Source organism: Choloepus didactylus, chromosome 5 (genome assembly GCF_015220235.1).
Source record: "Choloepus didactylus isolate mChoDid1 chromosome 5, mChoDid1.pri, whole genome shotgun sequence".
In the NCBI taxonomy this organism is placed as follows: Eukaryota; Metazoa; Chordata; class Mammalia; order Pilosa; family Megalonychidae; genus Choloepus; species Choloepus didactylus.
The window spans coordinates 52,413,471-52,619,684 of record NC_051311.1 but is presented as its reverse complement, the minus strand read 5'-3'; the positions used below and the strand labels follow the sequence as shown (position 1 = coordinate 52,619,684).

The following is a 206,214-nucleotide window of genomic DNA, read 5'->3' as shown; positions in this document are numbered from 1 at the left end:
TAGCCTGCCACAGTTTCATGGTTACTGGCAGAAGACACAAAATTCCCATGTCAGAAATGAAGGACAGTTTATTACTCACAATAGTAGTAGCCAAAGTAACAGCATTTTTGCACCAGTTCCCCAATTCCCAATTCCCACAGGGTGAAACCATGAGAGCCAGGTGTTGCCTACATGTTCAGTGGGTTCTGTTACAGGAAAGAAACCTTGAACTTAAGGGGGAAAATTTTTTTTTAATATAATGGCCTATAAGCCCATCCACCCTTTGCTCCACAGGGAAACATTATTTTTATTTTACTGGACAGTAAGCAAACCTGTCCTTTGCTCTAAGGGAGACAGTATCTCTATTTCCCAAGACTTTTTGCTATACAAACATTCTTGAAAAGAGCAAAGGGCAGTAAGAGCTCCAGATGAAAGATGTGCAATGCAAGAAACTAGTGGAGAATTGTCACCCAACAGCCCTAGTTAGACTTGGTCTTTTATATCAGTTCCTCCCTCCCAGCCCTATAGCTGTAGATGAGGCCCTGTTTGTCTGAGAGTGAGTCAGATTTTTGCTAAGGGACTTGCTCCAGGTTTATTCCTTCTCTTCTAGTTTCCAGCTTAAAGCTGGAACTTCAGAGAAATATACCTTACCCACCCCTTGCCCCAACACCAAAGCAGAGCTAACTATAACCTGATTGTATTAGTCAGTGTTGTCCAGAAAAACAGAACTGACAAGTATTGAGAGTTTTATTATAAGAACTATCTCACGTGACCTTGGGGATTGGCAAATCCAGGCTGCAAGACGGAAAATCTGATGAAAGTGAAGTTGACTTTTCTAAGAGAGGCTGGCTGGCTGAAGTGGAGGCAGGAATTCTTTCTGACTTCTGAAATCCTCAGTTTTGGCTTTCAGATCTCCAACCTATTGGATAAGGAGACTCCCCTCATTGCTGAGGACAATCTGCTTTGTCGATTGTAGATGCAATCAACTGACTATAGATGCAAATCCATCTGTAAAATACCCTCATAGTAACAATCAGGCCAGTGGTGCTTGACCAAACTGGACACCATAACCTACATAACCTAGTCAAGTTGGCACATGAAATTAACCATCACAATGACCATTAATCTCTGCTGGTTTGTGACTTTTCAAGTAGAATTTATCAATTGTTGCCTGAATATAACTATACAATTTAGGTACCACAATATGTTTAAAATGCTTAGCCACTCCGTGCCACATCTGCCCTATCCACCAGGTTCTTCTCAAATACCTCAAGTTGTGTGTGTGTGTGTGCGCGTGCGCATGCACACGTGCGTGTTTGGTACAAAATTATGATGCTACAGTCAAGTGCCAGGGTATTCCAACCATCATACCTAAATGTCAGGATTGTTGTTGGGATCATTTTCAGAATGTACTGTATAAAGGATCTGTCCGCAGTGCTAATGAGAAGACAAAGAGGAGTAGATGAAAAGGAAAAGGAAGAGGAATCAGGAACTGATTCCAAGCAAAAACATTATCCAGAGGAAAGAGGATAAGACTGTCCAGACACTAGAGACTATAATGCAGAAGAAAAAGCAATTACCAGTACAGATGGGTGGAAACTGAGCAACTGACAGAGGTGAAACCGTGTTTATTTGAGAAAGTGTGTTCTGAGATTTGGGGGGTTTGAATAGAAATTGTGCCCATTCCCCATAGCTCCTGAGTCTGTAATGATACTACATATAGATTCTTAACAGGCATATATGAGCTCCTGTAAACAACCAAGATGTTTCTCAAACCTGTAATTCTCTGCATTTGTGACTTCTTTTCTTTTTTTGATATATGCATACTTTTATTTTGATGGATACTAACTTGATTAATTCATTTCCCACTTGCCAAAATATCCAAAATATTTTAATATCTAGAGAATTGTGAAAGCTTAAGAAGACAATTGGAAAGGAAGTTGAAACAAGGTCTGTTCTGGAAAATATGGGACAGATGGTTGCGGAGCATTAAAAAAAGAAAATTGTTAAGCCTACAATCCAGTACCTTATTTTTTAAAAGCTTGTAGAGTCAGGCATATGCCATTGTTTCATCTCTTTTGATATAACTAAATTCTTTCAAATACTTACAATTAAAAAATTATCCACTTAAGTAAACTGAATGTCTACATGAATAAAAATGCAGTCTATTGTACATGAGTGCTGTGTTTTCCAGCTGTCCATGAGTTATATATAATAAATTATATACCCTAGACTCTGCATTCTTTCAGAACTGCAAATGAAAAGATTTAGCCATCTTTGCATTTCTTATTGAACTAAAGCCCTCACTAATTATTCTTCAGCTATAAAGCATTATAAATGTTCAATATTTTGAGGCATTCAGGTACATCAACTAACCTTAACTTTGTTTATTCATCTAATTGCTTTAACAAAGATAGAATGGTTCTGTTCTAGTTTGCTAATGTTGCCGGGATGCAAAACACCAGAAATGGATTGGCTTTTATAAAAGGGGTTTATTTGGTTACACAGTTACTGTCTTAAGGCCATAAAGTGTCCAAGGTAAGTCATCAACAAATGGGTACCTTCACTGGAGGATGGCCAGTGGCATCTGGGAAACCTCTGTTAGCTAGGAAGGCACATGACTGGCATCTGCTCCAAGTTCTGGTTTCAAAATACCTTTCTCCCAGGATGTTCCTCTCTAGGCCGCAGCTCCTCTTCAAAATGTCATTCTCAGTTGCTCTTGGGGCATTTGTCCTCTCTTAGCTTCTCTGGAGCAAGAGTGTGCTTTCAACGGCCGTCTTCAAACTGTCTTTCATCTGCAGCTACTCTCTCAGCTTCTGTGTATTCTTCAAAGTGTTCCTCTTGGCTGTAGCAAGCTTGCTCCTTCTGTCTGAGCTTATATAGTGCTCCAGTAATTTAATTCAGACCCACCCTGAATGGGTGGGGCAACACCTCCATGGAAATTATCCAACCAAAGTCATCACCCACAGTTGGGTGGGGCGCATCTCCATGGAAATACTCAAAGGATTCCAAAATCTAATCAACACTAATATGTCTGCCCATCCAAGATTGCATCAAAGATAATGGCATTTTGGGGGACATAATACATCAACCTGCCACATGCTCCTTTCTTTCATACTCTAAATTAAACATCAAATGCAGTTTTTTAAAACAGCTAGAATCATTGACTTTTAGAGCTGGAAAACAGTCAATTTTCTCAAGATCAATAATCAAGTTGAGACTCATTGAAGGGCTTGCCCAAGATTCACATTCCTACAAGATCTGCCTAGCCAGAAGAGGCAAACCATTTTTTCAGACTCTTAAGTTCCAAGTTCTCTCTATAATGTGGAATTTTCTATTTGTAGTTCTCACAAGGAGTTAATTCTAAACACAGTCAATGCAGTCGTGCCCAAAAGATTTTTGTATATCCCATGGTAACCTGACCAGTAGACATTTCTTTTTTAATTGATTCTTTACTTATCTAGGATTTTATTCTGTACTACTATTTCAGATGAACATTTTAAACCATTCATTCTTATAATAAAAAGATAGACTTTTCTTTGAGGGTTAGTCTTTTTTTCAAGTTAAACTATTAGAGTATAAAGCTCCAAACTGAACATAAGGCAAAACTTTTCCATATTTTAGGGCCAACAAACCCCTCATGGTTTTCAAAGTCTTCACAGTGGCTGGTGAATACAATTCCACAGTGAAAGAATTCTGTTGCTTCTGATTTAATGTCTCTACTCATGATGCTTCTGTAATGTCCATGAGCCTGAAATACTTAGGAATGTTCTGCTTTACATACTTTAAAACACAACCGTGACTTCATGTTGCCATTACAAGACTCAATTACACCTACCCTCCATTAATGTTTTATCTTTGGTCCTTGGACCAAAACTCTTGCTATAATGGCCCCGAAGTAAGCTATGTGAATTTATCGGTATAGACTATCTTTTCCTTCAAATCCATTTACTATCCACAGGACTAATTTATTCCAGTTAAATTTAATATCAATTGGTTCATATTATATGTTTGCATATTTTTCTCCTGTTTCTTCTTTCAAATATTTTTTATTATCATAGAGTATTTCAAACTCTAAGGTTAGAAGTTATTTTCTCTTTTTATGTCATGCAATTTTCTGTTTTAAAGTCAAACCTAAATTTATAACATCTTATAAAGTTTTGAGTTAATCCTGTTCAACCAACCAGAAAATTGAGCAGCTGATTAACTTCAAAAATACTAATGATACCATTTATTCAGCTCCTTTTGTGAGCTATGTATTTATTTCATTCAATTTTCAAAAGTCCAGTGAGGATGGATTGGTAATCTGCCTAAGTTCATGTGACTGGGAAGTAGCAGAACTGGGTTTTAACCCAGGTCTTTCTTACTGACTCCAAATCTGGGGTACTTAATTTTATTTGCATAAGTTTAAAACTTATACAGCTATGAGAATTCAAATAGAAAACAAAATTATAAAAATAATAGAGGTAAAATACAGGATAATTTGTTGATGGCCTTAAAGTAAGGAAGGTAGTCTTAAATAAGATACGAAAAGCAAAGGACAAAAAGGTGATAAATTATACTTCATTAAGATTTCAAAATCTCTGCATGACAAAAAAAAGCATGAATGAAGTTAAAGAAAATGGATATATTCACAAAAATATCTGCAATATATATAATAGGCAAAGGATTATAACCCAGAAAATAAATATTTATTTAAAAACCTTCTTCATACCAATAGTGAAAAGACAGGCAACTCAATAGAAATGTAAGCAAATGATATAAACAAACAATTCATAGGAGAGGAAATGCAAATAGTCAATAAACATATGACAAGATGCTAAACCTCACTGGTAATCAGAGAAATGCCTATTGAAATAAGAGTGAGATACCATTTTAGAGCCAGCAGATTGGTAAAGATTTGCTAGTATCAGAGTTGGTGAGGTTATAGGAAAAGGGGTTTTCTACTCTACTGGTAAGAGTATAATTGGTAAGACCACATTTAGGGCAACTTGGTAATTTGGCAATCTAGTACTATTAAAAACTCATATACCTTATATAGGAGTTCCACTTCTGTGTATCTATGCTAGGGATACACTAACATATACGCAGGGAAACACATACAAAGATATTTATTGCATCATCATTACAATGAAACGTTAGAAACTAACATGTCCACGGGAAGTGGATTGGCTAAATTAATTGTAGCTTATATTATGCAGTGTTATGCAGCATATAAAAAAGAGTTAGCTTTATATGGACTAGATGGACTACATCCCAGTTTACCAGGATAGCTCCAATTTACACCTATTGTTCTCCTCTTCACACTCAGAATTTCTCCACATGGATAGATCTTAAACCCATTTTTTTGAGTGGGGGTAAAAAAAAAAAAAAAGAGGAAACCTAAATTTACCTAAAATTGTATATCATATATGGTAACACATGCACACAAAAACAATATCATACATTTTCAAAAGTTCAAATGTATGCATGTAAACACAGATAAAAATATTTTAAAAGATACACCCCTAATAAATAAAATAGTTATGGTTGCTGGTGGTGTGAGACCATGGTGGATTTTAACCATATTTTACATGAAATGTTTATTTATCAAATAACTTGAAAGGGTTTTAGTGAAAAACAGTGGAACCCTGTTCCACCCTTTTCTATCTCTTAACCCTATTTCCAGAGTGAACCGCTTTTTAACTCTGGGCTGTTTCTCTTAGTAGTTATTTCCTTATAACTAAATAAGAAGCTTAAGGAGATAAACAGTAATACTACCTATCTCATAGGATTACTGAGAGGAGTAAATGAGTGAATACATGTCAAGGACTTAGAACTCTACTTGACACATCAGTACTCAATATAGATTAGCTATTAATAGTTTCATTTTACCACTGGTTCCTCATTTATCAATTTTAGGCATTATCTATTGCCTGAGCAGTAATATATGAGGATTTAGAGCTCTTATACAATCCCCTAATCCCTCCCTCATACTCTTAATTGCTTAATTTTTCAACCACAGATTAACTGAGTTTGAAGACCTTCCAAGATCTAATTCTCCCATTCCTTTAACTTCAAAATCACCAGTATCTAACAGAGTTTGGTAAGAATTACTGCACTAAAATTTGGAAGAGAACCTAGTTACCTTGATTATGGAAAAGTGGTTTATTTTTTTATTATGCATAAAATAAAGGACTCTTATATACCACCCCACCACCACAGCCACGCATCGGTGTGAAACATTTCCTACAATTGATGATAGCACATGTTTATAATCATACTATTAATTAAAGTCCATGGTTTAACTTAGGGTTCACTGTCTGTGTAGTGCAGTTCCATGTATTTTCTTTTAATGTTTGTTCTGTTGCCATGTATACAGTCTAACATTTCCCCTTTTAATCATATTCAATATATATTTCAGTGCTGTTAATTGCATTCACAATGTTGTGCTACTATCACCACAATCCATTACCAAAACATTTCCATCATTCCAAATAGGAACCATATATATTTTAAGCCACAGCTTCCCATTCCCTATCCCCATGCCATCCCTTGTTAACCTATTTTCTAGATTCTGACTCTATGAGTTTGCTTATTCTGATTGTTTCAGAACAGTGAGATCACACAACATTTGTCCTTTTGTGTCTGGCTTATTTCACTCAAAATGATATTTTTAAGGTTACTCTATGTTGTCACGTGTATCAGGATGCCATTCCTTTTTGGGGCTGAATGATAGTCTATCGTATGTATATACCCCATTTATTTATCCATTCATCAGGTGATGGACACTTGGGTTGCTTTCATCTTATGGCATTAGTGAGTAATGCCTCTGTGAACATCAGCATGAAAATATCTGTTCCAGTCCCTACTTCCAATTCTTTTGAGCACCTAGTAGTGTGATTGCCAGTAGTTCTAAACTTAGCTTCTGAGGAACCAACAAACTGTCTTCCACAGTGGGGACACCATTTTACATTGCAAACAGCGACAAATGTATGTTCCTATTTCTCTCCATCCTCTCTGGTACTATTTTTTAAATAGCAGACATTCTAATGGGTGTGAAATGGCATCTCATTGTGTTTATGATTTGCATTTCTCTGATGGCTAATGATATTGAGCATCTTTACTTGTTGTGGGCGATTAAGGTAGCATGCATGAAGTCCACTTTTCAGCAATGCCGGAAACATGGCCGCCAGGGCTGATGCAACAACAGCTTGGGTTGTCCTCCGCCTTCTTTACGGAAGCGGTTCGCGCCAAAAGCACTAACCATACATCTGCCTTCCACCCCAGCAACAGCAACCGCCAATCCCCTTACATCTGCCTTCCACCCTAGCAACAGCAGCAGCCAATCCTAGATCGCCACCTGTCCTTACTAGCCACCCCCATCCTACCCTAGAGTATATATGCTCAGCCTCCTCAATAAAATTTTGCAGCTTGATCAGAACTCCTGTTTTGCTGTCGTTCTTCGTGTCTCTTGTCCCATACCATTCTTCCCTCGCAGGAGTCAGAGCCTCCGTTGATCGTCCCGCGGGCCGGGACATTTATTCATGCTTTCTGGCCATTTGTATGTCTACTTTGGAGAGATGTCTAATCAAGTCTTTTCCCCATTTTTTAATTAAGTTTTTTGCCTTTTTGTTATAAAGTTGAAGGATTTCTTTACATGATCTGGATATTAATCCTACATTGAATGTGTAGTTTCCAATATTTTCTCCCATTATGTAGGCAGTTATCTTACTTTCATGATACAGTCCTTTGAGGAACAAAAGTCTTTAATTTTGATGAGGTCCCATTTATGTATTTTTTTCTTGTGCTACTTGTGCTTTGGGTATAAAGTTTCATAAACCATTGCTTAATGCAAGGTCCTGGAGATGCTTCCCTTTGTTTTCTTCTAAGAATTTGATAGTTCTGAATGTTTTATTAAAGTTTTGATTCATTTTGAGTTGATCTTTGTGAGTAAGAGTCCTCCTTTTTTTTCTTTTTTTTTTTTTTTTTCAAATGGAGATCCAGTTTTCCCAACAGCATTTGTTGAAGAGACTATCCTTGATTGAGTGGACTTCAACAGCTTGTCAAAAATCAGTTGGCCAGAACCCTTGATCTTGGGGCTTGCCCTTATGAAGTTTGTTACTGCAAAGAAGAGGTTAAGCCTACTTATAATTGTGCCTAAGTGTTACCCTCAAGGAACCTCTTTTGTTGCTCGGAAGTGGCCTCTTTGTCTAAGCCAACTCTGCAGGTAAACTCATTGCCATCCTACATGGGACATGATTCCCAGGGGTGTAAATCTCCCTGGCAACTTGGTACATGACTCACCGGGATGAACTTGGCCCTGGCATCGTGGCATTGAGAAAGCCTTCTTGGACCAAAAGGGGGAAGAGAAATGAAACAAAAATAAAGTTTCAGTGGCTGAGAGATCTCAAATAGAGTCAAGAGGTCATTCTGGAGGTTATTCTTATACATTATATAGATAATCTTTTTAGTTTTTAGTGTATTGGAATAGCTAGAAGGAAAAACCTGAAACTGTTGAACTGCAGCCCAGTAGCCTTTATTCTTGAAGATGATTGTATAACTATGTAGCTTACACTGTGTGACCGTGTGATTGTGAAAACTTTGTGGCTCCCACTCCCTTTATACAGTGTATAGAGAGATGAATAGAAAAATAAGGAAAAAAGGAAATTAATAATATGTAGGGATGAAGGGTATGGGATGTTTTGGGTGTTCTTTTTTACTTCAACTTTCATTCTTATTCTTTTTAGTGTGTAGTAATGAAAATGTTCAAAAATTGATTGTGCTGATGAATGCACAAACATATAATGATACTGTGAACAATTGATTGTATGCCATGGATGATTGTATGGTATGTGACTACATCTCAATGAAATTGAATTTTTAAAAAAAGATATTTCCTAATTTCTCTCATAAGTTTCTCCTTTGCCCATTGCTTGTTTAAGAGAACATTGCTTAATTTCCACATATTTGTGAATTTTCCATTTCTCCCTCTGTTATTGATTTCCAGCATCATTACGATGTGGTTGGAGAATATGCATTGCATGATTTCAGTATTTTTAAATTTATTGAGACTTGTTTTGTGACCCAACAGATGATCTATCCTAAAGAATGATCTATGTGCACTCGAGAAGAATGTGAATTCTGTTTTGTTGCATTCAGTATTCTATTTATATCTGTTAGCTGTAGTTGTTTCAGTGTATAATTCAGGTCCTGTACTTCTTTATTGATCTTCTGACTGGATGTTCTGTCCATTATTGAGAGTAGTGTATTAAAGTTTCCTAGTATTAAAGTAAACCTGTCAATTTCTCCCTTCAAATTGGTCAGTATCTACATCATATTTTAAAGCTCTGCTCTTGAGTGCATATGTATTTACCACTGTTGCATCTTCCAGTTAAATTGTCCACTTTATCAATATATGATGATCATCTTTTTCCCTTGTAACTGTTTTTGACTCAAACTATTTTTCTGATATTAGTATAGCCACCTCAGCTCTCTTTTGGTTACTACTTGCATGGCATATTTTTTTCCATCCTTTCACACTCAACCTACTTGTATTTTTTAATTTAAGGTAAGTCTGTTGCATACAGCTTATGGTTGGGCCATGTTTGGTTTTGTGTGTGTGTGTGTGTGTGTGTGTGTGTGTTTTAACATGGATATTCAGAGCAGCTTTATTTGGAAGGGCTTCAAACTGGCAACAACCCAAATGTCTATCAACAAATGAATGGATAAATGAATTATGTTCTACTCATAGAACAGAATACTACTTTGCAATAAAAAGGAATGCACTAGTCTGGACTCCTGAAGACAATTATATAATAATGTAGATTACAAGGGGTGACAGTGTGATTGTGAAGACCTTGTGGATCACACCCCCTTTATCTAGTGTATGGATGAGTGGAGGAATGGGGATAAAAACTAAAGGACAAATGGGGTGGGATGGGGGGATGATTTGGGTGTTTTTTTTCACTTTTATTTTTTATTCTTGTTCTGGTTCTTTCTGATGTAAGGAAAATGTTCAGAGATAGATTGTGGTGATGAACGCATAACTATGTTATCATACTGTGGACAGTGGATTGTATATCATGGATGATTGAATGGTGTGTGAATGTATTTCAATAAAACTGAATTTAATAAAAAAAAAAAAAAGGAATGCACTGATGTATGAAACAAAATAATTACATTTAATTAAAGTAGCCAGGGTACATATACACTATGATCTCTTTTACATAGTATTCTTTTAAAATGCAAGATAATCTTTACTGACAGAAAGGAACGCAGTGGTTGCTTGCGGATGGAAGAGGAGGTGGGGAGTGGGGGAAGGAAGGGTTTGTAAAGGGGCAAAAGGCAATTCTTGTGAGTGATGGATATGTTCATTATTTTGGTTACGGTGGTTTCAAAGTATATTAATATTCAAAATTTTCCCAATTGTACACTTTGAATTTATGCAGTATGAATTATCAGTTATCCCTCAGTAAAGCTGTTAAAACAAAAGAATAAAAAAGGATGGCTGGACAAGGAAGATGTCATATAAGATTGAATATGATTCCTTACTACTGTTCCTCTAAGTATAAATGAATAGCTGGAATTGACTTTTGCTCTCAATTCAGAAACATCTTGATGCAGTTTCTAGCTTCCTGGGAAGCTTTGTGTATAGAGCCTCCCCTCCAGTCCAGACTCTGCCAGTGGTTAAACTTTGGCCTCTGTGAGCAGTTTTTAAATTTATTGTATTGCATTTTTGATTACATAGTACAATTACATGGTTCAAAATCCAAACTATATGAAGAATATATATTAAAAAGTTTTGCTTCCACCTATATATCCATCTACACTATTTCCCCCCAATTGGTAACTTTTATTAGTTTTGAATGTATCCTTGCCATTTTTAACAAATATCTGTGAATCCAACAAATACAAACAAATAAGAAAAAAATTCTTATTTTCCCTCTTTACAGAAAAGGCAACATACTAAACACACTATTCTGCATGTTACTTTTTTTTCCACTTAACTATATCTTAGAGGTATTTCCATATCAGAACATCTTTTTTATTAAAGTACAGAGAATATCATCTAGTAGACATATTGTTTATTTAATTGGTCTCCTATAGATTGATAGTTGGATTGTTTTCAATCTTTCATTACAAACCACATTGCAATCAATAACCTCGTACATACAAAATTTCATAAATGTGCAGGTATACCTTTAGGATAAATTTTCAGAAGGGGGATTGCTAGGTTGACAAACACATTTGTAATCCTGGGATTACCAAGATTACTGTAGGAGTTGTACCTATTTTCACTCCCAACAGCAACATTTCCTCACAGCCTCAGCAACAAAGTGTGTTGTCCATCCTTTGAATTTTTGCCTATCTGTAGGTAAGACATGGCATTTCAATGTACTTTCAATTGGCATTTTTATTTTTAGGAATGAAGTTGAGCATCTTTTCAAAGGACATTTGCATTTCTTTTTCTATATACTTTCATTCACATCCTTTGCCAATTTTTCTTTTAAAATATTGATCTTTTCTCTATTTCTAGGTGCTCTTTCTATATTAGGGAAATTCACCCTCTTTATATATATATATACATATATGTATATATATATGGTATAAGTTGCAAACATCTTCTTTCCAGTTTGCCATTTATATAATTTTTAAAATTGTTTATTAGAAGAGTCATAGGCTTACAGAAAAATCATGCAAAGTATAGAGTCCCATATAATTTACTCCCCCCACCCCAGTTTTCCCTGTTATTAACATTTTACATTATTAATGTGGTGCTTCTGTTACAAATACAAAACAAAATTAACTATGGTCCATAGTTTACATTAAGGTTTATTCTTGGTGCTGTACAATTCTGTTTTTTTTTTTTTTAATTTACTGTGGGTAATTACATGGTATGTGAATATAGCTCTACAAAATTGTATGGGAAATATATTTAAAAAATTTTATTCTGGTAACATATATAACCTAAAATTTCCCATTTTAATCACTTTCACATATGCAGTTCAGTGGTGTTAATTACATTCACAATGCTGTGCTGTTGTTTATCTTTCGAGATTTTTATAGTGTTTGCTTTTTTTTCAATTGGCTCACTCTTTTAGGAGCCACCACCTATCCTACCTGCAGGTCTAGGCCTTTTCTGGTATGGTAAATCCCAAGCTTCTCCCGTATCTCCACACTGCATTTTGCCACCACGGTAATGATGTTACTCAGTTGTTCCTTTTTAACTGTTCAGAGGGCCAGGAGCACATTCCCTGTGATTTTAAGGATATCTCCTCCAAAACAGAGCACATGCTCCATGAGGTCACTAATGTAATAACTGAAGATGTGGGCCAGTTTGTCCGTGTCATGCTCTGACTTGCGTGTCAGACTGAACCTGTCCATTAATGCTGGAAACTCCACCATGTGGGCACCCAGCAGGACACCCTGGGCTGTGGAGAGCTCGGTTCTGATCCTGGGGCTTCCTGAAGACCAGCAGGTCGGGAAGCAGCGCCACCAAACCGGGCCTCCACGGGCGACAAAGGTGGCACCAACTCCCCTTCACCGGTCGCCATGGTGGCATGTGTCATGCTTTTTAATCCATTCTTCCCATCTCTGCCTTTTGACTGGATAGTTTAATACATTTACATTCAAAGTCATTACTGTTAACACAAATCTTTTTTCTGCCATTTTTCTACTTAGCCTCTTAAGTCTTATACCTTTTTTATCCCTCACCTCCATTAATGCCTACCTTTATATTTATTTACTTTTTGTGTTATACCATATCAAGTGGCTTTTCACTTCTACCTGGATATATTTTTCATCTATTTTCCTGGTGGTTACCACAGGGTAAAATTAACAACCTAAATATATAACAATCGTATCTGGTTTGATACCAACTCAACATCAGTAGCATGCACATAGGCTTTTCCTATACCTCTCTGTCCACTCACCATTTTTTTTGTACTTACTATCACTGATATCTTTGTAAATTGTGCCCCAAAACATAGATTTATCATTATTTTGTATGCATTTGCATTTTAGTAACTTTATGAAGTAAAAAGTAGACTTACATACAAAAAATACCCTATAATAATAATGGTATTAATAGTTACCTTAATGGCTAAGTTTATTGAAAGTCTATTTCTTTATGTCACTTTGAACCACGTCTGGTGTCCTTTCCTTTCAGGCTGAAGAACTCCTTTCATCATTGCTTGTAGGGCTGATCTAGTGGTGATTAATTCCCTCAACTTTTGTTTATCTGAGAATGTCTTAGTCTCTCCCTCATTTTTGAAAGAGAGTTTCACCAGATATAAAATTATTGGTTGGCAATTATTTTCCTTCAGCACTTGAAGTATTTCATCCCACTACCTTCTTGCCTCCATGATTTCTGATGAGAAATCAGCATTCAATCTAATTGGGACTCCCTTGTACGAAATGCATTGCCTTCCATTTGCAGCTTTTGGATCTCTCTCCTTGTCCTTCTCATTTGATAGTATGATCAATATATGATGGCGTGTATTTTTCTTCATGTTTATCCTGTTTGGTGTTCTCTGAGCTTCTTGCCTGTGCATGTTCTCATGTGTTGCTAAGTTTGGGATGTTCTTTGTCACTATTTCTTTAAATAATCTTCTGCTTCTTTCTCTTCTTCTTCTCCTTCTGGGACTGCCATAATGCATATATTGGTGTTCCTGATGGGTTCCATAGCTGTCTTATTTGATTTATGTTTTTAATATTTCCTTTTTCTTTCTGCCCCAAAGCTTGATTCATTTCAAGTGTCTTGTCTTCAAGTTCACTGCTTCTTTCCTCTGCCCACTCCTTTCTGCTCTTGAAATCCTCCTGGGCATTTTTCATTTCAATTATTGTGGTCTTCAACTCCAGCAGTTCTGTTTGGTTCCTTTTAAAAATTTCTATCTCTTTAGACTCTCATATTGTTTATTCATTGTTTTCCTGAAATCCTTTAGTTCTTTTCCTGTACTTTCCTTCATCTCCTTTAACATTTTTAAGATCATTTTTTTAAAGACTTTAGTGTGTCCAAATTCTCATCTTCTTTTTTGGCGTTTTCTGTATTTTTATACTCTTCCTCTAATGGGCCATCATTTCCTGTTTCTTTCTTTGTTTTGTGCTCTTTTGTCGCACACTGAAGATTTTAATATTTTAAAATGTTAACTCTGTGATTTACTCCTTGGGAAGTCTATTTCTTGGTTTTGTAATCAGCTGGTAAGAAGATAGAAATTTTCTCGAATGTCAGCCCTCCTACCAGGAAGGGCCACCCAAGACCTCTGCAGAGTGCAGGGTTTCCCCTGTCTTTCTGTGCCTCTTTCTTGGCCTTGGTTTTGCTTGTTAGTTGTTCTGGAGTTCCCCTATTTACATGAGTTTTGTTGTTCCCACTGTTTCCTAGGAGGCAGACCTCCCTCTCCAAGGTATTTGACTGCCAGCAGGCCTTTGTCCCAGACTGTCTGCCTCAATAGTTTCTTATACTCCTTTTGTTGTCTCACACTGTGTTTCTCTGGGAAAATTCTGGGAGGAAGGTCACCCAGGAGAGGACTTTCCCAAGTCAGTCTTTCCTAGCCAAAACATGGCCATGGACCAATGAAGGAGGTGTTTCAAAGTGCCATGGGGAAGGAATCAGGAAGGGCTCCAAAAGTTTCTCTGATGGCTCCCCAAAGTTGAGCTTTCTTGGCCTGCCCAGCAAATGCAGCCCTTCAGCTAACTTTCCCCTGCAGCCCTGCATCTTTAAATCTTCACCACCTCTGCCCCTGTCCAGGGAGGGTTGAAACAATGGCTGCCACTGCCTTTGTGCAGAGTAGGTTGAACTAATAGCTGCCCCCTGAGCTGCGACAAATTCACTAATCAAAAGACATGATCAGTGGTTGGCTGTGCCCACCCCTGTTCTTGCAGAGAAGGATTATTATGTCCCTTTCTGTCACCAGCAGCTAGCTAGGGACTGATCCCACAGTGGCAAGAGTGGGGGATGGGTGCCTACAGCCGCCACACAGAGAGCAATTCACAGTTCATTACCGTCATTTGTCTGCCTCTTCCTCCCATTCTTACCTGGATGCTGTACAGTGTTCTTCTGGCCTCTGGAGTTTCAAAATAGTTGTTTCAGACAGCGTCTGTCTGTTTAATAGTTGATTTGATGAGAGGATTGAGTCCTGGAGCTCCCCACTCTGCCATATTCCTTGAAAGTCGGAAAAGTGGTTTTAAATTTCTTGCTGAAGCTCTTCTTTTCTTAGCCATTGTTCTTGGTCTTTTCTTTTGTAAAACTGCCTGTTCAGAACTTGTTAATCACCATTCTTCTATATGGTTTCCCTCTAGCTCCTAGAAGTCTAGTTTCAGGGTGCAGACATACCTGTTCCTGTCACTCTCCCAATAAATACTAGTTGATGGATTGAAAGCTCTTTTATTGTTGCTTTTCAGTCATGGCATGTTCTAATAGAGTCAGAATAGAACTCACTGAGAAAACCATGTACAATCCACATGACATCTCATTCATATGTTGACAGGTGCTTCATTCATGTGTCAACATTCAACTTGGTGTTGCCAAATCAATCGGTGTGTTAGTGTCCCTCTGGATTATGACTTTAGTTACAGCTACCACTACCCTGACCCACAGGGCTGACCTGCATTCATGTTAACTCCATAGAGTAAGAATGGACAAAAGCCTTTTTCCAGTTTGAGTTGACATGGATTGGAAAATTTTTAAAAGACTTTATTGATTGACTTTTTAAAATGGAAATTAGCAGAGTGCAGGGAGTTTTAGTGATCTGGCCTACAAAGAAGATATCATATTTTCCAAGCCAGAGTTCTGTATTCTTTTACATCCAGTGTGAGAGATTCATTTTCCTCTGACCAAACAGCATTAAGTGCCCTAAAAATAGCCTTTCATACAGGAAGTGATCTTGACCATAGTAAAGCTAAGTAAGTTCTATAATCATTTTTTCTCAGATTTGAGATGATATTCTTTCTCATGAATGGTAAAATGTTTTATGAATTATTAAGGAGCTATACAAAATGTAAACTTATTATAACTATAGAGTCCCAGCTTAAAAGAAGATGGAATTTGGGGAAAGAAAGTTTAAGAAGGGAAAAGCGGGATAAAGTTGATTAACAAATTCTGGGGATTAGACATGGAAATCATTGCTTTTTCCCAACACTGATATTAATGCTTTGACTTTTTATTTATCAAAATGTTTTTCCTGATTGAAAAGAAAACTTGCTTATTGCTAAGAAATTGGGAAAAACAGAAAAATCCATATAAGAAAAAGATGTCCTGCACTCTAACTCAGGAAAAGACCTCTAAAACATTTTGATTTATAGTGTTCTTCCTTTCTTCCTCCTTTAACTGCCTGCCTGCCTTTTGACTTCTTTCCTTTTTTTTTTTTTTTTTTAAACTGTTTATGTGGAAATATTTTCAAATTTACAAGAGTTACAAATTTATATAAACTCCATATAGAGAACTCCAGTATACCTTATCCCCCCACATACTCAGATCCACTGATTTTAACATTTTGCTGTATTTGCCATATCATTCTATCTATTCAACAACCTATCAATCCACTTATCTACCCATCCATCTGTCTGTCTGTCTATTTAGTAATCCAGTTTCTGAACACTTCAGGGCAGGTTGTATACATTATTCTCCTTGAATACTTAATACTGCCATATACATTTCCTAAGTGCAAGGCTATTCACTTATGTAGCCCCTTAAGCATAGTTATCAAGTTCAAGAAATTTAACATTGATATAAAACCTACAGTCTATATTCTAATTTTTGCATATGCTCCAATAATGCCCTTTTGAGCTGTCTCTCCTCCCTTCCTAGATCTTTTCTAGGATCATGTATTGCTTTAATTGTCATTGTCTTTTTAGTTGTTCTTTTTTTTTTTTTTTTAATCATGGGAACATATATGCAACATAAACTTTCCCATCTCAAGCACTTCTAAGGCTACCATTCAGTGAGATTAATTACATGCACTATGTTGCAGTACCCTCACCAGCTTCCATTACTAAAATTTTCCATTTCTCCAATCGGATAGCCTATATCCGTTTTGCATTAACTGTCCATTCTCCATGACCCCAGACCCTGGCAACCTGTATTCTAATTTCTGTCTCTATGAGCTTGCATATGCTCTGATATTTTCTTTGTTGCAACTATGGGGCTTAAATTTAACATCTTAAATCTGTAACAATCTCATTTGCTTTGATACCATCTTAATTACTATAATATATACAAACTATGTTCCTATATCCCTCAGTCCCTCCATCTTTATGTAGCTCTTGTCACAAATTACAGTTACATTATGAGTCAAAAACCACTGATTTATCATTGCATTTTAGGCATTTGCCCTTTAGATCCTGTAGGAAGTAAAAAGTAGAGCTGCAAGACAGTGATACAACAGTACTAGCATTTATATTTAACCATATTGTTACCCTCACTGAAGATCTACATTACTTCATGCAGCTTCAGTCTATTGTTCTATTGTCCTTTCCTTTTAACCTGTTGAACTCTCTTTATCATCTCTTGTAGGGCCAGTCTACTAGTGAACATTTCCTTCAGCTTTCATTAATCTGGGAATGTCTTAATCTCTTCCTCATTTTTGAAAGGAGTTTTTCCATATATAGAATTCTTGGTTGGCAGTTTTTTGCTTTCAGCACTTTAAATATGTCCTCCCACTGCCTTCTCACCTCCATGGTTTCCAATGAGAACTAAACACTTACTCTTATGGAGGCTCCCTTGTACACAACAAGTTGTTTCTCTCTTGTGACTTTCAGAATTCTCTCTTCATCTTTGGCATTCAACAGTTTGGTTATAACATGGCATGGTGTGGGTTTATCCTGTTTGGAGTTCATTCAGCATCTTCAATGTGTATATTCATGTCTTTCATTAAATTTGGGGAGTTTTCAAGCCATTATTTCCTTAAATATTCTTTTTTACTCTTTCTCTATTTCTTCTCCTTCAGAGGACTTTCACAATGTGTATATTGGTACACTTGATGGTGTTCTGCAGGTTCTTCAGGCTGTGTTCACTTTTCTTCATTCTTTCTTCTTTCTGCTTCTCAGATTGGATGACTTCAATTGTCTTATATTCAAGTTCACTGATTCTTTCTTCTGCCAAATCCTGCTAGGGAATTTTTAATTTCTGTTATTGTGGTCTTCACCTTCATTTCATTCTTTTCCATAATTTCCATCTCTATATTGATATTCTTTTTGTGTTCATCTATCATTTTCCTGATTTCCTTTAGATCTTTGTCCATATTTTCCTTTAGCTCTTTGAGCATATTTAAGACCATTTTGTAAAAAAGCTTTTCTGGTATGGTCCAGGTCTGGTCCTTGTCATTGATGGTTTCTAATGCTTTTCTTTTATCCTTTGCATGGGCCATGGCTTCCGGTTTCTTTGTATGTTTTATAGTCTTTTGTTGAAAATTGTAAATTTGGTATTTTAATGTATTATTACTTGAATTTAGACTCTGAGGTATCTGTTCCTTATGCTTGTATACAGCTAGCATTTTGACAGAGCTTTCCTTATATGCCAGAATCTAACAAAAGAAAAAAAAAAAAAGGAAAAAAGAAAACACTTTTCCCACTCTTTGCAGATTGACCTGTGCAAGTACTCTCCTATCTGTACAGTGAGTTTAGAGAATAGCTCCAGGCCAAAGAATAGGGGCCTCTCTGATTCTTTCTGAGACAGTGTGTCTTATTCTGGGCATTTGCATGTGGCCCTGGGAATTCCCCTGTTTACACAAATATAATGTCCCTCTTCCCTAGGAAACAGTTTCCTTACAGTCCCAGGCACTGCACTGTATATCCTACAGCTGGCAATCCCTTGCCCCAGGCAGCTCTTAACTGCTCTCCCATAGCATTCTGTAAGAAGACGCAGAGAGTCACCTTCAACAGGCAGGGCAAGTTCTGGGATGGTGAGTCCTTCATGCCACCACCAGATAGACAGGGCCAGACATACATGCTCCCAGTATATACACATGTTACTCTCCTCCTTCCAGAACCAGGACCAAGGATCCTCAGTAGGAGCATGAGCTGGTCTACACCAAGCCAGTGAGGGGTGCAGGAGGGGTCAGCAAGGGTGAGGGGATCCTGCCACTTTTAAGTAAACTTTTTCTTGATTCATCAGTTGCCCTGTTACTACAGTCCTTTGTTTTCTGGAGCTTACAGAAATATGTCTCTGCCAATTCCTGATGGTTGTTCAGAGCTTCTTTGGGGTATGTTCCCTGAAGTGTCTCACTCCACCATCTTGATAGGGGCCCTTCCTGCTGTCTATCCTTCCCTCTTTTCTCCCTTCCTTCTTCCCTCCCTCCCTCCCTTCCTCTATCTCTCTCTCACTCTTTTTCTTTCTTTCTTTCTGCTGACCTAAAAGAATATACATAATGGGATTATACAATATCCACTTTTTTTAAACTTAGTTTTTCACCTATTTACATGGAACATTTCCTTATATTGTTTTCCTACAAAAGAATTTTTAATATCTACACAGTATTTCACGGCATAGTCAAATCACAATTTGTTTAAGTAAACTCTTAGTACTGATTTATATGTTGTTTCTACTTTAGCTATTATAATATTACTGTGATTTTTAAAACTCTATACATGTATTTATTTTACTTTATGTATACATTTTTCCATAAGATAAAGTCCTGAGGATCAGAACTTTGGGGTGAAATGTATAAATGTAATTAAAGTTTTTGCTATATGCTTCAAATTGAATCAATTTATATTCCTGCTAGTGCACTAATACTTTTATAACACTATGTTTTCATGAAAAGAAATAGGAGTCAGCAACTACCAGTTGTGCAGCTGATGGCTTTGTTCCCAAGGAATGTATGTTCACTAGAGTAAGGGACTAAATGGATTCATTCATCACAATAATTCAGAAAAAAAATTATAATTGAAGCTCTAAAAAGTTCTGAAATCAACTTCCAATAGAAAGCCAGACTTCACATTACATATTTTATTACCAATCTCCTATGAAGTAATTCAATTCAAATATTTATGAGCAGTGAATAATGAATTGAGTGTAATAACTAGTTATTTCTTTTAATAATTCATACTTATATGAAAGAAGGAAAATTTGCTCAGGGGGTAAAGTGTGATTGGACCTCATTGTTTCAATATGCATTTTTGTGGGAATCATGATTTTGAATGAATCTTTGCTCTTTTTATTTTGAAACAGAGTGATGTTGAGAAGTGAGTCTGAAATAATGAAAAAATATTCAGAAATATTTCCAATTTTGTAAGATTACTGTAGCAACCCGTAGCTGAGCAAAACAGGCCTGCAGATCTTTGGTGCACAGCAGTCTGCATGACCTAGGCAGCTAAATGTTTAACCTATTGTCTTTCTAAGCCAGTAAAGCAAAAAAAGGGTAAATTGACCTTAAAATGTAACTTTATGCAAGCAGGCAGGAAGTGAGAGGCTCTTAGTCTCACAAAAAGAGCAAAATGTAATTGTTCAAGTGTTATTCTAATCCTTCCTGCACCACCCCCCAGGTCAGACTGACCTGTTCCTGCATCTATGCTCCCCCTACCCTTAGGAGGGCCTTTGTCTTAAACCCTTGTAAAAGGCTTTCTGCCCTTTTTGCATCGCTGGGTCATCTTCCCTGTGAACACGATGCCTGTCCGGCCTAAGAGAGCCGTCATGATCTCTCCACGACTTCTCATCCTGTAAGTAAGCCCTGAATAAAAGTTCATGTGTCAGAAAATGCTCGTTGTCTTCTTTGGCCTTTGGACTGGCATGGCCCTCTTGGGCTGCGACAATTACTTAAGATGTGACACTAGGCTGCCATTGCGGGGTGCCCAGTAGCAGCAAGATGGCAGCACAGAAGCAAGATGGCGGTGCAGCCGCAGGAGCTGTCCCCTCTGTTGTGTTTTTCCCCTCCCTCATAGAAGCACAGGGAAGAAGCAGAGGGAAGCCATTGTTTTCCAGCAAGCTGTGACCAAGAAGCACAGGGCAGAAGCACAGGGACGCCATTATTTTCCGGAGAGCTGTGACCAGTATATTTATCTAGCTTTGATATTTTGGTGATGGCCTCATAGAATGAGTGAGGTAATGGTCCCACATCCTCAAGTTTCTGGAAGAGTTTGAGCAGGACTGGTATTGATCCCTCATGGAATGAATGGTAGACTTCACCTAGGTGCCCCATCACCTTGTATTGAAGGACTATTTTTTGCATTGAATGGTCTTGGGCATTGCCTCAAAAAAAATGTAACCCAGTAGTGCTTGAAGTGGTGGGAGCTACTGCTGGAGTGTGTTGGACCGCGGGCTTAGGCAGCCCCCTCCCTCCTGCCTCAGTGGATTGCGCCCAGGGCAGCCCGGGTGGTGGTTGCAGGAGGTGGGGGTGGGGGAAGTGACTTTGTGGTTTGGGCGCAAGAGAGAATGCCCTTTCCAGTCACAATTCAGAGATCAAAGCACCAAGGAGACTGACTGCAACTCACATAGGCACCGATGGAGACACTGAAGACTATTGGGGTTTTTAAAGAGGAAGAGGCACTGCCACACAGGATTTTAATTTTGGGAAAATTAGATAACCTAGTACCTTTACAACACATCAATGAAGTTTACATTTAAAATGAGTGAATGTTAGGTGTCATAAATTAGACCTCAATACAACCGCTGTCGATGTTTAACATGCAACTTCCTTGTGACTAAGCTTTCCTTTTTATAATAGACAGAAAATGAAAACAGGTCCTTATATAAATGACATGTACATGGATAATGTTAATATCTTTTCCCTTAATACCCCAAACTTGAAGAACCTAAAAATCCACCAAGAGCAAAATGGGTAAACATTTTGTATTATAGTCATTCAATGTCAAAGAACTCGATAAAAATTGAGAGATCTGCTGATCCATGCAACAATATGGATTAACCCCAAAATAATATTGTGGGCAAAAGATATAAGCACCAAAGGATAAAATCTGATTTATTTCATTTTTCTGAATTTGAAGATGTGGCAAAAGTGATGTATGATGATAGAAAATCAGACCAGCGTTGAATATAGTGGTAGGTGAGTATTGATGGTAGGGTAAGGGGTTATTTTCTAGATTAACAGAAATGATCCCTATATTGATAGGGTTGTTGGATATGGTAGGGGATTGGGATGAAAAGTTTGTCAAATTTGAGCAATCATTCAATCAAGATCATCACATTTCACTGTATTTCAATTTTATGTCAATTTGAGTAGCACAGTAAGAAATCAAGATAAGCATAAGAATATTATGGAGAAAATCACATTTAATTTTCAGAAACACCCCCCCCCCCCCACTGTCCACCTCACTGATGACCAATCCAGGCTGTCTGTTGCTGGTGGGTTCCAGACAGAATGTTGGGGAGTTCTCTAGGATTTATTGTCGGCTGGTGGATCCACGGTTACTGGGCAGAGTCCTGTGGTGGCCTCAGTGCCATGGAGGGCCTGGAAGCCTCTGTGGAGCTTGTAGTTTGACCATCCTTGGGAACCTGTGAGACTGTGGGATGGAGCTGCTGCCCAGTGTTGTGAGTCCAGACCACACACTCCACAGCCTCCAGTGGGAGTCAGGAGTTGGTCCACCTTTCATCGGTTTTTTGGTGGGTCTCCTATTCTTGTTCAGACTTGTGTGGTCTGTTATAAGCCATCTTTATATAAGATGTGAAAAGCAGCTTGCAGACACACTGGCTGCACTGATAGACAAGAAATGTTAACACCTTGCCAAGGTTAGTGCAGCTCGTAAGAGGCATGCAGAGACTGAATCGTGTTTAGGGAAGGCCAGGCTAAAGAAAGAATCTTTAAACATACCCAGGCTTATCGACACCCACGGAAAGACAAAGAGGTTGAAAGCAATGCTGATGGAGGAATTAACTTTGCTAGTCTGAGAACTAAAGGACGAGAGCTCCAAAGGCTTCAAACAAGATGAGATGGGGCAGATGCTAAAAACACTGGAGAAACGAGAAGAGTTCTTGAGAACCAACAGAACACAAAGCCCTTTTACATACACAGAATGTGGCCCCCTTACTCTCCCTAATGATCTGTCCTCCAGGAATGGGCCTGGTTTTTAAAGCAGCAATGACCTTCAGCTCCACTCACATGTCCCGAACCACTAGTCTGCATTTACCCACCCCATCGTCCATCTGCAAGGCATTGAGGCAAGAGGACCCATGTGAACCTGCCCCACAGTCTGGAGTTCCTCTACCTTCACCTCCTGGGCACACAGTGATTCTCTGCATGGTCAGTTTATCCTTCAGTCACAGAGTATTGGACTTTCGGGAACCTACCCAGAAATGTGATGCTTTCTCTACACAGAAATCAAAAAATCTCTCTGCATGAACAAAGCTAGCTACTACGTAAGAAACTGTTTATATATTTAAGGGACTGTATGAGAGTCATATTGATATGTTTTTTTTTTTGTTTTTTTTTTTAATCATCATTTTATTGAGATATATTCACATACCACGCAGTCATACAAAACAAATTGTACTTTCGATTGTTTACAGTACCATTACATAGTTGTACATTCATCACCTAAATCAATCCCTGACACCTTCATTAGCACACACACAAAAATAACAAGAATAATAATTAGAGTGAAAAAGAGCAATTGAAGTAAAAAAGAACACTGGGTACCTTTGTCTGTTTGTTTCCTTCCCCTACTTTTCTACACATCCATCCATAAACTAGACAAAGTGGTGTTTGGTCCTTATGGCTTTCCCAATCCCATTGTCACCCCTCATAAGCTACATTTTTATACAACTGTCTTCGAGATTCATGGGTTCTGGGTTGTAGTTTGATAGTTTCAGGTATCCACCACCAGCTACCCCAATTCTTTAGAACCTAAAAAGGGTTGTCTAAAGTGTGCGTAAGAGTGCCCACCAGAGTGACCTCTCGGCTCCTTTTGGAATCTCTCTGCCACTGAAGCTTATTTCATTTCCTTTCACATCCCCCTTTTGGTCAAGAAGATGTTCTCCGTCCCACGGTGCCAGGTCTACATTCCTCCCTGGGAGTCATATTCCACGTTGCCAGGGAGATTCACTTCCCTGGGTGTCTGATCCCACGTAGGGGGGAGGGCAGTGATTTCACCTTTCAAGTTGGCTTAGCCAGAGAGAGAGGGCCACATCTGAGCAACAAAGAGGCATTCAGGAGGAGACTCTTAGGCACAAATACAGGGAGGCCTAGCCTCTCCTTTGCAGCAACCGTCTTCCCAAGGGTAAAACTTATGGTAGAGGGCTCAACCCATCAAACCACCAGTCCCCTATGTCTGTGGTCATGTTAGCAACCATGGAGGTGGGGTAGGCGAATACCCCTGCATTCTCCACAGGCTCCTCAAGGGGGCACTACATCTTTTTTTTTTTTTTTTACCCTTGTTTGTCTTTTTTCTTTTTTTTTTTTTTTTTAACTTTCCCTTCTTTTTTCAAATCACCTGTATGAAAAAAAAAGTTAAAAAGAAAACAAACATACAATAAAAGAGCATTTCAAAGAGACCATAGCAAGGGAGTAAGAAAAAGACAACTAACCTAAGATAACTGCTTAACTTCCAACATGTTCCTACTTTACCCCAAGAAAGTTACATAATATAGCAACATTTCAGTGAACTTGTTCCTACTACAACCATCAGAAATTAACAGACCATAGTCATTTCTGGGCATCCCCAGAACGTTAAATAGCTTATCTGTTCTTCTTGGATTATTGTTCCCCCTTCCTTAATTGCTCTCTACTGCTAGTTCCCCTACATTCTACATTATAAACCATTTGTTTTACATTTTTCAAAGTTCACATTAGTGGTAGCATATAATATTTCTCTTTTTGTGCCTGGCTTATTTCGCTCAGCATTATGTCTTCAAGGTTCATCCATGTTGTCATATGTTTCACCAGATCGTTCCTTCTTACTGCCGCGTAGTATTCCATCGTGTGTATATACCACATTTTATTTATCCACTCATCTGTTGAAGGACATTTGGGTTGTTTCCATCTCTTGGCAATTGTGAATAATGCTGCTATGAACATTGGCGTGCAGATATCTGTTCGTGTCACTGCTTTCCGATCTTCCGGGTATATACCGAGGAGTGCAATCAATGGATCGAATGGTAGCTCTATATCTAGTTTTCTAAGGAACTGCCAGACTGACTTCCAGAGTGGCTGAACCATTATACAGTCCCACCAACAATGAATAAGAGTTCCAATTTCTCCACATCCCCTCCAGCATTTGTAGTTTCCTGTTTGTTTAATGGCAGCCATTCTAACCGGTGTTAGATGGTATCTCATTGTGGTCTTAATTTGCATCTCTCTAATAGCTAGTGAAGCTGAACATTTTTTCATGTGTTTCTTGGCCATTTGTATTTCCTCTTCAGAGAACTGTCTTTTCATATCTTTTGCCCATTTTATAATTGGGCTGTCTATACTATTGTCATTGAGTTGTAGGATTTCTTTGTATATGCAAGATATCAGTCTTTTGTCAGATACATGGTTTCCAAAAATTTTTTCCCATTGAGTTGGCTGCCTCTTTACCTTTTTGAGAAATTCCTTTGAGGTGCAGAAACTTCTAAGCTTGAGGAGTTCCCATTTATCTATTTTCTCTTTTGTTGCTTGTGCTTTGGGTGTAAAGTCTAGGAAGTGGCCTCCTAATACAAGGTCTTGAAGATGTTTTCCTACATTATCTTCTAGGAGTTTTATGGTACTTTCTTTTATATTGAGATCTTTGGTCCATTTTGAGTTAATTTTTGTGTAGGGGGTGAGGTAGGGGTCCTCTTTCATTCTTTTGGATATGGATATCCAACTCTCCCAGCCCCATTTGTTGAAAAGACCATTATGGCTCAGTTCGGTGACTTTGGGGGCCTTATCAAAGATCAGTCGGCCATAGATCTGAGGGTCTATCTCTGAATTCTCAATTCGATTCCATTGATCTATATGTCTATCTTTGTGCCAGTACCATGCTGTTTTGGCAACTGTGGCTTTATAATAAGCTTCAAAGTCAGGGAGTGTAAGTCCTCCCACTTCGTTTTTCTTTTTTAGAGTGTCTTTAGCAATTCGAGGCATCTTCCCTTTCCAAATAAATTTGATAACTAGCTTTTCCAAGTCTGCAAAGTAGGTTGTTGGAATTTTGATTGGGATTGCATTGAATCTGTAGATGAGTTTGGGTAGAATTGACATCTTAATGACATTTAGCCTTCCTATCCATGAACATGGAATATTTTTCCATCTTTTAAGGTCCCCTTCTATTTCTTTTAGTAGAGTTATGTAGTTTTCTTTGTATAGGTCTTTTACATCTTTGGTTAAGTTTATTCCTAGGTACTTGATTTTTTTAGTTGCTATTGAAAATGGTATCTTTTTCTTGAGTGTCTCTTCAGTTTGTTCATTTCTAGCATATAGAAACATTACTGACTTATGTGCATTAATCTTGTATCCCGCTACTTTGCTAAATTTGTTTATTAGCTCTAGTAGGTGTATCGTTGATTTCTCAGGGTTTTCTAGATATAAGATCATATCATCTGCAAACAATGACAGTTTTACTTCTTCTTTTCCAATTTGGATGCCTTTTATTTCTTTGTCTTGCCGGATTGCCCTGGCTAGCACTTCCAGCACAATGTTGAATAACAGTGGTGACAGCGGGCATCCTTGTCTTGATCCTGATCTTAGAGGGAAGGCTTTCAGTCTCTCACCATTGAGTACTATGCTGGCTGTGGGTTTTTCATATATGCTCTTTATCATGTTGAGGAAGTTTCCTTCAATTCCTACCTTTTGAAGTGTTTTTATCAAAAAGGGATGTTGGATTTTGTCAAATGCTTTTTCAGCATCTATTGAGATGATCAATTGATTTTTCCCTTTCGAGTTTTTAATGTGTTGTAATACATTGATTGTTTTTCTTATGTTGAACCATCCTTGCATGCCTGGAATGAACCCCACTTGGTCATGGTGTATGATTTTTTTAATGTGTCTTTGGATTCGATTTGCAAGTATTTTGTTGAGGATTTTTGCATCTATATTCATTAGGGAGATTGGCCGGTAGTTTTCCTTTTTTGTAGCATCTTTGCCTGGTTTTGGTATTAGATTGATGTTAGCTTCATAAAATGAGTTAGGTAGTGTTCCATTTTTTTCAATGTTTTGAAAGAGTTTGAGTAAGATTGGTGTCAGTTCTTTCTGGAAAGTTTGGTAGAATTCCCCTGTGAAGCCATCTGGCCCTGGGCATTTATTTGTGGGAAGATTTTTGATGACTGATTGGATCTCTTTGCTTGTGATGGGTTGGTTGAGGTCTTCTATTTCTTCTCTGGTCAGTCTAGGTTGTTCATATGTTTCCAGGAAATTGTCCATTTCTTCTACATTATCCAGTTTGTTGCCATACAGTTGTTCATAATATCCTCTTATAATTTTTTTAATTTCTTCAGGATCTGCAGTTATGTCACCTTTTTCATTCATTATTTTGTTTATATGGGTCTTCTCTCTTTTTGATTTTGTCAGTCTAGCTAGGGGCTTGTCAATCTTGTTGATCTTCTCAAAGAACCAACTTTTGGTGATATTTATCCTCTCTATTGTTTTTTTGTTCTCTATGTCATTTATTTCTGCTTTAATCCTTGTTATTTCTTTTCTTCTACTTGGTTTAGGATTGGTTTGCTGTTCATTTTCTAGCTTCTTCAGTTGATCCATTAGTTCTTTGATTTTGGCTCTTTCTTCCTTTTTAATATATGCGTTTAGTGCTATAAATTTCCCCCTTAGCACTGCTTTTGCTGCATCCCATAGGTTTTGGTATGTTGTGTTCTCATTTTCATTCGTCTCTATATATTTAGCAATTTCTCTTGCTATTTCTTCTTTAACCCACTGATTGTTTAGGAGTGTGTTGTTTAACCTCCAGGTATTTGTGAATTTTCTAAGTCTCTGATGGTTATTGACTTCTAATTGTATTCCATTGTGGTCAGAGAATGTGCTTTGAATAATTTCAATCTTTTTAAATTTATTGAGGCTTGTTTTATGTCCCAGCATATGATCTATTCTGGAGAAAGTTCCGTGAGCACTAGAAAAGTATGTGTATCCTGGTGATTTGGGATGTAATGTCCTGTAGATGTCTGTTAAATCTAATTCATTTATCAGATTGTTTAGGTTTTCAATTTCCTTATTGGTCTTCTGTCTGGTTGATCTATCTATAGGAGAGAGTGATGTGTTGAAGTCTCCCACAATTATTGTGGAAACATCAATTGCTTCCTTTAGTTTTGCCAATGTTTCTCTCATGTATTTTGTGGCACCTTGATTGGGTGCATAGACATTTACGATTGTTATTTCTTCTTGCTGAATTGCCCCTTTTATTAGTATGTAGTGGCCTTCTTTGTCTCTCAAAACATCCCTGCATTTGAAGTCTATTTTATCTGAGATTAATATTGCTACACCTGCTTTCTTTTGGCTGTAGCTTGCATGAAATATTTTTTTCCATCCTTTCACTTTCAGTTTCTTTGTGTCCCTGTGTCTAAGATGAGTCTCTTGTATGCAACATATTGATGGTTCATTTTTTTTGATCCATTCTGCGAATCTATATCTTTTAATTGGGGAGTTTAATCCATTTACATTCAACGTTAAAACCGTGAAGGCATTTCTTGAATCGGCCATCTTATCCTTTGGATTATGTTTGCCATATTTTTCCCTCTCTCTATTAATATCCTTTATTGTACCCATACCGAATCTCTTTAGTACTGAACCTTTCTCCAAGTCTCTCTGTCCTGTCTTTGTTTCTCTGTCTGTAGGGCTCCCTTTAGTATCTCCAGTAGGGCAGGTCTCTTGTTAGCAAATTCTCTCAGCATTTCTTTGTCTGTGAAAAATTTAAGCTCTCCCTCAAATTTGAAGGAGAGCTTTGCTGGATAAAGTATTCTTGGCTGGAAATTCCTCTCTCTCAGAATTTTAAATATATCGTGCCACTGCCTTCTCGCCTCCATGGTGGCTGCTGAGTAGTCACTACTTAGTCTTATGCTGTTTCCTTTGTATGTGGTGAATTGCTTTTCTCTTGCTGCTTTCAGAACTTGCTCCTTCTCTTCTATGTTTGACAGTGTGATCAGTATATGTCTCGGAGTGGGTTTTTTTTGGATTTATTCTATTTGGAGTTCGCTGAGCATTTATGATTTGTGTATTTATGTTGTTTAGAAGATTTGGGAAGTTTTCCCCAACAATTTCTTTGAATACTCTTCCTAGACCTTTACCCTTTTCTTCCCCTTCTGGGACACCAATGAGTCGTATATTCGGACGTTTCATATTATCTATCATATCCCTGAGGTCCATTTCGAGTTTTTCAATTTTTTTCCCCATTCTTTCTTTTATGCTTTCATTTTCCATTCTGTCATCTTCCAGGTCACTGATTCGTTGTTCAACTTCCTCTAGTCTTGTACTATGAGTGTCCAGAATCTTTTTAATTTGGTCAACAGTTTCTTTAATTTCCATAAGATCATCCATTTTTTTATTTAGTCTTGCAATGTCTTCTTTATGCTCTTCTAGGGTCTTCTTGATTTCCTTTGTCTCCCGTACTATGGTCTCATTGTTCATCTTTAGTTCTTTGAGTAGCTGCTCTAGGTGCTGTGTCTCTTCTGGTCTTTTGATTTCGGTGCTTGGGCTTGGGTTATCCATATCGTCTGGTTTTTTCATATGCTTTATAATTTTCTGTTGTTTTTGGCCTCGTGGCATTTGCTGACCTTGATAGGGTTCTTTTAGGGTTTGTAGACCAGTTGAAGTCCTTATCTCTAATTTATCAGATCTACAGCTTCGTGGAGTACACTTTCTCTAACTAACCAGCAGGTGGCGTCCACGAGCCACCTGTTCTCCACAAGCCAGATCTCCCCTGCTTAGCCTTTTTGGTGAGTGGGGGAGTGAGTCTTGTGGGGCCCAATTGGTGTCCCAAGCTTGCGTGTGTAGTTGGTGTTGCCTGCCCTGTATGTGGGGCGTGTTTCTGGGCAGTCGGGGAGGGGGGGTGGCCCTAACAATCAAATCTCCCTGATGATCCTAGAGTTTTAAAGCTACTGCAATAGTCTAATCCTTCAGTTCAGTCCTGCCACAGTTTGTCTCTGCCACTGACCCACAAGTCTTTGGTATTGGCGTATGGCTCCTGAGACTTGCAAGTGGGCCCCTCTTCCAGGCTGTGCACCCCAGGTCCTCTGTTGAGGGATGACTGTGCTATGTCACAGGTGAGTGCCGTCCCCCCAGGGCAGTTCTGGGCTGCTGGGCTGTGTTGGGAGGCTCCCAGTCTGCTCAAATGATGGCTGAATGGGGCTCTGTTAATTCACACTGCTCCCCCTTCCCAGCTCTGGGACATTCAGCTGAGGTTGCAGGGAAGGCTAATGTCCACGCCCAGTTTTGTGGTGTGTGCCTGTTATTTGAAGCACTTCCGTCACACTGGGTTGTCTGGGGCAGCTCTGGGCTATGGGGCTGGCGATGGGCAGGAGTGTTTCCTGTCCACCAGGATGGTGGCTGTGAGCGGACACCCCCCTTTTCTTGGGAAGTTGTGTTGTTTAGTGAATTTTCTCAGCCATTGGATTATTGCCTTTTGTCTCAGAGCTCTCTTAGTTCTGCTCTTGACTTGACGTGCCCAAATTTCAATTCTTTGAAGCTTTCTGTATTGAGCTTCTTAGAGTAATTGTTTTAGAAAAAGCAAAAAGGATTTAAAAAAAAAAAAAAAAAAAAAGGCCCTCCTCAGAGATCTAATGGGTTATTGAAATGCTAATAGACAAAGCAACCAGGGCCATTAAGGAAAGGTGCCCAGGGCAGAGAGATCAGCCTTGCTTCGGGATTTGCATATGCGCCTCAAGGCCTGATCTCCGCCCTTCCCCTTTCTGTGTTCACCAGAACTCCAAAAATCCTCTGCTTTTACTTTGGAGCTTCTCGTGTTGTTTTCCTTCTATGCCCGTCTCCTCTCTGCTGGGCTGGCTGCTCTCAGAGTCTCTGGTGTCTGGCCTCAGTCTATCTATGGTTGGAGTTTGAATCAGTAGAATGAGTTTCCGATAAGAGCAGCCACTGCAATTCTCCCTTCTCCTTCCTGGAGCTGACAGCCCCTCCTCCCCCGGGACTGAGCCTGGCAGGGAGGGGCGCGGGTCCCCTGGCCGCAAAAACTTACAGATTTCGCTGATCTCAGCAGTTCCACGTTTTCATGAGTGTTGTATGAAGTATGCCCAAAGACAGATTGCTCTGTGGTGTCCAGTCCACGCAGTTCCTGGCTTTTTACCTACTTTCCTGGAGGAGTAACTAAAACATACAGCTCACCAGTCTGCCATCTTGCCCCCAATCTCTGATATGTTTTTATGTGTTCATTATTAGGTTATAATTTATTTATCTGTTTATGTATTCATGTTATTATTTGTAATCAATCTGCTTTTATATAAATATAATTTGCATATATATACATTAGAACAGTGAGACTTTTGAAATTCACAATATTCATTTGCCAGTGTAAATTTCCAACAGTCCTAAGTTAGAAGCTAAAGTAAAACCATTTTACCTAAGTATGTATTAGTAGAAAAAAAATTTTTAACTAGGATTGTAGGTCATTTTGGAGGAAAATTGTACTTACAGTGAAGTTTATATACTTTATTGTTATATTTTAAAATAAAAAAAGACTAAAAATTAAAGTGATAAAGAAAAAAAAGATGCGGCAACATTCAACACATAGTATTAAATACCTACTATGCTCAAGGTCCTGTGCTAGGCAAGCAGTAAAATGATTAAGCTGAGCTTCCAACCCTCATGATTCAATGAGACAATTGATTATAATACAGTATAAGTGATATTGGAGTTCTGAAAAGGAGAATAAATTCTTCATGGGCAGCAGGTAAGAGAGGGGCAGGGCTACTCAAGAAAGTCCCCTACAAATCTCTAGGAATACAATCCAGTCACTAAAGTCAACCCACAGCACTTTACCGAGATTAAAACATTAAAAATAGGAAAAGGGACATGTCCCCCATGAGATAACTTTTCAGATTAGAAAGGGTTTAGTAATGCACATAATCATAAATCTATGAACTGCTGTAATCTTCAGAAAAATTACATGAATAATATAGGAAAATTTTTGTGGTTGGAAATAATTTTTTCTCATAATTCTGTAGGCATTTTGCCACTGTCTTCTAGCTTCCTGTATGGCTGTATGGTTATTGATAAGCCTGATGCTGTTCTGACTCTTAGTCCTGTGTATATGGCCTTAGTCTTTATCTCTTTAGAAGCTTTTAGGATCTCACTTTATCCCTCATGTTCTACTTCCTGCTTCTGTTTTGTTTCTTGTTTCTGCATGGATATTCACATTTCCTTACCAATGGTAATAGCTAAGACTTGGCTACAACATTTAATAAGACTTTAGTAAACGCTTAAAGATTTCAGGCTTAAAATTTTTTATTTAGCATTCTTAACTCACAGACTACTCAATTACCATAATGCCACTTTTCCAACAACTCCTTTCTTTTTTCCAGTATAATGATTTTTCACTCAAAAACCTACTAAATAAACATCCTCTATACAACCATTATTTTGACATTATGGTTTCTTAGAAAGGCACACTCATCAATTCACTTGACGCAACAGTTTCTGGTTAGAAAATGTCACATGGAATAAATTTGGATTGTCCTCTGTTTGACTTTCCTTTTGCATATGTTTTTGTATGCATCAAGTAAGAAGGATACTTCAGTCTGTTTTGAAGTGCTCTTGTCTTTGGTCTTCATTTTGTCCTAAAGAGTTTTTTGTTATAACTTTACTTTTAAGAGCAGCCCAAGTGCAATAGAATCATGAGCCCCAAAAAGTTGAATATTGGTGAAAAAAAAATGGTGCCAAAAGAAGAAAAACAAGCAAGAAAAACTAACCACTGAGCAAATATGGATATGATAAAGAGAATGAAAGGGAGACAGAATAAAATATATTGACTTTTTTTTTACATACAGGTCCCTCTACTTTAGATAGACTTTTTGCAAATCATGAGAAGATAAAGTTCTGAATCAGTTGTATATTCTTAATTCCATCATGTCCATATCAATACATTTAAAATCAGTCTTAAGGAAGAGGAACTTACCATGAAATATGTCTGACTCTTGAATATCTGGCTGAAAGTCCATGAACACATTCTTGACTACCTTTCTGAGAATGAGTCGAGTCCCTTGCAACTTCCTCCACCACCCACCACCAGGTCTTTACTCTATCCTTTGGCAAGTACAATAAACCTTCATTATGCAACAATTTATACATAAATTACAGTTATTAATTTTCAAATTGATGTTTATGACTTTTGCAAGTTTGTTTTTATTATTTAATTGTTATATTTTTCTGTGAGAATTATTTGAGATCTTGGGTTGGGTTTTAAGGCATCATAAGTTTTCCCATTAAAAGTAATGAAAAATATTTTTCAAAAATGGCTTTTTAATTAGCACAAATGTATTCCAGAATGAATTAAGTTGTTAAACAAAATAATATATACGGCTTTTCTCAGATATCTTAGGTCCAAGCCCAAATGGTGGCCTTGGACTGAGAGTCTCTGAGACTAGCCGAAAGCCAAAAGAATCAGAGGGGCTAGACCAAAGACGCCAGTTTACCTCTCCTCAAGAAGAGTGCCCTTGAGCTAGGGTAACCGTACATTTATTGCCTAGGCTGGATGCTTTTTGAAAATGAAAGGGGGAGCTACTAAAAAGGAACATCAGGAAAATAGGTGTAAAATGGGACTGTTCCAGACAAATGGGTTGGGGGTAGGGTGGGGCTGGTGTATGGCCACTGCCCGTTGCATGTCTCCTTTCCCTGGAGACACTGATGTTCTAGATGTTTAACAACTGGCTCTCTGAGGCATAAAAGCCCATTTGTAGTGTTTGCTGATTTCCATGAAGTAATTTTAAGCTACCAACAGTTTAAGGACAAGATAGCAGTATTCTTGAAAATTAACAATCAGTTCTTGCTAACCAGTAGAAGCCCGCTCCAGCACACAGCTGCCAGAGGTCCAGACACCTAATTCTTAGAAGTTCAGAATGGAATTCGGGTTCCCTTCATCCATATCCTATATCCTTATTTCCTCTCTTCAGATAAATCTCTTTACAGCAGAGTAGAATTCTGCTGCATTTAGCAGAATCCCCTTCCCTAACCATAGGTATGGTCTTGCTTTTTCATCCCTCCAAACACTGTTTATTCATTTAATCTATTCAAGAAATATATCTGTCAGGTCGGAGTCATTTAAGAATCCACACAATGCAGTGAGTCAAAGTTTTAAGCAGAAAGTTTAAAATTTATTAGAGGTAGAAAGCAGATGGGAGCCAGCAAAAAGAAAGAAAATGGCTCCGGCTCTCTTTCTGAGAGCTGCATTTTTTAAAGAAAAAAACTGCGTTGGGAGGGAAGGGTGTCCGCTGAGTGGTGTCCTGTGCCTTGATTGGGTGTGGGCTTATCAACTTCTGAGCTGATTGGCTGCTAGGGTTCTGATGCACTACTCTTCTTTGAAGCACAGCTGCATTATCTATTTGGAGGGAGCAGGCCTTTTCCGCATGCTTATGGTCGTTCATCTTATAGACATATCTGATCTTTCTTTATCCGCCTTTTGGGGGTTGAGGCACCACCATGACTGGAGTTTCTAAATAGCCTTCAACCCGTACTTTATGGCACATCTGGTTTCTTAAGCTATGGGGCCCCTGGGTCAGAAATTCCTTCTATATTTTAGACTCTTTTTCTGGGATCTGACAATGTCGTGTGTTTTCTACCTGCCAGGTATTATAGCATATCAGAATACAGTAAACCAGCATCAGTAGGATTAGCAAGGTCTAGGATATTCAGTATTGATTAATGCCATGTGTTATCAACAGTGCCGTCTATGCCAAGTAGCACCAAGGTCAATGTAGTTTCTTTGACAGATTATCCTCTAGCATGAAGCCTGCATATCATTTCAGCAATTGACAGGGGGTCTGTGATTTCCTGTGAGCAACTAGCAGCATGAATGATATAACTACATATATGGTCCAAGAATAAGCAGAATAATTGCATGGGACAGTTGGAATCTACATTTAGAAAAGAAAACATTTCTCTAAAATAGAGTCTAAAGGATGCATATTGTGCAGATACACAATTATGCCCAGCACACAGACAAATGTTATAGAACTATGACGAGCATTCTTAACTTCTGACCCAGGCTTTAGTCCAGGAAAGGGTTTTTAATTCGCATTTGCAAAATCAGACTCATTTTCCTAGAACTCAGTAATGGTTGGCCTCTATGTAAATCAAACCTCACCCTCTAGGAGGAGGAAGATTGTTTGCCTAATTTAAATGATAATTGTTTTCAGTTTTCAGTGCTTATTCCTGTTGGAGCCCATTGTTTTAAAAGGTCACCTTCTTACACATCAAAACTAAGTCTTTTCTCTCCGCTGAGCCCCATTGCAAGGCTCTGGGCCAGGCCGGGCCTGGGCACTAGGATACAAAGAGAAGTCAGACACAAGGGAAACCCACACTTCTGTTGGGGAAATGGGTCAAATTATATATTTAATTAACTATAATTTAAATAGAACTGAGCCAAAACAGAGACAGAAACCAAGTTCTGTAGAGACTCAAAGACAGGATTAATGGTCATGACACAGACTAATGACATAAGGGTCATAAATTAACTTTCTACTAGCCAATAGCATCTGCACACTATCTGCTTTGAATGCTTTCTAGGACGCGCATACACAGCAGCACAGGGTACATTTTTATATACTCTAAATTTTGCATCAGGTTCATGCATTTTCTATCCCCAAATACTTAATTAAATTATTTAAGGATCATAATGAGATTTTTTTATTGAACCTCATGACCTGATTGTAAAATGTATATGGAATAGTAAACATGCAAAAATAATCTAAACAATTTGGAAAGAGAAACAAAAGGGAAGGTAGACTTACTGTCTCAGGGAACAATATATATTATAAAGAAATTACATAGAAATTAAAATGGTAATCAAGAATAGACAAATCATTCAATAGAACAGCATTTGAAACAGATCCATGCATACATGGAAATCTGATATAAGCTACAAGTGGTATTTCAAAATTAAGAAGAAATGGATGAATCAATTTAATGAATGTCATTGGTACAACTGATCATGCATATGGAAACAATAATAATATTGGATTTTCCTCCCCATTCTTTCCTCAAAATAATAAAGAATACATGTTATATAGTTCTCACTATATTACATGGTCATTAAAAAGAATAAGTAGATTTATGTGTAAAGATGTGAAAAGATCTTCAGACTATAAAGTAAAAAGAGCAAGTTGCAGAAAAATTATATACAGCACAATCCTATTTATGTGTGTGTTTGTGTGGGGGGAAGACAAACTCCAAGCCCCAAAAATGCCTGTGCATATGAATATGCATGTAGATAAAGGATCTGGAAAGATATATAGCAAACCGACGCCATGGTTACCATGAGGAGTAGAATAGGGGCTGGGCAGAATATAAAATGGACCCATTAGTATTTATTTCACTTCCATACTTGCTTACTTTATAACTAATTCTATTTTTTAAGAAGTAAAACTATAAAAAAGTAACATGAAAATTGTAGAAACTATAAATCACTAAATAAATATGCAATTATTCAATAAACTAATCTTTTCAGTCAGCTGTTTAAAAATAATTTTTATTAGAGAAATTATAGGTTTACATAAAAATCATACAGAACAAACATATTATGTATGGTACTTTTGTTGGAATTAATGATAGAATGTTATCATAATCAGACTATTAACTCTAGTCACAGTTTACATTAGGGTTCGTTCAGTGTTTCTGTTGTATAGTCCTATGTTGTTATTTCATTTTTATCCTAGTAACATATATGCAACCTAACATTTCCCCCTTTTAATCACGTTCAAATAACTAATTCAGTGATGTTAATTACATTCAAAATATCGTGCTACCATCACCACCATCCATTACCAAAACTTTTCATTAACCAAAACAGAAATTATGTATCCATTAAGCATGGACTCCCAATTCCCAAATACTGTCCTGGCCCTTGGTAAACTATATTCTAGTTTCTGACTCCATGCATTTGCTCATTCTAATTGTTTTAAACCAGTGAAATCATACAATAGCTATCCTTTTGTGTCTGGCTTATTTTATTTAACTTGATGTCTTCAAAGTTCATCCATGTTGTTGCGTGTATCAGAATTTCATTTCTATTCACAGCTGAATAATATTCCATTGTGTATTCATAGATACCGTGTTTTATCTGTTCATCTGTCAATGGACACTTTGGTTGCTTCCATCTTTTGGCTATTGTGAATAATGCTGCTATGAACCTCAGTGAGCAAATATCCAATCAAGTCCCTGTTTTCAATTCTCTGGGGTATATACCTAGAAGTAGGATTGCTGGGTCAAACAGTAGTTATTTTGATCACTGATTCAATCTCTACTTATTTTTGGTCTGCTGGGATCTTCTATGTCTTCATGAATCAGTGTAGGTAGTTCATATGGGTATGAAATTTGTCCATTTCATCTAGGTTAACTAATTTGTTGGTGTACAGTTGTTCATAATGTCCAGTTATAATCCTTTTCATTTCTGTGGGTTCAGGACTAATGTCCCCCTTTCGTTTCAGATTTTTGTTATTTCTGTCCTCTCTCTTTTTTTTTCATTGTTAGTCTAACTAAAGGTTTGTCAATTTGATTGATCTTTTCAAAGAACCAACTTTTGGTTTTGTTGATTTCATTGGTTTTTTTGTTGTTGTTGTTATTTGTTTTTTTAATCTTCTGTTCTACTTTGCTAATTCTGCCGGAATGCAAAACACCAGAAATGGATTGGCTTTTATAAAGGGGATTTATTTGATTACACAGTTACAGTCTTAAGGCCATAAAGTGTCCAAGGTACCACATCAGCAATTGGGTACCTTCACTGGGGGATGGCCAATGGTGTCCGGAAAACCTCTGTTAGCTGGGAAGGCACGTGGCTGGCATCTGCTCCAAAGTTCTGGTTTAAAAATAGCTTTCTCCCAGGACGTTCCTCTCTAGGTTTCAGCTCCTCAAAAATGTCACTCTTAGTTGCACTTGGGGTATTTGTCCTCTCTTAGCTTCTCCAGAGCAAGAGTCTGCTTTCAACAGCCATCTTCAAACTGTCTCTCATCTGCAGCTCTTGTGCTTTCTTCAAAGTGTCCCTCCTTGGCTGTAGCAAGCTCACTCCTTCTGTCTGATCTTATATAGTGTGCCAGTAATTGAATTCAGACCCACCCAATGGGTGGGCCAACACCTCCATGGAAATTATCCAATCAGAGTCATCACCCACGGTTGGGTGGGGTGCATCTCCATGGAAACACTCAAAGAATTACAATCTAATTAACAGTGATAGGTGTGCCCACACAAGATTATGTCAAAGATAATGGCATTTGGGGGACATAATACATTCAAACTGGCACGTCTTCTGTTCCATTTCTCTCTGCTCTAATCTTTGTTATTTCCTCCCTTCTGCTCACTTTGGTTTAGCTTGCTCTTCTTTTTCTAGATCCTCCAGTTATGAGCTCAGGTCCATAATTTGAGAGTTTTCTTCCTTTTTAATGTAAGCACCTAGAGGTAAAAATTGCCCTCTCAGCACTGCCTTTTCTGCATTCCATCAGTTTTGGCATGTTGTGTTTTCATTTTCATTCACCTTAAGATATTTCCCTTGCAATTTCTTCTTTGACTCATTGGTTGTTTAAGAGTATGTTGTTTAGTATCCATATATTTGTGAATTTTCCATCTCTTTCTTTTGATTTCTAGCTTTACTCCATTGTGATAGGAGAAGATACATTGTATGATTTCAATATTTTTTAATTTGTTGAGCCTTGTTTTGTGACTTAATATGTGGTCAACCCTGGAGAATGATCCATGTCCACTAGAGAAAAATATGTATTCTTCTATGAGGTCTAGTTGGTTTATAGTATTGTTCAAGTCTTCTATCTCCTTATTGATTTTCTGACTATCCTATCTATTATTGAAAGTGGTGTATTGAAGTTTCCTATACTTAATGTAGAACTGTCTATTTCTCCCTTTATATCTGTCAATAGTTGCTTCATATATTTGGGGGCTCTGCCAATTATATATGTAATTGTTATGTTTGTTGCTGTTGTTGAATTGACCCCTTTATCAGTATGTAATGACCATCTAGTTCCCTTCTAACAGTTCTTGATTTAAAGTCTATTTTATCTGATATAAATGGAGCTGTTCCAGCTCTCTTTTGTTTGTTATTTGCATGCTATATATATTTTTTTCATCCTTTCACTTTCAGCCTAGCTTTATCTTTGAATTTAAGGTGAATCTTTTGTAAGCAGTATACAGTTGGGTCATGCTTTTTTATCCATTCTGCCAAGCTCTGCCTGTTTGGAGAGTTCAATCCATTTACATTTCAAGTAACTACTGATAATGCAGGATGTTCTGTCATTTTGCTATTTGATCTTTGTAACTCTTAAAACATTTTTGACCCTCAATTCTTCCATTAATGCCTATATTCATATTTATTTGATTTTTTGTATTGTATCATTTTTAGACCTCATTTCTTTCTGTATACATTTTTCATATATTTTCTTTGTGGTTACAATGGGGCTAAAATTTAACATCCTAAATCCGTAACAATCATGTTTTGACTTGATACCAGCTACTTCAGTAGCATACACATACTTCATTCCTATACCCCTCTGTCCCATGTAGTTACCTTTACCAGCATCTTTATTTCTTTATGTCACTTCAATCCACTGTCTAGTGTCCTTTGCTTTCAGATTGAAGAAATTCCCTTTAGCATTGCCTGTAGGGTAGGTCTAGTGGTGATAATCTCCCTCAGTTTTGTTTACTTGGTGTGCCAGTTTGAAAGTATTATGTCCCCTCATCCCCTCAAATGCCATTATCTTTGATGTAATCTTGTGTGGGTAGATGTATCAGTGTTGATTAGATTGTAATTCCTTGAGTGTTTCTGTGGAGATGTGCCCCACCCAACTGTGGGTGATGACTCTGATTGGATAATTTCCATGGAGGTGTTGGCCTGCCCATTCAGGGTGGGTCTAAATTAAATCACTGGAGCCATATAAATTAGTTGACAAACAGAAGGAACTCAGTGCAGCAGAGAGTGACATTTTGAAGAGGAGCTACAGCCAAGAGGGACACTTTGAAGAAAGCACAGGAGCTGCAGATGAGAGACAGTTTGAAGATGGCCATTGAAAGCAGACTCTTGCTCCAAGAAGCTGAGAGAGGACAAATACCCAAGTGCAGCTGAGAGTAACATTTTTGAGGAACTTCAGCCTAGAGAGGAACATCCTGGGAGAAAGCTGTTTTGAAACCAGAACTTGGAGCAGATGCCAGCCATGTGCCTTCTCAGCTAACAGAGGTTTTCCAGATGCCATTGGCCATCCTCCAGTGAAGGTACCTGATTGTTGATGCTTTACCTTGGACACTTTATGGCCTTAAGACTGTAACTTTGTAACCAAATAAATCCCCTTTATAAAACCCAATCCATTTCTGGTGCTTCGCATCCTGGCAGCATTAGCAAGCTAGAACACTTGGGATGTCTTAATCTCTCCCGTCTTTCTTACCAGATATAAAATTCTTCACTGGCAATTGCTCTCTTATAACACTGCCTTCTCGATTCCATGGTTTCTGATGAGAGATCAGCATATTGTCTTATTGGGACTCCCTTGTACAGAACAGAGTTCTTTACTCTTGCAGATTTTAGAATTCTCTCTGTGCCCTTGGCATTTGAATGTGTGGCTACTAGGTATCTGAGCATGTTTGCCTTCCTGTTTGGGGAGCATTGGGCTTCTTGAATATCTTTTGTTCAATTTGCAAAGTTTTCTGTCAGTATTATTTTTTTTTCCTTGGAAATTCCTTCTGCCCCTTTCTTTCTTCTCCTTCTGTGACTCCTATAATGCATATAATGGTACACTAGATGGTGTTCCACACATTTCTTAGGTTATTTTTTTGCTTTTTAAAAAATTCCTTTTTCTTTCTGTTCCACAAGCTGAATCATTTCAAATGTCTTATCTTGGAGATCATTCATTCCTTTTTCTGTTAGCTCCAATTTTCTGTTGAAATTCTCTGGGGAATTTTTCATTCCAGTTATTGTGGTCTTCACCTCCAACACATTTGTTTGATTCTTTTTCAAAATTGTTATATCTCTATTAAGATTCTGATATTGTTCATTCATTGATTACTTCATATCCTTTAGTTCTTTCTCTGTGTTTTTCTTTATCTCCTTGAGCATGCTGAGAATCATTTTTTTATCTTCATTTTATTGAGATATATTCACATACCACGCAGTCATAAAAAACAAATCGTACTTTCAGTTGTTTACAGTACCATTACATAGTTGTACATTCATCACCTAAATCAATCCCTGACACCTTCATTAGCACACACACAAAAATAACAAGAATAATAATTAGAGTGAAAAAGAGCAGTTGAAGTAAAAAAGAACACTGGGTACCTTTGTCTGTTTGTTTCCTTCCCCTATTTTTCTACTCATCCATCCATAAACTAGACAAAGTGGAGTGTGGTCCTTATGGCTTTCCCAATCCCATTGTCACCCCTCATAAGCTACATTTTTATACAACTGTCTTCGAGATTCATGGGTTCTGGGTTGTAGTTTGATAGTTTCAGGTATCCACCACCAGCTACCCCAATTCTTTAGAACCTAAAAAGGGTTGTCTAAAGTGTGCGTAAGAGTGCCCACCAGAGTGACCTCTCGGCTCCTTTTGGAATCTCTCTGCCACTGAAGCTTATTTCATTTCCTTTCACATCCCCCTTTTGGTCAAGAAGATGTTCTCCGTCGCACGATGCCGGGTCTACATTCCTCCCCGGGAGTCATATGAGAATCATTTTTTTAGTCTTTGTCTGGTATTTCCAAAGTATGGTCTTCCTCACTGATGGTTTCTGGAATTTTCCTACTCCTTTGGATGTACCATCATTTCTTGTTTCTTTATTTTCCTTATAACCTTTTGTTTCATATTGTATATTTTAATGTCTTAGAGTGTTAACTTTGGGATTTAGGCCCTGAGCTGTCTATTCCTTAGGTTTGTATCCAGATAGGGACATGACAGAGATTTCCTTGAGTGCCAAGACCTAACAAAAACAAATAAACCAAAACAAAAAACAACTTTCAAACATTTTGCAAAGTGGTTCTACATTGACCTGTGCATTCCTTCAGAGTTTAGCCCTCCTATCCAGATGATCAGCTCAAGGCAAATACAAAATACAGGGTCTTCTCCTTCTTCTGAGCCTGTGTTTTACCCTGGGCTCATGTTTGCTTTGGGTCTTGGGAAATCCTCCATTTACAGAAATCCAAACACCCCTTCTTCTCCCCATGACTTTCTCCTCCCTCCCATGTGTCTATTTTTTAAAAAAAGCAGGTAATCCTTTGCCCCAGGCAGTTTTGATTTAATTGTTTCTTACACTGCTTTAATTCTCAGCAAGATGCTTTTCTTTGCAGGACAAGTTCTGGGAGAGTGAGTCAAAGAGGAGTTTCCTAGTTCAGTCTTTTAGGATGCCACCTGACTGATTGGCACCAATATACAGACACCCCAGGATGTGCATAGAGGTTACTCTTCTCCTGTAGAAACAAGGCCAAGGATCCACAATGGGGGCTTAGGCTGTCTCCACACCATACTATGCCTGGGAGAGGTAGTGGTAGTGCCTAGCAAGGGCACCCAGTGCTTCTCCTACCACTTTTAATGCTGTTTTTATTTGCTACTCAGCCAGTTGCTGCAACCCTTTAACTGTTTTCTGGAGTCCTGAGGAAGCTGGGTCTGCCAGCAATTGCTAGCTGCTCAAAGATTCTGTGGAGAGATGATACTCTGGAACATCTTATACTGCCATCTTGGTTACTGGAAGCCTTAGCTAGTTTTTAGGAGGATTTTTCTACCTGCTAGTATGAGGATAGGGCTGTGGTTCCCAGAGTATGGTCTGAGAACCCCTGAGTGTACCTGAGACCTTTTAAAGGGGTGTATGAGGCCAAAACTATTTTTATACTGACATTAATATGTGCTTTTTTCCCCTATCATTCTCTCCTTAGAGTACAGTGAATTTTCCAACTGAGCAGTGGAATCATGGGGTTAATGAAATAGGGGTTTAGCAGGATTTCTTACCATGTAGTTGTTTAATTTAATTTTTATTTTTAAAACATGTGAATCAGTTACCTACTAAAATATTTTTTAATGGGTTAACATGTGTATAATCTCTGAGTATGGAAGGCATTTCTGATTATGCCACAAAATCAAAAGTCATAAAAGAAAAAAATGATAAATTTAACAACATAAAAATTAGGAATATTATTTGTCAGAAAAATATTCCCACAAGTATAAAAGGCAAATCACACATAGAAAGAAGGTTTTGCAACATAGGATGTGTGATAAATAACTCTCTCCTTCTGATAGTTCTGATAATTTTCTTATTGGTTTGTAAGAAGAAAGATGAGTATCCCAGTAGAATAATAGGCCAACATCATGATCAGGCAATACATAGATGAAAAAGTTGCAAATGGCATATACGTTCTGTCTCAGTATGAATCAAAGAAATGAAAATAAAATCAATAATGAGTTCCCATATTTAGACATGAAGATTGGCAAAGATTAACTAGAATAATGGCAAAGATGTAGGGAAATTAGCACTCACATTCAACATTGGTGGGAGCGTAACAAAACTTATTTTCTGTAGGACAGTGTGCCAACGAATATGAAGACGGTAAATGTACAACCCTTTCTTCTAAAAATTCCACTTCTATGAATTTAATCTAAGGTCACAGAGACAAATAAAAACTGCAAACAATGTGCCAGATTACTAATTTCTACTCAGTCTGTCTCATCCAATATCTTTTCCTTTCAGTAATAGAATTCCCTTTCCCACTGAGTTTTAGAAGGGCACATTACTATCCTACTTAAGAGGACATTTCCCAGTTTACTTTGAAGCTAGGTGTGGCCCTATAACAATATAATGTCAGTGGGAGTGAGTGCTCAACTTCTGCATTACTTGATTAAATGGAAATCATCTACCTTCTAGTTCTTCTCTTTTTCCCATCTAAAGACTTTTTGCCAGTGGACAGATCTGGCCATATGGATAAGGACAAAATTTTAAAGAATGGCAGAATAACAAGATAGAAGGAAGATTTTGCCTTGGATAGTTGAGGCTAACTCTAATGGATAACTGGGTCATGTTATATAAAAAAGAAATAAACGTGATAGTGTTTGAGTCACCAAAATTGTCATACCAACTGTGCCAGTTTGAATGTATTATGTCCCCCAGAAAAAGCCATATTCTTTGATGCAATCTTGTGAGGCAGATATATTAGTGGGGATTAAGTTGGAACATTTGAATTAGGTTGCTTGCATGGAAATGTGCCCCACCCAATTGTGGGTGATGACTAACTGGGTAATTTCCACGGAGGTGTTACGCCACCCATTCACAGTGCTCATAGTTAAATCACTGAAGCCATATAAATGAGCTGACAAACAGAAGGAAGCAAGTGCAGCTGAGAGTGACATTTTGAAGAGGAGATACAGCCAATAGGGATACTTTGAAGCATGCACAGAAGCTGAGAATAGCCACAAATGAGAGACAGTTTGAAGACAGCTGTTGAAAGCAGAATCTTGTTCTGGAGAAGCTAAGAGAGGACAAAACACCCCAAGAGCAACTAAGAGTGACAGTTTTGAGGAGCTGAAGCCTAGAGAGGAATGTCCTGGAAGAAAGCCATTTTGAAACCAGAATTTGAAGCAGACACCAGCCACAAGCCTTCCCAGCTAACAGAGGTTTTCCGGACACCATTGGCCATCCTCCAGTGAAGGCACCCAATTGTTGATGAATTACCTTGGACACTTAATGGCCTTAAGACTTTAACTGTGTAACCAAATAAACCCCCTTTTATAAAAGCCAATCCATTTCTGGTGTTTTGCATTCTGGCAGCATTAGCAAACTAGAACAGATTTTTGGTACCAGAAGTGGGGTGCTGGTGCTGCTGCGTTTGCAAACACCAGACATGTTGGAATGGCTTTTCAAATGGATAAGGGGAAGATTCAGGAAGCATTGTGAGGAGCTTGATAGAAAAGGCCTAAACTGTTTTGAAGAGACTGTGGAAATATGGACTCTAAAGATACTTTTAATGAGGCCTTGAGCAGAAATGATGAATGTGTTGTTGTGAACTGGAAGAAAGGCAATCCTTATTTTAAAGTGGCAGAGAATTTGGCAAGATTGAGTCCTGGTGTTGGATGGAAGGCAGATTTTGAAAGCAACAACCAGGAATATTTAGCTGATGAGATCTCCAAGCAAAATATAGAAGAAGTAGACTGGCTTCTACTTGCAGCTTATGGTAAAATGCAACAGGATAAAGATAAACTTAGAAATGAACTCTTGGGTTCAAAGAAACCAGAAACTGATGGTTTGGAAAATTCCAGGCTTCCAGGGGCTGGATCCCCAGAAGCTACAGCCCAACATGAGGATTTAACCAAACATGGAATTGAGCTGCCATTTCAGTACAAGCCAAGATTGGAGATGGAATTATCCAGAAAGGATCTGTGGAAAGTCCTATTGTCTGACAGCTTTGACCCCTGTGTGCTTCATGTGAAGCCTACAGAATTTTTCCAAGATCGTTACAGACGGAGCCACTGTCAGTCTGGACTGGAGGAGAAAGGCAAGGAACAAATTGAAGAAAAGATTTCTTCAAAGACAGAGCCATGGAGGTTGAGGTCAGGAGTCAAAAGGTCTCGGGCTGGGAGAGCAGAGTGGCCCACATGCATGGAGTTTGCCCCAGAGGTCAAGGGCAGGCCTTCTGCCTCGATGATCAGGAAATGTTCTGCCACCCGAAGCCACAAAGAGGGTGGAGCACATTTCCAGGGAATTGGGGAGAGATGGCTGCCACCACACTGTTCTGAAAGGGTTGAGCATGTGCCCCGGAGATGGAAGGGAATCCTGGTGCTGCCCGATATTTGAGGAGGGTGGGGCTGAGAAGGTGATCTCCCCAGTGTGTGGATATGTTGGAGAACTCACCCCGGCATTTGGAGAGGAAAGGGCTGCTGAAAAGGCCCTTAGGAAGGGTTAGACTCTCACTCTCTCAAGCCCCAAGGATGCAACATCATTCTGTAAATGACTCTCAGACTTTGAAATCTAATGGAGTTTGTCCTGCAGGTTTTAGAAACTTGTTTTGGTCCTGTGAACCCTGTTTTCCTTTCAGTTTCTCCTTATGGCAATGGGAATGTTTCTCCTATGAATGTCCCTCCTTTGCATATTGGAAGCACTTAACTTGTTCTAAGTTTACAGGTCCATAGTGAAAGGGGAATTTTGCTTTTGGACAGACCACACCTGTAACTGATTTAATGGGATCTTGCAGTTAACTATTGTTACTGAAATGATTCAAGTTTTTGTGATATTGTGATGGGATGAATGTATTTTGTATTTGGAAAGAATATGTTTTTCTGGGGTCAAGGGGGTGGAATGTGCCAGTTTGAATGTATTGTGTCCCCCAGAAAAAGCCATATTCTTTGGTGCAATCTTATGAGGCAGACATATTAGTGGGGATTAAGTTGGAATGTTTGGATTCAGTTGTTTGCATGGAAATGCGCCCCACCCAACTGTGGGTGATGACTAATTGGATAATTTCCACGGAGGTATTACCCCACCCATTCACAGTGTCCATAGTTAAATCACTGGAGCCATATAAATGAGCTGACAAACAGAAGGAAGTAAGTGCAGCTGAGAGTGACATTTTGAAGAGGAGCTACAGCCAATAGGTATACTTTGAAGCATGCACAGAAGCTGAGAATAGCTGCAAATGAGAGACAGTTTGAAAATGGCTGTTGAAAGCAGACTCTTGCTCTGGAGAAACTAAAAGAGGACAAAACACCCCAAGAGCAACTAAGAGTGACATTTTTGAGGAGCTGAAGCCTAGAGAGGAATGTCCTGGAAGAAAGCCATTTTGAAACCAGAACTTGGAGCGGACACCAGCCACGTGCCTTCCCAGCTAACAGAGGTTTTCTGGACACCATTGGCCATCCTCCAGTGAAGGTACCCGACTGTTGATGACTTACCTTGGACACTTTATGGCCTTAAGACTTTAACTGTGTAACCAAATAAACCCCCTTTTATAAAAGCCAATCCATCTCTGGTGTTTTGCATTCCGGCAGCATTAGCAAACTAGAACACCTGTCAATATAGATTTTTTTTTCAATAAATTACATTATATCCATACAATAGAATCTTAAGCAACCACTAAAAAATGGTTTTATAAATTATATTTATTTTATGTAGTGATGTCCACAACACTTTTATTTTTTTTTTAATCATCATTTTATTGAGATATATTCACATACCACGCAGTCATACAAAACAAATCGTACTTTCGATTGTTTACAGTACCATTACATAGTTTTACATTCATCACCTAAATCAATCCCTGACACCTTCATTAGCACACACATAAAAATAACAAGAATAATAATTAGAGTGAAAAAGAGCAATTGAAGTAGAAAAGAACACTGGGTACCTTTGTCTGTTTGTTTCCTTCCCCTACTTTTCTACACATCCATCCATAAACTAGACAAAGTGGAGTGTGGTCCTTATGGCTTTCCCAATCCCATTGTCACCCCTCATAAGCTACATTATTATACAACTGTCTTCGAGATTCATGGGTTCTGGGTTGTAGTTTGATAGTTCCAGGTATCCACCACAAGCTACCCCAATTCTTTAGAACCTAAAAAGGGTTGTCTATAGTGTGCGTAAGAGTGCCCACCAGAGTGATCTCTCGGCTCGTTTTGGAATCTCTCTGCCACTGAAGCTTATTGCATTTCCTTTCACATCCCCCTTTTGGTCAAGAAGATGTTCTCCGTCCCACGATGCCGGGTCTACATTCCTCCCCGGGAGTCATATTCCACGTTGCCAGGGAGATTCACTCTTAAAAGAAAGATCATTAAAATCATATATATTGTGATTCCAATGATGTTGAACTACATATTTGTGGCTATGTAATTACAGCATGTTAGTAGACTGAGTTGCTACATGGTACATCATGGGAACACAGTGAAAACACAACAGAAACTTTCAGCAAATGATGGATTCATTACTTACAGAGCACATAGGGTCCAAAAGAGGAGGGGAAGAGATCCCATGATGGCCAGTCCCCCAGGTCCCCCCACTCTTGGCTTAGGGTAGTGGATGGCAGTTCTGCTCACCCCACTTTGTGTCAGGGAGGAGAGACCATGTGCTGTTTGAATGTTGAGTATTTATGCAACCCAGGGGTGGGGCCCTGCCACTGGGAGTTCCCACCCTGATAAGCACCTGGGGCTGTTTGTCCCTGGTTTCTGGATTTAAGGTATGGCTAGGTCTTTTCATTAGACCTAACCTCTCCCCTGTGCTGCAGGATAGAAACAGACTGAATAACTGCACTCAATAGAAAAGGAGGCAGGGGTAGGTAAGGACTGGGAGAAGGCTGCTAAGTGTATGTCTGTGACTTCCCCAACAGTGTTTGCGTAACTAGATTCTGAAAAACTGCTCCCCAAGTAGTGATTAACTCTGGAAGGTAGGATTTAGGGAGGGAATGACAGGCATCTACGCGACTTTTTGACACCTGCATTAGTTGAAATTATAGAATAGAAAAGCAGGGATAACCAAATATAGTGGTTGGCATATATCACCATCATAAACACAAACAAAAGCTATATAGCAAATGAAGATTTGTTTCATATAAGTAAGCCCAAAAGTAAAAAATAAAAAGCCAATAGAATGACCATTTCTGAAGAACAAATGCATAAAATGAACTCTACATTCAAGTGGAATAGCTCTTGAAAAGTAGAACTTGCTTTTGCTGCTGCTTTGCTCTATGTTGAGTTTTGCTAGGGCTCTTCTTGTAGAAATTATCTCTCAGGAATAAAACTCAGACCACATGTCATCATTTTCCTTGGATGGTGTGGTGGTTTGGAACTGTATGTACCCCAGAACATCATGTTCTTAAAGCTAATCTATTCCTGTGGGCATAAACCTATTGTAAGTGGAATCTTTTGGTGAGGCTACTTAAGTAAAAGTGTGACCCACTTCATTCAGGATGGATCTTAGTCCTCTTACTGGGCTCCCTTATAAACAGGATGGAGAGAGGAGAGAGAGAGACAGAGAGAGAGAGAGAGAGAGAGGGAGAGAGAGAGAAACCACAGAAACAGGAAGCGGAAAGCAACAAAACCAAGAAGAGAAGAGAGAGACAAGTAGACATCTCCATGTGCCTTGCCATGTGGCAGAGGACCCAAGGATCACCGGCAGCCAGTCTCCAGGAAGAAAGCATCACCTTGTTGATGCTTTGATTTGAATATTTTCACAGCCTCAAAACTGTAAGCTGGTAAATTAATAAATTCTCATTGTTAAAAGCCAACCCATTTTATGATAACTGCTTTTGGCAGCTTAGCTAACTAAAATAGTTCCTTTCCTTTCTCACTTTGGTCCACTCACCACCTCTCACTTACTGGCTGTCCCTCTTATTTATCCCTTCCCCAGAGATGGTCACAAATCTCATTCTCCTTCTGACTTTCAGCTGCTCTCCTTTTCTTTTTCTTCTCTTGTTATTTGAAAATGTTAGTCTTTTTTCCTTTTATTTCCTTTATTTTCTTTCATTTGTTCTCTTATTATCTTGCTTTGTTCTTACCTGCTTTTCTTTCTCTTGGTTCTCTTTTTGGCTTACTCTTGAATCTTGAACTATTGAGTGTCAATTATTTTCCTCTTCCCTTCCTTCTCTTCAATCCCTAACCTCATAATGAAACCGAGTAAAAAAGTACCTCTACAGAACAGGCAGAATGTTAATAGTGTGGAGCTTTTCTCTGTTTCTAGATATTCCCTAGAGTAGCTCTTCCTGGCTGTATTAGAGTTCTCCAGACAACTAAACCAACAGGATAGGTGTGTGTGCATGTGTATGTGTGTAAACACAAATATATATGTAAATATTAAGAAATTTTTTATAAGAATTAGCTCATGGAACCATGGGAAATGGCAAGTCTAAATTTCACTGGGCAGGCTGCAAGCTGGGAATGCTAATGAAGGTTTTGTTGAATTCTTCTAGAGAAGCTATGTGCAGTAGAGGCAGGAATTATTCTTTTTGACTTATTAAATCCTTATTTCCATCTTTAAGACCTCTAACTGATGGCTGAGGGCAATCTCCTTTGTTCATTGTAGATGCAATCAGCATCAGCTGGCTATAGATGCAAATCCTTCTAGAAATACCCTCATAGTAACAACAGGCCAGTGCATGCTTGGTGAAACAACTGTATCATCGTAACCTAGCCCTGTTGGCACATGAAATTAACCATCACAACAGGTTTTGTGCCAGTCCTTTAGGTGACTCATTCCAAATATCTGTAAAGGCAGTAAATTGACCAGATCTCATGAGTCAGTATTCAGTTTACAGCCCGCTCCATTACTCCTGTGCTCTAGACAAAGTGAGTAGATATGCTTCTCCTCTCCTGCTACCCACTGGTCTTTAGAGACTTCTTTTCATCATGCCCACCAGGTTCTTTTAGCAGGGGTAAAAATGATTGGGAAGGTACTATGGGTTTAATTGTGTCCCCTGAGAATATATGTTAAAGTTCTAATCCTTGTTACCTATATATTTAACCTTGTTTGGAAATAGCATCTTTGCAGATGTAATTATTTAAAATGAGATCATCCTGGGTTAGGGGAGGACCTAATCTAATATGATTGATGTCCCTTATAAGAAGAGGGAAATTGAGCACACACAGAGACACAGAGGAAGGATGGCCCTGTGAAGACAGAGGCCATGTGCCAAGGAATACCAAGGATTACTGGTAACAGCCAGAAGCTAGGAAGAGAGGAGGAAGGAGCCTTTCCTGGACCCTACAGAGACAGCATGGCCCTGCTGATTTTGGACTTCTAACCTCCAGGAATATGAGAGAGTAAATTTTCCTTGGTTTAAACCACACATTTTGTGCTTTTTTGTTATAACAGCCATAGGAAATTAATACAGGAGGGAAGGCAGTGAGGCATGAGAAAAACGGATGATCACCTGTAATTATCTATCCTGGAACTTCTTCCTCAGCAGATGACTCACAACAGCAATATGTTTGAAAAAAGGAGTTATAATTGAGGTAAATACTCTGAGTGGAGCAGAGAATTTAAGGACTAAGCAGGAGGAAGTTCTAGATTTTTGGCTTCCATACAATTTGTGGCATATTAAAGGAATAACTGAGTTGTTACCTCCCAGATGGCAGAAAACTTAATCTATTGAGGTTCTCAGTTACTTCAGGTTTTGTTTTTGTTTTGTTTTTGGTCATTATTTCAAATTTAAATTCAGCCAAAACAATATTTATTTTCCCTCTCTCTGAGACTGATTTGAAGCACCACAGGTTTAATAGGGCCATGGCGTATGTGGGGATGGACATCGGGTCCTTGCGCACCTTCTGTTCACAGTCATGTGTGCTCTGCCTCACTGTTTCTTGGCTGCTGACATCTGTCACCATGGCACCCTGAGACTATCTGAAACAGCCTATTGTTTCCTACACACTGCATCCTCCTCATGAGGGATCAAGCCATTCAGTCCTCTCAACCACTTGTGAAGGATTGGGAAGTTTTTCCTTGTCTTTCTAAGGCTATAAGAGATTAGGGATCTGAGGGTTATCGCAGACCCTCTGTGCCTAAATATGCCTCACAAACTCTGACAGTTATACTCAGAAATGATTTTCTTAAAATTATCTGGAGAAGGACTCATACTTTCTGATTTTAAAACTTATCACAAAGCCATGGTAATCAAAACAGCAAGGTACTGGCACAATGACAGACATTTAGGCAAGTGGAATTGAATTGAGAGCTCAGAAATCAACTCTCGCATTTATGGCCAAATGATTTTTTTAATGCAATTTTATTGCGATATATTCACATAGCAGATATTCATTGAAAGTGTACAATCAGTGGTTCACAGTATCATCATATACTTCCACATTCCTCACCACAATAAATTTTTGAACATTTTCATTACTCCAAAGAAAAAGAATAAAAATAAAAATAAAGAAGAACACCCCAAACATCCCCTACTGCTTATGTCCTCCAGCCCGATAAGGGGATACCTTCATGAAGAAAGGCCAATGGCATCCAGAACACCTCAGTCAGCTGGGAAGACGTGACTGGTGACTGCTGGACCTTTGCTCCTAGGTTCTGGCTTCAAACTGGCTTTCTCCAAAATGTCTCTTGGCTTCTCTCTCTCTCTTAACTTCTATCTCTCATTTCCTGTGCATTCTTGCTTGTCTCTCCCAGGGATTTTCTCCCTAAACATCTAGGGGTCCTCTCAGCTTCTCTGGGGTAAACGCTGGGCTTCATCTCTTTGCTTAGCATCTCCAAAAGTCTTTTTGTCTACATCTCCAAGCGTCTGAGTCTGTGTCAGCCTCTGAGCTCTCTTAAGCACTCCAGTAACACTAATCAAGACCCACCTTGAATGGGTGGGGGTCACACCTCCATGGAAATGATCTAATTAAAAGTTCTCACCCACAGTTTGGTGGGTCACATCTCCAAGGAAACAAACTAATCAAAAGATTCCACCCATAGTAAGTCTACACCCACAAAATTGGATTAGAAGAACATGGCATTTCTGGTGTACATAATAGACTCAAACCAGCACAGATATCTATGTAATGCATAAGAATAACCTCCAGAATGATCTCTCTCTATTTGAAACCTCTCAGCCACTAAAACTTTATTTTGTTTCATTTCTCTTCCCCCTTTGGTCCAAGAAGTCTTCCTCAATCCCACAATGCCAGGGCCAGCCTCATCCCCAGGAGTCATGGGAGATTTATACCCCTGGGAGTCATATCCTATGTAGGGGGAAGGTCAGTGAGTTTACTTGCAGAGTTGGCTTAGAGAGAGAGGCCACATCTAAGCAACAAAAGAGGTTCTCTGGGGAAGACTCAGGCATTATTGTAAGTAGACTTAGTTTCTCCTTTGTGGGATCAGGTTTCATAGGGGTGATTCTCATGATCAAGAGCTTGGCCTATTAAATTGGTAATCCCCAGTGCTTGCAAGAATATCAGGAATTCCTCTGGTGGGGAAGTTTAATATTTCCACATTTTCTACCAGTCACTCAAGGAGGCTTTGCAAATACTTGTACCCTGCCCAAATTACTCTGGGACATAACAGAGCATCACACTAACCTGTACAAACCAACAAGGTCTCACTCCATATTTAGTTCCATGTAGTTATGGTGTTCAAATAAACTGACCATACAAGTTAAATTGGATATTGTGCTACAGAAAATATAAATTTTCACACCAAATAAATATTTCTTTCTTTGGTCTCACACAGAAGTTGAAGTTTTAAACACAGTCAATATCATCCTTTATCCTTTAGTCTGATTTGCCTTAGTCCTAACCAGACCAGCTTCATTCATATCTCTAATTGAAGTCTGATCTATTTTTCAGCTTTCTAAACAATTGCTATATGGGTAATACTGACTTTCGTACCTGCAGAACTCTAGCTCTGAGTCTCAGGTGTAACACAAATACCCAAAGTTCCAGGGACCACAAAGAGCTCAGCACCTCAGAATTTAAAAATAACTGTAACAACTCAGGAATAGATGTGACCACGTTAAGAGCTTACAGTCTAGGAATCTTTACAATAAGACTTCCCCTGATAACCTATGCTCTCAAATTCAATTCTCAGTGTTTACATACTATCTTTAGTACATATAATGAGGTGTTATAATATTTGTCTCTTTGTTTCTAGCTTATTTTACTCAACTCACTGTCCTCAAGGTTCATTCACCAAGTTGCATGCCTCTTAACTTCATTCCTTCTTGCAGCCACTCAATACTCCATTGTGTGTATATATCACAGTTCATCCTTTTGTTCATTAGTCAACATACCCTTAGACCACCTCTATCTGTTGCCAATTGTGAATACTACTGCTATAAACACCAGTGTGCAAATGTCCTTTCGTGTCCCTGTTTTCAGTTCTTCCACGTATATACCTAATGGTGGGGCTGCAGGTTCATATGGCAATCCTATATCTAGCTTCCTGTGGAATCACCACACTGCCTTCCAGATGGGCTGCACCATTCTACTTCCCCACAAACAATGAATAGGTACATCCCTCACGCCACATTTTCTCCAGCACTTATTTCTTTCTGTTTATTTTTTAAACAGTTTTATTCATATATCATATAATCCATCTTAAGTAAACAATCAATGGTTCTAGGTATAATCACATAGTTATGCATTCATCACTACAATCTATATGAGGACATTTCCATTTCTTCTGCAAAGAAGAAAGAAGAGGGAAAAAATGAAGAATAAAAAATAAAAAAATAAAAATAATAAAATAACTTTAAAAAGGAGAAATAACAGCAACAATACCAAGAATCCCATACCCCTCCCTTGTATCCTCCTCTTATTGACATTTAGCATTAGTATATTGCCTTTCTTACATTTCATGAAACTATATTACAATGTTATTGTTACCTATAGACTCTAATTTGCATTGATTGTATGTTTTCCATATACCATCCCATTTTTAACACTTTGCAGTGTTGACATTCATTTGTTCTCCTTCATATAAAAAGTTCTTATATTTATACATTTGATCACCATTATTGTCCACTCTAGTTTTCACTAGGTTATACAGTTCATATCCTCTACCTTTCCTTGTGGTATCATACATGCCCCTAGCCCTCTGCTTTCATCCATACTCACACTCAGCTTTGTTCAGAGTACTTAAAATATTTTGCTGCCACCAGGTAATATTGTGCTATCCATTTCTGGATCTTTGCAATCAATTCTGTTGAACATTCTTTATTCCTTCAGCATCAAATGCCTAATCTCTACCCTCTATCTCCTGATAACCTGTGTTCTTAACTTTAGCTCTCAAAGCTCCTTTATTAATGTTAGTTCATATTAGTGATTTTCTCTCCACCCCGCGCCTTTACCCTTACTGATGGTCTTCATTTCTACACTCTTCTCCAAATTTCTCTCTCCTGTCTTTTCCTATCTGCCTGTAGTGCTCCATTTAGTATTTCTTACAGAGCAAGTTTCTTGTTCACAAATTCACTCAGTGTCTATTTGTCTGAAAATATTTTAAACTCTCCCTCATTTTTGAAGGACAGTTTTGCTAGATATAGAATTCTTTTTTGGCAGTTTTTCTCTTTCAGTATCTTAAATTTATCATACCAATGCCTTCTCACCTCCATGGTTTCTGCTGAGAAATCTGCATATGGTCTTATTGTGCTTCCCTTGTATGTGATGGATTGCTTTTCTCTTGCTGCTTTCAGAATTCTCTCTGTGTCTTTTACATTTGACAATCTGATTAGTAAGTGTCTTAGAGTAGGTCTATTCAGATCTATTCTGTTTGGGGTATACTGTGCTTTTTTGGATCTGTAATTTTACGCATTTCATTAAAGATGGTTAATTTTCAGTAATTATTTCATCCATTATTCTTTCTGCCCCCTTTCCCTTCTCTTCTCCTTCTGGGACACCTACAATATTTATATTCATGTGTTTCATGTTATTCAATTCCCTCAGACACTGCTCATATTTTTCCATTCTTTTCCCTATGTTATTTTCTGTGTAGGATTTCAGATCTCCTCCAGTTCTCTAATCCTTTCTTCTGCCTCTTCAAATCCATCTCTGTAACTCTCCATTGTCATTGTGTTTTTCATCTCTTCTATTGTGCTTTTCATTCCCATAAGTTCTTCCATTTGTTTTTTCAAACTTTAGAGTTCTTCCTTATGTTTGCCTAATATCTTCACTATGTCCTTCTTCTCCTTTGCCATATCTTCCTTCAGCTCATTGATTTGATTTTTAATTGACTTAGCATGTTTTTTTGAACATCTTTAATTAGTTGTTTCAACTCCTATATCTTGTATGAGTGTAAGTTTGTTCCCTTGACTGGGCTATATCTTCGTTTTTCCAAGTATTACTTGTAATTTTTTGTTGGTATCTAGGCATCTGGTTTCCTTGATTAGTTTATTCCAGAGGTCACTTTCACTCTAGGGTTTTCTTATTGGTTGTCTTTGTTCTTTATCTGTTCTTTGGCGTTCAGTTTAACTTATTCTAGACCTCTAGCATAGCTTCTGTTTCAGAAATCAGAATTTTTCAGCTCTTGTTCTTCTGGTTCTTGCCCTGCCTATATGGAACCTATTTTTTTTTTTTAAGGAGGACCCACCCAAATATGATCGACCCCAATCAGATTTTGCCAGAGCAGACCAGCCTAGGACTGAGGAGAAGGGTGTAATCAGTATCAAGTTTCCCTGAGGATGAGACCCAACAGTTTGTCAGACTTTCCTGTGAGGCCTCTAGACTCTGTGCTTTTCCTATCTTGCCCAGCAGGTGGTGCTTGTCAGCCCACAGTTCCCCATAGCTGTAAAGAGGCATAAAGCCTTTAATTCTCACTAGACCTTGTCCCTCTCAGTGGAGGTAGAAGACAATCTTAAGCTCTTTCTGTTTTTTTTTTTTCCTTCATCCCAACCCTGTAGTCTGAATTCTCTTAAGGACAGCTGCCACTTGAGCTGGGCCCCACCCAACCCTTTTCTTGAGGAAGACAGGCCCTTTAGGGAATTATCTCTTTCACTTGAATCCCTACTTTGTCTCTCAGACCTTTCTTAACTCCACCCTTGCATGAGTCAATTCAAAGTGCTTGAGGTTTTCTCTGATGAGCACTTAGAATAGTTTTTTAAAAAGAAAAAAAAAATAGAACGAAAGAATTCCCTGTTTCAAAACCAGTCCCCAGGCCTCAGTGTTCACTAGTGAAGAGTCACAGTTGGTACCCAGCTCTATGTGCCCCTTTTCTTGTAGTACAGACCTTTTCCTGTATTCTGAGCTTGGCCAACTCAAAAAGCCTCTGTTTTGTTTACTTATTATTTTTTTCCATCAGCCCCACCTCCTCTCTGCTGGGAGAGACCTTAGGGTTCCTTTCTTGCTTGGTCCAGGTTTATCTGCACTCATCCCTTGTATTCAGTAGCCCATATTTGTTGATTAAAACCATACTTGGAGCTTAGTTTAGCTACCTTCCCTTGCTCCCAGTAAAGACTGCTCCTTTTTCCCACAGGTGAGTGCTCCAACTTAGCCTGCCCTTCCAGAAGGGGAGGGGCACCAGCTTCACAGCTTGGGGGCTTTACTTATGGTTCTATGCTGCAATTTCTGCCCTTCCACCCATTCCAGACTGGTTTATGATGTGTGTCCATCCAAACAGTCCCCCAAACAGCTATTCCAGACAGTTCCTGGCTGTTTACCAGCTGCTGTAGCAGACAAACTAAATTCCACACCTCCCTAAGCTGCCATCTTGCCATGCCCCTCTCTCAACCCTGACAAGTCACATTTTAAAAAACTAAGGTTGAGTTTATGAAGCCAATGTTTACAAAGCCATCCCAGGAAAATTAGCCTGATGATTTACAGAATTCTTATTCTTATAGGAAGTAAGAAAGAGTACTTCCTGGCAGGCCCAAGAGCATTAGGATATTTGGTACACCTCACCAACTGATTTTTGACAAGTGGTAAAGAGCACTCAGTTGGGAAGGAATAATCTTGTTTTAGTTTCCTAGTCTGCTTAAGCAAAAATCATGATATGGATCCTCTTAAACAATGGGAATATATTCGCTCACAGTTTTTGAAGCTGGGAAAATGTCCAAATCAAGGCATCATCGAGATGAAGCTTTCTCCATAAATACTGTGGCATTCTGGGGCTGGCTGCCAGTGATCCTTGGCTTCTCTGTCACATGACAAGGCATATGGTGGCATCTCCTTATCTCTTCCTTCTTTCCCATATTCAGTTTCAGTTTCTTGCTTTCTGTTTGTTTTTTTTTTTTTTTTTTTCCGCTCTCTCTCTTTTTCTGAATTTTATGTAAAGGGCTCAAATAATAGGATTAAAACCCATCTTGATTGAAGTGGGTCACACCTTAAATGAAGTAACCTCATCAAAATGTCCTAATCATAACAGGTTCACCCCCACAGGAATGGATTAACTTTAAAAACATGTTTTTCTGGTACACTCAGTTCCAAACCATCACAAGTCTCTTCAACAAATGGTGCTGGGAAAACCAGATCTCCATTTCAAAAGAATGAAGGTGGTTCCCTACCAAATACCATATACAAAAATCAACTCAATATGGATCAAAGGACTACATATAAAAGCCAGAACTATCAAACACCTAGAAGAAAACATAAGGAGGCTTTTTCAGGACCCTGTGTTAGAAAATGGTTTCTTAGACTTTTAACCCAAAGCACAAGCAACAAAAGAAAAATTTGACAAATGAGACCTCATCAAAAATTAAAAACTTTTGTACATCAAAGTACTTTATCATGAAAGTAAAACAATAACCTACACATTGGGAGAAAATATTTGGAAACCACAGAGCTGATAAGGGTTTAATATCCAGAATATATAAAGAAATCCTACAACTCAAGAACAACAAAAAACCCCACCTAATTAAAAAGTGGACAAAAATGTGAATAGATATTTCTCCAAAGAAGACACACAAATTACCAAAAAGCACATGAAAAGATGCTCAACATCATTAGCCATTAGGGAAATGCAAATCAAAACCACAATGAGGTACTGCTTCACACCCACAAGAAAGGTACTATTTTAAAAACAGAAGATAACAAGTGTTGGAGAGGTACATTGCTGCTTAGAATGTAAAATTGTGCAGCTGCTATGGAAGTTCCTAGAAAGTTAAGTATAGTATAACTGTATAACCAGCAATGTGACTTCTAGATATATACCCAAAAGAATTGAAAGCAGGGACTTGAATAGATATTTGCACGCCAATGTTCATAGTGGCATTATTCACAATTGTTAAATGTTTCCATCAACTGCTGAATGGATAAACAAAATTATATACACACAATGGAATATTATTCAACCATAAAAGGAATGGAAGTTCTGATACATGTGACAACATTGATGAACCTTGAAGACATCATGTTGAGTGAAATAAGCTAGAGACAAAAGGACAAATACTGTATGATCTCACTTACATGAAATCATTTGAATAAGCAAACTCTTAGAATCTAGAATATAGGTTACCAGTGGACAGGGTGGGGATAGGCTGTTGGTAGTCAGGGCTTAAAAATACTTATTTGTACATTCTAGAATTTCTACTGGTCACCACCCCTTTTTTGTCACAGGAATGGGCATGAGATATCTTGGGAGCAAATTTTTACATGGTGCATCATGGAATCACAGGTCTCACAATAGAGACTTTCAAGAAATGACTGCTTTATTACACAGTACAAAAGAGCAAGAAGAAAGGACCCATTGTGGCTAGTTCCCCGGGGAGGCCAAATGCCTGGGTCAGTGTGGGTGAATGGCAGCTCCACATGCCCCACTTTGCATCAGAGATTAGGGACACTTGTGCTGCCCAAGTGTTCAGTTTTCATATACCCCAAGGGGAGAGGGCCCTGACAAGAATAAAAAGCATTCACCAGCCAACGTTTGTGCCCTGGCAAGCTGGTTGAGATTTAACATCTCCCCTATGCTGCCTGTGGTCTCTTGCAAAATGGAAACACACCAAAGACCTGCATGCAAACAAGTAAAAATGGAAACATACTGAACACCTGCATGCAAACAATCAGGACGGGGAAAAGGAGAGGAGTAGGATAGGGTTGGGAGATGGCTGCTGAATGTGTCCATGACTTCCCCAGACATATTCTCACTAGTATCTAACTTTCTGTTGTCTTCACTGACTCCCTTCTCTTCCAGCCCAAACAGCTCTTATCTCCTCTCTCAGAGCTGGTGGTATTTGGTAGTGATACAGTTTAGAAAATGGCAAGTAATCCAATTTGGCAGTGAGGATGAGTCTGAAGTTCAGATAGGGAGTGTCCTAGTTTCCAGGATGCTATGATAAAATACCACACAATGGGTTGGCTTAAACAATGTGAATTAATTGTTTCACAGTTTGGGGGCTAGAAGACTTGTTTCCTTCTGGGGTCAGTACTGTTCTGCCAGGCTGGCAATCCTTAGGGTTCCTGGGTTTTCACAGCATGTGGTGATGTCCTCTCCCTTCTCTTCTGGGTTCCAGCTGCCTTCCGACTCCTCCCTGTAGCTCCTGTCTCTATTTCTTCCGTTCATCAAGAACATCAGTAAACTGGATTAAGACCAATTCTGATTCAGTTGATCACACCTTAAGTATAAATAACATCTTCAAAAATCCTATTTACAATGAGTTCACACCCACAGTAATGGGATTACACTAAGCAGTTTTTTTCTTAGAGTACGTAACTCAATCTATTGCAAGTAATTTGGGCTAATCGTGGAGGGATTGGTAGTTGGGCTAATAAATTTGGGGTAGGTCTCTGTTTCTGTGAGATGGCTCTGGACCACCTTCTTATAAATGATATACAAACACTGAATATCATTAAATAGAACTTCATGCTGGAGTAATCTATGGATACTAGATTTAAGGTACTGCTTAGGAAAGAGGCTGGTAGGATGGGAATAACTGGGGAACTGGAAGGTCTTGTGGGAAGGCAGAGATTCCTCAAATTTGCTCTCACCCATTGCCATCCTATCTACTCTTCCAGGATCATTTCCTAACAAAGCCTTTCCTGACCCTATCCCACTCTCCTCTAACGTCCAGTACACTTCATCTGTACTTAAAAAAAAAAAGGGCACTTAGAAGCAATCTTCTTTTTAATTTTTTTACAGTTATATGTGTATATAAGCTTGTTTTACCACCCTGTTCCTTATATGCTTGGGCATTTTTTAGTGAAAATGGGTGTAACTTCTGATATGGGGGTCAGGGAGAGGGATGGAGAGGAAGAATAATATTGAAGTTTATGAATTAGTTGGACATCAGTTTTAAGATTTATTTTTATTTCTTTAAAATAAAGAAAAGTGTTATTTATGTGATAAAGTTTTTTGTGGACAATTTCTAGATATAAATTAATAAATTCTCTGGAAAATGCCCATTTTCAGTCATTTAAAAAGCAAATCATTGACTTTAAAAATTAATTTCATCATTTTCATTAGAGAAATCATTTAAAAATTTCTCACCGGCAAGAAAAGGGCCCCGTTTTAATCTTCATACTCAGCATTTATCATAGAGATGAATAAATTCAGCTTGCAAAAATCAATGCTGCCACAGTGTCTTTTTTACAGTTTTTCACTCTTTATTCTTCTTTTATTTGTTCTTCACTATCTCCACTTCATTCTCCTTTTACCCTCTCAGTATATTTATACCTTCTAACAGGAACCCCATCTCCGGTAGTAGTAAAATAAGAGTTTTTGAAGCAGTTAATTTCATTGAGTCGATAGGGTGGAGCCCGCCCCGTAGGAGGGGCTAATACAAGCCGACGAATTAAGTGGTTCGTCGTTAACAAACGAAAACTTAATCTTTCCAGAAGAGCCAAACATCCACAAAGGCCCAATCAGAAGCCACAGTTCTCGGAATTCGAGGAGGCGGGGCTGAACACTTGCCCTCCCACCTCCCAGCCTCCCGTCGGGCCTTCCGAGCCTCCCGGGCTTCAACTGGCCCCACCCCTTCGCCAGGCACGGCGGCTATTGGGCGGTGCGCTCCGTGCGGTCGCTTCAGTTGCTGGGAGAGGGAGGAGGGGGCGGGAACTGAGGAAGGCTTGGGGGCAGAAGAGAAAGGCGGGCAGGCAGTGGCGCGCGAGGGTGGGCTGGGCGGATTCCGCGAGTGCCACGGCGGTTGGCGAAGCGCAGGGGGCGCAGCCTCCCGGTGCGAGAAACGGTCCCGGCTGACAGATCCCCGTCTTCCGGCTGCGCCACCCGGGAGGCGGAACCCCGGGGCCTGAGGAGGCCTCCTCGGCCCGGTCCTCCCCGACTCCCGAGGGTCAACAGAGTGGCCTCTGAAGAGAAGGAGGAGGTCGCCCGGGGCGGCGGCGGCGGACGGAGACCGCGCTCCCCCTTCGGCGGCGGCGGGGGCAGGACAATGGAGGTGGCTGTGGAGAAGGCGGCGACGCCGGCGGCGGCGGCGGCGGCAGCGGCAGCGGCGGCGGCTTCGGCGGCCACGGGGGGGCCCTCGGCAGCGCCGAGCGGGGAGAACGAGGCCGAGAGTCGGCAGGGCCCCGACTCGGAGCGCGGGGGCGAGGCGGCCCGGCTTAACCTGTTGGACACTTGCGCCGTGTGCCACCAGAACATCCAGAGCCGGGCGCCCAAGCTGCTGCCCTGCCTGCACTCCTTCTGCCAGCGCTGCCTGCCGGCGCCCCAGCGCTACCTCATGCTCCCCGCGCCGATGCTAAGCTCGGCCGAGACCCCGCCGCCCGTCCCTGCCTCTGGCTCGCCAGTCAGCGGCTCCTCGCCATTCGCCACGCAAGGTAAGAGCTGGCCGTGGGCGCGGGGTAGCCTGGTGGGGGAGGCGGGCGCCCTTGTGCGGCGCGACCCGCTGTCATGTCGCCGCCGCCCGGGGAGCGCCGCGGGGGAGGGGCGAGGAGGAGGGTCTGTGTTGGCGGCGGTGACATAGTGGGCCCGCGCGCTCTGCGGCGTTCCGCGAGCAACTTCCGTGGGTGCTGAGGACTTGGCAAAGCTGCTGCTCCTCCTGCTTCTCAGCGTTCCCCTCCAGGGTTGGGTGGCCCATGTGACCCGCACTTTTGTAAAACTCTCGGACTCGCCTGTAGTCTGTATCTCGGGTTTTTTGCCTAATGCATGTAGTTAACTGCTACCCGCCGTATACCCAAAGCTTTGTCTAGGTCCATATGATTCTAATCATCTCCTATATACCCACGTTATTTGAGTTGGAGTGGGGAAGGGAGGAATAAGGATTAAGTGATGCCGACTTTCTTTGATGATTGATTGCAGGTTGGATGTCGTCTATTTCCTATCTTGCATGTTTTGGGTTCGTTACCTTACGAGTGTCCAATTCTCGTTTCTCTCTGATGGGACAAAGGAACCAAGAGACGATGTTTTGTTGTCTGTCTTTCTCTTTTGAAGGTTTTGTTTTTAAAGGGTAAACGGTAAAGAGAAATAGAACGATCCAAATTGATTTGGGGCGCAGATTTTCTTCTCTTTTGTAGACAACGGCTGGAAATCTTGAAGTCGCAGTTCTCTTTGTGGCGTTTGTTACTGTGTAATGAGACTTTTGACAGGTAGTTCCCGTTGCTAATGTTAACAGGTTTGAAACATTTAAAGTAAGTTATAAGCATAGTAATTATTTGTTTCTAATAGAGTTCTTGAGGTTTTTAAAATTTAATATTGAAAATAATTGAGCACTTTTAAAAAATACAGAGTAACTGGAAATGGGAAATCGTGTTTAATATGTGGTTCCTTTTTAGAGGGAAGAATTGAATTTGAGAAAATGGTAATTAAATAATTGAGGTAGGTCAAATGGTATAAAAAGTTGAGGCTTTAGATAGGTTGTGGTATTACTCTTTATCAGGAACTGTGTCTGGTTGTGAGACACCACGGATCTCCATTTTTGCACATCATGCCTGTGAGATATGCCCTTTGTTTCTGATTATAAGGTTGTTTGGAAGATAGAGATAATGTCTTTCACCAGAGCAAAGGACATGTATGTTTATTGCCCACATAAAAGATTGGGGTTCCCTTAGCATAGGGTTCCTCCCCTGTAACACAACTGCTGCCTGTGCAGGTGTCAACCTGCCCCCTTCACATTGCCTTCTGGGAACTGGGGCTTGGGCAACCAATGAAAAAAATGCTCATGCTTTGGCTTATGCTATTGTTCTAAATAATAAACTGTCTTTTGTTACTGACCAATGAGTCTTATGCCAGCATCCTACTGTGATAGGCTATTTCATTAACTTGCAAGTAGGGTGCAGTCACAGATCCTTCACTCTAATTGGCTTTCAAACACTGAAGTGGCCCACCTGTTGGAAAGTTAGTACAGGTGAAAGTTAAATCTTAGTTCTTAGCTTTTAGATACATTTTAAGGTTTCTTTTATTTATAGTTTAAGTAGTTAAATAGGCTAGTAGCTAATTATGATCTTAAATTATGATCTTAGTTTTATTGTATGGCTGGCCATGACATTTAGAATTAAATGAATGAAAACACAGATAGTAAACGCTCTGGTGATTAATTCTGAGACAAGTTTGCAATCCAGACTTCTCAAAACATTCTAATTAGTTCTAGTCTCCAAATATTTTTTATCTTTGTGTTTGTATCGTAAGCAAGAGTTCAAGGAAAGCATTTATATTGGAAGATACTATTTTTATTTTGTACTCTGGTGGAAAACTAAGAACAAGTCTTTAATAAATTATACTTTAAAAGACACTTCTTAAAAAGGGTTGATTTTATTGTTAATAAATTAAAAAATGCTATCCTGAGTCTTGCTGACTTGGGTATTTTCTGTTTTTCTCCTTGCAAACTGATTTAAATACTAGCTGAAGCAAACGTGGAGGCGATGTATTTCAGAATAAAATACATGAAGTTCATTTTATCATTTCTGCTCTTCATTTTCCTGAAGAACTTGTGGATACAGTTATTGTGGATCAAACTACAGTACCTACAAGGGCTAATCTCATAATTGAGATGGTGAACAATGAGCCTGGGGGAAAAGTAATAGGGAATGATGGAGACTGAAAAGGGAGCAAATTCTACTTAGTTCAGCAGTAGAGTTCAGGGCCAGTGATGAAGGATATATTTTAAGTGAGAAGCCTGAATTCTGTTTGTGTGTGTGTGTGTGTATAAAATTTTTCTGGTATTAGGTATATGCAAATAATTGAAGTAAATGTATACATATAGGTCCATGCTGTAGGCCAAACAAAATAGGTTTTGTTGAGTCCACATACCATATTGGAGTTTGCACTCTTTCTGCTTAGATTTAGATAGGGATTTTCAAGAATTGAGTTCTCCTAGAATCACCGTACTTGTTAAAATTTCTGATTTCCAGGCCCTCTCCACAGAGAGTCACATACTACTTAATTTGGCATAGTTTCATAATTCTGGAGTATAATGTTAAGCCCTAGTATTTCTTTAATTCGATCAGTATTATATTCCAGAATACAGTTGATTCATAAGAGGATTCTTCAGAAAATTAAGACCAAAGTTCAAGGTTTAGAGTAGTAGTTCTCAACACTGTCAGAACTAGTTTCTCCTTCTGTAAAATATTTTTGATGCTCACTTTATCTTAAATGAAATTTATGAAAAGTAAATCCTTAATTCATATGTTTTAGAAAGCTCAATATAGTGCCTTAACTGTTTTTAAAAAGCAGAAATAAAATCAAGCTAATTTCTAACAACAAAGAAAGTATTAACAATTTACAAATGCTCAGACATAACTATACCTGCCAATATAGTGTACTTGTAGTTTTGGAAAACGCCCCCTGGAGGTAGAACCAAGCCCCCCCACCGAGAACATTAGTGTAACACATCTCCCCACCCCCGCCCCCGGGGTCTAAACTGTCCTTTTCTAAGGCTAACCGTAGGAAGGAATGGTGGTGAGTGCCCTCAGTGTCCGTAAGCTATGTAGTTGGATGACCACCTCATCCTTGATTGTCATTTCTTAGTATGCATTTATATCCACAAGAGGGCAGACCATAGAAAATGGATTTTCTTTAGGTACATTAAGTGGTGAGAGAAACTAATTCTTAATGTTATAACATTGTAGAATATTTTTGGTGTTATAAGTACAAGATATAACGGTAAAGGGTCAACAGTATTTTCATACTTGAAGTGTCATTCTCAAGCTTTATATGTTTCTTCCCAGTTAATCATTCAAGTTAGTGAATTTACTGAGCTCTTCTAAGGACTCAGCATCATAGAAAATTGTAGAAGTATAAGATGTGTCTTGGTCTTCCAATATACTTTTAATCTAATCAATTGAAGAAAACTAATATATACAAAAATGTTATGAGACCATTTAAAAATTTTTAAATTGACTCTATTGAAGTATAACATATATGCAGTAATATGCATACATTTTAAGTTTACAGTTTAATGGGTTTTGATAAATTTTATGCATCCATGTAATCACCATCCTAATCAAAAATAAATGTATAGAACATTTCCATCACCCCAAAAAGTTTCCTGCTGTCTCCTTTTACAGTCAGTCTCTTCTTACAACCACATATGATGCTTGTTTTAGAACTTCATTGAAATGGAATAATACATTTTGTACTGTTTCATTTCTGGCTTTTTATGCTGAGCATATGGTTTTTAAAGATTGATCCACATTGTCTGTATTGGTTCTATACATGATTTGTTTATCCATTCACTTGTTAATGGAAATCAGTATTTTCAGTTTGGGGCTATTATGAATAAAGCTGTTATGAATGTTTTTAGACAAGTCTTTGTATGGATATTTTTTCATTTCCCTTGGATATAATACTTAAAATTTGGAATTTCTTGTTTGTATGACAAATGTATCTGTACTAGTTGTACCATTTCCTGCCAGAAACATGTAAGAATTCCAATTAATCCATGTCCTTGCCAACACTGGGTATTGTCAGTCTTTAATTTTAGCTGTTCTAATAAGTGTAAAGTGATAATCTCATGGTTCTAAAGATCAGTTTCCTGATGAATAATGATGAGCATCTTTTCCTGTGCTTATTGGCTATTCTTTTAAGGTGTTTCGTTTTGTTAGTGTAATTTCAATTCAGGCCTTTTGCTGATTTTTTAAAAATTAGGTCGTTTTATTGAGAAGTAAAAATCCTTTATATTCTGTGTCCTGGTCTTTTGTTAAATGCATGTTTTGTAAATATTTTTTCCTACTTGGGCTTTGGCTAGTTTTTTGTTTTGTTTTTTTTTTTTAATTTTGTAAATTTTTATTGGTGCCTGTTGAAGAAACAAAGTTTTTAATTGTGATCAATTTTTTTTCTTTTATGGTTAGTGAATTTTGTGTCCTATCTAAGAAATCTTTGCCTACCCAAGTATTTTTATGGTTTTACCTTTTATATTTAAATCTGTAATCCATTTTGAGTAATTTTTGTGTGAGGTATAGGTTGGGGTCCATTTCTTTTTAACCGTATGTTAGAGCACCATTTATTGAAAAGAGTATTTCCCCATTCTGCATTTTTGTTTAAAAAAAAATTAGTAAGCCATATATTTATGGTTCTTTTCTATACTCTCTGTTCTGGGGCTGGTTGCCAGTGATCCTTGGTCTTTGACTTTCTGTCACATGGCAATGCACATGGCAGCCTCTCCTGGCTTTTCCCTTCTCTTCTGGGTTCTCTTGAAGTTTGGCTTCTGACGTTGCCACCCACTTTCTCTGTGTGACCTTCCCTGTAAGGCCTTGAGTAATAGGATTAAGACTCATGCTGATTCAGCTGGGCCACACCTTAACTGCAGAAACTTCATCAAAAGGCCCTTTTACAAGAGTTCAGACCCACAGGAATGGATTAAGTTTAGGAACATGTTTTTCTGGGGTGCATAGCTCCAAACCACTACACTTTAATTTCTCTTCATCACTGTTACATTTTTCAGTGTAGAGATCTTATACATCTTTTGTTAAATCTTAAATATTTTATGATGTTATTTTTTTTTCACTGTTATACAGTCCCATGTTTTATTTTCTAGCTTTCCTTCTAGTGACATACACAAGCCTAGACTTCCCTTTTTAACCATACCCACACTCAGCACTGTTAATTACACTCACAGTGTTATGTTACCATTATCTGTATCCATTTCCAAACATTTACAATTAACCTTATTAAAAATTCTATACACATTAAGCATCATCTCCCCACTTTCTACCCTCTTTCTAACTCCTGGTAACCTATACTCTCAGGGTTTGCTCATTGTAATTAGTTCGTATTAGCGAGATCATACAATATTTGTCCTTTTGTGTCTGGCTTATTTTGCTCAAAATAATGTCTTTGAGGTTCATCCACGTTGCTGCAGGCATCAGGACTTCATTCCTTCCTACAGCTGAATAATAGTCCATTGTATGGATGGACCACAGTTTGTTTATGCACTTGTCAGTTGATGGACACTTGGGTTGCTTCTATCTTTTGGCAAATGTGAATAAGGCCACTATGAACATCAGTGTGCAAATGTCTGTTCATGTGCCTGCTTTCAGTTAATACCTAGTATTGGGATTGATAGATCATATGGCAGTTCTATACTTAGCTTCCTGAGGAACCACCAAACTGCCTTCCAAAGTGGCTGCACCATTCTGCATTCCCACCAGCTGTGACTAAGTGTTTCTGTTTCTTCACCTCCTCTCCAGCACTTGTAGTTTTCTGTTTTTGTGATAATGGCCATTTTAGTAGATGTGAAATGATATCTCATTGTGATTTTGATTTGCATTTCCCTAATAGCTAGTGATACTGAGCATCTATCTTTTCATGTGCTTTTTAGCCATTTGTATTTCCTCTTTGGAAAAGTGTCTATTCAAATTTATGCCCATTTTTAAAAAATTGGATTGTTTGTCTTTTTATTGTTGAATAGGCTGCCTTTTCACTTACTTGAAAAGTCCTTTGAAGCACAAAAGTATTCAATTTCGAGGAGATCTCATTTATGTACTTTTTCATTTCTTGTGCTTTGGGTGCAAGGTTTAGGAAACCATCACCTACCAAAAGATCTTGAAGAATTTCCTTATGTTCACTTCCAAGAGTTTTATGATCCTAGCTCTAATGTTTAGGTCTTTGATCCATTTTGAGTTAATTTTTGTATAAGGTGTGAGATAGGGGTCCTCTTTCATTCTTTTGGATATGGCTATCTAGTTCTCCCAGCCCCAATTGTTGAAGAGGCTGTTCTGTCCCAGTTAGTAGAGTTGGCCACCTTGTAAAAAATCTATTGACCATAAATGTGAGGGTCTATTTCTGAACTCTCAATTCAATTCCATTGGACAATATATCTATTCTTATGCCAGTACCATACTGTAGTAGTTTTTTTATTTTATTAGTTCCAGTAGCTTTTTTTTTTTTTTAATCTTCATTTTATTGAGATATATTCATATACCACACAGTCATACAAAACAAATCGTACTTTCGATTGTTTACAGTACCATTACATAGTGGTACATTCAACACCCAAATCAATCCCTGACACCTTCATTAGCACACACACAAAAATAACAAGAATAATGATTAGAGTGAAAAAGAGCAATTGAAGTAAAAAAGAACACTGGGTATCTTTGTCTGTTTGTTTCCTTCCCCTATTTTTCTACTCATCCATCCATAAACTAGACAAAGTGGAGTGTGGTCCTTATGGCTTTCCCAATCCCATTGTCACCCCTCATAAGCTACATTTTTATACAACTGTCTTCGAGATTCATGGGTTCTGGGTTGTAGTTTGATAGTTTCAGGTATCCACCACCAGCTACCCCAATTCTTTAGAACCTAAAAAGGGTTGTCTAAAGTGTGCATAAGAGTGCCCACCAGAGTGACCTCTCGGCTCCTTTTGGAATCTCTCTGCCACTGAAGCTTATTTCATTTCCTTTCACATCCCCCTTTTGGTCAAGAAGATGTTCTCCGTCCCACGATGCCAGGTCTACATTCCTCCCCGGGAGTCGTATTCCACGTTGCCAGGGAGATTCACTCCCCTGGGTGTCTGATCCCACGTAGAGGGGAGGGCAGTGATTTCACCTTTCAAGTTGGCTTAGCTAGAGAGAGAGGGCCACATCTGAGCAACAAAGAGGCATTCGGGAGGAGGCTCTTAGGCACAACCATAGGGAGGCCTAGCCTCTCCTTTGCAGCAACCGTCTTCCCAAGGGTAAAAGCTGTGGTAGAGGGCTCAACCCATCAAACCACCAGTCCCCTATGTCTGTGGTCATGTTAGCAACCACGGAGGTGGGGTAGGCGAATACCCCTGCATTCTCCACAGGCTCCTCAAGGGGGCACTACATCTTTTTTTTTTCCTTGTTTTTCTTTTTCTTTTTTTTTTTTTTTAACTTTCCCTTCTTTTTTAAATCAACTGTATGAAAAAAAAGTTAAAAAGAAAACAAACATACAATAAAAGAACATTTCAAAGAGACCATAACAAGGGAGTAAGAAAAAGACAACTAACCTACGATAACTGCTTAACTTCCAACATGTTCCTACTTTACCCCAAGAAAGTTACCTATTATAGCAACAATTCTGTGAACTTGCTCCTACTATATCCATCAGAAATTAACAGACCATAGTCATTCCTGGGCATCCCCAGAACATTAAATAGCTTATCTGTTCTTCTTGGATTATTGTTCCCCCTTCCTTAATTGCTCTCTATTACTAGTTCCCCTACATTCTACATTATAAACCATTTGTTTTACATTTTTCAAAGTTCACATTAGTGGTAGCATATAATATTTCTCTTTTTGTGCCTGGCTTATTTCGCTCAGCATTATGTCTTCAAGGTTCATCCATGTTGTCATATGTTTCACGAGATCGTTCCTTCTTAGTGCCGCGTAGTATTCCATCGTGTGTATATACCACATTTTATTTATCCACTCATCTGTTGAAGGACATTTGGGTTGTTTCCATCTCTTGGCAATTGTGAATAATGCTGCTATGAACATTGGCGTGCAGATATCTGTTCGTGTCACTGCTTTCCGATCTTCCGGGTATATACCGAGAAGTGCAGTCGCTGGATCGAATGGTAACTCTATATCTAGTTTTCTAAGGAACTGCCAGACTGACTTCCAGAGTGGCTGAACCATTATACAGTCCCACCAACAATGAATAAGAGTTCCAATTTCTCCACATCCCCTCCAGCATTTGTAGTTTCCTGTTTGTTTAATGGCAGCCATTCTAACCGGTGTTAGATGGTATCTCATTGTGGTCTTAATTTGCATCTCTCTAATAGCTAGTGAAGCTGAACATTTTTTCATCTGTTTCTTGGCCATTTGTATTTCCTCTTCAGAGAACTGTCTTTTCATATCTTTTGCCCATTTTATAATTGGGCCGACTGTACTATTGTCATTGAGTTGTAGGATTTCTTTATATATGCAAGATATCAGTCTTTTGTCAGATACATGGTTTCCAAAAATTTTTTCCCATTGAGTTGGCTGCCTCTTTACCTTTTTGAGAAATTCCTTTGAGGTGCAGAAACTTCTAAGCTTGAGGAGTTCCCATTTATCTATTTTCTCTTTTGTTGCTTGTGCTTTGGGTGTAAAGTCTAGGAAGTGGCCGCCTAATACAAGGTCTTGAAGATTTTTCCTACATTATCTTCTAGGAGTTTTATGGTACTTTCTTTTATATTGAGATCTTTGGTCCATTTTGAGTTAATTTTTGTGTAGGGGGTGAGGTAGGGGTCCTCTTTCATTCTTTTGGATATGGATATCCAACTCTCCCAGCCCCATTTGTTGAATAGACCATTATGACTCAGTTCAGTGACTTTGGGGGCCTTATTAAAGATCAGTTGGCCATAGATCTGAGGGTCTATCTCTGAATTCTCAATTCGATTCCATTGATCTATATGTCTATCTTTGTGCCAGTACCATGTTGTTTTGGCAACTGTGGCTTTATAATAAGGTTCAAAGTCAGGGAGTGTAGGTCCTCCCACTTCGTTTTTCTTTTTTAGAGTGTCTTTAGCAATTCGAGGCATCTTCCCTTTCCAAATAAATTTGGTAACTAGCTTTTCCAAGTCTGCAAAGTAGGTTGTTGGAATTTTGATTGGGATTGCATTGAATCTGTAGATGAGTTTGGGTAGAATTGACATCTTAATGACATTTAGTCTTCCTATCCATGAACATGGAATATTTTTCCATCTTTTAAGGTCCCCTTCTATTTCTTTTAGTAGAGTTATGTAGTTTTCTTTGTATAGGTCTTTTACATCTTTGGTTAAGTTTATTCCTAGGTACTTGATTTTTTTAGTTGCTGTTGAAAATGGTATCTTTTTCTTGAGTGTCTCTTCAGTTTGTTCATTTCTAGCATATAGAAACATTACTGACTTATGTGCATTAACCTTGTATCCCGCTACTTTGCTAAATTTGTTTATTAGCTCTAGTAGCTGTATCGTCGATTTTTCAGGGTTTTCTAGATATAAGATCATATCATCTGCAAACAATGACAGTTTTACTTCTTCTTTTCCAATTTGGATGCCTTTTATTTCTTTGTCTTGCCAGATTGCCCTGGCTAGCACTTCCAGCACAATGGTGAGTAACAGTGGTAACAGCGGGCATCCTTGTCTTGTTCCTGATCTTAGAGGGAATGCTTTCAGTCTCTCACCATTGAGTACTATGCTGGCTGTGGGTTTTTCATATATGCTCTTTATCATGTTGAGGAAGTTTCCTTCAATTCCTACCTTTTGAAGTGTTTTTATCAAAAACGGATGTTGGATTTTGTCAAATGCTTTTTCAGCATCTATTGAGATGATCAATTGATTTTTCCCTTTGGACTTGTTAATGTGTTGTAATACATTGATTGATTTTCTTATGTTGAACCATCCTTGCATGCCTGGAATAAACCCCACTTGGTCATGGTGTATGATTTTTTTAATGTGTCTTTGGATTCGATTTGCAAGTATTTTGTTGAGGATTTTTGCATCTATATTCATTAGGGAGATTGGCCGGTAGTTTTCCTTTTTTGTAGCATCTTTGCCTGGTTTTGGTATTAGATTGATGTTAGCTTCATAAAATGAGTTAGGTAGTGTTCCATTTTCTTCAATGTTTTGAAAGAGTTTGAGTAAGATTGGTGTCAGTTCTTTCTGGAAAGTTTGGTAGAATTCCCCTGTGAAGCCATCTGGCCCTGGGCATTTATTTGTGGGAAGATTTTTGATGACTGATTGGATCTCTTTGCTTGTGATGGGTTGGTTGAGGTCTTCTATTTCTTCTCTGGTCAGTCTAGGTTGTTCATATGTTTCCAGGAAATTGTCCATTTCCTCTACATTATCCAGTTTGTTGCCATACAGTTGTTCATAGTATCCTCTTATAATTTTTTTAATTTCTTCAGGATCTGCAGTTATGTCACCTTTTTCATTCATTATTTTGTTTATATGGGTCTTCTCCCTTTTTGATTTTGTCAGTCTAGCTAGGGGCTTGTCAATCTTGTTGATCTTCTCAAAGAACCAACTTTTGGTGATATTTATCCTCTCTATTGTTTTGTTCTCTATGTCATTTATTTCTGCTTTAATCCTTGTTATTTCTTTTCTTGTACTTGGTTTAGGATTGGTTTGCTGTTCATTTTCTAGCTTCTTCAGTTGATCCATTAGTTCTTTGATTTTGGCTCTTTCTTCCTTTTTAATATATGCGTTTAGTGCTATAAATTTCCCCCTTAGCACTGCTTTTGCTGCATCCCATAGGTTTTGGTATGTTGTGTTCTCATTTTCATTCGTCTCTATATATTTAGCAATTTCTCTTGCTATTTCTTCTTTAACCCACTGATTGTTTAGGAGTGTGTTGTTTAACCTCCAGGTATTTGTGAATTTTCTAAGTCTCTGCTGGTTATTGACTTCTAATTGTATTCCATTGTGGTCAGAGAATGTGCTTTGAATAATTTCAATCTTTTTAAATTTATTGAGGCTTGTTTTATGTCCCAGCATATGATCTATTCTGGAGAAAGTTCCGTGAGCACTAGAAAAGTATGTGTATCCTGGTGATTTGGGATGTAATGTCCTGTATATGTCTGTTAAATCTAATTCATTTATGAGATTGTTTAGGTTTTCAGTTTCCTTATTGGTCTTCTGTCTGGTTGATCTATCTATAGGAGAGAGTGATGTGTTGAAGTCTCCCACAATTATTGTGGAAACATCAATTGCTTCCTTTAGTTTTGCCAGTGTTTCTCTCATGTATTTTGTGGCACCTTGATTGGGTGCATAGACATTTACGATTGTTATTTCTTCTTGCTGAATTGCCCCTTTTATTAGTATGTAGTGGCCTTCTTTGTCTCTCAAAACATCCCTGCATTTGAAGTCTATTTTATCTGAGATTAATATTGCTACACCTGCTTTCTTTTGGCTGTAGCTTGCATGAAATATTTTTTCCATCCTTTCACTTTCAGTTTCTTTGTGTCCCTGTGTCTAAGATGAGTCTCTTGTATGCAACATATTGATGGTTCATTTTTTTTGATCCATTCTGCGAATCTATATCTTTTAATTGGGGAGTTTAATCCATTTACATTCAACGTTATAACCGTGAAGGCATTTCTTGAATCAGCCATCTTATCCTTTGGTTTATGTTTGTCATATTTTTCCCCTCTGTCTATTAATATCCTTTATTGTACCCATACCGAATCTCTTTAGTACTGAACCTTTCTCCAAGTCTCTCTGTCCTTTCTTTGTTTCTCTGTCTGTAGGGCTCCCTTTAGTATCTCCAGTAGGGCAGGTCTCTTGTTAGCAAATTCTCTCAGCATTTGTTTGTCTGTGAAAAATTTAAGCTCTCCCTCAAATTTGAAGGAGAGCTTTGCTGGATAAAGTATTCTTGGCTGGAAATTTTTCTCATTCAGAATTTTAAATATATCTTGCCACTGCCTTCTTGCCTCCATGGTGGCTGCTGAGTAGTCACTACTTAGTCTTATGCTGTTACCTTTGTATGTGGTGAATTGCTTTTCTCTTGCTGCTTTCAGAACTTGCTCCTTCTCTTCTGTGTTTGACAGTGTGATCAGTATATGTCTCGGAGTGGGTTTATTTGGATTTATTCTATTTGGGGTTCGCTGAGCATTTATGATTTGTGTATTTATGTTGTTTAGAAGATTTGGGAAGTTTTCCCCAACAATTTCTTTGAATACTCTTCCTAGACCTTTACCCTTTTCTTCCCCTTCTGGGACACCAATGAGTCTTATATTTGGACGTTTCATATTATCTATCATATCCCTGAGGTCCATTTCGATTTTTTCAATTTTTTTCCCCATTCTTTCTTTTATGCTTTCATTTTCCATTCCGTCATCTTCGAGGTCACTGATTCGTTGTTCAACTTCCTCTAGTCTTGTACTATGAGTGTCCAGAATCTTTTTAATTTGGTCAACAGTTTCTTTAATTTCCATAAGATCATCCATTGTTTTATTTAGTCTTGCAATGTCTACTTTATGCTCTTCTAGGGTCTTCTTGATTTCCTTTGTCTCCCTTACTATGGTCTCATTGTTCATCTTTAGTTCTTTGAGTAGCTGCTCTAGGTGCTGTGTCTCTTCTGATCTTTTGATTTGGGTGCTTGGGCTTGGGTTATCCATATCGTCTGGTTTTTTCATATGCTTTATAATTTTCTGTTGTTTTTGGCCTCGTGGCATTTGCTGAACTTGATAGGGTTCTTTTAGGATTTGTAGACCAATTGAAGTCCTTATCTCTAATTTATCAGATCTACAGCTTCGTGGAGTACACTTTCTCTAACTAACAAGCAGGTGGTGTCCACGAGCCACCTGTTCTCCACAAGCCAGTTCTCCCCTGCTTAGCCTTTTTGGTGAGTGGGGGAGTGAGTCTTGTGGGGCCCAGTTGGTGTACCAAGCTTGCGTGTGTAGTTGGTGTTGCCTGCCCTGTATATGGGGAGTGTTTCTGGGCAGTCAGGGAGTGGGGGGTGGCTCTAACAATCAAATCTCCCTGGTGATCCTAGAGTTTTAAAGCTGCTGCAATAGTCTAATCCTTCAGTTCAGTCCTGCCACAGTTTGTCTCTGCCACTGACCCACAAGTTCTTGGTATTGGCGTTTGGCTCCTGAGACTTGCAAGTGGGCCCCTCTTCCAGACCGCGCACCCCGGGTCCTCTGTTGAGGGATGACTGTGCTATGTCTCAGGTGAGTGCCGTCCCCCCAGTGCAGTTCTGTGCTGCTGGGCTGTGTAGGGAGGCTCCCAGTCTGCTGAAATGATGGCTGAATGGGGCTTTGTTAATTCACACTGCTCTACCTTCCCAACTCTGGGACAATCAGCTGAGGTTGCAGGGAAGGCTAATGTCCACGCCCAGTTTTGTGGTGTGTGCCTGTTATTTGAAGCACTTCCGTCACACTGGGTTGTCTGGGGCAGTTCTGGGCTATGCAGGAGTGTTTCCTGTCCACCAGGATGATGGCTGTGCGTGGACACCCCCCTTTTCTTGGGAAATTGTGGTGTTTAGTGAATTTTCTCAGCCACTGGATTATTGTGTTTTTTCTCAGGTCTCTCCTAGTTCTGCTCTTGACTTGACCTGCCCAAATTGCAAGTCTTTGAAGCTTTCTGTATTGGGCTTCTTAGAGTAATTGTTTTAGAAAAAGAAAAAAGGATTAAAAAAAAAAAAAGGGGGGGTCCTCCTCAGAGATCTAATGGGTTATTGAAATGCTAAGAGACAAAGCAACCAGGGCCATTAAGGAAAGGTCCACAGGGCAGAGAGATCAGCTTTTCTTCGGGATTTTCATATGCGCCTCAGGGCCTGAGCTCGGGCCTGGGCTCTGCCCTTCCCCCTTCTATGTTCACCAGAACTCCAAAAATCCTCCGCTTTTATTTTGGAGTTTTTCGTGTTGTTTTTTTTCTATGCCTGTCTCCTCTCTGCTGTGCTGGCTGCTCTCAGATTCTCTGGTGTCTGGTCTCCATCTATCTATGGTTGGAGTTTGGATCAGCAGAATGAGTTTCCGATAAGGGCTGCCACTGCAGTTCTCCCTTCTCCTTCCCGGAGCTGACAGCCCCTCCTCCCATGGGACTGAGCCTGGCAGGGAGGGGCGCGGGTCCCCTGGCCGCAAAAACTTACAGATTTCGCTGATCTCAGCAGTTCCATGTTTTCATGAGTGTTGTATGAAGTATACCCAAAGTCAGATTGCTCTGTGGTGTCCAGTCCACGCAGTTCCTGCTATGATGTTATTTGATGCTGTTTATATCATTGTTTGATGGAATTTCCAATTGTTTGTTGCTGGTATATTGAAGTACAATTGATTGTATTTATATATTGATTGTATCCCATTATCTTGCTAAATTCATTTATTAAATCCACTATTTATTTGTAGAGTCCTTGACACTTCCTGTATACACTAAAATGTTGCCTACAAATAGTCTTCTTTTTTTCTGTATATAAATTTTGCCTTTTCTTTCCTTATTGAACTAGTGAAGGGTATTACAGTATTAAATAGAAATTGAATTTCAATATTGAATGGGAGATGACATCATTGGTTTGTTCCCCATCTTAAGAGGAAAATATTCAGTAGTTCTCCATTAATATGTTAGCTCTGTTAGTTTTTTATAGGTGCCCCATTATCAAATGAGAAAGTTACCTTCTATTCTTAGTTATAGATAAATAAAAATTGGGAGTTTTTATTATGAGTGGGTGGTAAATTTTGTCATATGCCTTTTCTGTATCTGTTGAAATGATCCTGCGATTTTTCTCCTTTATTTTGTTACTGTGGTGAATTACATTGATTGATTTTTAGATGTTAAATCAATTATTGGGATGTACCCTACGGGGTCATGGTGTATTATCATTTTTCTATATTTCTAGATTTGATTTGCTAATATTTTGCTAAAGAATTTTTCTTTTATGTTCATGTGGAATATTGGTGGTGTAATTTTCTTTTCTGGTATCTTTATCTGATTTTGTTATCAAGGTAATACTAGCCTGAAAGTATGGTACAAAGTATCCTTCCACCTCTATTTCTTGAAAGATTTTATAAAATTAGTATTCATTTTTAAATATTTTATAGAATTTACTAGTGAGTCCCATTTGGGCTTGGAGTTTTCTTTATAGGAAGGTTTTTGATTTAGAAATTCAGTGCCTTAGGAAATACAAGGCTATTTAGATTTTCTTTTTATTCTTGAATTCTTTTGACAAATTGTTTGAAGAAATTTGTCCATATCATCTAAGTTGTCACATTTATTGTCATACATTTTGTTCTAGTTTGCTAATGCTGCCAGAATGCAAAACACCAGAAATGGATTGGCTTTTATAAAAGGAGGTTTATTTGGTTACACAGTTACCATAAGTGTAAGGCCATAAAGTGTCCAAGGTAATGCATCAGCAATCGGGTACCTTCACTGGAGGATGGCCAATGGCGTCCGGAAAACCTTTGTTAGCTGGGAAGGCAGGTGGCTGGCGTCTGCTCCAAGTTCTGGTTTCAAAATGACTTTCTCCCAGGACATCCCTCTCCAGGCTTCAGGTCCTTCAAAAATGTCACTCTGAGTTGCTCTTGGGGCATTTGTCCTCTCTTAGCTTCACCGGAGCAAAAGTCTGCTTTCAGAGGCCATGTCCAAAATGTCTCTGTAAGCTGAGCTCACTTCTGTGCATTCTTCAAAGTGTCCCTCTTGGCTGTAGCTTCTCTCAGAATGTCACTTTCAGCTGCACTGAATTCCTTCTGTTTGTCAGCTCATTTATATGGCTCCAGTGATTTAATTTAGACCCACCCTGAATGTGTGGGTAACACCTCCATGGAAATTATCCAGTCAGAGTCATCACCCACAGTTGGGTGGGGCACATCTCCACGGAAACCCTCAAAGAATTACAATCTAATCAACAGTGATAATCTGCCCACACAAGATTACATCAAAAATAATGGTGTTTTGGGTGCCATAATACATTCAAACTGGCACACATTTGTTTACAATATTCCCTTAATATCCTTATATCTTTAGGACCTGTAGTGATGTCCCTTCTTTTGTTTCTATTGGTAATTCATCTTTTCTCATAGTTACTATTACTAGGTGCTTATCAACCATTTTGGCTTTTTACTTTTATCTATTGTTTGTCTTCTGCTTTAAAGGTTTAATTTTCCCACTAAGCATTTCTTTAGCTTTCTCAAACAAATTTTGATATGCTGTTTTTTTTTTTTTTTTAACGTTTTGCTAAATATTTTTAAATTTCTCTTGTGATTTTTTTCCTATGACCAAGGGTTACTTATATTGACTTACAGGTATGTGGGGGTTTTCTAGATCTCATATTCCATTGTAGTCAGAAAACATTCTTCATAAGATTTAAATCTTTTGAAATTTATTTTTAGACATTTTGTGGCTTAGGATATTGTGTGTCTTGGTGAATGTTCCATATGCATTTGAAAATAATTTAGATTCTATATAGTTGTTGGTTGTCATGTTCAGTAAATGTCAAGTTGGTTGATACTGTTATACAACTCTATTTTCTCACTTTTTTGTGTGTGTACTTGTCCTATCAATTGTGGAGAGATGAATGTTAAGCTCTTCAATCATGATTGTGGGTTGGTCTCTATTCCTTTCATAAAGGCCTTTTACTCTTTTATTCTGTTTACTTTTGCTTGTGATTTCTTCTTGAACCTGTTGATTATTTGAGTACATTGTTTAATTTCCTCATATTTGTGCATTTTCCATTTTTTCTATACTGATTTCTAGCTTCATTCCTCTGTGGTCAGAAAAGATACATGGTATAATTTCAGTATTTTTTAATTCATTGGGACTTGTTTTGCAACTTAAGATGCGGTCTATCCTGGGGAATGATCCATGTCACTCAAAGATTGTATTTTCTGTTGTTGGGGAAATGTCTGTTAGGTCTAGTTGATTTAGAGTATCATTCAAGTCACGTCTTCTATTTCCTTAATGATCTTCTGTCTAGATGTTCTATCCGTTATTGAAAGTGGTGTATTGAAGTCCCTACTGTTAATCTGTCAATATTTGCATCATATATTTTTGGGCTCTGCTGTTAGGTGCATATGTATTTATAATTGTTATGTCTTCTTGTTGGATTTATCTCTTTATCGGTACATAATGACCTTCTTTGTCCCTCATAACAGTTTTTGACTTAGTCTCTTTTATCTGATATTAGTATAGCTACCCCAGCTCTCTTTTGTTTTCTGTTTGCATGGTTTGTGTTACCCATCCTTTCACTTTTAATCTATTTATGTTTTTGAATTTAAGATGAGTCTATTGTATACTGCATGTAGGTGGGTTGTGGTTTTTTATCCATTCTGCCGATCTCTACCCTTTGACTTGGAAGTTTAATCCCTTTACACTTAAAATAACTGATTATAATATAGGACTATCTTCTGCCATGTTGCTATTTGGTCTTTGTTTATACCTTTTTTGACCCTCAATTCTTCCATTGATACCTACTTTCATATTTATTTGCTTTCTGTATTGTAGCATATTGAATCCCTTCTCATTTCTTTCTGAAAATATTTTTTTAATCTTTTTTTAGATTAAATTCAGTTTTATTGAAATATATTCACATACCATACAGTCATCCATGGTGTACAATCAGCTGTTCACAGTATGATCATATAGTCATGCATTCATTGCCACAATCTACTTCTGAACATTTCTGAAAATATTTTTGATAACATTTGCCTTGTGGTCATTATGCAGTTAAAAATAGTATCCTAAATATATAGCAATCATATTTTATTTGATACCACCTTAACTTCTCCTTCTGGGACTCCCATAATGTGTATATTACTATGCTTGATCATGTTCCACAGGTCTCTTGGGTTATTTTTGCTTTTTCTAATTCTTTTTTCTTTTTGCCCCTCCACCTGATTCATTTCAATTGTCTTGTCGTCGAGTTCGCCAATCCCTTCTTTTGCTAGCTCCAATCTGCTGTTAATCCTCTAGGGAAGTTTTCAACTTTAACTCCAGTGGTTTAGTTTAGTTCCTTTTTAAAATGTCTGTCTCTTTATTGAGATTCTCATATTGTTCATTCACTGTTTTCCTCAGATGTTTTAGTACTTTATCTATTAGAACATATTGAGAATCATTTTTTAAAGCCTTTGTCTGCTGTGTTCAAGTCTGGTGGTCTCCATTGATGTTTTCTGGATTTTTATCTTTGGATGGGCCATGATTTCCTGTTTCTTTATCTTGTAATCATTTGTTGTACACTGTACATTTTATTATTTTAAAGTGTTGACTCTGAGATTTAGTCCCTGAGTTCTCTGTTTCTTGAATTGGTATCCAGCTGGTGTTATGACAGAGATTTCCTTGAGTGCCAGGAGCTAACAAAACCAAACAAATCAATGTAAAAAAATGCCTTTCATAGTCTCTGCAAATTGGCTTTGAGTTAGTTGGTGTTCTTCTTCAGAATTCAGCTTTCCTATCAAGAAGGGGAATGTGAAGTCAGGGTCTTCCTTGTCTTTTCTGAGCCTGTATCTTATCCTGGGCTTGTGCTTAGTAGTGGCCTTAGAAGTTCTCCTGTTTCCTAGGAGTTTACATGCCCTCTCTAGTAAGAAATAGACCTTTTCCCTCTCCTAGGTGCTCCACCATAGGACTTAAAGCAGGTAAGCCTTTGCCCTGGGTCACTGTATTAAACTGTTTCTTATACCTCTTTAGCTTTGCCTAGAGGGAAAATTCTAGGGTGGGGCTAGCCAAAGAGGAGTTTCCTAGTTCAGTCTTTCCACATGGAACTAGGCCAAAGACCCACAATTCCATGTTCCTGGCTGGTTCCACTCTGGACTGGGGAGGGAGTGAGGGAGAGGTAGCAAGGGTCCAGGAGCTTCTCCAGTGGTTTTTTTGAAGCCCCTTTTTCTTGATTCAGCACTTGCCCAGTAAATGCAGCTCTTTAACTATTTTTAATAGTTTTCAGGAGAGTCTCACTGTCTTTAAGATGCCTCTGCTGCTTTTGCCCAAGGTGGGTTGGAACAACTGCAGCTGTCAGAGCTAGGCCCCCAGTGATCTGAAGTAGCTGATAAAAGCAGTAATCAGTGGTCAGACTGCACAACTCTAGATCTTGGGGAACTAGGTCTTTATATCCCACCCTGGTACCAGCAAGCTGCACCAGGAGTCACAGTTGAGGATCCCACTGCTGCCTTCTATGAGGCTGGAAAGTGTGGGAGATGGTAGCCACTGCATGGAGAGTGAAATTTACCGTTATTTTACTGCAGTTTACCAGACTCTTTTCCTGCTCTTCCTTGGATGCTTCATGGTGTTCTACTGTACTCCAAAGTTTGACAATAGTTGATTTCAGACATTCCCTGCTAGTTTAATAGTTGTTCTGGTGGAGGGATCAATTTTTAGAGCTTCCTACTCTGCCATCTTCCCATAATCCCAGCTATTTGTCTTATCTTTTCAACAATATCATGCCGTTGAGTCTGGGATGCTAAGAGAGCTTTATGGTAGGCAAATGACAGTGAAGATATTCTACAGAGAATGACTGTTTAACTGTAGAACTGAAATTTAATGACAGGCATAAGGAGTGATAAATCAGTATATACTTGTAATGTGCTCTGTTGACAGAGTAGAAATAATATATAAATATAATATTCAAAAATTGGGAGGTTGAATAAAGAACCAAGACAACAATGAATGTCAGAGCTCAAGCAATATAGTCACATGAAACCTTCCTGAAGGCAACCAAGAGGTAGTTTCATAAGCTCCTTGATTGCCTTATGGAGATTAACAGGGTATTAAAGAAGATTGCTTTAAATAGATGCTGGGGAATGTAGTAGAGGATGGTATGAGGTGAATAGAGGAGCTAATTGCTTATACTAGGGGATCAATAGATAGTATCTTAATAAAAAAAGGGACAAAGGATATTACATGAAAGTATTACTATAAAGATAATCATTCGGACTAAAACCCAAACCTTTCTAAATACCAAAAGAAATACAGGAGAGAGAGAAAGAGAACAAAGGAACAAATACAGTGAAATTATTTATATATTCTCTCTGTGACAGAACTGAGACCAAACACGTCAGTCATATTAGTAAGTGGGCTTAACTGGCCTATTCAGAGAACAAATATTTTCAGGTTGACTAACAAAGTAACTTTATGCTCTGTACAAAAAAATATAACCAAAACCATGAAAGACTCAGAAAAGATAAAATGAAAGGCAAAGATACACCAGGAAAACTGAATACAAAGAAAACAGAGGTCATGATTTTGATATTGCACAAGGTAGAACTCAAGCCAGCAATCATTAGAGATAGGATACATTATGGTAATGCTAAAAGCTGCAATTCACAATGAAGATATGTTACTGGGTAAATGGTTGTTAATGACAACTTCCATTAAAATAAAAAAGCTTCAGGAGATTCGATAAGAATTAGGAACATGATAATAGAAGATAACATATCTCTCTCAGTTCAAATAAGATCAATGGACAAAACTTTTTTTTTCTTCTTCTTCTTTTTAATTTTTATTGTTCAGATACCATACAATTATCCAAAGATCCAAAGTGTACAATCAGTTGCTCCTGGGTACCCTCATACAGCTGTGCATCCGTCACCACACTTAATTTTTGTTCAATTTTTAGAAACTTTTCATTGCTCCAGACAAGAAATAAAGTGAAAGATGAAAAAAGAAAAAGAGAAAAGGAAACTCGAATCATCCCCTATCCCTATCCAACCCCCCTCAATTGTTGACTCCTAGTGTTGGTATAGTACATTTGTTACTGTTTATGAAAAAATGTTGAAATACTACTAACTGTAGTATTTAGTTTGCAATAGGTATATATTTCTTCCCTAAATGCCCCTCTATTATTAACTTCTAATTGTATTGTCATACATTTGTTCTGGTTCATGGAAGTGATTTCTAATATTTGTACAGTTCATCATGGACATTGCCCACCATAGGATTCAGTTTTATACATTCCCATCTTTTGACCTCCAACTTTCCTTCTGGTGACATATATGACTCTGAGCTTCCCCGTTCCACCTCATTCACACACCATTTGGCACTGTTAGTTACTCTCACATCTTGCTACTGACATGTCTGTTCATTTCCAAACATTTAAGTTCATCCTAGTTGAACATTCTGCTCATACTAAGCAACCGCTCCCCATTCTTAAGCCTTATCCTGTATCTTGGTACCTTATGTTTCATGTTTATGAGTTTACATATTATAATTAGTTCCTATCACTGAGACCCTGCAATAATTGTCCTTATGTGTCTGGCTTATGTCACTCAGTATATTGCCCTCGAGGTTTTGTCATCAACCCATTTTTTTTTTTAATATGGTTTTGTTCACTCACCATACATTCCATCCTAAGTAAATAATTGATGGTTCTCTGTATGATCATATATTTATGTGTTCACCACCTTTACCACTATCTATATAAAGGTATCTACATTTCTTCCACAAGGCAGGAAGGAGAGTCAAAGAAGTTAGAGAGGCAAAAGAAAGAGGGAAAAAAAATGACAGCTAGGAAGCGGCAAAAGGAAGAATAACCTTAAATCAAAGTAGAGTAAAGAATCACAATACCACCAATGTCAAGTGTCTAACATGCCTCCCCTATCCCCCCCTCTTATCTGCATTTACCTTGGTATATCACCTTTGTTACATTAAAGGAAGCATAATACAATGATTCTATTAGTTACAGTCTCTAGTTTATGTTGATTGCATCCCTCCCCCAATGCCTCCCCATTTTTAACACCTTGCAAGGTTGACATTTGCTTCTTCTCCCTCATAAAAGAACGTATTCGTACATTTTGTCACAATTGTTGAATACTTTAGATTTCACCAAGTTACACAGTCCCAGTCTTTATCTTTCCTCCTTTCTTGTGGTGTCTCACATGTTCCCCACCTTCCTCTCTCAACCGTATTCATAGTTATCTTTGTTCAGTGTACTTACATTGTTGTGCTACCATCTCCCAAAACTGTGTTCCAAACCACGCACTCCTGTCTTCTATCACTCTGTAGTGCTTCCTTTAGTATTTCCTGTAGGGCGGGTGTCTTGTTCACAAAGTCTCTCATTGTCTGTTTGTCAGAAAATATTTTGAGCCTCTCCCTCATATTTGAAGGACAGCTTTGCTGGATATAGGATTCTTGATTGGTGGTTTTTCTCTTTCAGTATCTTAAATATATCACACCACTTCCTTCTTGCCTCCATGGTTTCTGCTGAGAGATCCTCACATAGTCTTATTAAGCTTCCTTTGTATGTAATGGATCACTTTTCTCTTGCTGCTTTCAGGATTCTCTCTTTGTCTTTGACATTTGATAATCTGATTATTAAGTGTCTTGGCGTAGGCCTATTCAGATCTCTTCTGTTTGGAGTGCGCTGTGCTTCTTGGATCTGTAATTTTATGTCTTTCATAAGAGATGGGAAATTTTCATTAATTATTTCCTTTATTATTGCTTCTGCCCCTTTTCCCTTCTCTTCTCCTTCTGGGACACCAATGATACGTACATTACTGTACTTTATTTCATCCTTAAGTTCCCAGAAATGTTGCTCATATTTTTTCATTCTTTTCTCCATGTTCTCCTTTGCATGTAGGCTTTCAGGTGTTTTGTTCTCCAGTTCCTGAGTGTTTTCTTCTGCCTCTTGAGTTCTGCTGTTCTATGTTTCCATTGTGTCTTTCATGTCTTGTGTTGTGCCTTTCATTTCCATAGATTCTACTAGTTGTTTTTTTGAACTTTCAATTTCTGCCTTATATATGCCCAGTGTTTTCTTTACAGCCTCTATCTCTTTTGCAATATCTTCTCTAAACTTTTTGAATTGATTTAGCATTAGTTGTTTAAATTCCTGTATCTCAGTTGAAGTGTACATTTGTTCCTTTGACTGGGCCATAACTTTGTTTTTCTTAGTGTAGGTTGTAATTTTCTGTTGTCTAGGCATGGTTTCCTTGGTTATCCACATCAGGCTTTGCCAGACCAGAGCAGGCTCAGGTCCCAGAGGGAAGAAATATTCAGTATCTGGGACCTGAGCTCCACCCTGCTCCACCCTGTGATGCCTCAGGTCACTGTGTTTTTCTGCCCAGCAGGTGATGCCTGTTAGCCTGTAATTCTTGATTGGTGTCAGGAGGTATGGCCGTGTTCCCCCAGGCTCTGGGGTCTGCTTCTGAATGGAAAGGGCCCCACCCCTTTCCTCTTAGAGAAGATAGACCCTCTAGGGGGAGTCCATTAGCATTTCAATAGTCTCTTTCTCTGCTTGTGCTGTCTCTACCCTTCTCTGAGTCACAGCCCTGGAAACTGAAAATGACTGGGGCTTTCTCCACTGAGCCGAAAAAGAAACAGATAGTCCCCTTCAGAACTAGTCCAAGACGACCCTCCGACTCTCCAAGGTCAGTCGTCACCCAAAGCCTCTGTCTGTTTTTTGGGGATTCGTACCTGTAGTGAGCAGTTCACACTCACTACTTAAAACCCCAGTTGGAGCTCAGCTGAGCTATATTCGCTTGCTGGGAGAGAGCTTCTCTCTGGCACCACGAGGCTTTGCAGCTCGGGCTATGGGGGAGGGGTCTCACGACTTGGATCCGCAGGTTTTACTTACAGATTTTGTGCTGTGATCTTGGGCATTCCTCCCAATTCAGGTTGATGTATGATGAGTGGATGGTCTCGTTTGTCCCCCCGCAGTTATTCTGGATTATTTACTAGTTGTTTCTGGTTTTTTTCAGTTGTTCCAGGGGGACTACTTAGCTTCCACTCCTCTCTATGCCGCCATCTTGCCCCTCCCCCTGGACAAAACTTTTTAAGGCTATTGAAGACTTACCTGAAAAACACAAGCAAAAGGTGGATCTCATTGTATGTTTGATACGAGAGAATACACATTCTTTGCAAGTCTACATGGAACATTCACAAAAAATGATTATTTGTTGAGATACAAAGAAAGCTCAAATTCCCCAAAATGTATAGTACAAACAGCATTTTCTGACTAAACATAATAAATAATTGAAAAGTGCAACAAGGCCCTTATATCTGGAAACTAACAAACATGGTTGTGCTGGTTTGGATGTATTATGTCCCCCAAAATGCTGTGTTCTTTGAGGCAATCTGTAGGGGCAGATGTATTAGATGATTGGGTTGCAACCTATTGGTTCACTGTTTCCACAGAGATGTGACTCAACCTACTATGGGTGAGACCTTTCGTTGGATTATTTCTATGGAGGTGTTGCCCCCACTCATTCAGAGTGGGTCTTTATTGGATCACTTGAGTACTTTAAAAAGAGTCACACAGGTCCAGGAGCAGAGCCGCTGCAGCTGAGAGACATTTTGGAGATGGCTGTTGAAAGCAGACTTTTGCTGACATTTTGGAGAACACCATTTGGAAACACAACCTGGAAGCAAGCAGATGCCAGCCATGTGCCTTCCCAGCTAACAGAGGTTTTCTGGATGCCAGTGGCCTTTCTCCAGTGAAGGTACCTGGTTGATGCATTACCTCGGACACTTTATGGCCTTAAGACTGTAACTTTGTAACCAAATAAACCCCCTTTATAAAAACCAATCCATTTCTAGTGTTTTGCAAAATGGCAACATTAGCAAACCATCTTGACATGGCACATCAGAATCAATAGGCTATAGCAGATTTTTAGTAGGTATAGTAAATATTTTAGACTTTGTGGACCATATAGCCTCTGTTGCAAAATAAAAATCACACATTCATCTCCTTAGAGGTCAAAAAGTCATTTGAGAATATTCAACTTCCATTCATGTTAAGCATAATCAATAAAATGGGAATTGATAGACCTTTTTAAAAAACATGATAAATATATGTCAGCTCCAAACCCAGCATTTTTTTTTCATTTTAAACATTTTTTATTGTGAAATATAACATATACAGAAAAGTAATAAATTTCAAAATACAGTTTAACAGGTAGTTATAGAGCAAATTTCAAAGTATAGTATGGATTACAGTTCCACAGTTTCAGGTATTTCCTTCTGGCTATTCTAATACACTAGAAACTAAAAGAAATCTGTATAGTGATTTAGTAGGTATAATAATTCTTGATGAACAATTCTTGGCTTAAAGTTAACTTGCTGGGTTTCTTGACATGACACATCAGAATCAGTAGGCTATAGCAGATTTTTAGTAAGTATAGTAAATATTTTAGACTTTGTGGAGCATATAGCCTCTGTTCCAACTTTTCCACTCTACAGTTATAGCATGAAAGCAGCCATAGATAATATATAAATGAGTGGATATAGCTATGTTCCAATAAATCTTTATTTTCAAAAACACATCGACAGGCTGGAATTGGCCCCTGGGCCATTGTTTTCGGTACCCCAAAGTAATTATCATAGGAAAATTCTTAGCATTAAATGCTTATGGCAATAAAAATGAAAATTAAACAAATGAATTAACTCAAAAAGTAGAAAAACAAAATAAACCAAACTAATGCAGAAGGAAGGTAACAGTGAGTTTTAAAAAAGAGAGAAACAGTGGAACCAATTGTGATGTGTGTCTGCTTGGCTAAATTATTGTCTAGTTGTTTAAGCATTGGCCTGCTTGTCTGTGAGAGTATTTTGTACATAGGATTTGCATTACAATCAATTGATTGCATCTACAACCAACAAAGGAGATTGCCCTCAGCAATGTGGGGAATCTCCTTATTTAATCAGTTGAAAGTCTTAAAAAGCTAGAACTGAGGATTTCAGAGATCAGAAGAATTTCTTCCTCATCTTCAGCACTGGTTTTTGCTGGAATTTCCAGCCAGCTTTTCCTGGAGAATTTGGACTTAAGGACTTTTCAGCATCACAATACATCAACAAAAGCTGGTTCTGGGAAAAAAAAGGTAAGCCAAACAGATCATAGCCTAGTTGTTATTGTTATTGTTTAAAAAAGAAATCTTAAAGTGGGGAAATAAAGATCAAAATGGGAAATTTAAACACTCACAAAGGTAATTTTATAAAAATGTATGTAAGTAAATTTGAAATTGATGAAAAGGATGGTGTTATAGGAAAACACAATTTGTCAAAACTGATCTAAGTATAGAAAAGTTTAAATAGTCCAATTTCCATAGGAGAAATAAAGAATGCTGTAAAATGGCTCTCCCATACAAAAGTACCAAGCCCCAGATGGATTTATAATTGAGTTCCAGTAAATCAAATAATCCCATTGCTACTTATATCATTTTCAAGTATAGAAAAGGAAGAAAAACTTCTAAATTTATAAATTCTTTTATGAAACAATTATATTATTGATATCAAACCCTGGTAAATGTTTTCTAAAAGTAGAAAACTACAGCCCACTCTCCAGTGAATATTGTTATAAAATTCTTTAATAAAAGTATTAGCAAGCTTATTGGAGATTTAATCATGTCCCCACAAAAGGCATCCTCAGTCTCAACCACTGATCCTATGGGTGTTGAGCCTTTTTGTAAATAGTACCTTTGCAGATATTATTAGTTAAGGTGTCCCCAAACTGAATGAAAGTAGGCCGTAATCCAATATGGCTGAAGACCTTATAAGCAGAGAAATTGGACACAGCAGGAGAAGCCATTGTAGAAGCAGAGCTGGAAGTCAGCAGAACCCAGAAGAGAAAGGAGTACATTGTACATTGCCATGTGACAGAAAAGCCAAGAAACCCCAAAGATTACCAGCCAGCTAGAAGATGTTGCCTCTGTGAGGAAGCAAGCCTCCTGGCTTCTTTCATCATGAGATAATAAATTCCTGTTAAGCCAAAAAATAAAAAAAAAAAATTAACAAGTAGAATCAAGCAACAGTGACAAAAATACATCATGACAAAGTGAGGTTAATTCTAGGATACAAGGGTCATTATTTGGATTTTAGAGGTAAAGAGAAAAATCATGTGATCGTCTCCTTAGAAGTCAAAAAGTCATTTGACAATATTCAACTCCCATTCATGTTAAGCATGATCAATAAAATGGGAATTGATAGACCTTTTTAAAAAACATAAATATATGTCAGCTCCAAAACTAGCATTTTTTTTTTCATTTTAAACATTTTTTTATTGTGAAATATAACATATACAGAAAAGTAATAAATTTCAAAATACAGTTTAACAGGTAGTTATAGAGCAAATTTCAAAGTATAGTATGGATTAGAGTTCCATGGTTTCAGGTATTTCCTTCTGGCTATTCTAATACACTAGAAACTAAAAAGAAATATCTGTATAATGATTCAATAGTCATAATCATTTGTTAAATCCTAACTTCTGTGTTACAACTCCTCCTTCTCATTTGATCATTTTCTCAATCTTCAAGGAAGTTTGGGCCATGAACATTCTAACTTCTTCCTGTTGAAAGGGGTGTTGACATTATGGGGTGGGGGAGAGACTGATACCTCTAAGTTTCAAGGCTTGTCTGGCATAGGAACTATCTGGAGAAAACCAGTGTGCCAGTTTGAATGTATTGTGTCCCCCAAACACCATTATCTTTGATGTAGTCTTGTGGGGCAGACATTTTGGTGCTGATTAGATTTGCTTGGAATGTGCCCCACCCAGCTGTGGGTGATGACTGATGAGATAGTCCCATGGAGGCATGGCCCCACCCATTTAGGGTGGGCCTTGATCGGTGGAGCCATACAAATGAGCTGACTCAAAGAGAAGGAACTCAGTGCAGCTGTGAGTGATGTTTTGAAGAGGAGCAAGCTTGCTAGAGAGGAACGTCCTGGGAGAAAGCCATTTTGAAACCAGAACTTTGGAGCAGATGCCAGCCACGTGCCTTCGCAGCTAACAGAGGTTTTCCGGACGCCATTGGCCATCCTCCAGTGAAGGTACCCAATTACTGATGTGTTCCCTTGGACACTTTATGGCCTTAATACTGTAACTGTGTAGCCAAATAAACCCCCTTTTTATAAAAGCCAGTTCATCTCTGGTGTTTTGCATTCCGCAGCATTAGCAAACTAGAACAACCAGTATTTTAATAGGTGAAACTCAAGAGGCTTTTCCCGTAAAATCAGGAAAAACACAAGAATGCCCACTATCACTGCTCTATTTTCAGGTACTGGCTAAGAGAAAGCATTTAGGGACAAAAGAATTGGAAAGAAGGTAATACAATTTTTACTTGTAGGTGATATGATTCTCTGTCTGGAAAACATAAAAGAATCAATTAAATTGCTAAATCAATGGAATTGCTATAGGTAATAGGAAAATTAAATAAAGTAGCAGGGTATAAAATTAACATACAGAAAACAATAGTCTTTATACATATAAACGGCAACCAGTTTGAAGATACAATGAAAGATAAGAATCAGTTGTAATTGTAAAAATTCAAATTAAAAAATATTCTAGAAATGTGTGTGATGAAAACTGTCTGACACTTCTGGAAGACACAGAAGTAGACTTGAACTGAAGGAAAAGGCACCCCTTGTTCTTGAATAGGAAGGATAAGATATTGAAACGTTATAAAGCTATGCATTTAAAATAGTGTAGTATTGGTGAATGAGTAGACAGAACAAAGGAGCATGAGATAAAAATCCAAAAACAGACTAAATGTATCCTAGAAAAAAAAAATGGATTACTTTGTAATCTGGTACTGGGAGAAAATTGCCAACTATTTTCTCATATCAAGAAACAATAGGGGACAAAATGGATAACTTTGAATACATAAAATTGGAATGCAATAAACAGCATAAGCAAGTAAAAGGGCAAATGACAAATTAAGGGAAATATTTGGAATATATCCAAAGATCTTATCTTCTTCATATTTAAAGTGTTTCTAAAATTTGAGAAGAAAAAGACCCAGAATCTGATAGAAAAATTGGTAAACTGTATGTTGAAGGTACACAAAAGAAATGCAAGTGGTCCTTAAACATGAAAATATATTCATAAAAGGAGAAATACAAATTAAAGCTATAGTGAAATAACATTTTCACCTATCAAAATGGCAAAAATCCAATAGGTTTACAGTGTACTTTTTTGCTTTTGAAAGTGGGGAAAGCAAGGCACTCATATTGCAGGTGGAAGTACAGAATGGCAAAATAAGGGAATTTAGCAGTATTTAGCAAAACTGCATATATATTTACTCATTAAGCCAGCAATCCCACTCTAGGAATATATCCCAAAATTACAATAGCAGAAGTACAAAGTGACATATACACAGAGTTATTCCTTATGGCACTGTTCTTAATCGTGAAAGATCGGAGTGACCAGAAGTTAGATGACTGGTAGAATAAACTGTGGTCTGTCTCCTACGTAGTATTGTACAGATGTAAAAAAGGAATGAGAAAGGTCTCTGTATATTGTTATGGAGTGAAGAGATCATGTCCAGGTGCAGAAGGGTGTGCATTAATATGCTACCATTCATGGAAGGTAGGGGGAAATTGTGTGAATGTGAGTGTGTGTGTTTGTATGTGTGAAGGGGAGAGGAACAGAGGGAGAAAGAAAAATGTATTTGCTTATTTTTAAAAAAACAATAGATAAATTTTAAAAATAGTTAAAGTGGCTGCTAGGGATGAAAACTAGACCTCTGTATTGACTTTACAGCAGTGGAAATGTTGTATATAACTAGACAGATAAATAAAAGCAACCCCTCTAAAAACAACAACAAAAAAATTGACATTCTTATGGATCAATCATGTGGTTTTACCAACATAGAAAGATTTTCTTCAGCTGATTTTAAATCGCGTTATTGACTATGTGTCCGAAGTAGGCTCTATCCTAAGCACAAAAAGAAATCTTGTCCTTCATTCAGTGGCTTATTTTTAGTGGCTATATTGGTATGACTGTTTTGAAACTATTTAGATTTAGTATAGGATAAAGCAAATAGATAATTACATTAATGCCATTAAGCAAAGGGAATTCCCAGCATGATGATAATGATGAAGCAAAGTTCCAGGATAGCAGCTCACAGCAGGCACAAGAAAGATTGGAGCTGGAAGGAGGGCAACAGACTTAAGAGAGGGATACATGTAAGAGAATGAAAGTGAAACTCAGATTACCTGAAGTGTTTGAACACAGCAAAGGGGATTTGCAGTTCTTTTGGAAAGTTTGATACTGATTTAGTGATAAATACATCAAAACTAAGCAATTAAAAAAATACAGGCACCTGTTAATTCCAGGAGCAAAAGTGAATGACAAAAGAAATGTAATTGTAGCTCTGTAGTTGTGAATATTATTTGTGTCCATAGTATAAATATTGAAGCCTGGTATAATGGAAAACAGTTAGGAAAAACTGTTAGGAAGATGAAAAGGGGAAGAGAGAGTTTTGGGACAGAGCTTATCCATCATCTTCCATTGTATGACTGGACAGAGGACTCCTGTTTTTTTTGTTTTTTGTTTTTTTGTTTTTTTTGTAATAACTCATTTAATACTATAATTTAAAAAAATAGTATTGGGTTGCTATGATTTAAAAACCATGAGATGTTGATGAATTTTATAGGTCATGGCCAATTAAATTATTTGGAAAGAAAGAAAAAAAAATCTTTTGAAGTGTCGTACCTGTAACAATATTTATTTAGTAAAGCTCAGTTTAAATAGTAGTTAATTTGATTGTAGAAAAGCTATTTATTTATATGTGCTCACTTTTCCTATATATCTAATTTAAAGTATTAAGCTAAAACTTAAGGTTTCATCCTTGACTTTCTTTTAACTACCCTCTCAGTAAATCCTGTCAACTCTCCTTTCTACATCTCTCAGAAATCTTTTGTCTTCTTTTTATACTCTTAGTTCAGGACTTCTTCATTTCTTTAGGGTCATTTTAGCTGCTTCCAAACTTTTTCCTGACCCTCAGCCTGCTATGTTGAAAAGCTTGTTTTTCTACCTCTAAAACTTACGACCCTTAAAAAAAAACTTTAAAAAATCATGAGGTATAAAATATATAGAAATTTTTATAAAACAAATGTAGTTAACAGTTTGTGAACATTGATGTAACCACCATCTAGGTCAAGAAATGAGCATTGCCAGTTCCCCAGAAGTTCCTTATATATTCCTTCTTCATCACCTATCCTCTCCCATAGATAGTACCAGGTGCCCTTATTTCTGTTAATCACTTTCTTCATTTTATGATAAATAATATAATTTAGCAAAGGAATCAGACTGGTGTTTTATTTTGTTTCTTGCCTTTTTCACTTAATTTTGAAGGGTGGGGCTCATCCATGTTTTTGCACATAGCTATAGTTCATTCATTTACATGCTACATAATAGTACATTGTACAAATATACTACAGTTGCTGGGGGAGTCACAGAGACATGCTCAGCGGCCATCTCCCAGCCCTCTCCTAACCCTGCCTCCTTTTCTGATGGGTGCCGTTGTTTCAGTCTGTTTCCATTCCACAACCTGGTGGGGATGTTAGGTCTACTGAGAAGGCTGGACCAGACATTAAGCCCAGAAACCAAGAATAAGCAGCCCCAGATGCTTCACAGGGCAAGAATGTGAGTAGCAGGCATCCTCCCCCTGGGGTGAATAAATACTCCACACTCAAACAGTACAGGGTCTCTCTTTGATGCAAACTAAAACTTGCAGAGCTGCCTTCTACTGACCCTGACGCAAACAGTTGGCCTCCCTGGGAGACCCACCAAAATGGGATCTCTTCCCCAGCTCTTTTAGATTGTTTGTGCTGTGTAAGTAATAAAGCAGTCATTTGCTGAAAGTTTCTGTTGTGCCTGAGCCCGTGTTCCCAGGATGCACTGTGTAGCAACTTGATGCACAATTTCTTTTTCTGTTCTATTGTTGTTTCTAGTTTTTATGTGGCTCTTCACATTCTTGTTAATATATCCTATTGTTCATGTACATGAGTCTCTCTGATTTTTTTTTTTTTTTTTTTTTTTTTACCTAGAAGTAGAATTCCTGGTCGTAGGACATGTTTTTCTTCAACTTAACCTAAATAATATCAAGCTTCTCCAGGTGGTTTTTAACAACTCTTGTATATCCACCAGCAGTTTATGTGCACTCCTGTTGGCTAAGATTGTAGATACTCACCAGAATTTGTGGTTACTAATCTTGAGTTTTTGGTAATCTAATGGATATTTTCTGTTAATTTTGATCTGATATGCTCTTCCTCAAGTACCTATTGGATTGAGCAGTTATCGAATGCTTATTGACCATTTGAATTTCAGCTGTTGTGAAGTGCTTATTCAGTTTTTTCCCCATGTATCTATTGGGTTGTTTATTTTTCTTGCTAGTTAATAGGAATTTGTTATATGTTCTGGATATCTTCTCCAATTTGGTTTGTCTTTCTTAATCGGGTTCTTTGAACCAAACTTAATTTTATGACTCTGTTCTTTTATGGTTGGTGCTTTAATTTTGAGAAGCTTTCCGTACCCCGAAGTCATGAAAGTTTCCTATATTTTCTTTTTGTTTTTTTTTCCCACTTATATTTATTTTGCAGTTGTCCTTTTTTTGTCTGTTCTCTTTATAAAGTTCTATAGTTTTGTCCTTCAAATTGAGTTTTTTTAATTAAATTCAGTTTTACTGAGATATATTCACATACCATGCAATCATCCATGGTGTGCAATCGACTGTTCACGTCATATAGTTGTGCATTCATCACACCAATTTTTTTGAACATTTTCCTTACACTAGAAAGAATAAGAATAAAAAACAAAAGAAAGAACGCCAAATCTTTTTTTGTTTTTGTTTTTGTTTTCTGCTTGTATTTATTTCGCAGCTGTCCTTCTTTGTCTGTTTTCTTTTTAAAGTTCTATAGTTTTGTCCTTCAAATTGAGTTTCTAAAAAAATCTGGAATTGATTTTTATGTGTGGTGAGAGGTTGGAATCCAGTTTCACTTTTTACCGGCTTCTTAGCAACATTATTGAAAATATCTTTCATTTCTCATCAGTTATTATGTATTTATATATTGTTTTATTTCCCTAGTTTTGGCTTAAACAATTTTTTGAGTCTGGGAAAATATCTAAATCAAGGCATCATCAAGGCAATGCTTTTTTTCCCAAAGACTGGCTGCTAGCAATCCTTGGATCCTCTGCCACATGGCCAGACACATGGTGGGGTCTGCTGGTCTCTCCCTTCTCTTTTGGGTTTTGTTGATTTCAGCTTCTTGCTTCCTTGGCTTTTTTTTTTTTTTTTTTTTTTTTTTCTCTCTCTCTCTCTCTCTCTCTATTCATTCCATTTATACAGAACTCTGTTTAGAGGATTAAGTTCCATCCTGAATGAGGTGGGTCACACCTTAACTGAAGTAGCCTCATCAAAAGATCCCACTGACCATGGGTTTACACCCACAGGGATGAATTTGATTTAAGAACATGTTTTTTCTGGGTTACATACAGCTTTAAACATCACATTTATGCATAAGTCTGTTTTCTCAGTCCACTGATTCTATTTGTCTCTCCCTGAACCAATGCCATACTCTCTTAATCTCTATGTCTTTATAATAGGTTTTGACATCTGGTATAAGAAGTCTCCATGCAGAACCCCCCACACCACCTATTTTTGCTGTTCAGAAGCTTCCACATTATTTTCAACTTTTAATTACTGTATAAATTATAGAATCAACTGGTCAAGTTCCACAGAAAACCTGATGGCATATGACTGGGATTGTGGGAAATTGATAAATCAATTTAGAGAGAATTTATATGTTGGTAATGTTGTTTTCCAATCCACAGCCCTGATACATCTTATTACATTTTCTTTAATGACTAATCATTAAACATTTATAATTACTCCCATAAGGATTTTGCACGTCTTCTCCTAGGATTTTCCTAGGTATTTGGTAGTTTGGGAAGGTATTATAAATGGTATCCTACTTTAATTTCACTTTAACTTTGTTTTTGGTAAATGTAAATACATATATGTTTTAGATATTTACTTCTTTTGTGGAATCTTACTTTAGTTTCTCTAAAGTTTTCTTTTGGTTTTCTACATACGCAATCATCATCTGTGAATAACCACACTTTATTTCATCACTTCCAGTTGTTTTATTTCTTTTTCTTACTTTACTGTGTAGGCTGAAACATCCATACAATGTCAAATTATAAGTGGTACCAGTGGACATCTTTGTTTTGTTCCCTGATCTCAAAGATAAAGCTTTCAGCAATCTACCAGTTAATATGAAGTTTGTGTAGGATTTTTGTAGATATCTTAAGTTGTGAGATTTTTTAAAACTGTATCTTTTCTGCATCTAGTGAGGGAATAATAATTTTCTCCTTTAATCTATTATGTGGTGAATTCTAAGAATTGATTTTCTAATAATAAAATAATCATGCATTCCTGAACTACTTAGTGATGGTATCTTATGCTTTTTACACATTACAGGATTTGTTTTGCTAATATTTTGTTTCTTGCTTTTATATTTATGACTTATGTTGTCTATGATACTCCTTTTTATACTTCTCTTGTGAGTTTTCCTGTAGAGTTAGAGTTTTGTGTGCTTCATGAAATGAAGTGCAGTGTTACCTCTTTTAATTCTCTGAAAGAATTTTTGTAAAATTAGATTGAAGGTACTTCTTCCTTGGACGTATGGTAGCATAGCAGTCAGGGCCTGGGCTTTTCTTTGTGGGAAGATTTTTCACTCCTGAATCAATTTCCTTAAGGGTTTATATATTTGGGTTTTCTATTTTGACTTGAGTTACTATAGTAAGCAAATTTATTTTTTTCTAGAAATTTGTGTACTTGTTATGTAAATTTTCAACTATATTGGCACAAGTTGTTCATAATATCCTTTTACTAAGTTTTCATATCTGTTTTATCTATAGTGACGAAGCCCTCTTTTTCCTTCCTGATACTGGCCTTATGGGCCTTCTTTTTCTCTATTTGGTCAGAGATTTGTCAATTTTTTAAGTTTCTTTGAAGAACTACATTGCTTCTATTCTGTTCTGTTGATTTTCTTTTCTGGTTTATTTTATTATACTTTATCAAATTCTTGAATAATTTTTAGAACTTAGTTTTCAGCCAGTTTTCTTTCAGATATATGCATTTAATGATATAAAGTTCCTTTTAAGTAGTACTGCGTTAGCTACATTTTAGAAGTTTCAATATGTAATATTTTCAGTACTATTCAGTTAAAAAGTTTCCAGTTTCTGTTTTTATTTCTGAATTTCCAATCATTGGATTTTTTTAGATGTTTCTCTGTTGACTTCACTATATTCAAGGAACAAAGTCTTCTTGTTGCCTTATTCTTTTACTTAATATGTAGTCAGATTGTTTGCTTTTGTTTAATGTTCCCTGAATTCCTGAGAAGAATGGTATTCTGCTGTTTTTAGATACAATATATATATGATGTTGAGGTTGATTCTGCTGTACAAATCTTCTGTTTCCTTGTCTGTCTGCTTTTTCTGTCAATTAGTCGCCTTATAATTACATATATTTTTTATATCCCTGTCAGTTTTTGCTTTATATATTTTGAGGCTGTGTTGTTCAGATAAATTGTTGTTTTCCTGGCAATTTAAACCTATTGTCAATATGAAAGGATCCATTTTATTCCTTTTATTTTTGCCTAAAATGTGTTTTAATTGGTAGAATACAAGTTTATTTTTTATTAGCATTTTCATAGTGTACATTTTTTCCATTCTTTTAATTTCAATACTTGGTTGTCTTTTTTTAATTATGAAAAAATTCAAATATTTAGAAAAATAGAATTGTTTCCTGAATATCCATATACCTACCACCTAGGAATAAGAATTATTAATCTTTTTACTAATTATTGTACATTATTCATATTGTGCACTTTTATTAATTATACATTTTACAATTATTATTTTTGCTGCCATTTTGAAATAAATCATAGATAGGTCATTTTATCCCTGAAACTTTCACATGCCTCTGCCAAATTAAGGACATAAAACTTGAGAATCCCAGTGCCCTTGTCATAGCTAACCAGAATATCTAGTTTTCTTAGTTTGCCATATACTGATTGGTTTAACAACAGGAATTTATTGCCTCATGATTTTGGAGGCTAGAAGTCCAACATCGAAGTACTGACAGGGCTTACTTTGTCTTGGAAGTCTGTAGTGTTCTGGCAATCCTCTGTCAAATGGCAGTCTCGCCTTGTCTCTGTTCCTCTCATTTCTGCTGACTGCTGACTTCTGCTGAATTCTGGCTGCTTCTTCCTTATCCAGTTTCCTTTGCTGATAAGGACTTATGGACTAAGGCCCACTTTGATTCAGTTATGTCTCAACTAATAGGTTCTTCAAAGATCCTATTCACAGATGAGTCCACACCTTAACTAATAACATATTCAAAGGCTCTGTTTTACAGATGCAGTCAAATCACAGAACCAGCAGTTAGGACTTGAACATATCTTTTGTGGTGCCCATGATTCAATCTCCAACCCTATTATTTCCCAATATTCTAATACCAGTTCATATTCATGATTCCCAAATTGTTCCCAAGTCAAACTAGTTGGTCATGTCTCTGTTTTAGTTTCCGAGCTACTAAAACAAATACCATGAGTTTCTTAAACAATGGGAATTTATTGGCTTGTGATTTTGAGGCTAGGAGAAGTCCAAAATTAAAGCATCAACAAGGCAATTCTTCCTTTCCAAAGGCTGTGGTATCCTGGGGCTGTCTCCTGGCAATCCTTGGTCCTTGTCTTTTCTGTCACATGACATTGCACATGGTAGCCTTATTAGCTAAACAGTGTTGAGCCAAATGGCTTAGCCAAAGTAAGGTGGATGCTGGGATAGGACACACAAAATTTTGAGAGTATGTCTCATTGTCTGACTTTCACTCTGCCTATGAAAGATTCCAAGTAATCCAGATTAAAGCCGGACCTGATTCAGTTGGACCACACCTTAACTGAAGTGACGTCTTGAAGAGAATCTTATTTACAATAGGTCTAGGTCTACACTCACCAGAATGTGGACTGACCAAGACCAAGAACATGTCCAAGCTGGAGTATACAATTCAATCCACTACAGTCCTTTAAATCTCTCTTAATCTGGATTAATTCCCTCTCCTCTCTTTATTTCCATGATGTGAACTTGTAAGAGAGAATAAACTACTTGAATTGTAAAATATTCTACATTCTGCATTTGTGTAATGTTTCCTAATATGATCTTTAAGTTGTTCCTCTAAACGGGAAGTTAAATTTAAAGCTTGATTAAATTCAGGTTAAACCTTATTTGGTAAGACTACTTCATAGAAGGTGCCATATTCTTCATATCGCATCATATCAGGTGACACATTATATCAGATTTGCTAATAGAATGTTGCTGAGGTTGACCGTGATCATCTATTATAACATTGTTTTCCCTTTTGTGAGCTAGAAAGTAAATTGTTGGGTGATAGTTGATGACCAGGTGACTGTCCAGTTGCCCATCAGCCTTTCCCTAATGGTTTTGACATTATGGATGCTAAATCAATGAATCAATTTCTTCATTAATGCTGGAAAATAGTGATTTTTAGTTCTATTGCTGCATTCTTCTTTATAATAGAGCTCTTCCTCATTCAAATGCCTAACTCCTAATAAAATTGCAGGATAAATTTGTAATTTTTCCTTTTTCATTCTTAATTTTCACAGATAACACAGGTAGGGTCACAGTCATTGCCATTGGTGACAAAAGGTTTGTTGAGTAGCATATGAACTCATGGATTTTTTTTTAAACATTAAATGCATTTTAGCCAGTTACTTACTATTTCTTTCATTTTCAAATTGTCCTAGTTTGACATAAGCCCATTTCTCTCTGACTGGTTCTTGCCTGCTAGCAACTATGAGATGTTGCAGTCTCACCATGAAATTCCTTGCCCCAGACTTGGAATCAACTGTTTCTTCCTTTTTTATGAGGAGTGGTATGTAGAAACCGAATAACCAGGATGCTTCAAGGATGTGACTACTTCTGTGCCATTTGACTGGACAGAATTAGGAAATGTATTTCTATTTAAATTTGAGTTTATATTTATAGTTCCAAATCAATTTTACACTTCAGGTTCAAGGCTTTTACCTGACTTTTCTGATTTCACATTTTTATTTATTTTTCTATTATAGTGATAATCTTGGTCCTAAAAACATGAATACAATTGTGTATTTGCTTTATCTACAGTAACTATATTCACTTCATAATAATCCTACCAATATTATCCTTAACAATAAATTCTGACTGTGGCTTAAGATTTATTTTTAGGTTTTGTCCAAAAAAAAGAAAGACATGCAGGTGCAAATGACCCTTATGAAAAAGAGGTTAAAACCTTATAATAAAGGAAATACAAATTTCAACTTTACCAAAATAACTGTTTTTCACCTATCGGATAGGCAGAACTCAAAAGTTTGATAACATACTCTATTCGTGAGGCTTTGAGAAACCAAATATTATCATATATTTCTAGTGAGGGTACATTTGACAATTTCTAACAGAATTGCAGATGCTTTTATCCTCTGACCTGCAAACCCACTTCTCAGAATCTGAGGGTACACTCACCACGAGTATAAAGGGACAGGTAGACAAGGTTATTCGTTATGTCATCATTTATAATAGCGTAAAGATTGGAAAGATGCCATCACAGAGGATTGTTCATATAAGCCAGGATACCTTTACAGAACATAGAAAAAAGAATGAAGTAAGATTTCTAATTACTCATGGAATGATTGCCAGATAATGTTGCTAAGTGAACAAAAGGAAGTTACAGTACATTGTAGTTTGCTATTTTTTGTATAAGAACAAAGAAATACGAATATGTATTTTCAAAACATTCTGGGGAAAGGAAAAATAAGCGCTGGAAGGAACAAACAGAGATTAATAAAAATGGTTACTTATAGGGAAGTGGGGGTAGGAAGAATGGAATTGAGGGACAGGGGGATAGATGTGAGACTTCTGAAATACTTTTTAATAGAGTTTTAGACTTTTGAGCCCTGTAAATATTTTGCATATTTAAAAATATGTTTATATTTTAAAAGTAAACTAAAAAATAATTTAAATAGTAACTCAAAATATATCATCAAACTGGCAGAATAACAGTAAATGTTTGAATTTTGTTCATAATCCCTTTTGATAGTCTATCTTTCAACTAGTGCATTTAATTTTAATTTAACAAAGAATTTGTGTTTACACCTGATCTTTCTATGTTTCTTTTTCTCTCCTCTATTGCCATCTTTTTGATTAAATATTTTTGGATAGAATGGACATCTTAAAAACATTTTATTTTCTAAATTTTGTACATGGAATGCTCTGCCATTTATTTAGGTCTTCTTTGTTTTCTTTTAGCAATGTTTTGTAGTTTTCAGTGTACAAATCCTTAACATCTTTGGTTAGATTTGTTCCTACATATCTGAAATTTTTGTTGCTCTGATAAATGGCATTTTTTTTCTTGATATCATCTTCCAATTGTTCATTGCTTGTGTATAGAAACATTACTGCTTTGGGGGTGTTGATCTTGTACCTGCCACTTCAGGAAATTCATTTATTAGCTCTAGGAACTTTGTTGTGGATTTTTTAGGATTTTCTGGATATAGGATTATGTCTTCTGTAAAACAGACAGTTCACTTCTTTCTTTCCAATTTGGATGCCTTTTATTTCTCTTTCTTACCTAATTGCTCTGGCAAGAACTTCCAGTACAATGTTGAATAACAGTGGTGACCATGAGCATGACCATGAAAATGTCTTCTTCTTGATCTTACAGGGAAAGCTTACAGTCTTTGACCATTAAGTATTATGTTAGCCATGGGTTTTTCATGTATGCCCTTTATCATGTTGATGAAGTTTCTGTTTCTAGTTTTCTAAGTGTTTTTATCAAGAAGATGTGATCAATGTTGTTAAGCGACCTTTCTGTGTCGATTAAGATGATCATGTGGGTTTTTTACTTCATTATGTTAATAAAATGTATTACGTTAATTGATTTTCTTATGTTGAACCACTTTTGCATATCAAGGATAAACCCCACTTGATCGTGGTGTATAATTCTTTTAATGTTCTGTTGAATTCAGTTTGCTAGTATTTTGTTGAGGATTTCTGCTTCTATATTCATAAGAGATATTGGTCTATGATTTTCTTTTCCTGTGGCATCTTTTTCTGGCATTGGTATGAGGGTGATGTTGGCCTTGGAATGAATTAGGGAGTATTCTTGCCTCTTCAGTTTTGTGGAAGAGCTTGAGCAGGATTATTGTTAATTCTTCTTGAAATGTTTGGTAAAGTTCTCTGGTGAAGCCACCTGGTCATGGGCTTTTCTTGCTTGAGAGGTTTTTGTTTATTGATTCAGTCTCCCTACTAGTTATTGTTTGCTGAGATCTTATCTATCTTCTTGAGTCATTCATCATAGGTAGTTTATTTCTAGGTATTTGACCATTTTATCTGGATTATCTAATTTATTGGTATACAGTTGTTCATAATATCCTGTTATAGTCCTTTTTATTTTAGTGGGGTCAGTAGTTATGCCCCCTTTTCTTTTCTGAATTTAATAATTTATGTCCTCTCTCTTTTGTCAGTCTAGCCAAAGTTTTGTCAATTTTATTGATCTTTTCAAAGAACCAACTTTTGGTTTCGTTGATTTTTCTCTATTGTTTTTTGTTCTCTGTTTCATTTTTCTCTGCTTTAAAATTTGTTATGTTTTCCTTCTGCTCGCTTTGGGTTTAGTTTGCTCTTCTTTTTCTTCTTCTCCCAGTTTTGATGTTATGTCTCTGCTTTGAAATTTTTCTTCTTTTTTAATGTAAGCATTTATAGCTATAAATGTCCCTCTCAGCACTGGCTTTGCTGCATCTCATATATTTTGGTATGTTGTGTTTTCATTTTCATTATCCTCAAGATATTTTCTAATTTCTCTTGTGATTTCCTCTTTAGTCCATTATTTAAGAGTACATTGTTTAAACATATTGTGAATTTTCCATTTCTCTGTTCTTGATTTCTAGCTTTATTCCATTATGGTCAAAGAAGGTACATTATATGAGTTAATGTTTTTTATTTATTGAGACTTGTTTTAGGACCTGAGATATGATCTATCCTGGAGAATGATCCATGTCCACTCAAGAAGAATGGGTATTCTCTTCTTGGGTGAACTGTTCTATATATGTCTGTTAGGTCTATTTGCTTTAGAGTACCTTTCAAGTCTTCTGTCTAGATGTTCTGTTCATTATTGAAAGTGGTATATTAAAGTTGACTACTATTAATGTGTAACTATCAATTTCTCCCTTCAAATCTGTCAGGGTTTTTTTGTTTGTTTTTTTATTTATTTTTTATTTATTTTATTTTGAAATAAATTAGAAGTTATAGGAAGAGTTGCAAAAACAATACAAACACCATACACAGAACTCCAGCATACCCTGGCCCCCCTCCCCTGATACCCCAATCCACCAACTTTAACGTGCTGTCACACCGCTATTTCTTCCCCCCTCCCTCCCTCCCTCCTTATCTATCATCCATCCTCTATTGCTCTGTCCTCTGAACATATGAAAACTAGCTGCACACATCCTTGAACAAACAATATAATTCACATATACAATTCCCATGAACAAGAACATTCTTTTATGCAATCCCATTAAATGCAGCTAAGAAGTACAAGAGATTCAACATTGATACAAAGATTACATTCTGTATTTCCTTTTTTTTTTCCTTATGTCTCAACTGTGTCCTTTTGAGCCTCCTCTCCTCCATCCTCAGATCCCATCCAGGATCGTCCTTGGCATTCAATTGTCATCTATTTAGACTTTTTTTTTTTTTTTTCTGTTGTGGAAACATATACAGCCTAAATCTTCCCATTCCACTCCCTCCCTAGCATTCCATTAGTGGGATTAATCACATTTAGAATGCCGTAACGCTATCACCTTCCCGCCATCCATTACTAGAAATTTCCCTTCACCTCAAACAGCAACCCAACACTCATTTCTTAACTCCTTTGCCCCTTCCCCCATTTCTCTTAACCCATACTCTACTTTTCATCTCTATGGTCATATTCTCCGATAATTTCTTTGTGTTTGCTGTGGGGCTTAAACTTAACCTCTTAAATGCATAACAATCTTGTTTTTCTTTGATACCAACTTAACTTCAATAGGACCCATAATCTATGTTCCTATACTCCTCCATTCCCCCACCTTTAATTAGTTCTTTTCAAAAATTACATATTTTACATTGAGTTCAAAACCACTGATTTGTCATTAGAGTTTGTGTATTTTATATCATGTAGGAAGTAAATAGTGGAGTTACAATTCAAAATTATTGACTTCTATTTGTATTCCATTGTGGTCGGAGAATGTGCTTTGAATATATTCAAATTTTTCTCTTTTTTTAATTTAGTGAGGCTTGTTTTCTGTCCCAGCATATGGTACATTCTGGGGGAAGATCCATGATCACTAGAGAAAGATGGGTGTCCTGGTGATTTGGGATGTAAGGTTCTATATATGTCTGTTAAAATTCTCTATTTCTCTTTCTCCTTTCTTTGTTTCTCTGTCGGTAGGGCTCCCTTTAGTTTCTGAAGTAGGGCAGGTCTTTTATTAGCAAAATCTCTCAGCATTTGTTTGTCTGTGAAAAATGTAAGCTCTCCCTCAAATTTGAAGGAGAGTTTTGCTGGATAAAGTATTCTTGGTTTTTGTCTCTCCGAATTTTAAATACGTCATGCCACTGTCTTCTCACCTCCATGGTGGCCGCTGAGTAGTCACAACTTAGTCTTATGTTGTTTCCTTTGTATGTGGTGAATTGCTTTTCAATTGCTGCTTTCAGAACTTGCTCCTTCTCGTCAGTATTTGACAGTCTGATCAGAATATGTCTCGGAGTGGGTTTCTTTGGATTTATTCTATTTGGAGTTTGCTGGGCATTTATACTTTGGGTATTTGTATTGTGTAGAAGATTTGAGTTTTCCCCAACAATTTCTTTGAATATTCTTTCTAGACCTTTACCCTTCTCTTCCCCCTCTGGGACACCAATGAGTCTTAAGTTTGGATGTTTTATTTTATCTGTCATATCCCTGAGATCCATTTTGATTTTTTTGATTTTTTTCTCCATTCTTTCTTTTGTTCTTTCATTTTCTGTTCTTTGGACTTCTAGGACACTGAGTCATTGTTCAACTTCCTCTGATCTTGTATTATGAGTATCTGGAGTCTTTTTAACTTGGCCAACAGTTTCTTTTATTTCCATAAGATTTTCTATTCTTTTATTTATTCTTGCAATTTCTTCTTTATGCTCTTCTAGGGTCTTCTTTATGTCCCTTATATCCTGTTCCATGGTCTTCTTCATGTCCTTTATATCCTTTGCCATGTTTTCATTCCTTGATTGTAGTTCTTTGATTAATTGTGCCAAATACTGTGTCTCTTCTGATATTTTGATTTGGGTGTTTGGGTTTGGGTTCTCCATATCATCTGTTTTTATCATATGCATTAAGATTTTCTGTTGTTTTCCGCCTCTTGGCATTTGCTATGCTTGATAGGGTTCTTTCAAATTGTAAAAAAAAATACCAATCTAATTTTTCAGAAATACAAGTTGGTGACATACACTTTATCTAACTAACCAGCAGATGGCGTCTGCGAGTCACCTGTACCCCTCAAGTCAGTTCTCGTCAACTTTGTCCTTGTGGTGTGTGGGGAAATGATTCTTGTGGGGTTCAGTTGGTGAACTCAGTTTGGTTCTGTCACCCTGAATGTGGGGTGTGTGTCCGGGTGGCTAGGGAGGCAGGGCAGCTTTAATGTTCAAACCCCCCAGGTTTTTCTGGAGACTCAAGGCCGCTGCAGGAGTCTGAGCCTTCATTTCAGTTCTGCCCCAGACTCTCTCTGTCACTGACCCACAAACCACTGGCATTGACGTAGCGTCCCTGGGTTTTCTAAGCAGGCCCCCCCTTCTCAGCTGTGATCTTCCAGGACCTCTGCCGAGGGAATGCTGTGCTATGTCACAAGTGCGCGCCGTCCCTCAAGGGAAGCCCCGGGCCGCCGGGCCGTGCAGGGCGCTCCTAGCCTGATGCAAAGATAGCTGAACGGGGCATCTCAACCCCTCCCCCCTCTTCACACAGTTCCTCCTTCCCAGCTCCGGGACAACTGGCTCTGCTCTGGGCTGTGGGCACGGCCCCGGGTAGGAGTGTCTCCAGCCCTCAGGGGGGCCAGCTGCAAGCAGCGGGGTTTTTTCCTCCATCCGGCTCTCCCCTCCACTCCCCTAGCCCTGAGGGAATCTGCAGCAGGCTATCCTCCACGTCAGACACCGAGAGGCCAGCTCAGCCCTCTCCTGCCGTGTTTCCACCGTTGCAACTGCAGCTGCTCCTGGGTTTTTCCCTTTTTTTTTTTTTTTTTTTTGTTTCTGTTTTAAAAGAATCAGTCCATCTCCAAACGCCAACCCCTGGCTTCCCCACACTACAGCACGGCCGCAGGTCTTGGGTCTTTCAGCTGGCTTACTCACTCGTTTCAGAATGCAGACTCCCGGTTTCACCAAGTGTATGGCCCCTGTGATTCTAGCAGACCTTGTCCAGCCGGTGCATTGCTGAAACCTGTATTCTGGGTTACCTTCTGGTTTTTATCTAGTATTTTTCATGGAGGTGTTTTTTTTGCCCTGTCTCACCTAGCTGCCATCTTAGGTTCTCCTGTCAATATGTTTTGAGGCCTGCTGTTAGTGCATATGTATTTATAATTGATATGTCTTCCTGTTGAATTGACTCCTTTATCAGTATATAATACTATATTTAACCCTCATAACTTTTTCCCTTAAAGTGTATTTTAGCTGAATTCAAGTATAAAGTGTATTTTAGCTGACATTAAATATTGCTACCCCTGCTCTCTTTTCGTTACTACTTGTGTGGAATATTTTTTCCATCCTTTCACTTCAGCCTGTTTTTGTCTTTGAATTTAAGGTGAGCCCCTTGCAGGTAGCATATAGTTAGGTCATGGTTTTTATCCATTCAGCCAATCTCTGCCTTTTGACTGCATAGTTTAATCCATTTACATTTAAAGTTACTATTTATAATGCCATTTTGCTGTTTAATCTTTGTAAGTTTTGTACCTTTTTTGTCCCTCAGTTCTTCTGGTAATGCCTACTTTTATATTTATTTGACTTTGTTTTGTACCATGTTATATACCTTCTCATTTCTATCTGGATATATTCATGTTTTCCTTGTGATTACCATGGGGTTAAAATTTGACATCCTAACTATACATAGTTATATTTCATTTGGTACCAACTTAACTTCAATAGCATATACATACACTTTTCCTACACCCCTCCATCCCACTACCTTTTTTTTTTTCCTACTTGTTGCCAGTTATATCTTTGTACATTGTACATCCCAAGTCATAAATTTTCATTACTTTTTATGCATTTGCACTTCAGTATCTTTAGGATGTAAAAGGTGGAGTTGCATACCAAAAAATACCATAGTTGGCATTAAAATTACCTAAACGGTTACCTTTAATGGAGGTCTTTATTTCTTTATACCACTTGAACCACTTTTTTAAGAAAACCTTTTCAGTCTGAGGAATGCCCTTTAGCATTGCTTGTAGAGGAAGTCTACTGCTGATGAACATCCTCAGCTTTTATTTATGTGTGAATGTCAAAGTCTCCCCTCATTTTTGGAAGAAAGTCGTGCTTACATAAAATTCTTGGTTGGCCGTTGTTTTCTCTCAGCACTTTAAGTATTTCATCTGATGACTTTCTTTCCTCCATGGTTTCTGATGAGAAATCGGCAGTCTTAATTTGGATTCCCTTGAACATAGCATGTTGTTTTTCTCTTGTAGCTTTCAGAACTCTCTCCCTGTCCTTTGTATTCAGCCATATGATCAGTATATGGAGGGTGTATCTTTCTTCGTGTTTATCCTGTTTGGTTTTCTCTGGTCTTCTTTTTTTGTTGTTAATATAATTTTATTGATATATTCACACACCATATAATCCATTCAAAGTATACAATCAGTGGCTCACAGTATCACCACATAGCTGTGTATTCATCACCACAATCAGTTTTAGAACATACTCATTACTCAAAAAAAAAAAGAAAAAGAATAAAAATAAAAAAGTACACCCAAAGCATCCCAGACCTCTTCTCCCCCCCCCATTATTTACTTACTTATTTATTTATTTGTCTTTATTTTATTACTCATCTGCCCATACACTGGATAAAGGGAGTATCAGCCACAGGGTTTTCACAGTGAAATGGTCACCCCATGAAAGCTATATAGTTTTATTATCATCATCGAGAATCAAGGCTACTGGATTATAGTTCAACTGTTTCAGGTATTTCATTCTATATATTTAATGCACTCAAAATGCACTAAAAGGAATAACTATGTAACGCATAAGAATAACCTCCGGAATGATCTCTCCACTCTATTTGACATCTCTTAGCCACTGAAACTTTATTTTCTTCCATTCTAGTTTGCTAATGCTGCTGGAATGCAAAACACCAGAGATGAGTTGGCTTTTATAAAAGGGGGTTTATTTGGTTACACAGTTACAGTCTTAAGGCCATAAAGTGTCCAAGGTGACACATCAGCAATCGGGTACCTTCACTAAAGGATGGCCACTGGCGTCCGGAAAACCTCTGTTAGCTGGGAAGGCACGTGGCTGGTGTCTGCTCCAAAGTTCTGGTTTCAAAATGGCTTTCTCCCAGGACGTTCCTCTCTAGGCTGCAGTTCCTCAAAAATGTCACTTTTAATTGCACTTGGGGTATTTGTCCTCTCTCAGCTTCTCCAGAGCAAGAGTCTGCTTTCACAGCCATCTTCAAACTGTCTCATCTGCAGCTCCTGTGCTTTCTTCAAAGTATCCCTCTTGGCTGTAGCTCCTCTTCAAAATGTCACTCACAGCTGCACTGAGTTCCTTCTGTTTGTCAGCTCATTTATATGGCTCCACTGATCAAGGCCCACCCTGAATGGGTGGGTCCATGCCTCCATGGAAATATCTCATCAGAGTTATCACCTACAGTTGGGTGGGGCACATTTCCATGCAAACAACGTAAACCAAATGTTCCAGCTTAATCCCCACTAATATGTCTGCCCCACAAGATTGCATCAAAGAATATGGCTTTTTCTGGGGGACATAACACATTCAAACCAGCACACTTGGCTTATTAAATTGGGAGTCCCTAATGCTTGATAGACTATGTGGAGTTCCCCAGGTCTGAAGTTTAATACTTCCACATTTTTCCTCAGTCATTCAAAGGGACTTTGCAAATTCTTTTTTATTTTCTGTCCCAAATACTTGGGAATGTATTGGGGGTTCATATTAGCCCGTGCAGAATAACAGGGTCTCATTTCCTGTTCTAGGTTCCATGTAATTATGTTGTTTAAGTAAATTGACCAAACAAGTTAAATTAGTGTGCTGCAGAAAATTTAAATTTTGTACCAAATAAGCATCTCTTACTTTGGTCTCACACGGAAGTTGAAGTTTTAAAATACAGTAACTATTTGGATTTGCCTTAGTCCTAAGTCCATTTCATTCATATCTCTAATTGAATTTTGTTCTCTTTTTCAGTTTCTTTAGCAGTTCCTCTGTGGAGTAATGCTGCCTTTCAGAACTGCAGAACTCTGTCTTTGGGTCTAAGGTGTCACTCAGATACTCAAAAGTTCCAGGGAACTACCAGGCCATACCCAAGGAGCTCAGTATCTTAGAATTTAGAAATAACCATTGAAACTCAGTAATACATATCACAGCTGTAAGAGCTTACAATCTAGCAACCTTTACAGTGAGCCTTAGTGAACATTCTGTCTTCCTAAATCATTGGTTGCTCATTCTCTGCCCAAGTTCTATCCCCTGATAACCTGTGCTCTGGAATTCAGTTCTCAGCATTTACTCATTATAATATTTAGTTTATATTAGTGAGACCATACAATATTTGTCCTTTCATTTCTGGCTTATTTCACTGAACATAGTGTCCTCAAGGTTGATTCACCTAGTGGCATACCTCACAACCTCATTCCTTCTTGCAGCCTCTCAGTATTCCATTGTATGTATACACCACTCTTTGCCCTTCTGTTCATCAGTTGATGTATCCTTAGGCCATCTCCATCCCTTGCAAATCATGAATAATGCCTTCATAAACACTGATGTGCAAATATCTATTCCTGTCTCTGCTTTCAGTTCTTCTAAGTATATACCTAATAACGGGGTTTCAGGATCATATGACAACCCTATACCCAGCCTCCTGTGGGACTACCACACTGCCCTCCAGAGGAGCTGCACCATTCTACCTCCCTACCAACAGTGAATAGGCATATATCTTGCTCCACATCTTCTCCGGTACTTGTATCTCTGTTTAGTTTTTAACCAGTTTAATTCATACCCCACACAATCCATCCTAAGTGAATAGTCAGTGCTTCCTGTTATAATCACATAATTATGCGTTCACCACCACAGTCTATATGAGAATATTTCCATTTCTTCCGCAAATAAAGAAGAGGAAAAAAAGAATAAAAAATCAAGAATAAAAATAATAATAATTAAAAGGAGAAACAACAATGACAAGAATTCCAAACCCCTCCCTTATATTCCCCTCTTATTGATATTTAGATTTTGGTATATTGCCTTTGTTACAATTAAGGGAAGTTTCTGGGCTTCTTTTTTTTATCTATCACTAGGTCCCCAATATTCTACATTATAAGACATTGATTTTACTTTGTTCAGATAGTTCATAGACATGGTAACATATAGCTCTCATTTTGTGTCTGACTTATTTCACTCAGAATTACATCTTCAGGTTTCATCCATGTTGCCATATGTTTCAGGACCTTACTCCTTCTCACTGCTGTATAGTATTCCATCGTATGTATATACCACATTTTGTTTATCCACTCGTCTGTGGAAGGACATTTTTATTGTTTCCATCTCTCGGCAGTTGTGAACAATGCTACTCTGAACATCGGTGTACAAATGTCTGTTCTTTGGGCTTCTTGAATTCACATATTCACATCTTTTGCTAAGTTCAGAAAGTTCTCTGTCATTATTTGAATATTCCTTCTGCCCCTTTCTCTCTTTCTTCTCCATCTGGGACTCCCATAATGTGTGTATATTAATATGCTTCATGGTGGCCCAGAGTTCTCTTAGGCTATTTTGCTTTTTATAATTCTTTTCTCTTTTCCTGCTACAAAAGCCTGACTCATTTCAAGTGTCTTGTCTTAAAGTTCACTGATTCTTTCTTCTGCCAGCTCCAATCTGCTGTTGAAACCTTCCTGGGAATTTTTTGTTTCAGTTATTATGGTCTTCAACTCCAGTGGTTCTGTTCAATTCCTTTTAATTGTTTCTGTCTCTTTACTTAGACTCTCATTATGGTTCGTTCATTGTTTTCCTGATATCCTCTAGTTCTTTTTTCTGTACTTTCCTTCATTTCCTTGAGCATTTTTAAGATCATTCTTCTAAGGACTTTATTCAGTATGTCCACAGTCGCATCTTCTTTATTTGTGTTTTCTGTATTTTTATCCTCTTCCTGTGGGTGGCCCATCATTTTCTGTTTCTTTGTCTTGTACTCTTTTGTACAAGAATATATTTTAATATTTTAAAATGTTAGCTCTGGGATTTATTCCCGGAGATGTCTGTTTCTTGATTTTGTAACAAGCTTGTGATATGACAGATTTTCTTAATGTCAGCCCTCCTGTCAGAAAGGTCCACCCAAAGTGAATATAAAATGCAGGGTCCACCATGTCTTTTGTAGGCCTGTGTGTTGTACTGGGCTTGTGCTTGTTAGTTTCCTTGTAGTTCCTCTGTTTATAGGATTTCTATTTCCCAGGAGACATACCTTTTCCCTCTCATGGTTGTTTCAAGTAGGTAAGCCTTTGTCCCAGGCTGTCTGCCTCAGTAGTTCCTTTTTTGGGGGCGGGGGAGGGGCAATCCTTAATTTTTAGCAAACAGAGGTTTTAGGTAAACAATCTTTCCGGTGGAGAATAGAGAACTTGAAAATCAGCTTTCAGCCATCAGCAGCTCCTCTGCTCGGGGCCTGGGTTCTTCCTTTCCCAAGCGGTGAGGTGGAGGCATGTACTTCCCTTCTTTTATCAACTTCTGTTGTCTCTTGGTGGCGCTAACGCGTCTCATCATTTTCTGCTGAAGCATACATTCTATGAAATCATCGAACTCTATTTTGTGCTCTTTCTCTGCCCAGATACCACCGATTCCATGGGCACATTCTATCCATTCCTTTTCAAAAGCATGGCAACAACTTGGAAGCTTGTAAGGCTGCTCAGCACTTTGGATTGTCACCCAACGAGCTATGTTAAGGCCCAGCTTTTTCTGCACATCAGAGAAAGGCATGGCGTCCCATTGCAGTGTTCTCTTCTCCTAGCTGGCTGCAGCTTCTACATGGTCATCTCGCAACACGAGGGCCTGCTGCAAAAGACGACTCCTTGGTAGTTTCTTATACTTCTTATGTTGTCACAAGCTGCTTTTGCTTGCAGGACAAATTATGGGAGGGGGGCACACTGGAGAGGAGTTTCCCAAATCAGTCTTTCCTTGCTGAACAAGGTCAGGGATCCATGAAGGTGGCATAGACTGGCTCCAAACTGTCGTGGGGAGGGGATCAGGAAAGACACCAGGAGCTTCTTCCATGGCTCCCCAAACCTGTGCTTTTTTGACATGCCTAGCAAATGCAGCTCTTCAACTGTCCCCCCAGCCCTGAGGAAACAGCATCTTTTAAGTTTCCTCAGCTGCCTCTATCTGGGATAGGTTGAAACAATGACTGCCTTGAGAGCTGGGCCCCCAGCAGTCCAGAAGTTGTTAGTCAATTGAATACATTATACTTCAAAGAATAATATCTGCTACACTCCACCCAAATCTCAGAAAAATCAGCTGTGTCCACCCCTGATCTTGAAAGAGGAATTTTTTGTCCTTTTCTGTCACCAGTGAGCTAGCCAGGGGGCTGGACCCTAGCCTGCTGCAAGAATGGGGGATGTGTACTGGTAACTTATGTGGAGAGAGCAATTTATAAGTCTTTACCATAATTTACCAGGCTCTACAGTGTTCTCCTGAGCTCTGGAGTTTCAAAATAGTTGTTTCAGACCATTCATGCCTGTTGTTCTTGTTGAAGAACTGAATCCTAGAGCCTCCTACTCCACCACTATCTTCCCACAATCTTCCTGAGCTACTGGTCTTTAATTTTTATTTGGCAGTTTTCACTATATGGGTCTTGCACATTTTGTTACATTATTCCTAAGTATCTCGTTTTTTTTTTTTTTTTCCTTAGGATTTTTTACATGCATGATCACATCATCTGTGAATAAAAACAATTTTACATCTTCCTTTCCAATATGCTTACCTTTCATTTCTTTTTCTTGCCATTTTGTGCTAACATTAAAACAGCTTTGAATAGAACTGGGTAAAAGTGTATATCCTTGCCTTGTTCCTTATCACAGCAGAAAGCATTCAATATTTCACCATTAAGTAGTATATGTTAACTCTAGATTTTCATAAATGACCTTTATCAAGTGGAGGAAGTTCCCTTCTCTTACTAAGTTGCTGAGTTTTTGATCATGAATGGATATTTAATTTTTTGGATATTTTTCTGGATCTGTTGAGATGTTCATAAAGCTTTCACCTTTATTTTGTTAATATGGTGAATTACTTTCATTTGAATAATGAAGCAACTTTACATTTTTTAATTAATTATGATGTATTGTCCTTTATTTCTGGATTTGATAATATTTTGATACTTTTTTTTGGGGTCTTTGTGTGGACAATTGGTCTAAAATTTTCTTTTCTTGTATTGATTTCATCTGGCTTTAATATCAGGGTAATACTGGACTCATAACGTGAGGTTGGAAGTGTACCCTCCTCGGTTTGCTGAAAGATTTTGTTTAAGCTTGGCATTACCTTCTTTAAATATGGACAGAATTCACCAGCGGAGCCCACTGACACTAAATTTTTGTGGGAAGATTTTTTAATAACAAATTCAACTTCTTTAATTGCTGTGAAACTATTCAGGTTTTCTGTTTCTTCTTGAGAAGATTTTAGTAATTGGGTCTTTCAAAAAATTAATCCATTAATCAAATTGATTGTAACATTTACTTACTACCTTTTTAAGATTCATAGGATCTATAGAAATGTCCTTTATTTTTATTCCTGATTTTGGTAATTTTTTCCTCTCTTTTTTTACTTGATTGGTCTAGCTAAGGGTTTATAAATTAAAAAAAAAATTTTTTTTAAAGAACTGGCTTTGCTTTCATTGACTGCCCCCCCATTATTTTCCCATTCATTATTTTGTTGGTTTCTGGTCTTTATTATTTTCTTCAGTCTACTTTCTTTTTCTAGCTTCTTGATGTGAAGCTTAGATCATTGATTTTTTTTTTTTAAGACCTTTCTTCTTTGATGCATACATTATTTGGAAGGTAGTTCAGTTTCCAAATATTGGGGAATTTTCCAGATATTTTTGTTATTGATTTTTAAGGTAATTTTATTGTGTTCATGGGCCGTATTTTATGTGTTTTCGTTTCTTTTAAATTTATTGAAACTTGTTTTATTGCCCAGAATATTTCTATCTTGGTGAGTATTCATCCATACACACTTAAAGAATATGTTCAAGTCTTTTATATCCTTAATGATTTTCTCTCAACTGCTCTGTTGATCACTGAGAAAAGAGAGTTGAAATTTCTAATTGTAATTGTGGATTTGTCTTTTTCTCTTTTCAGCTGTGTCAATTTTTGCATTATATGCTCTGAAGCTCTGTTAATTAGGTACATGCACTTTGGGGATTATGTCTTCTTGACAAATTGACCTCTTTATCATTATGCACTGTCCATGCTCTATTTCTTGTTATAGTCCTTCTGAAGTCTACTTGTGTGATATTACTAGAAACCCCTCCAGGTTTCATATGCTTCTTGTTTACATGTGTTTCTATTTCCATACTTTCTTTTAAACCTGTGTGTGTATTTAAAGTGGTTTCTGGTAGACAGCACTTAGTTGGGTCTTTTGTTATCTATGTATCTATGTATATATGATTGAGTAGTGAGCCTGTAGATGGTATTGACAGGACTGGGTTGGCATGGTATAGATCCTCTCCTTTTTCTCCCATGGATGTTGAGATATAGTTGCCTGACTCTTTGTGATCTGTCTACTGGAACTGTCATGCAGCTCACTTGTCTCTGTGATGCACATTATGTACTAAGAGGCTATACATTCATATTCATTTCCTATGTGGAGATGAGCAATCAAAGAGGTGCCAACCATTTCCAGTTCAAAATGTCAGTTTATAATCTCTGCATTATTCTTAGGTTTAGAAACAAAAACTTCACTTAAAGGAGATAGCAGATAATATTCATGCCTCAAAATCCAAAAGGTTGAAACTTCTAATTTGTAGGGAAAAAAAAAGAATAAAACCAGATCCTAGTAAGTTCATTTTAAGACTTATTGATTCTGTAAGTGTATAATTTATGATATATCATTAATCTCTTTCATTAGTCATAATTTATGATCTTATAATTATCTAAACATGTTTAATGATTTCAACAAACACAGAAATTTACATTTAGATGGATAGTGATCATGTAACCTCAACAGTCCTTTTCCATTAAAATACATTAATAAATTCAGAGGAATACAACATTGAAAGTGTTATTTCAACTTCACTAATCCATAGGTAGTTTCCTTTTTCAGCTTGTTCCCAGAGCATAAATATTCTGTATCCTTATCTTTTGGTATTGGCAAAGAGAAGCAGTTTTATAGCATTTCTACTGATCCATTTATTTTACCATTTCTCCTTAATTAAAGTTGATTTCTGACTTCAGAATTCCTGTTTCAAAAATGCAAGTTTAATTATGTTTCCATAGTATTTCCACACTTTGAAGGATAGTGAGTCAAAAGAATCACCTCCTGTAGGCTGGCATTCAGGTACTTACTTTATAACATGCTGTTCTTGGCTCTTCTTGTATGGAAAAGTTATGACTGGAGCTTTGAAATAATTTTTGGAGTAGAGATGCAAATTTGGGATTCACCAACATGTAGATAACCAAGAATTGGGTTCCAGGTTTTTCCTGTTAGGTGGAGATACACCCATGCCTCAGAATTCATTTAAGCCTAAATAGATCATATGTTGAAGTGATCAGGTAGATGAGGTCTTCATGGTCATTTTGAAGGAAGTTAACTGTTTTCATCAGATTTGAATTGCTGGTGCCAAATAAACACAGGTTTATTTGGCACCAGCAATCAATAAAAACCAACAATCCATGTCTGTATGGCTTTAAAGTCCAGGCTATTTATATTTTAAATACTTTTTAAAGTAAAATATATTTAAATATATTTTAAACATACTAGAGCTAGGTTACTGTGAGAGTTACTAGTCCTTAGGGTCTCTTCTAGCTCCAAAGAGAGCTCAAGAAGAAGTTAACTGGTTTTTAACTGGACCTGAGGACTTACTTGTACCTGCCCATCATCTATTGTCAGGTCTCAGAATCTCTTTTGTTCAGGAAAGATAGATGGGTTGAAGTTAGTTTTGGAGGGCAAAGACACTGTGCAGAATTTTGTTTTAATCATTCCCTTGCTTTTTTATATAGTTTTATTAGCTGTGTATACTTTTCTATATGATATTTAATTTGGATTTGACCATTTTTTTAAATTTTATTGAGATTGTTCACATACCATACAGTTATCCAAAGATCCAAAGTGCACAGTCAGTTGCCCACGATACCATCATACAGCTGTGCATCCATCACCAAAATTAATTTTTTTTCCAATTTTTAGAACATTAGCATTACTCCAGAAAAGAAATAAAGACAAAAAAGAAAACTCAGTTCCTTCCCTACCGCTAACCACCTGCCCTCCATTATTGACTCATAGTATGGGTGTAGTACATTTGTTACTGTTGATGAAAAAATGTTAAAATACTGTTAACTGTAGTACATAGTTTGCAGTAGGTATATATTTTTCCCTATGTACTCCTCCATTATTAGCTTCTAGTTACAGTATCATACATTTGTTCTAGTTCATGAAAGAGATTTCTAATATTTGTGCAGTTAATCATGGATATTGTCCACCATAAGATTCACTGTTTTATACATTCCCGTCTTTTAACCTCCAGCTTTCCTTTTGGTGACATACGTGACTCTAAGCTTCCCTTTTCCACCACATTCACACACCATTCAGCACTGTTAGTATTTTTACAGTAACATGCTACCATCCCTTCTGTCTACTTCCAAACACAGGTTTAACCTAGTTCAACATTCTGCTCCTAATAAGCAACGCTCCCAATTCTTTAGCCTCATCTATATCCTGTTAACTTATATTTCATGTCTATGAGTTTACATATTATAATTAGTTCATACCAGTAAGACCACGCAATATTTGTCCTTATGCGTCTGAGTTACTTCACTCAGTGTAATGCCCTCAAGGTTTCTTCATCAACCGTTTTTTTTTTTTTTTTAAGGTGGTTTTGTTCACCCACCATATTTGTGTATTCAACACCATCACCACTATCTATATAAGGACATTTCCATTTCTTCCACAAAGAAGGAGGAACAGTCAAAAAGGTAGAGAGACAAAAGAAAAAGAAAAAAAAATGACAGCTAAAAAGCAACAAAAGAAAAGATAGAATTAAAGTAGAATAAAAGAGTCAGACAACATCATCAATGCCAAGGGTCCCATACCTCTCCCTTATGTCCCCCTCTTAAAGGCATTTAGCTTTGGTATATTGCCTTTGTTACATTAAAGGAAGCATAATACAAAGTTTCTGTTAACTGTAGTCTCTAGTTTGCATTGACTGTTGGTTTTTTTCCCCACTACCATCCTATTTTTAACACCAATACCACCCTATTTTTAACATCTTGCAAGGTTGAAGTTTGTTTGTTCTCCCTCATGAAAAAACGTATTTGTACATTTTATCACAATTGTTGAGCACTCTAGGTTTCAATGAGTTATACAGTCCCAGTCTTTAGCTTTCCTCTTTTCTTCTGATGTCCCACATGCTCCTAACCTTCCTCTTTCAGCCATACTCACAGTCATCTTTGCTCAGTGTACTTACATTGCTGTGCTACCATCACCCAAAATTGCATTCTAAACTTCTCACTCCTGTCTTTTTCTCTCTGTCTGTAGTGCTCCCTTTAGTATTTCCTGTAGGACAGGTATTTTGTTCACAAACTCTCTCATTGTCTGTTTGTCAGAGAATATTTTGAACTCTCCCTCATATTTGAAGGACAGTGGACAGTTTTGCCAGATATAAGATCCTTAGTTGGCTGTTTTTCTCTTTCAGTATCTTAAATATATCACCCCACTTCCTTCTTGCCTCCATGATTTCTATTGAGAAATCCACACATAATCTTATCAAGCTTCCTTTGTATGTGATGGATCGCCTTTCTCGTGCTGCTTTCAGGATTCTCTCTTTGTGTTTGACATTTGATAATCTGATTATTAAGTGTCTTGGCGCAGGCCTATTCATATCTCTTCTGTTTGGAGTACGCTGCGCTTCTTGGGTGTGTAATTTTATGTCCTTCATAAGAGATGGGGAATTTTCATTGGTTACTTCTTCTATTATTGCTTCTGCCCCTTTTCCCTTCTCTTCTCCTTCTAGGACATACATGACATGTATATTCGTGCATTTCATGTTGTTATTCAATTCCTTGAGAATGTGTTCATATTTTTCCATTTCTTTCCCTGTCTGTTCTTTTGTGTGTAGGATTTCAGGTGTCTTGTTCTCCAGTTCCTGAGGGTTTTCTTCTGTCTTTTGAGATCTGCTGTTGTATGTCCGCATTGTGGGGATTTTTTGGTTTTTTTATTTATTTATTTATTTTTAATTGTGATTGTTCACATACCACACACTTATCCAAAGAGCCAAAGTGTACAGTCAGTTGCCCCTGGTACCATCATACAGCTGTGCATTCATCACCACAATTAATTTTTGTTCAATTTTTAGAAAATTTGCATTACTCCAGAAATGAAATAAAGACAACGAAGAAAAAAAAAAAGAAAAAAGAAGAAAACTCAAACCCTCCTATATCCCTAACCACCCCCCTCCATTGTTGGCTTCTGGTATTGGTATAGTACATTTGTTATTGTTCATGAAAGAATGTTGAAATACTATGAACTGTAGTATATAGTTTGAAATAGGTGTATTTTTTCCCTATATGCCCTTCTATTATTAACTTCTAGTTGTAGTGTCATACACTTGTTCTGGTTCATGAAAGAGATATCTGATTTTTTTTTTATGGGAGTATTGATTTTTTTAAAATTTTGAAATAAATTCAAAGTGGTAGGAACAGTTGCAAAAACAATACTAACCCCATACACAGAATTCCATCATAGCCTGACCCCCTCCCCCGATAGCTCAATCCACCAACTTTAGCATGCTGTCACATCGCTATTTCTTTCCCTCCCTCCCCCCCTCCCCCTCCCTATCATCCGTCATCTATTGCTCTATCTTCTGAACATATGAGAGCAAGCTGCACACATCCTTGAACGTACACTATAATTCACGTATACACTTCCTATGAACAAGAACACTCTTTTATGCAATCCCATTAAGTGCAGCTAAGAAGTACAAGAGATTCAACAATGATACAAAGCCTACATTCTATATTTCCTTTTCCTTATGTCTCAACTGTGTCCCTTTGAGCCATCTGTCCTCCATCCTCCAATCCCATCCAAGTTCATCCTTGGCATTCATTTGTCATCTATTTAGACTGTCTTTTTTTTTTTTTTTTCAGTTGTGGAAACAGATATACAGCCTAAATCTTTCCATTGCACCCCTTCCCTAGCCTTCCATTAGTGAGATTAATCACATTTAGAATGTTGGAATGCTCTTTCCCACCATCCATTACTAGAAATTTCCCTTCACCTCAAACAGCAACCCTACACTCATTACTTAACTCCCCATTGCCCCTTCCCCCATTTCTCTTAACCCAAACTCTGCTTTTCATCTCTATGGTTATATTCTCTGATAATTTCTTTGTGTTTACTGTGGGGCTTAATATTAACCTCTTAAATCCATATCAATCTTGTTTTTCTTTGATACCACCTTCACTTCAATAGGACACATAAACTATGTTCCTATACTCCTCCATTTCCCCAACTTTATATAGTTGTCTAAAATTACATATTTTACATTGAGTTCAAAACCACTGATTTGTCATTAAGAGTTTGTGTATTTTATATCTTGTAGGAAATAAATAGTGGAGTTACAGTTCAAAAAGTATTGATTTCTGTTGTATTCCATTGTGGTTGGAGAATGTGCTTTGAGTATATTCAAATTTTTTTTTTTTTTCAATTTCTTGAGGCTTGTTTTATGTCCCAGCTTATGGTCCCTTCTGGAGAAAGATCCATGATCACTAGAGAAAAATGAGTGTCCTGGTGATTTGGAATGTAAGGTACTATGTATGTCTGTTAAAATTCTCTATATCTCTTTCTCCTTTCTTTGTTTCTCTGTCGGTAGGGCTCCCTTTAGTATCTGAAGTAGGGCAGGTCTTTTATTGGCAAACTCTCTCAGCATTTGTTTGTCTGTGGAAAATTTAAGCTCTCCCTCAAATTTGAAGGAGAGTTTTGCTGTATAAAGTATTGGTTGGAAATTTTTCTCTCTCAGAATTTTAAATATGTCATGCCACTGCCTTCTTGCCTCCATGGTGGCTGCTGAGTAGTCACAGCTTAGTCTTATGTTGTTTCCTTTGTATGTGGTGAATTGCTTTTCTCTTGCTGCTTTCAGAACTTGCTCCTTCTCTTCAGTATTTGAGAGTCTGATCAGAATATGTCTCGGAGTGGGTTTCTTTGGATTTATTCTATTTGGAGTTCGCTGGGCATTTATGCTTTGTGTATTTATAGTGTGTAGAAGGTTGGGGAAGTTTTCCCCAACAATTTCTTTGAATACTCTTTCTAGACCTTTACCCTTCTCTTCTCCTTCTGGGACACCAATGAGTCTTAAGTTTGGACGTTTTATTTTATCTGTTGTATCCCTGAGATCCATTTCGATTTTTTTCAATTTTTTTCTCCATTCTTTCTTTTGTTCTTTCATTTTCTGTTCTTTGGACTTCTAGGACACTGAGACGTTGTTCAGCTTCCTCTAGTCTTGTATTGTGAATATCCAGAGTCTTTTTAATTTGGCCAACAGTTTCTTTTATTTCCATAAGATCTTCTGTTTTTTTATTTACTCTTGTAGTGTCTTCTTTATGCTCTTCTAGGGTCTTCTTTATGTCGCTTATTTCTTGGGCCATGGTCTTCTTGATGTCCTTTAAATACTTTGCCATGTTTTCGTTCCTTGATTGTATTTCTTTCTTTACTTGTGCGAGGTTCTGTGTCTCTTCTAATATCTTGATTTGTGTGTTTGGAATTGGATTCTCCATGTCATCCGGTTTTATCATATGCATTAAGATTTTCTGTTGTTTTTGGCCTCTTGGCATTTGCTTTGCTTGATAGGGTTCTTTCAAGTTGTAAAAAAAAAAAAAAAATACCAACCTGATTTTTCAGAAACACAGTTTGGTGGCGTACACTTTCTCTAACTAACCAGCAGATGACATCTGTGAGTCATCTATACCCCTCAAGTCAGTTCTCCACCTTGTCCCCATGGTGTATGGGGAAATGATTCTTCTGGGGTTCAGTTGGAGAACTCGGATCGAGTGTGTTCCTGGAGCTGTCCGCCCTAAATGTGGGGCGTGTGTACAGGTGGCCAGGGAGGAAGGACAGCTTTAATATTCAAATCCCCCAGGTTCCCAGAGATTCAAGGCCGCCGCAAGAGTCTAAGCCTTCATTTCATTTCATCCCCAGACCCTCTCTCTCGCTGTCCCACAAACCACCAGACTTGACGTAGTGTGCCTGGGTTCTCCGAGTGGGTCACCCCGCCCAGCCGCGATCCTCCAGGACCTCTGCCGACGGAATGCCGTGCTACATCACCAGTGCGTGCCGTCCCTCAAGGGAAGCCTCAGGCCCCCGGGCTGTGGTACGGCGCTTTTAGCCTGATCCAAAGATGGCCGAATGGGGTGTCTCAACACCCCCCTCCTTGCAGAGTTCCTCCTTCCCAGCTCCAGGACCACTGGTGGGGCTCTGGGCCGTGGGCACAGCCCCAGGCAGGAGTTTATCCAGCCCTCCGGGGAGCCAGCTGCTAGCCCCGGGGTTTCCTTCTGCTTCCAGCTCACCCCTCCATTCCCCCGGCCCCGAGGGTATCTGCAGTGGGCTATATTCCAGTCTGGACACTGAGAGGCTGGCCCAGCCCCGTCTTGCTGTATTTTATTGCGTGTTTCCCACTATCGCAACTGCAGCCACTCCTGGGTTTTTCCCTTTTTTTTTTTTTTTTTTTTTTAAAAAGAGCCAGTCGGTCTCCAAACGCCAAACCCGGCTCCGGGTCTTCCAGCCAGCTTACTCATTACAGAATGCAGACTCCCGGTTTCACCAAGTATATGGCCCCTGTGGAGCTAGCAGATCTCTTCCAGCTGGTGCATCGCTGTAACCGGTATTCTGGGTCACTTTCTGGTTTTTATGTAGTGTTTTTCACGGAGATGTTTTTTTGCTCTGTCTCACCTAGCCTCCATCTTAGTTTCTCCCAGCACTCCTTATGATCTATTGTTAGAGTAGCACATGGGTGGAGTGATCAAAATAAATGTCATCCTGTGTAACTGAACATATATGCTTCTCTAGATCATTGTATCTCTCTCCATAGAGCACATATATTCTCCACTGACTCCACTCTATCCAAGAGATACAAAACTATATGACTATACATCCATTAAATGAGTAGCTTCAGGATGTTCATAGCAGTCATATTCATACCAGCCCCAAACTAGGCCAGATTTCTGAGGAGCCACTGCCATCGTCTAAGTGAATCCTGGCTGCAACATCTGCGAGGATCCAACCTCCATTGCCTTGGGCCAGGAACTCAGATTTCTGCTATTTGTATGGTTAATCTTGGACATTGCCCACCACAAGGTTTACTGTTTTATACTTTCCCATCTTTTAACCTACAACTTTCCTTCTGGTGACATGCGTGACTCCGAGCTTCCCCTTTACACCACATTCACGCACTATTCAACACTGCTGGTTATTCTCACAATGTGCTACTGTTACCTCTGTTCATTTCCAAACATTTAAGTTCATCCTAGTTGAACATTCTGCTCATACTAAGCAACCACTCCCCTTTAGCCTCATTCTTTATCTTGGTAACTTATATTTCATGTCTATGAGTTTACATATTATAATTAGTTCCTATCAGTTAGACCCTGCAGTATTTGTCCTTATGTGTCTGGCTTATGTTACTCAATGTAATGCCCTCAAGGTTTCATCATCAACCCATTTTTTTTTTAAGATGATTTTGTTCACACACCGTACATTCCATCCTAAGTAAACAATCAGTGGTTCCCTGTATAGTCACATATTTATGTGTTCAGCACCCTCAACACTATCTATATAAGGATGTCTACATTTCTTCCACAAAGCAGGGTGAAGAGTCAAAGAAGGTAGAGAGGCAAAAGAAAAAGAAAAAAGAGAAGGAAAAAAAAACATGGCAGCTAGGAAGCAGCAAAAGGAAAGATAACCTTAGATCAAAGTAGAATAATCAGACATCACCACCAATGCCAAGAGTCTCATACCCCTCCCCTATGCCCCCCTCTTATCTGCATTTACCTTGGTATATTGCCTTTGTTACATTAAAGAGGAACCATAATACAATGATTCTGTTAATTATGGTCTCTAGTTTACGTTGATTGTATTTTTCCCCCAATACCTCCCTATTTTAACACCTTGCTTGTTCCTGAAGATTATCTCTTCTGTTTTCTTTTAAAAGTTTGGTAGTTTTAAATTTAAATCTGATCCGTTTTGAGTTAATTTTTTATATAAGGTGTAGAGTTTAGGTCAAAATTCAATTTTTTTTGGCCTATGGATGCTGAATTGCTCCATTCGGCACTATTTGTTAAAAAGACTTTCCTTCCTCCCGCCTTTGTCAAAAATCAGTTGGCTTTACTTGTATAGGTCTTTTTCTGGGTTCTCTATTCTGTTCCATTCATCTATATGTTTTTCCTTCCACCAATACCTCCATGTCTTGATTACTCTAGCTATATAATAAGTCTTCAAATTGGATGAAGTAATTGTCACTTTCTTTTTCAAAATTTTTTTTTAGCTATTCTAGTTCCTTTGCCTTTTCATATAAATCTTCAGCTAATCCTATCCATGCCTACAAGAAAATCTTACTGAGATTTTGATAGAAATGAGTTAAACCTCTGCTCATTTAGGGGAGAATTTACTTCTTCCAACCATGAACACACAGTATGTCTCTCCAAGTATTTAAGTTTTATTTCTTTCATACACATTTTGTAGTATTCAGCATAAAGATGGTTTTGCATCTTTGTGAAAAATCTGTTGTCCCTACTTGTTTGGGCCTACTTGTGTTCTCTATTCTGTTTCATTCATCTATTTGTCTGTCCTTCCACCAATATAACAGTCTTGATTACTGAAGCTTTATAAGATGTAATAAGCTTAATTCTTTTTCAGTATCGATTTAGTTCTTCTAATTTATTTGCCTTTCCCTATAAATTTTAGAGTCATCTTGTCTATATCCGCAAAAAAAAAATGTTGGGATTATGTTAGGAATTACGTTTAATTTATAGACCACATTAAGGAGAACTGACATCTTTTTCACATTGATTATTCCAATTCATGAATTGGTAACAAGTTGCTGTATGGTGCATTGCAAGAACACAAGCTCAGGCACAACAGAAACTTTTAGGAAATGACTGTTGTATTACTTACACAGTACAAAGAGTCCAAAAAAGCAGAAAAGATCCCATGCGGCCATCCTTCTGGGGAGACCAGCTGCTTGGGTTAGGGTCGTTCGATGGTAGCTCAGAACGCCCCCACTTTGTGGAAATGAGAGACAAATATGTGCTGCCAAGGGCAGAGTATTTACCCACCTTGGGGAGAAGGCCCTGCCACTGAGAGTTCCAGCCCAGATAAGCAGCTGGAGCTGCTTATTCCTAGTTTCAGGTTTAAGGTATGATCATACTCCATTAGACCTAACATCTCCCTGGAGCTGTGAATGGAAACATATCAAAACATCTGCACTCAATAGAAAAGGAGGGAGGTGGGTAGACAGGCTGGGAGATGACTGCTAATTGTGCCCTTGACTTCTGCAGTATGCACTGTGCCTCTCCATTTATTTACATCATCTTTGATTTCTTTCATCAGCATTTTGTAGCTTTTAGCATACTAGACCTATATGTGGTTTGAAAGGTTTACACCTAAATATTTCATGTTGTTTAAGCCATTGAATTTCCTTATAGTTTTAGAAATACTCAAATTATTTATTTCATATTGGGTGAGTTGTGTTAGTTTGTGCTTTTCGAAGAATTGGTTCATTTCATCTAAGTTGTCAAATTTATATGTGTGGAGTGTTCTTAGTATTCTCATATTATCCTTTTGATGACTGCATGGACTATAGTAATATCTCGTTTAGTTCCTAATTTTGGTAAATTTTGTCTTTTGTTAATGTTGCTAGAGGTTTGTCAATTTTGTTGCTCTTTCAAAGAACCTGCTTTTTATTCTCTATATTATTTCCTGCCTACTGTGAGGTAGGAGTTAGTATAGATTCCCCATTCTGCTTCGTTGATACTGGGGGGGGAGGTGGTGCTTCTCCTTATGTATGTCTGGGGGTGGAAGTTCAGCCTCCCCACTAGGCTTCTACTGGTAATTCCCTGGCTCTGAGGGAGATGAGTATCCATTTATTGCTTCCATTTGTTCTCTGTTGACGCTGTGGGGGAGTAGGGGCATGGGGAATGTGAGGGGTGGGTGGGTAAACGGACACATTATTGCCGAGTGGGGGTAGAAGTTAAAGCTCCTCACATGGTCTCCACTGGTGATCTCCACTGACACTGTAGGGAGCTCTCATCACCTCCCAATGGCTATGAAAGTCCCACTTCCCCTCTTTGCCTTCTCTGACACCATTCCAGCTTGGGGGATGGAGGGTAAGAGTGGCTGGGGTTCCTGGCCACCAGGGTAGAAGTCTAAGTTATCCACTGGGCTTTTCCTAGCAGAGAGGTGGGGGCACATGATGTTTGTCTGGAGTGGAGCAGTTGTTGTCTAAGTGTTTTCTGCCTTATTTGCCAGCTCCTTTTCTGATCCTTTTTCTGGGGAGAGTAAGATTTTTGTTGAGGCTTCTTTTTTGTTCACTTCTATTGGCATTTCTGGGTTGCCATTTCATGAGCACCAGGTAGTTTGGGATACATGAGGCCAAAAGAAAACCCATTGAACTCACTGTTGTTCCTAATGTCTAGAGTTTTTAGCTGTCCTTAGCTGGAGGAATAAAGAGAAATAAATTTGCTCCATCTTTCCTGAAATAAGCACCTTTAAATATGTTTATAAAGTTATGTTTCCTGTTCTGTGAAATGTACTGCCGTATCTTTAGATTTTAAGTATTAATTTTTAGTCAGTACTATGTATTGGATATATATCCTCCCAATTTGGGGCTTGTCTTTTCACTTTCTCTGTGTTAACTTTGAAGAATTATAGGTCTTAGCTTTAATAAAGTTAAATTTTTTAATCTGAAACTTTTGTTTCTTGCGTAAGAAATTCATTCCTTCTCTAAGATCACATACTCTCCTGTATTTCCTTGTAAAGTTGTAAAGTTCTTAATCCATCAAAATATAACAATTTTGGGTGTGAAGTATAGTGTGAAGTATAGGGATCTAATTCATACTCCTTCCTTCCTCCATGGATAACCACTTGTTCTAGCATCATGAAAAGTCTATCCTTTTCCCCAGAGTTTGGGTGCCACATTTGTCATTATAAAGTGTCTATATATAGTTTCTGGAATCTGTATTCTGTTCCATTTTTGTTTATCCTTACGTAAATGCCACACGATCTTAATTACTATAACTTTATAGGAAGTCTTATTCTCTGGTAGGCATGTCCCCCACACCTGTCAAAATTCCATTGAAATCCCCTTTGAGATTGTCATTAGCACTGCATTGAATCTATAATTATGGGAAGAATTGGCATTGTTAACATCATGAACATGTGCTTTTCATTTATTTAGATATTCTTAATGGTTTTAAATATCCTTTAATGTTTTCTTCCACTATGGTCTTGCACATCCTTTAAAAATTTGTTCCCAGAGACTTTATATAGTTTTGCTGCTGTTTTAAATGGATTTTTTAATTAAAATTTTGATTTGTTGCCTGTAATACAATTGAAATTGAACTTTGGATCATTTGGATTCACTCTTATTGGTATACTTGATGCTGTCTCATGAGTCTCTTAGGCTCTGTTTTTTAAAATTCTTTTTTATTCTCCTTAGCCCAAATAATTTCGTTTGTCTTGTTTTTGAGAGCCCTGATTCTTCTACCAACTACAGCCTGCTGTTGAAACTATCTAGGGAATTTTTCATTTAAGTTATTGTGGTTTTCAACTCCAGTAATTCTATTTGTTTCCTTTTTAAAATTGCTATCTTCATTGTGATTCTCATGTTGTTCATTCATTGCTTTCTTTATATTCTTTAGAAGTCTGGTATGTCCAAAGTCTGGTCATCTTCACTGATGGTTTCTGGAGTCCGAGACAGTTTCCTGGTTCAGTTTTTCAGGCTTCCACATAATAGATTAGCACTATTCTCCAGGCAACCCATTATGTGCATATGGGTCAAGGACCCACAAGGGGGCACAGGCTGGCTCCACACAGCACTGAGGAGGAGGAAGAGCAAGGGTACCACAAGCTTTGCCCTTACCGTTTTCAAGCTGCATTTTCTTAATTTGGCACTTACCCATGTACTGCAACCCTTGAGTTTTGAGAAAAATGGCTCTGGTAGTTTGGGCAAGAATTTTGTTCATAGATCTTTTGTTCAAAGAGTCTGTGGGAGAATGGCACCCTTGAGCATCTTACACTGCCGTCGTGGTGAACTGGAACTGGATTCATTCTTATGCATTTCATTTTACAGAAAATATATCTGAGAACCTTGTTGAAGTATTCTGGGTACAAATTACAGCATCAAGTTTATTTATATTAGTTTTTAATTTATAACTATTAATTGTTTTACTAAACACTGTGAAAGGTAATCTATTTTTTTTCTTTCTTGAAAGTGACACTATTTGCAAGTGTGTATAAAACAGTGTTTTTTAATCTCCCATGGAAATTTAAAACCAAACAAGTACACTTCTAGAGAGAGACCAGGGCTCTTTTAAAATCTCCCATGTATTTCTGCACACCCATGTTTGAAAATTACTGCTAGAGATAGTGAAGATGTTTATTTGGGCAGGGGATGGTGGCATCTTGTTTAAAATTATGAGGATTTATGCATCATTTAATATATTATATCTGGTATATAATTCATAAATGTACCTCAACTGAACTGCTTTGTGTTAAGTGACAGCAGTTATGAATTTGAAAGATTGGACATGATAAAAGAACTAGTCACAGTTCGGATGAGATGTGTTGGCTTAATACTTAGTACATTTGTATTAAGTCTTAGAATGCAATTTTGTCTTTCCCAGTTGGAGTCATTCGCTGTCCAGTTTGCAGCCAAGAATGTGCAGAAAGACACATCATAGATAATTTCTTTGTGAAGGACACTACTGAGGTTCCCAGCAGTACAGTAGAAAAGTCTAATCAGGTAAGTGTATTAAATCTTGAACCCTTTGTCTCCTCTTTATGAGTCAGCCTAAAGTACTAGAGGACTCTAAAATAAAAGGAGTCAAACATTAGACCATTATATCTATGAAGTTAGGTAATAGTTTTTAAAGTATATAATGAATAATACAGCTTAAGAAATAAAACACTGCCCTGATTGCATCCCTGTACTCCATCTGCTCCAGGGATAACCATTATTCTGTATTTGACATTTTTCCATTTTATTTCATTTCTTTGTACTTTTACAACATATCACCAATTAGATTTTTATTTCAAACTTCTTTTATAATTTTAATGATAAATTCTAAAATGATACATGTGAAAAACACCATGTCAAAGGATCAATAAGCTTCCTACATTTTTAAGAAAGTCTTCTTTTCTACATGGTATTACTTTGAAAGTCTTATTTAGTAGCATTATCCAAGATGTTGCATTTAGAGACTCAAAGATGTTTTTCTTTTCTTCAACTTCCCTAACCCTCATCTAGAAATTTTTACTGGCCCTTACAATCTAGATGTTGTATCCCTAGTTATGAACTTAATTAAGTCTATAGTACTACAGCGGGGGGTGAACCGTGGTGAGACAAGTGTGTGCCAAGTATAATGTGCTGATATACCTTTGACTCATGATTGTTATGGATTGAATTGTGTCCCCCAAAAAGATATGTTCAAGTCCTAACCCTTAAGTGTGATCCTGTTTCTAAATTCGAAGATATTATTAGTTAAGAAGAGGCCAAACAGGATTAGGGTAGGCCCTAATCCAACTTGACTGGTGTCCTTAAAAGGAGAGTTTTGGACACAGAGAGCGAAGATAGCTATGTGATAGAGGCAGAGAGTTCTGACACAGAATGTCATGGATTGCCAGCAAGCCACCACTAGGACCCTGTGGACTTCGATGGAGGCATGCCCTGCCTATCCGTTGATTCAGACTTCTATCCTCCAGAACTGGGAGACAATAAATTTCTGTTGTATTAGGCCACCCAATTTGTGATGCTTTGTTACGGCAGCCCCAGGAGACTAAGACAGTGATTCATTTATAATTCTTCTACTAATTTGGAACAGAAGATCTGGGAAGGAACTGAATCTAGTTAGGGAAAAATGATTGTTAGTGAAGTTTATCAAGACTTTTCAGTAATCACACTGCTAAGTTTCTGACTTTTCGTTTCAATTTCAGCCTTACGTTTCTTGACGGAACTACAGGACCTTACAGTATACTTTAAATGAACACATCAACTACTAACTAAAATGCCTTTTCTCATTTCAAAAGTACCAACAGTTCTTCCTGATGTGAACTTTCATCAGAGGTCACAAAGGCCAAAACGGGGCTTGGTATAGGGAATAAAATTCTTAATTGTTGTGAAACAGCTTGGCACAGAAATGTAATTAATTCATATGGTTCACTGTTGAGTATTAACCCCTTTCTACGTATGTAAAGTTCCCTTCTGAATAGGAATGGTTTTATGTTTCTGTCTTCCAGAGTGTCATGTAAAACTATAATCAGTTGACCTGTAGATAAGTGGGGATGGAGGGTATTAAATCGGGTACAAGAACAGGGTACATGCAGGGGTATTGTGGGAATAAAGACTGTAGAAGTGATACATAGGATGAATTGGAACTAGGAAGCACTGGGCAAAAGGTAATGATAGCTGAATTAGCATGTTGGCAATAAGGAAAGTAAGGGGGTAAGTTACAGCCCACATAGGACTTGATATACCAGATTGGATATGGAAGGTGAGAGTTGATTGATTTTGAACCACTACTGCCAAGATGGTGGAGCCTTTTATAGAGGTAAGGATAAGGGGCTGGGGAAGTAGAGTAGAGGTAATGAATTGGTTTTGAATGTGATGTGTTAGCATTGACTATGATGTGGTAAGGTAGAGATGTCATCCCATGGATGAGAGTTCATAGCTGGAGATAATTTTTTAACTTTTTATTTTGGATAATTTCAAGCATTACCCAAAAAGACATTTAGCACAGCAAACCTTAGGTACCATTACATAGCTCAATAGTCATTAATTCTTGTTTTATCTATACCCTGACACTCCCCTACCTGTATCCCCCACCTCCACTGGATTATATCAGAGTTAATCCCAGACATATCATACCATCCATAATATTCCATATGTATTTCTATTTTAAAGCACCATTTCTTCTATAGACAACCACATCAATTTCATATTTAAAAAATTAATGGTAATTCCTTAATATCATGAAACATTGAGTGATCAAGTCTGTTGTAATTTTTCTTAACAGTGGATTGTTAGCATCCAAATAAGGTCTGCACAGTGTACTTGGTTGATATATCTCAAGCATCTAATTAATTAATCTAATTAATTAATTAAAAGTTATCTTTTTTCCAGCCCATATTTGTTGAATAATTTGGGAAGTTTGTCCATTAGTTATCCTTTTTCTGAGTTTTGCTGATTCTGTCTATAAAGACATTTAACATCATGCTTCTCTGTTGCCTATGTTTTGTAATCGGGTAATAACAATGTAGAGGCTTGTTTAGATTGTTTCCATTGGGGGAGGATATGTTCATCCATAAATTAATATGTATTTCCATCTGGAAGCATATACTGTTTGGTTGTCTTTTTTCCTGATGTTAATGGCCATTAATCATCATTGTCAAGACCTTATTTCACTAGGGCTTTTAAAAATGTGACAATCTCGTTCTGTCATTCCCTTTCACTTCTTAACTGGAATATGGAGAGACAGCATCCTTCAGTAATTCTTTGATTACCCTGAGATATAGTTTATACAGGAAAGGCAGGTTAAATGCTTGATTATTTTCCCTGTAGTTACCAACTTTTAGAGTAGTAAATTATTTTCTTATCATCCTTCAAAGGTGACCAATGAGAGAATCCAGAGAGGCAATCAGGGAGAAAAGAGGATTGGGAGTTATCAAGGAATTCAAGTGATTTCTAGGAATAAAGAGTCAGTGGTATCAAATGATCTTAGAAAGGTTAAAGATGATAAGAGCTGAGAAAGGACAGGTTTTGGTTTATGGAAATGTTGTTCAGATATCTAAAATTTGGCTAATGTAAACCACTAAGTGCAGGAAAAAAAATCGCATTTTTTCCACAACCATGAATGAGATCATGAGAACTGCTAATATGTTGTGTGACTTTAATAATCCATTTTCAGAGAATGGAACCACCATCTGCACTGTTATGCAAGCTACAAACATAGGAGCCATCTTTGATATTTCACTTTTTCACCTTCCATATCCAATACATCCTCTAAAACAGTTTTACTTCCTAAATAGCTCTCAAACCCATTGTCATCTCTTCATCTCCATTTCCACCTTAACTACTGAAAAAGCCTGCTAGCTCATCTTTATGCAAAAACACTTGCCCCTCTTCTAATCTGTTCTCCCCAGTAATAAAACAGTAATGATTTGAAAATGCAAATTATTCCACATCAGTTTCCTACTTAAAAACTTTCAGTAAACTTACACAATTCTTCAGACAAGAATTGATCTGGCTCCTGCCTTACTTACCACCAGTCTCTTCTCTTGCTGGAATTTCCATTGATCTCTGTATTCAGTCATGCTTGCTTTCTTTATGTTCTTTGACCCTGCCATTGTTTTCTTGCCTGGCACTTTTTATACATGCTGTTCTCTCTGCCTGGCAAGTTTTTCACTCAGTAATTGATGATTCAACTTTTATATCTCAGTTCTAATGTTATCTCCTTAGAGGAAAACTTCCTTGGTTAATCTCTGCACTTGTTTCCCCCACCCTACTAACCAACTAAAATGAGATCAGATTCACCCATCGTAGCTCTTACAGCTTCTCACAAGGCACTTTAAGGTACTCCTCGGTTTAGTTATTATTCCAATAATGTCTGTCTCCCTCACATTTAATCTTTACAATAGCTCAACAAAATCACTGTTACTACTCTCATTTTTAAAGATGAAAGTTATCTGCCCAAGACCACTTTAGCTAGTAAGTGGGAGAACTGGGATTTGAACCTGCTTTCCCATCTATGATACTATAGGAAAGGCAGGGACTATGCTTGCTTTTCCCAACTGTTTTATCTCCATCACTTAGGAGTGCCTGAATATTGGGTGTAATGAACTAAGGAGAAAATGTATTTGTATTTCTATACACAGTATTTCAATTTATATTATTAGGTATGTACAAGCTGTGACGACAATGCAGAAGCTAATGGGTTTTGTGTAGAGTGTGTTGAATGGCTCTGCAAGACTTGCATCAGAGCTCATCAGAGGGTGAAGTTCACAAAAGACCACACTGTCAGACAGAAAGAAGAAGTATCTCCAGGTAATGAATTCATTCTTTTTACTTCTTTTTTTTTCTCTATTCCTCTCGTTTTCTTTTCTTCCTTCCTAAATTGATTTGTTATGAGACATTTGAAAGTATTAAAAATACTCATTTTTTAAGTACTGAGTACTTACAAATGTTGATAAGCATGGATACATACAGAATCATCCTACCTTTTCTTCATATTCCTAACTCTTCTGTTTCTTAAATTCCTAATTGTTTATGAATATACAAGTGGTAAGAAAGTTGCCTTTTCTTATTTTTTCTCTTATCTTTCCCTCTAAGATGACAAGAAATAGGCTTTAAAAAGTTTTACAACCCTTTTCCTTCTGATATTCTTTTAATAAACTAGTTTCATGATGTTGAGCTGATATATAGACAACCAAAGAAGCTTTTGCATTTGATGTAATTATAGTTTCTGGGTGGTGTTGTATCATGGTCAGAAAATGTAAGTCTCTTAACTCACTCTACTTGTTAGTTCTGCTTCAGGTTTTTGTAAGTACTAATAATTATATCAAAATAAATTTCAGATGAGTCAAAGATTTAAATAAAAGAGAGAAACCATAAAAGTATGCAAAATAAGAATGCAGGGTAAGCAATTTTATAACTGAAATGGATAAATCTTTCCAGAAGCAGTTCTTGAAACTAAAGCCATAAAGAATAAAATGGGTAAATTTTCTGTTAAAAAAATTGTAGGATCTGTTTGGAAAAAAATACCATAAACTAAGTTAAATAAACTTAGAAAAATATTTCTGAAATCTTTGGCAGACATTATATCAAATCTGTTATATGGAGTGTTTACAAATCAGTAAGACAGTTGGATGGAAAAATGGCAAAGGGTATGAACAAACAGTTCTTAAAAGAAATAAGAATAGCTGTTGTATGTGAAAAATTGTTTGGTCTCAGTTATTAAAAAATGTGTTTGAGGACTGTGAACTCTCCTTTGTTTTTTCATCTGTCAAATTGGTAAGGATTAAAAATACTGAATACCCTATTGTAAGTTAATAGTCACTCTGATAATAGTACAAATTAGTACAATTTTTATGGAGGACCATTTAGTTGTGTCTGTGTAAGTTAACCTTTGACCCCTCCATTCTACTAGGAATTTATCTCATGGAAACATTCAAATTATTTATAAATCTCATGTTCATTGCAACATTGTTATACAGTAGTTAATAAATAAGAATTAGACAGAAGTATGTACTAACACAGAAAGGTATCTGAATTGAGTGAAAAAAGCATCTTGCAAGACAATATGTATAGTCATTTTTTCATTTTATAAAAGAAAATACCTCACTAATATATATGTAATTATATACATGGAAAAACAACTAGAGGTACACATACCAGGTTATTAATAGTGGTTTTCTCCAGAGATGGAATTATTTCTGAAATGTTTGGACTGTACCTTTAATTATTAGTGAGATGACTGGTATTTATTCATTTTTCCCCTTAATTATAGCATAAGCATTTCCCAATTGTATCTCCACTTTGGAAAACTTTTGGAAAGTCACGTATACTAATTTTCAGTATAATAGTAAAGACTTTATGATTATTTCTGTGTTAGAATTTTTGCAAAACTGAGAAAATTTTCTGACTTAGCGTTGTTAAAAAATCTCCTTCATTGTTTAGATAGAGGGTATCTAATTGGTTCATACTCATTTATGAGGGCTATTTTGCTAAGACTTTTAATTCCATAAAGCATCTTTTTAACTACACACTTAGCCCTAATTAATTTGGATTTCTACTTTGGAAAGAGGAAAGCTCACTCACCTTTCCTTCTGAAATGTTCAAAATACCTTAACATTTTCATCTCTAAAACTAGTGGTAATTGTGGTGTAGATAAAAATGCTTGTAATACTTTTCTATTTTAATAGATTTAAATTTAAATGGACAAGCAAATAATTATTTACTACTCAATTATGTTAATTTTCTTCTATTTGACTCCCCTTGTTTCTGCAGAGGCAGTTGGTGTGACCAGTCAGCGGCCAGTGTTTTGTCCTTTTCATAAAAAGGAGCAGCTGAAGCTTTACTGTGAGACATGTGACAAACTGACGTGTCGGGACTGCCAATTATTAGAACATAAAGAGCATAGGTACTAACTTTGAAAATTTCCTGTATATCTACTAGTAAAATCATACTTTGAAAGATATTACCTTTTTGTATGTATATTTCATAATGAAATAAATGAAACTGTGGAATTGTAACCTGTAATATTCTTGGGAAATTTTCCAACTACTTGCTAAATTGCACTTGGAGAGTTATCACTGTTATGTATATATGTTATATTCTACAATTAAAAATACGATTTAAAAAAAGAGCATAGGTACCAACACCTTGTTATATATGTAAAAATTTGTAATACAGCTTTATGAGGACTAGAGGGCTAGTGGCACCCCAGCCAAATGGCAGTCTAAAAATATGTTTTATTTTGCCAGCAGTAGGGTGGCCTACATCAGGGTTTTTCAGCTTAGCATTATTGACATTTTGAGACAGATAATTCTTTGTTGTGAGGGGCTGTCCTGTGTATTGTAGGATGTTTAGTATCCTTGACTTCCAACCACTAGGAGATAAAACTCTGTGAGCAAAAACCAGCAGATACAACAGACAATATAAAAAGAGCCACAGGGACTGAATTTTATTATATTTAAGGTGATAAGAGAAAAAATGGAAAATTTTGGCAGAGAACTGAAAACTATTAAAAAAAACTATAAATAAGAATGAAATATATTCTTCATAAAGGCAAGTGAAAGACCTTTTCAGGCAAAATAAGTTGTAAGAATATATTACTGATAAATTCACTCTTAGTACCCTTGAGACAGAAGAAAAATACAAGATGCATGAAGGAATAAAAAGCAACTGAAATGATAATTATGAACAAATCTAAGTGCATGTTGATTTATGAAACAATAGTAATATCTTGTAGTGTGTGCATGTGTTTGTGTTCTAAGTTCCATGCATAGTCAAAGAAGAAGGTAAAAAATATAAATTAGTATTAGATTTTGATAAGTCCAAGATCTGCATTTTGTAAAGTCTAAAATAGCCACTGTAACAACAGTAAGTTTATGTTATTACTAAGTTAACAAAGGGAGTAAATGAAATAATTAAAAACAGTCAGTCTAAATATAGGGCAAAAAGTAAGAAAAAGGAACAAAGAACAGGTGGGATATAATGACGTCTTGGTAAGGTGGTAGATCTACAAATATATTAGTAATTATAATAAATGTAAATAGACAAAATGTTCCAAATTAAGAGACAGAGATTTCAGGGTGGGTAGGAAAGAAATCAGAAAATCTCGTTTGCTTTTTATAAGACAAGTATCTAAAATGTATTTGGAAAAGTTTTTAGGAAAAGATGTATCATACAAACACTAATGAACAGAAAGCTAATGTAACAGACAAAATAGATTTGTAAGGCAAAATATATTATTAGAGATAAAGAGGGAAATTTATAATGATAAAATTTCTCTTTAAAAGTATAACCGTTCTGAATTTGTATGTACCATAGCCTTAAAGTATATAAAGAAAAAAATGACAGAACTTTTAAGAGAAACAGATTAAATCTACAATCTGAGTGGGAAATTTTAACATAGTTAATAATTGATAGTTCAAGCAGACTAAAAATCATTAAGAATGTATCAGTAAGATTCGAATAACACAATTAGCAAACTTGACTTAATGTACATCGGGGAACACTGCACCCAATAATCTCAAGTTAGAGAAAGCAGCGAATTAAACCCAAAATAAGTAGGAAGAAGGACATCATAAGAAATTAATGAAATAGGCAAAGCCCAAAATTCAAACTTTGAAAAGACTAGTAAAATCCTTTAGTATTAAGAAGATAGCAATCACAAATTACCAATAGCAGGAATACACTATATATTCTAAAGACATATTTAAATATGTAAAGATTATCTGTCGATAAATTGAAAATGTTTACATGAAATAGGAAAATTCTTAGAAAATGCAACTTACCAAAATTAGTAAAAGACAATACATAATTTAAAATTTTTCCATAAATGGAAAAATCCCATTGACTTCAAATCCAAGTGACTTCACTTTTGAAGATGAATCTACCAAATAGTTAAAGTAAAAATAGCACCTTTCTTACTTGTCTAGAGGATAGTAAAAGAATAAATTCTATCCAATTTGTTTTATGAAGCCAGCATGATCTTGACATTAAAAACTAACAGGAATTATGAAAATGGAAAATTACAGGCCTGTTTAACTCACAAAATAAATTTTAATATCCTAAGAAATAAATTAGGAAACCAAATCCAGCAATTTGTAGTGGTTTTTGGACAATGTAGTTGCAACCATCTTGGCTTTATCTTAGAAATACAAAACTCTAGCATTTGAAAATCATGAAATTTGCCATGTTGAAAGAATAGAGGAAAGAATTATATGACTCTCAATAAAAGCAGAAAAAAATTTTCAAAAATTTAAATATCCATTTATTTTATATAGTGTTAGCAAACTAGAAATAAAAGGGAATTTCCTAAATCTGATAAAGATTATTTATGGAAAGAACAACAAAAGCATCTTAATAAGGGAATATTGAAAGCTTTCACATTGAGATTAGGAACAATCTCAGTTTTTAAATTATTTTAATGTATTTTAATTTATTTAATTTTGCTTACATTGCTCACGTGTAAAATATATTTAGAAGTATTGTATTTTTTTACATTTATTGAAAAAGTTTTTATAAACTATATGTATCTACTACATCATTGTCTCTCTTCTAGAACTACTCTTAAGACACTTTACATAGTTTTCCGTGGCATATCATCTTCACTTCCAACATTCATATATTTTTAAACTTGCCATATCTTATCATACTGTTGCTTGAAGCTTTGTCTCAAGGCCCAGCTATTTTTGTTTTGTTTTCCAATTATCCCCAAGGCATATATTTATGACTGTACAACTACTTACTGGTCTTTAAAAGTAATATTTAAAGTGTTTTTTACAGCATCAAACTTTCATAATTATGAAGTTGCATAATAGTTAATTGTTAATAAGTCTGGTTAATTATCTTTGACTGCTTTTTTTGCCACATCTGCCAAATGAGTTCCATAAGCCTCTAAATTTAGTTTGTCTCTAAATAATATAAGCTATAAAGAGTCCATCTTTCTTGTGAGATAAGTTTTGAGAGGAAGAAAACCTGCCTAATAGTGGTGTGTTTGATATTTTTGAATGATTATTATTTATTTATTGTATAATCTTATCTTAAGATAATTCTTTATTAATCGCTTCTTTGCTTTTGGATTGTTCCTCATTTTAGACAGCTATTGATATAAAATAAGACACTTATTTTTTTCAGATATCAGTTTATAGAAGAAGCTTTTCAGAACCAGAAAGTGATCATAGACACACTAATCACCAAACTGATGGAAAAAACAAAATACATAAAATTCACAGGAAATCAGATCCAAAACAGGTAAATTTGTTTATCATTTTTATACAATGTGTTGAGTATTCACTTTTGGATCGGAACATTTTTCTTTACACATCATGAAATAGTTCTAAGTAAGTTTTCTGATGGCTCTAATAACACAAGATTGATTAGACTTTTCGAATTGCCATAAAGTTTCAAAATTAATATAATCTACATTTAGTAATAACTCATTTATCTGGTAGGTATTGATTATAATTGTCTGGTGTTTTCCAATTTTAAAGAAGTGTTAGGATTTAAAAACAAAATTGACCATTTTTGCCAGTATCGTAAAATATTTTAACACTTGATTATATACTTAATTGCTATTTTAATGTTTGCTAAAAATTGTGTTGCCTCTTCTCTCTGGGCTGTGACCTTCTTTTAACTGCAATGAGGTAGAAATTTTAGGACACCAGGAGACAGAGACCATTAAACTGTTTCACACACCTTTTATTCCTTGTCAGATACAATGTTAAACACATTACCTGCAATGCTTTTTGTCCTCCAAAGAAGGATATCATCAACTGCCCACAAAGTCTCAAGTCTCGGAATTCAGTAATTAATAAGAATGCATGCCACTAACCTCCATGGAGTGGGCTTATCTAGTCCCTTTTTTATCCCATTTGGGGCCCATACTGATATTTAATGACAACCTTGACACATCTGTGAAATTCTGCTTCCTCCATTCTTTTGTTCCTGCATACAGAAGGAATGCATCACTACCTAAGTAGGTCAAGTAATGTTTATTACAAACAGCCTGAACAAAAGAGGTCTCCAGCAGGGGATTTGAATGTTCATTGGGGAAAGTGTGTCACCTTTTGTGATTATCTTGCTCAAGACCAATCATCTTAACCTGCTATTCTTATCATTTTGGAACATTGATCCTTGGGGCACTCAGGAATTTTCTCCAAGGAATTCTGTAGTACTTGATTTCCTTAAAAGAGATTCATAAATGTAATTTCCCCTTTTCTTGATGCCCCAGAATTATGTTAATTATTAGTACATATTGTAATAATAACAGTTCTGTTATGTGTCTTTTAGGTTTCTTAATCTTCCTATCACCTTTGATTTCTTTGTATCTTTCTCTTTCACGTAACAACTATAGTTCACCAAATACTGTTATTTTGCCATATTCTAATCAGAATACTATATTTTGCCAAAAAGAGTAATTGAGAGGTTTAAAAATTTTTGTATCTGAGTAATTGAAAATTTGTAATGAATATTTGTTGAATGAATAAAGATGATTATTGGCATTTCTGCCATCTAGTGGCAAAAGGTAGCAGTTGTACAGTAACGCATTTTAAGTGAAAGATCTATTCTTAATGAAATTTACTCCTGACTTTTTTCTTACTCTTTCACTTGTGTATATGGTTTGAACTATAGGCTGAAGTTCACTTCTTTTTACTTACAACTGCTCATTTGTTCCAACAAGACTATCCTATTTTTATTGAGTTGCCTTGGCACCTTCTGAAGATGAGAGCCCCTCCAAATCTGGGTTCATCACCCAGTATGGCTTAATGCACAGAGACACACACCTAATTCAGCTGTGGAGGAAAAGGAGGTTTTATTTGTACAGGCAGAGAATGGGGGGACTGTTCCCAAAACTGCCTCCCTGTAGTGATTTTTCTTGTGGCTTTTTATATGTCATAGAGACAAAGAAAGTTAATCATCTTGGGTAACATATAACATTTAGCAGGGATCTGGAGAACTTCATTAGTTTCTTATCTCAGTTATTTACTACATCCTTTAGGATTACATTCTTTAAGATACATGATGCATGGTGACTCCAAGTCTGGGGTGGTAAATGAGAGAATACAAACAAAAATGATTAATGTATAGCTTAATTAGTACCTTTACATGATGGGGTACACATCCTACAGTTTGTTTCTCTGTGAGACTACATTTTGCTTCTTGGTGAGACTGAATTCTTAAGTGAATAGGCTGCTTACAGTTTCAGAGTTACATTTACAATTCTGACACTACAGTTTCCCCTTTAAAATAATATCTATTTCCAATCTCATGAATCAGGTCATCATTCATTCTGGCTGCTTCCTGCTAAACTGGGGTGACGTAGCTAGGGGTTGTCCAGTGAAATTTCTGACTCATAACTTGCAAGTATTGTCGATTTACTTCAGGGGAAATGGATCCCACTTGGCAGGGGTTCTGGAAGATGAAAAGGGTTTTACACATATTTGAGTTCTAATTCAAGTACATAGGAACAAGAGGTGTTTGACAAGAACAAAAATAGATACAACCAGCAGGAAACTTAAAAGTCTGGTTTGAAGAAGAAAGAGTTCATAACTATGAACCTATTCCTGAAGGTAGCCAACTGAATATATCAACGAAGTTAAAATTATTAACCAGAGTAGTCATATCCTGAACTTGATTATTCAGGTGATCTAGGAGAGTACAGATGTTGCCAGACTCATCAGGAATATAGGTACAACATTCTGTTCTGACTATAGCACAGGTTCCCCCTGTGAAGCAGTGAAGATATCTAGGGCCATTCTGTTTTTGTAGTACTGCTTTGCACATTGTAGCTATTTCTGCATTTATGAGAGTTACACTATGATAGCTGTCATTTAATGCTCGGGCAACAAAGGTGTTTAATGTATTACCAATGCAATTACAACTTCACCTTCAACATGGGGCAAAAACTGTGGCTACATGATCATACAAAAAAAGAGCGAGTCAGTCACACTTGTAGCAGGGTAAATTAGCCACCATTTGAGGAAGCTTACTGTGAATTGTTCCTTGAGCATCAAGGAAGGGATGTGAAACCAGGAATGATTTTTCTCTTGCCATTAAAGTGGAGCTTTCTGGCTCAGCCTCCCATATCCTGGGGTAAGCCAAACTTTCCATCCCAGAGTTGAACATGCGCATCTTTTATAGTTTCAGTAAAATTTTCTCCCTTTCTGTCTGACTGATAGGAATATTGTAGTGCTACTTCATTAGTGGTTTTGTCAGAAAAAAACAAGATGATGTTCTGGTTTACTGGCCAGTGACTAGGATCGGCTCTGGTGATATCTTCAGTGCCTAAGAAACTGTGTTTCTCCTGCATCTTGATTATTAAAGACTTGAGAGCCATCCAGTCCCCTGTACGAGGGATATTCACCATGGTAAACCAAAGACACTAGAGGTAGACTGCAAATCTGGCAGTTGAACTGTTCATAGAAGCAGCATATGAATGGGCCCATTGCAAGAAGAGATTACTTTCTTGGGCTATAACTAAAGGGCATATTAAAGTAAAAAAAAAAATGGAAAACAAGGAGGATCATAACCAATCTATTTAGGAAGATTTCTTCTTAGACAAATACTTTATTCTGTCCATAGGTTCACAAGGTATACTTATGTTCTGGATCACCAGGAGAATCCACTGTCACTGCAGCTTTCAGGCTAACAGGTGGGGTGTCTCTGCCCTGGAGCAGTTACGGCTTGACTCTGGTGTGGTGACTCCAGGGTTTTATTCCCTGCAACTTAAGAGAAGAATGAGCAATAAGTAATTAAATAAATACTTAAATTTATATAAGGCCCAACCCATTTAGGATTTAGTTGACCCTGTGGATGCTGGTTCATCCAAGTGTGGAGCCAGACCCAATCTCCAGGCTGGTAATAATGTAAGGGGCTTATCTCTGGGGAACTTAAGGTGATTAGAGGTATAATTAATCACAGCAAACGAGGACATAAAGCACAAAGATCTAATGCTAGGATTGTTATATGCACCCCACCTGCACTCTGCTGTAGGGCTCTTAGGAGGGCAACTCATTCCACCCTTTGTACTGAAGTTCCAAGTGGAACACGCTTTGCCTCCAGTGTCTCTGTGAGGGTGACTTTTGAATATCCTGCCTCCCCGTTTACCCTGGTCCATGTAACTACTCCCATAAGTGAGTATTTCTAGGTCTGTGTCTGCTAGTGGCACATCCATTAGGCCTGGTCTGCTTGAATAGACTTTTTCCAAAAGCTGGACACAGTCATGTTTTGGGCAATTCCATTCAGATTTTTCTTAAATTCTGTAAGAAGGTTGGCAGGATTGAACTTACCTGTACTCTTTAGGATGACATTCGGATTGTCCAGCAGCACTGCCTGATAGTGGCTTAACCTTCCCATCATGAACCATTGTCCCCCTTTTTGTTCTAACACGGTAAGGACATAATGGAGGATAAAAACATGGGTTTGCAGGGAGCGCAAATTAAATTTTCAGCTTCTTGAAGGAGTTCACAAGTGGCTGCTATCACATGTAAACAAGCAGACCATCCTTGGACTGCCATGTCAGGCTGTTTTGACAAATATGTCACTGGTCCTATACTTCCTCCAGTAGCCTGCCCTAGCACTCCTAAGGCAGTGCCCTGCTTTTCATCAACATTCAGGTTAAATTCTTTCATGAGATCAGAGAGCCCCAAGGCTGGAGCTGACATCAATTTGTCCTTTAAACTTTGAAAGGCACTTTTGTATTCCAATGTACATTGTAAAGGATCTTCGTTTCCCTTCAGAGCTAGATATAAAGATTTGGCTGCTAATCCAAAATTGAGTATCCACAGCTGATAGTAGCCAGCCATACCCAAGAGCCCTCCAAATTCCTTTCTGTTCTTTGGGGTAGCTATTCACCAAAGGGCCTCTTTTCTACTAGGCAGCAGAGCTGTTTTTTCTTTTAGAGAGCTCAAATCCTAGGTGTGCCAGTTTGGATGTGTTGTGTCCCCTGAAACACCGTTATCTTTGATGTAATCTTGTGTGGGCAGACCTATCAGTGTTAATTAGATTGTAATTATTTGAGTGTTTCCATGGAGATGTGCCCCACCCAACTGTGGGTGATGACTCTGATTGGATAATTTCCATGGAGGTGTTGGCCCGCCCATTCAGGGTGGGTCTGAATTAAATCACTGGAGCACTATGTAAGATCAGAAGAAGGAGCAAGCTAGTACGGCCAAGAGGGACACTTTGAAGAAAGCACAGGAGCTGCAGATGAAAGACATTTTGAAGACAGCCGTTGGAAGCAGACTCTTGCTTCAGAGAAGCTAAGAGAGGGCAGATGCCCCAAGAGCAACCAACAGTGACATTTTGAAGAGGAGCTGGGGCCTAGAGAGGAACGTCCTAGGAGAAAGCCATTTTGAAACCAGAACTTTGGAGCAGATGCCAGCAATGTGCCTTCCCAGCTAACAGAGGTTTTCCGGACACCTTTGGCCATCCTCCAGTGAAGGTACCCGATTGCTGGTGTGTTACCTTGGACACTTTATGGCCTTAAGACTGTAACTGTGTAACCAAATAAACCCCCTTTTATAAAAGCCAGTCCTTCTCTGGTGTTTTGCATTCTGGCAGCATTAACGAACTAGAACACTAGGTATTTCACATGGATTTGTGTAATCTGAGCCTTTTCCTCAGAACCTTATATATCCTTCCTCAGTTAGCCTGTTCAGCATTGTTATGGTATTAGGGCCGGAGGCTTCTCGAGTTTTACTAGCTGTAAGGATATCGTCTACATATTGAACAAAAAGTCCCTCAAGTTGCTTCACTCCCTGAAGATCTCTGGACAAGGCTTATCCCAAAAGAGTCTGGGCAATTTTTAAACCTTGAAGCAATACAGTCCCCAACAATATTGCTGTTTTATTCCTGTGTCAGATTCTTCCCATTCAAATGCAAAAAGTTTTTGAGAGACTTTATCTAATGGTATGCAATAGAAGTCATCCTTTAAGTCTAAAACTGTAAACCAAGTATATGTATCAGAAATACTGATGAAAAGAGTATATGGATTAGGAACTATTTGATTTATAGTTCTTAAATCTTGGACAAATCTGTAATCTTGAGTCCCTGATTTTAGCACTGGCAAAACAGGGGTGTTAAAGTCTGATTGACAGGGTTTTATTAGTCCCCATTCTGGAAATCTTTTAAGTAACAGCAAAATGCCTTCTCAGGTTTCTCATCAAAGTGGATATTGCTTTAAATGTAGTAGAATGATGTCTGGCCACAATCTTACTGTGACTTCCTGTGCCTCTTTAGCCTATCCTGGGATCCCACTACAACTCATACCCCATTAGAAACTTGTTGTTTGATGCATTCAGGTACCCTTAATCTTTCGATGCAGTCTGTAAGGCCCAGTATCGCTGCTTGCAGGGTGCAGGCATGGATCACTAGAACCTGTAAGTTCATTTTGTCAAGCGAGAAAGACAGGCTTGTAACTTAGATAGTAAATCTCCTAAGAGAGGAAGTAAGCACTCAGGCATGTAAAGAAATGTGTGAGTGCATTGACTCTTCAGTTGGGTGTTGCAGCACCTGTAGGAAAGATCAGTCATTAGCAACTCCAGACACGCCCACAACAGGGACTATTCCTTTGATGTGCAGTTAAGTTTCTGGTTTAAATCTGAGTAAGCTGCTTCCATATCCATCAGGAAATTTTGCTAATTTCTTACCCACATAGAGTGAGACCCAAAGTTCCTTTTGGGCGATTGGGATGGTTTTCCGACTAGTGGAGAGTGCCCCCGGGCCCCATTAGATCCATGTCACTGTGTGTGTGTGTGTGTCCATGTCTGTTAGCTGTGGGCATTGTGTTGCTAGTGTTCCTTTTGTTTCTTTTCATTTAAAGCTGGGACACTCCCATTTCCATTTTCATGCATTTGCAATCATGACAGTTTTTCCCTTTTCCATCTTATTCTACCAGGATTTAAATGAGATTTTTGAGGTTAATTGCCTCCCAGGCCTATCTTGAAGAATTCCCAACAGAAAACAAAGTTTCTGCCCTTTTGGTCTTAAGGTTACTGTGAGAGAAGTAGACAGGAGAAATGAAGCTTTTTATTAATCTCATAGTATTTGGTAGATACCTCGTTACTGTCTCCTGCTGTAAGATATTCCATGGTTCTCATATATATTTCATTCTGTCCATCTCAGCCTCCATGAAAATAGCATTTCCATTTTCCCCAAAGGAAGAAAAGTATGTAGTGGTTGATGAAACATTAAAAAGTAGTTATTTGGCTGTTTATTTTAAGAAAATTAACAAACTACTATTGTCTTTTTGCTTTTATTCAAATATAATGAATTCTTTAGTAATTCAGATGACGAAATGAGATGAGTTTACATCTGTCTACTTCCTTGCTGGAACAGATACTGTAGAATTTGTTCAGAATCATAGTTTCCTTATCTTGTTTATGAGTTTTTTTTTCCAGTTTCCTACCTCCATCCTTTTATGTAGCATATCAATTTTGCTGAGTGTTATCACAATCTTTCCAAACTGTATTTTCTTAAATTATGTTAGTTTTCTTTCAATATTATACATCGTGATTAGAAGATTGAATTGAGTAACTGTGTCTTTCAGAAGAGTTATATTTCTGCTGACTCATCTTCATTAAAGCAATTTAAACTGAAGGATCCCCAGGAAGTTTTTAAAATCTGAAGACATTTTGGTGTAATTTAGACATCAAAAAATCAATTTCAAATAATATAAAACAGATCTTCTGCTTTAAATTTTAGATGTTTCTCCCCTTTTGTTTTATTTCCAGAATAATTGAAGTAAATCAAAATCAAAAGCAGGTGGAACAGGATATTAAAGTTGCCATATTTACATTGATGGTAGAAATAAATAAAAAAGGAAAAGCTCTACTGCATCAGCTAGAGGTAAGTTACTGTCTATGAGACGGTATGTTGTGGTGGGTCAACATAGTATTTTCTCATATTTGTTAATTTGAAATGAGTCCTTTAAAATTTTTAAATACTCATTTTTATAATTTTGAAATCATACATTTTTCTTATTTTCACTTATGATTTAATATTTCTTCTTCAACTTCCAAGTTTTCCTTTACCTGGTTTTATGTGGTAGCCCACAACTTATGGCTTTATAGTAGTCTAGGAATGGATCATGCTTCCTTGTTTACTTAATATCACAAGGTTAAGCATAGTGTTTTGTTTGTAGGAGCTATGTGATTGTTTAGGCGAATCATTTTAGAGATTCATTTACTTTATATAACTTCTCATCCCCAATATTCTTGGAAGGTACACTGATAAGTCAGCTATCTATACTTCTCAAGAATATGCATTTAACCTTGTGAGAAATTAGGTAAAAGGATATGGCTCCTGCCCTCAATATGTCATAGTCTTAAATGTGAAAGCATCTCAAGACCTTAGTGAGATAGTTATTTCTCACTGCAGATAAGAAAAATGTCACTGTCCAAAGTCAATGTCTGACTTCAAATAATATGAGGTTACAACTTCTACATGATACATTTGCACGATATTAACTTCATGATCTTTAGCATTCTTTTAGAACATTGGTGTAAGACTAATTTACAGTTTAGAATAAGAGAATAAAGGAATTCTGATGTTTAAAGATATTTCTGTCAGTAGGTGCCTAGAAAAAAAAGTACTGTTCAACCTCTTCCTTTTATAGTTGATGAAATAATAAGGTCCCTGTCAGAAAGTTCTATCCCTCCTGGGAAAGTATGGTTGTTCCAAGTGTACTTATGGCTTAACAGCCATGCTGAAAACTCAGACAAAAATAGCTCTAAATGCTTTTGAAGCAAATTGTTATTTAGTGAGAAAGTATTCTGGGCAGAAGTCAGACCCCATTTACAGTAACTGTTTTCAAGTTCTGTGATTTTTTTTTTCAATGCAACAGAATTTCTGAAGTTTCCAAAGCTCTGCTTAAAATCAAACATAATTTTGAATTGCTTTCCCAGAGATTAGTAGTATAGTATTATACACGCACACACACACACAAAATTGTGGCTGTGTTTCCAAACTTGACTGTACATTAGAATCACTTGTGAGCCTTAAAAAAAGAGAGTGAAAATGTCTAGACCCTGGAAATGTAGGAATGAACCTGGTCATCAGTATTATTTTTAATCACTTTTTTTTTTTATTTAGTGTATTTTTTTTATTAAATTCAGTTTTATTGAAATACATTCACACACCATACAGTCATCCATGATATACAATCCACTGTCCACAGTATGACAACATAGTTACGTGTCCATCACCACAATCCATCTCTAAACATTTTCCTTACATCAGAAAGAACAAGAACAAGAAACAAAATAAAAGTGAAAAAAACCACCCAAATCATCCCCCCATCCCACCCCATTTGTCCTTCAGTTTTTATCCCCATTCCTCCACTCATCCATACACTAGATAAAGGGGGTGTGATCCACAAGGTCTTCACAATCACACTGTCACCCCTTGTAATCTACATTATTATATAATTGTCTTCAGGAGTCCAGACTGCTGGGTTGGAGTTCGGTAGTTTCAGGTATTTACTTCTAGCTATTCCAATACATTAAAGCCTAAGAGGTGTTATCTATATAGTGCATAAGAATGTCCACCAGAGTGACCTCTTGACTCCATTTGGAATCTCTCAGCCACTGAAACTATTTCGTCTCATTTTGCATCCCCCTTCTGGTCAAGAAGACACCCTCAGTCCCACGATGCTGGGTCCACATTCATCCCTGGGAGTCATACTCTGCGTTGCCAGGGAGATTTACACCCCTGGGACTCGGGTCCCACGTAGGGGGGAGGGCAGCGAGTTCACCTGTCGAGATAGCTCAGTTAGAGAGAGAGAGGGCCACATCTGAGCAACAAAGAGGTACTCAGGGGGAGACTCCTAGGCACCATTACATACAACCCTAGACTCTCCTTTGTGGTAATGAGCCTCATAAGGGCAAGTCCCATGCTCGAGGGCTCAGCACATCAAACCGACAGTCCCAGTGTTTGTGACAACATACACTAGGGGTTCAGCATCTCCAAGTTTAGAGATAGGCCTTACAATTCAGGGATAGAGTTAACTGCTGTAAGAGCTTACAATCTAGGGACTATTACAATTATTGTGTCCACGTTAGGCTATGTTCTAAGATTCAATTCTGAGTTTACACGTTGTAGTTAGTCCATATTGGTGAGGCATCATCCCTCTCACCATGTTTTCTCCAACACTTTTACTCCTATATATATATTTTCCTACAATTTTATAGAGTTATATTCACATACCATACATTTATCCACAGTGTACAATCAGTTGTTCATGGTATCATCATAAAGTTGTACATTTATCACCACAATCAGCATTTGAACATACTGATTACTACAAGAAAAATTGTTTGGTTTTTTTTTAGCAATAAGAAAAAATGATAAAAAGAAAAATAACATGTCATACAATACAATATACTAAGGACAGCAAATAACACCACTACCAAGAATCCCGTATTACTCCCCTATATCCCCTTCTCATATACATATTTTTAATCACTTTTGACATATAATTTTCATAATGCCTTTTAAATATATGCCTTTAGTCCTCATACCCATTTTCTTGGTTCACAAAGTCCTTCTTTAAGGCAATTTTATCTGCTAAGAATCAAAAGAAATCAGCCCAAGTAGTTGTTACTGTGGATGACCAACAAACCAAGCTTCTGAGTCTCAATTTGCAATCTCCTGTAAGTCAACAGACTTCCTGTTCTTCTCAAATATTTCCAAAGAATCACTCATTTTTTATAGAGGTCAGAAAGAACCTAATTTATCTCAACTTAAGGTAGATATGACAAGGCTATTGACTACTACCAGTCCTCTAAATAGATAGACTCACTACAGTTCTTCACTTAATTCAGTTTAGCACATGTATATTTTCAAAATTTGGAACCAACTAGGACCAGGATCTAGGTTCACTTTTTATTGAGAATATAAGTCCATGATGGGGTATAACAATTTTACTTTTGAGCTTTCTAATTTGTCTGAGCCACTTGAAACCCCTGTTCTCTTCTTTCTGCTTTCCTTGACAGGTCAAGGATGAGATTTTTGATTAGGACTGGTAAAAAACCCAAGTTCAGTGCTTTCCACTTTTGATCATCTTGTGTTCTTGATTATGTACTTCCCTTAGGGAAATACTATATTCTGCTCTTACATAGCGTTTCTGAGAGCATATTGGCATAAGTATTCATTGTATCTCTTGAGTCCCAAGCTGATTCTCAAAAGAGAGAAATAATGTAATTCCTTTTTAAAAGCTCATACAAAGGATACACATTGTTTACCACTTGGCATAACTCAGGGCATAAACTGGTTGCAATCAGAACTAGAATGTCTAAAAAGTGAAATCATGTGATTGAGTAAATCATGTGATACAGTAACTTTACTAGATGACAGAATGGTACATCTACTTTATTTGTGAGTATTAAATTTAACAGACATTGCTGTATATATATCTAACCCATAGTTTTGACCTTTCCTCATGTATTAGAAAATATATCAACAGAGGCCTAAACCCCAGAATATATAAAACCAGACCCCAGGGTTAGGATGAGGTGTGTGTTTGGGATGCAGTTTTTTGCTGCAATGAGAGTGATCCTTTGTACATAGGGGGAAAAAAACTAAGAATATTTTCAGTTTCTTTCAATTGGGTACTTAGAGATGGTAGTTACTCTAATTTGGTCATCTGAAAATGACCATTAAAGTATATGTTTCATGCAAAAGCTAATTTGGGGAATTATTTTCTTGATTTTAGAGCCTTGCAAAGGACCATCGCATGAAACTTATGCAACAACAACAGGAAGTGGCTGGTCTTTCTAAACAGTTGGAACATGTCATGCATTTTTCTAAATGGGCAGTTTCCAGTGGCAGCAGTACGGCATTACTTTATAGCAAGCGACTGGTAAGATAGACTAAGTGTGGCATTTAGCATACCATAAAAATGCCAAGTGAAACAATGGAGTCATTGCAGTGCTTAAAATTCAGAAATGACCATTTCATGGTTTTAGGCTGTGTATAAATGCTTTTTCACTATTTCTAATTCTATTTGAAATCAAAATATTTTAGTCTTAAAAATAATTATTTTTAGTTGGCATGATTTAGGGGTAACTTCAATTTTAGTTTACCATTGTCTCTCCTGTTTTGTTCTTTCCCAAATTTTCACTGTCTTAGTGGCAGCTGAACTTAATACTAACAATAATGACAGTAGTGAACATTTACTGAGTACCTAGAGTGTGTCAGGCACTAATCCTAAGCACTGCCATGTAATGTTTCATTTTAACTTCACATCAGTCCTATGAGATAGGTCCACCTATCCATTCCCATTGTATAAATGATAAAGTTAATGCCTAGAGTTAAGTTACATGCCTAAAGTCACACAGTAAGCAAGATAGCCAGGATTTAAACCTGGAAACCTGACCCAGAATCTCTGTTGTTCTTGTTTGACCAAAATTGCTTACTCCATCAGCAACAGATGGTATTGGCTATTTCAACCCTAATTGCTATTTTAAAAAGTGGCTCTGTGATTTGGTGGATTATTTTAACAGTGGTCTAAAACCTTGATACTGCAAGTATAGTCACTGCATACAAATCACATTGGGGATTCTGGTTCACAGTTCAGGCTCCCAGGTACTGTTGATACTGCCAGTTGGTGGGCCACGCTTTGAGTAGCAAGGATCTAAAAGACCATTAGCCACTGGAAATCAAGCCATGTAAATAAACATCCTTAAAGCTTTCTGCTTTGCTTTAGTTTTTTTAAAGATTCAACAGATTTACAGTCTAAAATCAAATTGAGGCATCCACATCAGTTCTGTCTCAACTATTCCATATTTTGAAATCATGTAGCAGAAATTTCCTTAGATCATTTTTACATAAGGAAATGTACTTCTAGACAAGCTTTATAAATGAGGTTCTATTCTTGAATGACTTATTAGAATATTGACTTGTAACTATTTTTTAAAACTATTCCTACCTAATCCTGAAATTATATTCAACTCTTAGGATTGTTTCTTTCATAGTTATCAATGGTATAGTCTTTCAATTCTGAGTTTTTGTTTGTTACTCCTTTCATTTTACTTAATAAAAAACATCTTTATAGTATATGCCTTTTAGTTCTGTGATCCATTTTGAGTTAACTTCTGTGAAAGGCTTAAGGTATGTGGCTAGAATTTTTTTTTTTTTTTTTTTTTTTTGCCATGGATGTACAGTCTGGATGTTCCAGATTGGACAACTTTTTGTTTGTTGAACAAACAACAAGCATTTGTTGAAAAGACTATCCTTTGAATCGACTTTCATTGAAGAGTTGAAGACTATCCCTTCTCCACTGAATTGCCTTTGCCATAGTCATTCTCTTTTATAGCAGTAGATATTTCTATAATGACAGTGGTTAGGAACCTATTAAGGTATAGTAGTAAAAAGGGATTCTGTACTCGCTTCTAGTCCCCTAGCCCCTTCCATCTGATCAGTCTTCAGGGACCTTCTTTATGTTTCTTGAATGTCTCATCCTTTCTTTTCTTTCTGGCCTCATTGCCATGTCCTATTTCTAACCCTCAAGGCTCTGAATATGTTATGCTCTCTTGCCTGTACTCTAGTATCCTTTTTTAGAATGCTTTTTCTGTTATCTGAATAACTTCTGCTCATGTTTAGAAATTACTAGTTCAGTTAGGTGGTTCTTCCCTTTGGCATCTTTCCATGACCAAGACTGGGTTGGGTTCCCTTCCTCTGTCCTTAGAAAGCACTTTTGCAAATGTAGATAGTGATTTTTATCTACTATTATTATACTGACATATTTTTTCTATGTGTTCCTTTAGACTTCATATTCCCTAAAGATAGGAATTTTGTATTACCCAGTGCTTGATATATAGGAACTCAATAAAGATTGCTGGAGAAAATGAGGTACCAGATAACGTCTACAGTCAGAAGCTGTATGTGAAATATAGACAATGCTCCCTGCTACTTTAAAGAGTTAGAAACTCAAAATTTATAAATTTATTTTTGAAGTTTTTTTAACCTTCTATAAAAAGGATGTATATAGTATTACCATCTCAAAAACTATTGTGACACTTTTCATATCTTTAAGAAATTTTTTTTTGTTTGCTTTTTGAACAGTAGCTAAGTTTTCTCTGTGAAACCCAAGTTCGTTTTAAGTTCAGATACATCTGAAGGGATTAACAAGTAGATTTCTCAAATCATTAGTTATCTTCTACATTAACCAGGCTCGTGACTTCTCATAATTATCTAATGCCTCAGGAGTTTGGGGAAGCATAAAGGTTTACATTTTATATGGGTAAGAAAATAATTTGACAGCAAGAGAACCTTTAAATGACAGACACAGCAGAAAAATTTGTTATTTAAGGAGCAGAGTTTGAGCAAGTTTGCTATTACTTTTAGAACTTACCAGAACTTAATTAGCAAATATGTTCTACCTTTATGAATTATAAATTGTGTCATTTAGCTTCTTATCAGCATAAGAGAAGGGATTCATAGCGTAGTATCTGAAGAAAAAAATTGTAAAAGTATTTAAATGCAAGTGATTTGCTTCACAGTTCCTTTAATTAAGCAGATTTCCTCTTAAGGTACTTGCATTTCTGATTTAATGTTTCCTTTCTTGGCAAGAAAACTTATATTACTGACTTTCCACACTAAAAATACTAAGATATTCCAAGTACTACGTCAGTGTGCCGATGAGCAAAATATATAATTTTCCAAATAAAAAATTATCAAGCATCTTCCTTTCCTGGTGTAGAGGCATTAGCATGGCGAAAAGGATTGGGAAGGTACACAAAAGGCACAAGACTGGCAGCCAGGGTTGTGAAGTGGTGAGTGGGGAATGCAGTGGTAGCGAGCAGATTTGGATTTGGGTTACGTTGAGCAAATAAGTAAATAAAATATATGGAGGCTAATGGTACCAAGTTTCTTTCTACCAGAGCAGATATTTAGAAAAATAGAAAGAAGAAAGGCTAGAAAGAGTCCTTAGGTATGTAGGATTGAAATCAGAGATATAAGTATGAGTCCAGAGTTTCATTTTATACATATACATATACACTGATAGATCTAGAATTACAGATGTATATGTATGTGTCTGTGTGTGCATATATGATTGCATGCTGTATTCCCATAGCAGTACTACACTGCACTTCCAAATCTTGGTTTCTAAATACCACCCTCCACCAAAGAGAACTAGGAATCCTTGGAAAAATGATCAATTCTAAGGTTGCCTGAGGGAAGGTACAGGATGTGCCTGGAGCATCTTATTGTATCAAAAAGTACAGAAATGTTCAGAGAATGTTGGAAATATTTGAAAAGGACAAGGATCCAATGTAAAGCGCCTCCCATCAGCAAATCAAAAATAAATTTGAGCATCAAAATAAACAATGATAATTACTGCCCATTGAATTAAATAAGTAAATAAAATATGAATAAATAAATGGAGAAAAGTTAAGCAGAATGTAAACTAATAACTGTAGAAAGAATGATGGACATAGAGAATCACTTCCATCACTGTCAGTGAAGTAATTTAGGAGGAGTAATCAGTGAATACTAATATGACGGGTAGAGTTTGATGAGGAACTGGGTTTTAGTATAAACCTAGAATGTACTAATTAACAACAGGAAAAAATGGTGAATTTAAGGTGGAGAAATTGGGCAATAAAATGACTAGTTGATACCCTGTGCTTCTGCTATCATGCACTGAGAAGAGCTTATTAACATTTGTGTGGTATTCCTGCTGAGAAAGCTTTATCCAAGTCTGATCAGGAGAAAATATCACTCTGACCCAGGTCAGAGGTCATTCTACAGACGGTCAAGGACAAGAATTGACAGGAAAGGGCTGAAGGGACATGGCAACTAAATGCAACATTAATTCCTTGATAGTATCCTGGAAAAAAAGGATACTATCTGTTGTGACAATTGACATTCGAATGAGGTCTGTAGATTGGATGGTAGTGTTTTGCCAAAGTTGCTTTTTTTAAGCTGGAAGGATACATGCTTGGTATGATAAAGGATCTGTGTACACACTGGATATACATACTGGGGTGTTTAGGGGAGACAGGATCTCATATCTACAGCTTGCTTTCAAAAGGTTCAGAAAAAACTTAATTTGTGTGTGTGTGTGTGTGTGTGTGTGTGTACATATGCATAGGACAGTTGGGTACTCTGGGTAAAAGGAATATGGTGATTCTTTTACTATTACGGCAGTTTCTCTGTCACTTTGAAATTATTCAGAATAAATGGTTAAATTTTAGAAAGTGATAAAACATAACAATATTTACAAAGGACAGATCTTGAAATAATTCTTTTGGTTAACATATTATGACCATGATTTATAGTGAGGATTGTTAGAGTATATACAAAATTAAGAAAGGAGGAGAACTTAGAGAAAGGAATATTTGAGTGGCTGCTGTTTGCTAAACACTATGCCACATATGCTGCGTAATTCCTAAATAAGTTGCCAGACAACACTCTCAGTGCTGAGAGAACAGCAAGTAAAACTAAATCTTTGACCTCAATGAGCTGAATTTTAGTGGGGAGGGAGAGATAGGCATTACCAAAATAAGTATTTAGACTGTAAACAATGCAGGTATTTGGGGAGAGTATTCCTGGCAGAGCACATAGCAAGTACAAAGACTGAGGTGGAAGTTTTTGTGAAGTGGACAATGAGGAAGCCTGTTGGACTGGAACAGATAAACAAGCAGAGAGTAGTATGAGGTAAGGTTAGAGAAGTGATGAAATGCCAGCTAGTGTAAGCCTTGTAGTCCAGTATGAGGACTTTGGTTTTTAATCTGAGTGTTATTGGAAACCATTGGAAGAGTTTGAGGAGAGGAGTAACATAATATGACATGTTTTGACAGAATCACTCTGGCTGCTGTGTTGAGTGGACTGTAGGTAGTCAAGGGCAAGGGAGAAATAGGGGGGACCAGTTAGAACCTTACAGCAAGAATTAATCACCTGTTGCCTCTTCCACGGTGGAGTTGTTGAGAATTAGCAGGGTTATCTATATATTTTATAGGTAGAGGCAACAGGATTTGCTGGCATGTTGAATGTGGGGCATTCAACCTGAGTAGTAAGAATTGTGTTGCCAATATTTGAAATGGGGAGTCCAGTGAAGACCATAAGAATAGACTTAAGAAAATTCCCTTTTGAACATGTTAAATTTGAAATGCCTGTTAGACAACCAGTTAGAAATGTTGAATAGGCAATTGGAAATGTAAGTTCAAAGAAGAGGTCCGGGCAAGAGATAGAAATCAAGGAGTCATTTTAGAAAAAAGTATGAGACAGATGAGAGCACTAAAAATATGTGGGTTTAGGAAAATGGGGAGCGTTCCAAAAATTGAGACCTGGGCATTCCAACATGTAGAGGTATGGGAGAGGAGGAAGAACCCGTCATGGAGATTGAGAAGGTGCAATGCCAAAAAGTAAGAGCTGGGCTCCTACTGGAGAGTTCAAAAGCAGTTTGCATTGGACCCACATGTATTCTTAGTGGCTCCAAGAAGTGGCAACTGGTGAAATAAGGGGAAAACCATGAGATTATGTCCTGGAAGCCATGTAAAGAAAGTGTTTACATGAGGACAGTGTGCCGATTTGAATGTATTATGTCCCCCAGAAAAAGCCATATTCTTTGATGCAATCTTTTGGGGCAGACATAATAGTGGGGATTAAGTTGAAACGTTTGGACTGGGTTGTTTGCATGGAGATGTGCCCCACCCAACTGTAGATGATAACTGATGGGATATTTCCATGGAGGTGTGCCCCACCCATTCAGGGTGGGCCTTGATCAGTGGAGCCATATAAATGAGCTGACTCAAAGAGAAGGAACTCAGTGCAGCTCTGAGTGATATTTTGAAGAGGAGCAAGCTTGCTAGAGAGGAACGTCCTGGGAGAAAGCCATTTTCAAAGCAGAACTTTGGAGCGGACGCCAGCCACATGCCTTCCCAGCTAACAGAGGTTTTCCGGATGCCATTGGCCATCCTCCAGCGAAGGCACCCAATTACTGATATATTACCTTGGACACTTTATGGCCTTGAGACTGTAACTGTGTAGCCAAATAAACCCCCTTTTTATAAAAGCCAATCCATCTCTGGTGTTTTGCATTCCACAGCATTAGCAAACTAGAACAGACGGAATGACCACCTGTATGAAAAGCTGCTGAAAGCCTTATCGGAGTGGTTACAAAATAGAATGCAAGGAGAGGAACGGGAGATGATAAATACAGCTGAATCTTTAAAGAATTTTGCTGTAAAAATGAGCAGAAAATGGGGCAATTGATGTTGGGGGAAGAGGAATAAAGAGTTTTGTTTCTGTTTTTAGATGTTCATATGCTGATGGGAGTGATCCAGTAAAACGGAAAAATTGGTGATGTAGGAGAGGGATGAAAATTGCCATGCAGTGTCCTTGAGTAGGCCAAAAGGGATGAGATCTGCTGTGTCAAGTGGAAGGATTGGCTTTAGTCAGAAGGGTGGATGTTTAATCAGTTGTAACAGGAGGGAACACAGTGATAGGTGGTGGCAGTTTGTGGAAGGTCTCTTGATTATTCCTGTTTTCTCAGTGAAATAGTAAGCAAGGCTATCAGTTGAGATTGAGAATGGGGTAAGAGATACTAGAGATTCAAAACAAATAGCCATTTAGGAGAGTAGAATAGTGAATGGACCAAAGAAATGTCATATGATAGCCAGTCAGCCCTAAGGACCAATCTGAAGTAAATGGACATGTTTTTGAAGGGAGATCAGTCCCTTTATCAGTTCAATTACATTCAGGCAGAAAGTTGTTTGGTTGGGTTTGATTTTGGGGGGAGGGAGAGGTGGGAGAGAAGAGGGAAGAGAGTATGTATAACTGAATGTGTGAGAGTCTAGAGGAGTTGATGCGGAGGTATTGAGCCATGTAGAGAGTAAAGGCAGGATGAAATCAAAAGACAGGGAAAAGTTGTAAGAGCAAAGGCTTGTCTTGTCGGACGGTGGAATAATAGGATTGTTGGTATCTGAGCACTAGAGGAAATAAGCTGGAAAGAAGGATCATCTAGGTGGATATTAAAATCATCAAGAAAAATGACACGAGAAGTGTTGGAGATGATGATAGTGAGCCAGGGGCTAAAATTTTCAAAATCTGAGGGAGAATGACCTGGGGTTCCAGTGAGGACTACAATGTGGAGAGGGTGTGGATAGTATTGTGTGATGACATGAGACTCAGAGCTGGGTGTTTTAAGGGAGATGGTAGGGACAAAGCAGCATTGAGGGGCAAGGAGAACTATTCACTAGAAGGTTTAGTTATGCTTTACTTCCATTGCCTGGGCATGGGTAATAATGCATATTCGTGTAATCCATTAACCCCTAATCTGAATTTTGAATCCTTCCTTTAAAAAGATAAGTAAAATAAAGTAAAAAGCAAGCTGTGTTAAAATACTTATTTTACAAATATTTGAGTTGTTGCTTCTGACTTCAACCTAACACTTTAAGGTAAGGTACTTTTCAGCTTTGTAACCTGTATATGATTGTTTATTGTGTTAGCGTACATACTAGATAACCATTTTTGTGTATCTGCTGGGTCCTTAATGAATTATATACCTGATAAAGATATTGATGTTTACTTGTCTTTCTCTTTTTAGATTACATACCGATTACGGCATCTCCTTCGGGCAAGGTGCGATGCTTCCCCAGTGACCAACAATACCATCCAATTTCACTGTGATCCTAGTTTCTGGGCTCAAAATATTATCAATTTAGGTAGGCCATTATGTTCATTTTCTCGAAAGTTCCATTTGTTTGTGGCATTCTTAATGATTGTGGCATGATATTGAAAATGTGTTCCCCTTTATCCTCAAAATGTTTTCATTATCTTGTTTTTGTTAAAGACAAAACAATTTTTGTCATTTTGCTAGTAATTCATTTATGTATTATAGGTGTGTATATGCACAGAACATATAAATAGCATATATATTTATATGATATGATGTGAAAGCATCCTTTAAGTTGATTTAACAGGGTGTCTAGGCTGAGGGATGTAGGAGTTCTTTTTTCTATAGAATCCTGTTTTTACTATTAGCTCTAGATTTTTATCAGAATGGGTTAATTCTTGAATGCCATTGAAGTAGGATTTTTATTTTGAGTTTTAGAATGCTTTTGTTAAAAATAGGTCCAAATTCCTTTATCTTGTGTAAAGAAGTCTTTTTTTTTTTTTTGGCTGCCAGATAATTATTGTATATTTATTTTGGAACTTTCTAATTGAAGAAAAGTGCCCAAATCTTAAGTACAGAGCTCCTGAATTATCACAAATGGAACTACTATCATTTTAAGAACATTTAGGAGCTAAAGTATCCTTGCAAGCAGATCAGCGTGAAGTTCTTACATTAGCTTTCTTGTTATATTATTTGCTGAGTAAAAACAATCTTGACTTTTTTGGTATCTTTAATTTCTTACAGGGAAATTATGACAAACAGAAGTTTAAGAATTCCTTATAAATTTTTTCTTCAACAACCAGTATTCCCTTTGATGACATTTGGGGAGCTTACTTTGTTACAGAATGGTTAAAGATGGTTGCTCTCTCATTCCCAAGGGGAGATTCTGGGTAGGAAAGGAAGAAATGGCTGGAGAGGCAGTGATCTCAAAACACACCAGAAAAGGAAGAAATAGGCTAAACAAAACAGGTCTGTACAAGGGAAGAACAAAAAGAATCTTTGAAGAAAAGTTGATAAGGAGACTCCTGAAGTCCAGCTTAGACATACAGACAGCCATATGCATACTGATAGATATCAGGTGATTGGTATCACACACACTTTCACTTACATTACAAAAGAGGAACATCTTTAGAAAGACAAAGCCTTGCATACAAGTAACTCTTATCTCTTACCACACACCATCTACCCCCACACAGTCAATTATACAGGGAATCCATCATAAGTATAAATGGGTAAAGTTTTAGATAAATCTCCTGCGGCTTGTATCATCCACATCGGTAAAAACAAAAACGAGCTCTTGGACAAATAAGTTTGTGCACCTCTGATGGAATAAAGTTAATGTTCTTTACCGTAGGACTTCTCAGCACTATCAGTTTGCACTGTAAATCTCCAAGAAGACAATTTCCCAAACTTGTTTATCCATTGCTTCTGAGAAACATCTTATAGAAGAGTACAAGGGAATAATATTAATGTAAATGAATATTTGCTTAATGTCAAACATCTTATAGAAGAGTACAAGGGAATAATATTAATGTAAATGAATATTTGCCTAATGTCTAGGTGACTTTGGGCAAATTGTTTAATCTCTCTAAATCTTGGATCCCTTATTTGTAAATGAGTACGAGAATATACATATATCTACCTGTCATGGTGCTTGACACACAGTAGGTATTCAATGAATGTGATAACTATTTTTTGAATGCATGTATTTAATAAATCAGAAATAATTGAGTTTTACTGTCGAAGAAATCAAGCTTTGCCTTATGCTTGGATCAGCCTTAGAGGCAACTTTAAACTCAAACTATAGTTATGACTCATTCAAAATATTCTCTAACAGAGAACTAACATTATTTTTGGTATAGTAAAGATATAAGGAAATTGAGAGATCACAAGTTGCTGATACTAAAGAATCAGAAATACTTTGCAGGATTGTTTTTAGAACCAGTATCAGGTTTCACTTTTTTGATACACAACAGCAGTTCTGAAAGAGTCAGACTCTTTGAGGGGAAACAGAAAGTCCTTCCTTTTCCAGCTAACTATATGTGTGAGGCTGAATTTTCTTCATACATTTCAACCTAAACTATATATTACAACTATGTACCTGTCATGGTGCCTGACACACAGTAGGTATTCAATGAATGATAACTGTATATTACAATATATATATTATAACATATAATGCAGATGCAGATATGAAGGTTCGACTATTAAGTTAGACATTAAAGAGATTTTTTTAAAAGTAAAACAGTGCCCCTCCTCACTAAACATTTTTTTCTTTTGTAAAATAGTTATATTTCATAAATGTGTTATTTATGGGTTTGTTGTTACTTTTCAATGAATTAATGAGTAAATTTTTTTTAATTCTCATTTTTAATTTATGATGCACATTCAATAGCTATAACCTACATAAACAAAAGCTCTTTAGGATCCTCTATTTTTAAGAGTATAAAGGGGTCCTGAGACCAAAAAGTTCCTTGGCAATTCTGAAGTTCAGCAGAAATAGCCTTACTAAAATGTGGTATTTCACTATCAGAAAAACTTTAGAAATTAACCTTTTCTCTTTAATTAGGTTCTTTAGTAATCGAGGATAAAGAGAGCCAGCCACAAATGCCTAAGCAGAATCCTGTGGAACAGAATTCACAGTCACCAGGTGGTTTGTCTTCAAACCAGTTATCCAAGTTTCCAACACAGATCAGCCTAGCCCAATTACGACTCCAGCATATGCAGCAACAGGTAATGGCTCAGAGGCAACAGGTGCAACGGAGGCCAGCACCTGTGGGTTTACCAAACCCTAGAATGCAGGGGCCCATCCAGCAACCTTCCATCTCTCATCAGGTAAATTTGGAAGCAGGCCTGGTCCTAACTTAGATAATGATAGTACAGTTGTGTTCAGCAGCTCTTAAAAGAACCAAGGCACCCATCATCCATGACTTAAATATATACATTTATAAATTTATCACGTGAAGGATCCGTGATTTGACTCCTGGTTTTAATCCTTCTCGAAAAGAATTTAATGGTTTATTTAGCTGGTGTTTCTATTTTTATCTGCTCTTCATTGTCTTCAAATTTTAACAGGGGATACATGTTTGTATTCCTAAGTAACCCATACCTCTGATTAATAAGAAAATCTGTATACCTCTAACTCAAAATTCCTATGTTAGTGCTTCAGAATGACTAATATGTTCTCAGGGGAGGGGGGTGCATCTTAGATGTTAGGACAAAGGAAAATAGAAACAAGCTGGGATTCCTTAAATATCTACTTTTTAACACTTTTTTTCTGAGCAACTATTCCATGAAGCATTCTTCTTTATACTAGATAGGAAATATCCTGTTAACTTTTAATCCAGTTTTTGAAAATAAAATTTGTGTATCTTTTTGTTAAATTAAATTTAACAGTCTTGCTCAGGCTAGATGTGGGCATACTTAGATTTAATAAAGGTTTATAATGAGTACAAAGTCTAATTCAAATTGTTATTTTCAGTTACATTTATTAATTTATACTTTTTGTATCTAAGAAAAATTTGAAATGGTTTACAGTAAATGACACAAATGAAATGGAACAGGGTTTAGTAAGAAAGTCAAAGTTGTATATTATAGTTAAGAACAAAACTTAGCTCAGAATTTTCTGTCAACCAGAGCAAAATGGAAACACTATAAGCTATGTCGTTGTCACTACCTAATAAAAAGGAAGCATGCCAGTTAATTAGAGAAGAATCTTTTTACTAGTATTCTACTGGCACTAAGAAGAATATATAATGTTTATCAAAAAGCAATTAAATGGGATAATAACGTTTTTTAGCAGTTCTACAAAACATGGAAATGGTCTTCATAGGACTTTTATTTCAACCCTCAGTGAAATCTGTAGGCATATGTAGATCTTGCTTTAAGTCATTTCTGTGAAGACCCGAGGTAATATATTCAGAGGTTTATTGTTTTCTAGTGATCTGATTAAGAAAACATGTGAAATACAGGGAAATACTAGTTTGCCCCTTAGATTATTTCTCTCGAAATTTATTTCAACCTAGGTTTTTATAGGAAGTAAAGAGCAAGAAATTTAAGTGTTATTTGGAGAGTATGCCAAGGGGAGAGAATACACTTTAGATACCCAGAGTACAACTGGCAAAGTTGAAATTTTGTTTGGAAAATAGAGGAATAATTTTCTTCTAACTGCTTCTGCAGACTGCAGAATGATATATTGCAGATAAACTGCAAAGAATACTAAAATTTTTCTGCAGATAATATTAAGGGAAGAAGAAAGAAAAATATTTGTTGCGTGCCTAGTGCTATATTAAGCATTTGCTTGTATTCATAGTTTTCCTAAGTGTCTGAGAGATGACAAAGTGATTTTTATATAACTTATTAACCAGAAAAGGGATGAATACATCATTTGTGATAAATGTTTTCATTAAGAAGTGAGGAAACTGAGGCAGTTAACAGATACTATGTGACTCTGTCATTCTCATAAATATTTATATATAAAAGCAGAGACAAAACAAAAGTGGCCTCTGGGGTTTTACCTACTTTTTCTAGGAAATTTGCTTTTTTTGATTTCAGTCACTGGGATTTAGTGTTATAACCAAATAATGTACACAGTCTCTACACAGTCTGTATTATATGACCCAGTATTCCTGCTTAGAAATAAAACAACTTTCACATCTTTTAGTCATTACCTGTTCATACTATTATTTTTCTGTCTATTCTCTATGAATCCTGGACCTTCTTTCACAGTCTCATTTCTATTTTATCTGCTCTCTGTCAAATACCCTCTCATACATTTGAAACTCATCATTTTGCCCTCTTCTATAAACTTGTACACTATCCTGACCACCTGCATTCTTTGTTTTCTCCAGTTTATTTACATATGTACAGGGGGAAATGCCTGTCTGTAAGTAGGTGTATATGTGTACCCATGGTTTTGTAGGTTTGTGCAGATTGCACTCTACATCCGTCCGTAGGATACTGGTAAATTTAAAGGACTGCTTCTAAAAATCACTTGCATGATACGTCTTCCTTATTTCTTCTTTCTCTGAAGGGCTGATCAATCAGCATGTTTAAAAATTTGGGTGATAACAGAGGTAGAATACATAGTTATATGACTGAGTGATGCAAACTTTTAATTCATTGTACATCTCTATGTCTGTTTAACAGTATACAGTATACTGTATTAAACTTCAATGAACAGGTCTAAGATTGTTACAGAACTCTGTTGCATATATCATTTTATACATAATTAACAGCAACGTTTTCATTCCTGACCCAGATTTACTGCTGTGGAGATACTCTTAATTCATATGTGTACATGAATTTCCAAAAGAGTGGATAGATGTTAGAAGGACATCTACCCTTCATGGTTATACGCAGTAGTTGGGAATTACTGGCCTAGAATAGATTCAAAATATAAAAATAATCAAGTAACTTAGAGTGATGATGAGGACAATGGTGATTACACGTCAGTTTACTTAAGATCTCAGTTCTCTCGTTTCCCTTTTTTCTTTCTGTTTCTGGCAAATTTATTGATTCCATTTAATCAAAATAGTTTTGGTATTTCTTTTAGGCTAGTACGTGGTTCCTGATCTTGTTTCCCCCGCCATAGGGTTCTTAAAAATTAACTCAGTCAATTATAACATTTTAGAAGAGGAAAAAAAAACACCTTCTCACCAGAGTGTAAGCTGGTCTCTCACATATCATAGCACATTGTTACGGCCTCAGATATCATTCCTTGACTGAATCAATACATAAGCTTCATCCTGGGTGGAGGTGTGAGATTAGGGTAGGCAAAAGACTTAGTTATGTGTATATATATATGTGTGTGTGTATATATAACTATCTTTACTCTCCCTTAACATTTTGGATGCTTTTCTACTTTAAAAAATTTTTATCCCCTAGATAAATTTAGAAGTTTGTCACCATAATTTCCCAACTCTTTCTGTTTGTGTTTCTATGATATAAAACACTTCAAGTCACAACAATTTTATGGAAGAATTAAAAAAAACTGCAATGGTTTCAGTGTTATGTTGTAAAGTTTGAGATCTCTCTCTCTCTTTCTTTCTTTACATACTTGTCTAGAAATAGTATCTAAATCTGTTTTTCATGGGGTGTGTAATAGTTTGCCATTTAGTGGTTGAACCCATTGCCACTTAATTTGTAAGAGAGGGAAAAGAGAAGCAGTTGACCCAGGAATGGGAGAGTAAATTCTCAAAACGGGAGGAAGAAAAGAAAAAAAGCTCTGCTTTCACAGTGTCAAAGTTTGTGTCAGTACTTCAACTTTATAGATTTCCTCATTTATTTGTCCCCTTGTGACTATGAGAGAAAATAGTCACCTCTGAGAAGCTCTGATCATATACATTTAAGATACACTGAAAAGAACTATTTTCTTGGCAGTGAATTGTCAGCTGTGGAAGGAATTGTATAATCAAGAAGAGGCTTGCATATAAGATGACATTTTTCTAAAACTCTGGTCTCAATTTCCAGGGCTGGCACTTAGTAGCAGACAAAGTAGACTGGCTTTCCCACCCATTGCCCCACCTCTGATTCCCTCACCCAGACTTCCTGTCCTATAATCAATCAATGTTTTCCTTGGAGGGTTCCCTTTCAAAAATGGGAGACTTATTCCACTAAACTATAATCAGTCAGTATCTTAGTCAGCAGCCAGCTAAACACCAGAATATTATTTGGCTAATGATTTGGCAGACTAGATTCAGATTAAAGCCTTGGTGCTGAATTTTCCTGGCTATATGACTTTTTTCAAGTTTTCTAAACTCCCTATCTTTAGTTTCCTAATTTGTAAAATGCATGTAATACCTATGTCATAGGGCTAAATAAGATAATACATGTAAAATTCTAATTATAATGTCCAGCATATAATGTTAGATCTCAATAAGATCTAAAATTCATTATCAATATTTTAATGTTAATGTCAGCTGTTTTATGTATTAATGATTTGCTGCTTAAGAGGGCAGACCTTGGAACTAGACAACTTGAGTTCTAATCCCAGCTCCATCACTTACTATCTTTGTTAACCCTAGGCAAATTACTTAAATTCCCTGTACTTTAGTTTCCTTTATCTTTAAAATGGAGATAACCCCTTCCTCGTAAGATTGTTGTTAAGATTAAATGAGCTAATGCATATAAGCACTTAAAACAGTACCTGGCATTTAATACCTGCTCAATAAATATTATCAATTATTATTTTACCGCCTCTTGAACTATTTTAAGAGGTTTGAAAAGGGCAGTTCTTTGCAAAAGAAAGTCATCAGGGACTTAGAAGGGTATCAGAGGCAAGTTTTACCTACTTCCCAGCATGGCTTAAGTCCCATCCATGTACAACTTACTTATAATCTTTAGTTAGGAACTCTTCTCACAAGAAAACTCATTTTTATGACTTACACAAAATCTGGAATTCTGTGCCCCGCCCCCATACCCAACTTGTAATATTAACGCATGGTTCATCCATGTCAGAGTTGATAACTTTCTATAAAAGTTTTGTGAAATAGTTAGGGTTTTCTATAATTTGTCTTTCAGGAGATAATTGTTACTAAATTGTTGTAATTTCTTTTTTTCCAGCAACCCCCTCCACGTTTGATAAATTTTCAAAATCACAACCCCAAACCCAATGGACCAGTTCTTCCTCCTCAGCCTCAACAACTGAGATATCCACCAAACCAGAATATACCGCGACAAGCAATAAAGCCCAACCCCTTACAGATGGCTTTCTTGGCTCAGCAAGCCATAAAACAGGTATATATGTACTTCCTCCCTTCAGTTGCTTATTCTGCTTCTCTCTACTTCCAAATCATCTTAAATATGTAGATTTAGTAACAAGTTATAAAGAGGAAGAACAAGCTTACTTCTTAAAAACTGGGTTAATTACAGACATAGGTACAGAGACAAAACTAAGTCTTCATGCCTTGTAATTACCAAGTCACGTGTATAGGAGTGAAGACAAAATAATCAGGGAGTCACAGGTATTAAATTAATTTTTGCAGTATTGGCATGTACAGCTTTTAGTTGAATGCATTAAGTTTCCCAAGTATTCCAACAAATACAAGTATTCCAACAAAGTATTCCAACAAATACAGTTTCCAGTTTCCTGTAACACACATAGACAAAACATAGCCTTGAATTATAGGTTGCTTTCCACAAAAGAGAAATATAAATCTTTAAAGTATTTCAAAGAGACTTCTTGGAAACAAACTAAATGTGACAGAATTTCAATGTGGCGTACATATGAATCTGATAAAGATTCAGTATTTATATTCTTAAGTTCTTCAGCTAAAAATCTCTTCTAGATTTTATATTATCTTAACAAAAGTAAGTTACTTCAGTGTTTTGTCGTCTTAAAATTCCTGTGTCAACAGTCTTTCTAGCTTAAGGCTTGTGGGCTGATTTCAGTTTATTTCACCAAGACCAAAAGAAGGAATATGGTGCTATTTCCGTAATTCTCAATTATTTTCATAATTAAATGATTTGAAAGTTTTACTCTAAAAGTGTATGCTTACTCTATGTGTGTGTCTTTTTGTGCATATGTATAATCAATTCAACTTTACTACAGTATTACCACACTTTTTTATAATACTTGAATTAGTTTAAATAAAATTCATACCTATTTCCATTTCATCATTAGCGATAACATAGTGATGTGAAAAGGGCCCAAGCTTCAGTTTGGCCTCAAGTCCTGTTTTTCCCACCTAATAATTTTGATCTCAGTTTTTCCCAGCTATAAACTCTGTCTTGTAGAGATGTGCTAAGAATTAGTGTTACTGTACATAAAAAAGCACTTACCATATTGTAGGTACTCAGATGTTTACTTCTTTCACTTTCCCCATTTTTTAATGGGTAGATACACACTCTGAGAATGTTTATAGAAATGTTTGCTGGTCAAAATTTAAAATTGAACGAATAAATGACCAAACTAGAAGAAAATATAGTGGAAAATTGTTTTAATTGTTAGAAGATTAGTTAAATTATAGTATATTGATGCTGTGGGAATACTTTTCATCTATTATTTTAAACTATAGTAATTTATATATGATCTCCTAAGGATATTATGTGGGGGAAATGTTACAGAATTTTTATGAGGTATTACCTCATTGTGTGCATGTTTAATCTCATATGCGTAGATAAAACTTCGAAATGTACACAAGCTGTAACTATGGGGAAAAGGGCAAGGAGAGGGGGAGAATACCAGAGAGAGAGATGAGGGTGTAGGTGAAGATGACATTTACATTCAACTTCATATGTTTCTGCAGGTGGTTTTTAAAATGGAGCATATATAAATTAGATTTGCAAAATTAAAATACGTTTCAGACACTATCACTCTCTATAGTGTAGTCCAACTTATCTTTTAATTGGCTATGCTGGATCAATCATTATGCTCTTTCTAAAATCAGTACAATTGTACTAAACCATTTTAGACATGGAAATAGCCTATTATACAACTTCCAGTAACTAAAAATGCAGGGATTTTAGCATACGGTAATTTTCAAAGCTTTTTCATTCTTACTGATTAATCCCTGCCACAACCTGTGAAGTAACTTTAGCACATGTTTTACTTTGTTTCATAGGGCTAAAACTGATGCTCAAACAAGTTGACTTATCAGAGGTCTCATGTTTAATAAGTGGCAAAATCTGGATAGGAGAGATCTTTAGAGTCTAACCAAGTGTGTCCTCTACATGGCACCATACTTCTCATTGCCAGCAGTAGCTGGATTTTAGACACTTTAATGATTTCTTTAGGTGAGAATTTGTCTCTTGTGTTTAAATCTATTTCTTTTTAATTTAGTTTTTGTTTTTCTAAAAATTGTACATGTATATAATTTAAAGAGTTGTATTTTTCTATAGGCTTGTTATGGAAGTAAAAAAATAAAAAAGCAACCAAGCCCTGTCCTTATTTCCTCCTTCTTACAGGCAGCATCTTTCAATTCTTTCAACTGATACACTTAGTATTTACCTCCTTATTTATAAATAATATGCTTATATTGCTACTTTTATTGCTAAGGTTATTTTACACATTATTTAGTTTCTTTCTGCCGTGGCATACAAGGGTTAGCTATCTGTTCTGGTTTGCTAATTCTGCTGTTATGCAAAATACCAGAAATGGATTGGCTTTTATAAAGGGCATTTATTTGGTTACAAAGTTACAGTCTTCAGGCCTTTAAAGCATCCAAGCTAAAGCGACAACAACAGGGTACCTTCACAGAAGAATGGTCAATGGCGTCTGAACACCTCTGTTGTCTGGGAAGGCATGTGGCTGGAATCTTCTTCCTTTGCGTCCAGGTTGTCTTTCAAAATGGCTTTCTTCCAGGACGTTTCTCTCTAGGTGTCTGGAGGTATTCTCTTAGTTTCTCTCAGGCAAACTCTGGAGTAGCAAAAGTCTACTTTCAGTGACCATCTTCAAAATGTTTCTGTTGGCTACAGCTCCTCTCCAAAATGTCACTCTCAATTGCTCTCAGTTCTTCCTTCTGTTTGTGAATTCTTTTATACAACTCCAGTGATTTAATTAATACGCACCCTGAATGGGCAGGGTAACACCTCCATGGAAATTATCCAGTCAAACGTTTCACTCATTGTTGATTGAGTCACATCTCCACGGAGTCATTCAAGCAAAGGATTCCAACCTAATCAACACTAATACCTCTGACCCCACAATACTGCATTAAAGAACATGGTGTTTTTGGGCGACACATTACATCAAAACCAGTACATTTAGATATCTTTCACAATTACCACCCTGTCCTCACCTCACATGTAGGTAGATTTCCTAGCCACCTTCCTCCCCGAACTCTTCCAACATACCATAACTTTGGTAAGGTCATTATTTAGTGTTTGCATTATTATGACCCTGTAAAAAATGCTATTCAGAGCTGAGTCCAATAGTATACTATAACTCTGCCTTTCTGTTCAATGTTTTGTTTTCCTTGAAGATACTAATAGTAGTGGTGGGTGTTTTTCTTTTATTTTTCATTCTTCTCCTCTCTCCATTTGCTTAGTTTTCTGTGTGCCTGTCTAGACCCCAAACCCTTCTCCGTATGTATAAATCTACTCTCAATTGATTCAGATGCATTTAGGTATGCTATGAGTTTCATCTTCTTGAAAAAAAAAATTTCTACAGTAGCCTTTTGAACTGCTCCAAGCCCTGTATTCCTGCTATACAATTTTCATATTGAGTATTCTGTTAGCCTCCTGACCATGGATACCTTGTTTCCTATATGCCATTTCTTCCTTTTTTATGGTTAACTCCCTCACTAATAGCTTTATGAGAATATGTACTTGAGAAGCGAATAGTTTGACACCTTGTGTGTCTGCAGGTGTATTCTGTTCTAATATTTAATTGATTAATATTTTACCTGATTGTTAGTTCCAGATTAGAAATAATTGTCCTTCATAATTTTGAAGGCATTGTTCCATTATCCTCCAGCCATTCTGGCTCCAGATCCCTTATGTGTTTATGACCTGATGTGTTTTTTTTTTTTTTTTAATTCTGGAATCTTATGTGATCTTTTCTTTTTCCCTGGTATTTTTTTAAATTTATTTTAAATTCAGTTTTATTGAGATATATTCACATATCATACAGTCATCAGTGGTGTACAATCAGCTGTTCACAATACCATCATACAGTTGTGCATTAGTCACCCCAATCTTATTTTTTGAACATTTTCCTTATACCAGAAAAAGTAAAAAATAAGAATAAAAAATAAAAGTAGAAAAGAACACCCAAATCATCTCCCCTCCCACTCTATTTTTCATTTAGTTTTTGCCCCCATTTTTCTACTCATCCATCCATACACTGGATAAAGGGAATGAGATCCACAAGGCTTTTACCACCGTGTCATGCCTTATAAGCTACGTTGTTATACAATCATCTTCAAGAGTCAAGGCTACTGGGTTGCAGTTTGATCGTTTCAGGTATTTACTTCTAGTTATTCCATTAAAACCTGAAAGGGGCTGTGTATATAGTACACAAGAGTACCCACCAGAGTGATCTCTCAACTCCATTTGAAATCTCTCAGCCGGTGAAACTTTATTTCATTTCATTTCGCATTCCCCTTCTGGTCAAGAAGATGCTCTCAGTACCGTGATGTCAAGTCCAGATTCGTTCGTGGGAGTCATATCCTCCGTTGCCAGGGAGATTTACATCTCTGGGAGTCAAATCCCACGTGGGGGGTGGGGGCAGTGAGTTCACCTGCCAAGTTGGCTTAGCTAGAGAGAGGGCTATGTCTGAGCAAGAAAAAGGTACTCAGGGAGAGAGTCTTAGGCACAATTATAAGCAGGTTTAGCCTCTCCTTTGCAGTAACCAGCTTTAAAAGAGCAAGCCCCAAGATAGAGGGCTCAATACACCAGACCACCAGTCCTCAATGTTTGTGAGAACATCGGCAACAATCCAGGTGAGGAAGTCCAATGCTTCTGCATTTTCCCTCAGCTCCTAAGGGGGGCGCTGCATATGTTTTTTTATTCTCTGCCCAAATTACTTTGGAATGTGTCCCTATTTCACACTAACCTATACAAACTTACCAGGTCTCATTTCCTATTCAAAGTTCCAAGTAATGATGGTATTTGAACAAACTATACTAGTTAAATTGTTTAGGAAATATAGATCCTGGACCAAATAAACATCTCTTCCCTTGGTCTCACATGGAAGTTGAAGTTTTAAAACACAGTTATTTATCACCACAGTCACTGTCGGTGATTGTATGGTATATGAATATATCTCTATAAAATTGTAGGAAAAAATATAAATAGGTATAAAAGTGCTGAAGAAAACATGGAGAGAGGGATGTACCTATTTATTGTTGATGAGGAGGCAGAATGGTATAGCCTTTCTGGAAAACAGTATGGTAGTTCCACAAGAAGCTAAGTATTTGGGTGCCAAAAGGTCCTGCAACCTCATTATGGGGTATATAATTGGAAGATCTGGGAACAGAAACATGATTGGACATTTGCGCACTGGTGTTTATGGAGCTAGTATTGATGATTCGCAATGGGTTGAGGTGGCCTAAGGGTACATTGACTGAGGAACAGAATGGTGGACTGTGGTGTATGCACACAAAGGAATGTTGAGCAACTACAAGAAGGAGTGAAACTGTGAGACACGCAATGAGGTAAATGGATCCTTAGACAGCATTTTGAGTGAAGTACGCCAGAAAGAAAGGCAAACACTATAATGCCTCACCAGTATGGGCTAACTACAATGTGTAAATGCAGAATTGAATCTTAGAGCACAGCTTATCAGGGGAACGCCTATTGTACTGGTCCCTAGATTAGAAGCTCTTATAGCAGTCTCATCTATTCCTGAATTGTAATGGCTATCTCCAGATTCTGATATGCTGATCCCTTTGTGTATAACCTAATCGATGCCTAGAACTTTGGGTATGTGTGTGACACCTGAAACTCAGAGCTAGAGCTCAGCAGATAGGAACGTCAGTATTAATGCATACAGCAACTGTTAAAAAGCTGAAAAAGATTCCAGACTTCAGTTAGAGATACTTGTGAAGCAGATCTGGTTAGGACTGGGGCAAATGTTTTGTTCTTAGGCTAGCTACGAGTCCATCAGTTTTGTTGATGTTCTCAGAGAACCAACTTCTGGTTTTGTTGATTGTCCCTGTTGTTTTCCTGTTCTCAATTTCATTTATTTCTGCTCTAACCTTTGTTATTTCTTTCCTTCTGTTTGCTTTGGAGTTAGTTTGCTGTTCTTTCTCTAGTTCCTCTAGGTGAACAGTTAATTCCTCAATTTTTGCTGTCTTTTCTCTTTTTTATTTTTCCCCCCGTTTTTCTACTCATCCATCCATACACTGGACAAAGGGGAGTGTGATCTACATGGCTTTCCCGGTCACATTGTCACTCCTCATAAGCTACATTGTTATACAATCATCTTCAAGATTCAAGGGTTCTAGGTTGTAATTTGATAGTTTCAGGTATTTACTGCTAGCTATTCCAAGTCATTAGAACCTAAGAAGGGTTATCTATATTTATATTGTGCGTAAGAGTGCCCACTGGAGTGACCTCTCGGCTCCTTTTGGAATCTATCAGCCACTGAAACTTATTTCATTTCATTTCACATCCCCCTTTTGGTCAAGAAGATGTTCTCTATCCCACAATGCCAGGTCTAGAGTCCTCCCCAGGAGTCATATTCCATGTTGCCAGGGGGATTTACACCCCTGGGTATCAGATCCCATGGAGTGGGGAGGGCAGTGATTTCATCTGCCAAGTTGGCTTAGCTAGAGAGAGAGAGGTCCACATCTGAGCAACAAAGAGGCATTCAGGAGGAGACACTTAGGCACAGTTATAAGCAGGCCTAGCCTCTCCTTTGCAGTAACAGTCTTCCCAAGGGCAAGTCCCATGATTGAGGGCTTAGCCCATCAAACCACCAGTCCCCAATGTCTGTGAGCATTACTGCTTTCAGATCTTCCGGGTATATACCAAGAAGTGCAATTGCTGGATCAAAGGGTAACTCTATATCTGGTTTTCTAAAGAACTGCCAGACTGTCTTCCAGAGTGGCTGAACCATTATAGAGTCCCACCAACAATGAGTAAGAGTTCCGATTTCTCCCCATCCTCTCCAGCATTTTTAGTTTCCTGTTTGTTTAATGGCAGCCATTCTAATTGGTATGAGATGGTATCTCATTGTGGTCTTAATTTGCATCTCTCTAATAGCTAGTGAAGCTGAACATTTTTTCATGTGTTTCTTGGCCATTTATATTTCCCCTTCAGAGAACTGTCTCATCATATCTTTTGCCCATTTTATAATTGGGCTGTCTGTACTATTGTCATTGAATTGTAGGATTTCTTTATATATGCAAGATATCCGCCTTTTGTCAGATACATGGTTTCCAAAAATTTTTTCCCATTGAGTTGGCTGCCTCTTCACCTTTTTGACAGATTCCTTTGAGGTACAGAAACTTCTAAGCTTGAGGAGTTCCGTTTATCTATTTTTTCTTTTGTTGCTTGTGCTTTGGGTATAAGGTCTAGGAAGTGACCTCCTAATACAAGGTCTTGAAGATGTCTCCCTACATTATCTTCTGGGAGTTTTATGGTACTGTCTTTTATATTAAGGACTTTGAATCCACTTTGAGTTAATTTTTTGTGTAGGGTGTGAAGTAGGGGTCCTCTTTCATTCTTTTGGATATGGATATCCAACTCTCCCAGCCCCATTTGTTGAAAAAAACTATTATGTCCCAGTTCAGTAGCCTTATCAAAGATCAGTCGGCCGTAGATCTAGGGGTCTGTCTCCAAATTCTCAATTCAATTCCATTGATCAATATTCTATCTTTGTGCCAGCACCATGCTGTTTTGACTACTGTGGCTTTATAATAAGCTTCAAAGTCAGGGAGTATAAGTCCTCCCACCTCATTTTTCTTTTTTAGAATGTTTTTTAGCAATTCAAGGCATCTTCCCTTTCCAAATAAATTTGATAACTAGCTTTTCCAAGTCTGCAAAGTAGGTTGTTGGAATTTTGATAGGGATTGCAATGAATCTGTAGATGAGTTTGTGTAGAATTGACATCTTAATGACATTTAGCCTTCCTATCCATGAACATGGAATATTTTTCCATCTGTTAAGGTCCCTTTCTATTTCTTTTAGTAGAGTTATGTAGTTTTCTTTGTATAGGTCTTTTACATCTTTGGTTAAGTTTATTCCTCGGTACTTGATTTTTTTAGTTGTTATTGAAAATGCTTTTTTCTTTTTTTGAGTGTCTCTTCACTGCGTTCATTTCTAGCATGTAGAAACATTACTGACTTATGTGCATTAATCTTGCATCCCTTTACTTTGCTAAATTTGTTTATTAGCTCCAGTAGCTATATTGTCGATTTCTCAGGGTTTTCCAGATATAAGATCATATCATCTGCAAATAATGACGGTTTTACTTCTTCCTTTCCAATTTGGATGCCTTTTATTTCTTTGTCTTACCAGATTGCCCTGGCTAGCCCTTCCAGCACAGTGTTGAATAATAGTGGTGACAGTGGGCATCCTTGTCTCGTTCCTGATCTTAGAGGGAAGGCTTTCAGTCTCTCACCATTGAGTACTATACTGGCTGTGGGTTTTTCCATTTATCTCTTCTCTTTTGATATAGGCATTTAGCGCAATAAATTTCCCTCTCAGCATCGCCTTTGCTGCATCCCGTAAGTTTTGATATGTTGTGGTTTCATTGTCATTTGCCTTGAGGATTTTACTAATTTCTCTTGTAATTTCTTCCTTTACCCACTGGTTTTCTACAAGTGTGTTGTTTAGCCTCCATATATTTGTGAATTTTACAATCTTCTGCCTGTTCTTTATTTCCAACTTCATTCCAATTTGACATGAGTTAGTGTTTTGTATAATATCACTATTTTTTAATTTGTTGAGACTTGCTTTGTGACCCAACATGTGGTCTATCCTAGAGAATGTTCCATGAGCACTTGAGAAAAATGTGTATCCTGCTGTTGTGAGGTTTAGTGTTCTGTAAATATCTGTCAAGTCTAGTTCATTTATCGTACAATTCAACATCTCCGTTTCCTTACTCATCCTCTGTCTATATGTTCTATCCATTGATGAGAGTGGTGTATTGAAGTCTCCAACTATTATTGTAGAGGTATCTACTTCTCCTTTCAGTGTTCTCAGTGTTTGCCTCATGAATTTTGGGGCACTCTGGCTTGGTGCCTAAATATTTATGATTGTTACGTTATCTTGATGAATTGACCCTTTTATTAATATATAGTTTCCTTCTTTGTCTCTGTTAATTGTTTTACTTTTGAAGTCTAATTTGTCTGATTAATATAGCTACTCCCACTTTTTTCTGGTTGCTGTTTGCATGAAATATTTTTTTCCAGCCTTTCACTTACAGCCTATTTTTGTCCTTGTGTCTCAAGTGAGTTTCTTGTAGACAGCATATAGATGGGTCCTGCCAGTCTGTGTCTTTTTTTGGGTGGGGGGGGCAGTTTAATCCATTAACATTAGTGTTATTACTGTAAAGGCAGTGCTTTCTTCCACCATTTTGTCTTTTGGATTTTATTTCATGTCTTGTTTTCCTCTTTCTCTCCTTTTACTCTTCCTCATAATCTTCATTTCTGCATTCTTCTCCAAACCTCGCTCTCCTGTCGTTTCCTATCCACCTGTAGCACTCCCTTTAGTATTTCTTGCAACGCCAGTCTCTTATTCACTCCCTCAGTGTCTGTCTGAAAATATTTTAATCTCTCCTTCATTTTTTTTTAATTTTATTTTGAAGTAGGTTCAAAGTTGTAGGAACAGTTGCAAAAACAGTACTAACCCCATACACAGAATTCCATCATACCCTGACCACCCTCCCGGATAGCTCAATCCATCAACCTTAACATGCTGTCACATCGTTATTTCTTTCCCTCCTTCCCTCTCTCGCTATCTATCATCCATCATCTATTGCTCTGTCTTCTGAACATTTGAGAGCTAGCTGCACACATCCTTGAACATACACTATAATTCACGTATACACTTCCCATGAACAAGAACATTCTTTTATGCAATCCCATTAAGCATAGCTAAGAAGTACAAGAGATTCAACAATGATACAAAGCTTACATTCTATATTTCCTTTTCCTTATGTCTCAAGTGTGTCCCTTTGAGCCACCTGTCCTCTATCCTCCTGTCCCATCCAAGTTCATCCTTAGTATTCAGTTGTCATCTAGTTAGACTGACTTTTTTTTTTTTTTTTCAGTTGTGGAAACATGTATACAGCCTAAATCTTCCCATTCCACTCCCTCCCTAGCCTTTCTTCATTAGTGGGATTAATCATGTTTAGAATGTTGTAATGCTCTTTCCTACCATCCATTACTAGAAATTTCCCTTCACCTCAAACATCAACCTTACACTCATTTCTTAACTCCCCATTGCCCCTTCCCCCATTTCTCTTAACCCAAACTCTACTTTTCATCTCTATGGTTATATTCTCTGATAATTTCTTTGTGTTTACTGTGGGTCTTAAAATTAACCTCTTAAATCCATATCAATCTTGTTTTTCTTTGATACCACCTTCACTTCAATAGGACACATAAACTATTTCCTATACTCCTTCATTCCCCCACCTTTATGTAATTGTCTAAAATTACATATTTTATATTGAGTTCAAAACCACTGATTTGTCCTTAGAGTTTGTGTATTTTATATAATGTAGGAAGTAACTAGTGGAATTACAGTTCAAAAATTATTGACTTCTAAAAAAAAAATTATTGACTTCTATTTGTATTCCATTGTTGTTGGAGAATGTGCTTAGTATATTCAATGTTTTTTTTTAATTTCTTGAGGCTTGTTTTATGTCCCAGCTTATGGTCCCTTCTCAAGAAAGATCTGTGATCACTAGAGAAAAGAGTGTCCTGGTGATTTGGGATGTAAGGTACTATATATGTCTGTTAAAATTCTCTATATCTCTTTCTCCTTTCCCTGTCTCTCCTCCAGCAGGGCTCCCCTCAGAATCTGAAGTAGGGCAGGTCTTTCATCAGCAAAGTCTCTCAGCATTTGTTTGTCTGTGAAAAATTTAAGCTCTCCCTCAAATTTGAAGGAGAGTTTTGCTGGATAAAGTATTCTTGGTTGGAAATTTTTCTCTCTCAGAGTTTTGAATATGTCATGCCACTGCCTTCTCGCCTCCATGGTTGCTGCTGAGTAGTCACTACTTAATCTTATGTTGTTTCCTTTGTATGTGGTGAATTGCTTTTCTCTTGCTGCTTTCAGAGCTTGCTCCTTCTCTTCAGTATTTGACAGTCTGATCAGAATTTGTCTTGGAGTGGGTTTATTTGGATTTATTCTATTTGGAATTCGCTGGGCATTTATGCTTTGTGTATTTATACTGTGTATAAGGTTGGGGAAGTTTTCCCCAACAATTTCTTTGAATACTCTTTCTAGACCTTTACCCTTCTCTTCCCTTTCTGGGACACCAATGAGTCTTAAGTTTGGACGTGTTATTTTATCTATCGTATCCCTGAGATCCATTTCTATTTTTTCGATTTTTTTCTCCATTCTTTCTTTTGTTCTTTCATTTTCTGTTCTTTGGACGTCTAGGACACTGAGATGTTGTTCGGCTTCCTCTAGTCTTGTATTGTGAATATCCAGAGTCTTTTTAATTTGGCCAACAGTTTCTTTTATTTCCATAAGATCTTCCTTTTTTTTATTTACTCTTGCTATGTCTTCTTTATGCTCTTCTAGGGTCTTCTTTATGTTGCTTATATCCTGGGCCATGGTCTTCTTGATGTCCTTTAAATCCTTTGCCATGTTTTCGTTCCTCGATTGTAGATCTTTGATTAATTTTGCGAGGTATACTGTATCTTCCGAAATTTTGGTTTGTGTAGTTGGAGTTGGATTCTCCATATCTTCTGGTTTTATCATATGCATTAAGATTTTCTGTTGTTTTTGGCCTCTTGGCATTTGTTTTGCTTGATAGGGCTCTTTCAAGTTGTAAAGAAAAAGGGATATAGATCTAATTTTTCAGGAACACAGTTTGGTGACTTACACTTTTTCTAACTAACCAGCAGATGGCGTCTGTGAGTCACCTATATCCCTCAAGTCAGTTCTCAACCTTTTTTCCGCTTTATGTGGGGAAATGATTCTTGTGGGTTCAGTTGGAGAACTCAGTTTTTGGGCGTGTTGCTGGAGCTGTCTGCCCTGAATGTGGGGCGTGTGTACGGGTAGCCAGGGAGGAAGGGCAATTCTAATGTTCAAATCCCCCAGGATCCCAGAGATTCAAGGCCGCCACAAAAGTCTAAGTCTTCATTTCAGTTCAGCCCCAGCCTCTCTCTCTCACTGATCCATAAACCACCAGACTTGGCGTAGCGTCCGTGGGTTCTCTGAGCGGATCCCCCCTCCCAGCTGCGCTACTCCAGTAGCTCAGCCAAGGGAAGGCTGTGCTACATCATCAGTGTGCACTGTCCCACAAGGGAAGCCCCGGGCCGCCGGGCCGTGCAGCGGCGCACTCCCAGCCCAAAGCAAAAATGGCCGAGCGGGGCGTCTCAGCCCCCTCCTCCTCGCATCATTCCTCCTTCCCAGCTCTGGGACAACTGGCGGGGCTTCGGGCTGTGGGCACGGCCCTGGGCAAAAGTTTATCCAGCCTTCCAGGGGCTGGCTGCTAGCCGTGGGGTTTCTTTCTGCTTCTGGCTCTCTCCTCTGTTCCCCCAAACCCAAGGGTATCTGCTGCGGGCTATCTTCCCAGCCAGACAGCAAGAGGCCAGCCCAGCCCCCTCTTCCTGTGTTTTACTGCGTGGTTCCCACAATTGCTACTGGAGCCGCCCCCCCCCCTTTTTTTTTTTTAAACAGCCAGCTGGTCTGCATACACTGAACCCCGGCTTCCCCAGCCCGCTGCGCAGCTGCGGGTCTTCCAGCCAGCTTACTCACTCGTTTCAGAATGCCGACTCCCGGTTTCACCAAGTATACAGCTCCTCTGGAGCTAGGAGCCCTCCTCCAGTTGGTGCGTCGCTGTAACCGGTATTCTAGGTCACTTTCTGGTTTTTAGCTAGTGTTTTTCACGGAGATGTTTTTTTCTCCATGTCTCAGCTAGCCGCCATCTTAGTTGCCTACCTCTCCTTCATTTTTGAAGGATAGTTTTGCTGAATGTAGAATTCTTGGTTGGCAGTTCTTCTCTTTTAGTATCTTAAATATATCATACCACTGTCTTTTCGCCTCCATGGTTTCTGCGGAGAAATCCACACATAGTCTTATTGAGCTTCCTTTATATGTGATGGATTGCCTTTCTCTTGCTGCTTTCAGAATTCTCCCTTTGTCTTTGACATTGGACAATCTGATTAGTAAGTGTCTTGGAGTAAGTCTATTGGGATCTAATGTTTGGGGTATGCTGTACTTTGAATCTGTAATTGTTGGGAAATCTGTGATCAGTTGCACATCATACAACAGGCTGGAACACGTGAAGCAGCAGAGATCAATGAAGCCTGTAAGTTCCTGCAGCCAGAGGGGCCTGCATCCCTCCCCACCAGGTTGGGAAATTTTCAGTAAATATTTCTTCTACTATTCTTTCTCCCCCTTTTCCCTTCTCTTCCCCTTCTGGGACACCCATAACATGTATATTCGTGTGCTTCATGTTGTCACTCAGCTCCCTAAGACCTGCTCGTATTTTTCCATTCTTTTCACCATCTGTTCTTTTGTGTGTATAAATTCAACTGTCTTGTCTTCCAATTCGCTGATCCTTTCTTCTGTCTGTTCGAATCTACTGTTGTATCCCTCCATTGTGTTTTTCATCTCATCCATTATGCCCTTCATTTCCGTACATTCAGCCATTTGGTTTTTCAAGTTTGCAAATTCTTCTTTATAGTCATCCAGTTTCTTCCTTATATCCTTAATCTCTTTTGCCATATCTTTCCTCAGTTCATTGAATGATTTAGCATTAGTTGTTTCAACTCCTGTATCTTGGTTGAACTATTAGTTTGTTCCTTTGGTCCATATTTTCATGTTTCCTAGTATGGCTCGTTGTCTTAAGCTGTCTAGGCATCTGATTTTCTTGATTAGTTTGTTCTGGATCTTGTTTTCACTCTTGTTGGTTGGCTTTGTTCTCTAACCTTTAGTGTTCTGTTCAACTTATTCTATTCCTCTAACTTAGGTTCTATTTAGTTTATCGGAATTTTTAACCTCTTGTTTTTCTGTTTCTTGCCCTGCTGCTACGTAGCCTTTTTGAGAGAGTGTCTCCTCATATATGTCAACCCCAGTCAGGTTTTCCCAGTCCAGAGAGGCCCAGGTCTCAGGAGGAAGATACGGAGTTTCCCTGAGAGTGAGACCCTCTTGCAAAGCCTTTAGACTCTGTTCTTTTCCTGTCCTGACCAGCAGGTGGTGCTTGCCAGCCCACAGCTCCCCAACCAGTGTAAGGAGGTGTGGAGCCTTTAGTTTTCCAGGTGTCCCTGGCCCTGTCAGGGGTGTGGCTGACTGAAGTTGGTTTCTGAATTCCAGGCCCTGGGCTCTGAGTTCCCCAAAGGAGGGCTGTCATTTGAGCTGGACCACACCCCCCTTTTCTTGGAGGAGTTATGCCCTTTAGGGAATTGTCTCCCCCACGAGGCTCATTGCTTTGTCTCTCAGAACTATCTTAGCTCTGCTCTTGCCTATGGGTCCAGAGGCCAATTGCAAATCTTTGAGGCTTTCTGTATTGTGGGCTACTTAGAATAATTATTTTACGAAAAAAAGGAGAGAAAAAGATAAAAAAAAGAAAAAGGTCCAGTATAGACTGTTCAAAGAAAAGCCCTTTAGTCTTATTATCTCTTCCTACTGGATAGTTACTCTGAGACAACTTTAATTCTGCTCTTGCTGGGGAGCCTGGTTGACACAGAAGTTCTGGTGGGCTATTGACATGCAAAAAGATAAGGAGTTGAAGAGCAATTGAATAGGAAACGAGAGACCAGAACAACCAGCTTTTCAGAGAAGGGCCCTGGCTTCCGGGGTTTGCATATGTGCCTGATTCTGTTGGAGCCCAGCCTTTCTCAGTATTATGCTCACCCCCAACTCCTGAAGACTGTTTTTGTTTTTTGTTTTTGTTTCTTACTGTTTTTGCTAGCCCTGTCTCCGCCATGCTGACTGCTCCCAGATTCTCTGGTCTCAGTTTATCTAAGGTTGGAGTCAGTCTGAGTTTGTTTATCAGTTCTGCAACTGGGGCCAGATTGAGCCTCTCCTCCTGGTTCCCAGCACTGTGGGCCCTCTCCTCCCTCAGGAAACCAGCCACAAACAGTATGTTGTGCGTGGTGGGGAGGGGTGCAGGCCCCTCTGGCTTCAGGAACTTAAAGGCTTCATTGATCTCTGCTGCTCCACGTGTTTCAGGTTATTGTATGATGTGTGACTGATCACAGATGTCCCTGAGTTGTCTTTTCCACACAGTTCCTGGCTATCTTTTCCCTGATAGTTTGAAATTTCATTGTGTGCCTTTGTTTGTGTAGATCTGTTTTTTAATTAATAGTTTTAGGTACTCAGTGGCTCTTTTTCTACAATCTGGTGATTTTATATTCTTCAGAAAAATTACATTTAATTGGTAGGCGGAGGGTGAAAGGACAGGGCTTGCTCAGCATTCAGCGTGTATATAGTGACTTAATCTTTATTTTCAATTCAACACCTTTCACTTCACCTGAGCCTGGTGTCCTTCAGTCCATAGATGTTATGTGACTTGTTCTAGATTAATAGAAATAATACCTATCATCCCTCCATCTCTGTCTCTTTCTCAAATTAAAATTGACTTAAAATAACAATGTTTTCCATTTCATTTTGTGTCTCAAACAGTGATTAGCAAACATTTTATGCTATAGTGCTGATCAATAATCTTCTTTTTCCCCTCCTTGCTACAATAGTGGCAGATCTGCAGTGGACAGGCTGCCGCATCAACTGCCAACAGCACATCTTCCACTCCTTCCAGTCCCACCATTACTAGTGCAGCAGGATATGATGGAAAGGTTTTTGGTTCACCTATGATCGATTTGAGCTCGCCAGTCGGAGGTTCTTATAATCTTCCTTCTCTTCCAGATGTAAGTATATACAAAATTTAAACTAACAGTTTCTTTTGAGGAATTATGATTTGGAATCTGGTAAAAGGCATGGGTTTGTGCTTATACATCATTGGTTTGTATGTTTGTTTTTATTCTTTAGAAATGTAACAGCAGTAAAAATAAAAGGATTATTACCAATACTTAAGCATAATACAAAACGTCTTTCCAGGGCACTGAAATTAAAGATATTTGTAACTGTATGATTATAATGATGGATCATGGAGTCTAAGCTGGGAAATGAATGAAATTAGGACATGGAAGGAGATACTGGAAAGTCGAATTGGTAGAATGTGATATATCAAAATAAAGTTAGAGAAGGAAGTTTCAAAGTAAGTCATCAGAAGAGATGGAGGCTTGAAATTAAAACCTCGGAAGAGATGGAGGCAAGTTTAATAATCTAATAGGTCATGCTGACCATTGCAAAGTTACCCCTGACTTATTTTATATTTCAATTAAATATATTCATGCACCAAGCCCTAATTATGTCTGCAAGATTATGAAAGAATTTTTATTTGCATTATATAGGTTGTTTTTCAAGTTATTGAAATCAAATATTTCCTAATAGCTAGGTTGTTGGCTAGCTGTTAGTTCAGTTTGTTCTTACAATTTTATATACTTTAAATGGGTCGAGTACGTGTTTTGGTTTTATTTCAGTAATAAACTTTATTTTACAGCAGTGTCATGTTTACAGAAAAAGTACACAAAAAGTACAGCATTCCCATATTACAACGCCCCCCCCACACACACACACACAGCTTCCCTTTATTAATATCTTGAGTTAGGTTGGTACATTTGTTACAAAAGATGAGCTAATATATTGATATATTTTAGTAACTAAAGTCCATAGATCACATTAGGGTTCACTTTTTGTGTGTACAGTTTTGACAAATGTGTGATGTCATGTATCAACCAATGTTGTTCATGCATCAGTGGTACATAGAGAAACTTTTTTCTTTCATTCCTATAATTTTATTTTAGCTTTTAAAATTGACTTCAATATGTAAATACTTTCCTTAAGATATACACAAATCCAGCCTTTCCAGTATTTTTTTAGACCTCTTTGGAAAGTATTGGCCCAGGTAATTGGGTAAACCAAAAAGACTACTAAAACCTAATGCATCCTGTTTACAAAACATCACCCCCTCTTCCAAATGAAAAGAGGAACCACAGAGAGTAAAGTTCTCATGTTTTCCTCTTCAGTCCTCAGATATAGGAGATCCTTTTGTCTACCAGCATTTCTCTACTGCAAGTCCTCATCTGAACCACAGAATAACTGGCACCATTCTAGATGGATAGGCAAGACACAATTGATTCTCATTATTCACGGAGTTGAGTTCTATAAACAGAGTTGTGTTGCCTGAAATACTGAATTAGCAAATACTGAACCATTGCTTCTAGGGGAAATACAGGGTTAGGTTCCTGCAAGCCTCTGGTCACATTTTCATCAACCAATCAATACATAACATCATTTTATATGTTTTTCTGTTTAAAGACATTTATTTAATATATATTGTTGATTCATTAAAATTGAACTCACAGCCATTAGCACTATAACTCATGCCTGGGCAGAGTTTATCTAATACATGTATTTTCTCCATTAAGTCACACCAAAGCCTTCTTAAATTCATTATATACAGTCTACCTTAAGGTTTAATTCTCCTGCAGGATCCTGATTGAAAAAGGCTGGAACTGTGTTATAGAATTGAACTGGATTTTAAGCACAAGATATTCTTGGGAAATTTGGTATATTTTGGCATGAAAGGATATTTGCATCTGAACTCTTAACTCCTTAGAAAGTTTGCAGCATTTTTGCCTGGCAGTGCATTAGAAAAAAGTGTTATTTATATACCTGTCACATTAAATCAGGAATCTATAAGAAGTCAATTTTTTGGTACCAAACCATAGCAATGTTTTTAGCAAGATTAGTGTTTTGGGAATTTGTTTTGTATGGACTTGCTACTTCTATCTAGTGCAAGCTATTTTAGTAAACGATGGGAATTGACCACAGCTAAATTGAACAAACTTATTTGGCATGCAGTACTCCACTCTCCTGACTTGTGGCTTCTGAATAATGTGTCCCATTGTATTTATTAAGGCAGAACATCAAGAAGAGTGAAAGCTTTTATTCAAGATTGTTGATGGGAAATATATGCAACAAAAATTCTCAAATGAGATTTTTAGATGTTTTATTAGTTAACTGTTACTAAGCTGCTGAAATTTTCTTATAAATTTAAAGTATCTATCTTTTACCTTGCAAAGTCAAGATACCTTGAAATAATTTCTTTTCTTGTAAGATTGATTGTTCAAGTACTATTATGCTGGACAATATGGTGAGGAAAGATACTAGCATAGACCATGGCCAGCCAAGACCACCCTCCAATAGAACTGTCCAGTCACCAAATTCATCAGTGCCATCTCCAGGCCTTGCAGGTAATGTGAGCTTCTTTTGATTTTGTGAATATTTTTCTAGTTTTTAATCTACTTGTAATAAAAAAATAAAAACATTACTCTCCCCTCCCCTTTGTTTTTTTGTTGTTGAATAATTAAGATGTGTCTGAGTTTGATGGCTATTTAAAATTAGGTGTTCTTAATTTCAAAAGATATGCTTATATAAAACTTAAACAAAATTTTAGAAGCTCAGTCTTGCTAGTAGTCTTAAGAAATCAAAACAAGATATAATTTTATCAAGAAATAATTAAAAACTGGACATGATAATATTTATCAAAGCGTTATTTCCAGTGATAAAGCAATTGAAACAATGTAAATGTCCAAATATATAGAAATAATAAAAATAAATTATAATACATCCATAAATAGAACATTATTTCTGCAAAGAAAGTTTATGTAAGGAGTTTTTAAGGGCATATTCATTGTGGACTGTTTAGTAAAAAGTAGTATACAGAACCATATAGTCAGTACAGTATAAAAGGTTAGTTGTGTATTTAAAATGGGGAGGAAATATGTCAATTTTTAGCAGTGTTTATATCTAGGTGGAGAAGTTATAGGTCACTTAAATGTTATTTTATGTCTTTTGGTAGTTGTTCCTAGTTTGCTAATGCTGCCAGAATGCAAAACACCAGAAATGGATCGGCTTTTATATAAAGGGGGTTTATTTGGTTACGCAGTTACAGTCTTAAGGCCCTTAAGTGTCCATCAACAAAGGGTACCTTCACTAGAGAAAGGTCGTTGGCATCCGGAAAACCTGTTAGCTGGGAAGGCACGTGGCTGGTGTCTGCTTGCTTCTAGGTTGCTTTTCAAAATGGCGTTCTCCAAAATGTCTGCATCAGCTGCCAATGAATGTCTTCAAAATGTCTGTCTCAGCTCTAGCTAGCCGTGAGCTCCTTCTGTCTGAGCTTATATAGTGCTCCAGTAAACTAAACAAGGGCGACGCTGAATGGGTGGGGCCACACCTCCATGGAAATTATCCAGAGTTATCACCTATAGTTGGGTGGGTCACACTTCATGAACACTGAACCAATAAGTTCCAACCCAATCCACACTAATACATCTGCCCCCACAAGAATGCATTAAAGAATATGGCTTTTTCTGGGGGACATGAAATATACAAACTGGCACAGTAGTGTTCAAATATTCTAAAATAAATGAAGCATGTATTACTTTCATAATCAGAACATAATAATAGCCATTGTCTTTGTTTTTAAAGGAAGTTCTCTATAGAATTGATAAACCAATAAAATGGATTACTTTATCTTCATTTTATCAGTTGTATCCTGTTGATCATCAAACCCTTTAGAAATTTATCACTTTGAAATTTCTGTTCTATTTACCACTTCAATTGTATTCCTACTGTCACCATTTACTTGAGTTCTAATCAATTCAATCCAAAATCTTTACAGCAGTTTCTTTTCTCTTGATTGGCTTTGTATTTTTTTTTTCTTACTCCAGCTTTCTCCCAATTTACACTACTGCCAGAGCATAGATCCTATTTTTTTTCTTTTTTTAATGAGATTGTGTAAGTTATGGACAATCGTTACTTTGAAAATTTGGATAAAATTTGCTTGAAAAGTTTTCTCGATTTTGTGTCTTTTCTTTCTGTAAGGGAGCATTTTTACTACTGGTTCAATATCTGTATTTATTCGGTGTTTTTAAATCTTGAGACAATTTTTGTGTATTATCTAAAAAATTTTGTATTTCACCTCAGTTTTCAAATTTCTTCACATAATATTACTAGAAGTATCCCAAAAATAGTCCTATGAACTATTTAATCTCTTAGGTTTATAATTCTGTTCCCTTTTAATTACTAATATTGCTTATTTGTACTGCCTCTGTTCTTTGTTTTGTTTCTTTATCATTCTTCCTGATAGTTTACTTTTTTTAAAAACAAATATTCTCCCTTCTCCCTTTCCACCATCCCCTGGTAACCTCTAATCTGCTTTCTGTCCTTGCAAATTTGCTATTTCTAGTCATTTCGTATAAGTAATATCATACAGTATTGTCTTTACATACCTTGCTTATTTCCGGAGCATTATTTTTAAGGTTCTTCCATGTTGCAGTATGTGTCATAACTTCATTCTTTCTTGTAGCTGAATACTGTTGCATTGTGTACATATACCACATTTTTATCCACTTTTTTTCATTCAGTTGTTAATGGACACTTGGGTTGTTTCTAACTTTTGGCTATTGTAAATAATGCTGTTATAAACACTAGTTTATGAGTATCTGAGACCCTGTTTTCACTTTCTTTGAGTGATATATTTAGAAGTGAATTGCTGGGCCATATGATAGGTAATTCTAATTTAACTTTTTGAGGAATCACAGTGGTTACACCATTTTACATTCTCACCAACAGTGCAATTTCTCACCACCAGTTCCAATTTCTCCACATCCTGTTCAATACTTGTTAATTTTGTTCTTTTTTTTTTTTAATAATAGCCATCCTTGTGGGTGTGAAGTGGCATTTCATGGTTTTGATTGGCGTGTCCCTAATGGCTAATGATGTTGAGTGTCTTTTAAATGCTTATTTGCCATTTGTATATCTTTGGAGAAATGTCTGTTGAACTCCTTTGTTCATTTTTCTTTTGGGTTCTTTGTCTTTTTATTGCTGCATTGCAAAAGTTCTTTATATTTTCTGGATATTGACCCTTTATTCGATATATTATTTGTAACAATTTTCCCCCATTCTGTAAGTTGCCTTTTCACTTTCTTGAAATTTTCCTTCAATGCACAAAAGTTTTAAATTTGGATAAAATCAAATTTTCCTGTTTTTTTGTTTTGTAGCTCATGCTTTTGGTGTCATATCTAAGAATCCATTCCCAAATCCCAGTCATAAAGATCTGCCCCTATATTATCTTCTGTGAGTTTTAAACTTTTGACTCCTATATTTGGGTCCTTGGTTTACTTTGAGTTGATTTTTATAAATGGTGTGAAGTAGGTGTCTAACTTCATTGCATGCAGATATCCAGTTTCCCCAGCACCATTTGTTGAAGAGATTATTTCCCCCCATGCATGTACTTACTACCCTTGTCAAAAATCAGTTGGCCTTAGATGCATGGGTATATTTCTAGACTTTCAGTTGTTTCCATTGATATTTTTGTCTGTCTTTATTCCAGTACCACACTGTTTTGATTACTATAGCTTTGTAATAAAAACTTGAAACCAGGAAGTGTGAGTCCTCTAACCCTTACCTTCTTTTTCAAGATTGTTTTGATTTGGGGCCCTTTGCAGTTCCATAAGAATTAGAGGATTGTTTTTTCCATTTCTGCCCCACCCCACCCCCCAAAAAAAAACTTACAGAATTTTGGAATTGTATATTGCTTTGGGTAATATTGATGTATTAACAATATTAACTCTTCCAATCCATGAATAGGTCATGTCTTCTCATTTATTTAGGTATTTTTAATTTCTTTCAGCAGTGTTTTCTGTTTTTCAGTGTATGCATCTTTTGTATCCTTGGTTAAATTTATTCCTAGGTGTATTTTTTTAAGATGCTCTTGTAAATGGAATTGTTTTCTTAATTTCTTCCTCAGATTGTTCATTGCTAATGTATAGGAACACAGTTGATTTTTGTGTGTTTATCTTATCCCCTGCCACTTTGTTGAACTTGCTTATTAGTGCTAATAGTTTTCTTGTGGATTCCTTTGGATTTTCTATATTAAGATCGTGTCGGAGAAACTAAGATGGCGGCTAGGTGAGACAGGGCAAAAAAACACCTCCATGAAAAACACTAGATAAAAACCAGAAAGTAACCCAGAATACCAGCTACAGTGATGTGCCAGCTGGGCGAGGTCTGCCTAGTTCCACAGGGGCCATATACTTGGTGAAACCGGGAGTCTGCATTCTGAAATGAGTGAGCTGGCTGGAATACCTGCAGCCACGTGGTGGTCTGGGGAAGCCAGGGTTTGGCGTTTGGAGACCGACTGGCTCTTTTTTTTTAAAAAAAGGGGGGGGGACCCAGGAGCGGCTGCAGTTGCAATAGTGGGAACCACGCAGTAAAACACAGCAAGAGGCGGCTACGCCGGCCTCTCGGTGTCTGGCCTGGAAGATAGCCTGCTGCGGATACCTTCGGGGCTGGAGGAACGGAGGGGAGAGCCGGAAGCAGAAAGAAACCCTGCAACTAGCAGCTGGCTCCCCGGAGGGCTGGATAAACTCCTGCCTGGGGCCGTGCCCACAGCCCAGAGCCCCGCCAGTTGTCCCGGAGCTGGGAAAGAGGAACTGTGTGAGGAGGGGGGTGTTGAGACGTCCCGTTCGGCCATTTTTGCATCAGGCTGAAAGAGCCCCTGCACGGCCCAGTGGCCCGGAGCTTCCCTTGAGGGACAGCGCGCACTGGTGACGTAGCACAGCATTCCCTCGGCAGAGGTCCTGGAGGATCGCGGCTGGGCGGGGGGACCTGCTCGGAGAACCCAGGGACACTGTGCCAAGTCTGGTGGTTTGTGGGACAGCGAGAGAGAGGGTCTGGGGCTGAAATGAAATGAAGGCTTAGACTCTTGCGGCGGCCTTGAATCTCCGGGAACCTGGGGGATTTGAATATTAAAGCTGTCCTTCCTCCCTGGCCACCCGTACAAACGCCCCACATTCAGGGCAGATGGTTCCAGCAACACACCCAAACTGAGTTCTCCAGCTGAACCCCACAAGAATCATTTCCCCACAGACCGGGGAAACAAGGTGGAGAACTGACTTGAGCGGTATAGGTGACTCACAGATGCCATCTGCTGGTTAGAGAAAGTGTACACCACCAAACTGTGTTTCTGAAAAATTAGATAGGTATTTTTTTTTTTTACAACTTGAAAGAACCCGATCAACAAAGCAAATGCCAAGAGGCCAAAAACAACAGAAAATCTTAATGCATATGATAAAACCAGACGATATGGAGAATCCAGCTTCAAACACACAAATCAAGATATCAGAAGAGACACAGTACCTCACACAATTTACCAAAGAACTACAATTGAGGAACGAAAACATGGCAAAGTATTTAAAGGACATCAAGACGACCATGGCCCAGGTAAGCGATGTAAAGAAGACCCTAGAAGAACATAAAGAAGACATTGCAAGAGTAAATAAAAAAATAGAAGATCTTATGGAAATAAGAGAAACTGTTGGCCAAATTAAAAAGACTCTGGATATTCACAATACAAGACTAGAGGAAGCTGAACAACGCCTCAGTGTCCTAGAAGCCCACAGAACAGAAAATGAAAGAACAAAAGAAAGAATGGAGAAAAAAATCGAAAAAATCAAAATGGATCTCAGGATACGATAGATAAAATAAAACGTTCAAACTTAAGAACCATTGGTGTCCCAGAAGGGGAAGAGAAGGGTAAAGGTCTAGAAAGAGTATTCAAAGAAATTGTTGGGGAAAACTTCCCCAACCTTCTACACAATATAAATACACAAAGCATAAATGCCCAGGGAACTCCAAATAGAATAAATCCAAATAAACCCACTCCAAGGCATATTCTGATCAGACTGTCAAATATTGAAGAGAAGGAGCAAGTTCTGAAAGCAGCAAGAGAAAAGCAATTCACCACATACAAAGGGAACAGCATAAGACTAAGCTGTGACTACTCAGCGGCCACCATGGAGTCGAGAAGGCAGTGGCATGACATATTTAAAATTCTGAGAAAGAAAAATTTCCAACCAAGAATATCCAGCAAAACTCTCCTTCAAATTTGAGGGAGAGCTTACATTTTTCATAGACAAACAAATGCTGAGAGATTTTGCTAATAAAAGACCTGCCCTACTTCAGATACTAAAGGGAGCCCTACCGACAGAGAAATAAAGAAAGGAGAAAGAGATACAAAGAATTTTAACAGACATATATAGTACCTTACATCCCAAATCACCAGGACACTCATTTTTCTCTAGTGATCATGGATCTTTCTCCGGAATGTACCACATACTGGGACATAAAACAAACCTCAATAAATTTAAAAAAAAAAAAAATTGAATATACTCAAAGCACATTCTCCAACGACAATGGAATACAAATAGAAGTCAATAATTTTTGAACTGCAACTCCACTGTTTACTTCCTACATGATATAAAATACACAAACTCTAAGGACAAATCAGTGGTTTTGAACTCAATGTGAAATATGTAATTTTAGACAACTATATAAAGGTGGGGGAATGGAGGAGTATAGGAACATACTTTATGTGTCCTATTGAAGTGAAGGTGGTATCAAAGAAAAACAAGATTGTTATGGATTTAAGAGGTTAATTTTAAGCCCCACAGTAAACACAAATTATCAGAGAATATAACCATAGAGATGAAAAGTAGAGTATGGGTTAAGAGAAATGGGGGAAGGGGCAATGAAGAATGAAGAAATTAGTGTAGGCTTGCTGTTTGAGGTGAAGGGAAGTTTCTAGTAATGGATGGTGGGAAAGAGCATTACAACATTCTAAATGTGATTAATATCACTAATGGAAGGCTAGGGAAGGGGTGGAATGGGAAGATTTAGGCTGTATATCTGTTTCCACAACTGAAAAAAAAAAAAAAAAGACAGTCTAAATAGATGACAATTGAATGCCAAGGATGAACTTGGATGGGATTGGAGGATGGAGGACAGGTGGCTCAAAGGGACATAGTTGAGACATAAGGAAAAGGAAATATAGAATGTAAGCTTTGTATCATTGTTGAATCTCTTGTACTTCTTAGCTGCGCTTAATGGGATTGCATAAAAGAATGTTCTTGTTCATGGGAAGTGTATACATGAATTATAGTGTATGTTCAAGGATGTGTGCAGCTAGCTCTCATATGTTCAGAAGACAGAGCAATAGATGATGGATGATAGATAGTGAGAGAGGGAGGGAGGGAAAGAAATAGTGATGTGACAGCATGTTAAAGTTGGTGGATTGAGCTATTGGGGGAGGGGGGTCAGGGTATGATGGAAATCTGTGTATGGGGTTAATATTGTTTTTGCAACTGTTCCTATAATTTTGAATTTATTTCAAAATAAATTAAAAAAATAAATGGGGGCAGGTATACAGGAACTCCTTTTTTTTTTTTTTTTTTGGCATGATCTTTCTGTAAATCTACAACTTCTCTAATAAAACAAAAAGATAATACAAACCCCCCCTCCAAAAAAAAATCATATCATCTGTAAACAGAAGTAGTTTTACTTCTTCCTCTCCAACTTGGATACCTTTTATTTTTTTTTCTTGCCTAATTGCTCTGGCTATTTAGAGCATATATTCTTATTCATCATTTTCATGACAGAAGTACAGTACTTCTTTTTGTTTATTGACTCTAGTCAGTCTGACTTTCCTCATCTTTCATTAGTTGGTTTCACTCTATTTATGTGGTTTTCTTTCTTGGACTGCTTTTATATCAACCCCCACTACTTTTTATTGTTTTGTATAGTTTTCACTGGCACTAGGGTCCTCTCTGAGAGCCTACGTGCATCACTGTAACACAGGGACGTTCAGCAATGTATGGAGACATTTTGATTGTCACAATTTGGGGGAGAGATCCTACTGGCATCTAATTCCCCGTAGAAGCCATGGATGCCACTAAATTATCCCTCAATGCACATTACAGACCCCCACAAAAAAGAATTATCTGGCCTAAACTGTCAATAATGCCAACGTTGAAAAACCCTTCTTATCTGACAGGATTTAACAGATGTGTTGAGAGTTCAGCAATTATTTATTGTATTATATAGTTTCATTATATGTTCCTAGCCCGAAAACTGCTAAGTGAGTGCATTCAATAAGAATTCGATACAATATTAATATATATTATTAATTCTGTTTATGAATAGTTATTAATTCCTTTTATGAATGTGTATGGCTTCATCCTTCTTAGGACCTGTTACTATGACTAGCGTACATCCCCCAATACGTTCACCTAGTGCCTCCAGCGTTGGGAGCCGAGGAAGGTAAACTGACTTAACCTTATTCTCTAGTACATAAAAATCTTTAATTAGCTTTATCTTGACAGTGCTCAACATGTTTTTGCTATTTAATACATTTTGAACAATTTCCTTTATTTTTAACTTTTATATTAAATTTAATAATGTAAAGTACAAATTAATCTTTAAAGATAGAAAAATATTTGTTCATATGTTGAAGAAAATATGATGTTTGACATTAGCATTATAGCAAGGTAAAAATAAACATGAAGTAGTTATAACACAATGCAGTGTATAGAAACAAAAATACAAACAGGAAAATGAAACAAACAAATGACCCAATATTTTAAACTAACTTCAGTTCTCTGACATTTCTAATGACCAAACATTGGCTGTGCTGTGAAAGAAAATAAAATTACCATTTTGAAATCCTATTTTAAGTTACTGTTTTGCTTTCCCCCTCATTGCTTGAAAAGTTTTAAGCCAGTGGAGCCAATTCTTATTTTTCAAATCACATAAAAGAAAAATTCTCTGTGGGCAAAAAAATTGCCTTTAATCCCATGAGAATTTAGTAGCCTATCTTAAAGTGTTTTGCCCTACTAACCTCTTAATAGCAAAACACCGAAAATGATTTCCTTATTTGTCTTCACTAATTGATTGTGAATAAATCAATAATGTATGCCTCCAGTTCCCTTTTTCACTTATTAGAAAGATAAATGGAGAAGCCTATAAAAGAGGGTAATTCTAAGATACTAAACCTGACTTTAGTATCAATTTTATAGCTCCAAAATATGGAAGTCAGTTTTATTTTAATTCAGGTTTCATTTAAATTTATTGCTGAATAAAGTAACTGTTTAGGTTAATATATGAAGCATTTTTATTTGTAAATGAAACTTTGTTTTGCATAGAGCACTTGCATTTCAGTTAGGAACATTTATTCTTGATGTGAAATAGATATCATTTGTTGTGAAGATGTACCATTATTCATCCAGAAAGCTACTGTTAGACACTTTGTTTTCTGATACTTACTGTAGTATTCTTAGGTTGTTTTTTTTTTTCCTCTCTTATACTTAGCTCTGGCTCTTCTAGCAAACCAACAGGAGCTGATTCTACACACAAAGTCCCAGTGGTCATGTTGGAGCCTATCCGAATAAAACAAGAAAACAGTGGACCACCGGAAAATTATGATTTTCCTGTTGTTATAGTGAAACAAGAATCAGATGAAGAATCTAGACCTCAAAATGTAATTATATCAATTATTTCAATTCTATTTGAGGTATACAATGAGAAAAACTTTTCAATAGCTCTTAGTAGGTAGAAAATGTTATATTTAAAAATATATGAGACTCAAAATGTATGAAGCAAATACTGCCAGATTTGAAGGGAGAAGTAAACAGTTCTACGTTAGTAATAAGAGACTTTTAATACACTACTTTCAATAATGGATAGAACATGTAGACAAAAGATCAATAAGGAAATAGAAGACTCAAATGATACTCTAAACCAACTAGACCTAACAGACATATATAGAACACTTCACCCAACAATAACAGAATAGCCATTCTACTCAAGTACATGTGGATCATTCTCCATGATAGACCATATATTGGAGTCACAAAATAATTGTCAATAAATTCAAAAATATTAGATCATACAATGTCTCTTCTCTGACCACAATGAAATTAAGCTAGAAATCAATGACAGAGGGAGAAATGGAAAATCCACAAATATGTAGAAATTAAACAATGTACTCTTTTTTTTATGTAATTTTATTGAAATATATTCACATACCATATAGTTATCCAAAGTGTACAGCAGTTGTTCATGTTTCATCATATATTTGTGCATTCAACACCACAATCAATTTTTGAACATTTTCATCACTCCAAAAAATAAAAATGAAAATAAGAATAAAAATAGAAGAGAACACTCAAAGCATCCCATACCCCTCTTCCCACCCCCCCCAATTTCCTTTTTTTTGTTGTTGAAATATATTCATCTACCACAGTGTACTCTTAAACAACCAATGGGTTTAAGTGGAAATCACAAGGGAAATCAGGAAATGAAGCAAATGAAACTGAAAATACAGCATACCAAAACTTAATGGGATGCAACAAAGGCAGCATTCAGAGGAAAATTTATAGCTCTAAATGCTTACATTAAAAAAGAAGAAAGAGCTCAAATCAGTCACCTAACCCAAAGACTGAAGGATCTAGAAAAAGATCAGACTAATCCCAAAATGAGCAGAGGAAGGAATTAAAGATTAGAGCTAAGATAAATGAAATAGAGAATTGAAAAGCAGTGGAGAGAATCCACAAAACCAAGAAGTGGTTCCTTGAAAAAAATCAGTAAAACTGAGAAAACTTTAGCTAAACTGACAAAGAAAAAAAGAGAGAGGACACAAATTACTAAAATCAGAAATGATTTGGTAAGAGTTTGAATTAATAATCAGAAACCTCTCAACCAAGCAAAGTCCCAGATCAGCTGGCTTCACAGGTGAATTTTGCCCAACATTCCAAGAAGAATTAACACTGGTGCTGCTCAAACTCTTCCAAAAAATTGGTAAGGGAACACTCCCTTGCTCATTTTATGAAGCCAACATCATCCTCATATCAAAGCTAGATGAAGATTCTACAAGAAAAACTAATCTTCCATAGTAGAAATTCAATATATATATATAACACTTAAAAATGGAAAAACCAAGAAATTTCAGTATCAGCATATTCTTTAGAAATCTGGAGGTAAATAGCAAAAGAAAAAGCTAAGCAGTTTGAAAATAGTTACAGCCAGGGAATAAGATTATATTACTTATAAGGTTTTGTTTTTAAAAATGTTTAAAGGAGACAGTAGCTTTTGTTATTGATCTGAAATTTTCATCATCCTAAGCTCCAACAGAAAATTCAGCTTCATGTTAAAATTATTAATGTCTCTTTCAGGAATGAAATTATTTCTAAGTATGAAGTCAGTATGTCTGTGATTGACAAGAAATCTACATTAGTCATATTTTGTGTCTAGATGTAATTTTTACATCTATAATTTAAATTAACAGCACTAATAAAAATGTATTTACAGTTAATGCAATTTACTTCCACCCTACCCACCTATACTCTAATTTCTGTAGCCATCAGCAAACTCAAAGATCTTCTCTCTTCTACCACTAGTTCCTTCTTTTGATATTTCTCAGGAGAGGTCCTTGACCTCAATTCCTTGAGGGATTCTACTAAAATTGGCAATAGACAAACATATTCTGGTTTTACACATATTCACAGTCATCTCTGAAGTAACCAGGTTGCACATGAGAGGGCTGTATACAGTCCAGAATTGAAGTAACACTAACAAAAATATCAATTTAAATATATATTTTATTTATTTATTTATTTTGGTTACCTCTTGCCATTGCAGACCAACTATCCAAGAAGCATACTCACTTCCCTGCTCTTGAATAGCAATCAGGGCTCTGCTTCTGAGGAGACTGTGGTAAGATCAGATGCTCCGGATAGCACAGGAGATCAACCTGGACTTCACCAGGAAAATTCCTCAAATAGAAAGTCTGAGTGGATGGATGCTTCCCAGAAGTCACCACTTCATGTTGGAGAGACAAGAAAAGAGGATGACCCCAATGAGGACTGGTGTGCAGTTTGTCAGAATGGAGGGGAACTCCTGTGCTGTGAAAAGTGCCCCAAAGTATTCCATCTTTCTTGTCATGTGCCCACACTGGCAAATTTTCCAAGGTAAGAATAATACTTGCTTCCTTTTCCTCATTCTTTCACTATAAATAGCAATAAACTTTTGAAGATCATTATAAAATAAAACTTTGTGAAAACTTAGTTGAAATTCTACCTGGTAAATGCATCCCCCAAAACCCCAAATGAAAATCTAGGGTCCCCCATACCTCTCTCCCATTTCCTGTGCTTTTCTCAAAAAACTAGTCTGTTACGAGGGGAAAAAAAATTACGAGCACTTGAAATTACTACAAGAGGTTACACCTTGTAGTAATTTCATCAGTGAAATTTCATCATTGAAATTACATTGCGAACAATGATCCTCCTACATCACTACCACCTCAATCTGTTGACTTGTTTGTCAAGCACTGAGGTTATATTTATAAGTATCTCTATTTAATTCTCAAACAAAGCCAAACAGATGATAACGAAGATGAAGAACCATTGGATTAATATCTCAGTTCTTCAAGAGCTGTACATTTTAAATTTTAGTTTAATTTCAAACCTAAGTGTTAAGAATAGAACAGCTTTTCTCTTTCCTGAAATCATTTTTGGGAAAAAAATGCTAATTGTGCTCTTCATAAGCCCTAGTTCAGTGTGTTTCATTTATTTGTTTTAAATGCCTATTTCATAATGTATTTCATAACTCCTTAACTAGACTAAAATTAACCACTTCATCCTTGCATTATATTTTTCTGCAGTCTCCCTTGTGCCTTGTACATAATAGATATGTGGTAAATACTCAGTGATTAAAATTCATGTCAGATAATTCTGTATCATAGATAGAATGGAGGCGGTGGGAGAGGGAAATGGTGAAAAGAGAAATGATGCAGAACTAAAATTCTTTATCCCCCAACAGTGGAGAGTGGATTTGCACTTTCTGCCGAGACTTATCTAAACCAGAAGTTGAATATGATTGTGATACTCCCAATCACAACTCAGAAAAAAAGAAAACTGAAGTCCTTGTTAAATTAACACCAATAGATAAAAGGGTAAGTTTTTGAGCATTTCCAGTCTAGAGTGAGAAACATTTTTTAGTTAGTTGCATTATTATAATACACGTGTACCTTTTATCAAAAAGTATGTATTCAATCAAATGTTAGATTCCTTTTTTCTTTGAAGTATTTGTTTTTCCACAAAGGTATCTTAAATAATACATATAAAGGCAAAATATAACTTTTGTTAAAAAGAAATCACAGCACTATGTATGCATTTTCCAGAAGCTTAAATTATTCATCTGAGTCAGATGGAATGTGTATCCTTTATGTGTCCTGGGCTTTTAAATTTAGTCTGCTCTGAGTAAATTTTATTTTGTTTTATTTGTAACACAGATAAATTTTCTTCTTTAGAATTTGTTGAGAATTGGTACCAAAGGGTTAGGTTTTTCTATTATGTCTTCCGGGAAATAGTTTCATTCTTTCATCAAGTGGATACTAGGTTTATACATCAAAGCCAGCTACTGTATTTAACTGTAACATTTAAAGGTAAAGTCAACACTTCTTTATTAATAAATAACTTCCTTTGCTAAATCAGTAGAACAATCTGTGATAGTTGTCATGCAAAAGGGAACCCAAACATGCACTGCCAATATTATACAGTGTTTACTGGGTAAACCTATAAGCAGAGAAGTAGCAGAGCGTGTGATTCCCCTCAGTGTGCAGACAGGGAACCTGAGGTCAGATTGAGTCCTGGCTGGATGAGACACACCTTGGAAAAGGCTCAACCTCTGGATCTTTTAATATATTTTCTTCATTTATTGATTATTAATAATTCCCAGTATACAAACTGGAAAGATAAATAGAAACTTATTTTTAAAGAACTTCAAAATAGTTCCTAGTCAATCTGTTTTTGTTCGTATTTACAAAGGCTGGTCTCAAATACCACATATTCCCCAAAATGTCAAACAGTTGCAGTTAAGTAAATGATTGGGAAGGAGAACAAAAGTCCAAGTATCAGTATTTTTCTTTTTTTTTTTTCTTTTCTTTTAACTTTATCAAAAAAAAAATTTTAAAAAACAAGTATCTTTCTTATATTAATTTGGTTTTAATTTGTATTCTGGTATTTGAGAACTAGTGAGATTCTTACTAAAAATAAGCTGTGACTTCATTGTGTTATTTTAAATTTTTTCTTGTTTATATTTGCTTAGAAGTGTGAACGGCTACTTTTATTTCTTTATTGCCATGAAATGAGCCTGGCTTTTCAAGACCCAGTTCCTCTAACTGTAAGTATTAATGTTATCTAGTGCATTTTTTATAGGGTAGGATGATTTTTCTGAAGTTTGTGAGAATCTAGTTTCTGTACCATTTTACCAAAGCATCTAATTCAAACCTTAAAGCTTACTACTTGATCCTAAATAGATACATTTTAATGTCAATAAATTGGCCTAAACGTTCCATTAGTTTCTCACATAATTCTCATTTATTTTACCTACTATTCTCTGGGGTGATTTCTGTGAATTGTTTTTATCTCAGGAGGTTTAGGCACAGCCTAAATGCTTGAAAAAGTTCATTTGAAATAAAGATCCCTCAAATTCTGTGTACTTATTTTGATTTATAGACCCAGAGTTCAAGTAGTAGGTAGACTTAAAAATAGAGAAAAGTTGAGGAAGGGATGTATGTGTTAACATTTACTTCCAAAAGGTCCATATTGAGAGTTTGAGGAGACTTGAATGAATGATTTTAAAATGCTGGAAAAGGGCCTAGCATCCAAAATAAGTTCTGTTCTCTGATGTTTGAAACTCCTTTAAAAATTAATAAATTTATTCTGCAGTTTGATAAATTTAAAAATTGCCAGGTTAGAAAAGAAAACTAGCTTAGTAATAAATAGATTCAGCTGGTTACAAATGAACTTCTTTCTTGAGAACTAGTTTTGAGAAGTTGAGATAGGACAAGTAAATAACTACATCCAGAGGGAAGAGCCTTTTGTACCCAAAAGAGACAGGGGAAAACAAGTCAAAGAAACAAGGCTTGTAAATCCCAGTACAAATATTATCTACTTAAAAACTTGAGAGCTGGTGCTTTGGATGATTTTGGCTTACATTTGCATTCAGTATTAACAGCAGTGGCAGCAAAATAGACCCTTTTTCTTAATATATATCTTCTCATTTTGTCTTTACAAAATCCTGTGAGGTTGGCAGCATTGTCCCTATTTGAAATGAGGAAACAGGTTCAGCAAGGTTAAATTATGTTCCCAGGATCAGCCTATGAGTAGCAGAGCTGGGATTTAAACCCAGAGTCAAAGCCCTTGTTCTTCACCATTTGCTCTATTATATGCAACAAAAATGTCAAATCCCATTAGAAGTGATACTTTTTTCTTAGTAAATTTTGTTTAATAATGGAGAGAACAGAGATGGTTTAAGAGACAAAATGAAAAGGCAAGTGTTCATTTAAAATAATTGGTAAAAATCTTTTAAACAACATGACAAAATATTTACCCATGTGAGAGACAGTCAGGAGGCACTAGTGTTGAATAGGTTTCCTTAGCAGTGACAAAATAATACAGAGAAAACAATGAGAATAAATTTTATACCACATCTCAAAGAATATATTCAGGTAGAATCTAGTTATTTGTTTTATAGCATCTCATTTATTTTGAAAGGTGCCTGATTATTACAAAATAATTAAAAATCCAATGGACTTGTCAACCATCAAGAAAAGACTGCAAGAAGATTATTCCATGTATACAAAGCCTGAAGATTTTGTAGCTGATTTTAGACTGATCTTTCAAAATTGTGCTGAATTCAATGAGGTGAGAGGAAAAAAAATGCAAAGCAGTGTGAAAGTAATCTTAACCAAACACCTCCAATTGCTCCTACCATACCACAAGAAAATTAACAAACAAAAGTCATTCCTGAGCATTCCCATATCATTAAGATATGCATATTGGAAGCAATGAATGTTATTTCAGGATATTTGTTTTTCCTATTCCTTTGTTTTATTTTGTCTGTAATTTTTTTTTTAATTTTTTTATAAAGTTAATTTTAAAAAAAACCAAACACCTTATCAACAAATAAGCATGAATTTCCCATATTAGCATGAATTTCCAAAAGTTTAGGGACTGTCAGGAAATGAAAGCGATAATTAGAAAGACTTTATCCACATTTATATTCACAGATTTATTATATGGGAAGTTGAAATGCAAATTGCAACTAACTTGGATACAATTTAGAAAATATTTTTATATAACCTAGAAGTGTTCTTTGTCATTCCCACTTAAAAGTATCCATTTCATGGTTCTCCTATTATGACATCTCTCTGATCTGTGGTAATCCAGTCCTACCACACTTCTACTCCCTTTTAGTATAACCCTGATGAGTCAGAGCCCTTTATTCACTTTTTAGCTGACCTTTTCTAGGCTTTATCTAATCTAGCTCCAGATTATTATTTATTTTATGTTAGTGACTAGAAATATGCATAAAAATTTTTTCAAAAACAGTCCACATTTATAATCTCAAGAGTCAAATGCATGCTGAGGAAACAAAAGTGTGAGAGATTTATTAATTTTATTGACTCTCTTAAAATGTTGGGGTTTTTTTTTAATTCATATTTTCCTTTTCTTCCAACAGCCTGATTCAGAAGTAGCCAATGCTGGTATAAAACTTGAAAGCTATTTTGAAGAACTTCTAAAGAACCTTTATCCTGAAAAAAGGTTTCCTAAAGTAGAATTCAGGGATGAATCAGAAGATAATAAATTTAGTGATGACTCAGATGATGACTTTGTACAGCCCCGGAAGAAACGCCTTAAAAGCACTGAGGAACGACAGTTGCTTAAATAAGCAGCACCATTGGCATGTGCTGGTTTTTAGATTTTTTTGTTTTCAAAAAAAAAAAAAATTTTTGTCAGTAATTAACATCATTACAAGGAAGACTCTGTGACCACTCTATTGAAAGCTTTTGATGTTTGCTAGGCTTTTGTTTCCTTAATATTTCTTTTAACCGCTTATAAAGAAAGAAAGAAAAAGATGAAAGAAGCATCAGCAGCAAAATAAAAAGACATTCTTCCCACTACTTGGCTATCAAAACAGCATTCTGGGTTGGTAGCTACTGTAGAAAGGAAATAGACTTCATATGAACTCTTAAGTTGAAAACAATGTGATTTGAATGTGTGTGTTAATCCATTTTTAGAAAATTAATACCACTGCCCATTAATTATGACCCATCCCTATGAGTTAGGTGTACTGTACTTAAAAGCAGTACTTTATGAACATGAGTGGTAATCTATCCCAGGATGCCAACTGGTGCAACAAGAGTAGATTAGATGCTATTAAGGCAGCGCCTAATAGTATTTTCGTGTAAGATGGCAACCATATTAAAGAAAAATCAGGAAAACAAGTGTTTGCTTTTTGTTTTCGTTTTTATCTTGTCTATAGAGGTGTTTTGTGTAGCAGGTTTTCAAGGCCATTTTTCATTCTAAATTTTCTTCAGCTTCCTCCACTGAGGAAGTAAGTAAGTGTACACTTATTTGGTTTTGCTGTGTATGTATATGTGGTTGGTTGGTTTTTTTAATGGTGCAGGTGGTACTTTTATTACAACCCTCATTGTTTGCAGTATGGCTTTTAATAGAGCCACCCAAAATACAGCCGTGTGCACTGTATTTGTGAGGTTTCTTCAACATAGACCTTATTGGGCATTAAATATTAGTTCCTTTGAAAGGGACTAGTTTTTGTGGTTTTCATAATGTGTTCTGGAATTTGGAAGCAGGCAGTTGGGGGGAATTATAGTGAAAATTTTATTTTTTCTGATGCATCTATTATTTATTGAGTTAGAGTTTCTAACTGAATCTTTGGTCTGACAATTCTTAATTTTGTTCTCACGATTCAGGTACAAAAGACCCATCTTCTGGGGCAAGCATATTCTTAATGGGCCAAACCCAGATAATTCCTTTTGTTATTTAGTGTTTTTCAGGACCAGATAAACTATCAAAGAATGAAAAACTGGGTTAGAATAGAAGAAAATAGCTGAGTCATTTGTTATTCTCACATTTCACAAAACATTTACATGTGAGTATTTTAGTTTGCCAAAGAAAGAAAACCTTTATTTATAAAACATTGGAGGAAAGGTTCTCTTCATTAGGCTGACAGAATACAAATAGCTGAGTTTGAAAGAATGCTGTTCTTTGGATTATATCATCTCCCATGAATTAAGGACTTGGCTTTTATCCATAGCATGGCATTGTATCTTAAAATGAACAATTTGAAAATATTTTATGGCTAGTTTTTTGGTTTTCAGGTATTGCTGAAGATAAAATAAATATAAGGAGAATATAACTTATTAGCAATAGCTTCTCTTGGATAAGACCTAAGCGTATATAGTAAATAATGTCAGTTATGTATTAGCTGTTAAAAAAAGTCTCAACCACTTTTACATGTTACCTGATGTTTGTTGTTGTTTTGAATATGCATTTTGCATTTGTTCTCCAAAGACTATTTGAACAAATTTTTATAATAGTGCATATAATTTATATATACCTTTTGTCTTTTTGCTCCAGCATTTTTAGACCAACAGTTGTGGAGCTTTTGCTAATAAGGTTATTGTTGGTACTGAGATTACTGTTCTTCAGGCTGTTTGTTGTTCCATACTTGTCTCCTGAGTTAAAACACAGATAAATTATCTTGAGGAGGATCAAAAAGAGAGGTAAAGTTTAAACATGAAAAAAAATATGATTTCCTAATTGGAACTGAGCCAGAATTTCTACCAGTGCACCCAAAAATTTCACATTTATACAGTATCATATTAGTCTTAAAACAGTATTCCTATTTCAGAGTTACCATCTTTTCCTGAATGAAAGGCACATGAGAACTATCTTTCCTATAATTGTATGTAATAATATTATCATATTAAAAGTAAATATCTTGGGTTTCTGTCTCCACATAGCCCTTTGGTGATGGTCTTCAAAGATTAAAGTGCTGGAACCTTAACAGCTACCTGTGTTTATATAATACAAAATTACTTAAATTCCAACAGAAGTAAACTGTAAGATGAGCCTACCTCTTCCCCATACTCATTAAGACAGCGTCCCCCAAAAGTTTAGTGCAATTCAAGCAACCTTGACCTACATTTAAGCATTCCAGTATTTACCACTGTTCAGAAACTCCAGTTTTCCTTCTAGATTTGGAAATCTTTGGCCAGGGCCTATGAATGAACAGACATGTGTAAGCTAGGATTTACTCAACTCTTAACTCATTTTACACCTTTCCCAAGTGCCAGTCATCTGTGATCTTTCTGACAAAAAGGATACGCAAGTACACAGTGACTTAAATGACTACTGCAGAAGTATAAATGAGCTAAGATGTAACATACTAAATTTAAAGTATATTATTTATATCAGCATTTGGCAATGCAGTTGTTTTGCCCTTTGAATCAACAGGCCCTTGAGTGGAGGTGAAGGGAAGTGGATGATGCTAAAAGAAAAGGAAAATGTCCCCTTCCCGTGGTAGTTTTACTTTCTTTCCAAGATAAAGATAGGCTATACATAATACTATCACATAGTATACAGATAGATAGAACTTAAGAATCCTTTCAAAAAAAGATTAATTCCACAGTCAGAAGGGTAAGTATATGAACAGTTGCTGGGTTTAAGAATTTGTATTTCAAAGTGCTATGCTGTTAAAGTGCTTAAACTTTTAAATTTGCATTCCATGGAGAAACTAGTTAGTGAAAGGAGGACCTCTTCCTTTTCCTGAGGACAGATCCACAAATTAACAAGTCCCAAAAGTAAATTGTTGCATGTGAACAAAAGGTTTCTAGGTTTAAATTGAAGGTGTGCTCATTTTGTGTTTACCTTTATTTGTCATGAATGAGAGAAGTAGTTATCTGATAGGCCATTGAAATTATGGAATGACCATGAGTTCAGCCATTTAATTTCTTATTGAAATTGAGCTCTTCCTTTTAAATAACCATGTACATATTTTTTAAAGTAAAGTATTTTATAACTTCATGTAAATTAATAGATGTCTTTTTACAAACATTTATGACACCTACATCTTGGATGTGGATTTGTCGTAAGTCACATGTCGGTGACTCGTTCCTGAGTGAGAATAATGCTAGCCAATCAGATTACAGATTTTTCTGTATTGTGAAAGACATATGAGGCAGTAGTCTTTGTTACTTTTTTTTTTTTTTTTTTTTTTTTTTGGGTTCTAATTTTTTGGGCAGATTGGTGCTTTGATTTTTTTTTTTTTTTTTTTTTTTTTTTTTTCATTTTTATTGAGAGTGTTCAGCTACCATACAATTATCCAAAGATCCAAAGTGTACAATCACTTGCCCCTGGGTACCCTCATACAGCTGTGCATCCATCACACTTAATTTTTGTTCAATTTTTAGAAACTTTTCATTACTCCAGACAAGAAATAAAGTGAAAGATGAAAAAAGAAAAAAAGAAAAGGAAACTCTAAACCTCCCCTATCCCTAACCAACCCCCCTCAATTGTTGACTCCTAGTATTGATATAGTACGTTTGTTACTGTTTATGAAAAAATGTTGAAATACTACTAACTGTAGTATATAGTTTGTAATAGGTATATAGTTCTTCCCTATATGCCCCTCTGTTATTAACTTCTAATTGTATTGTCATACATTTGTTCTGGTTCATGAAGTGATTTCTAGTATTTGTACAGTTGATCATGGACATTGCCCACCATAGGATTCAGTTTTATACATTTCCATCTTTTGACCTCCAACTTTCCTTCTGGTGACATATATGACTCTGAGCTTCCCCTTTCCACCTCATTCACACACCATTCGGCGCTGTTAGTTATTCTCATATCTTGCTACCAACACCCCTGTTCATTTCCAAACATTTAAGTTCATCCTAATTGAACATTCTGCTCATACTAAGCAAGAGCATCTACATTTCTTCCACAAGGCAGGAGGGAGAGTCCAAGAAGGTAGAGAAGCAAAAGAAAGATGAAAGAAAAATGACAGCTAGGAAGCAGCAAAAGGAAAAATAACCTTAAATCAAAGTAGAATAATCAGACAATACCACCAATGTCAAGTGTCTAACATGCTTCCCCTATTATCTGCATTCACCTTGGTATATCACCTTTGTTACATTAAAGGAAGCATAATACAATGATTCTATTAGTTACAGTCTCTAGTTTATGCTGATTGCATCCCTCCCCCAATGCCTCCCCATTTTTAACACCTTGCAAGGTTGACATTTGCTTGCTCTCCCTCGTAAAAGAACATATTTGTACATTTTATCACAATTGTTGAATACTCTCGATTTCACCAAGTTACACAGTCCCAGTCGTTATCTTTCCTCCTTTCTTGTGGTGTCTCACATACTCCCCATCTTCCTCTCTCAACCGTATTCATAGTTACCTTTGTTCAGTGTACTTACATTGTTGTGCTACCATCTCCCAAACTTGTGTTCCAAACCACACACTCCTGTCTTCTATCACCCTGTAGTGCTCCCTTTAGTATTTCCTGTAGGGCAGGTGTCTTGTTCACAAAGTCTCTCATTGTCTGTTTGTCAGAAAATATTTTGAGCTTTCCCTCATATTTGAAGGACAGCTTTGCTGGATACAGGATTCTTGGTTGGTGGTTTTTCTCTTTCAGTATCTTAAATATATCACACCACTTCCTTCTTGCCTCCATGGTTTCTGCTGAGAGATCCACGCATAGTCTTATTAAGCTTCCTTTGTATGTGATGGATTGCTTTTCTCTTGCTGCTTTCAGGATTCTCTCTTTGTCTTTGACATTTGATAATCTGATTATTAAGTGTCTTGGAGTAGGCCTATTCATATCTCTTCTGTTTGGAGTACGCTGCGCTTCTTGGATCTGTAATTTTATGTCTTTCATAAGAGATGGGAAATTTTCATTAATTATTTCCTCTATTATTGCTTCTGCCCCCTTTCCCTTCTCTTCTCCTTCTGGGACACCAATGATATGTACATTATTGTACTTTGTTTCATCCTTGAGTTCCCGGAGACGTTGCTCATATTTTTTCATTCTTTTCTCCATCTGCTCCTTTGCGTGTAGGCTTTCAGGTGTTTTGTTCTCCAGTTCCTGAGTTTTCTTCTGCCTCTTGAGATCTGCTGTTGTATGTTTCCATTGTGTCTTTCATCTCTTGTGTTGTGCCTATCATTTCCATAGATTCTACTAGTAGGTTTTTTGAACTTTTGATTTCTGCCGTATACATGTCCAGTGCTTCCTTTACAGCCTCTATCTCTTTTGCAATATCTTCTCTAAACTTTTAGAATTGATTTAGCATTAGTTGTTTAAATTCCTGTATCTCAGCTGAAGTGTATGTTTGTTCCTTTGACTGGGCCATAACTTTGTTTTTCTTAGTGTAGGTTGTAATTTTCTGTTGTCTAGGCATGGTTTCCTTGGTTATCCAAATCAGGTTTTCCCAGACCAGAACAGGCTCAGGTCCCAGAGGGAAGAAATATTCAGTATCTGGTTTCCCTGCAGGTGTGTCTTAGAAAATTGCTCCACCCTTTGATGCCTCGGGTCACTGTGCTTTTCTGCCCAGCAGGTGACGCCTGTTAGCCTATAATTCTTGACTGGCGTGAGGAGGTATGGCCATGTTCCCCCAGGCTCTGGGGTCTGGTTCTGAATGGAAAGGGCCCCACCCCTTTCCTCCTAGAGAAGACAGACCCCCCAGGTGGAGGTCATTAGCATTTCAATGGTCTCGCTCTCTGCTTGTGGTGTCTCCACCCTTCTCTGTTTCACAGCCCTGGAAACTGAAAATGACTGGGGCTTTCTCCACTGAGCCAAAAAAGAAACTGATAGTCCCCTTCAGACCCAGTCCAAGACAACCCTCCGGCTCTCCCAGGTCAGTCGTCACCCAAAGCCTCTGTTTGTTTTTTGGGGCTGCGTACCTGTAGTGAGCAGTTCACACTCGCTACTTAAATCCCCAGTTGGAGCTCAGCTGAGCTGTATTCGCTTGCTGGGAGAGAGCTTCTCTGTGGCACCACGAGGCTCTGCAGCTCGGGCTATGGGGGAGGGGGTCTCCCGACCTGGTTCCGCAGGTTTTACTTACAGATTTTATGCTGTGTTCTCGGGCATTCCTCCCAATTCAGGTTGGTGTATGATGAATGGATGGTCTCGTTTGTCCCCCCGCAGTTATTCTGGATTATTTACTAGTTGTTTCTGGTTTTTTGTAGTTGTTCCAGGGGGACTACTTAGCTTCCACTCCTCTCTATGCCGCCATCTTGCCCGAGTCTCCCTGGTGCTTTGATTTTAATAAAAATTACCTTTGATGGATTTTTACTGTGACTATTTTACCACCACCAAGGTTTTTACATGAAACAATTATTGCAAATCATTCAGTAGGATTTTAATAAGTTTGAGTCTCCCCTTCTTTACTACTTTTGTATATTCCTTTAGCCATAACATTGA

The 206,214-nt window shown here is 37.2% G+C and overlaps 2 protein-coding genes across 3 annotated transcripts; one reads left to right on the top strand and one right to left on the bottom strand.

Moving 5' to 3' along the window:
* The first annotated feature begins 61,394 nt into the window (after positions 1-61,394).
* Positions 61,395-200,203, top strand: TRIM24 (tripartite motif containing 24). Of its 2 annotated transcripts, none has more exons than XM_037836071.1 (19): positions 61,395-62,095; positions 128,164-128,282; positions 132,431-132,578; positions 134,541-134,673; positions 137,898-138,014; positions 145,496-145,610; positions 149,476-149,622; positions 157,315-157,432; positions 159,953-160,116; positions 164,947-165,120; positions 180,648-180,821; positions 183,137-183,272; positions 191,106-191,178; positions 192,226-192,394; positions 194,554-194,882; positions 195,733-195,865; positions 197,020-197,094; positions 198,471-198,620; positions 199,438-200,203. In XM_037836071.1, the coding sequence occupies exons 1-19, from the start codon at positions 61,711-61,713 to the stop codon at positions 199,645-199,647; spliced, it is 3,069 nt and encodes a 1,022-aa protein (XP_037691999.1). In that variant the 5' UTR covers positions 61,395-61,710; the 3' UTR covers positions 199,648-200,203. The 2 variants fall into 2 exon arrangements, with proteins under 2 accessions (XP_037691999.1, XP_037691998.1); XM_037836070.1 differs by having other exon boundaries at positions 159,953-160,218; positions 199,438-199,647.
* On the bottom strand, positions 111,701-112,048 carry LOC119534745 (NADH dehydrogenase [ubiquinone] iron-sulfur protein 5-like). The gene has a single exon (XM_037837347.1). It carries the CDS (start codon positions 112,046-112,048, stop codon positions 111,701-111,703), a length of 348 nt encoding a protein of 115 aa, XP_037693275.1.
* Positions 200,204-206,214: the final 6,011 nt, after the last annotated feature.

What these genes read in the sequence shown, in the direction of transcription:
- LOC119534745 (XM_037837347.1), bottom strand. Translation starts at nt 112,048, where the DNA reads ATGCCTTTCTCTGATGTGCAGAAAAAGCTGGGCCTTAACATAGCTCGT.
- TRIM24 (XM_037836070.1), top strand. Translation starts at nt 61,711, where the DNA reads ATGGAGGTGGCTGTGGAGAAGGCGGCGACGCCGGCGGCGGCGGCGGCG. An exon ending in CTCAGCAAGCCATAAAACAG is followed by an intron (nt 165,121 to 180,647) that starts GTATATATGTAC and finishes TTGCTACAATAG; the next exon opens with TGGCAGATCTGCAGTGGACA. An exon ending in ATCTTCCTTCTCTTCCAGAT is followed by an intron (nt 180,822 to 183,136) that starts GTAAGTATATAC and finishes TTTTCTTGTAAG; the next exon opens with ATTGATTGTTCAAGTACTAT.